The 288,358-nt window shown below is 45.3% G+C and overlaps 1 protein-coding gene and 1 long non-coding RNA gene across 3 annotated transcripts; one reads left to right on the plus strand and one right to left on the minus strand.

Moving 5' to 3' along the window:
* Positions 1 to 16,600: 16,600 nt before the first annotated feature.
* On the minus strand, positions 16,601 to 42,810 carry LOC134485606 (uncharacterized). Of its 2 annotated transcripts, XR_015674332.1 has the most exons (4): positions 42,706 to 42,810; positions 38,825 to 38,937; positions 20,100 to 20,282; positions 16,601 to 16,925 (listed from the first exon to the last, which is right to left on the minus strand). It is a non-coding gene; the product is annotated as an uncharacterized LOC134485606 (long non-coding RNA). The 2 variants fall into 2 exon arrangements; XR_015674331.1 differs by lacking the exons at positions 16,601 to 16,925; positions 20,100 to 20,282 and adding an exon at positions 37,239 to 37,422.
* A 5,176-nt stretch (positions 42,811 to 47,986) lies between these two features.
* On the plus strand, positions 47,987 to 239,488 carry Zfp704 (zinc finger protein 704). Its single transcript, NM_001447250.1, is given in 9 exon segments — positions 47,987 to 48,811; positions 108,886 to 109,121; positions 197,739 to 197,842; positions 201,302 to 201,528; positions 214,895 to 214,995; positions 219,446 to 219,713; positions 220,936 to 221,040; positions 226,862 to 226,959; positions 227,853 to 239,488. Coding segments are annotated over 9 exon segments (1,701 nt in total). The 5' UTR covers positions 47,987 to 48,361; the 3' UTR covers positions 227,965 to 239,488.
* The last annotated feature ends 48,870 nt before the right edge of the window (positions 239,489 to 288,358 follow it).

Below are 288,358 nucleotides of genomic sequence, written 5' to 3' on the forward strand. Positions count from 1 at the left end.
TTGGTCCTCGCTATGGTTGCTTCCCTGTGTTTTAGGAACAGTTATACATATACATATACACATACATATACATATTCTTATTCATATATACATATACATATATCCATCCATCCTCTGCCATTATATGCTGGACGTATGTGATATGCTCTTCTTAATTTTGATTTTACAGGGGATTACAGTTACGAGGTCTCAAGATCTCAGAAGAGACTTTGAACTGTTAAACAGTTTTGAGACTGTGATAGGCTGTGGGGACTTCTGAAGTGGGGCTGAGTGCAGCTTTGCACTGTTTGAGGACTACAAGTCTATGGGGGCCAGAGAGATGTAGAACTCAGCTCTTTCTCCAGCACCGTGTCTGCCTGCGTGCTGCCCTGACTCTGGCCATGATGACGATAGACTAAACCTCTGAACTAAGCCAGCCCCAACTAAATGTTTTCCTTTGAAAGAATTGCTGTGGTCACGATGTCTCTTCACAGCAATAGAACACCACTAAGACAGGAGGGGAGGAAGAGGAGGACAAAGGAAAGAAGAAAGAGGAGTCAGAAGGAAGGCTGAAAGGAATTATAAAACATTGAAATAAAATTTTCAGTTATAAAGTGAAGCATACTCTCCCATCTGCTTCCCCATGCAGTTACCGTCTCTAACATCAGTAGCTTATACAGAGAAGCTCCCCCTTTCAGTCCCCTACACAAAATAGAGCATAACTTGTTTGTCTGGGCTTTTGGTTGGTTTTGTTTGTTTGTTACAGGGTCTCAAGTAGCTCACCCTAGCCTAGAACTCACAATATAGCAGAGAGACCTTGAACACTTGATCCCTCTCAGCTTCGGGTGCAGGGCTTACAGACCTCAACACCATGGCCAGCTCCATTTCAGCGTATTCTTTCCACATTCTGAGATTTGTGCTGCTGCAAGGCACCAGCTGCTTTCTCTGGAGCCTTCCAGAAGTCTTGGCCTCTCTGACACCCTCTGTGGCAGAAGCAGAGAGGAAGCAAAGTGTGTCCTGTGCCCATTTTAATATGGCTGTGTGTTCCAGAGCTGCAGCCTCACCATCCCTGACAACACGAACCCGTGTGGGCAGTGAGAAGAACACTTACATTATTACTGCAGCTCTTGGAAGAAGAAAATAGGAAGGTACCAGGGCCTCCCACTGGGGTGTTCAAAGTCCCTTGTCTCCTTAAGACCAGCTACAAGTGACACTTATTTCTAACATTAATATTCTTAATCCTGTTCTGATGATAGTTTTATTTTTTCAGTGACTGATACCTTTAAAGAAAAGAATTCTACTCCAAAACACAGGGCTGTGCACACACTGTAAGCAAAGCACAGGGACTTCCAAATGTAAATCAGTGAGGCATAATCCCTGCCTTGAGCATGTTTATAGACGAATAGTTCTTGAGAAAGTAAATTGGAAGCATATATACTATTATGTAGACATACATAAGCCCACGAATGAATACATATAAATGTCTTTATACACTCATACACACAGCAGGGGACATCTGTGCTGCAGAGGGAGGAGGGAGTCCTTTCTGAGGACCACCCTGGAGCTGGATGCAGACAGGTGAAGAGGCCAGAGAGAGGAGGGCGAACTTCGCATAGGTAACCACGCTTTAAATGGAGGAGGGGAAGGGATGGGTGCTAGCACAGTTTGACACGGGCCCTTTCTTTGACAAATGTTGAAAGGTGAGATGAACAGAGAGGTTGGGATGGATGCTGGAGGGCTCCTCAGCAGAGGTCAAAAGGGAGAGAGAGGGGAGAGTCACAGCACCATCACCCTGGCAGTTGGAGAGTCATTGGAGATGAGTGCTTCGTGAAACTCTGAGTAGCCAGGGCTCCCTGTGGTAACTCTTGCCTGTCATCCCAGCGGAGGCAAGAAGCTTAGAGGTTCAAGGTCACCTTCAGTAACTTCTAGGCTGGCCCGGGTTACAAGAGACATGCAAACCACTAATTAGTAAATAACTCTGGGGCTAGAGAGATGACTCAGCAGTTGAGAGCACTGACTGCTCTCCCAAGGTCCTGAGTTCAATTCCCAGCAACCACATGGTGCCTCACAACCATCTGTAATGAGATCAGACACCCTCTTCTGGTGTGTCTGAAGACAATTACAGTGTACTCATATACATGGAATAAATTTTAAAAATCTTAAACAAAAAAAACCAAAAACAAACAAACAAAAAACAACTCTGAAGCAATCTGGTGATAGCAAAGGAAGCTAAGTAAGGATTAAAGCCACTTAAGACGTGAGAAGAAATAGAAGGCCTGTCAGAAGAGGCCTGAGGACTGTGTTGGGGGAACTCTCCTGGAAATTCCGAGAGCAAGCCTCCCAAGGCACAGTGCACACATTGTTTAGTGACAGAATTCCTTAATCTTGCTAAGCCTCTGGGGGCATCCTGGTTTTATGATCAAAAGCTTCATCAAGTCCAAGAAACTTTTAAGGAGAAACTGTATAAAATAGGTTAAAGGGTAAGAGCATTTTTAGAGTGTGCATACGTGTGTGTGTGTGTGTGTGTGTGTGTGACACACACATACACACACACACACACACACACACACACACACACACACACACACACACACACACACATATATAGCAAATTACATGTAACAAAAAGCCGAAAAACAGCAACTCTACGACATAACTTTCTTTTAATGGTCAGTTAGCCCGTAACATTGTTTACCTACATTTTTTTCTCCATCTTTTCTTCTTTTACAAAAAACAAATCAATAAGTTGCAGAACATAAAGTTTACTGTTTCAAAGTGTGCCTCCAGTGTTTTTTTCTGTCACCTCAAAAAGAAACCCCATGTCCACTCAATGGTTATACTGTTTCCCTCGCAAAAACCTCCTCACCACCCACCCACTTCCTGTCTTATGGGACCGCCCATCCACTTCCTGTCTGTGTGGGAGGGTTAGTGTTCCCTACTCTGGCGTGGGACAAGGTGTGAGAGTTTTCACATCACTGTCTCGATTGACCATCTCTATCGCCCTACCTTCAAATCGCTAATTTTTCCACCTGGTCAAACCTACTATTGAGTACTTCCAGTGAGCTGTGAATTTCAGTTATTATACATCTCGGCTCCAGAATGTCTATTGGACTTAAAAAAGAAAAACAAATCAACAGACAATCTCTGTCTCATTATCAATACAATGCACTTGGAAAGTCTGATGCTTTCCTACTTTTAATGAAGAAACTGAATATTTTATTGGTTATTTTCCCGTAAAACTGTTGCTTAACCAGTAAAGCAGAGCCAGCAGATACAGCACACTGCACAATTAAGATAACATTGTTCTTCATGAGTCCCTATTCAACTAAAACACTTTCCTCCACACCCAGTGGTTCCAGCAGGATGGTCATTAAATATCTTGACCTAGATTCAGAGATAAAAGTAAGCAAGTTACAATATTATGTAAAGCTCTAACAACCTTATCTGTGAAATATGCCACCTCTTATAAACAGTTTTATCACAGATAATCCCATGAATTCTGAATATAGGAGCCTAGAGCCAAGTCTAAAAATAACGAGGAGTGCAGGCTGCAGAAATGACTCAGAGGTTAACTGCACCTGCAACTTGTAGTGGTTTGGGTGAGCAATGGCCCCCATAGGCTCATGATCCCTAGTTGGTGTCGCTGTTTGAGGAGGTGGTAGAACCTTGCTGGGGGGAAGTATGCTCCTGGGGTAAACTCTGAAGGGCTCATAAGCTTGTCCACTTCCTGTCCTCTCTGCTTGCTGTTCGTGGTTGAAGATACAGTCACTCAGCTACCTTCCCTGTATTGTGGACTCTCCCTCTGGAGTCATAAACTCCCCCTTATGCTGTCTTCGTTATCAGATATTATCACAGCTAAGGAAAGTAATATTTTTACAGAGGACACCAGTTCCTTTCCCAGCTATGTCCACAACTTCCTGGAACTCCAGTTCCAAGGAATCCCACATCTTCTCCTGCTATCCTTGGGCATCTTCTCCAGGTGTGATGGACATGTACATGCATGTGTGTGCGCTCGAGCGAACACACAAAAACACACAAAGATAAATGTAAACAAACGAATAAACTCTTAAATCAGTAGTGTTTCTCTCAGCAGTGTGGAGAAAGTTCCTTTGCCTAATGTTGTTATTTTCTGTCTTCCACCTCCACTAGCCTTAGACAGCTCTGCTGGAAGGGTTCACATCCCCTTGTCTATTTAAGGTGCTACATTCAGTCCGCAGTAAGACGTCCTTATCTCTCACACACTTTTCACGCCTGAGTCACCCACTTCTGAAGGGTGATGCAGGGTCATCTTTATGAGCAAGTCCTTCCAAACAAGCTCTGCTACCAAGCCCTTAGTGTTCAGCATGTGTCCCGTGCATGTCCACTTCTGAAAGAGAGCAGCACTCAGTGGCAGCTTCCCTTTCCCAATGTCCCAAGTCTACCTTGTTCTTCCAGGTTCTGAGCCAACTTCAGACAGACCACAGCCATCATCTCTTAAAGTCTGCCATGCAAAATGGGTCATTCACACTTTTTTATTATTGGTTTTCCAGACATGCTTTCTCTGTGTAGCCCTGACTGTCCTTGAACTCACTTTGTAGACCAGGCTGGCCTCACAAAGACACAGTTGCTTCTTCTTCTGGAAGTAAAGGCATGGGCCACCACCACCTGGCTCATTCCCAGTTTTTAGTATCAGTTCCTGTGGAGATGAACCAGGGCATTTCCCCATATGTGCATGTGGTGGTTCGATATGCTTGGCCCAGGGAATCGCACTATTAGGAGGTGGGTGTGGCCTTGTTGGAGTAGGTTGGGCCTTATTGAAGGAAGTGTGTCACTGTGAATGTGGGCTTTGAGACCCTCCTGGTAGTTGCTTGGAAGACAGTCTCTTCCTGGTTGGCTTTGAGTCAAGATGTAGAACCCTCAGCTCCTTCAGCAGCATGTCTGCCTGGACACTGCCATGCCATGATGATAATGGACTGAACCTCTGAACCTGTAAGCCAGCATCAAGTCAATGTCCCTTATAAGAGTTGCCTTAGTCATGGTGTCTCTTCCCAGCAATGGAAACCCTAACCAAGACAGTGCACTAACAAATGGTCAACATCCTAAAGACCAATCTTCCCTACAATATAATTTACATTGTGCTTGACCAACCCAACCCCTTGTGGGGTTTTCTAGTCAATCATGGAGAGATTGGAAGAAATATCCTAAAAGAGAGATCCATTCCACAAAGATTTGGGAGGTTTAAAAAAAAAAAAAAAACAAACCTATCACCTTACTTCATGAATATGTATGTAATATAGCTCATACATATTCGTGAAATGGCTTTAAAATCCTCAACACAGAACCTGCTGTACTGTGCCCCTCTTTCAGTGCAGCCTACTCCAATCTGTGGAGTGGTTATTTACTTGGCTAAATAAACTGCTTAAACTGTTGATTGATATTTTCTTCAAGAATACATAGACACCTACAATAATCCAGTCATGTTTCTCTCTGAATTCACATTCTCCAGACCCCACAACGTGGGTCCCTGCAGTATTCCCACTTAAATACCCCACCTCAGCAAGCTACACAGTGATGGGCAGACCTTACTAGGCACCAGGCTTGGCGTAGGTTGCATTCCAAGGCTTGCCAGCTCCTCCCACTCTCTGCCATGAGCACAGGAACCTAGAAGGTGACCTAGCTTGGTATTTATTTTCTTGGGTTTGTTTCCTTCCATTTAAAAAACAAAAAACAAAATCAAAAACAAAAAACAAAACAAAACAAAACAAAACAAAACAAAAAAACAAGAAGGGCCTGTGTGTTGAGGCCTGGCTGAACATCACCAGGCAATTTACATTTCTGCCCTAATCAGGTCCTTCCTGAACCCACATACCTTTCAGATTCCCAGGAAGTACACATGTGAACTTTCCACAGGTTTTGCGGACCTCTTGCTTCCCAACCTTTTCTCCCTAACTTTTTGGTTTATGCCAACTGTTAACGGTGACCTTAGGCAGTAGCAAACAAAGCATTTGCCTTTGAATGCTCTTGACTAAGCCCTCCCTCCTCTCCCACAGCTTTTGCGTTGGGCCACTTCCAAATCAAGAGCAGTTAAAGATAAGCCTTTTAAGCTGCCTTTCCACAGTCTCCAAGTGTATTTTTTAAAAAGAAACTAATTATTATTCTTTTTAAATGAGGTCTATTCTGTCCCACTGGTACTTGAAATCCAGGCTGTTCTCTACAATGTGACCTGGAGCTGGGGTGGAGATTAAGATAAAAACCACCAAAGCATTCACAACTGATCCCAGTTTCCAGAGTCTTCCTTGAATAGACACTTTCTAGGTGATGGCAGCGCTCTGGAAGCAGAGGCAGGTGGATCTCTGAGTTCAATGCCAATCTGGTCTACGGAGTGAGTTTTAGGACAGCCAGAGCTACAAAGAGAAACCCTGTTGGGGGTTGGGGTGGGGACAAAAACAAAAGAAAATAACCAAAATGACCTTGTGACTGTGGACCTCTTGTTAACTTTGTTTTAAAGTTTTCTGAGTATGAGTATGTTACTTACAAGTATTTCTGTCACTGAGAGCAGAAGGGGACATCAGATCCCAAGTACTAGCATTAACCCTAGAACGGAAGTTATAGATGTTTGTGAGCCGACAATACTGGGGTTGAACTCAGGCCCTCTAGAAGAGCAGCCATTAAACATTAAGCTTAACCATTAAGCCATGCCTCCAAACACAGACTCCAGAGATCTAAAAAGCCAGTTATGAAAGCTTCGGCCTCTTTGCTTTGCTTTAAGGATCAGAGCACTGGAGTCCACAGGCCACCATCTTCTTAGACTCACTTCTCTCTGTATTCCTTTTGATTATTTATTGATACAGTAACAAGTTTGTAAAAATAATATCCTGCTGAGCTGAATTCACCCATGGCAGGGATGGTGTGACACGGTTACTGCCCCTGGAACAGAGCCAGCAGGGCATGGGCCTCTAGGAGTGTCAATGGTTGCTATGGGTGTAAGGCTTGTTTGTATAATATACACACACACACACACACACACACACACACACACACACACACACACATACACACACACACACACACCTCATGTTCCTCCTTCTGGAAATATTCTCCCTGCCAAGGTTATCGAGGAATGCTTTCCCTGCTAAAGTTAATGACACCATGATAATTAAATGCAGTATGAGCCTAGGAGGCAAGGGTGTGGCTATGTGTCACCAAAATAGTAAATACTGGGACTTTCAGGACAGCCCTTAAGGCTGTGGGAAAGAACTCTGAAAACATGAGTTCAAAAATATATAATTTCTCGGGGTTGGGGATTTAGCTCAGTGGTAGAGCGCTTGCCTAAGAAGCGCAAGGCCCTGGGTTCAGTCCCCAGCTCCAAAAAAAAAAAAAAACCCCCAAAAAATATATATATATGTATATATATATATACATATATATATATATACATATATATATAATTTCTCAACTGTACAAAATATAAGGATGCAATATGAATTGTATGAGGAGCTTCACAGATCTAAGAGAACAGAGGCAGCGGCACTATGAGCCAGATTGTCACAAAGATACTAAGGAAGGAGATAAAGGGATTTGAGAAGTGGTGATCACAGGGCAATACCCTACCCAGCTAAGGTTTTTCCTTTCTGCTTACAAAAGCAGGCAGATCCCTGAGTTCAGGGTCAGTCTGGAACAGAGTAAGGTTATATTCAAGCATGATAAGCATGACCCAGATAGCTTATTGTCTGTGCTTAACAAAGGCAGGCTGATCTCTGAATTTTTTTTGCAATGTTAAAAAAGAAAAACTTTTCCTAAGGAAAAGTTGTAATTATTGATAGGAGCCTGTGAGATGGTTTATCAAGGAAAGGCCCTTGCCATCAGTCTTTTTTTTTTTAATTTATTTAATACTTAATAATAATTCTTTGGTTTCCAGGCAAACATCCCCCTCCCCCCTCCCCTTCCTTATGGGTGTTCCCCTCCCAACCCTCCCCCCATTGCCGCCCTCCCCCCAACAGTCTAGTTCACTGGGGGTTCAGTCTTAGCAGGACCCAGGGCTTCCCCTTCCACTGGTGCTCTTACTAGGATATTCATTGCTACCTATGAGGTCAGAGTCCAGGGTCAGTCCATGAATAGTTTAGGTAGTGGCTTAGTCCCTGGAAGCTCTGGTTCCTTGGCATTGTTGTACATATGGGGTCTCGAGCCCCTTCAAGCTCTTCCAGTTCTTTCTCTGATTCCTTCAACGGGGGTCCTATTCTCAGTTCAGTGGTTTGCTGCTGGCATTCGCCTCTGTATTTGCTGTATTCTGGCTGTGTCTCTCAGGAGCGATCTACATCTGGCTCCTGTCGGTCTGCACTTCTTTGCTTCATCCATCTTGTCTAATTGGGTGGCTGTATATGTATGGGCCACATGTGGGGCAGGATCTGAATGAGTGTTCCTTCAGTCTCTGTTTTAATCTTTGCCTCTCTCTTCCCTGCCAAGGGTATTCTTGTTCCGCTTTTAGAGAAGGAGTGAAGCATTCACATTTTGATCATCCGTCTTGAGTTTCATTTGTTCTAGACATCTAGGGTAATTCAAGCATTTGGGCTAAAAGCCACTTATCAGTGAGTGCATACCATGTATGTCTTTCTGTGATTGGGTTAGCTCACTCAGGATGATATTTTCCAGTTCCAACCATTTGCCTACGAATTTCATAAAGCCGTTGTTTTTGATAGCTGAGTAATATTCCATTATGTAGATGTACCACATTTTCTGTATCCATTCCTCTGTTGAAGGGCATCTGGGTTCTTTCCAGCTTCTGGCTATTACAAATAAGGCTGCGATGAACATAGTGGAGCACGTGTCTTTTTTATATGTTGGGGCATCTTTTGGGTATATGCCCAAGAGAGGTATAGCTGAATCCTCAGGCAGCTCAATGTCCAATTTTCTGAGGAACCTCCAGACTGATTTCCAGAATGGTTGTACCAGTTTGCAATCCCACCAACAATGGAGGAGTGTCCCTCTTTCTCCGCATCCTCGCCAGCATCTGCTGTCACCTGAGTTTTTGATCTTAGCCATTCTCACTGGTGTGAGGTGAAATCTCAGGGTTGTTTTGATTTGCATTTCCCTTATGACGAAAGATGTTGAACATTTCTTTAGGTGTTTCTCAGCCATTCGGCATTCCTCAGCTGTGAATTCTTTGTTTAGCTCTGAACCCCATTTTTTAATAGGGTTATTTGTCTCCCTGCGGTCTAACTTCTTGAATTCTTTGTATATTTTGGATATAAGGCCTCTATCTGTTGTAGGATTGGTAAAGATCTTTTCCCAATCTGTTGGTTGCCGATTTGTCCTAACCACAGTGTCCTTTGCCTTACAGAAGCTTTGCAGTTTTATGAGATCCCATTTGTCGATTCTTGGTCTTAGAGCATAAGCCATTGGTGTTTTGTTCAGGAAATTTTTTCCAGTGCCCATGTGTTCCAGATGCTTCCCTAGTTTTTCTTCTATTAGTTTGAGTGTATCAGGTTTGATGTGGAGGTCCTTGATCCACTTGGACCTAAGCTTTGTACAGGGTGATAAGCATGGATCGATCTGCATTCTTCTACATGTTGACCTCCAGTTGAACCAGCACCATTTGCTGAAAATGCTATCTTTTTTCCATTGGATGGTTTTGGCTCCTTTGTCAAAAATCAAGTGACCATAGGTGTGTGGGTTCATTTCTGGGTCTTCAATTCTATTCCATTGGTCTATCTGTCTGTCTCTGTACCAATACCATGCAGTTTTTATCACTATTGCTCTGTAATACTGCTTGAGTTCAGGGATAGTGATTCCCCCTAAAGTCCTTTTATTGTTGAGGATAGTTTTAGCTATCCTGGGTTTTTTGTTATTCCAGATGAATTTGCAAATTGTTCTGTCTAACTCTTTGAAGAATTGGATTGGTATTTTGATGGGGATTGCATTGAATCTGTAGATCGCTTTTGGTAAAATGGCCATTTTTACTATATTAATCCTGCCAATCCATGAGCATGGGAGATCTTTCTATCTTCTGAGGTCTTCTTCAATTTCTTTCTTCAGTGTCTTGAAGTTCTTATTGTACAGATCTTTTACTTGCTTGGTTAAAGACACTCCGAGGTATTTTATATTATTTGGGTCTATTATGAAGGGTGTCGTTTCCCTAATTTCTTTCTCGGCTTGTTTCTCTTTTGTGTAGAGGAAGGCTACTGATTTATTTGAGTTAATTTTATACCCAGCCACTTTGCTGAAGTTGTTTATCAGCTTTAGTAGTTCTCTGGTGGAACTTTTGGGATCACTTAAATAAACTATCATATCATCTGCAAATAGTGATATTTTGACTTCTTTTCCGATCTGTATCCCCTTGACCTCCTTTTGTTGTCTGATTGCTCTGGCTAGAACTTCAAGAACTATATTGAATAAGTAGGGAGAGAGTGGGCAGCCTTGTCTAGTCCCTGATTTTAGTGGGATTGCTTCAAGCTTCTCTCCATTTAGTTTAATGTTAGCAACTGGTTTGCTGTATATGGCTTTTACTATGTTTAGGTATGGGCCTTGAATTCCTATTCTTTCCAGGACTTTTATCATGAAGGGTGTTGAATTTTGTCAAATGCTTTCTCAGCATCTAATGAAATGATCATGTGGTTCTGTTCTTTCAGTTTGTTTATATAATGGATCACGTTGATGGTTTTCCGTATATTAAACCATCCCTGCATGCCTGGGATGAAGCCTACTTGATCATGGTGGATGATTGTTTTGATGTGCTCTTGGATTCGGTTTGCCAGAATTTTATTGAGTATTTTTGCGTCGATATTCATAAGGGAAATTGGTCTGAAGTTCTCTTTCTTTGTTGGGTCTTTGTGTGGTTTAGGTATAAGAGTAATTGTGGCTTCATAGAAGGAATTCGGGAGTGATCCATCTGTTTCAATTTTGTGGAATAGTTTGGATAATATTGGTATGCGGTCTTCTATGAAGGTTTGATACAATTCTGCACTAAACTCGTCTGGACCTGGGCTCTTTTTAGTTGGGAGACCTTTAATGACTGCTTCTATTTCCTTAGGAGTTATGGGGTTGTTTAACTGGTTTATCTGTTCCTGATTTAACTTCGGTACCTGGTATCTGTCTAGGAAATTGTCCATTTCCTGCAGATTTTCAAGTTTTGTTGAATATAGGCTTTTATAGTAAGATCTGATGAATTTTTGAACTTCCTCTGAATCTGTAGTTATGTCTCCCTTTTCATTTCTGATTTTGTTAATTTGGACACACTCTCTGGGTCCTCTCTTTAGTCTGGCTAAGGGTTTATCTATCTTGTTGATTTTCTCAAAGAACCAACTTTTGGTTCTGTTGATTCTTTCTATGGTCCTTTTTGTTTCTACTTGGTTGATTTCAGCTCTGAGTTTGATTATTTCCTGCCTTCCACTCCTCCTGGGTGTATTTGCTTCTTTTTGCTCTAGAGCTTTTAGGTGTGCTGTCATGCTGCTGACATATGCTCTTTCCTGTTTCTTTCTGCAGGCACACAGCGCTATGAGTTTTCCTCTTAGCACAGCTTTCATTGTGTCCCATAAGTTTGGGTATGTTGTACCTTCATTTTCATTAAATTCTAAAAAGTTTTTAATTTCTTTCTTTATTTCTTCCTTGACTAGGTTATCATTGAGTAGAGCATTGTTCAATTTCCACGTATATGTGGGCATTCTTCCCTTATTGTTATTGAAGACCAGTTTTAGGCCGTGGTGGTCCGATAGCACGCATGGGATTATTTCTATCTTTCTGTACCTGTTGAGGCCCGTTTTTTGACCAAGTATATGGTCAATTTTGGAGAAAGTACCATGAGGAGCTGAGAAGAAGGTATATCCTTTTGCTTTAGGATAGAATGTTCTATAAATATCTGTTAAGTCCATTTGGCTCATGACTTCTCTTAGTCTGTCTACGTCTCTGTTTAATTTCTGTTTCCATGATCTGTCCATTGATGAGAGTGGGGTGTTGAAATCTCCCACTATTATTGTGTGAGGTGCAATGTGTGTTTTGAGCTTTAGTAAGGTTTCTTTTACGTATGTAGGTGCCCTTGTATTTGGGGCATAGATATTTAGGATTGAGAGTTCATCTTGGTGGATTTTTCCTTTGATGAATATGAAGTGTCCTTCCTTATCTTTTTTGATGACTCTTAATTGAAAATTGATTTTATTTGATATTAGAATGGCTACTCCAGCTTGCTTCTTCTGACCATTTGCTTGGAAAGTTGTTTTCCAGCCTTTCACTCTGAGGTAGTGTCTGTCTTTGTCTCTGAGGTGTGTTTCCTGTAGGCAGCAGAATGCAGGGTCCTCGTTGCGTATCCAGTTTGTTAATCTATGTTTTTTTTGGGGGAGTTGAGGCCATTGATGTTGAGAGATATTAAGGAATAGTGATTATTGCTTCCTGTTATATTCATATTTGGATGTGAGGTTATGTTTGTGTGCTTTTCTTCTCTTTGTTTTGTTGCCAAGACGATTAGTTTCTTGCTTCTTCTGGGGTATAGCTTGCCTCCTTATGTTGGGCTTTACCCTTTATTATCCTTTGTAGTGCTGGATTTGTAGAAAGATATTGTGTAAATTTGGTTTTGTCATGGAATATCTTGGTTTCGGCATCTATGTTAATTGAGAGTTTTGCAGGATACAGTAACCTGGGCTGGCATTTGTGTTCTCTTAGGGTCTGTATGACATCAGTCCAGGATCTTCTGGCCTTCATAGTTTCTGGCGAAAAGTCTGGTGTGATTCTGATAGGTCTCCCTTTATATGTTACTTGACCTTTTTCCCTTACTGCTTTTAATATTCTTTCTTTATTTTGTGTGTTTGGTGTTTTGACTATTATGTGACAGGAGGTGTTTCTTTTCTGGTCCAATCTATTTGGAGTTCTGTAGGCTTCTTGTATGCCTATGGGTATCTCTTTTTTTAGGTTAGGGAAGTTTTCTTCTATGATTTTGTTGAAGATATTTACTGGTCCTTTGAGCTGGGAGTCTTCACTCTCTTCTATACCTATTATCCAATGAGAAGTTTGATCTTCTCATTGAGTCCTGGATTTCCTGTATGTTTTGGACCAGTAGCTTTTTCTGCTTTACATTATCTTTGACAGTTGAGTCAATGATTTCTATGGAATCTTCTGCTCCCGAGATTCTCTCTTCCATCTCTTGTATTCTGTTGGTGAAGCTTGTATCTACAGCGCCTTGTCTTTTCTTTTGATTTTCTATGTCCAGGGTTGTTTCCATGTGTTCTTTCTTGATTGCTTCTATTTCCATTTTTAATTCCTTCAACTGTTTGATTATGTTTTCCTGGAATTCTTTCAGGGATTTTTGTGTCTCCTCTCTATGGGTTTCTACTTGTTTATTTATGTTTTCCTGGAATTCTTTCAGGCATTTTTGCGATTCCTCTCTGTAGGCTTCTACTTGTTCTCTAAGGGAGTTCTCCACGTCTTTCTTGAAGTCCTCCAGCATCATGATCAAATATGATTTTGAAACTAGATCTTGCTTTTCTGGTGTGTTTGGATATTCCATGTTTATTTTGGTGGGAGAATTGGGTTCCGATGATGCCATGTAGTCTTGGTTTCTGTTGCTTGGGTTCCTGCGCTTGCCTCTCGCCATCAGATTATCTCTAGTGTTACTTTGTTCTGCTATTTCTGACAGTGGCTAGACTGTCCTATAAGCCTGTGTGTCAGGAGTGCTGTAGACCTGTTTTCCTGTTTTCTTTCAGCCAGTTATGGGGACACAGTGTTCTGCTTTCGGGCGTGTAGTTTTTCCTCTCTACAGGTCTTCAGCTGTTCCTGTGGGCCTGTGTCTTGAGTTCACCAGGCAGGTCACTTGCAGCAGAAAAGTTGGTCTTACCTGTGGTCCCGAGGCTCAAGTTTGCTCGAGGGGTGCTGCCCACGAGCTCTCTGCAGCGGCAGCAACCAGGAAGATATGCGCCGCCCTTTCCGGGAGCTTTCGTGCACTAGGGTTCCAGATGGCGTTTGGTGTTTTCCTCTGGCGTCTGTATGTGTGCAGAGTGCAGTCTCTTCTGGTTTCCCAGGCGTGTCTGCCTCTCTGAAGGTTTAGCTCTCCCTCCCACGGGATTTGGGTGCAGAGAACTGTTTATCCGGTCTGTTTCCTTCAGGTTCCGGCGGTGTCTCAGGCAGGGGTCCTGCCGCTCCTGGGCCCTCCCCTACGGGAACCCAGAGGCCTTATACAGTTTCCTCTTGGGCCAGGGATGTGGGCAGGGGTGGGCAGTGTTGGTGGTCTCCTCTGCTCTGCAGCCTCGGGAGTGCCCACCTGACCAGGCCCTTGCCATCAGTCTTAATCACAAGAGTTCAAGCCCTGATACCACATTACAGATGGAATAAGCCAACTCCTGAAAGTCCTGCTTTGATCATGATGTGCCCTGCTCAACACACAATAGATAGATAGATAGATAGATAGATAGATAGATAGATAGATAGATAGATAATTTAAAATTACAAATTAAAATTTTCATTTCATTTTATTTTGAGACAAGGTTTCTTGTAGCCCAAGTTGGTTTTAACTTGCTATGTGGCCAAAATTAACTCTTGCCTCTTTTTTTTCCCAACATAATATTTTTTGGGGGAATTTCATACAGTGCACCCTGATCATACTCACTCCTCTTTCCTCCCAGGTCCACCCTCCTGCCCTTGTGCCCCCTCCCCAAATACACCAAGTTTAATTTGTTTTGTCCATATACTCAGTGGAGCATGGTCAAACTCCCAGTGACCAATCCCTTAAAGAAAACTGAGTCCTTCTCCTCCCCCAACTCTGCCACCAGAAGCCATCAGCATCTTTGTCACATTTTTAAAGGACTCACTTTAATAGTTTCCTGTCTGGACTGTTTCTCTTTTTTTGGTGGTGGTGGTGGTGGTGGTGGTGGTGGTGTGTGTGTGTGTGTGTGTGTGTGTGTGTGTGTGTGTGACAGAACCTTCACTATCTCTCATTCTCAGTTAAGTTTCCAGTCATTGATACCACTGCAAAAGAAGCTTCCCTACCCATAGCAGCCAGCAGCAGCAGGGACCATGGACATCCACCCAGCCTCTGGTAACAGAATGATCACAGACACCAACATTAACTCTCAACTCTCAATCCTCTGGGTTCTACCTCCCAAATGTGCTAGGATTACAGGCTTATACCACCATGCTGCCACATTAGCAAAATATCTACTCTCTCCAGGTAGGGCATGCACAACAGACCACAGAGTTAATTAGGGGTACCTGCAAGAGCATAGGTGGTTACTTACAGGATAGTGGACAATGTATGAGTGGCTATACCACCTAAGAAGACTCTTTCTACCATCGACTATTAACAATTTATGCATCTTTGGGGGTGGTGCTAGGGGTGGGAGAGCAGGGTCTCATGTATGTTAATGGGCTCAATCTCGTGCATGTTTCCTGCAGGTAATTACAGTTGCTGGCAGTTTAAAAGGGTGAGACTATGCTATGCCCAAAGACATCATTCAATAATCCTCTGTCCCTTCCTCATACTCCAACATTCTCTCCACCCTATCTTTCACAGTGTTTCCTGAACCTTGGAGGGTGTTTAATGAAAATCCCATTTAGGTCTGAGCATTCAACCATCAGTTGGTCTCAGCACCTTCACTAGTTATAGGTCTCTAAAGTCCCATTGCAAAGAAGCTTCCCTCATCAAGGATGGCAGCAGCAACAATCTGTGGGCAGAAAAACATAGATGTTTAGAAATCAATTTGATAGACTCATCATAACCATTTAGCAAACAGCAGCAACAGCTTTTCTACCAAGACTTATCTCTGCCCCAGCCATAGCTGACTGACTTACATGAATTTTCTTCTGAGAGGTAGGTCTTGAATTTCATCAGGAAGTACTGTTGTACCAGCATTCACATTGCCTGGTTTGAATAAAAATGGCTCCCGTAGGCTCATATATTTGAATATTTACTCCCCAGTTGGTGGGAGTGTTTTGGAAGGATTAGGAGGTGTGGCCTTGTTGAAAGAGGTGTGTCACTAGGGATGGGCTTTGAGGTTTCCAAAGCCCACTCCTTCCCAGTTAGTTCTCTTTTCTCTGCCTCTTGCTTGTGGATCAATGTAATCTCTCAGCTACTGCTTCAGCACCGTACCTGCTTGCCTGCTCTGATGCGCCCCACCATAGGCTCACCCTCTGAAACTGTAAGCCCCAGTAAACGCTTTCTTCTATGTGTTGCCTTGGTCAAGTCTCTTCACAGCAACAAAAGAGTAAGATACAGGGTCTGTAGCCAAGTAGGATTATTGGCCACAACTTTCTTTTAGTGGCTTCTTCAGCATCTTCAAGCACTATGAAAGCTAACTGACAGAGAAGGATCTTCTTGCTCAGTTTGATTTCTTCATGTTGAGGGAAATGATGACTTTAGCAATAGAGTCTGACCATCCAGTTCTGCTGGGTAACCAGGAGCAATGGTAGTGGCCTGTATGTTGGGAGCTTCAGGGACCTCCTTGTTGAACAGCTCATAGGGACAGAGCTTATCTCTGCCATCGGAATTTTTCACTTAATAGTCTTCTGTTTTCTGGGATCATCGTTTTTAGTATTGAATGAAGTTTAACTTTTTCAAACATGTGGCTTATTGAGCCTGTTTGTACACCGTCACCAGCAGCTGGGGTGTCTCCTCCCTCATGTTCTGGTATACGACACAAATCTTTTTTTCACCCATGCAAAGTATTTTTGTTAAAAAGCTTAAGCATTGTATTAACATTTACAGGCACAGACTATGGTAGGATTTTCATTCACCGTCTTGGGTGGCATTGGCATTTTGCCAGACCAAAACATTCCCAGGAATCTCACAGCCTTGCCTGCCTCTTGCACCTTTTGTAGAATGTCTGTCCACCCTCCTGTCTCTAGATGGCCTTTCACATCTTTCAGATACTTTTCTACATCTGTAGTATGCGGTGTCTGTGGTGGAATCCTTTCACAACAGTGAAAGGTCTCTGAAGGCCACATCATTCCAAGCCAAGGACCAGTTGATTGCAGTACTCAGCAGCTAAATGATACTACAAAAAAGTGTTAATAAGGTCCAATAAGACAGGGGAAGAAGCCATCCCTTACATCCTTACATTAACTGCCTCCTGCCCCTCTACCCCCAAATCAGTGCTGGGGGACTAGAGAGATGGCTGAGCACTTGTTGTTCTTGTAGAAGATGCAATCCCATTGCCCACACTAGGCAGGTCAGGTTACAGGTACAATCCCTGTAACCCAAGTTTCAGGGGACCTAAAGCCCTCTTCTGGCCTTTGTGGGCATCTGCATGCACATAGTGTGTGTGTGTGTGTGTGTGTGTGTGTGTGTGTGTGTATAAAGGACACATTAAAGGTTAAAGAGATGTGTGCATATAAAATAAAAATAAATCTTAAAGAACAACAGTGTTGGACCCAGTGGCATGGGGGAAAGGCACTGCCATGAAGCCATCATACACCACCCCACTTCCAAAGGCTGCCAGTCCACCATGCTCTGCCTGGTCCAGAGCCAAGGGGGAGCAGGAGCATGTTTCTGCATGCCAAACTTCCTATTGCTATTTGGATTGGACCCACAAGCCTGTCAGGCTCTGGGCTGTGGGGTATTCAGAGGAATGTAGGCACTTATGGGTAGCTACAAGCAGGCCCCTCCCAAGCAACAATTAAAAGATACCACCACCATCACTACCAACACCACCATCACCACCACCACCACCACCAATAACAACAACACCACCACCACCACAATCACCACCACCATCACCACCACCACCATCACCACCACCATCATTATCATCATCACCACCATCACCACAACCACCATCACCACCACCATCATCACCACCATCACTACCACCACCACCAATAACAACACTATCACCACCACCATCACCACCACCATCACCACCACCATCATCACCACCATCACTACCACCACCACCAATAACAACACTATCACCACCACCATCACCACCACCACCATCACCACCACCACCACCACCATCACCACCACCATCACCACCACCATCATCACCACCATCACTACCACTACCACCAATAACAACACTATCACTACCACCATCACTACCACCACCATCAGCTTTTCTCTCTTGGGGAGAAGCTCATGAACTTCTCCTCCCTGCTACCATTTGTAAATGTAACTTTAATATAATTTAATATAAATCTATGTAGTAAATTAATATGGTGCTTGTATTTCTTTATCCTAGCTAGTTCCCAATAACAACACAGAGAGACCAAGACTTATTTTCAAACTTCAATTCCTGGGCAGTCTATCTTATTCCCCTAATCTGACATCTCCCACCCATAATCTCAATAATACTTATATTACAGCTTTCCATTCTCCAGCTGAACTTCATGAATGCTTTACTCCCTGTCTGCAGGACTGATCTTAATCTGCCTTCTTCTCTCTTCCCTCTCCTTCTCCTTCTCCCTCTCCCTCTCTGCCCTTTTCCTAGCTAGTGGAAGTTCTGTCCTATTCTCTTCTCTGCCCAGCCATTGGGTGATCAGCATTTATTGACAAGGCAAAGAATTGTCTACACAAACTTAAGACAAGAGATTCTAGACATAAGTATTACAGTGCTGTGTCTGGGTTGAGACAAGATATGAGGACAAAGAAATCAGCATCTGAATAACACAAGGATAACCTTTACACCAATAACAAAAGCATTATACCCACAACCATTAACTGTTTGCCTATCCTTGGGAGGAGTAAGCCTATGAGCCTCTGCTGTCTCTGTGTCAGAGCACTAATGGACCCAATCTTGTGTGGGTCTGCTGCAGGTAATTATAGCTGCAGAGAGCTTAAGAGGCAATGCCTTGAGAAGAGTTTTCTACAGCACACAGCCAGCAAACATGCTCTTTACAGACCAGAGCCACTGCTGCATTTACAAGCTACATAGGTCTCTGCACAGGCAGCGTCTTTTGCTAAACAAGTCAGCTGGCCCTGCCACTGGCAGCATGAGCATCTCATGTGTCTGGGTTCTCAGGCTGCCAGCCCCACCTGTAGCTCTGGGATGGCAGCAGCACACTTGTAAATATCTATCTGAAGATGACAGGAGGGGCCTTGACCTAGCGTTTAAAGAAATGAGTTCCAAGCAGACTGCAACACGGAAACCTGACAATAAGGTTTCATGAGAGAGAATCTCATGGGCTCCGTGATTGTCTGAAGGGTGTAGACTGGGCAAGTCTGTAAAGAGGAACTGGGTAGTGGGGGGTCTAGGTTTCTAAGTGAGGATGTGGATGAGGGGAGCCTGACACAAGGGCTAGGGAGTTGGATTTGAACATGTGCTATGGCTGGGTCATGGTGGTGATGTCACGACTCTGAATACACAGAAAGCAATAGTAATAATAGTACAACCACAAACTACTGAATTCTGGAGTTCTTGTGGGTGCATTTTGTTATCTGTAGTATGTTGTCATGGAGTATCCACAATTAGGAATGGAGAGGGGCAGGGTACACCAGGTTAAATGAACCATCCTATCCCTGTTGGGTGTAATTAAGCTCACAGGTTAAGCTGAGGGGAACTGAATAGAAGCCATCCAAGGAAAAGAAGCAAGGGTAATATTTACAAAATGTATGGTTAGGGCTGGAGAGATGGCTCAGTGGTTTAGAGTACCGACTGCTCTTCCAGAGGTCCTGAGTTCAAATCCCAGCAACCACATGGTGGCTCACAACCACCTGTAATGAGATCTGATGCCCTCCTCTTCTGTGTCTGAAGACAGCTACAGTGTACTTATATAATAAATAAATCTTTAAAAAAATGTACGGTCACATCAGTACTCTACTTAAACAGCCCCTCCCTGACAATCACCACCCAACCCCCACCCTTTCCTATCTCTTAGATCCTGAGAGTGGTGGAGGGACCCAGCAGCCAGAAAGAGACTTGGCCTTAGATGATCTACACCCGACAGGCCTCTTTGGAACCCTATCATAGGGACATCTCAGCACATAGAACTGTACTTGACCACTCTGGAGCTCAGAAGTCCCCTGTAAATGTGTAGGTGTTTCCTGGCTATCATTCCCAAGACTGTGTAATAACTCTTGGAATATGTTTGCTTTGGTTAACTTCCTTTGGAATTATAGAGATACACAGGACAAGACACTTCTGAGGACTTTAGTGAGTTCCCACTGCAAAGCCAGAGCACAAATTGTCAGTCCCTCTATCACCAGCATCACCAACACATGTGAGTCTCACCTTCGAGATCTTGGAATTGGCCAGGCATAAGCAGGCTTCTCTGAGTTAAGAAACCATGAAAAGGATACTGTGTTGGGACCAAGCCTCCTGCTGACCTTCAGGCTGCTTCACCTTCTTCTTCCTCCATGTCTGTAGATGTATTCCCAGAATGACTGACCGCTAGATGAGACTATGACCCTGTGGCTAGAGAACAGCGACAGAAGTGAACGAATCATCTCCAGGTGCACCCTGGCCCTCCACTCTTTCTTCTTTCCAGCCACAACAAAAGTGATTCCTAGGGCAATACAAGCAAAGTAGCCACAGACTAGAGACATCATTCGCAGGCCAGTGTCCACGGTGGAATATCCCTACACAGGGGCACTTCACTGCATTTGATCTCAATGTTTGCAGCTTCGTCTGCAGGGATCTAGTGCATTTTCTCACTGGTATCACAAAATAGCCGAAGCAAGGTTGAAATAGCACATCTGGCTACAGCTACAGCCTATGGAAAATAGCAGAAGTGTGTTTTGGAGAAATATCATCTTTAAGCACAGGAAGCTAGAGAGCGTTAGCCCAGGAAATCCCTCCTAAGGGAGCATCCCAAAGACCTAAGGATCGCCCAAGTCTACTCTAAGGGCTAAAGCTCATCGCATGAAACTTTGGGGCCATTCTCAGTCCATCCCTTGTCTCCACTGGTACACAGATACTTCAGATGAACCTGGCCCTGTTAAAATGAACTGCCGTGTAACAAACTTGTTGCTGTAAAATTATTTAAAAAAAAAAAAAGCTGTCTTTTATCCCCCACCAGGTCTGGCACCACAGAGCCCCAAGATATCTTGTAGATATCTTCATGTCAGTCAGCAAAGCCTCTCACCCGCTTTCCCGCATCCCATATCACCTACCTGGCTTTGGAATTCAACTATATACTTTTCTCCAAGTGGCGTGTGACTGGATGTAAGCGTGTTCCATGCATCCTACGGTAGGAAAATTAAACTAGTGCCTGTGAGGTGGCTTAGCAGGTGCAGGCACTTGCTACCAAGACACACGGGAAAGCAGAGGACAGGTTGATTCGCATATGCACACTACATAAATAAGTGTTCTTTTTTTCCCCTAAAAAATTAAGTCAACAGCAGTAAAATCTGTCTCTATGTGTTTATAATTAGAGTCTGCAAAGCTGGGTGAATTGTTACGCTACAGAATGCCAGATTTTCCCTCCTGGAATAAAGGAATCAGTGTTTTAACTTCGTCCAGGGGGAAGCTGGCCTTTCAGTGGTGGATGGGAACAACTTCTCTAACAGGGGTGACAAGAGTCGAAAATGTCCCAGATGCCGGCAGCAATGTGCTTTCCACCTGAGCTAATGCTGTCCTGGGCATCTGTTGCACTCAGCGCTCTTTCTGGGTGGCGCCTGGTGAGGATGGGGTGCGCATCTTTGGCTGGATCTTCGCTGTGTGGTGGCTGGGATGTGGTCGATGCTAAAGGCAGCACACACACAGGCACTCACTGAGGCTCCTTTCTGCCTGCCTGGGCGGGCGTGCGCAGGAGCTTAGCCAGTCAAACCTTGTTTTTGCTGTGAACAAAAGCCGCACTTCCAGTTGTGGCGCCAAATTCTAGCTTGCCCTACGGAATATCTGGCAGCTCTGAGCTGGGCTGGGAAGCCAGGCTGGCTGGCTGCTCCCGCTTTTTTACTGGCCGCTCCATGAGGTGCCCCCAAAACCCGGACACGGAGCCGCTGCCAGGAAGAGCTCCAGCAGAAAAGAGAAGGGAGGAAGAATCCACAATACCACCCTTGCCATCAGCCAGCCAGAAGTTGACCTGGCAAGTGCCTCCTGACATTTTGTCACCAGCTTTGATTGCAGGGACTGATCTCTGGGCAGGGCCAGAGATGACCATTAAAGGCCTCAACTCCCTACCAGGTGCTCGGAAGACACATAAAGGTGAAAGAAATGGGCTGGCGGATGCTTTGCTGGCGTCTGTATCAGAGGCACGGATTATTTCCTGCAGGTTCTCAGAGCCAAAATGTCATTAGCGAGGACTTTTTAAACATAGAATTGTCCTTGCCCTGAGTCTCCAGCAAGGACAGCCCTCAAGATGTGCTCTGTAAAGTGAAAGAACAACATGGCGCTTGTGCATATCAGACTACCAGAGGCCGCCCTGGTGCACACAGGCACATCTAGCCGGGAGAGAAAAATTCAGTGACTTTGAGGCTGCTGGTTTTTGAGCAGGAAACAAAAGAGCTCAGAGCTTGCAGGGCAGCTGTTCAACTAAACACTGTCACTGTTCCTGCACACATGGTTGTGTGACACCTCTCCAACCAAAGTGCCCACCATACACACACACTCATTGTGAAGCACTGGTGCGAAAACCCACGCAAGCTGTCTGACAGTTAGTAAGCACACAATAAACTAATGTGGTATGTCAAAACACGGTCGAGAACTTTCTAGAAATAATAGTATGGTGAGGAGAAGCTCAGGTTGGGGAGACAGCTCGTCTACAAAGTATAGTGCTTCTCTTATTTTTTTTTTTTTCTTTTCTTTTTTTTTGGAGCTGGGGACCGAACCCAGGGCCTTGCGCTTCCTAGGTAAGCGCTCTACCACTGAGCTAAATCCCCAGCCTAGTGCTTCTCTTATAAGATGATGACATGAATTTGATTCCCAGAACACATCTTGCAATACCAGGGCTCAGAGAAAGAGACAGGTGTAACCCTGGGAGTCACTGGCCAACTTAACTCACTAGATGAGTCCTTCCAGTAAGAAATCCTGGGGAAGGGAATGTACAGTGCTTAAGAAATGACATGGGAGGTTATCCTCTGACCTACACACACACACACACACACACACACACACACACACACCTGCTTCAAGTTTCCACCTGTGCCCTGAGTTGACCCAGTCCCACAGCTCTCTATATCTAGATCCCATGGGGAGAGACCAGGACTCTCAGACAATCCTGAGAGCACAGGGGAGACTATCAATTCTGCTCACATTCCTGGTCCAAGAGGAACTCGACTTGCGCCTTCTAGACACAGGAACCTAGGAGCAGACTGGGACAGGATCCTTCTGGTTTCTGCCTGCACCCTGAGCTGACCCAGTCCCACAGTTCTCTGAACCTATATCCCCCTGAGAGAAAGCCGGTCTCCAGGAGGGCTGACACTCAGGCTTACAGGGGGGTCAAGCCACTGTCAAAGAAGCAAGACCTGCTAAGACCAGAGATAACCAGATGACAAGAGGCAAGCACAGGAACCTAAGCAAAAGAACCCCAGACTACTTGGCATCATCAGAGCTCAGTTCTCCCACAAAAACAAATACTGGATATCCCAACACACTGGAAAAGCAAGATTTGGATTTAAAATCACATCTCATGATATGATAGAGGACTTTAAGAAGGATATTTCCCTTAAAGAAATACAGGACAACACAGGAAAACAAGTAGAATCCCTTAAAGAGGAAACACAAAAATAACAAAGAATTACAGAAAAAAACAATCAAGCAGGTGAAGGAATTGGACCAAACAACTCAGGCTCTAAAGATGGAAATAAAAACATCAAAGAAATCACAAGGGAGACAACCCTGGAAATAGAAAACTAGGTTTCAGAAGTCACAGATGCAAGCATCACCAACAGAATACAAGAGATAGAAGAGAGAATCTCAGGGGCAGAAGATACCATATAAAACATTGACACAAACATCAAAGAAAATATAAAATGCAAAAAGCTCCTAACCAAAAACATCCAGGAAATCCAAGACACAATGAGAAGATCAAACCTGAGGATAACAGATATAGAAGAAAGAGAAGATTCCCAAATTAAAGGGCCAGTAAATATAATTTCGACAGATGCCCATAAACATACAAGAAGCCTACAGAACCTCAAATAAATTGGACCAGAAAAGAAATTCCTTCCACCACATAATGAACAAAACATCAAATGCACAAAACAAAGAAAGAATACTAAAAGCACTAAGAGACAAAGGTCAAATAACATATAAAGGCAGACCTATAAGAATTACACCAGACTTCTCACCAGAGGCTATGAAAGCCAGAAGATCCTGGGAAGATGTCATACAGACCCTCAGAGAACACAAATGACAGCCTAGGATACTATATCCAGCAAAATTCTCAATTAACATAGATGGAGAAACCAAGATATTCTATGGCAAAACCAAATTTATACAATATCTTTCCACAAATCCATCCCTATAAAGGATAATAAATAGAAAACTCCAACACAAAGAGGTACCTATACCCTAGAAAAAGCAAGAAAGTAATCTTCTTGCAACAAACCCAAAAGAAGAGAGCCACACAAACATAATTAACCTCTAACAACAAAAATAATAGGAAACAACAAGCACTATTCCTTAATATCTCTTAACATCAATGCATTCAATTCCCCAATAAAAAGACATAGAATAACAGACTGGATACATAAAGAGAACCCAGCATTTTACTGCATACAGGAAACACACCTCAGTGACAAAGACAAGACATTATCTCAGAGTAGAAGGCTGGAAAAAATTTTTCCAAGCAAATGGTCCCAAGAAACAAGCTGGAGTAGCCATTCTACTATTGAATAAAATCGACTTTGAACTAAAAGTTATCAAAAAAGAGGAAGGACACTTTATATTCATCAAAGGAAAAATCCACCAAGATGAACTCTCAATACTATATATCTATGCTCCAAATACAAGGGCACCTACATTAATAAAAGAAACCTTACTAAAGCTCAAAGCACACATTGTATCTCGTACAATAGTGGGAGACTTCAATACTGCACTCTCACAAATGGACAGATTATGAAAACAGAAACTTAACAGAGACATAGAGAAACCAAAAGAAGTTATGAACCAAATGGATTTAACAGATATTTATAGAACATTTTACCCTAAAACAAAGAATATATCTTCTCACCACCTCACGATACCTTCTTCAAAATTGACTATATAATCAGTCACCAAACAGGCCTCAATAAATGCAAGAAAATTGAAATAATCTCATGCATTCTATCAGATCACCACGGACTAAGGCTGGTCTTCAACAACAACAAAAACAACAGACAGCCCACATACACAATGCTCTACTCAGTGATAACTTGGTCAAGGAAAAAAAATCAAGAAAGAAATGAAAGACATGTTAAAATTTAATGAAAATGAAGGCACAACATACCAAAACTTATGTGACACAATGAAAGCAGTGCTAAGAAGAAAACTCATACAGTAGCATACACTAGCACCTCAACAGAACACCTAAAAGCTCTAGAACAAAAAGAAGCAAATAAGCCAAAGAGGAGCACATGGCAGGAAATAAACAAGCTCAGGGCTCAAATCAACCACATAGGAACAAAAAGAACTATACAAAGAATCAACAAAACCAGGAGCTGGTTCTTTGAGAAAATCAATAAGGTAGATAAACCCTTAGTCAGACTAACCAAGGGGCACAGAGAGTATATCCAAATTAAACTCAGAAAAGAAAAGAAAGAATCTGAGGAAATTCAAGAAATCATCAGATCCTACTACAAAAGCATATATTCAACAAAACAGGAAAATCTGGATGAAATGGACAATTTTCTAGACAGATATCAGATACCAAAGTTAATCAGGATCAGTTAAACCATACAAACAATCCCAAAACTTCTAAAGAAATAGAAGAAGTTAATATAAGTCTCCCAACCAAAAAAACCCAGGACCAGATGGATTTAGTGAAGAATTCTATCAGCCCTTCATAGAAGACCTCATACCAATACTGTCCAAACTATTACACAAAATAGAAACAAAAGGAGCACTACCCAATTCCTTCTATGAAGCCACAATTACTCTTATACCTAAACCACACAGAGACCCAACAAAGAAAGAGAACTTCAGACTAATTTCCCATATGAATATTGATGCAAAAACACTCAATAAAATTCTGGCAAATGAAATCTAAGAACACATCAATATGATCATCCATCATGATCAAGTAGGATTCATCCCAGAGATGCAATGTATGGAAATCCATCAACGTCATTCACTATATAAACAAACTGAATGAAAAAACCTACATAATCATCTCATTAGATGCTGAGAAAGCATTTGACAAAATTAAATACCCCTTCATGTTAAAAGTCTTGGAAAGAACAGGAATTCAAGGCCCATACCTAAACATAGTAAAAGCCATATACAGCAAACCAGTCGCTAACATTAAACTAAATGGAGAGAAACTTGAAGCAATCCCACTAAAATCAGGGACTAGACAAGGCTGCCCACTCTCTCCCTACTTATTCAATATAGCACTCAAAGTCCTATTGAGAGCAATCAGACAACAAAAGGTGGTCAACAGGATACAAATTGGAAAGGAAGAAGTCAAAACATCACTATTTGCAGATGATATGATAGTATACTTAAGTGACCCCCAAAATTCCACCAGAGAACACCTAAACCTGATAAACAACTTCAGCAAAGTGGATGGATATAAAATTAACTCAAACAAATCACTAGCCTTCCTCTACTCAAAGGATGAACAGGCTGAAAAAGAAATTAGGGAAACAACACCCTTCATAATAGTCACAAATAACATAAAATATCTTGGTGTGACTCTATCCAAGCAGGTGAAAGATCTATATAACAAGAACTTCAAATCTCTAAAGAAAGAAATTAGAGACAATCTCAGCAGATGGAAAGATCTTCCATGCTCATGGATTGGCAGGATAAATATTGTAAAGATGGCCATCTTGCTGAAAGCAATCTACAGATTCAATGCAATTCCCATCAAAATTGAAACTGAATTCTTCATAGAGTTAGAAAGAGCAATTTGCAAATTCATTTGGAATAACAAAAAACCCAGGATAATGAAAACTATCCTCAACAATAAAAGAACTTCTGGGGAAATCAGCATCCCTGACCTCAAGCAGTATTACAGAGCAATAGTGATAAATACTGTATGGTATTGGTATAGAGACAGGCAGATAGACCAGTGGAATAGAATTGAAGACCCAGAAATGAACCCACACACCTTTGGTCACTTGAGCTTTGACAAAGGAGCTAAAACTATCCAGTGGAAAAAAGATAGCATTTTCAACAAATGCTGGTTCAACTGGAGGTCAGCATGTAGAAGAATGCAAATCAATCCATTCTTATTGCCCCGTACAAAGCTCAAGTCCAAGTGGACCAAGGACCTCCACATAAAACCAGATACACTCAAACTAACAGAAGAAAAAGTGGGCACTGGGCACATGGGCACTGGGAAATTTTCCTGAACAGAAGAACAATGGTATATGCTCTAAGATCAAGAATCGACAAATGGGATCTCATAAAACTGCAAAGCTTCTGTAAGTCAAAGGACACTGTCATTCGGACAAATGGCAACCAACGGGTTGGGAAAAGATCTTTACAAATCCTACAACAGATAGAGGCCTTATATCCAAAATATACAAAGAACTCAAGAAGTTAGACTGCAGAGAATTAAATAACCCTATTAAAAATGGGGTACAGAGCTAAACAAAGAATTCTCAACTGAGGAATATCAAATGGCTGAGAAGCTCCTAAAAAATGTTCAACATCCTTAGTCATCAGGGAAATGCAAATCAAAACAACCCTGAGATTTCACCTCACACCAGTGAGAATGGCTAAGATCAAAAACTCAGGTGACAACAGATGCTGGCGAGGATGTGGAGAAAGAGGAACACTCCTCCATTGTTGGTGGGATTGCAAACTGGTACAACCATTCTGGAAATCAGTCTGGAGGATCCTCAGAAAATTGGACATTGAACTACCTGAGGACCCAGCTATACCTCTCTTGGGCATATACATAAAAGATGCCCCAACATATAACAAGGTTATATGTTCATAGCAGCCTTATTTATAATAGCCAGAAGCTGGAAAGAACCCAGATGCCCTTCAACAGAGGAACGGATACAGAAAATGGGGTACATCTACACAATGGAGTATTGCTCAGCTATCAAAAACAATGACTTCATGAAATTCATAGCAAATATATGGAAGTAGAAAATATCCCCAGTGAAGTAACCCAATCACAAAAGAACACACATGGTATGTACTCACTGATAAGTGGATATTATCCCAAAAGCTCAGAATACCCAAGATACAATCCACAGACCACATGAAGCTCAAGAACAAGGATGACCAAAGTGCAGATGCTTCAGTCCTTCTTTTTTTTTTTTTTTTTGGTTTTTTTTTTCGGAGCTGGGGACCGAACCCAGGGCCTTGCGCTTCCTAGGTAAGCGCTCTACCACTGAGCTAAATCCCCAGCCCTTCAGTCCTTCTTAGTAGGGGGAACAGAAATATTCATAGGAGGAGATATGGTGACAAAGTTTGGAGCAGATATTGAAGGAATGGCCATTCAGAGCCTGCCCCACCTGGGGATCCAGCCCGTATACATACAGCCATCAAACCCTAACAATATTGCTGATGCCAAGAGGTGCATGCTGACAGGAGCCTGATATATCTGTCTCCAGAAAGGCTCTGCCAGAGCATGACAAATACAGAGGTGGATGCTCACACCCAACCATTGAACTGAGAATGAGGTCCCCAATAGAGGAATCAGAGAAAGGACTGAAAGAGCTGAAGGGGCTTGCAACCTCATAAGAACTACAATACCAACCAATCAGAGCTCCAGGTACTAAACCACTACTCAAACATTACACATGGACAGAACCTTGGCTCCAGCTACATCTGTAGCAGAGGATGGTCTTGTTGGGCACCAATTGGAGGAGAAGCTCTTGGTTCTGCCAAGGCTGAATCCCCCAATGTAGCGGAAAGTCAGGGTGGGGAGGCTGGAAGGGGTGGGTGTTTGGGTGTGGGAACACCCTCAGAGAAGAAAGGGGCTGGTCATGGGATAGGGGGGTTATGGATGGGAAACTCAGAAAGAGGATAACATTTAATATGTAAATTTAAAAAATCCAATAAAAAGTGTTAGAGAGAGAGAGAGAGAGAGAGAGAGAGAGAGAGAGAGAGAGAGAGAGAGAGAAGCTGCAGGGCAGTTTGCCTTTCACAGGGTGAGCACTGAATCTTGGCACTGATTTTGTTTTTGCACATATCAAATACAGTCTCTGCTGGTTCCCAGTGTTTTCCTAAATCTCTCAGTGCCTTGTTCTCTTCCTATAAAACAAGCGTCATAACAGCCCCTGTCCAAAGGACCATCAAGAGCATCGGCTGTGACAACTCCTGTTGGGAAGAGGCTGGCACGTGGCAGCACTTAATAAATGTCAACAACTGTTATTATTGCGTTCAGCATCTGGTCGATGATCCTTCAAGATTTATGACTTGGTAAAAGAAGATATTTTCCTGACAATGTCGTTTTAGGCCAGGAGGAAAATTACTTTCACACAGCACTTCCCTGTTTTCTGTTCTTTTGAGAGAAAGGTAGGTCCTCTAAACTTGCGATGTCCTTCCACAGCCTTCCAGAACTCTCGCATCCGGCGGCAACAGAACCTGGCCTCTCTGTATCATTTCTCAGATGTATAAGTTCACTGTAGAACCCTAGGCACTTGTAAGAACATAGAGAGATCCTATATATTCTTTAGCTTCCAAAGGGCCATTCTGTATAACTCTGGACAGTATTGTAAACAGAACTTTGGCATTCATACACATTATTTTATTAAGACTTTTTCAGCTTAACCTGCAGAAAAGAGATGGGGTAATAATTCCATGTGGTTCTCCTGCATAGGCTAATCCATGTCATCATCACCACGGTCAAAATACAGGACAGTGATGGTCCATGGCTTTTTGCCTGGCATACTTCTGAACTCATGGGTTTTACTGACTTACAGCACATTTCCTGTAAATCATTTTTCTCTTGGGTTAAAAACTTGCTAAGAACTTGCTTGGTCCATCATAAATTCCAGTGAGCAGTAGAATAGGTCAAACCTCCAAGATATTTGCCTTCTTGACGATGGCAGTAATGTTTTCATTTGGGGGAGAACAACAGAAACCAAGGTGAGGAGAACTGGGCCTAGAATAGTGACTCCATTTTAAATGCACATACAAGCTGGTGCAGCTAGGGCACAAGCATTTGATACCAGCACTGGAGACAGAGAAAAGCAGCCTGGTCAACAGAGTGAGCTCCAGGATGGCCAAGGCTGCACAGAAACCCTGTCTCCAAAACACAAAATAAAACAAAAGTTGGTATAGAAAGAATTCTCTGATGAAATTTAACACATCCACACAGAGGTGCACATGCACGCGCACGCCTTGGAAGCAAGAAACCTTTCACAACTGTCCTCCCTTCACTCAGCTGTGATCCATTGTGCTGCCACTGGAGCCCTGGATCTCATTTCTTCTCCCTCTAAATAGCCCAGGGCAGAAGTTCAGCCTCAGTCACTGCCCAGGCTCGCGGTTGCTGGGGGAGAGCCCTGCTGAATTATCTGCGGTGAACCGCAGCCTTCAGTGAGGATGCCCTGGACATACTTCCCAAGCTGCAGAAAGCACAGTCTGACAGATTATGGGGCTGAGACGCAGGTTCTCTACAAACCTTGGCATTATCAAAGTGTGTGATATTCCAAGCATTTCCCTCATAAACACGGGGCGGGGGGCAGTAACTATGGTGCACCGCAGAATACAGGCTGCCGGAATGTTGAAGGAACCTTTGCCCTGGATGGCTTTGTAATCATTTCTCCTCGTGGTGAGGAACAGAACTAGAGCTCAGACTGCTGGTTTCCTCTGATGCCTCTGGGAAAGAGGTTACGTCAAGGCCCCAAGAAGACAGAGGCGCACAGAATAGAAGGTGCACTTGACGCAATGTTCTTAGATGGTAAAAGCGGGTTTCTGCCCGGGGGTGTCAGGGGCACCATGCAACTCGTTAGAATGGAGATTTTGCAATTCTGTGTCCTGTATCTCAGAATAAAATGTTTATACCATTAACTTGTTTTCACAGACTCCCCAGATGGTTCTGATGCACGGTGTAGTCTAAAAAATACTGGCTCTCCCAACCAAAAGATTCAAAACAAGACTACTGTGCTGGGAAAATTAATCGTCCTTATTGAGGCCATCAAGTCCTCGTTAAACTCAACAACGTTTTAGCACCAATAGATGGACATTATTCTAGGAGCTGAGGGACAAAGGAACCAGGCCACACCTCAGCAGCCAGCACCTAATACAATGCTCTAACTTCGGGATGGGGTTGGGGCATCAGGTAGGGAGTGCAGCTTTACAAATGTGCTGAGGAAAGACCTCTTTCGGGATGCCATATTTGGTCAGATGCTCGGGGGAAATTCAGGTGTCGTAATTAGGATTTAATCTCAAACCGGGGGTTTCTACCCCACCTTTGATCATTCAGTTCCCTGGCAAAAGGCATACAACTTTCATTTTTATGATAAGCTTTAATCAGCATTAGAACTGGGCAGATATCTTCACACTCTGCTATCGCAATCAATTTCCCCACCAATAACCCTGAATTATGCCTTGCTCTGTTCTACCTGGGCTGCTCTTAACTCCACTTGGCCAGCCCCCATGGCCATGTTTTTAAAACTCACCTATCCCATGGCAGCTTCCTCCTCTCTCCTTTCTCTCCCCACCATGGTCTCTCAGACCCAGGAACCCAAGAACTCCGCCTATCTTTCTTCTGTCTAGATATTCGCTGTAGGCATCTTTTTCCAGCAACCAGGGATAACGTGGGAGGCAAGGTTACATAGCATCACGTGGGTATTTGCAGACTCTCTCATCCGTGGGGGCAACCAAGTCTTGGGGGCCACAATTTACCATTACAATAGAAGCAAAAGACCAAACCTCAACACTCAGGAGCTAATAAGACACATGAGATCCAGGGGCAGGCTTTCAGGCTGAGGGCACCAGCAGGTGACAGACTAAGTTGATATAAGTCACAGGTTGGTATGATCCTGGGAGACTGGGGTATGCACATGCAGGAAGAAAGGAGGGCAGCCAGAAGGGGGATGAGGAGCAATCAGGGGCCTCTAGGCTGGGAGGAAGTTTCTATTTTCCATGAGTGTGATAGGAAGCCTGGCTTGCTTTGTCCCAGGTGTGCCATACAGTACGGCTGCGGTGTAGACATTTCCCTGTGAAGGCAGAAGGTTCGGCAAGGAGACCAGTAAGAGGCTTGCCTGGCATCCTGGTGTCCACAGAGAGGGAACAGGAAGTGGGCGCTTAGTTCGATTTAAATGGCTTTTGAACAGGCTGGAGATGCAGCTCAGTTGGGAGAGTGCTTGCCCAGAAAGCATGAAACTCCCAGCTCTATCTCTAACACCACGTAAAGAAGGCATGGTGGTATACATCTGTAATTCTAGCACTTGGGAAGTGGAGGCAGGAGGAGCGGAGAAGTTAAGGTCACTTTGCTACATGGTGAGGTTTCAGGCCAGTCTGTGACACAAGAAATACTGTCTCAAAAGAAATAAAAAGTTGTTTTTTTTTTTTGTTGTTGTTGTTGTTTGTTTTTAAAAAGTAAATCCAGGCTGGAGAGATGCCTCAGAGGTTAAAAGCACTGACTGCTCTTCCAGAGATCCTGAGTTCAATTCCCAGCAGCCACATGGTGGCTCACACCCATCTGTAATGGGATCTGATGCTCTCTTCTGGTGTGTCTGAAGACAGCTACAGTGTACTTATATATAATAAATAAATAAATCTTAAAAAAAATAAAAAGGTAAATCCAGGTGTGGGAGAAAAACAGAAAGGTAGAAGCAGTCATTAAGTGTCTCTCCTCTGCTACTGAGTTGCGCTGTGATGTGTTAAAAGTCACGAAAACTGGGGAACAAACTTGAAGAAACCAATGCTTATCTTGATATTAAGTTGAGGTGCCCATCAACTCTGCAGGGGTGGAGTGGCGTATTCTTGAGTCCACAGCAGACCGAATTGAACTGTATTACCTTACAGAATGTTTAACTGTGTGGTGAACTAATCACTAAAGAAGCTGTAGGGGCTGGGGATTTAGCTCAGTGGTAGAGCGCTTACCTAGGAAGCGCAAGGTCCTGGGTTCGGTCCCCAGATCCGAAAAAAAAAAAAAAAAAAAAAAAGAAGCTGTAGACGAGTGTTTATGAGTGGTCATTTATGGGACCATTTAAGTTTGCTTCTTCTCCCCTGTCACGCTGCCTGAGTCTGTTGCTCATCTTTGCACATGGGTCTCTTCTCTCAGGTCTCTCCCATCATTAGAATTCCTTCTCCAGTCTCTCAAGCTTCAGCACAATGCTCCTGTTTGTAGCCCTTCCTAGATCAGCGTGTGTCGCCTCTGGATGCTTTCTCTCGATCACAGGAAATTCATTTACCCCTGTGAAGTCTACGCCTAAATTCTTCACCATTTTGGTTTTTGCGACGGATTCTATTTTTTAAATTGTGTGTATGTGTGTCAGGAAGTGGGTATGTACTCACAAGAAATGGTGCCTTTAGAAGCTGGAGAGGGCATCAGATCCCCTGGAGCTGGAGTTACAGACTGTTAGTGAATTGTTCGATGTGGATATCTGAACGTAGAGCTTCTGGGGGAGCAGGATGTTGTCTTAACCACTGAGCTGTCTCTCCCAGTCTGCATGCTGCTTTGAAAGGTCACATACACAGTCTTATTTCCAGTAACATCCAGCTCTGGCTTCTGGATTGAGAGAGAGTGTGTCAATGGGCTGGTGTCTCAGGAGCACTGATCTGTGCCTGATATCCTCTCCCAGGACCGATGATTCCTTGTGAAGTGCAGTGATGTCATAGCCCCCGCCACCACTGTGTGACTCTTCTATGACAGCAGCTGAGCTTCAGTCCCACACAACACAATGATCTCCCCAGAGTGCCTTAGTTACTGTGAAGAGACACCATGACCAAGACAATGTATAAAAGAAAGCATTTAATAGAGGGCTTCCTTACGGTTTCAAAGGGTTAGTCCATGGTGATCATGGAAGGAGGAATGGCAGCAGACAGACTTGAGACTGGAGCAGTAGCTGAGAGATCACATCCTGATCTACAGGCTGGAGGTGGGGAGGCTGGGCCTGGCTTGGGCTTTTGAAACTTCAAAGCTCCACCTCCAGTGGCACACCTTCTCCAACAAGGCCACTCCTCCACATCCTTCCTAAACAGTCCACCAACTTGGAACCAAACATTCAAATATATGAACCTATTGGGCCATCCTCAATTCAAGCAATCACACTGAAGGTTTGAGTTCATCTTCAGATTGGAAACACCAGAAAGAACTGGTATTTTAACTAGCTAGTTCCTGGTTTCCACCACTGGGGTAGACTTCCCAAGCTCTTCCTGGCACCCCACACCTTTGCTCTCAAAGCTACTTCCCCCTGCCACATACGGAATTATGTCTCATTTTGTGCTAGATCTCCAGGACTCCATCAGACAAGCATTCCTTGACTCCCTTTGGCTGTCGAACTTCTACTTCTGTGATAAATATCTTGGGAAAAAAGGAAGGAACTGGGAGATGCTCCTGCTGTTACGGTGCACTCTGTCAGGGGTGAGAACTTGTGTTTGGATCTGTGGCACCCTCATGGACTCTAGGCGCTAGAGGGGCCAGAGGAGGCAAGTGGCTCTCACAGCCAATCGCTGAGTACCTGCTTCGGTGAAAGACCTTGTCCTAAAAGCTGAGGAGGAGCATGATCAAGAAGCTATCTTGACATGTACAGCAACCCATACAGACACATCCACAAACCGCATAGATATACATGTTCGCAAAATAAGAGAAACAAACCTTACCTGTCAGTTTTGAAGCTTGCAGTCTATGGCGGGCTGACTGCACTGCAATAGACTGTGGTAAGGCGGAACACCATGGGAGAGGGGTGTGGTGCAGCAGAGTTGCTTACCTCTAGGCAGCCACAGAGGAGGAGAGGGCACTAGAGAGGAAGAGGGTGAGGGAAAGAAAGAAGGAGAAAGAGGAAGAGGAAGGGGGAGCACCGTGGGAAGACTATATACCTTTTAAAGTCATTCTTTTTTTTTTTTTTTTCGGAGCTGGGGACTGAACCCAGGGCCTTGCGCTTGCTAGGCAAGCGCTCTACCACTGAGCTGAGTCCCCAACCCCCTTAAAGTCATTCTTATGCCCATGAATCCATCATTGGATTAATCCATTGATTAGGCAGTACCCTCAGGATCTAACCGATTGCCCCAAAGTCTTACTCATATATAGCACATTGGAGACTGTGACGATAATATGGGTTGTCAGTTTGACTGGATCTGGAGTCACCTCCAGACATGTCTCTGAGGGATGTCAGAAGACCCGCTTTAAATGTGGTAGCACCGTTTCATGAGATGGGGTCTGGACTTAATAACAAGGAGAGCGGATTCCCAGCATTCCACTGTCTGTCTCTGAATGTGTCTCTCGGGTTCTGCCTCTGTCTCTCCTTCCTAACTTGGGACACAGTGCGACCAGCAGCTGCCTTGATTTCCTGGGGCCATGATACCTTCTTTGCCGTGATATACTGAACCATCAAATCACCAAACTGTGATAAGCCCTCCCTTCCCTTAGCTGCCCTTTGTCAGGGTTTTTGGTGATAGCAACAGAAACGAAGTATCTAAAACAGGGAACTGGACCTGCAACGTGAGCCTTTTGGGGAAACATTTTATATCTAAACCACAATATTTGCCAGCTGCCTCCTTTTTTCTCCTTGATCAAGGTCATGTGTGTTGGAGTCTTGTGAAAGTGTTTATCATCCATGTCTTCTGTTGGACTGGGGGAGTCTGCGCATGCTTCAGGCATCATCGGTAGGCATTCTGGGTTAACACTACAGTAAGTTCAGAGCCAACTCTGCAGGGAGGGTGTGTGATGCATACCAGAGTCCGTGGACACTCGATCTTTGCCAAAGGACATACTCTAAGTCTTTGTGCATTTTTAAACATTTTTTTATATGCAGTCTATCTATTGGTCCTAATGTAAAATTTAAAGAGTAAGAGGTATACATAAGTAAGTAGTCTCAACTGAAGTATGGGTCCCACCATTATTAACCCATGGCTCCTGAGCTCTAATCTGTCCTACAGAGTTGTCTGAGAAGTTGTCAGAATTGTGTTTTGTTGGGGGAATGAAAGCATCAGAAGGTGGCTCTTATACAAATGACCTATAAAGGGTCCTGATGCTCTGTCTGAGGTTTCAGTCTCTACCCCTGTGTCAGCTTTCCAACCTACTCTCAGTGTTCATAGCGTCTTGTTTCTTCTTCAACAAACTGCCTCCATTCTTCCTACTGTTCATAGGTCCCTGGACCAATTCTTTGTTCTGGGTCACGAGAATCTGGAAATCTCAGTGAGTGCCCACCAGACTCTGACTCATATCTATAACTCTTGGAGATGAGCTCCCCCTTGGGCTGACCCAGGCTCCCAGCCCTTTTCTTCTCCCTAACCCCTTGAGACTCCACTATCTCAATAGTCTGATAGCCAAAGTCTGATAGCACAAGTATCTTTAGAATATCTTTATTCACTCCCTGGCCCTCTGCACAAGCTGGAAGCTCTTCCCTTGGAGGAGACAAACAACATGTTCTCTCTGGGCTCTGGACCGTGAACTACCACCTCCTCCTCTGTGAGGCCCTTCACTTTCCTTATTACTAATCCCTGTTTCTTCTATCTTTTTTTTTTCAAAGATTTATTCATTTATTATATATAAGTACACTGTAGATGTCTTCAGATACACCAGAAGAGGGCATCAGATCTCTTTACAGATGGTTGTGAGCCACCATGTGGTTGCTGGGAATTGAACTCAGGACCTCTGGAAGAGTAGTTGGGTGCTCTTAACCACTGAGCCATCTCTGCAGCCCTTCTTCTATCTTTTAATAATACCCAGTTTCCCCTTCTTCGAAACTCTATCTTTGTCCTGCTGCTTCGTTCCTTCCTTCAACCACCACACTTTGGGAGAACAAAAATAAGAGCCTAGAATGTGTGTTTACTGCGATCCACGGTCACCTGGTTCCGGTGCCCACCTAGCCTTTCCCGCCATCACTGCCACCTTGCCAACTTCAATGGCAAGCTTCAGCTCTCAACTATAGTTTCCTTTAAACTTTGTTTAGTTCATTTATGTTGCGTGTGCACATGTGTACCTATGCCCACTGGCCATGCATGTGGATGGAGGTCAGAGGAAAACTTGTAGGAGTTGCTTCTCTCCTTACTCCTTGTAGGTCCCAGGGATTGAACTCAGGTTGTCAGACTTGGTGGCAAGTGCCTCTCCCCGCTGAACCACCTAAGGCCCCTACAATCTTAACAATACCATCCCTCATTGCATGTTCATGATTTCTACGTCAGATAATAAACATGTAGCACAAAACCATGTTTAAAGATATAAGGAATTTAATCTCCATGGGGAATAGCAGAACAGAGAAAAGATCAGCTCAGAAGTTTGCAAGGACAGGAAGCTGCTTGTCTCCTCGGAAGGATAAAAGAAGTGGTGGGGCTGCCATAGCCAATGGCTCTCCAACCTGTGGGAATGAGGCCCTGGTCTAGGTGGGGCTGAAGTCTGAAAGGAGACAAAGTGTGGGTGGGTACCCTAAACTCAAAGTCGAGGAAACATTCCCTGCTACTTGCATCCTCCCATCCTCACAGCCATAGGAGGAGGAGACAGGGAAAAGCAACCTCCATGGCTGGATGACCTACAAGCGGTCTCATGCAATGAGTCAGGGACCACACTGGCCTCTGGGACTGAACCCGGGGGTCTCCTGCATGCTAGGTAAGCCCTCTGCCACTCAGCTACCCCCAGATTTCACATTTAAACACTGGAACTACTGCAGGCCTCAACCTGGATACTCAGGATCTGGAGCTAACTCTTGACATCTCCCTCTGAGCCTGCTGCTCCCTCTTTAATGGCTGCTTAACAGTCTGACGAGCTCAAGTCAGACAACTGTCCTTGGTTCACTTTTTCTTGTGTTGATGATCAGGTTTATTGCCAAGGAATGCAGCAAGAGTCGTCTGGACTCTAGGGCAGCTTCAGTTTAAGCTCTCCCCATTCCCACCTAGGGCAAGGCTGCTCTCCCGGATCTTTGGCCACGTCTAACTTGCATACAGCTGTCAGAGGACAGCAGGCCATACCTGCTCAAAATTCTAGAGTCCCTTCAACAAAATTCAAAAGCTTCCTAGGACAAGTGGCTTCTGAATCCCGGTGCCTGCTGAGTGACAAGAAGCAGCAACTGTCACTAGGGAGAAGTTGGAGCTGGCTACTAGAGCTATGGGAATAGCAGGGCTCTTATGCAGAAGCTAGGGTGGGGGTGGGGACAAGCAACTACACCATAGATTTCAGATGGAGAAAATCATTTGTAAGTAACTTTGCACCCCCAGTGAAATGTGGAGACCACTAAGGCTTCTCTTCTACCCTTACACATACGGACCAGCAAAACATCCATCTAAGTTGACTTAAGGACCAATCTATACTGTAGGAAGAACTGTGAGCAATGAGGAATCCTTACACTTGTCACAAGGTCCCCTTTCAGTCTTGCTTTTTCCCTTCTTCATATATACAGGTATAACAAGACCATTTACAGCTTTCGAGAAACCCTGGGAGCATTTGTACCCATATGTGAACATGCTTCATTCTATTTCTCGGCTTTGAGGGCTCTCATAAGAGATTACTAGAATTAATTTATCACCTCAACCCCAGCCCAGCATAGCTTGAGAGTAAAGTATCAGAGGAACTAAGATGGTGTAGAAAAACTACCATTGGGGGCAAGAAGCAAAGACTGAGAGTTTCTGATATCATAACCATTCTCAAAACAGAAAATAGCCAGAACTGGGGCCTGGTGCCGGTGATAAATGGGAATTGTTAAATGTAGGCCAAATATTAAACCAAACCAAAACAAAACCTAAACAAACAATAATCCCCCCCCAAAACAAACAAACAAAACCCTCAAAAACCAAAATCAACCAACCAAACGTAGGCGTGGAAACCATTGATGGATGTTCAGACTGAGTGTTGCAGTAGACTATCCCAGGGGTCATTTCTCTCCTTAAGTAGCCCAGTTGGATTCATCCACAAATGGATCTGGAAAGTAAAAAGACAGTGGGGAAGTCTGTGCTTGCATGGAGGTCCCAGCCCCATTGTAGCTCTCTGGCTTAATGAAAATGAAATAAAATGTAAATTCAGTTGATTAGTCATAGTGGCCACAGTTCAAGTGCTCTGTAACACCATGTGGCTGATGGCTGGACACTGGAATAGTGGGCCTGGTACAGGCTAATTCCATCACTGCAGAAAGAGCTAGCAGGTGAGCCATCTCTCTAATGTCTTTAAATATATCAAAGGAGCTGCTTTGGAAATGACATCATTAATGGAAAAAGAGGCCATGAATTTGAAAGCATTGCTTACTAGAGATATTATGATAATGATTATTGTCGGCGCCAGCACCGACACGGCACCGAGAATCGGGCGAAAGCCTCGGGGTGAAAGAAACACACACACACACACACACACACACACACACACACACACACACACACAGGTTATCGTGTCAAGCCAGGAGAGGAAGAGAGGGAGGGAGGGAGGGAGGGAGGGGGAGAGAGAGAGAGAGAGAGAGAGGAAGGAAGAGTGAGAGTGAGGAAGAAGAGTGAGAGACTCCTGTAGCTTTATTCACCACTTATATACCCAAGTCTCCAGGTAGAAAATAACTGGGAAGCACAGTGGGAAACCCTGGCTCAAGTAACAAAAGACTGACTATGAGACCTGAATTAATGAGGGAGAAATCCGAGAAGACCAGCCTAAATCTCAAGGATAAAGGCTGAGGAAGTAAAAGGCAGAAGTAAATTGACCACCACCCAGGTGTGGTCCAGGTGTGTCGGTTCGACATGCTTCAGCCGGGCTCAGCAGAGGTCATGCAGTGGAGACACTGCATGTGTGTTTACTACTTGGTCTTTTCTTCCTGTGCTGTAAATACATGGGACAGGCCTCTGTCCAACAATCCCATGACTTCTAAACTGTGGCCATGCAGTTACAAAGCGACCAGGCCCAAATCCAATATGGCTCACTACAGATTATTGGGTTCTTTTTTGAGATTTATCTTTATGTGTATGGATATTTTGCCTGCACACGTCTGGGTACCTTGTACATGCTAACACAAAAACATGGATCCCTTTGAACTAGAGTTACAGACAGTTCATGTGGGTTGTGGAAATCAAGTCTGGAAGAACAGTCAATGCTTTTAACCACTCTCCATCTCTCCAGCCCTATGCTTATCGTTATGTAAGTATAAAAATACTTAGAATGGAGGATTATCTGCTAAAATATAGACAGGCAGGCATGTAACCATGTGTGAATAAGAATGCATCTGGAAAGTGTAATCTGAACATGCTTCCTGAGTGCCAGGTGCACAGGGCACACTTGTGGTGATAGTGACCAGAGGTTGGAGCCTGGAGCATGGTGGCCACAAGGCCAGCCAGGACCACATGGGAAGACCCTGCTGTCCTCACGTAACTGCTCTCTAGGGTATCCTGTTACTTTCTTATCACTGCGACAAAATGCCTGACAAACACAGCTCAAGGGGCAAGGGTTTGCTTTGGCTCACAGTCTCTTTACCTGAATTATTTATACTATTCTTTTCATTTTACTTTTGAAAATGTAACTACACCATTTCTCCCTTCCCTTCCCTCCACATATCCACATACCCCTCCCTGATCTCTTTCAAGTTCATGGGCTCTGTCTTCATTGATGATGCCATTATTTGTTACATGGATGTCCTAACTATAACTCCATCAGTCTGTATAATGGTACTTGGATGTATGAATGCAGGGCTGACCACTTGGTACTGGAGAACCAACTGACACGCTGTCCCCTGGGACAGACTATTTCTCCCGCTGTTGGTTGCCTTCCTCCTCTGCGTAACACCTTATTGCTACTTCTTAGTGAGGTGGCTTTCGGGTCAGTTCTGGAGGCTGGAAGGAGACAAGAGTCAGGGGTGTCTTCAGCAACAGTTGTCTGCCTCCCCCCTCTGGCGGTGGGTGTTGGGAGAGGGCCACTGAGGACACTAGCAATAGCCTGCATGTTGTGGGAGTCTCTGTACAACCTTGACCAGTGACTCAAGGAGTCTCGTGCCTAATACTGTTGAAGCTTTTCTTGGGTGCTCTTGGGCTCTTGGACTGAGTGCTGTCAGTCCAGGTTTTGAAGGTGTAGTCCATTGTGGTGGAGAAATCAAGGCAGCAGGAGCACGAGGCAACTGCTCGCTGAAGTCCATCCAGTGAGCAGCGGGAAGGTTGAAGGCTGCTGCCCAGCTCCCACCCTTTATATGCAGTCTGAGAGCCACTCCAGCCCACAGCACAGTGCTGCGTACCATGGTGCTGCCCACCTTTGGGGAGGGGCTTCCCTCCTCACTTAAACCTTTCTTGAAAGTTCTCCCAGACACACCCACAGGTGTTTCCATAGTGATTATAAACCTATCAAGCTGACAAGATTCACCCATCACATCCTTGTATAAGGAAATTAAAATATTAGATCAGCACGATCAGAACATAAACCTTACCTATGGGGAAAAAACTGAAAGGAAACAGGAGTTAAAAGAAAAGGGCTAAGGAAAAGCTCATACACCACTACAGACATGGGGGGATAAGGGTAGGAATTTGTGGAGACAATCAGTAAAGGAAGGGGAAGGAAGGCTGGAAGGTAAACCTAAAGTCTGTGGGAAAACCTTGGCAACTTAAAGACAGGTAGTAAAGCTAAGGAAAGGGCAAAAAAATGTGAGCACTGAGCTGAGCATCCTCGCCTGGGGAGCAAAACCTCTCTACCCACTCGCAGAGATCAGACAGACCTGCAGACGAAGAAAGGAAAATTCTCCAGGGCGCCAAGGAACCGAGTGAAACAAAATGCGTTTGATAGGACACTGACCACAGCAGACTGGAGGGAAAGTACCTTCAAAGACAGGGCCGTGTAGGCTAGCGTGAACACGTGTCACACACACACACACACACACACACACACACACACACACTCTCTCTCTCTCTCTCTCTCTCTCTCTCTCTCTCTCTCACATTCGATATCAGGCCTTGAGTCCAGACAGTCCTGTCAGGAATCCATATTGGATAACACACTGAGCAAATGTGTACACTCCCCACTCATTCCGTTCTGGCAGGGACCACAGGGAGAATCTCTAAGCAGTGTGCTGCTTCCTCTATGCAGGTTGGCAGGGCTGTGTTTCTACCACAAGGCAGGGTGGGAGCACATTCAGCCCAACAGTGTGCCCTGTAGTACAAACTCCGCTGTACAGATCTTTGCAGTAAATGCATTGACTGTGCATGGGTCTTTCCCCTGCAGCGAGCAGCGTTTGTGGATGGGCTGGAGTTACAGTTAGTGAGCCACCGTGCAGGTTAGTTCAACCGGGAGTGGAACCCAGGACCTCTGGAAGAGAAGTCAATGCTCTTAACGGCAGAGAGGTCTTGCAAGGCCCTTCTGCTAAAACATCTGACTGTTTTGCTCTGACTCCCCATCAGGTTTTAAATGGTTTCTCAGAGATTCTGAAAATGTATGTGTACTCTTTCTGACGATATTTTCATGACTTTCTTTGTCATGGTATCTTTAGAAGTCATCTACAAGTTACACATCCTCTGTGAGAAAAAAGCTCTACCTTTATAAAGTTAGGTAGCATGAAAAGAGGAGTGACTAGAAGTGAAAACCGACCTGGCAAAGCAGTTGTGCTGCTGTTGGCTTTGGGAAGAGACGTGACCTTTGTCCTAATTGTATGTTTCACATTAAAGACAGAACCATAATGTTCGCAAGACCTAGCGGCTTCAGCTGCTCTTCTTTTGCCCAGTAATCAGTACTCTCCTTTACCTGGTTTGGTGAAGCTCACCTCCTACTGCATTCCACACATGGCCACAGGTGTGGCCTCTGAGGAAGACGGGACCCCTACGGAGCAGCAGGACTTCTCTGAGTACTCCAGAAGTCTGAAACTCATCACAAACCCCCTCATCACAAGACTAAGGGTGTGGTCCCAGGGGCGGGTGGACCCTGCTCCAGAGGAGCGGACAAAGAGACAATGACATGTGCAATCTGAGAGAGGCAACCACAGTGTCTTAGTTATTTTGTGGATTTGATTCAAGAAAGGGTTATCAGGGAGGAAGGGAGGAAGCTCCTCTATCAGATGGCTTGTAAACAAGTCTGTAGGTCCTTTTCTTGATAAAGACTTGATGTGGGAGGGCCAGGCCTGCTTCGGGTGGTACCGCCCCTTGGGACTGGGCAAGCCATAAGAAGCAAGCCACTGTAGTGAGTCTTCTTCTTGGTCCCTGCCTCCAGATCCTTCAGTTCCTGACCTGACTCCCCTTCATGATGGATGAGAACTTACGGTGAAATAAATGAGTTCCTTTCCAAGTGGCTTGAGGCCCTTGTGTTTCTCACAGCAAAGGGGAACAGACAGAAATGCAGGCCACACACCAGCTCCCCTCCGCTTCAGGCTCTGCCAGGCCCAGCCCACCCCGTGACTGAGTTCCCTGAAGTGGTCTATCTTCTCTCCGGCTTGCCTACGCCATGGGTAGCATTCCAGTCGCTGCACTGGAAAGACGATGAAAACACTGACAGGAAGAGGACAATGGATGCCTCAGGACTGTGGAAATCACTAGTAGGATCTGCCTGTCTTAGACTCTGCAGGAAAGGAAGGAATACAAACGTATGATAAAATATACCAGCAACTCTGTTTCAGTCCACCAGGCATCTCAACATTGAGCAATCGGGTGAAATAAGACCCTAGCAGGCAAACCATCATTTCCTAAAATCTGTGTTCCCAACCAAATGCTAGCCAAATGCGGAGGGCCACGAAATGGAAAGCCATGTTCCTAGACACGGAGGTAAACAGTTGAAGTTGGAAAACACACAGTCTCAAGGAAATTTATGAATGAACATTTGTGGGCACACACTGGGTTTTATGTGTGAGGGCTAATAGTGGGCAACTACCTCATCTGAACATGTGGATACTATCTACTATGGAAGTAGGGAACACATTTCAGCCACCTTAAGTTGTGAGCTCCTCAGAGAAGAAGCCTTAAGAGTGTCACATGCAGAATTCAAGTTAGGCTTTTAGAACCCTGGTCAGGTAATCTTTGTACTGCCATCCAAATGAGGAGGTGACCACAAAGCTGCAAATCACACACACACACACACACACACACACTATACACACTCACACTACACTGTACACACTCACACCACACACAAACTACACATACACCACACACACTCACACCACACACACACAATACACACTCACACCACACACACTCACAAACTACACACACCACACACACACACTATACACACTCACACTACACTGTACACACTCACACACACACACACACTACACACTCACACCACACATACTCACAAACTACGCACACCACACACCACACACACACACACACCACTCACACACACATACACACATACACAGAGCAAACATGGAGGGATGGGAAAAGGGAGAATAACATACCCCCCTTCTTCCCTCCAAATAGCAAGCCTTCAGGAGGTGTTACCTAGAACTACAGGACAGTACAGTGCCCTTACAGGGTTGAACTGTTCACAGGAGAGCTGTTGTGTGAAATGATGAATCAGCCAGGATTTGGGGAAGGCTCTAAGAGATGATTCACACTCTTTCGTCTGTCTTCATATAGGCTGTGACAGTCCTCACCTGAGCTCATTTGTGAGTTTCCCAGAAGTGTGGAAAGATGAACCTAATCTTACTTTCATAACCTTTGTAAAGGCCAAAATGTTACTTTCCATTTAGAACTGGGTTTTAGAAGGAGCTACCATGATCAACAGCTCTAAGTAGTTAAGTGCTGTCAGTGGTGGGTGGGTCTGTTGTGTTTCTGCATAGGCTATGGTTATACTTCATGATTTAGGGACCATGATTTCTATTTTTCTGAATCTTAAAAATACTGAACAAAATGTCAAATTGACTTGTTTTCTTCAATCATTCTTTTTTTAAAAAACACATCATTGAGCATCTTCGGTACCTAAATGTTGTGGTAAATATTAAGAAATTGGTAGCCTTTTATCCCGCACTAGTGCCAGTACCCATGTGCCCTCGGGGGTACTTTTATCTCAGCAGCTGCAGGCTGCCCCCAAGTACTCTCAGACCCAGGCAATTCGAGGGCCATTCCAACGTGGCACCTTGTCATGCTGGGCCCTAGAATTAGTTCTGGCACCCGTGGGGCCCTACGGAGCTAGCCATAATTTATCTCTGGTTAGAACTTGGGGTGCTCTGATCTACTGTAGCCTTCATGGACCACCAAGCTGGGACTCACATCGCTGTCTGTTAAAGCTCCTCCACTCTACTCCCTTCTGCTCTTTCTCTAGCACTTACTGCACCTCTAAACCACCATGTTCGCTTGTTTTTCCTGACCTTTACGTCTCTCTTCAACAAGGGCTCAGCAGCTCACTGTGCACTCCAACCTAAGAGCTGCTCCTGGGGCTGGGAGGAAAAACTCCTCTTGCAAGCAGGAGTATTTGAGTTTGACCCCTGTGACCCTGAGGGGAGAGGTAGATGTGGGTGAGGGAGACAGGTTATTAGGTAAAGGTGTTAGCTGAGCAAGCCTGAACCTCCCAGTCCCATCCCAGGAAGCTATGGAACGCAGTAAAAAGCAGGATGTGGTTTTCTTCTAAATTGATTGCATTTAAGATTCCAAAAATGACTGTATGTATTAACTCATTAGCCTACAAAATAAAGAGTTCTTTGAGAATTTCATGCAAGGTATTTTGATAATATTCACCCCCAACTCTTCCCCTAGACTCCTTCCAGATCTACCCACCTCTTTATTCCCCGATGTTGTGACCTGTTATCTCTCTACTTTAATAACCCATCCACTCCAGTTTTTGCTGTCCATACACTTAGTCCTGGGTGTGGGGCTATCCACTAGAGTGTAGCTGACTTCTCGGGAGTCACATCATTAAAGACTACTGCCTTTCCCTCCCTTAGAAGCTGTTATCTGTCCACAGCTTCTGTAAGAAACCCCTCACCCATATTCCTGTAAGTAACCACTTACAATAAAACCCACTTACCAAGTTCACCAAGCTGGACTTTGGTGTATCTGCACTTTAATCTGTCATGGGTTCCCTATCGGGGATAAGTTGATAAGTGTGTTTTGTTTCCCCAGGAAAAGTCTGTCACATGGCATAGATGATGAACCAAAGTACCGTCCCACCAAAGCTCCCCTGGGGAACCAGTGACTTTATTGGCTTACTTACAAACCTGAGGGAGGAGTCAGCGGAACATGGGTGAGCCCAAAGCAGATGAACGCCAGCATGGATAATGATTTACCCAAAGCTGCATAGATGGGGTCTCCCCTTTCGGCTAACCTTCCACACTCTGTAATCTAGCATCTCTGCTGGGACAGAGCCAATGCAATTAGGGTTGGGAGAGAACAGCCTGAGTCTCAGGTGAGCGGCGTTGTACCCACTCCTCCTAAGGACAGTCAACCGGACAGTCAACCGGCCTGCTGCCATGGGAGTATCACAGCTATTCTGATGACCCCGACAGCTGTTATGTTAGTTATGTCAGTCTACAAGAGCTCTTCTGCACCCCTGCCATAGTCCTTGAGCCACCTGCCCACCCTTGCCAGAGACCTATATACTTAGCTACCTCTCTCCAAATCATCTCCTAAGATCAACCAAGCTACTGTTTTAAATCTGGAGGCCAGCAGCTTCACTCCCTGCCTGTAGTACTCTTTGTAGCACCCACTGAAACAATTCTCTTGCTTCTGGGAGGGACTAGTTACACCGAATGGATCCAAGACACACCCATAAATTACAATGCTCCAATTACAGTGTTTGCTCATTCTTAAAGCCTAAACAGGATGTTTTCAGTTGAAAAGTTTTCTAGAAACCCTGTGATCTGAAAGTGGTCAGAGGAGATAATCCTGGGGTGGAATCTGAAGTGGGGCAGGGGAAAGTGCATAGGTGCACACACCCCACCCCATCCCACCCCACCCCTGCATTTCCATTTTCACTGTTATCAGAGCTTTGGGAAGTTAAAGGAAGGACTGCTCGGAAAGGCATTTCAGAAAGAACAAGGGCCTGAAATGGTGGACTGGTGCCTCAAAGGAAGTGATAATAAGGAGGCTTTAAAACTCACCACTATTTTTGGGTGTGATTACTTAAAACAGACATTTTCTGGATGGTAACCAGTTTCTGGGAGGATAAAGTTCAGTTTAGAATCCTTGAACTCATCCCTATTCAGTGGTTGGAAGGAACCTCAAAGATTTAATGAGCCCCATCACCCATCACGTGTCTAGCAAGCCACTTGATGTTCAATCTCCAACACAATGGCAGATCCTGCGGACACCTTTTTACTCAACAGCTGAAGAATAAGGCCCTCTCAGCCCTAGCCAAAACTGGTAGAATTTAGGGACGTGATTTAAATGCAGAATGTCTGGTTTACTACCGCCTAAGGGAGGCCTCAGAAAGTGGCAGTCATTCATTTCACGGCAAACTGGCCTTCTGCTAGCTCTTACATCATAGAAAACAATGAAATAATAATCTTGACCACTTGGTGAGTTGCTCCTTCTAGACTGGCACAATTCCAGCAGACCAAACTAAGAGCAGAAGGCTTTTGGAATTCGGCCGATATCACCAGGTAAGATCCTCAGGTGGAAACTGGAAGAAAACTGTTGGAAGGCCGAACTTGCACAGAGCAGAGAACATGAGGCAAGGCCTACAACCTTGTGCTTAAAGAGCCTCGTAGAGAGGGTCCTGAAAATGTTTCAGGAAGCTCAGTGACTGAGGACACACGTTGGGAACTGACCCCAAACCTCGGATTGGCATACCTAGTCGGACTCCACTTGAGCACCAGAGTGCTCCGAGTGCCTCAGAACCACTCTGAGCAAATCTTTTAAGCAAACACCTTCTCGCTGGCTAAACCTATGCTCTTCCCACCAGAGGGAGACGTGGGCCCAGGGGCAATGGTGGCCTCAGTGTCCCGACCAACTGCTAGGAAGCTGGCAGATTTTCAGAGAGCGCGGGTCTGGGAAATAAATCCAGTCCGGGTTTTGTCTGAACAGGAGACCGGGAAGGCTGCGAGGACTGGAGAAGAGGGGGAGGCGGTGAAGACACGACACAAACAGCTCGCGCCCAGGACACCGTGGTAGGCCTCGAGCGCGCCGGCGCAGGGCCCGGAGAGGCGCGCGCCGGCCCGGCCGCCGGCCGCATGGAGCGCAGCGCAGCCCGCGACTCCGGGGCGGCGCAGGCGGAGGTAGCGGCAGCGGCCGCGGCGCGCTCGCTCACACCCACCCCCGCCCGCGGCCGGCGCGCCGCCCCGCCGTAGCCGCCGGCGTCCCCGCGGGCCGGGCCAGCAAAGGCGGCGTCCGCGCGTCTGCCAGCCAGCGGCCCCGGCCAGCCCCGGCCAGCCCCGGAGGCGGCCCCGCAGCCTCGCAGCCGCGCGTCCCCGGGCCCAGCCGCAGCCCGCGAGGAGCCCGGCGCCCCGGCCCGCAAGCCCGGCGCAGGCATGCAGGCCAGGCGCCTGGCCAAGCGCCCCAGCCTGGGCAGCCGCCGCGGGGGCGCTGCGCCCGCTCCCGCCCCCGAGGCCGCCGCTCTAGGGCTCCCGCCCCCCGGCCCCAGCCCGGCCGCCGCACCGGGAAGCTGGAGGCCGCCGCTGCCGCCGCCGCGCGGGACCGGTCCCCCGCGCGCTGCCGCCGCCTCGTCGCCGGTCCTGCTGCTGCTGGGCGAGGAGGACGAGGACGAGGAGGGCGCGGGCCGGAGGCGCAGGACGCGCGGGCGGGTAGCTGAGAAGCCCCGAGGGGGCGCGGAGGAGGAGGAGGACGACGAGGAAGAAGACGAAGAGGTGGTGGTCGAGGTGGTGGACGGCGACGAGGATGACGAGGACTCCGAGGAACGCTTCGTGCCCCTCGGACCTGGCCGTGCGCTTCCTAAGGGCCCGGCCCGGGGCGCGGTGAAGGTGCGTGCGAGGTACCAGGGTTCTGTGGGGGGCTCGGCGGGGCGCCGGGCAGGCCGTGCGGAGCGGCGCGGGCCGGGAGGGGTGTGTCAGGCGGCCGTGGGCAGCGCGCGGAACTGCGGCTCAGCGGTGCGGGGCGGCCTGTCGTTGCTCAGAGGTCGGGTGGATTGGTAGTCCCGCGTGCCGGTAGGGAAGGAAGGAACGCTACTCCCGGGCAGGGTGGGAAACTTGGGAGCTGGACGAGGTTAGGAGCCCCGATCGACAAGGCATTGCCATTTTATTCTCCTCTGGGGACGCAGGAGTCTTCCTTCCCTTGTTCAAGATTCTGGAAACTAGCCAGCAACCTGCAACACCTCCCTTCACCTGAGAACAGTTGTTGATCAGGTTCCATCATAGGCGCTTGTGAAGGAGCTTTGAGCCTGTGCAGAAGCAACAACCAAGACCTTGGTTTCCGCGTGCTTTCTGCTGCACCCCATTACCCGCGCTTTTCCTCGCCCTCCTTAAACTGGACATCTTAAGCACCCCCGCAAGATTACAAATGAGGAAAGAGGAAAATGGGAAAGGTGTTTGTGTTGGGGGGAGGGAGAGGGGTGGCCTTTCAAATGAATGTGACTTTCAGCTGAGAATTCTCACCAAGTCCCCATCCGCGCTAGAGCGACCAGTGGTCTTTCCGTTTTTTGTATCTTCAGGAGATAAAGGGTTTATTATTACACAACGGACTGGCTGAGCTTCCAAGCACACTATTGGACAAAGCAAACTGCGTTGAGGTTCATGCACCGTGTATGTTGCTAAGAAGTTTTGAGGGCAGCAAGTGGCAAGCAATGGAGAGTGGTTTCTCTCCAGTGTTTTTTAAGTCAGCATGATAGCCAGAAATTCTCGGAGTGTTCCGAAGAAAATACATATAAACGAGTGAACTTGATAGAGGTTGTTGTTGTTTAATCTCTCCGTCCCGTTCTCTCAAAAGTGTCTGGAAGCTTGCAATTATATTTACAAAGAAAAGTTAAAAGTAGTTAACATAACCCCCGCAATAGATGTGGGTTAACATAGCCCCGCAATAGACGTGGGAATGTGTTTCTTTCCTAGACCACCCTGAAGTACGACTGGCTCCCAGTGTGAGAAGACTCACAGTGTGAGAAGACCAGCGAATGGTCATTTGGGTGACTGTTTTTGACAGCTGCTTGTTGGAATCCGGACTGTGCTCACACTCATTACTGTTGCCGCTGAAAAGCCTGCATTGTGTGGCAACAGGATATAGCCGGATTTGAATTAAGTTCCATAGCGTCAGTGACACCGAATAAGACAGAGTGCTCCTCTGAGCAGTGTTGTTCACACACACTCACAATGTGTCTGGGGTTTGAACGGTGATTAAGCAAGTTGAGATAGAAAAATTAATACGTTATGCCCTGTGATCCAAGCAGGTCCAGTGTTGGAAAGAAATCTGTTCTTCAAACTCAATATCTAGGGTGTGATTGTTAGCGTTAGCAGAAAAGATTTTTCACAACTCCAAATAAATTTAACTTTTTTTCAAATTTCTAACACATTGCTTTGCTCACAACTTTTATAGCACATTGCTTACAGCTTCTTAGAAGTTACATGCTGAATACATTGTGGCATAATTTATCTTCTTCTTTCTTCTCTTCAGAGATATCCTGATCCTGCATCTGAGGAGTTTCTTTTTTAAAGGAATGTAGCAGATAAATTTACATTTCTATATGGTCATGTGTCTGACAGGTACTTATTGAGCACCTACTCTATGGCAGGCGCTACTCTAGCACACCTTGGTAGGGCATGGCTAGAATTCTTGCCCATAATGCACTGTGTCATAGCAGCTGATAAATGTGCAAGCATGACGCCAGGGGCCATGATTTGTGCAGTTGCTACTCAGCTCTCGCTGGCCCTCCTGAGTGGATCCAGTGACCACACCAGAGTTGGTTAAAGCACAGAGATGGAAGATGGCCTTCCTCCTTTGTCTTCCCTCAGCAAGTGACAGAACGGAGCTCTTCTGTCTCAGGATAGGGAGAGCCCTGCATATTGTCATTGAGTTGATACTTATGACCCTTTCTTTAAAAAATATTAAAGTAAGTGTGTGTGTGTGTGTGTGTGTGTGTGTGTGTGTGTGTATACACACGTGTGAGTGGAAGCTGTGGAACACGTAGGGAAGTCGGAGAACTTTGTTTAGAGTCTGCTCTTTACGTCTCCTTTCTGCTTTCCAGACTTTTCAGAGTTCAAACTCTTGCATGGCAAGTGTCCTCACCTTCTGGAACTTCTCAGCTGGCCCTGTTTATGACCCGCAGGGAAATGCCTCCCAAGAATTCTGTTCTTTCTTTCCTGCATAACCGTGTTTGTCTGATCTAGGAGCTGTCACTGGAATTGTCGTGGAGCTAGTGGGAGGGAAGTGTGCTATGGGTGTATTGCCGTGAGAGTATCTGAGTGTGGAGGGCAGCCAGGGGTGGAGATGACAGCCAAGTCCCTCTGAATCTGCCTGCTTCTTCTGCCCACTTCATCTGTCTTACAGATGTAAATCAAGTGTACTTGGTGCGGGACTGAGCTGGGGTGCTTGGATCTGGAAAGGAAGCAAGGGAGTGGGGGATGGGAAAAAGGAAAGACAGGATTGTCTGGCAGGCCTGGGGTAACACCGGGAGGGAGGTGGTGCAATTTTAGAATCTCAAAAGAAAAAGAAAAGGCTTCTAGAGGGGGCACCCTCTTGGTAGGGGACATTTGATCTTCAAGCAGAGACTCTTTGCACAGGATCTTTCCAAGATCCAAGACCCGGGAGTAGCAACTGAAACCCTTTTTTTTTTTTCGGAGCTGGGGACCGAACCCAGGTAGGCAAGCGCTCTACCACTGAGCTAAATCCCCAACCCCCGCAACTGAAACTCTTGAGGTGAGAAGCAGCACGTGGCTGTGGTAGGAAGGAGGTAGCTCCGAGGCGGGCCTGGCCCAGGAAAGGAAATGGCAGCCCTTAAAGATCGAGTCTTTGGGAAGTTCTCGTCAGGAAAGCCTGCCAGGTGGCTGGTATTTTTCTGGAGGCCAGAAGCAGGAGCTGAGAAAGCGGTGGTATTGGAGTAGATCCAGTTCTCAGGGACGGGAGAGATGCTCAGCATAGGCAGCTGGCGAGAGGGGGCTCAGGACCATCTCAGGCTCCACTGTGGAGCCCAACATCCAAGAATGATTGATGGCCTGGGTGAAGGAAGAGAGGGATTCAGAGGAGCTCGGGCACAGAGGATGGCCGAATGTGCCGTTTGCAGAGATTGGGGAAATGGCCGGGCTGAGGGCTCTGTTTGAACACACTAGGAATGAGGCAATGGGAAACTTTTACATGGAGGTTGCTGGCAGGTCAGTGGGCTTAGGGTGTGGATCAGAAAGGGGGAACTTAGAAATGACCAGTGTGCTGATGTCGGAGGTCATGCAGGAGGCTCAGAACAGCAGCCCAGCCAGGCTCTGAGGCACAGCCCCAGTCAGCGAGTTCTGGGAGAGGCTGGTGAAGATAGTTGAAGCAGCATCAACTGTGCATAAAATGTAGAGTGCAGAAACCCAGAGAAGAAACAGCTCCAGCAGCTGAGGAGCAGGCTTGGATGCTCAGTTAGTAGAAAGGCAAATCATTTGTGCTAGACAGCGGGGGTGGGGGGGTGGCTTACTACCACTCTTTTTTTTTTTTTCCCCCCGGAGCTGGGGACCGAACCCAGGGCCTTGTGCTTCCTAGGCAAGTGCTCTACCACTGAGCTAAATCCCCAACCCCTACTACCACTCTTTTTAACGTTCATTCTCAAGTGTTTGGGTGCTTTGGTTGCATGTAATGTATATATGTGCACCGAGTGTGCAGTGCCGTGGAGGCCAGAACAACCTCTGGATAACTGGTGTTACAGGTGGTTGTGAGCCATCCTGTGGCTTCTGGGAATTAAACCCAGGATTTCTGAAAGAGCAGCCAGTGTGCTTAACCACTGAGCCATCTGTCCACCCACCCCATCCCTACTATTATTCTTGATAGAAGTTTGTGTAGTTAGTTAAGTGGACCGAACCGTGAAGTGAATGAAGGTGAGGTGGTTAGGGTTTGCCATTAGAACGCTTTTTGGTAAGTTTGGTAAGGAAGAAGGGACTATTTTGCTTTTTCTAGGTGGGATGAAGTGAGCTTTGGAATAATGGCAGTGATATGAGGCCTTTCCTGAAAGAGGTTACACCTGTTAGTTTTCTGTTACTCTGTAACAAATTCCTAGCCATTTCCCCCTTCAGAGACAGCAAAGTCTTTCTGTGAGTTAAGAGTCTGGTTTTAGCCTGAACTTTGTCAGTTGCTAAGTTCTAAGCCAAGGGTCAGATGGGTGGATTTCTCAAGTGTTTGGGTGCTTTGGCCAAGAAAGGATTCTCTTCTAGGTTCAGAGTGAATGGGAAGAATTCATTTCCCTGAATCTGAAAGGCTGAGGACCCCAGCTCCTTGCTGACTGCATCTCATGAGTGCTCCATCACTCCTGGGGTTCATTTTTCCAGGTCTCCACTTCCTACCGTTTTCCATCCTGTGGGCCTCCTCAGCATGGCCTCTTGCTTTATCAGACAAGCAAGGGGAATCCTGGGGCCAGCTGCTGCACAGGGCTATCTCCCTGGGGCAGAAATGAACTCCACTGTCTTGGTTAGAAACAAGGTTACATGCTCCATCCGGTCTGAAAGGCAGCGATTGTACAAGGGCTGAAGAGCGTGAGGGTACGGGGATTACTGGGCACCCCTGGGTACCCTGGGAAGTATGAAATGGCAGGGAGAAGAGGGGGTCACTGCATAGGGAAAGTCCTGTAGTGTCTGGAACCCAGGTGGAAGAGGGCTGCCCTTTGAACTCTTTTTCCAGTGGAAAAGGTAGAGAGGGTGGAGAAAGGGAGTCCAGCTGAAGTCCATTTTCTGAGCATATGATGCCAGGTGACATGGTGCATGCCTAATGGCCTCTATTCTCCCATGCAGCAGAGGAGCAGGAGTGGATGAGGCCCATTTGCCGGCGAGTTGAAGACCTGCCCGATGGTGTGAAGTGATATATGGAAGGCCAGGCAAGCCAATGTGACCAGGAGACAAAGTGGCTGCCAGACCTATAGAGAGTCCACCTGGGGTTCGAGGTTCTGTGCTTATAGAGCAAGGAGCCTGCCTGGGTGTGAGGTCTCCCCAGCTTCATGCTCTTGCCCCCTGCAGAGGGATAATCATAAGAGGAATCCTGTCTGACACGTGTGGAGTGCACTCGCAAGGTGCAGGCTTGGTTTAACTTTCACATGGTCCCCTTAGCTATCCATGTCATGTACACCGGATGTTGCCAGTCCTTTTAGAGAAGGGACAAACAGCTATGATGCACGGCTGTGCTCCTGCTCAGTGGCAGACCAGGGACTGGAATCCTGGCCCATGTCCCTGCTGAGCTGCCTGTGGGGAAGGAAAAGCAGGATTCAGCAGGGTTGGGTTTCTGTGTAATGGAAAGGAGGAGAGGGACTGGTTCTTGCTGGTGCTGCCTGGGCTCTGGTTGCCCGCAGGGACCTGGAGATCCAGAATAAGGAGGGTGGGGGAGGAGTCGTGATAAAGTTGAGGAGGAAACAGAGGTTAAATCGATAAAGCCATGGCAGTTGGGTTCCAACATGAAGAGTGTTCACTGCATCCATTTGAGACAGGAGTTCTAGATATTTCATCCGAAGGAAGACCTCCTGAGGAATGTAAGACTTTTTTTTTTTTTTCTTTCTTTTTTTTTTTTTATTAACTTGGGTATTTCTTATATACATTTCAAGTGTTATTCCCTTTCCCGGTTTCCGGACAAACATCACCCTCCCCCCTCCCCTTCCTTATGGGTGTTCCCCTCCCAAACCTCCCCCCATTGCCACCCTCCCCGCATAGTCTAGTTCACTGGGGGTTCAGTCTTAGCAGGACCCAGGGCTTCCCCTTCCACTGGTGCTCTTACTAGGATATTCATTGCTACCTATGGGGACAGAGTCCAGGGTCAGTCCATGTATAGTCTTTAGGTAGTGGCTTAGTCCCTGGAAGCTCTGGTTGCTTGACATTGTTGTACTTTTGGGGTCTCGAGCACCTTCAAGCTCTTCCAGTTCTTTCTCTGATTCCTTCAACGGGGGACCTATTCTCAGTTCAGTGGTTTGCTGCTGGCATTCGCCTCTGTATTTGCTGTATTCTGGCTGTGTCTCTCAGGAGCGATCTACATCCGGCTCCTGTCGGTCTGCACTTCTTTGCTTCATCCATCTTGTCTAATTGGGTGGCTGTATATGTATGGGCCACCTGTGGGGCAGGCTCTGAATGGGTGTTCCTTCAGTCTCTGTTTTAATCTTTGCCTCTCCCTTCCCTGCCAAGGGTATTCTTTTTCCTCATTTAAAGAAGGAGTGAAGCATTCACATTTTGATCATCCGTCTTGAGTTTCCTTTGTTCTAGGGATCTAGGGTAATTCAAGCATTTGGGCTAATAGCCACTTATCAATGAGTGCATACCATGTATGTCTTTCTGTGAGTGGGTTAGCTCACTCAGGATGATATTTTCCAGTTCCAACCATTTGCCTACGAATTTCATAAACTCATTGTTTTTGATAGCTGAGTAATATTCCATTGTGTAGATGTACCACATTTTCTGTATCCATTCCTCTGTTGAAGGGCATCTGGGTTCTTTCCAGTTTCTGGCTATTATAAATAAGGCTGCGATGAACATAGTGGAGCACGTGTCTCTTTTATATGTTGAGGCATCTTTTGGGTATATGCCCAAGAGAGGTATGGCTGGATCCTCAGGCAGTTCAATGTCCAATTTTCTGAGGAACCTCCAGACTGATTTCCAGAATGGTTTTACCAGTCTGCAATCCCACCAACAATGGAGGAGTGTTCCTCTTTCTCCACATCCTCGCCAGCATCTGCTGTCACCTGAGTTTTTGATCTTAGCCATTCTCACTGGTGTGAGGTGAAATCTCAGGGTTGTTTTGATTTGCATTTCCCTTATGACGAAAGATGTTGAACATTTCTTTAGGTGTTTCTCAGCCATTCGGCATTCCTCAGCTGTGAATTCTTTGTTTAGCTCTGAACCCCATTTTTTAATAGGGTTATTTGTCTCCCTGCGGTCTAACTTCTTGAATTCTTTGTATATTTTGGATATAAGGCCTCTATCTGTTGTAGGATTGGTAAAGATCTTTTCCCAATCTGTTGGTTGCCGATTTGTCCTAACCACAGTGTCCTTTGCCTTACAGAAGCTTTGCAGTTTTATGAGATCCCATTTGTCGATTCTTGGTCTTAGAGCATAAGCCATTGGTGTTTTGTTCAGGAAATTTTTTCCAGTGCCCATGTGTTCCAGATGCTTCCCTAGTTTTTCTTCTATTAGTTTGAGTGTATCAGGATTGATGTGGAGGTCCTTGATCCACTTGGACCTAAGCTTTGTACAGGGTGATAAGCATGGATCGATCTGCATTCTTCTACATGTTGCCCTCCAGTTGAACCAGCACCATTTGCTGAAAATGCTATCTTTTTTCCATTGGATGGTTTTGGCTCCTTTGTCAAAAATCAAGTGACCATAGGTGTGTGGGTTCATTTCTGGGTCTTCAATTCTATTCCATTGGTCTATCTGTCTGTCTCTGTACCAATACCATGCAGTTTTTATCACTATTGCTCTGTAATACTGCTTGAGTTCAGGGATAGTGATTCCCCCTGAAGTCCTCTTATTGTTGAGGATAGCTTTAGCTATCCTGGGTTTTTTGTTATTCCAGATGAATTTGCAAATTGTTCTGTCTAACTCTTTGAAGAATTGGATTGGTATTTTGATGGGGATTGCATTGAATCTGTAGATTGCTTTTGGTAAAATGGCCATTTTTACTATATTAATCCTGCCAATCCATGAGCATGGGAGATCTTTCCATCTTCTGAGGTCTTCTTCAATTTCTTTCCTCAGTGTCTTGAAGTTCTTATTGTACAGATCTTTTACTTGCTTGGTTAAAGTCACACCGAGGTACTTTATATTATTTGGGTCTATTATGAAGGGTGTCGTTTCCCTAATTTCTTTCTCGGCTTGTTTCTCTTTTGTATAGAGGAAGGCAACTGATTTATTTGAGTTAATTTTATACCCAGCCACTTTGCTGAAGTTGTTTATCAGCTTTAGTAGTTCTCTGGTGGAACTTTTGGGATCACTTAAATATACTATCATGTCGTCTGCAAATAGTGATATTTTGACCTCTTCTTTTCCGATCTGTATCCCCTTGATCTCCTTTTGTTGTCTGATTGCTCTGGCTAGAACTTCAAGAACTATATTGAATAAGTAGGGAGAGAGTGGGCAGCCTTGTCTAGTCCCTGATTTTAGTGGGATTGCTTCAAGTTTCTCTCCATTTAGTTTAATGTTAGCAACTGGTTTGCTGTATATGGCTTTTACTATGTTTAGGTATGGGCCTTGAATACCTATTCTTTCCAGGACTTTTATCATGAAGGGGTGTTGAATTTTGTCAAATGCTTTCTCAGCATCTAATGAAATGATCATGTGGTTCTGTTCTTTCAGTTTGTTTATATGATGGATCACGTTGATGGTTTTCCTTATATTAAACCATCCCTGCATGCCTGGGATGAAGCCTACTTGATCATGGTGGATGATTGTTTTGATGTGCTCTTGAATTCGGTTTGCCAGAATTTTATTGAGTATTTTTGCGTCGATATTCATAAGGGAAATTGGTCTGAAGTTCTCTTTCTTTGTTGGGTCTTTGTGTGGTTTAGGTATAAGAGTAATTGTGGCTTCATAGAAGGAATTCGGTAGGGCTCCATCTGTTTCAATTTTGTGGAATAGTTTGGATAATATTGGTATAAGGTCTTCTATGAAGGTTTGATAGAATTCTGCACTAAACCCGTCTGGACCTGGGCTCTTTTTGGTTGGGAGACCTTTAATGACTGCTTCTATTTCCTTAGGAGTTATGGGGTTGTTTAACTGGTTTATCTGTTCCTGATTTAACTTCGATACCTGGTATCTGTCTAGGAAATTGTCCATTTCCTGAAGATTTTCAAGTTTTGTTGAATATAGGTTTTTATAGTAAGATCTGATGATTTTTTGAATTTCCTCTGAATCTGTAGTTATGTCTCCCTTTTCATTTCTGATTTTGTTAATTTGGACGCACTCTCTGTGTCCTCTCGTTAGTCTGGCTAAGGGTTTATCTATCTTGTTGATTTTCTCAAAGAACCAACTTTTGGTTCTGTTGATTCTTTCTATGGTCCTTTTTGTTTCTACTTGGTTGATTTCAGCTCTGAGTTTGATTATTTCCTGCCTTCTACTCCTCCTGGGTGTATTTGCTTCTTTTTGTTCTAGAGCTTTTAGGTGTGCTGTCAAGCTGCTGACATATGCTCTTTCCTGTTTCTTTCTGCAGGCACTCAGCGCTATGAGTTTTCCTCTTAGCACAGCTTTCATTGTGTCCCATAAGTTTGGGTATGTTGTACCTTCATTTTCATTAAATTCTAAAAAGTTTTTCATTTCTTTCTTTATTTCTTCCTTGACCAGGTTATCATTGAGTAGAGCATTGTTCAATTTCCACGTATATGTGGGCATTCTTCCCTTATTGTTATTGAAGACCAGTTTTAGGCCGTGGTGGTCCGATAGCACGCATGGGATTATTTCTATCTTTCTGTACCTGTTGAGGCCCGTTTTTTGACCAAGTATATGGTCAATTTTGGAGAAAGTACCATGAGGAGCTGAGAAGAAGGTATATCCTTTTGCTTTAGGATAGAATGTTCTATAAATATCCGTTAAGTCCATTTGGCTCATGACTTCTCTTAGTCTGTCTACATCTCTGTTTAATTTCTGTTTCCATGATCTGTCCATTGATGAGAGTGGGGTGTTGAAATCTCCCACTATTATTGTGTGAGGTGCAATGTGTGTTTTGAGCTTTAGTAAGGTTTCTTTTACATATGTAGGTGCCCTTGTATTTGGGGCATAGATATTTAGGATTGAGACTTCATCTTGGTGGATTTTTCCTTTGATGAATATGAAGTGTCCTTCCTTATCTTTTTTGATGACTTTTAGTTGAAAATTGATTTTATTTGATATTAGAATGGCTACTCCAGCTTGCTTCTTCTGACCATTTGCTTGGAAAATTGTTTTCCAGCCTTTCACTCTGAGGTAATGTCTGTCTTTGTCTCTGAGGTGTGTTTCCTGTAGGCAGCAGAATGCAGGGTCCTCGTTGCGTATCCAGTTTGTTAATCTATGTCTTTTTATTGGGGAGTTGAGGCCATTGATATTGAGAGATATTAAGGAATAGTGATTATTGCTTCCCGTTATATTCATATTTGGAAGTGAGGTTATGATTGTGTGCTTTCATTCTCTTTGTTTTGTTGCCAAGATGATTAGTTTCTTGCTTCTAGGGTATAGCTTGCCTCCTTATGTTGGGCTTTACCCTTTATTATGCTTTGTAGTGCTGGATTTGTAGAAAGATATTGTGTAAATTTGGTTTTGTCATGGAATATCTTGGTTTCTCCATCTATGTTAATTGAGAGTTTTGCAGGATACAGTAACCTGGGCTGGCATTTGTGTTCTCTTAGGGTCTGTATGACATCTGTCCAGGATCTTCTGGCCTTCATAGTTTCTGGCGAAAAGTCTGGTGTGATTCTGATAGGTCTGCCTTTATATGTTACTTGACCTTTTTCCCTTACTGCTTTTAATATTCTTTCTTTATTTTGTGCGTTTGGTGTTTTGACAATTATGTGACGGGAGGTGTTTCTTTTCTGGTCCAATCTATTTGGAGTTCTGTAGGCTTCTTGTATGCCTATGGGTATCTTTTTTTAGGTTAGGGAAGTTTTCTTCTATGATTTTGTTGAAGATATTTACTGGTCCTTTGAGCTGGGAGTCTTCACTCTCTTCTATACCTATTATCCTTAGGTTTGATCTTCTCATTGAGTCCTGAATTTCCTGTATGTTTTGGACCAGTAGCTTTTTCCGCTTTACATTATCTTTGACAGTTGAGTCAATGATTTCTATGGAATCTTCTGCTCCCGAGATTCTCTCTTCCATCTCTTGAATTCTGTTGGTGAAGCTTGTATCTACAGCTCCTTGTCTTTTCTTTTGATTTTCTATGTCCAGGGTTGTTTCCATGTGTTCTTTCTTGATTGCTTCTATTTCCATTTTTAATTCCTTCAACTGTTTGATTGTGTTTTCCTGGAATTCTTTCAGGGATTTTTGCGATTCCTCTCTGTAGGCTTCTACTTGTTCTCTAAGGGAGTTCTTTATGTCTTTCTTGAAGTCCTCCAGCATCATGATCAAATATGATTTTGAAACTAGGTCTTGCTTTTCTGGTGTGTTTGGATATTCCGTGTTTGCTTTGGTGGGAGAATTGGGCTCCGATGATGCCATGTAGTCTTGGTTTCTGTTGCTTGGGTTCCTGTGCTTGCCTCTCGCCATCAGATTATCTCTAGTGTTACTTTGTTCTGCTATTTCTGACAGTGGCTAGACTGTCCTATAACCTGTGTGTCAGGAGTGCTGTAGACCTGTTTTCCTGTTTTCTTTCAGCCAGTTATGGGGACACAGTGTTCTGCTTTCGGGCGTGTAGTTTTTCCTCTCTACAGGTCTTCAGCTGTTCCTGTGGGCCTGTGTCTTGAGTTCACCAGGCAGGTTTCTTGCAGGGGAAAAATTGGTCCTACCTGTGGTTCCAAGGCTCAAGTTTGCTCGTGGGGTACTGCCTAAGTCCTCTCCGCTGTGGCAGCAACCGGGAAGATCTGTGCCGCTCTTTCTGGGAGCCTCCGTGCACCAGGGTTCCAGATGACGTTTGGTGTTTTCCTCTGGCGCCTGGATGTGCACAGAGTGCAGTCTCTTCTGGTTTCCCACGCGTGTCCGCCTCTCTGAAGGTTCAGCTCTCCCTCCCACGGGATTTGGGTGCAGAGAATTGTTTATCCGGTCTGTTTCCTTCAGGTTCCGGCAGTGTCTCAGGCGCAGGGGTCCTGCCGCTCCCGGGCCCTCCCCTACGGGAACCCAGAGGCCTTATACAGTTGCCTCTTGGGCCAGGGATGTGGGCAGGGGTGGGCAGTGTTGGTGGTCTCCTCCACTCTGCAGCCTCAGGAGTGCCCACCTGATCAGGCGGTGAGGTCTCTCTCCCACGGGGTTTGGGAGCAGAGAGCTGCTGCGGTCCAGGATCCGCTGGTGTGGGACTTCCGGTAAACACCGGAATGTAAGACTTGAATAAGTGGGGTCTCAGTCTCCAGCTGAGGATACCAACGGAGTCACTATCCTACTTCAAGATAGGTGGTTGCAAATACAGGCATGGCTTTGCACCCATGACCCAGGCTTTTACTCACACCTGTTCCCTGTGCTCTACCCTGACCTGGTGTTTCTGGGGTCTTAGGTGCCATATTCAAACAACTGAAGAAGTGAACACAAATAGTAAAGTAGCAAGAAGTTGTATTTAATTATTTAACAGTGTCGTGGTGTGTGTGTGTGTGTGTGTGTGTGTGTGTGTGTGTGTGTGTACTTGTGTGTACTTGTGTGTACTTGTGTGTGGAAGTCGGAGAACAACTTTGGGGAATTGGTCCTCTCCACTTTCTTGTGGTAGGTTTCTTGTCTGTGCCGTGCTGTGTACTCTGGGCTAGCTGGCCTGTTGGCTTATAGGAGATTCTCTTGTCTTTGCCTTAAAAAGCATGTTACATCCACCTTATTTATTTATTTTTTAAAAGCTTGATCCTGAGTATCAAACTTGGGCCTTTAGGCTTCTGCCCAAATTCTTTGACCCATTGAGCCTTCTCACCATCCCAGTCTGTTTAACTTAAGAGAATGTACAGATGCACTACAAGGAATCCCAGGCCCTTTCAGCTGGAGTGGCCAAGGGGAGCAGTTATTGTCTGTGGCTTCCCTTTATGTGTTCTGGGTTGCTAAGGAGTGTGAGTGATTTTCTGTTTTGATTGACAGGCTTGAGATACTAAGTCTTTCTTTAGTGTATATATCGTTTCCCACGATGCATCTGCTTTTAATCATATGCTTTTAACACATAAGGTAGGAAAAATAGGAGATTTACCCCCTAACGATTAACTTAGGGGATATAGTTTGTCTTGCTGTGTGTGTATTCTGAACTGGTTCAAACTGGACTGCCCAAAATTTCCATAGACATAGTAGGGTACCTCTGAATGGAGCCTTAGTCCAAAAGGGGAATTACCCAAGACTTGCTAAGGAGAGGGAGATCTGTTCCATTTTTCCAATCAGAAGTCTGAGTGTATGTGCGGCTCGGTGCAGGTAGGGTCCCTGTTGCTGAGGACATTGCTAGTAAAGGTGTGTGGATATAGTTCCAGCCGAGGGGTTCCCGGTTCCTAAGCTTTCCCTGCTGTTCCCATCTGAAACCTCCCGATGTGCTTATGGGAACCACATGTCCGTTTTTGGCCACATAGTTGAGAAAGTAGAGACATGGATGCTACTTACGATCTGTGCTGTGGTCCTCTAGTACTATAGTGCCCCTCCCCCAGTTTAGTCCTTAATTGAAACAAGAAGAGAAACTTTGTATTTCAGCGTTTTCAATTTCCTATTCGTAAGATGCCCTTGCATACCTGGAGCCCAGCAGTGCTCCTGAGAGAGTCTGTAAAAATACTCAGTGACACAATGAACAATTTTTCTACTAATGTTTTACTAGAAAACAGTAAAGGGCAGTGTCAGACAGAGAAGGATTTAATAATATCTCAATATTTGGCACCGACAGAGCAGCTGGGAGCTTAGATAACAAGGCCCGGGATGGAGCTTTTTAATGCTGTGTAGAAGTTTAACCAAGCAGAACCCAGCAACCTCGAAAGATTGATAATTCACTGATAAAATAAATTCAAGAAGAACCTGGGCACAAAAGGTTGCTGCAAGTCCACCAAGATTTTCTGTATTGAAAAACTGGGGAGGGAACGCTTTCAAATGAGGTAATGTACATTAGCTGTTCTCAGCGGTGGTAGTGTCGGCTGGCCATGGTATGTGGCTGTCTGCCAGCTCTGCAGGGGTGGTTAACACATCCTGCAGCTTATCTCTTGACCATCAGATGACACAAGGGGCCTTTGGCAGGGATCTAGTGTCCCACCTTACCCTCTCATTTTCTAACAAGTGCATGCTTTACAAATTGTTGGCTCACACAGAAAGTGTGTGCTAAATATACTCCACAAAGTTGTCATTCACAGACTGTAGACTGCTGTAGAGTTGCAAGGGGCATGGAGATTATCTAGTAATCTAACGCCCTGCCTTGTCTGTGGAGGATACAGACCCGTGTAAGAAGAAATACCTGTTCAACTCTGGCTTTTGACACAGTGCCTCATGCTGCCCACCCCTAGCCATCACCCTCCTTCTGGGATTGCTCCTTGTGCCCAGGGATGGTCTTCACACCACTCTGTTGGAGCTGTGGATAAATGTGGATAAATGCCAGTTTTCCAAAGTAGTCTGTCAGCGTCCAACTTTGAAAAGCTCCCTCTCCTGTGGTACTGCATGCAGGCAGGGGATGCCTGGTTTGCCAGTGGTATGAAAGGTGGAGCTCTTTCTCTGTGAGGCCTGCCCAGGCCTATCCTCCTCTCCTTAGGAGAATGGTGACAAACAGAAAGTCACAGTGAGCTGACGGCCGTGACCTTGTACAGTGTGTGCATGGGTGCAGTGTGTGTCCAGTGAGCTTGCTCACAAAAGTAGTTACCAGCCATGAGCTCAGGTCTCCTCTCCTTTGTTAACACTTGACTGTGGTTGCATAGAATGGCCCATACCTCAAGCATTAACAAAAAAGGGGAAGGAGCATAATAACCCAGGTTTTCCTGAACCCCCACTCTTAATGAGGGGCCAGAGTGAACCACAGCCCTTGCACAGGCTGGAACTTTTAAAACTTGGGGACTAAGTTCAGACAGCAGCCCATCTCAGTCAGATGAGCATGCCTCCTGGGTTCTGGAGGTCACGAGGGAGGAGGAATGCCGGCCCTCCCTGCCCTGCTGCTCCTGTAACATTAGTACTTCAGGTCTGTATGAACAGTCTTGAAAGTCAGCAACTCTTCAGCTGCCTGCTACAGTCTCATCTTGAGGTGGATACATGGTTTCTGTCTGGCTTTCTGAATTTCACAGTACTTAACAGCTCTCACAACCAGCCTTGTGGCTCGGCCAGATCTGGTTGTAAATAAGGACCATTGCTGAGCATCTGCTGTTCATACTTGCACTCACTCTCTAGTTAGGAGGTACTTGGTGTACACATGGGAATAGCGAGTGATGCATAGGCTACCTCTGCTTCCAGGGAGCCTGCAGTGCAACACGCCTACCAGGCGATCTGCAGGGAGGTGTGAAGTCCTCTGCTCTCTTTCTTTCTAATAAGATCATGACTAGTTCTTCCAGGCCAACTTGCTGAGTCACAACTTGGCATGCAATTTTGATATATATCTTAAGACAATGGCAACCAAACAGTTTATGTAAAGAAAATTATATGGTTTGGCCAGGAGGTAATTCCTGGACTGAATTTGGCAAGTAACCACAATTGTTGCTCTTTGGTGGTAAGAAGGAACGGAATAGAACTCTGAATCTGGGGTAGATCAATTAGGTTCTCTGCTTCACTGAAGGTACTGTTTTGGAAAACCATGTTATAAATTATGAGAAAGATTTGATCGAAGAAGATGTGTTTATATGTGTGTATTCATGTATATGCACATGCATGTATGTGTTCTGAATGTGGAGGCTAATGGTCAGGTTAGGTGTATTATTTACCATTAAATTAATTAACTTTAAAAGCGAATGTGTTTCTTGAGGGTTTTTCTTTACTGTGTATTTTTGGCGGGGAGTACATGTATGTGTGTATACTACATACAGGGGTCTTAGATCCCCTCCAGGACTGGAGTGACAGACCATTGTGAGCTGCCATCTGGGTGCTGGGAAACAAACCCAGGCTCTGTGCAGGAGCAGAGGCCAGTGCCCCCTGCCGAGGCGGCCAGTGCCCCCTGCGGAGGTGTAGCTCCAACCCCAGGACTTCTGCTTTTGAAACGAAGTATCTTACTGGAAGGAGCTCCCTGAGTCATCTAGACTGTCTGCTAGTGAGCCCTAGAGGTCCACCAGTCTCTGCCCCTCAGCCCTGATGTTACACGTGTGCACTGCTACGCCTGCCTTTCCATGGAGGTCCAGGGGATGTGACACTACCACAGGTCCATGAGTGTGAGGGCTCCGTGTGCTTTACCAGGAGACTCTTGGGGACAGTCCTGTCTCCACTTTAGGAAACTGAGTAACCAATCAATATGAGTGAATGCCAGATGTGACAGCACTTTAAACTTAATCATCCTCCCTCCCTTCCTCCCCGCCTCCCCCTTTTCTTTCTTTCTACAGACTGCTAAATCTTGCAGTTAGGATAACCGCATCAATGGGACCTCCATTGTCCTTTTCTTAGTAAGACACCACAGGAGCAGGCTTGAGTCTAAGCAGAGGACCCTGCAGTACCCTCACCTTGCCTGTTCCTTCTCTGTCAATAGGACACAGTGCAGAACAGGCTCTGGCTTCAAGTCTTGTCCTTCCTACGTGCTGGTGTGTGACCTTTCCCAGTGCCATCACTGCTCTGTGCTTCAGTGTTACGGTTGAACATTTGGAGCAACGTTAGCCCATCATTATGGGATGTGGCTCACGAGACCTCCCCAAAGTGAGTGTGAATGGAAGTGTTACTTCTTCTATGGTGTTGTAATGGAACAATTGGCTTGTTTTTTAGAGTCCCAAGCCCTGCTCCTCTGTGTACTGTGCTCTCAAGGTGTTCAAGCTCCACATCCATCTGAGCTCCTGGTGCAGCAGTGAGCTTGGACTTTGCCTCCAGCCTAGAGGGCTGCCAGTCATCTATCTGTGCACAGGCGAGCTCTGTCTAATCTATAGCTCTTTACCACAGATGCCCAGTAGTCCAGCAGGGAGGGGATTCCTCTACCACTGTGAGTTGTCACTGCCTGCTATAGACACCTAGTGATGTCACTTCCTCTTCTAATTGTCATGGCTGAGAGTCTCTGGACTGTGGGCTTGCCCTTCCTGGGTTTCTGTGTTGGTGTCGTGGACTTGGGAGAGGAGTTATCCTTTGTTCATGGAGAAGACAGGGATAATTAGCCTCAAGTTTACTGGTCCTGTCTCTTTTTTTCTCCTGTGTGGGAGCTGCCCAGCAGGGGAGAACGGACTGTGAGTGAATCATTTCTAGAAAATCTAGTAAAAAACAGATAATAGATTTTTTTCCAGTTACAAAATACTTCAAAAAATACTAGTGAATTGGAAGGGTAATAGCGTACAGATATGAAAACACCAGTGTTACTATAAAGGAGAAGCCGAGTGTGTACAAGTGCCTTTTCAGTTTCTAAGATAAACACACCTCGGGTCATTTGTATGTTTACATTTTCTTTAGCCTGCCTGCTTCTTCTCCATTTCCAGAGAACCTTTCCTTTGGATGGGTTCTGGGAAATACTGATTTATAATTCCCCCTTTCAATCGGAAAGCCATGTAAGTTCCTCAAGGCTTGAGATTAAGAGCTAAAAACCTGGACCAGGAAGAAGGTTCAGCAGGTAAAAATGGATGCTTGTGTTAAGTCTGATGGTCTGAGTTCGACTCCCAGAATCCACGTTAAAAAAAAAAGTCAAGTGTGTTGGTACACATCTGTAGTCCAGTACTCTATGATAAGCTAAGAGGTAGACACAGAAAGATCACTCGGAAGCTATGGGGCAGTTAACCTGGGGTACACACAGTGCACCAACAGATACAGCAAAGACCCTGTAGCAAAGCAAACTGGGAGGGGAGAATGACTTCCAAGGATTGTCCTCTGACCTCCACACATTTGCTATCGTATATGTGCCCCCCCCCCCCCCAGAATTCATACTTTATAATACACTCAACTTAATTTAAAGATTTGTTGTTGTGGGACAGTGTCTCACTATATAAACCTGGCTGTCTTGGAACTCACTATGTAGATGATACTGGCCTGAAACTCACAGAGATCTGTCTGTCTCTGCCGCCTAAGTGCTGAGAGTAAAGACGTTTATCACCACACCCGGCAAGTGTGTTTGTGTATGTGTGTGTATGTGTGTGTCTGAGTGCGTGTGCTGTGCGAATAGAGGTACCTGCAAAGGCCAGATAGGGTTGAAGAGTCACAGGCATTTGTAAGTATCCTGACCTGGGTGTTGGAAACTGAACTCAAGTTCTCTGCCAAGAGCAATGACTGCTTCTCACTAATGAACTCTTTCTCTGGTCCATTTTAAAAAGAGAGCGAAAACTATCATTATTTTGAGGCAAGGTCTCATATATAGCCCTAGCTAGCTAGAAACTCATAGAGATACACCTGCCTGTGCCTTCTGAATGATGAGATTTAATGTATAGACTCCATACCCTGCTAAAACTGTATTATTAAGAGAGTAAATTGTTATCATGCTGGCAGTACATACCTGTAGGCTTACCTACTCAGGAAGGCTAAGGGAGGAGGCTCACTTGAGCCCAGGAGCTGGAGACCAGCCGTGGCTAATATAATAAGATCCCCCCTCACATGTACACATGTACTTTACAAGCACAAAGAAATCATGTGTCCTTAGCGGATCTGACAGACAGCTGATTCGGTAGTGCGTTCCTAAGGGAGTTATTTCACTGGTACGTTTTGACTTTTATAGTTACAGCCCCATCCTCGTGTGCAATGTAGAGAACACTAACTTTCTTGGCCAGATGGGCTCGAAGATGGATCTAGGACTTGAGACAAGGAGGTTTGAAAAGTAATAGTTGAAATAGGACTTAAAATACCAAGAGAGCAAAACCACCACCTAGGAAGGTATAATTATTAATTTGTGTTCATGTCCCCCAAGAAAACGACTGAGATTCCAGGGCAGCATGAATGGCAGGAGTTCTTCCGATCACTGAGCTACCGATTGATATCACTCTGTCAGCATCGATCGGGGAGCTGGGTGGGTACAGCCTGATGGACTCTGTTTCTGTTCTCTGACATTCGATACATTGTAGCTTATAGACCCTCCTCGTGGCTAGCCTCATGTGACCCTCTTGATAAATGTAGAGCTTGATAACATTTTCCTTGCTTTATGGATGTGGAAAACAAGCCTCAGAGAAATGGCAGCTTCTGTGGAAAGAAATACACATGAGGTAATTTCATATCAAATGACACAGATATTTGTCAAACATTTCAGAAAACAGTTGGGACCAACAGATTTAAAAAATAATTGGAATTGGTACCTAAGCAACAATGGAAATTTAAGGAGAGAGGAAACTTTTGGATCGACTTACAGATTAAAACAATGTGAATTGCCGTTTTCATAAGTTGTCAAGCCTCATGTGGCGGGTGCTGCACAAGTCAGCTGTGAGTTGCTCACTGAACACTGAGCTGCATGTTTTCTATTAATTTGGGTCCAGATCCAAAGTTTAATTAAGAACATGTTCTTCAAATGCATGTTTTGGACAGTGTTTTCAATTAGTAGATTCATGTTCTTCCAACTCAAAGTGAATCTAGCAAAATATTAGAAAACTAATAAAAAACTTGAATGACAGTCTTAAAACTTTAAAAAATGTGAATTGTGTCTATTTGAGAGAAAAGTAGTCTTGTTTTTCATATATTGCTTGTAGTAAAAAGTTCTCAGGGACACAGGGATAGCTGGGTTGGTAACATGCTTGCCCTGCAGGCATGATGGCTGAGCCATCGCAGAACCCAGGTGAAGAAGCTGGCGATGTGATGTCCGCTTAGAGTTACGACAGGGCTGGGAATGAGACAGGGGGTCCTCCAGCCTGGCCGCTCAGCCAACTTTGTCTGATTGGTGAGTACCAGGTCCTAGAAAGAGACCTCCTTGTGCCAAAAGTGAGGGGCTGGAGAAGTGGCATGGCTCATTGAATGAGAGCATCTGCAGTTCTACCAGAGGACCCAAGTTCAGTTCATCCATCCACAGTGTTTTTTTTTTTTTTTTCCCCCGGAGCTGGGGACTGAACCCAGGACCTTGCACTTGCTAGGCAAGCGCTCTACCACTGAGCTAAATCCCCAACCCCTCCACAGTGGTTTTTTAACAAGACTTACTTTTATTACTATTTTAAAGCCATGTACAGGTTCCTGAGGAGGCCTGAAGAGGGTACCAGATTCACCTGGAGTTGGAGTTACAGGGGGTCGGGATCTGTCCAGGGTGGGTGCTGGCAACTGAATTTGAGTCCTCTGCAAGCCTTCTCGTGAGCTGTCTCTCCAGCATGGATGTTTTAATTCCGTGTGTACGTGTATGGCTGTGTTACTCACTTTCGTGCTGGGGCCTATGAAGAGAAGTGTGGGTTCCCTGGAGCACCGGGAATGTAAGTTCTGTAAAGCTGCAGACGTACTATTTGTTGTTGTTGTTTTAAGATAGGCTTTCGCCATGTTGCTCATCTGTCCTGGAACTCACAGAGACCCACCTGTCTCTGCCTCCCGTGTACTGGCATTAAAGGCATCGCATCACCCTGTCCCGGCCTAGCAGTAAGCACGTTTACTGCTGAGCCGTTCCTCCAGCCCTCACATTTTTTTAAGATCAGGTCTCTCACTGGGACCTGGGACCTGCTAGTTAGGTTAGGCAGCTGGCCAGTGAGTCCTAGGATCCCCCTGTCTTCCCAGCGTTGGGACTGCGTGATGCCAGCTCCACTCACTGTTTACCTTGGTGTGAGGGATCAAACCCAGGTTCTTAAACCGTCGGACCTGTACCAGAGAGCCATGTCCTCAGCCCCCAGCTCTCATAGGGATAGAGCCCTGGCCTCTGAATCAGAATTGCAGCTCTTGTCAGTTTGCACTGAAGCATGTCACTGCCCAGAAGCCAGCGCCCATCTGCAGTCACACTCCCTGTTGCTTGTAGCCGCTGCCTACTGATTTCTCTTGTTTTCAGTGCCACTAAGACTTCATTCGCTCATTGTGATTTCTTAAGGAGAAAGAAGAAGAAGGCGGAGGAGGAGGAGGAAGAGGAGGAGCAGGAGGAGGGGGAGGAGGAGGGGGAGGAGGCGGAGGAGGAGGAGCAGGAGGAGGGGGAGGAGGAGGAGGTGAGGAGGAGGAGGAGGTGGAGGAGGAGGAGGAGCGGGAGCAGGAGGAGGAGCAGGAGGAGGAGGAGCAGGAGGAGGAGGAGGAGCAGGAGGAGGAGGAGCAGGAGGAGGGGGAGGAGGAGCAGGAGGAGGAGGAGCAGGAGGAGGAGGAGGAGCAGGAGGAGGAGGAGGAGGAGGAGCAGGAGGAGGGTTAGTGTGTGAGAAAGCTTTAGGGACCGTGGTGAAAGAATCCTGGGTAACAAAGTAAACCATTTAGTAAGTGTACCCAAGCATTAGGTTCTCTGTGACTCAAGGGTGGGGGTTGGGGGAGGGGGACTTAGTGTCGATGACCTCACAGATGGGTCCCCATTTTTCTTTCCTCTTGATTCTTCCTTGTAAATTCCAGATAGAGTCTTGGTGTTGAGCAGTAACTGTGACGTTGACTTAACGTCCAAGTTGCATCCTACATTGCTTTTTGATACTCACTGTATAGCTTTAGGCTGGCCTCAAGCCCTCACTGCCCTGCCTTAGTCACCCGAGTGTGGGGATGGCTGGTAGGCACTGTGATTCCCGGCTTGTTGGATAATCTCGTGGCTACGGGGACATGAATTTCTTCTGGGTGGGTCAGGTTGATGCTGGTGTCCCCCTTCAGGTTTCTGTGTGGACGCCCAATTCCTTTGCTCCTCATTCTCCATCCTGAAGGATTTGGGGTAATCCCACAGGTCAGGTCTGTGTAGATCTAACTGTACACATGTTTGCCGTGGAGACAGTAAAGAATTGACTTTCCTCAGAAGGCACTGGATGAGGAACAAGGGTAGAGAATTCTAACTTCCTACAGGGTTTTATAGAAGAACCCTGTGCTGTAGTCACCCCAGAAGTTAAATATATACGGGTGCCTTATTGCTGTTTTGGCTAAGGGTTAGGCAGGAGCTTTGTGAGGGGTGAGAAAAGTCCTTCACTGGTGAAGAGCACCCCAGCTTGCATTTCAGGTGCTTTGCCATACATAGGATTTCCTAACAAAATGTTTTTGTTGGGGCTGGAGAAATGGCTTGGTAGTTGAGAGAGTTTTTGCTGTCCTTGCAGCGTCCATCCAGTGGTTCACAACTCTCTGCAGCTCTGACTTGAGGGGATCTAGTGCCCTTTTCTGCTCCTTGTACACACTGTGGTATAATTACATGCAGGCAAAACATTTCTATACACAAAATAAAAATAAACACGTGGTTTAAAATGCTCTTTATTTTCTTTCAATACAAAAAGAGGTTTGTAAAAACAAAACAAATGCCCTAAAACATGAAAAAGAACACAGCATCACTATGCTACCCTGACACCAACTTGACTGCATGGTGGCCACCAAGTGCATTTCTGATGTTAAAGGCTCAGGTAAGGCAAATCACAAGACTGCGTACAAGAGGCGAGGCTTGGGGAAGACTGAACAGGATCACATACACAGCCAGTGCATTTCGCTATGTTAGTCCCATTTCAGCCTTTGGATGTGGTCAACAAGGCATGTGTACCCTGATCAGACACACTGGCCATAAAACCCCTCTACTAGCCACCCAGAGAGGACCCCTGCATCCCAAGAAAGTGGTCATTTACGCTTTAAGCCACATAAAGCTTAGAATTAGGGTTTGCTTGAAAAAAAAGTCCTAAGCAGCATGGGAGGAAGAATGTATGATTGCATGTATGTGCGCATGCTAGACTTAGTTTGACAGTGTTTGACAGTTGAAGCATTTAGTAAGGAATCCTTACCATCATCTTTTAAAACATTGATTGATTGATTGATTGATTGATTGATTGATGGTTGTGGGGTTTTGAATACCAAAACTTGTAACTGCATGTCAGAGGACAGCCTGCAGGAGCTGTCAGTTTCACCATTTGGGTTTTGGGGATTCAACTTGAGCTGTTACTATTGGTTGCAAGTACTGTTAGCCACTGAGCCACCTCGCTGGCTCCTTGTCACCACTTTAACCTGTTTGTCACTTTCTTTTTTTTTTTTTTCCTCTTTTTTGTGGATAGCTTATGTGTTTACATTTCAAATGTTATCTCTGATCCCTGTTCTCCCTCTCCCATCTCCTCTCCCCCTGCTTCTATGAGGGTGCTCCCTCTCCCACACCCACCCACTCCCACCTCCACACCCTGGCATTCCCCTACACTGGGGAAATGAGCCGTAACAGGACCAAGGGCTTTTCCTCCTATTAATGACAGACAGTGCCATCCTCCGCTACATATGCAGCTGGAGCCATGGGTCCCCCCATGTGTACTCCTTGGTTGTTGGTTTAGTCCCTGAGAGCTCTGGGGGCATGGGTCTGGTTGGCTGATATTCTTGTTCTTCCTATGAGGTTACAGACCCCTTCAGCTCCTTCAGTCCTTTCTCTAACTCCTCCATTGGGGTTCCTGTGCTCAGTCTGCAAGCATCCTCATCTGTATCACTAAGGCTCTGGCAAAACCTCTCAGGAGACATCCATATCAGGCTCCTGTCAGCAAGCACTTCTTGGCATCAGCAATATTGACTGGGTTTGGTGGCAGCATATGGGATGGATCCCCAGGTGGGGCAATCTCTGCATGGCCTTTCCTTCAGTCTCTGCTCTACTCTTTGTCCCTGTATTTCCTCCCATGGGTATTTTGTTCCCCCATCTAAGAAGGGATGATTCATCCATAGTTTGACTTTCCTTCTTTTTGAGGAAAAAGAAGTGAATTATGGTCTGTGAATTTTATCTTGGGTATTTAATCTTTTGGTCTAATATCCACTTCTCAGTGAGTACATACCATGTGTGTTCTTTTGTGACTGGGTTACTCACTCAGGATGATATTTTCCAGTTCCATCCATTTGCCTAAGAATTCCATGAAGTCATTGTTTTTAAGGGCTGGGCAGCATGCCATTGTGTAGATGTACCACATTTTCTGTATCCATTCCTCTTTTGAAGGGCATCTGGGTTCTTTCCAGCTTCTGGCTATTATAAATAAGGCTGCTATGAACATAGTGGAGCATGTGTCTTTGTTATATGTTGGAACATGTTTTGGGTTTATGCCCAGGAGTGGTATAGCTGGGTCTTCAGGTAGTATTATGTCCAATTTTCTCAGGAACCTCCAGATTGATTTTCAGAGTGGTTACACCAGCTTGCAATCCCACCAACAATGGAGGAGTGTTCCTCTTTCTTCATATCCTGGCCAGTATCTGCTGTCACCTGAGTTTTTGATTTTAGCCATTCTGACTGGTGTGAGGTGGAATCTCAGATTTGTTTTGATTTTCATTTCCCTGATGACTAAGGATGTTGAATATTTCTGTAGGTACTTCTCAGCCATTCGATATTCCTCAGCTGAGAATTCTTTGTTTAGCTCTGTACCCCATTTTTTAACAGGATTATTTGGTTCTCTGGAGTCTAAATTCTTGAGTACTTTGTATATATTAGATTATTAGCCCTCTATTGGATGTAGGATTGGTAAAGATCTTTTCCCAATCTGTTGGTTGCCATTTTGTCCTAATGACAGTGTCCTTTGCCTTCCAGAAGCTTTGTAGTTTTATGAAGTCCCAATTGTTGATAGTTGATGTTAGGGCATAAGCCACTGGTGTTCTGCTAAGGAAATTTTCCCCAGTGCCTATGTGTTTGAGATGCTTCCCCACTTTTTCTTCTATTAGTTTGAGTGTATCTGGTTTTATGTAGAGGTCCTTGAGCCACTTGGACTTGAGCTTTGTACAAGTCAATAACAATGGATCAATTTGCATTCTTCTACATGCTGACCACCAGTTGAACCAGCACCATTTGTTGAAAAAAATGCTGTCTTTTTTCCACTGTATGGTTTTAGCTCCTTTACCAAAGATCAATTGACCATAGGTGTGTGGATTCATTTCTGGGTCTTTAATTCTATTCCATTGATCTACCTGCCTGTCTCAGTACCAATACCGTATGGTTTTATTACTAATGCTCTGTAATACAGCTTGAGGTCAGGGATGGTGATTCACCCAGAATTTCTTTTATTGTTGAGAATAGTTTTTGCTATTCTGGGTTTTTTGTTATTCCAAATGAATTAGCAAATTGTTTTTTCTAACTCTATGAAGAACTGAGTTGGAATTTTGATGGGGATTGCATTGAATCTGTAGATTGCTTTCAGCAAGATGGCCATTTTTATAATATTAATCTGCCAAAATCATGAGCATGGGAGATCTTTCCATCTTCTGAGATCTTCTCTAATTTCTTTAGAGACTTGAGGTTCTTGTCATACTTGCTTGGTTAGAGTCAAAATACCAAGGTATTTTATATTATTTATGACTATTGAGAGGGGGGTTGTTCCTCTAATTTCTTTCTCTGCCTGTTTTTCCTTTGAGTACAGGAAGGCTAGTAATTTGTTTGAGTTAATTTTATACCCAGCCACTTTGATGAAATTGTTTATGAGGTTTAGTTCTCTGGTGGAATTTTGGGGTCACTTAGGTATACTATCATATCATCTGCAAATAGTGATATTTTGTCTTCCTTTCCAATTTGTATCCCTTAAGACCTCTTTTTGTTGTCTAAATGCTCTGGCTAGAATTTCAAGTACTTTATTGAATAGGTAGGGAGGGAGTGGGCAGTCTTTCCTAGTCCTTGACTTTAGTGGGATTGCTTCAAGTTTCTCCCCATTTAGTTTGATGTTGGCTACTGGTTTGCTGTATATTGCTTTTACTATGTTTAGGTATGGGCCTTGATTTCCTGATCTTTCCAAGACTTTTAGCATGAAGGGATGTTGACTTTTGTCAAATGCTTTCTCAGCATCTAATGAAATGATCATGTGGTTTTGTTCTTTGAGTTTGTTTATATAGTGGATTACATTGATGAATTTCTGTGTATTGAACCATCTTTATATCCCTGGGATGAAGCCTACTTGGTCATGGTGAAAGATCATTTTGATGTGTTTTTGGATTCTGTTTGCAAGAGTTTTATTATTTTTGCATTGATATTCATAAGGGAAATTGGTCTAAAGTTCTCTTTCTTTGTAGGGTCTTTGTGTGGTTTAGGTATAAGCATAATTATGATTTCAAAGAATGAATTAGGTTGTGTTTCTTCTGTTTCTATTTTGTGGTATAGTTTGAAGAGTCTTGGTATTAGGTCTTCTTTGAAGGTCTGATAGAATTCTGCACTAAACCCATCTGGTCCTGGGCTTTTTTTGGTTGGGAGACTTTTAATAACTGCTTCTATTTTTTGAGGAGTTATGGGGTTGTTTAGATGGTTTATCTGTGCCTGATTTAACTTTGATACCTGGTATCTGTGTATACAGTTGTACATTTCATCCAGATATTCTAATTTTGTTGAATATAGGCTTTTGTAGTAGGATCTGATGATTTTATTTTTGAATTTCCTCTCTTTCTGTTGTTATGTCTCCCTTTTTATTTCTGATTTTGTTAATTTGAGGACTGTCTACATGGCCTCTGGTTTGTCTGGCTAAGTGTTTATCGATCTTGTTGATTTTCTCACAGAAGCAGCTCCTGCTTTTGTTGATTCTTGGTATAGTTCTTTTTGTTTCTACTTGGTTGATTTCAGCCCTGAGTTTGATTATTTCCTGCTGTCTACTCCTCTTGAGTGTGTTTGCTTCTTTTTGTTCTAGAGCTTTTAGGTGTGCTGTCAAGCGGTTAGTGTATGCTCTCTCCAGTTTCTTTTTGGAGACATTCAGAGCTGTGAGTTTTCCTCTTAGCACTGCTTTCATTGTGTTCCATAAATTTGGGTAGGTTGTGCCTTCATTTTCATTAAGTTCTAAAAAGTCTTTAATTTCTTGATTTCTTCCTTGAGCAAGTTATCATTGAGTAAAGTGTTATTCAGCTTCCATGTGTATGTGGGCTTTCTGTTGTTTTTGTTGTTTTTGAAGACCAGCCTTAGTCCAGTGATCTGATAGGATGCATGGGATTATTTCAGTCTTCTTGTATCTGTTGAGGCCTCTTTTGTGACTGATTATATGGTCAGTTTTGGAGAAGGTACCATGAGTTGCTGAGAAGGTGTATTGTTTTAGGATGAAATAAATATGTTAAATCTATTTGGTTCATAACTTCTGTCTCTGTTTAATTTCTGTTTCCATGATCCGCCCATTGGTGAGAGTGCAGTGTTGAAATCTCTTACTATTATTGTGTGAGATACAATGTGTGCTTTGAGCTCTAGTAAGGTTTCTTTTATCAATGTAGGAACCTTTGTGTTTGAAGCATAGATATTCATCTATGAATATCATAGAGAGTTTATCTTGGTGGATTTTTCCTTTGATGAATATAACGTGTCCTTCCTCTTCTTTAATAATTTCTAGTTGAAAGTTGATTTTATTCGATATTAGAATGGCTACCCCAGCTTGTTTCTTGGGACCAGTTGCTTGGAAAAAAATTTTCCAGCTTTCTACTGTGAGATAGTGTCTGTCTTTGTCACTGAGGTGTGTTTCCTGTATGCAGCAGAATGCTGGTCCTCTTTATCCAGTGTGTTAGTCTGTGCCTTTTATTGGAGAATTGAATGCATTCATGTTAACAGATATTAAGGAATCGTGACTGTTCCTTGTTGTTGCTGTTGTTAGAGGTGGAATTATGTGTGTGGCTCTCTTCTTCTTTTTTTTTTTTTTTCTTTTTTCTTTTTTCCGGAGCTGGGGACCGAACCCAGGGCCTTGCGCTTGCTAGGCAAGCGCTCTACCACTGAGCTAAATCCCCAACCCCGTGTGGCTCTCTTCTTTTGGGTTTGTTGCAAGAAGATCACTTTCTTACTTTTTCTAGGGTATAGTTACCCTCCTTGTGCTGGAGTTTTCCATCTATTATCCTTTGTTAGACTGGATTTGTGGAAAGATAGTGTGTAAATTTGGTTTTGTCATGGAATATCTTGGCTTCTCCCTCTGTTAATTGAGAGTTTTGCAGGATATAGTAGCCTGGGCTGGCATTTGTGTTCTCTTAGGGTCTGTATGATGACATCCTCCGAGGATCTTCTAGCCTTCATATTCTCTGTTGAGAAGTCTGCTTTTATATGTTACTTGACCTTTTTTTCCCCTTACTGCTTTTAAGATTCTTTGTTTTGTGCATTTGGTATTTTGACCATTATGTGACGGGATGAATTTCTTTTCTTGTCCAATCTATTTGGAGCTCTGTAGGCTTCTTGTATGTTCATGGGAATCTCTTTCTTTAGGTTAGGGAAGTTTTATTTTATAATTTTGTTCAAGATAGTTATTGGCCTTCCCCCCCCCCTTTTTTTTATTTAATTGGTATTTCTTATTTACATTTCAAATGTTATTCCCTTTCCTGGGTTCCTGTCCATCAGCCCCCTAACCTCTCCCCCTCCCCTTTTATATGGATGTTCCCCTCCCCATCTATCCCCCATTACTGCTCTCCCCAACAATCCCCTACACTGGGGGTCCAACCTTGGCAGGTCCAAGGGCTTCCCCTTCCACTGGTGCCACAACAAGGCTATTCACTGCTACATATGAAGTTGGAATCCAGGGTCAGTCCATGTATAGTCTTTAGGTAATGGTTTAGTCCTTGGAAGCTCTGGTTGGTTGGCATTGTTGTTCATATGGGCTCTCGAGCCCCTTCAAGCTCTTCCAGTCCTTTCTCTGATTTCTTCAATGGGGGTCCCGTTCTCAGTTCAGTGGTTTGCTGCTGACATTCGCCTCTGTATTTGACATGCTCTGGCTATACCTCTCAGTAGACAGCTATATCAGGCTCCTGTCAGCATGCACTTCTTAGCTTCATCCATCTTATCTCGTTTTGGTGGCTGTATATATATGGGCCATGTGGAGTAGGCTCTGAATGGCCGTTCCTTCAGTCTCTGCTCCAAACTTTGCCTCCCTATCCCTTCCCTCCTATGGATATTTTAGTTTCTCTTTTAAAGAAGGAATGAAGCATCCGCATTTTGGCCATCCTTCTTGAGTTTCATGTGGTCTATGCATCTTGGATAATTCGAGCATTTGGGCTAATATCCACTTATCAATGGTGCATACCATGTGTTTATTGGCCTTTTAAGTTGGGAATCTTGACTCTCTTCTATACCTATTATCTTTAGGTTTGTTCTTCTCATTGTTTATTGGATTTCCTGGCTGTTTTGGGTTAGGAGCTTTTTGCATTTTGTATTTTCTTTGTCTATTTTGTCAATGTTTTCTATGTTATCTTCTGCTCCTAAGATTCTTGCTTCTTTCTTTTGTATTCTGTTGGTGCTTACATCTATGACTCCTGATCTCTTTTCTAGGTTTTCTATCTCCAGGACTGTCTTTCTTTGTGATTTCTTTACTTTTTCTGTTTCTGTTTTTAAATCCTGGATGGTTTTGTCTAACTCTTCTACCTGTTTGATTGTGTTTTCCTGTCATTCTTTAAGGGATTTTTGTGTATCCTCTTTAAGACCTTCTACCTGTTTAACTGTGTTCTTCTGTATTTCTTTAAGGGAGTTATTTATGTCCTTCTTAAAGTCCTCTATCATCATCATGAGATGTGATTTTTAAACCAGAATCTTGCCTTTCCTGTGTGTTGGGCTATCCAGGACTTGCCGTGGTGGGAGAACTGGGTTCTGATGCTGCCAAATGGCCTTGGTTTCTGGTGCTTAGGTTCTTGCCCTTGCCTCTTGGTTATCTCTAATGTTAGTTGTCTTGCTGTCTCTGACTGGAGATTGTCCCTCCTGTGAGTCTCTGAGCCTATGATATTAAAACTGAGAGAGCTCCTGGGAGACCAGATCTTTCTGGGAGGCATTTAGGTATGGAGGGCTGCCTTAGCTCTGGGGCAGATGGAGACTGGAAGGATCCTGTCCCAGGCTGCTCCATGGTTCCTGAGCCATGTGAGCTCCTGGAGGGTCCCTCTTTGGACAGTTATTGGAGCAAAAGTGGTGTTCTTAGGAGTGAGAGCCCTCCTGGGAGACCAGCTCTCTCTGGGCAGGTTTTAGGTATGAAGGGCTATAGGACATTCTTAGCTCTGGCCGCAGATAAAGACGTGCCACTTTTTTTCAAACTGATTTTCACTTTTTTAGCCAGCAAAGATGAAGTCAAAGTCATTGTCTGTAGTAAATATGTTCCTGTTTTACAGATGTGGAGTGACTGGTGACTTATTTGTTACATTGCTTATATTGCTAAGAGCATAATACAAGATTCATGTCAGATTAATGTACTGATACATACGCTATGCAAAATACACAACCAGCAGCTTTTTTATGCACCTGCTGCTGATGGTGTAATGTGGGAAACACAGCCTAGGTCACTTGGGCTAGGACAGCATGGGAATGAACCCTCCAGGCAGTGGATCTGCAGCTGTAACTCCAACACCCATCCTGCTGCTGCCTGGAGAATTCTGGGTAGAGACAAAACAGGGGAAGACCTGGGTCTGCTCCTGACAGATTCCTCTCTGCACAGTGTTTGGAGTCTGTCAGTTTGCTTTCAAGATTTGTCTTTTCCTTACCATAGGAAACAAAGTATTTCTAAAACAAAACAAAACGGAAGAAGAAGAAAAAAAAAGCCCATGGTGGTGGCTAGTGCCTGCAAGGGGACCTACTCCCAGGGATTGCCTGAGCACAGAAATTTAGACCAATAACAGTACCTATCACTTAACAAAAACACCAACAGCTTCCTTTTGAAGGCCACTCTCTTTTCCAAGAATCTTAACCCTGTGAGCAGAGATTTACTTTAAGAAAAATCTCGGTGGGGGAGGGGACAGTCAATGCTAAGAGAGTTCATTTAGCCAGGCCTGGTAGTAGTGCTGTCTTGGAAGCAGAGGTAGGTAGACCTCTGGGAGCTTTAGACCAGCCTAGTGTGCACAGTGACTTCCAGAGCTACACAGACAAATCATGTTTCAAAAACACCAAAAATGAAAGCAAGAGAAAGGCTCAATTTGGAGGACAGTGAACTGATTCAGTGGGCAATGGTTCTGGCCAATCACCAGAGGTTTATTCCTGGGTACCACGTGGGAGATGGAGAGAACACCTCCCCTAGGTTGCCCTCTGATCTCAACCTTGGTACACATGAGTGCACACACAAAATGAAAACAGCAAATAATTTTACCGAACAAACATCCTAAATATTTGCTCACTTCACAGAGTTTAAAACTATATGAAATGAGAGCCAAAGAGAGAAATAAACAAATGAAGTTATTGTTGAATATATTAGTTATTGATACACTGGTAACCAAAAATTAAGAAAATAGAGAATATTCAAAAAGCACTATTTATGAAATTAATTGAATGTTCATAAAATTTTTGTCATAGAAAACAGAACTGAATGGCGTGATAATAAATCTATTTATTATATTCATATTTATAAACTGACCTGGCTTTACTTGGATTTGAAATACCCAAGAAGGCCATGCATTACAGGCCGGTTGTCAGCTGAGAGGGGTAATGATTGGGTCATGTGGGTTCTGATCTGATCAGTGGATTAATCTACGCATTTAAAATGTGAGGGTCTGGGTACAATGGGCTAGTTCTTTGAGAAGCATAAAATTAACAGAATATACCGTATGAAGTAGTAAGTAATTAACCATAGCTTAGAGAAACAGAATTTATAGTTGAGATTCTTTTCACATGGCTTGATGGCTTTACCAGTAAAGTCTACCAAATAATTACATATCATGTGGTGGTTTGAATAGGTTTGGCCCCCATGGATTCAAAGTGTTTGAATGCTTGGCCAAAGGGAGTGGCCTTGTTGGAGAAGTGTGTCACTGTGTAGGTGGGCTTTCAGGACTTCAGTGCTCAGGTTCCACTCAATTCAGAAGAGACCCTCCTGACTCCATGCAGGAGACACTCTCACCGTGGTTGCCTTAATATCAAGATGTAGAACTCTAAGCTCCCTGTCTGCCTGCATGGTGCCATGCTTCCTGCCACGATAATGGACTGAACCTCTGAAACTGTAAGCCACCCTCAGTTAAATGTCTTTTTTTTTGTTTTTATGAGTTGCTTTGGTCATGGTGTCTCCTCACAGCAGTGAAACCCTAACTAAGACACACCACATCAGGATGTTTCAGGCAGCACGGACCGCATATCCAGTGGTGGATCTAGACCTAGATTATGGTCCCTCGCTGTCTTCGTTTGTACACACATACCCTAGGATGTTTGTGTAGCTATAAAACCACTGGAAAATGTATTTCTCAAAGCATAACACATAAGAATACAAGAAAGAAATAATAGCAGCCTTACAAAAATCTTTATCAAAAAAAGTAAGATGATTTCCTTCCTAAAAATATGAGTCTTCTGCTAAAATTATACAGTGTTATTACAAGTAAGGAGTATTATAGACTTTCATAGCCACAGATAAAACACTAACAATAGTAGTGAGTGATCTTCTCGCGTAAAACATGATGCTGTTTTATGACTGGCTTCTTTTGTATGCTTTGGGAGTGTAAGGCTGGTTAAGTATTTAAAACTCAGTCAGTGCAGTTTACAGTGTTAGCGGATTGAACGGGAGTATGAGCATCATCTATGACATATAAAATACTTGGCAAACGATAGAAGCTCTCCAGGCTGAATGTGACATTATTAGAGACCTGTAGCTGCCACATGTGACAAAATACCACTCAATCACTGTGGAGAGCAACTTAGCGATGTCTTATCTAACCCATTCAGTTAACATTGTCATGGATGTTTGAGCCATCATGGTTGATAAAAAGCAAGAGAAGAAAAGGCAGAAAGATTGTAGAAGAAGAAAACTGTGTTTGCTTATGGTATATGCATGGAAAGTCCCAAGGGAGTAGCAAAAAAACTGCTAAAATGAGATTTTTAAAAACCTACATTGACAATTGATACAGCTTTTTGAAGAAAAAAAAAAAACCTTTATGAAAACCTACTTCTATAGAAGCTTCTTAAAATATGCACGTATATAAGAAGTTTAAGTGGAGTTATACTATAACAGGATCATACTCCTAAGTACCAGGAATGGGTTCCCTCTTTCTGCATTGTTAACCGCTGGGTTTTAATAGGCCAACCCCTCCCCCCACTCCCACCCCCAACGTTACAGGCAACTGTTACCATGGTTCTTGGCTACCCTCCAGAGTCATCGACAGTAAACATCTTTTGGTGAAGACAGAACATATTTAGTCATAAACATGGAGAAACCAAGCAGGTACTGACCTGGAAGGTTCTTCTCTTCTGCCTGGCTTTCATTGTGTTTGATGTGCTGTGCATGTTACCCTGGAGGAGAAAAGTTACCCTCCTCAGTCTCACCCAACTCTGAACCCTAAAAGCTACAGTGGTGACTGACCTCGCAGTAGTGCTGGTGCAGTAGTGGCATTATGGGAGTGGCCAGCCACTTTATTACTGGAGTTAGGGCCGACAGCACAAGATGGAACTTACACCTGGCACTGCTCTGAGGCCACGAGCGAGGCAGAGCATGGCTGGGTAGAGAGCACAGGCCCTGAGGGACAGTGTAGTATTATCTTCTAAATGTACAAAGTATTAAAATAACCCCTGATGACTTGCTGCTAGGCCTGAACATCAGTACATTTCCACCGTTCCTCAGACAAGCTGCTTCTTGCAGTCGACGGCAGTTAACACAGAGGACTGACACTGGTCAGCATGGAGTGCTCAGCTCTCAAGGAAATGCCAGTTCGCACCCCTCCCCTCAAGGCTTAGGGATCATCATCAAAGGAGGAAGGAGAGAAGTAAGAGCAGCAGTGCTGGATGACGTATGGTGCTCTGGACAGACCAGGGCACATGCACGTACAAGCCCACAGTGAACTCCAGCTAGAACAGGAGCTGGGTCTGAGTCCCACCCCTAGCTGAGGGCTATGGACATTTGACTGCTGCAGGAGAGGAAGGCTCTTTCTTCAATGGTATAAATCTTGCTATGTCAGCCACATCTCAACACTCCGGGCCCTACTCCCCAGAATAATGGGAAAATACAAACTAGACCTGGCCTGGGTTGGGGAGACGAGAGCAAAGGTGAAGTTGGGTGGGTAACGATGGGGGAGGGGTTGAGGGCCAACATGATAAAAGTGTTGTATGATATCCATAAAACTTAATAAAACATTTAGGAAATATACACTTGTGAATTTAATAGAGTCCTTTAAAATGTTTTATATTGCTGGACTCGCTTTACTCACCAGCTGCCTAAGTAATGATACGGTTGCATTTTATTATTTATGAAATCTTGGTCTTAGCTGGCTTGTTCCCAACTAGCTGGTATAACCCAAATTAACCCGATTATACTCATTCATGTTCAGCCACGTGGCCCGTTTACCTCTCCTTAGGGCTGTTTCTTCCTTCTTATGGCTGGTAAATCCCATGCCTGATTCTTTCCCAGAGTTCCTATCTCTACCTAGAAGTCCCGCCCATCCTCTCCTGCTTTGCTACTGGCTGTTCAGCTCTTTATTAAACCAATCAGAAATGAGATGGGCGATGCTTCATAAAGATAACTCTCTGCTAGTACAGAAATCAGCATTTGAATAATACAAAGATAACCTTTACACAGAGCACAAGAGGTTACCCCAACAGCTTTAATAATGCACCTGAAAACTAAATAGGAGTTGGTAAAATTAGTGAAAAGCTCAAACAATTTATGTGTACTCTCTGAGACACTGGGGAGGGTACTTTAAGGAGACCTACATGAATTCACTGACTCACTGTGCTCAGTCAGAGACCCCGTTGCTTATGCTAACAGCTCTCCACAAGTTTCATAGACTCCACAGTGCCAATCAAAACCTCAGCTGTTAGCTTTTGTTTTGTTTTTTGATAGAGTCTCACTATATACCTGACTGACTTAGAACCTGCTCTGTAGACATGGTTGGCTCAAACTAATCAAGATCTGCCTGCTTCTGCTTCCTGAGTGCTAGGATTGAAGGTGTGTACTATGCCTTGCAGAGCAGAATGTTTTAATAGAGATGGATAAGTGAGTTAAAGTATATACAACACTTGAAATAATTTTGAAAAATAAAATTTGAGTTATTTCTACAAAGTCAACAAAGAAAATCAGTGAACCCTATATAAATCTATATATAGTTGCAAATAATACATGTTATAAATATATAATACATTATATAATTATGTGCTCATTATATATTTTATAATATATAATTATATAGGATCAAATATAAAGCTATATAAGTAAATATATAAAGAGATTGGTATTATAATGCTATATGTAACTTCAGCTGACACACTTGGAAAGACTGTGCACACGAAGGGCGGACAAGAGCCTGACCCGCCTATACCTGGATGTATGAAAGACACTCTGAAAGGCAGTGAAGGAAGCCATCTTGACAACCAAGAGTGTATTTCAGAGAAGATCCAGACATGCAGACAATACTAATTATAAAGCAGTTGTTAAATGTTACCAAAATGAAAAACTTCTGCTCAAGAAGTACAATTAAGGAAACATTAAATAATAAATTACATTAAAGTAAATTAATAGATTAAACAAATTTCTCTGTCACTTTTGTTGGGGTATATCAAATAAGGCATTCGTGTACTACTCTCTGCTTAGCCACTTTGAAAAGGCCTGGGGGTTGTTACGCAAACAAGCAGCTGTGCTGTGAGATGTCGGAGCAATGACGGGAGCGTGGGGGTGTGGATGGAGCAGGACAGGGGAGTGTGGGGCAGGATGGAGCAGGACAGGGGAGCGTGGGTGTGGATGGAGCACGGACACGGGAATGTTGACATATTGCAGGATAACCTTTTCTTTCTTCATTATCTGTGCACACGTCTAACACCTGTGACATGGTTCCTGGTGACTCCCAGCCATGCCCATGGTATCATGCTATTGACACTAACTAGTCCACGCCCAGCAGATTTCCTTGCGTGGAGCGGATCCTCACAGTTTAGGAGCAGAGGTAGGAGGAGTAGTGTTTCACCACACACTGATTTTCTCCTGTGTCCTCCTCCATCTCATCTACTACCAAGTCCTGCCTTTCTCCAGTGCTCTCCTTCCTCAGCATTTACTGTCCCCAGCGGTTTCCTCTTCGCCTCCCTCCCCCACAAACCCCTCCTTATTTAAGACTGTTCTACAGCACTGCTAAAATAATCTGGGCTTTATGTAACTCTTCTTATTATAGAAGCTGTATTTGTAGAACATTCCAAGGCCCTGGTAAGAATGAAGGAGCTAATAATAATATGGGACTTCACTCATCTTCCAGTCTTGCACGGTCTATCCTGGGCTTCCAGAGCAGTGCCACAGGGAGATCATAGTAGCTAACCGCTACTCTATGATCCCTCTTATAGCAAAGACAGCAAGCTAACCGTAGTGCTTGAGCAACCAAAACAGACGTCAAAATCCTGCACACATAACCTGCTTAATTCAAACAAGGGTGCTTTGTTTGAAACTATGAAAACCACAGAAAAGTGCACACTACGAGGAGTGAGTATTTCTTGGCTCGTAGCAGTTAATTTTATTAATTTGTATTAGTTTCTGATGCTGTGATAAGGTGATCTGCCAAAGAACATAGGAGGAAAGGGCTTTTGGTTTACAGTTCCACACGGATGCCAACAAGACAGGAAGGCGTGGGGCGGGAGTTGATCATACAGCATCTGTATTCCCAAACATCACCTCCATGTGTGGACCAAAGCAAAGCAGCCCCATGCAGCAGAACTGACTGACAGTAGCTCAGTCGGCGACCTGCTCCTGCCAAGCACTTTCCTTCCCATGGTCCCTGCCTAAGGTGCTGAGGCAAAGATGGATGGATGCAGATATTTGTAGCCCAGGCTTTTGAATTCTCTGGTAATGAGCTCAAACTATTCTGGAGACAGACAGAAGAAAGCTAGTTGTGGAGGGGAGGCCAAGAAGGCTGTAGAACTCTGTTAAAGACTGAACACAGGTTGTAAAATTTAGAATGAGGTGAATGACACTCTGGGCAAGACACCCAGCATAACAGAGAGCATAGAGAGCAGACAGCACAGGACAGGATGGGGCAGGTGGGCAGGAACAGGAGGCCGGATGGAGTGATACAGGTGTGGAGGCAGGTGCTTTTGCCTCTCCTGCCTCAGTGTGTTCAGATGCAGGTGTGGAGGCAGGTGTTTGTGCCTCTCCTGCATCAGTGTGTTCAGATGCAGGTGTGGAGGCAGGTGTTTGTGCCTCTCCTGCATCAGTGTGTTCAGATGCAGGTGTGGAGGCAGGTGTTTGTGCCTCTCCTGCATCAGTGTGTTCAGATGCAGGTGTGGAGGCAGGTGTTTGTGCCTCTCCTGCATCAGTGTGTTCAGATGCAGGTGTGGAGGCAGGTGTTTGTGCCTCTCCTGCATCAGTGTGTTCAGATGTAGGTGTGGAGGCAGGTGCTTGTGCCTCTCCTGCCTCAGTGTATTCAGATGCAGGTGTGGAGGCAGGTGTTTGTGTCACCCTGCACCAGTGTGCTCACATGCAGGTGTGGAGGCAGGTGTTTGTGCCTCTCCTGCATCAGTGTGTTCAGATGCAGGTGTGGAGGCAGGTGTTTGTGCCTCTCCTGCATCAGTGTGTTCAGATGCAGGTGTGGAGGCAGGTGTTTGTGCCTCTCCTGCATCAGTGTGTTCAGATGTAGGTGTGGAGGCAGGTGCTTGTGCCTCTCCTGCCTCAGTGTATTCAGATGCAGGTGTGGAGGCAGGTGTTTGTGTCACCCTGCACCAGTGTGCTCACATGCAGGTGTGGAGGCAGGTGTTTGTGCCTCTCCTGCATCAGTGTGTTCAGATGCAGGTGTGGAGGTGGGCGTTTGTGTCACCCCACATCAGTGTCTTCAGTGGTGGCACACCATGCTTGTTTGTCCATCTTGTAAAGTGCATTTCAGTGCTGAAAGGTGGAGGGGAGGCTACTTGGGAGAGGCGTGTGTCCAAATGTAGCTACTAAAGCAGAATTAAAGGAGATGCATACCTGTAAACAAGGAGTTAGGGAAGAGCAAACCTTAAGTTTCTGGTGAGTTTAGTCCCATACCATGCCTTTGACACAATCACTGCAGTTGTAGTGTAAGTCGTATATAAACTGACGAGGAGTAGGAGTGCATTTTCATCTAGGACAGGAGAAACAGCCGATATAAAGACATGCTCCAGGCAGCAACAGTACATTTGTGTAAACCCTAAAGCAGATATCATTGCCTATGAGTACAGCAAAATACTTACAAAACAGGCATGAAATGTAATAAAACAAATTGAATTTTAGGGCTGGACATAGTACAGTAAAGTCACATTTTATTGGTAGCAACAGAAAACGGAAATGAGACCACTCAAGGTATGAAAATGTAAAAAATGTGTCCAAAAATTAAAAAATGACTAGCCTAAAGCTTTAAATGTTAACCCTCAGACCCTGTAAGTTATTCTCTCCTTACAACCCCCATTCTTGTCAGAGTCTTTCTACACGAACTCACGTGCCAGTGGCTTCGAGGGTAGACATGGCTAGACCATGGGTCTGCAGCTCTTACAGGACTTGGCTGCAAAGTTTGTGTGTTTAAGGCTGAGTGTGTCAGCTTCTCTGCCACCTCTGAGCCACAGATCGTAATGAATGAGTGCAGGTGTAGAGCTGAAGGAAATGCTGTCTGGGGCAGAGAGGCTGTGTTTCTGTGTTGTTTTTCTACACAGTTCATGTGCTGTTTTGTGTTGGGCACAAGAAGGGCAAGGGGAGAGTAGCTTGAGCAAGTCTGTCACTATTCACTGTGTCAGCTTTGTATCACTGTAACCGCAAACACCAGGAGGTTTCAGGTCATTATGTTAGCTGTGGTGAGGCCGCCCTTCATGGGAGAAGGTCAGTGACCCCAAGGAATAAGAGGGAAAGAAAGGAAAGTGATGAGAACGCTGTGCTTTTTGGAGGCAAGCCCCCAGTGACCAGAGGGCCCCCCATTAGGAAGGACTGTACCTCCGCAGGGTTCTGCATTTCTCAGTATGGACAAGCTGAGGACCAAGCCTTAAACACAGGGCAGTGAGGGACAGTTCAGATCCAGTTGCAACAGCATTTATGCCTTCGGGTGGACAGTCAGCAGTCTGTCTGCAGTGGGCTGGTGGAGATCGGATCTGGGAGGAGTCTGTGCAGCCCGTTAAAGTGACTCTTCGGGCTGATTCCACAGAAGTGCAGTGATCACCCTCAGTCTGTTCAGATGTGTCGGCTAAAGCTTGTGCAAGCACCAGTCCATGCCTTGCTCCCACTGGGTTCTCTTTGTTGTTCTGTTAGCTGGTGCTTTTGTTTTCTGGGATCTGGTCTTCCTCCACTGCTGTTCTGGACCTCTTCCTGGTAATCCTCCTGAATGCTAGGGTCACAAGCACGAGTCACAGGTGCCATCTTTGTGACTTCTCACGAAATGCGTGCATGTTCCATCGGATTAGACCTCAGATCCTTCTAACTCTGTATTTTAAAGCAAGACCTCACTAAGTTTCCTCCGTTAGTTTGTATCCCTTCACAGCCTCCTGAACCTTGGGGGTATAGGTCTGCACCACCGTGCCTGGCTACATGTGTAACTTTCCCCCATGTGCAGCTTAGTTACACTGAAGACTTCTAAGGCTCATTTGTTTAATACTGTCATGTGGGCATACGGCAGCCCGAGTAACCACCTCACTAAAGGACAACATCTGCAGTGCTTCCTGTTTGATCTTATGAAGAACTGTCCTGTTCTGTGTGAATTAAAGTTTTCGTTTCTCCCAAACAATACCCATGAGGGATTGTTCGGTCTTATGGTAAGGGTAGGTGATGTGGTGGTTTGAATATGGTTGGCTCAGGGAGTGACACTGTTAGGAGGTGTGACCTTGTTAGAGTAGGCATGGCCTTATTGGAGGAAGTGTGTTACTGTGGGGCGGGCAGCGAGATCCTCCTTTTAACCACGTGGGAGCCAGTCTTCTAGAGAACTCCTAGCACTCTCAGCGCCTCCTGCACCATGCCTGCCTAGACACTGCCATCTCCTGCCTTGATGATTATGGACTGAACCTCTGAACCTGTAAGCCAGCCCCAGTTAAATGTTGTCCTTGTAAGAGAGGCCTAGTAAACAGTGCCGCTTGGTGAGCAGATGTCTTACCATCACTGAACCTGAACTGCCTTCCTACCTTTGACAGAACTCAGTTGGCTGTTGCTGTATGGGTCTGTTCTGGATTATCTTCCATTGACTGACTCAGCACTGGTCTCAGTAGGCTCCTATGTAAGTCTCCTGTAGGGTAGAGTGATTCCACTAGCTTAATTGTTTCAGTTATTTTTGGTCATGTACCTCTCCATATACATTTTAGAATATATATATAACAGAAATCCTTTCATTGCTTTTTTCTCTGAGACAGGGTTTCTCTGTGTAGCCCTAAGTGTCCTGGAACTCTTTCTGTAGACCAGACTGGCCTCAGACTCACAGAGATCCACCTCTTATATTTTTAATACCTGTTCAAGAACGGAATAACCACTCCAGGAAACTGTCCGAGAGAGAGAGATTCAATGCAGATCCCCTCCTGAAGACAGTGGAGGGGCTGGGAATACAGCTTGGCTGACAGAAGGCTGGTTTCTAATACTCCCCACACCAGTCGGACATGGTGGCCACACCTGTCATCCCAGCACTTCAGGCCGAGGCAGGAGAATCACAAGTGGTCATCCTCAACTACTGAAGACAGTTGGAGAGCATGATTAGCCTGTGTAGAAATTCTGTCTCAAAACAAATTAAAAACCAGAGCCATTGGAAACAGCTGGCGTCAGTAGTGTTGGAGCGATCGACCATTCAGATTACCTGGACAGAGATGCAGGTGTCTGCAGGAGGCCCTCGTGGCTCAGCGTGGGTGATGAGCAGCTGTCCCTGGGAAGAATCAAGTTATCGTGCTCAGTGTGCAGCTCAGCATGAGTGAAGCCCTGGCTTTGACACACAACATCCGTGACTACATGATCTGTCATTCAAAACTGTGAGCAATATACATGGCACCCAGCAACATCATAAATAGAAAGTATCTCATGTGCTAACTCTGGTTAGACATTTATGGAGTTAGTTGTGCTACAGCAGGTGTTTGGGCATAGCCACTTTCTTAACAATTTGTAGTGGACAGTGCCATGTGTTTCCCTGACTCCTGGAGGTTAGAGAACACAGAGCACCTGTTTTCATCAGTGTTGATGACGTTCTGAGCCATTCACACCAGAATAAACTGCTCGATAGAGCCATGATTCCGTCTTTCCTCCGCTTTCCTGGTTTCCATGTTTTTCCTTTTGCGGTTTTGACATTGCTAGTAAGTCTGTATCCATGGTTCCGTGGAGTGCTAGGGCCTTACCACTTTACCTACACTGGGGTCTTCCTGCGATCCGCAGCGCTTCCCGAGCTTTGGTGGTATTTGTGTGTGTGTGTGTGTGTGTGTGTGTGTGTGTGTGTGTGTGTGTGTGTGTGTGTGTGGTATCACTACCCTTAGAGAGGGATACTCTGTGCCTGCCTCCTCCTCTTTTTCTCCTCCAAACCAGGCAAATAACAGGGAGAAAGACAAGGAAAGCCGGTCAGAGCAGCAGCCTGCAGCCAGATGCTGAAGCTTCCTGTGCTGCCAAGACTTAGCAGCAAGGCCACTCCCTGCCTGAGAAAACCCAAGTGTGGGCACAGGAAATGGCCTACACAGGGCTGGCATCAGCCGAGCTCCACCCGTCACCCCGTGCTTTCAGGGCCGCAGTAGAGGCACAGGCAGTGCAGGAGTGAGGAGATTGGTGGATTCTGCAGCCTTCACATCCCTCAGGATGCCCATCTCTCTGTGTTATTTCATGATGGTTCTGTAGGAGAGGCTCAAAGTCATGGAAGGGAACAGAACTAATAGAAGCAGAATAGGACATTCTCTATAGTATGTGCTCAGGGCTCTTCATGGTAAACAACCAAACCCTGAAGACTTGTGTGTGTGGTGTGTGTGATGTATATGAGCACTGGCATGGACTCACGGGGCATCCTGCTAAAATCACTTCTTACCTGAACACAAGGTCTCTGAATCTTGAGGAAGGTTGCTGGTCAGTAAGCCCACACAGCCCTCCTGCCCTGTGGCTTCCATCCCCAGGGTTCCAGGTTGTTTTAGTTTTGTTTACTGTTGCTGTGATGTAACACCATGGCCAAAAGTAGCTTTGGGGAGGAAAGGGTTTATTTCACTCACAGTTCCGTATAACAGTTCATTATTAAAAGCGTGAGTGCAGGAACTCAAGCAGGGTAGGAGCCTAGAGGCAGGAGCTGATGCAGAGGCCATGGTCAGTGCTGCTTACTGGCTTGCTCCCCATGGCTTGCTCAGTCTGCTTTCTTATAGAACCCAGGACCACCAGCCACAACGGACTGGGCCCTAATTAATCACTAATTTAAAAAATGTCCTACAGGCTCTCCTTTTTTTTTTCTTTTTTAAGATTTATCTATTTTATGTTTGTACACTGTAGCTGTTTTCACACAGATTAGAAAAGGGCATCGGATCCCATTAAAGATGGTTGTGAGCCACCATGTGGTTGCTGGGAATTGAACTCAGGATCTCTGGAAGAGCATCCAGTGCTCTTAGCCGCTGAGCCATCTCTCCAGCCCCTCCCCCTGCCCCCAGGCTCTTCTACAGCATGGGTTTTTGGAGGCATTTTCTTCATTGAGACTTCCTAGTCCCCGATGACTTCAGCTTCAAGTTGACACAAAGCCATCCCGCACACAGGTGCCAGCCCAGCCCTGTCTGGCTCTTTGGGCACTAGAGGTTTAATTCAGTCTTTATGTTTGTTTATAAAGCACTGTTGCTCTCAGCTGCCCTCTCAGCTCTCTCACACATTCCAGTTTTATTCACTCAGGAACACTTTTTAAACTAAGACACATGCACATTTGGTAAATTGTGTATGTATATGTGCATATACTTGTGTATGTGTATGTATGCTTGTGTGTAGAGGTCGAAGTTAACTTCTGATGTCATTCCTGCCCACCTTGTTGTTGTTTGGAGTCAGGGTATCTCCGTTATAGCTGTGGCTATCCTGGAATTCCTTCTATAGACCAGGCTGACCTTGAACTCAGAAATCTGCCTGCCTCTGGGTCCCGAATGCTAGGACTAGGCATACAGTACTACTGCCCGACTTTTACCTTTTGGTTTTCTTGTTGTTGTTGTTGTTTAAAATATCTAGCTATCTACTTATGTGTATGTTCTTGGGTGTCTTGCTTGTATGTATATTTGTGCACCATATGTCCATGGAGGTCAGAAGTCATTGAATCCTCTGGAAATGGAAGGACAGACAGTTGTGGGTCTCCATGAGAGTGCTGGGAACCCCTGCAAGAGCAAGGAGTGCTCTTAATGGCTGAGGTCTTTCAAGCCAATTTGTTTATTTACTTATTTATGTATTTATTTATTATTTTCAAGGTAACTGGAACTTACCCATTAGGCTAGCCTGGCTGGCTATCCAGCAAATCCAGAAGTCCATCTGTTTCTGACTCCCCAGACCTGGCTTTACAAACTCACACCAGCACCCCTGGCTCCTTACATGAATGCTTGCGATGGAGCTCAAGTCCTCATGCTAGGTGGTGAATACTTTACTAAGTTGAATCTCCAGCTCTCCATAGCAAACTTTAAAAACTTAAAATCTCCAAAGTGGGATATAATAATACCTAATTTTATTTTTAAAGCATGTTGGCTCTTGCCTTTGGGTTTTCAATACTGGTTGGATCCTAACACATCAGTAAATTCATTGCTATCTGAATGCTGGAAAGGACTATGGGTAAATATTTATAACACTGACAAGTTCATATGTTCAAACCTAATCTCCATGGTGATGGTTATCTGGGGGTGGGACTTTTAACCAACACAGAGCGGGTGGAGGGAGAGAAGGGGAGGAGGATGGAGGGAGGGTGAAAGGGTGAACAAAAACATTTTCTCTGACATTGATGCATTCTATCCTGCAGGGAAGCTCCTTAAGCAGGAAGGTAAACAAGTCCAAATAGCTTCAGGAAGTTCCTGAAACTAACCATTTTCACTAGACCCCTTCCTGCCAGAGTAAGCAATCAAAGTTGAGTCCTTCTCATAAAAGCCAAGCTGTGCAGAAGACTCTCAGAAGTCATCTGAGCTGCCTGGAAGAGGTTTAGACCAGAGCTATTTGGAAAGGACAGTTCAATGTGTTGAGCTGCCTGCAGGCTGTGAGGTGTGCTCCAGGTTCCCAGCTTTTGTGAGCTGGGGTGGGCTTTGGTGATGCAACTGTCTGTGAGTAATTTTTGCTCCTGTAAGTAACCCCTCACCCATATTCCTATAAGTAACCCCAATAAAACTCATTGGCTTACCAAGGACTTTGGTGATACCTGTACTCAGGTCTGTCATAGGCTGCCTATCTGGAGTGAGTAAATGTGCTTGTTGTATCCTCAGGAAACGTTTTTTAGTTTATATAAGTACACTGTAGCTGACACCAGAAGAGGGCATTGGATCCCATTACAGATGGTTGTGAGCTACTATATGGTTGCTGGGAATTGAACTCAGGATGTCTGGAAGAGCGGTCAGTGCTCTTTACCGCTGAGCCATCTCTCCAGTCAGGAAAAGTTTTGTTACACATTGTTAAACAATAACAACTATTATACTATGTTGCCAACAATACCTACTAGAAATATTTGTTGAATGAATGATTTTTCAAGGGAAGACGTTTTCCCAAAGGCCTGTCAGAAAATTTTTATTCTTTATTATCTTTGGGAAAAGGAGACTGATGTGTATGTGGATTGGAATAAATATTCAAGGTTTAGAATTTTTACCTTCCTTGAAATCTTCTTTATAATTTCTTTGATGAAGAATCCATAAAAATTGAGAGGTGTTTTAGCTGGGAATTAATGTATTAACATATACTGTGAAATCGTGTTACACAGAGATGCAGAAGGTGTTTACATAGAGTCTACCACTCGTCTGTTGATCTCCTGGAAGAATGTATGTTTCTGGCTGTAAATAACTTATTTGCCTTTTGAAGCCAGACAGTAAAGTATGGCTTATGCATATTTTACTTCTTCTGGTAGATTATCTTTCAGACAGCTGACGCATTTGTAAAAGGCTTGGACTTGTTTTAAACAAGTTTCATGGCCTTTGACATTTATAAACACATTAATCATTTGTTCTGGGAGGGATACGTGAGATGCATTTGGCACGCAGCCAGCTGTTATTGAAGTGCTTGGGCTATCAAGAGTCCCGTGTTTATGCTTTTTAATAGAACGCTGCTGTAGAAAGTCTGTACAGTTTCCCAAAAAATTGCACCTCCAACAACTTCTGAATGTAATGGAGCCGTCCTGGAATCTTAGTGCATTCTATGCTACTGGAAGAGACTACCATGGATGGGTCATGTATAATGAAATGTGTTTCTTACATCTCTGAGACTTGACAAGTACACAGCCTAGGGGCCACGTGTGCTGAGAGCTTACTTTTTATGTGGGTGGCGAGGACAAAACCAACCAGCTCCGGAGAGAGCGGCTTTCCTCACATACAGTCTGGTCACTGCTCAGTGCCATCACAGGGACCATCGAGTTCAACACATATGTTAGAGGAACAATCACGGCCTGATGTTCTGTTCTTAAAATCATGTTGAATCAGATGAATGTCAAACATAGGAGAAATATCAGTAGAAAATCAACTCTGCATTATCTGTGGTAATGCACAGGTGAAAGTATCTTTTTATGGCTCTGAAGTCCAACCGTCTTTGGTTCTTGACCTGAGGTGGAAGCAGGACTTGTGTCTGTGTGAACGGAAACACTGCTTTCTAGCTGGCTTTGTCCTCTCTGGAGGAAACCGACATGAGGGCACACTGACTGATGGAGGTAAGAAACACACAGGGGCAGGGCAGCAGGCTTCCCCTCCTGGTTCTGCCCAAACCTGTGCCCACTATACAGCCTGATTCCTGAGTGTAGCTAGAACTTGGCCGTGGGAGGATAGATAGTGGCTGAAAACCCTGGTGGCCTCTGTTGGGCTTCTTCTTCTTTTTGTTTATTGTGCTGGGTTTTTTCCAGATAGGATCTCACTATGTAGCTTTAGGTTTTATTACCGTTTCTGCTCAGTCAGGGCTCATTCCCAGGCTCTCTGAGGCCTTAGCTACCTTTAGCTACTACTGGTGGTGTGTACTGGTGGTGTGTACCTTGTATGTCCTCCAAGCTGAGCACCTGTTTTGTGTGTGTGATTCTTGTCACCTTTGAGCCTGTGTGAAATTGCCAGTGTACCCTCCCTTCTTGACTAGTTCTCACTGTCACAAAGTAATTCTTGGTAATTTATTGCAAGAGTGTTTGTTTCTGTTCACTGACTGCCAGTCAGTCCTTTAGCTTATTTACCATCCCTTGTTGCGTGTAATTATTAAAGAACAATCCTTGCTATTGCTAGGCTAGGTACCAGCCGGCGGTCTCGGTCTGTTCCCAGCCTGTTAGCTTGAGATGGAGACCGCATGTTTACCTTAGCCAGTGCCTCTGCTGCCTCCAGAGTTCTGAGATAGCTCTCTTAGTCCCTGGTGGGCAGCTGTGGGTATGCTCTCGCCGGCCTGTGCTCCGCTCACTACCTTTCCCCTGGAGCTCAGTACTTGCCCAATTTTCCAGTCCTAAAACCTGGCCAAATTCCACTTATGTTCTTTCCTCTGGACCACCTGAGTCACCACGAAATAGAAAACACCAGAAAATATTAGTTTAGAATCAACAGATAACACAGCTGCTGGGCGCAGAATCTCTCGTCCTAAATTCATTAACGATTCTGTTAGAAATCTTCCGTGGCGGATTCTGGTGGATTCTGCCACCAGACCTATCAGATCCCCGCCTCCATGGTGCTTCCTTTCGCTACCTCCTCCTCCTCGAGTCCAAAAAGAAGTGTCCTCCTGCTGCCTTCCCTCTTCCTCTCCCTCTTCCTCTCTCTCTCAGACTGGAAGGCCCGCCTCCTCCTCCTCGCCCATCAATTGACTTCTTGTCATCTTTATTATCCAATCAATTAGGGGGAAATTCTACTACGTTCCCTGTGGAACCAGACCTTGCAGTACATCGATAATAGAAGAACAAGAACCCTCCCAGATCAAGCTACAGGTCCAGGATTTGATTCCTGCCCTTATATACAGAAAATAGACTATTTTCCCTGAGATATTTATTGTTTAACCAGGCTGCTGGGAAATATAACCCCACCACTGTAATTTCTGGAATCATACTAGACCGTGGGATGTATAGTTCTCACAGGGCTCTTTCCAATACCTTAAATTCATGTCAGGGATTTCATGCCACAACTTAAATCGTGTGTTTAAGAGTTTTAGTACTAATAACCAAGAACAATAGTTTTGAGCAACAATATTTGATTCAGTATCGAAGTCAAAAAGTCTTCTTTCTTGTAGCACTCGGCTTGTTGGCATTGAAGTGGGTGGATTAGCCAGGGGCTCTTACACTGGAGGACTCTGATGACAACAGACGTGAACCATCGTGCAAAGGTGGGAAAGTGGACAGAAGGGCTGCAAATGAAAACAATCCAGATCTTATGCCTGTGGCAGATACAGTACACTGGTCATTCCACACTGCTGTTGTCTTTCCGTAGAGAATTCCCCCATTGCTAGAATTTCACAGTGTACCTTGTAGCCAGAATTATATGGGTGACTTAGGTTCTACTAAGGTGGTGTGCTACACGACCAAGCCTGTGACAAGATGCACAGGTAAGGCAGTGCAGGCATAGTGGTGTGCAGAGGAAATCTGCTTCAGGGCTGTCTGCGTCAAAAGAAATCTGCTTCAGGGCTGTCTGCGTCGAAGCGCTAGCTTTTGGTTCCTGTTGTCACAAGACAGGAGGTTTAGGCTTGTGAGGGTCCAGACTTTGCTTCTGTCTCTGTGCGGTTCTATTGCGCATGCATGATACTCTCTCCGTTTCTAGTGGGAGCCGCCAGTACTCATGGCTAAACAGCTAGGTGACTGTTGTCTGCAAACAGGAATCGGGACTGTTATTGCTGTTCCAGAGCCAAGGAAATGCAGCTTCACGGAAACTAATTGTGTTTAACACTGAGGAAAACAGAGACTACTAAAATGTGTTCACTGTACAACTATTAATAGTATTAAAGTATTATAATTGACTCGTGACTCTAGCAAAAATACACTGATGGTGGTGGTGGTATTGCTTTGGAAGAACGAGGAGTTGAACTATTTTGAGGGGGAAATAGAAGCAGTGGAGAAAAAGGCATCTTGAGGAGATGACTCTGGATAACTTGATCATGATAGAGAGCCATGATCAGAATCAAGTCGAGGGCAATAAACTGTGGGCACATGTTTGCTCGGCAATGAGAAGAGTCCAAAAGGGAGACCCTCAAGAGAACACAAGGTCAGACATATGTGGAACCGAGATCCCGTCACCAACCTGCCTTGTGCCATGAAAGTCCCCTTAGTTGTGGCATTTGGGTAAATGCGCCTCTTAGGAATTCTGGGATTGCTGTTAATGATACACGTGAAGCAAAATTTAATGCAGTGTCTTTGACTTAAAGACCTAGAACTATAGGCAGACAACCACCCTGCCCTCTGAGTTCTTCAGGGCGCTGTGGAAGTAGGCCTGCAGACCTTTGATCTGTTTTTAACAGATATTTCTTTCTAGCCCTGTTGTTGTATTACTGATATCTACTGACATTAAGCCAACGTTTATGAACTAGTGTGCCAGATAAAATCAGATGATGAGCCTGGGATGTAGCCCAGCAAGCTTACGCTCTGTCACCAAGTTTTCAGGATACGCATGGAAGAAAGGGAAAATAAATATTTACCCAACTTTTTTATATATGGTACCAGTCAGGTTATAAGCCATGGAGCCAAGCTGTGTGGAGATGTGTGTGGGTTTATATTTGTTCATTCATACCTCCACGCACACACACATGGACACATTTGCAAATTTATTATGGTTCGGCAACTCAAAGTCCACAGAAGGAGGAGGGCAGAAACTCCCATTGTCCTTTTCTCTTTCCTTTGGCCAAGTTAGGGGATCACACAGGCTCTCCTTCCTGCTAAGCCTCTGCTCTTCCACAGAGCTCTCCCTTTGTCCTGAGGCCTTCGACCGCTCAGTCAGCTCAGAGTAGGCGGCTCAGGCTTTAGGTCTTTCTTTTCATGAAGTCTGTTAAAGAGATATTTCCTGCTTAGTGTCCTGTCTGTGCTGGTCCACACAGTCAGACCTGTATCGTAGAAGATTACCCTCAGGATGAGCAGATACACAGATCTGTTCTAATGTGTATTGTTTGATTTTTTTGACTGCACTAGCTGCATTGATTAGCAGATTTTATTTAGTCATCTGTTCAGCAAGTGCTCAGCGAACTGTGAATTAAGAGCGCAGTCTAAGCTGAAATGTGAATTCATTAGTTTTTAATTTGTTTTAAATTTCATTTGCTGTTTACTGCCCAAAGAGATGATAAATTGTATTTAAAATGAAGTATGTATTAAAAGAGAAGCCCACATTTTCTTTTACTTAGTTTTGTTTCTAATGTGGTCTACAGGTTTTGAAACGGAGTGTGAGGCTCTAAGAATCGTGGATGAATTTGAAAGAGTCTGTTTCTAGTTCTTTGTGGGAGTGGAGATTGAAGCCAGGGCAGGCGAACGCGAGGGAAACATTCTACCACTGAACCAGGTAGCCCACCCTCTTTCGATTGATTGATCTGACTGACTGATTGTTTGGGATGGGGGCTCACTGACAGGTCTGGAATACTCTGTAGACCCAACTGGTCCAAACTGGCTGGGATCAGGCAGCCTCTGCATTTTGAGTGCTGAGGTCAAATATGTGCACTACCGACTTCTAAGTACTCAGGCCTCTTTAAGAACAAAAGAAGCAGACAAACAAAAACCTTATTTGAGAAATGGTCTTTGCAGTTACTTGGGAAGGTCTTGAACATACAATTTTCCTTTCTAAGCCTCTGGAATGGCTAGGATTTACAGGTCTGTGCTACCAGACCTAGCTTACTGCCAAGTAAGTTAAACTCCGTTGTTAGGTCAACTTTCTGGTTAGAAGTTGAAGCCAGCTCACTCTTGCTCTCCCCAACCCTCTCTTTAAGAGACAATCTGAGCAGGTTGGAAATTTTAATTACAGAGAGAGTTGGGTGTTTAAACCTAGACAACAGTCCATAGCCAGGGATTCAGAGAGTATTGGGAGTCCTGCCTATCTGTTCTTCAGTGCTCCAGAGTCTTCCCTCCTCCCTTCTCCCTCCTCCCTGACCACCAACCTCCTCCAAATGGCTTCAGCTGTCAGGCTGACACAAAGCCGGAGTCACCGGGGAGGAAGCCTCAGTTTGAATTATTGCCAGGTCAGCTTGGCCTGTGGCCACCTCTGTGAGGTGTTTTCTTAATTGCTAATTAACACAGGAGGCTGTAGTTTATTGTGGGCAGGGCCTTTCCTAAGCAGGTGGACTGGGCTGTGTAAGAGAGGTAGCTGGGCTAACCCAAGGAAGCCAGCCAGTAAGAAGTGTTTCTCCATTGTGTGTCTCCTTTCAGTTCCTGCCCCGGGCTCCTGCCTTGGCTTCCCTCTATGAAGGATGGCGACCTGATTGTGTCAGCCGAGTAAACCCTTTCCTCCCCTTCCTTGCTTTTGGTCCTGGTGTTCATCTCCACGGCAGAAAGCAAAGTAGGACCCCCTCCTGCTTCCTCTTCCCGACACTGTTTTTCCTGTGGAGCTGTGGCACTCTGGGCTGGCTTCTGCCTTCCATTTATTTGTATCTAATCAAGATTGGAGTCTGGGTCTCTCCTTTCACTTGGTGCTATGCCCCCAGAAAAACTTTACAGTGTTCTTAGCATGATTTGTCCCGGGGTGTGGTGGTGTACTCCTTTAATCCCAGCACTTGGGAGGCAGAGACAGTAGATCTCTGTGAGTTTGAGGCCAGCCTGGTCTACAGAGCTAGTTCAAGGATAACCAGGGCTACACAAACAAACCCTGTCTCACCCTCCACCCCCAAAAAACAAAAACAAAAGCAAAGCAAGCCAAAACAAAAGAGGCAGTATATTTGTAGTGTGTGGCTTAGCCACTGCTCTGAAATGTGTATTTTGGTCAGGAAAACTCATCTCTAAAGGTGCGTCTTGATCTGCGACCCGCTGCAAATGGCCGTTTGGCTTTTGAAACTCTGATGCTCCCTCAGGTCTTATAAATTTCCTCTCTGTATTCATGCCTAAGATTGGACTGGACCCCACAGAGGAGTTCAGACCAGCAGCCAATGAATAGAAAGTGCCTCGGGGAGACTGACTCTCCCAGGGGCTCTGTAAGCTTGTGGTCCATGGATAGGGTGTTCTGCAGGCTCCTGGGAGAAGAGCTTCCTGCAAAATGGTCTGTCTGCCTGCAGAGCTCTGTATGGTGATCTGTGAACAGCTCTTTGTAGACTAACTGCCCCTCAGTAAAACAGTGGCCTCAGTTTCTTCAGAAAGACATCTACAAAAATGGAAACCTTTAAGTAGGGCATAGAGTAGCATCTATCATTCAAATGTCATAGCACACAGATGGCTTTTATTATCATTAATTTTATTATTGATTGCAAATGTTGGAACACATTTGGGAATGAATGGGTCCAATTTACTGTTAGTCACAGACAGGTGGGCAGAAGAGGTGGTCAGACCTGGGACCTAGCTGGTCCTTGTGCACTGGCTGGTGGGATCTTACCTCCAGGGCTTTGAAGTTTTATTATTAACTGTGACTTGCTCTGAAATTCTGCCTTAATAGTCCCCTAAAAGTTTGTCCTAGATTAACCTGCTGGTACTTGCAGAAGGTTGAGAATCCTATAGTTTAACAACCAAAGAAACTATATTTTATAGAGATTTTTATTATAAAAAAGGAGGCTCCAGCCCCAGAGATGAAGTTCTCCATAAAATGAAGCTGAAAACTTACAGAAGCAAAAATAAAATGGCAGCCATGTTACTCTCTTTTGTGACACACAGAGTTCACTCTTCCACATTTGGCCGCTTTGGATGTTGCTTTGAGATGGAAGAATTCTGGGACCTTACACTTGTCAGCTGCATGAACTCAGAATCTACCTGTTCTGGGCTGCTGTGTGACACTGGAGTCACCTGGAACTTTGCTTATCCCGTAGGAAACATGGCCCTATTTCAGACATTCTTCTACTTGTCGGATAGCATCTGCACCTAAAGCCAAATATACCTACATATCCTCTGCACAGAACTACCGTTCTGATAGAGCAGCTCAGACCCTAGGCAGTGACAAAAAGAAAACTCTGTAATCCACGGGACGGAGCAGAATTGGCTATGCAAGTGAGAAGGGATTCCAGCTTTAAACAGGGCGTCAAGGCTGACATCCCCTGGAGAGACTTGAGTAAAGACTGAAGGGCGAGGAAGCAGCCTGTGACTCAGGAGTGACACCTCTTAGACAGTTGGAGCAGCAGCGTGAAGTCCATGAAGTTCTGTGGTTGTATATTCAGGCTGGTGGTGATGGTGGCATAGTCTGTCGGTCAACTTGCCATTACTGTAACAAAGTACCTCAGAGAATCAGGTTTGTTACCAGTTTGACCTTCAGGGGTTGCCTCCAGGGAAGGCCTTTCATGACACCCCCACTGGCTGAGGAGGGAAATAGCTACGTTCTAGACGTGTTCTGAAGGTCCATTGCATAAAGGCCGCCTCCCGAGTGCCTGTGGCTGGTTGACTTAAACAGCAAGTTAAAGCTAGCAGAGCATCTGTTTAATGTGGCAAGATCAGCTTCCTGCATCCCAGAGGCAAACAGGGTTGGCCTGTGATAACATTGATTTCCCCTTTGCCTGGAAAAGAGACACAGAAGAGGTTAGCTGAGCTTGACTTTACTGTTGGACTTTACGGAAGGTTTCCTTTTTTTTCTGATCAAGGCTTTCCTAAAAGGAACTTAAAAAACAAAACAAAAACACCCCCAAGTTGTGTGTTCTTACTTACATAATGTTAATAGAAGGCCTGAAACGTAGCCAAGTCTTCTCCACTAGAAAGCTGTGTGCTAACTTCCCATCCTAAGGATGTTGCTGACTAATCTCTGAGTGAGCCAGCCAAGTCATGCTCTGCTGGATAGTAAACTGTCAGGATGTGAAAGTGAGCGCACGTGACAGTAAACTGGGGACTCGCAACACTAATTACAGAGAGAGTGGAGCGCATGACTCCAGACTAACTCAGGCTTCCAGCCCCACCCCTCAGATCGACCTCTGACCCCATGGATGCTGGACCAAACCAGGCCGGTTGTCAGAGGTCAGTTATGCTGTCTCACGTGAAGCATGCAGCAGAGCCCAGAGGGCCAAGCAGTTAATAGAAGCAAGGGCTAGTGTGGAAGCAGTTTGTTTTAAAAGTAGTTTTACTACAGATATTCATTAGATCTGGGTAGATTTGCCATCTGACTTATTTTTCTGTATACTCAGCATAAAATGTAAAGAATTTAAGAGAATAGAGGTCTGTTAACTGGTTTTAGAGGTAGCTTTTATCCATTCTCTCAAGACTCTGATGAATCTTAGAGTCGTGTATTTTCATTCTTATGTGTATTATCATCATCATCATCGTCATCGTCATCGTCATCGTCGTCGTCGTTGTCGTATAAGTGTTTTGCTTGAAAGTTGAGTGATGAATGTCTAGGTCCTGCAAAGAAAGAAGGAAGTGGAGTTAAGGACCATCCTTAGCTTCCATGCTGGCCTGGGGCGCTAACCCGAGTCTACAGCAGGAGCAGTCAAGTGCTCTTAACTGCTGAGCCATCTTGCTGGCCCGGCAGTAATATTTTTAAAGCAGCAGACTTCATCACTCCTGCTGTTAGTGGAATCCTTTTGTGACACATTTTTAAATCTTCAGGCTGATTGCGGCTGCCACACGGTGTGTGACACCCACCGTGCGAACTGAAATCAGTATCTCCTAGAAATAAATCTAAATGTATAACCTGTAACCAGAGATAGGAAGCGCTCTCTGTGAGAAGTTTGCCAGGAGTCCTCGTGGCTTTCTGGAGAAAGGTGAGGGTCTAAAGGGTTGCTCCGTGACCCACTCAGGGGCCCTTGTTGCCTGGTCCCCAGCTGTGTTTTCCTTGTGGCTTAAACTGCGTGCCGTGTCTCAGAATTTCTGTAATACTTTGTTATCCAGAAAGCCTCAGAAGGCAGCTAGCTTTCCACAGATTATTCCTGGAAATGCAGTTGCTCTCGAGCCAGCGCCTCCCATCTGACTGGGTGGGGTGAGTAACATGATTTCAAGTCAGTGTTGACACACACTTTCTGGCATCTCCGTTCTGTGAATGCGGAGGGAACGTGCCTCAGAATGTGTGGGTCAAGGACGTGGGCAGTGCTGGCAGCTTCTTCCACGGAGATGCAGGCAGGCACCATTTCTCCAGACTCCAGATGACTTCTTTTAAATCAAGAAAGACTGATGTGCCCCAGTGCCAACCCGAGGACGTCGTTTATAGGCATCCGACACTTACACAGATGCTGTGAAGTTTTTGTTAAAAAAGTTGCGATTTCTCCAAATGCATCCTATTATACAGGCGCTGATTGTTTTCTTCAGAACAACAAAAGCTGCTCGCTGGAGTAAAGATTCAGAGTTTTATTTGTCAGTTGGTAATTGGTAATTGGTAGTATTTTCATATAATTGAACATCGAAGCTTTGTTCCCTTGTAAGAAATTACCCAGGGTAATGTGTACGTGATGCGTGATGCGTATGGAGGAATTCTGTGCCTGAGGAAGGAGGGGCCGGAGGAGGCTTCTGTAGGACCAGATAACTATGGGATGCTAATGGGCAGCGGGCCTCACACTGCCTGTGTGCTCATTGTTTGGAGTGATGTTGTTCCTTTAAGAAGTAAACATACATTAATCATGGAAAACTAGGAGAAAAGAGATATTGTATAAATGCTAGAGTCTTAGCAAGTGATTATAAAAATGTCTTCTTTTCATTGTAGACTAATACAAGTTTTCAAATACTAAGTTGCATGTTGATACTGAAAACTATAAACAAGATAGAAAACTTGGCCTATACAAACATCCATTACTAATGAACACATGTGTTAGCATTTAAAGAGTCCTATCAAAATGATTTCCTCTTTTACCTGTCCACACTCCTATGAGCTCATATTACTAAAATCACTTGTAATGTCCTCTTTATGGTCAGTCTATTGTTTCTCTCCATGCATTTATGTGTGCATGTTTGACTGATAATCTATTGATAAATATTTACATAACATTTAAAAAAGGTTGTCAGCATTTCTGTGCAAATGTCTTTGTGTGTTCTTCCGTCTACTTAAACATAGAATTGCTGTATTGATTTATACACAGATTCTACTTCATTATCCCAGGTGAGCCTCCCAAACCTTGTCTGTTCCTATCAGTGGTATTTAAGAATTCTACTAACCTCTCATAAAGTAGAGCTGGGGATGTAGCTCGGTTGGTAGTGCTCAGTCCTCCACCCTCAAGGTCGTGGGTTCGAGTCCTAGCAGCATGTAATCTAGGTGTGGTGGTGCAGACCTGAAATCCTAGCACTTGGGAGGTTAGGGCAGGGAAGTGAAACTTCAAGGTCATCCTTGGCTACAGTACGAGCTGTAGGCCAGCCTGGGCCACATGACAGCCTGTCTCAAAATACCAAACAACAAGAACTAAAACGAACCCCCACCCCAAACCAAAGTGAAGCAATCTGAGGAGCAGAAAGAACTAGTTACTCTCTTATCCTTTTTGTGACTCTCATAAGCAAAAGAGCCAACTCTAGCACTTGAACTTTCCTGTTTTTAAAGTAAAAGAACTTAAGATGTCACTACTTGAATTGTGTGTGTCTCTTTGTATACGCGTGTACTTTGCTATATATGAAATAAATGAGCCCTCTGGGCCCATGCATTGTCAGGTCTGCAGGGCATATGGCTTTGGGCACAGTGTTTTGATCTTTAAAGTTGGAGGACTCCTGTCCATCAAGGGCCGTACCTTGTGTGTGTCTAAATGGGTGGAAAGCAAATGTGTTCCCTTTATTAAGAGTGTGGATGCATTGGGTGCCCACTGTGTGAGGCTATGTTGTGCTCGTTCACTGAAAAACAGTTCAGCAATTCTCTTCAGAAAATTTCCCTACAAAATTTACAAACAAACACATAAACATGCTTGCACAGGCATGCTCATTACTTTTAATAATGAAAAAAAAAGAACCTAAATACACTGACAAAAAGATACCGTATGAAATTTGGTGTTGGAAACACAGACGTGGAACTGACCCATTCCTCATGCAGAGACACACCCACAGCAGCTTGTGCAGCCAGCCCGTCTGCAGAACACGTGTAGCATGACTGCCCACACCTCCATTCTCCATGTAATGTGCATGCACCACACGGTAAGCAATGGAGGTTTCCTGGGTGACACGAGGAGTACTGAGGACGAGTGACAAATGTTCCCTTCTATGCATTTTAATCGAAACCTTAATAAGTGTGTATGTTTGTGGGACGCAACAGCTGAAAGGTCCACTTCAGTGCTAAGGAAACGCTGGAAAGTCAAATGTTTCAGTGTGGCAAGAGGCTGCTGGCGTTCCCTCTGCTTACTGAGCCTAGGCCTTCCTACAGTCACAGTTGAATGCAGAGGGTTATTGCAAGTACAAAGCACTCTATTCACGGGGTGAGAATACAGTGGGAGGAGCAGAATCATCAGGAGGGGGAGGCTCAGGTGGACCACAGATCCTGGCTAGCTCTGAAGGAAGCAGGGTGCTACAGTCCAGGCCTGAGAGCGCATCCCAACCCCAGGCCACCTAACCTCACCACTAACGGGTACCAGGCCCTTCCTGGCAGGCCCTTTGCCAGATCGTCTCGTGCTTCTTTCCCAGCCCATTGGTAACACTTTAGATGCTGCAACCTGAATCAAATACTCCAGGTTGGTTGTCACTCACCTGAAAGGAAGACTCAGGGCTCTGGGAGTTTCAGATTTGGGACTGTGAGACGTCTCCAGTATTTGTATATACACATGAGATACCTCGAGAGGTCGCAAGTGCAGACACAGAGCTCATTCACAGTTTATGACGGTTTGTACACACAGCCCGAGGGCATTCCTCCAAGTCACTCGTTCTTTGTTAGTGCACAACTCTGCCCGTAATACCTTGCCAGCGCTGAGCAACTTTGAGGGCTAGATCATTTTGGGTGGGATTTCTGGGCTGCGGATGCCCAGTCTGTTTATCCTCTGCTCCCCTCTCCTCCTGGTGCCTGTAGCCTCTCTTGTGCAGGAGAAACTGTCCTTAAAAATCCACTTGACACCTTCCTCACAATCTCTGCTCTGTCTGTCTGTTTCCCCACACGCCCTGTCTCTAGGGACCGGAAACTTTGCCGGTGTCTCTCCCTTCACCCTCAGATGCTTGGTTAACACTCAGGTTGCAGGTCAGAGATGTCTTGCCAAGGAAGTCCTTGCCCACCTCCCATGGTTTCTGCTGCAAGCAGTGTGTTAGTCTGTGTAGCGAATCAGATCTCTGCCTGTGTCGTCAGTGGGCGGAGCATATGACACCTTCCTTTGCCTTTCAAATTTTCATATGCTAAAAGGAAAAAAAAATTCTGACAGCGTTAGCTTTTCCTGGATGAGTATTTAAGGCTACTCGGGTGATGGTGAATGCATTTCCTGTAGTTATCCATTCAGAGACAGCAGTGGTGAGGAACCAGGAGGCTTAGGAAATACGTAGGCTCAGCAAGATAAACAGGCACGTGTTTTTGAGGGGCTACGGCTGGTTCCCGCTAATTAGGATCCTTTCTGGAAGCAGCTGTTCTTTCCACCCATTGTGGTCACTACTGGATATCAAGAGATCTGACCCACCCTTCCTTGTCACATGCATGTGGACACACACACACACACACACACACACACACACACACGCGCGCGCGCGCGCACCCACCCACCCTTGGATGCTGCTGCTGGTTTCTCTGCACTCACATTCTTTGTTACTATTGTTTCTAGCTGTCGTGTGTCAGACATTTGCCCATTTAGAGCTGTAACATACAGTAATTTCTCAGATGGTACCATTGAGAGAACCCTCGCTTGTGTTTATGACTCACCCAATTGGCCATAAATACATCAGCTTCAAAGAACGAAACAGCCCAGGCCTTGCAGATCTCCAGGAACACTAGAGCTGAGGAAACATAATGGGGAAATGTGCCTTTGAGCAGGTGAAGTGCGGAAAGTTCCTTTCTGTGTGAATGAACCGGAACAGTGGTCTTCTTGCCCAGATGAGGAAGCTTGGAGATGTGGTTTCAATGAGGACGAGATTTTAGCCCTATTTGACCAACTCAGGACACAACCAGACCACTGCCTGGAGCAGTGTTTAAAAGTATGTGCAACAGATACCTGTATTAAATTTACAACTACATCTTTGCCTCATAATTTCCAGCTCTGGTCTTGGGGTTCTTGGGTGCATCCTCTGCATAAGTCATTGCTGGCTTGATTGTTCTCCCCTGTGGCCTCTGGGAATCAGATTGATGCCATTGTAAGAGTACAGTGGACTTGTGTAAATTCACTGCCGAACAGATGCTGGCCTGGTCTGTGGTAGAGCATTCCCACCAGCCCATGGCAGTCCCTCACCCCTACTTGCAGTCAGCGAGTGTGCCCACTCTGAGCCCCACACAGTTGTTCTCCGGTCATTGCAGGTTTGCCCCGTGGGTACCCCGTGAATGGGATCCATCTTTTTGCTTTTCTTACTTAGTGGAAGGACCAGTCAGTGTTCCCGTGCAGTAGCTGAGAGCGACCGTGGTGTTGTCTTCCAATCAGTGATTCAGCATCTCTTACTCACTTCTGGGGTTATTTTTGATCTTTTGATCATTTCTAGTCATTTTAAAAGGAGGACTCCGTTGTCTCTGAAGTTCATTCCACTGCTGAAATGTCTGTTTACCACCGAGTGTTGAGTTTTTAATTGAGGAGATGTTTTAGAGTCAGAACTTGTGTTGTAGAATCTTGCTACCCTCTGCCTTACTATATATGCTTCACCAGTAGCACATGGTTGTTGCGTCATTTCCTTAGCAGACTTCTTCTACCTGTCCGTATTTGCTCCAGGAGCGTCTCTAAATTGTGAGGCCGCAGCTGCACCTCCTCAGTCTTCAGCTTCAAAGTTTCGCTGGTTAAACAGTCCGGCTGGCCCCAGGGAGGCAGGATCATCAGCCCTTGTTCCAACTCAGGACTGTTGACTGCACGCTCCCTTAATATTTCATTCTTGTGCTGCTTACTGGCGTTTAGGAGACACTCCGATAGTCATCCACACCGAGGCCTCTGCTTCATGACCGTTGCCTGGAGACTAAAGTCTCCTGTTGCAAGTTGGGAACAGACCTCACAGAATCAAAATAGCACCTTCCTGTCACCCTCAGTTTGAAGCACAGAGGGTTACGTAGAGAACTGATTAGTGACATTTCGAATCTTTGTAATTTGTTTACTTTCTCTGGTATAATTTTTTCGCAGAGCGTCTTACCTTTGGAAGTGTGTTCCCTGCTGTAGGAGAGTGTCTTCAGAACTATAAGTCAACACTCAGCTTTCTGGGACCCTTGCTGAACTTCAGTAAATCGTTCCAAACCCTGTGGTGACTGGTTGCAAGTAGACCGAAACTGGCTGGCCTGCTCCCCTGGAGCTGGGCGTGTATCTGCCATGCAGTCTGTCACTGAGAAGGCTGAGGAGAGAGAGGATGGAGCCCCTTGGAGCTCTGGTGTTCCCAGGAGTTCTGGAAAGTACCTTACCTGGAAAAGCCCAGAGACTGCCTGGTCTGTATTTAGCTGAGTTTTCATTTGGTCTGGGAATTAACATATTTTTATTTTCTATGGAAATGTGTTATGCTCATGGCTTTCAATTCCATAATTAGAAATTTTTGACTAAATTCTTTTAAATTTTTATCCAGACTTGATAGATGAGCAAGCAAGGCTCATATTCAGGTTAAAAACCGATAATCACTGACCCCAGAGAGGACACTGTGTCTGTGTCTGTGAAATGTCTTCCTGGCAAGGCTATTTTAAAATGCACTCCATTGAGTGGCGAGATTCCAGGCTCCTGGATAGTCTGACCCTTCCTGCTGTACTCAAGACTTAAGTTAATTTGCTACTGAGTTGACTCGTAAATGGTAATAACCTTATAAAATTTTTCTTTACTTTTTTTCAGTGTCTCCAGAATTGGGGATAGTGGGATTTACTTCACTGGGTTTTGACTTCATATTTATCCTATTCCTCATTCACTAAATATAAGGTCAGCGTTAGTAGTCAAAAATAGTTTGCCTTTGTATATCAGCTATCTTCCATTAAGCCTGCTAACAGCTTCAAAATATAAAAGCATAGAGACCTAGTGCTTTCAAGTCTTGAAAGAAACGTTTCTTGAGTTGGTGCTATTTTTGTTGTTGTTTTGAGACAGGGTCTTTCTATGTAACTGTTGCTGTCCTGGAACATTCCACAAAAACCAGGCTGGCCCGGACCTAGCTTTGCAATACTTCTATTTATTTCTGTGTTTCGCTTCTCCCAGTTAATAAGAATGTGAACAGGGAGGAGTGAGTAGTCTCTCTTCATCACGGCCCTGCAGAAAGAAACACAAGACTCTGTTAAGACTCTGTGTTGTACTTTGCAGGTGGGGAGTTTTAAGCGGGAGATGACCTTCACGTATCAATCAGAGGACTTCAGACGTGACTCCAGTAAGAAGCTGTCGCATCACCTCTTCCCGCTGGCCATGGAGGAAGACGTGAGAACAGCAGACACCAAAAAAGCCAGTCGGATCCTTGACCAAGACAAAGAGACTCGGTCCGTTTGTCTTCTTGAGCAGAAGCGGAAAGTGGTCTCCTCCAATATTGATGTTCCTCCCGCAAGGTAAGAGCATCCTGTCTGATTCACAGGGTCTAGACTTAGCAAGAGCTGTCTGTCAAGCTGTCTCTGAGATTCCTTCTCGGAGCAGAACCTGTTTTGAAGCTGCAATGGTTGAAACTGTTGCAGCAGTAGAAAGACAGGTACTGGGCCTTTGACAGAAGTAAATGTAAAACCATGAGCAGAACGGACCATTCTGTGTAAGGTTGATGGCTCTCGAAGGCAACTATGCTCAGATCCAGGAGAGGGGTTGGAAAATTACAACCATAAGCTGAATTTAGCCTTGGCCTCTTTCTGGGTGGACTATGAGGATTTTTTAAAAGGTGATTGTGACACAGGCCGTTGTTGACCTGTAAAGTCTTCAATGTGTAAAAGTGCTCAGTGATGTCTAGTTGTTGTCTGTCATTTGTATCTTTTAAAGATTTTTCTGGGCAAGGGAGATGGCTGAGTGGAGAGAGTGCTTGTCCTGAAATCATAAGGACCTGGGTTCAAATCCTCAGAGGCCAGGAAAGTTGGCTGCAGTGCTGTGTACATCTGTAATGCTGGCTCTCCCACAGTGCAGTTGAGAATCGCCAGGCATTCATGGGCGGCTAGCCTGATGTGTGTATCAGTGAACATCAGAGAAATAAGGTAGAAAGTGGGGCCTAACACTCAGGTTTTATTCTGTGTACACACCCACTCTGTGACACACATACACACTTGCATGATAGACTTATATTAAAACATAGTGGAGAGAGTTTATCACGTAATTCTCTTAACATTTAAAAAATTCTTCTCTCATACACTATATCCCAACCGCAGCTTCTCGTCCCGGTCCCCCACTCCCTTTCTCTCAAGTCTTATCTAGTACGTCTAGGCCTTGTGTGGGAAGCCCAATGCTGCAGCGTCTAGAGCTCTTGTTCTCGCTCTGTCTCTGGCCTAGAACAGTGCCTTGTGCCCTTCCTGAGGGTCTGCGAGCACAGAGGAGGAGGGAATGGGCGGGCTCCGTCTGCATGACAGCTTCCTTATTTTATGTGTACTCTATTTTAATGCCAGAAATGAGTATCATGAAAGTTTATAAGCACTGATCGAGAAGTCTTGCATTTATCCAAGTGTTTCTGACAGCTTGTGAGGAGACGGTACCTACTGGGCAGGAAGGCACAACCCCTTTACACCTGCTCACTGTTAGTAAATCAGCATTTTCATTGTTTTCTCTGCTAAATAGAGGGACTGTCTTCTCCAGAAAATTACATGTTACTCTATCCGGCTGCCAAATTGTCAGGCTTTCTGAAATTACAGGCCTCTGTTTTCTTTAACCTCTAGTTGCCAATTTTGTATATCTCTTATTTCTGTTCAACTATTTGTTATTATTTGCTCTTGTATGATTTTTGTATTAAATACTTAATTAGATTGTTGGGGATTGGTTTTCACTGTGGCTTCATTGTGAAGTGTTTCAAAGTGCCCTGAAGTGGGTAGATACATCAGTTCCTGTGTGCAGTCTGGCTGATTCACAGGACATGGCAGCGACTCGGAATGAGAAGAGCTGCGCCTCACGTTCTTCCCAGGCTTCTCAGAAGCAGCATGTCTGAGAGTTCAGTGCTCACTTGGAGTCCTCTAGGACCTACTGTACGTACGATTCCCACGGAGCGCTTTTCTTTTTCTTGATGCTGGTCTACAGAATATTTCATTCTTTGCAGCCGTTAGATAGACACAGAGGCACACTGCTCAAGCCGGTATTATTGCGAGCCTTTAAACAGTAGGGAGAAATTAATTGGTTTTGAAACCATCAATATGTGGAAGAAAACTCCCCACTGACAAGGTATAATTTAGATGAATTAATGTGCTATGAGAAGGGCTACCTAAAGTGTCATTGTCTGGGCTCCACACTAACACGCTCATTTTCATTGTCACGGTAAAAATGTAATCATCATAAACATGCTAACACTTGGACAAACAAATTGCTTTTTTAATTAAATAGTCATGAAGGAATCAAGTTATGCAGAATAATCTAATTTCTAACATTTTCTTCTGTTTGTTTACAGTCGTTAGGTTATTGAGTAAATGCCAACTTTTGACTATCTAAGTAGACTGATATTTTTGTTGTAAGGAAACTTTCAATCACATGGTAGGAAGGAACAAGATTTTCCTTTCTGCTTACTAAAAGGAAGTATAATTATAGCTGTCATCAGTAAACTGCTGCTGATGTTTGAGTAACTCTGGAGTGTAGCGAAACGTATTAGAATAAGGAAGTCTAGGTCTGTTATTAAATATGACCTATAATTAATGTGTCTATGTGTGTGTACTCCACACATGTACGTATATCCACACGATTTCCTACAACTCACTCTAGTTTCAGACTCTGTGTTTTGGATACTCCTCAGAGGCAGGCGATTGGTTTAGGCTGTTTCCTGTCAGTGTGCAGAGCTCCTGGGCAAGTTAAAATCTCCCCTAGTATTTCTTATTTAGTCTTTTCCTTACTTTCTAAAGTTTAAAATAACTACAGTTCATACAATAAAAACGGTGTGTGTGTGTGTCAGTTGCGTTTCCATCTCTCCAGGGAATCGTGGAAGCCCCGCCCCTGTTTGATCCCTGTGACCCCCTCTCCCCCCCAATTGGATTTCCTGATTTCATGCCTTGTCCGTCAGCAGGCCTGAAATCCTTGCTACTAGCTACCTCAGCCTTGTTGAATGTGAATGGGAGAGGTGCTTCCTCCAGAAGCTTGTATACAGACAGACAGACAGATGATGCGTAAATAGCTAAGTCCAAGAAACTACTTAGTGTTTGACTTCTCATCAGAACTGGGTCAGTTTATAACTAAAGAAAAGGCTTTAATACTAGGCAGTGATCAGCTTGATACGCCTATTTAAAAGCCTGATTTTCAGTTGTTAGTGTCCCTTTGACGCTACAGAAGCATGGAATGGGGAAGCAAAAACTTCAAACCTGATTGTCTATTTTACAAACTTTTACAAAATGCCAGTTTTCTGGGGGACTATTCAAAAGTTGCTGGTTTCAGGAAGTGTAAGTGTATTGCCTCAGATGTGCTAAGCTTGGCCCTCTGAGAAGCAAGAGCCAAGACAGAGTTAAACATACAAGCACTTTATTGGGGGAAACCCTTGTGTGAAGGTAGGGGAGCAGGGCAGTGCAAGGCTGAACCAGGGAAGGAAGGAGAATGAGAGGGTGGATGAAGTGTGCTAGCAGCCTCACAGCCCATGAAGAGGACCGCGTCATGTCCATGAGGAGGACTGCCTCACACCCATGAGGAGGACTGTCTCATGTCCATGAGGAGGACTGCCTTAGGGCCCTGCTTATGATACTTGGAATCTAGGAAGGATGCTTTTGAGTTCTAGTTCTGGTCCTGAACACATCAGCACTGTTCTTATGGATGCCTCTCCTGTCTGGAACTTTGTTCTGCATGTTCTCAGCTGTGAAGCTGGGCTCTGGCAACCTGGGTTGTTAGTGTAAACCCTTGCAGAGCCTCTTGTAGAGAACCTAGCTTCCTGTGAACAAAAGCAGTAATGGCTGTTGGCTTAAATATCTAAGAGTCATGCTTCTGAGTCATGAGATGAAAGGCATCTCCCCTTTGGGCTACCGGGAGTGGGGAAAGGTGATGTTGGTTTAGGACAGTCCCCTTACCGTGGCACCTTACCAGGGTGGCCCAATTGGCTGTGCAGCTCTGGGAGAACTAATAAGGAGGGTTAGATTCGACCGAAAATTGAAGTCCTTCTCCTTATTCTGCAGTGGATGTAACCTAAGACTGTGAGAGTAGGGGAGAGCCTGCCTAGTAGTGATGATTTGCACCAAGAACAGCATGTAATGGGGCTATGCTGCCTGTGCCGGGGCAGCCTCTGAGGGACTAATGTCTATAAAGCTTCCATCAGTTAGTGGGTTCTCCCTCACGCCTCCTTACGAAGATAAGACCAGGCCTCCTCCAAAAGCAGGGAAGCGAGAACAAGGAGCCAGCTGAGTATGCACTCTTAAATGTTTTTAAGGTATCTCTAAGGGAAAGTACAGGCTTTGTTGATCTTTATGGAGAGTTGAAGAAGACAAAGGGGCTAGAGAGATGGCTCTGTGGTTAAGAGCACCAACTGCTCTTCCAGAGGTCCTGAGTTCAATTCCCAGCAACCACATGGTGGCTCACAACCATCTGTAATGAGATCAGACGCCCTCTTCTCGTGTGTCTGAGGACAGCGACAGTGTACTCATATACATAAATAAATCTTAACAGATGAGCATATTGACAGGACTGTAACAGCCATGTTTCTGGGTTTCGTCTGTACTGTACTATGGTTGCACTTTATACTTTGAACTTGACGTCACTTCCTGCTCCATGGGTGGAACCCATTTTCCTTGTTCCTCAGCAGTTGGTGGATACTTGAGACTGCAGAGTCAGGAACCAGATCATACTGGGTTATTACTGGTGCTACATTTAAACTTGTAAGTGATCAAACAGATTTTATAGTGGACAGAGTTGGGCATTCTTCAGCAAAGGCACTTTAGTTGTGTAGAATAGGTTAGTGGGACGAGAGCGGACGGACACAGGAAGACAGGTCAGACAGCTCTGCTTTAGGGCAGGAAGGTGTCTGGGAATTGGCTCTGGAATGGAAAGAGAGTTGAGATGGAAGAAACAGACGGCCGAGCTCCAGTGTGAGCAGAAGGCAGGCACTGGGGTGTGAGCTGTACACCGTGACTCTGGCTCATTCAGCTAGAGTGGACACAGGTGCACGCACACCCAGCCGCAGGCGAGGAGTGAAGTGGCAGCTGCCGTGGTTAGGCATCATGGTTGACACTTCCTCAGTGAGCGGGACGACACGGGCATGTCAGGCAACACGTAGGAGGAGCACATGTAAAATACATGGAAATTTCTGCCCAGTGGAGACTTGGTTCTTTATCATTGTCACCGGTGTTTATGGGAGAATATTAATAATTTATTGTCTTTGTCAACCGCAGTGCTGTAAAAGGCGTAATGCAGCAGCTCCCTAGCCTGCAATCACAGTGTTACATCACAGTGTCACACCGTTTGATCGCTTAGAGCAGTGGTTCCCAACCTTCCTCACACTGCGACTGTTTAACAGTTCCTCATTTGTGGTGACCTCATCTATAAAATTATTTTGCTGCTGTTATGAATCATGATGTAGTGCTGTGCAGGAAGCCTGATAAGCAACTCCTGTGAAAGGGTCCTTCAACCCCCAAAGGGGTCATGACCTACAAGTTGAAAACCGCTGATCTAGATTGTTAGAGCACGGGCATTTGTTAGTCTGTTCTTTGTCAGACATTGCCTTTTCTGAGGTACTGATGGTTAAATTTGTTGGAATTCACCCAAATAGCAATTACAGTTTGCCTATGCAGAGTAATAACTGATTTCTAATTATAACTCCAATGCCAAAAAACTCTATTTCCAAGCCACTCGTAGTAAGGAAAGGAGAAAAAACCGACCCCAAATACTCCTAGACCTAAGGGCAGGCTTCAGCATGTGACAGATGATTAGCTACCATTGTAAAGAGACAAAAGTATTGTGGTGGTGATTGTTCTGTGGCGTTCTAAAAGCCAGCTATTTAATGCTTGCTGGAGAAAATGAAATAACCTTAGATGCCAGTCAGAAAACTGTTCAGAAACTCATTAGCCCTTGACAAGTAGCTGTGTGTGTGTGTGTGTGTGTGTGTGTGTGTGTGTGTGTGTGTGTGTGTGTGTGGCCTGTGTAAGAGTGTGTGTGCATGTTGTCCTCTCAGTGTGTGTGTCTGTGTGTATGAATGTATGTGTGTTGTCTGTGTCTGTCTCTGTGAGGGAATGTGTGTATGTGTGTGTGTGTGTGCATGTGTGCATGTGTGTGCCTGTATGTGTATACTTTTAAAAAGTGTCTCATCATGTGAACCAGAGTAGCCTCAAACTCCAGAGATCCTCCTGCTTTTTTCTCAGGAAGAAAGGGTTAAAGGCATGGACTGCCACATCCAGCTTCTTGGTAACCTGTGAATTCAACGTTAGAAAGTAACCTAATCCGTAAGCCATGTTCCATGTGCAAGGCAGGCAACCCAGATCTAGTTTGACTACTGTTTCTAGCATTGACATAAGTATTTCCTCCAGCGCGCCTGAGAACATGGTCTCCTGTGACAAACTTGGAAGTAAATGAGATAAAGCCAGCTTCTGTCTAGTATTTCTTATTTGAGATAGGGTCTTGCTTGCTCTGCACCCAGGCTGGCCTTGGACCTTCACTGTTCCTTCCACCACAGCCTCCCCAGTACTCCTGGGAGCCACTATACCTGGCTTTAAAATTGGCGTCTTTTATTTCTGAATCTCAATTAAGACCACCAGTTCCTGAGGGAGATGTGTAATGTTTCGTACATATCAGGAACTTTCAGGTTCCCAACTTGGTAGCTAATGCGTGACCACTGAGAAAGGCTACTTTAACATTTTAAATTGTTGGTAAGCCCATCTTCTTTAAAACACATACATAAGAATATAAACATACCCACTCATGTTGGAGAAACACTAAGACTATGATTTGTGGCTCTCTTATGTCACTGACACGATATCAATAAAGAGAAGACTATCTTTTCTAAGAAACTCCTTCCTCCCGACTCTCTTGTCTTACCATCTCAGAAACCCCAGCCTGCGAGTACCTGCTGCCTCTGTACGCTGCACAGAGGCCAAAATGCTGGGTGAAAGCTGCGCACACCGCACCATTGTGCTGCGATTTGTATCCCTAAGCCAGTGATCAGCTCAAGAATAGCTGGAGACAGTTATGCTTTCCAGCGTCTTCAGTCACCCAGAGTCAGACCCTTCCAGGACAGACTAGAGATCTGAAAGCACACTGGAAAGGAAGTCATTCACGGCTCTCCTCTTACATGGGAACAAAATCCCAGCGACTGGAATGCTGGGGTTTCTGTCTGTTATTTTAGATATCTCTTCCTGCCAGATGCTCATGGACGATTCCTGAGATTTAAGTGGAGACTGGCTGCGCTCTGCTGTGGTGCCTTGGAAACTGGCAAGGCAGAGGAACCTCCCTGCTCACACTTCCCTTTCTTTTACCAATAGTGATGTTACAGATATGGCCTTCATGTTCTTATTCGTAACTTAAAGCCTGTGCTTTGTGACACAAATTGCCTTATGAATTTTTGGGCAAGAAGAAAGTGGGTAGATACTGGTGTTTTAAAAAAGAACTTCACACTGTCCTTATGCTCATTTTAAATACAACTTATTAAACTCACTATTTTCCAATAACTGTATACTATAACCATTTATTCTTGAATACAGATTACTACCAAATTAAAACTCACTACCTGTTGAGAATTGCATTTTTGAATTGAGAACATTAGGCTCTTCTCTCTGGATCAAACTGAGTAGTTACAAAGCAGAATTCTGAGAGGTGACACTCGAGATTTGCAGGCATCATTTCCAAAATGTGTAACTAGCAAACCCTTCTGGGAATGTCTCTGGCGGTCATTGGTGGGTAGCTTTAACCATCTAAGCCTAGTGGACCAGGAACACCGGGGCAAGGTGGGCCCTTGGCCTTTAGTAGATGCCAAATGGGAACACAGCACTTGGGAGCATTAACATTCTGTAGTGCTTTGTCGTGGTCGTCATTGCAGGTCTGGTCCACAGAAACTCGATGGAACATCTGTTATCTCCTTACCCAAGTTCAAAACCTGAATAATGAGGTGATAGTAACAATTGGATTCTTTTACCTCTGTGCCCTACATAGTCTGGACAGCCCAGAGTTTGCGCTGTTTATATTGCTAATGTATATATTATTGAAATTGTTTGGTTTCAGACCCCGACAGGGGACTGCAGTGCATTTTTAAAAAAGATCTATTATATATAAATACACTGTCTCTGTCTTCAGACATACCAGAGGAGGGTACCAGATCCCATTACAGATGGTTGTGAGCCACCTGAGGTTGCTGGGATTTGAACTCAGGACTTCTGGAAGAACAGTCAGTGCTCTTAACCCCCTCGACATGTCTCTAGCTCGCAGTGTATTTTTTACATACCAGTGCAGACCTGACCTCCTGGTTCTTTCTCCCAGCATTCCTCAGTCCCTACCTGGTATTCCCTGCCCCCAACCCTGAACTTTCGAGCCCAGGGGCTGGGCTGCCCTTCCCCCAGAGGCTCCTCCCTATATAACCTAGACATTTTGGTCTCCCTCTTCTTCTCCTTCTCTTCTCTCTCTGTGAGCATGGCCTTTCCCTCTCTTCTCTCCCAGGTCCCCCACTTTTCCCATGACAGCTTTCCTGGCCTCAGTTGTGAACTCTGATAAATCTGCCTTTAATCTAATCTAATCTGGTTTGAACTGGCTCATTTCAGAGGTGGAGACATAACACCCCCCCAACACACACACATACACACTCACATTTTATTCACTTACATTTGAACTGGTGATATAACTCAGTGGTATCATGTTTGCCTTGGGTTCAGAATCTCAAAAGGCAAAACAGGGTACTCAGTAGCACTGGGCAAAAGAAATTTCACTTTCGAGGGAAACATACACTTTCACAATATGTAGTCACTACATAAAAACAGGAAAAAAGGTCAGCTAAAATAAATGTAAGTACTAAATTTAATTAACCGTCTCTCAAGGGTTGGAAAGATAGCTCAGTGGTTAAGAGCACTGACTGCTCTTCCAGAGGTCCTGAGTTCAATTCCCAGCAACCACATGGTGGTTCACAACCATCTGTAATGGGATCTGGTGCCCTCCTCTGGTGTCTGAAGACAGTGACAGTGTACTCATACATATAAAATAAATAAATCACAAAAAATCATATCTTAAGTAGTTTCTCTCAACACGTAATGAAGTTAGTAGAGGTGTTTTATGCTGTCTTTGCATGCTGTGCCTTGAGAAGCCGACAGTACGAATCGGCGATCAGTGTCGTGTATGGCTGGCGGTGACTGGCAGGACGGAACCTGTGGGATAGAATGGGTGAGTTTGGCATCTCAGCCTGACTTACTGCCTATCCCCCAGGCACCAGTTTCTCTCCATTTCTTCTACTCCATCATACATGAGGAAAACGTCTCACCTCCCATTAGGAGTAGAATGCTCTGTGGGTATCTGTGCATGCGGCCTGGTAGGTAGGGGAGGAGGCACCATCACCCGTGTGGGGTTAGGGGTGAGAGCACGTGGGATTAAATAGCTTTAGTTGGAAGTCTTTAGCTGACCCTGGTGTGTCCTCCAACAGGTTGTATTTTGTATATTTGTTACAAAACTTCACATTCCACCTGAGTCAGATGGTTAAGCAAGTGTCACCCCTCTTTTGGTTCTTTAAAAACACAGAAGCAGCCTCCATTCTAGGGCTCGACAGAACTTACTTAGTTACCATGCATCCTGTTGTCTCCACAGTGCTGACCCTTACAGGAGTATTTATACTTCCTGCTAAATATAAGGCACCACACTATGTGTGCATTTATGCTTTTTCTTCATATACAGCAGTAAGAAGAGTTAGTTACTGCATATGACTTTAGAACTGGGAAACGCAGCCAACATTATCAAGTATTTTCTTAGGGTCCCGAGCTCGGGGCTTCATTTGGTTACTGGCTTCAGTTGTTCCTGTTCCTTTAAATGTTAGCGTCCTCCTTTTTCAGGGAGGCTCCCTTTCTCCAGTGTTCTGAATGGGGAGTTGAGGGCTATAAGGCTGGAGAATTAGCATTAACTTGGGATACTTAGAAAATTTGATTATTATCTTCAGGTAGTGATACATTTTAGGCGATAACCATTTGATTGGCATCTTGTAGGGATGAGAAGGTGGGGAGGAAGAGCAGGCGTATATTGACATGAAAACCACGTCAGTTCTTAAATAGAAATCCAGGAGACATAATTATGAAACCTTTATCAGAACAAACCCAAGAGGGGAAGGCCAGAATGAAGGTGGTGAGATGGACACCCTGAGAGGACGCTGCAGCGTGCTTAGAATGGCTCTGGAAACTGCAGCTCAAGCATTTGTTGGAGAAAGTAATCTGGGAGCAATCCAGAAGGAAGTAGGTACGGCTGATGGGCAACAAGGGTTGGAGATGCTAGTGTTTCAGGGTCTCTTAGCAAAAACAGAGTTTGGTGATGGTTTTTCCACCCAGGCTTGGAGACTTTCTGTAAAAATCGAATGGGCAGTAGGTCTGTTTACAGAGAACAGTACGCGGACCACCTTAAGTAGTGGACTTAATGTAAATACTTGTACCCGGAAGTGCTTGCTATTGTAAAGTAAGCATCCTCCTGTCTGGAAGTCCATGTTCGTGTTGCTTGTCTTCATGTGAGTTTTACACGCACCCATCTCTACACAATGAGAAGATACATGCCTCGCTCCCACACGCGCATGCACCCACACACTTGGGGCTTTGTTTTAACTATGTTTGGCAGGCATTCGCCTCTTGAATGGAGATTGTGACATCAGCTTTACCCCACCTCAGATAAAATCCATCTCATAGATTTGGTTGGTTCTGCTGTCCCTTTCTAAGAAAGCACAGCTTGTAAGATCATAGGCTTTTCCTACATCCATTTCGCTGTTGCATTTAAAATACAGAAAGACTGGCTTTGTCTGCAGAATGTGAGAGTCCATCGTTGCAGGCAGAAACTTGTATCTTTGTTATCTGGGGCATACTGCACCAGGCAGGACAAGTAATCTTTAATGGCACTGAGTGCTGTCACATTTAACTGAGTTCTTCTGACGTTACTAATAAAGGAGACTGGATTGTACATCCTGGTAGTTGCACCCTGTTCTTTCTGGCCCCAGGTGGTAAGCACATTAACTCCATGGCTCTCAAGGTGTCAGACCAGTTCCCCGTACATGCGTACAGTTTCACAGGGCAGGTAGTGTTAATGATCTTCCCAGGCTCTTAAGGCCCAGAGTGCTAGACAGCTCCCCACATGGACAGGCCTAGGTGCAGCGGGTAACCACCTGGTGTCTTCACCATAATGAGCAGGATCATCACCCACTGAACACTCTGCTTAGGAACCTGTTCTCCCCTGTGCTTACCTCTCAAGCTTACAAGGTTTTCCTTTTGCTTCACTCCTAACAAACTGCGTTTTCCACACGCCTGCAGATGTTCCAGCCTGAACATTCACGTACAGGAATTCATCCTACTTTGTTTCCATTGCTGTGATAAATACAGTGACCAAAAGCAGCCGGGGGAGGAGGTGGGGAGGAAGGGGTTCATTTGGCTTGCACATAGATCTGTCACTGAGGAGAGCCAGGTAGAAGACCTACAAATGAAAGCAAGCCTGTCTGTGTCCATGTGGCCATGAGGAAAAGCCCAGCACTGTCGCTGTGCACAGGCAGATTGGAAGTTTGCCTTTTGGAATGTGTGATGCTCCCCGCCCCTCTCTCATCTCCCCCTCCGTCCCCTCTCTGTCTCTTTCTCTGTGTGTCTGTGTGTCTGTGTGTCTGTCCTTCTGTCTTTCTCTCTGTGTGTCTGTCTGTCTGTCTGTGTCCTGTTCTACCATATTCCACCTCATCCCTTTGAGGCAGTATCCTACTTTCTCTTCCTTTGCTGGAATAAAATACTCTGACCAAAGCAGCTTAGGGGAGAAAGAGTTTATTTTAGCTTACAGTTCAGGCTGTTGCCCATGTTTTGGGGAAAGCATGACGGCATGAGCAGGAGGCCTGCCATGTTGGCATCCACAGTCCAGAGGCACACACAGAGAGACCAGGAGTAGAGCCAGGCTATGAAATCCCACCACTGCTGCCATTACCACTACCCCATCTTGTAAAGGTTCCATAACATTTCCAAATAATGCCACCAGATGGGGCCAAAGTGTTCAAGACACATGGGTACATCTAAGGGGTTTCCCAGTGAACCCAGATCTAGGCTGGTAGACAGCAATCCCCGGTTATCTCTAGTTCCACACACTATGGGGTTATTAGTGTATATGGCCCCGGCCAGCTTTTTATGTGGGTGTCAGAATTTGAACTCAGGTCCCCACGCCTACATAGCAAATTCTTTTACCCACTGAGCCATTTCTTCAGCCCACTTTGTTTCTTGTACTTCTGTCTGGTGGACACTTGGAACAACTGAACACGTGATCAGAGTATTGTATTCCAGCAACGAGGCAGAATGATGAAAGATTGCATCTCCTGGAAGTGTCAGAGATGCTACGGTACCCATGAAGTCTCTCCAATATGGCCGTTCAAATGTGACTTAAACAAAAGCACCACCACTAGACATGCGAACGTGGGCGGGGGGCTCTTGAGGCCGCAGAAGAACTATGGGCAACTAAGGAAACTGAGGGTGGGGGAAATGGTCTCACCCAGGGAAGAGCACTCCAATTGGTTATCCAGTACCAAATGGTCATCCCTGAAAATATACATACAAGTAATATTATGTGGACTGAGTAGGTTGGGCTCATGTATTTAGAACATGGACAAATATATGTGTGATTAACAATTAGAGAAAAATAAGCCACAAACATTCATAAAAAGCCAAACAGTGAGAAAGTTGGTGTCTAGTCTTGTGTTCAAGCTTTGACTCAGTAGGACGTGGTTTTCTCTGTAAAGTCAAATTGCTCACAGATAATGATTCCTGTGACCTACATCGGGCCAGGCTTGGGTTTTCTGTGATGGCACCAGTGCCTTGGCACCTGCAGCAGGTTTGGGGATGGGCTCCCGAGCTGCTGAAGGCTGCAGTACGGTATCATTGTGAGCAGGCATTTTGTCATTCCAGTGTTTGCTACATGAAGTCCCCGTGTTCCCTGAAGCTGTGGCATCACAAAGCCTGAAGTACCAGAGCAATGCTTAAGTTATAAAGTGGGTCCCACGCTGGAAATGTTCCCATTTGTTGACAGGTTATAGAGTTTTATCTAGTTCTACCTACTTGAATGCCATATGTTTAACTTTTAGGGTTTGATAATATTATTTAGAGGTACATCACACTAGTATTTTGGGACTGTGGGTAGGGATTAGATCTCAGTGTTTAGTCTAGGCTGGTTTGCATGGAACTCAGTAAACAGCCTGGCTTTGAACTCGTGACCGTCTTCCCAAGTGTTAGAGTTGTAGGAATAAACTTCTACCATGAGCTCTGCACCATCATCCTAAAAGTAAGACTTACTTAACTTTGTCACCTCGATAGCTATAGTAGTGACTGGAAATAAGGAATTATCCTGCAGCTACAAAGCTCTGAACGTATCCAGTGTTGTCTGGTCTCCAAGTGACTATGCATAAGGGAGACATGAACGAGTGGAAGATCCAGGTGTCATGGTGTAGCTGCACATGCTCATGGTTATGGTTTGGATGGGGCACAGCCTCCACAGGCTCCCGGGTTTGGATGCTTGGTCTTCAGCTCGTGATAGCGTCTTTAAGAAGTGGACTTTACTGCTGGAAGTAGAGCCCAGCCTGTCACCTGGTACTGCATCCTGCCCCAGCTCTGTGTTTGACCTGTTAGCAAGAAGCCTCACACTTGTGCTGGGACGTCCAGGAGCGGTGCCCACCTCCACATTTCCCCTCTGTAATGGATTGCATCTTCAAACTAGGAGGATAAAATATGCCCATCCTCCATTAAGTTGCTTCTTGTCGAGGTTTTAGTTGTAGCAATGAGAAATGCAAGATGGCCACTTGCGCATTTGTGGAGTTAGCCCGTTCTTGTCCTATGTGACAACATGGCGACAGGTTATGGGCCACATAAAACGTTAGCAGCTTTATATAGCTTCATAACTTTTTGTATGTTGAGGGTCTTGAAATCCTAACATTTAGATATTAGAGGCAAAGGCAGACACTGAATTCCCTTCAGTAAAAAGTTGGGTTAAGCTCTACTTACTATATACTATTGGTAAAAACGAACAAATCCCCCATTTCTGTAACTTATTTTGTGTTTGTCACCTTTAATGAGAGGGCTGATAAAAGTGCTTGCTTGCATGTGTACAAATGAGACACCAGAATTCTTTTCTAGCCATGGCAGTCTTGAGAGAAAGCAGCAATCATTTGAAGTTCTGGATCCATAAAGTAAACTTAGCTTTGAAATGGTTCAGCATTTACAACTGCAGCATAGCACAGTATTGAAATTATTCCTTGAAACTTTTTGATATGAATTACTAGATAGCATCTGACAATTAGGAAGTCCCTGGCATACACTAATTAGCTTTCTCATTGTGACAAAATACTTGTAGTTGGATATCCTTGACGGGAAAAGAACTGTATTAGCTCATGCTCTGAGGTGTTCAGCCCTGCGCACACGCGGACGCAAGGTACTGTGGCAGGATGGTGGAGGAGGAGCTTCTTCACAGTGGCTCGGAAGCAGACAGAAAGGGAAAAGAGGAGCTGGGACAAGGCAGAGTTTCCAAAGCCCCCTCTTTATAGTGACCCACTTACGACAGGCTCCCATCTCCTAATGTTTCCAGAATGTCTCAGAGTAATACCATGAGTGAGTAGGCCATTCAAGATTCCACACCTGGCAGCTCTCTGCTCCCAAACCCTGTGGGAGAGAGACCTCACCGCCTGATTAGGTGGGCACTCCTGAGGCTGCAGAGCGGAGGAGACCACCAACACTGCCCACCCCTGCCCACATCCCTGGCCCAAGAGGCAACTGTATAAGGCCTCTGGGTTCCCGTAGGGGAGGGCCCAGGAGCGGCAGGATCCCTGCGCCTGAGACACCGCCAGAACCTGAAGGAAACAGACCGGATAAACAGTTCTCTGCACCCAAATCCCGTGGGAGGGAGAGCTAAACCTTCAGAGAGGCGGACACACCTGGGAAACCAGAAGAGACTGCACTCTGTGCACATCCAGACGCCAGAGGAAAACACCAAACGCCATCTGGAACCCTGGTGCACGGAGGCTCCCGGAAAGAGCGGCGCAGATCTTCCCGGTTGCTGCCGCCGCGGAGAGGACTTAGGCAGTACCCCACGAGCAAACTTGGCCTTGGAACCACAGGTAGGACCAACTTTTCCCCTGCAAGAAACCTGCCTGGTGAACTCAAGACACAGGCCCACAGGAACAGCTGAAGACCTGTAGAGAGGAAAAACTACACGCCCGAAAGCAGAACACTCTGTCCCCATAACTGGCTGAAAGAAAACAGGAAAACAGGTCTACAGCACTCCTGACACACAGGCTTATAGGACAGTCTAGCCACGGTCAGAAATAGCAGAACAAAGTAACACTAGAGATAATCTGATGGCGAGAGGCAAGCGCAGGAACCCAAGCAACAGAAACCAAGACTACATGGCATCATCGGAGCCCAATTCTCCCACCAAAGCAAACACTGAATATCCAAACACACCAGAAAAGCAAGATCTAGTTTCAAAATCATATTTGATCATGATGCTGGAGGACTTCAAGAAAGACATAAAGAACTCCCTTAGAGAACAAGTAGAAGCCTACAGAGAGGAATCGCAAAAATCCCTGAAAGAATTCCAGGAAAACACAATCAAACAGTTGAAGGAATTAAAAATGGAAATAGAAGCAATCAAGAAAGAACACATGGAAACAACCCTGGACATAGAAAATCAAAAGAAAAGACAAGGAGCTGTAGATACAAGCTTCACCAACAGAATACAAGAGATGGAAGAGAGAATCTCGGGAGCAGAAGATTCCATAGAAATCATTGACTCAACTGTCAAAGATAATGTAAAGCGGAAAAAGCTACTGGTCCAAAACATACAGGAAATCCAGGACTCAATGAGAAGATCAAACCTAAGGATAATAGGTATAGAAGAGAGTGAAGACTCCCAGCTCAAAGGACCAGTAAATATCTTCAACAAAATCATAGAAGAAAACTTCCCTAACCTAAAAAAAGAGATACCCATAGGCATACAAGAAGCCTACAGAACTCCAAATAGATTGGACCAGAAAAGAAACACCTCCCGTCACATAATTGTCAAAACACCAAACGCACAAAATAAAGAAAGAATATTAAAAGCAGTAAGGGAAAAAGGTCAAGTAACATATAAAGGCAGACCTATCAGAATCACACCAGACTTTTCGCCAGAAACTATGAAGGCCAGAAGATCCTGGACAGATGTCATACAGACCCTAAGAGAACATAAATGCCAGCCCAGGTTACTGTATCCTGCAAAACTCTCAATTAACATAGATGGAGAAACCAAGATATTCCATGACAAAACCAAATTTACACAATATCTTTCTACAAATCCAGCACTACAAAGGATAATAAAGGGTAAAGCCCAACATAAGGAGGCAAGCTATACCCTAGAAGAAGCAAGAAACTAATCGTCTTGGCAACAAAACAAGGAGAATGAAAGCACACAAACATAACCTCACTTCCAAATATGAATATAACGGGAAGCAATAATCACTATTCCTTAATATCTCTCAATATCAATGGCCTCAACTCCCCAATAAAAAGACATAGATTAACAAACTGGATACGCAATGAGGACCCTGCATTCTGCTGCCTACAGGAAACACACCTCAGAGACAAAGACAGACACTACCTCAGAGTGAAAGGCTGGAAAACAACTTTCCAAGCAAATGGTCAGAAGAAGCAAGCTGGAGTAGCCATTCTAATATCAAATAAAATCAATTTTCAATTAAAAGTCATCAAAAAAGATAAGGAAGGACACTTCATATTCATCAAAGGAAAAATCCACCAAGATGAACTCTCAATCCTCATCTTCGGTTGGTTTATATACAAGTGTGCAATTTCTAGGCTTGAAAGTAAAATGATGCTATCTGGTGCTGGATAGAGGAGCCTTATTTTTTATTATGGCAGCTTGCTATTTTTGTAATATGGTGATTTGGTTGAACACATTAAAGTACAGTAGTAACTGATCTCCCCCTCTTCCTGGATGAGTGAGGAGATGATTAAATGTTGATGTCAGCATCCATGAGCATATTCAGATGAGCTTCTGCTTCTGTTGAAAAGGATGCTGTGTTTGATTGTGGTCCGAAGCTTTGAAGCACTACTTGGCATCTCCTTCCTTGGAGGTCTCACTGTTTAAACATAACAGATTTGATAGCTTGTTGGTAAGGTGAGGTCCAGCTTGTCTCCACTAGGTCATCTTCATGTGAATCCGGTGGTTATACAGTTTTGTTCTAGGGATATTTCATTTTTTTAATAACGGTTTTAGCTGACATTCATGGAGAGAATGAATCCTTAGAAGTGTGCCACTAGTGAAAGGAAATCCTGTCTAGAGTATGTTTCTTTACAAAGCTGTGTCACACCATCCTTTGGGCCCTCTGCTGGAAAAGTAGAATCAAGTCTCAAATAATGCCTTTTAAATTGTATCCTCTAGTATTATAGATGTAGGACAGTACTGTATCATACCTCTGTGGATGTAAAATAGCTTGTACCTGCTTTATGATACGTAGTAGTGACCGTGCTTTATCAGAGCTGTTTTTAATGATGTTGCTCAGAATGTTTTCTTTCCAGATGATGATTGAGAAGCTAATTTAAAAAAAAATGGTGCCAGGTACCACAAGAGTAACAGAACTGTGCTGTTTTCTCGGGTTTTGTTTTTTTACTTTTTTTTTTTTTTTAATGGAGTGTGCTGGATGTCTCTACAGTTTTGTTCAGATGACTGCAGAACCTGGAAAAGCTGTTGCTGCTGTTGATGCATAACACACTGCTATTATTGGTCTTTTTATATAAATATAAATATATATATACAGATATATAATTTGAATTTTTTGAAACTTTACCTGTGCTGTCAACTTTGGAAAAAAGTATCCCCGTTTACTGTGTTGAGTTGGCACTGTACAGAAATTAACAGCCATATTGGTCTAGAAATGTTGAACTTAAGTTTTTTCCATTTGTACAGGGGTAACACACTGTATTAAATATGTAAGGTCTTATATACGTGGGTTTGATTACAAAAACTAATAAAGTATTCTCTAAATAAAAAAAAAATTGAGAAACAAAAAAAAAAAAAAAAAAAAAAAAAAGATTCCACACCTGGGCCTATAGCCGAGATCGCAACTTGAAATGGTAACGCTAGCTGGTCATCAGTTTTCCAGGGAACATTAGTGATGCAGCTTCCATTTAAAGAGCACACATTTTATAGCGGCCGAAAGGAATCGTAAGTGTCAATACTACACCACACCCTGTTCTGTCCGTAACAGGCATTTGGGGGTGTTTGGGGGCCACTGCTTCCGCTCAAGTCCATAGTTCCCTGGCTGAGAACAACTAGCTAGCTTCCTGTTTGTTCTTAAGTAGTGGGGTAACAGTTGGGTATCATCCCATTATTATATTAACTGCAAACATTTATCTGTATCCTAGAGCTTGCAGACAGCGTCGTTCAGCTCAGATGGACCCGAATGTGAAGTAGACATTTATCTGTAACACTGTGTTTCATCTTTAGGTTAACATGATGTAAAGTTGTGTTTTCAACAACCCAGTCAGTGCTAGATGTGTTTGGGTAGTACTTTGGAGACATAAAACCTTCCTGCAGGCTTCAGTTATTAAAATAGAGCCACCCACCCACTCACCTTACTACATTCTGTGCAGTGTTTTTGAATGACAGTCTAAGTATTTTAATTGGCCTCAAGCTGATTTATAACCCCTTGTTTTATATTTCTCATTTTATTTCTAAAATTTACAAGTTATGGTGCCGTTTTTATTTAATGCAGTTAAAACAGTAAAACAGCACTTAAAACAAAACCAGACTCTGTTCAGAAACCCAAGGGCTGTTCAGTCGTGTGGACAGCACTCTCATGCTGGGGCCTCTTGTCTGTCCTTAGAGGCCCTTCATGTAAGCTCTCTTAGGAGTGCGGTGGAGTATGGTGGGGGAGTCCCACAGCCCACACCGCTGTGTCAGGAAACAAGCTGTCCTCATCTCCTGTCTGGAGCAGACTCATATTGTTCTGTCCTTTGACCCTCATCAAGTGTTGTAACTCGAATATGAAGTGCTTCCTGTTGACTCCTGGGTCGAGTCCATAGATTTGATGCTTTGCGTACAGTGTATGCCTACCCTGGCCTCTTTGCTCCTGTGGAAAAGTGTCCCAGGAGTCTGCTCATATGACCCTAGAAAGAAGATGTGGAAGATAACTCTTGGTTTTCTCTCCAGCAGGTGCTTTGCCTCAAGTTCGGTTGCACGTTTTGTTCATCTTTCTACACCACCCGTGGCTTTCTTCCCTGGCATTTGGGTGTGTCTGAACAAACAGAACAGCCGAGAGCTGCGATTGTCTGCAGAGGCTTGTTACTGTAGGTCTCCTCCTCAGAGGGGCTGTGGAATCAAGTTATACCACTTCCTCCTTGGATAACTCAGACATGTGGGGCAGCAGAGACCACTTTTTAGCTTGCTGATCAGAGGAAGTTTGAGGGTTCTTCTAAAGAGTGTTTTATGTGGGGGACGGGCTGTCTTTGATTCTCGGAGAGGCGCCTGACATGATTGACCATTGATTTAATTGTCCTTTTCACCCTACTGTTGTCTCTAAAGTCAGACTGGAAATGGCCACTCTAAGGCTGTGCTTCCTCACAAAGCCAGTAGAACTGAAGTCTGGATTCTTTTCTTCTCTCTTTTTTCTTTTTTTAAATTGGATATTTTATTTATTTACATTTCAAGTGTTATCCCCTATCCCATTCTCCCTACCCCTGGTTCTGTGAGGGTCTCCCCCACCCACCCACCCACTCCCAGATTCTTCTCTTCTTCTGTTTCTTCCTTAAGCCATTAGAACTGAAATCTGGATTTGTCTCTTCTTTTCCTTTTTGTATGTGTGTGGTATGTATGCACATATTTGCATTTGTATGCACGTGTGTGGGAGACCTAAACTTGACATTCATTGTCTCCTGGTTCGACACTTTATTGGACTGAGTCAGGGTCTCTCAGTTGAAACCAGAGCTCACCAGTGAGCCTAGTTTTAAGCGAGTCAGCTTACTGCATTGACCCTCTGTCTGCTTCCTGAGTGCTGGGGTCGTAGGCGGCTTTGCCTACCTGGCTCTTATGTAGGCCCTGGCAATCCAGACTCTAATCCTCAAGTGCTCATAAATAAATGCTGGGCCACCTCCCCAGTCCAAGGCGTCTGAGTTCCTAAGAAATAGATTAGCTAAGCAAAAGTCAGAACTGCACTAGAATCTTTTTGGATAATGCATTTCTCTCCCCCTACAGTGTATAGTGCATAACTGACTTCATTGCTTGGATATTCTTAGTTGTGTAACTTGGTTACCAAAGTTTCGTCCAATTAGTGTGAATTTTCTCATTATTTGTACTGAGCTTGTATTTTATGATACTGATGTGTTACCTACTGCCCTAGTGGGATACCTGAGCCATTGTAAACTTTAGATGCTGTCTGTGCAGTGGGACATGTGGGACTATAAATGTATTGCCACAGAGTTTTAAAATGATCTGTTTATTTATATCGGGTGTGATCCGATGTGTTTTTGCAGGTAGGGACAAATCACTTGTGTCCTCTTCCGCTTCACTAAGGAAAAGGTAGTGTGCTATGCTATGTTAGGTAACCAGCGGCTCGTTCTGGCAGATCACTTCAAGCATCTATCTCTTCTTTTTTCTTTCTTTCCCCCGGCACACAGGAAGCAAGGAAGAATCTGCACGGATAAAATTCGCTTAATGTGTGCTGGCATTCCGTGCTGCGGGTCATCCCCTCTTTCTGTTTCCTTCATGCATTTGACTTTTCACCAAAATGGAGCACTCTTGCTTTAAACAATAGGTGAATTCGGATAAGCAGATGAACAGTAATGAACCAAGCCCGATCATTTCGTGACAGTTGCCATAATGCCACCATCTCAATTGTTCATTATATTTGCATGTACAGAGCATTCTTATTCCAAGTGATCCGTTACATGGCATATGCCTTGGGATTTTAAAAGCGTAATCAATGTATTGTGAATGTATGTTGTGCTTATTCACACTCTAGGATATAGTTTTAATGTATAAAGATTTATATCCTATGTGCGTATCACTGTATTTAATAAATATCCCAGCAGATTTTTCTATTTCTGTTCCTATTGTTATTACATATAGTACTCTGCCTATATGTAATATAGTGCCATATATGTATGTATATGTGTATATGTGTATATATATGTGTATATGTAATGTGTGTATATGTATGTATATGTATATATGTATATATATACATACATACACACACATATATATATATACATACACACACACACACACACACACACACACACACACATATATATATATATATATATATATATATATATATATATATATGAGAGACAAATCACTACATACCAATTGCATTAAAGCAAACACATCAGTGTCTGATGGGCCAGGACCTGGGTATGACCTCCTCAGGTGCTGTGGTTCCGGATGTCTCTCAAGTTTACGATTGCAGTGCTGACCCGGGTTAAGTTCTTAATCAGAGATCCCAGCTAGGAACAGATCTGCTTCTAAGCTTGTGCTTGCTACAGAGTCACCTGCCTAAAGAGCCAGCCCCTCAATGCCGGGCCTCCATTGTGCTGTTGGCCACAGGTAGCTCTCAGTTCCTTGCCACGTGGACTTTGAATGTGGCATTTTGTTTCAGCAAAGCCAGCAAGAGAAATCTAGTTCTGATGTGTTTATGCCACCAAGGAGAAAGTCTTCGAGGTAGATGAAAGTTGCCTTCTGCTGTACCTAAGCGAAGTCTTGCCATCCTCCTATCCCTTCCTGTCAGCTGGGTGTTTGTTAGCCATGTATCATCAGGGAGGTCCCCACTCAAGGAGGGCACACGAGGCTGTGAATACCAGGAAGCAGGAGCCCCTGAGAGTCCTTTTCAGTGTGCTGTCCCATGGAACATGTTGTAGCTGACACTCATGAACATCCCTCTCTATATCCAAAAGATAATGTCCAATTACTTTCTAGAACTTAATTTTACATTTGCATTATTTAAACTGCAGCAGTTCAGAGAAACTGATGCATGTCCTTGCTTTATTTAAAGTCCTTAATCTAATGGGTGAAGTAGGACCACCCGAGTATCTGACTTTTGCGTTGCTGATCCCATTTTTTTTTCAGTGTCTTTGTTCCCACACGCAGTGTCACCCAGATTTCTGCCTACTGTTTTCTCTCTCTCTCTGTGAGCTTGTGAGCTTGCAGGCTCTTAAGGGTCAGCCCCTCAGGGGTGTCTGTGAGCTGATTGCCAAGATCTGCCTGGTTTGACGTCAGTTCCTAGGTTCACCATAGTCCAGCCATCTGTACATGTCTGGGGAGGTGTCTTAGAATCTCTCCAGTTTATCGTTTCTATGTGTGTACGTGTGTGTGTGTGTGTGTGTGTGTGTGTGTGTGTGTGTGTGTGTGTGTGTGTGTTTCAGAGCATCCTCCAGCCTTGCCTTTAACCCTTTTCCATCACATCATCTACTCTGCCTAGTGTGGCTGCCTCCAAACCATGTCCTTTGAGATAACATCCTATTTTTAACTTTCTGGACTCCTCTCATAGGCTTCTGTGTGTCTACATTCCCTGATTGGTGCTGTCTTAAGCCAGATGTGATGATACAACACCTGTTATCCCGGGACTCAGAAGAATTGTGAATTTGAAGGGCTACGGAAGACCCCATCTCTAGAATAAAATCAGAATTGGGAAATAGCTTAGTCAGCACTGAGCACGAACAATGAAGTGAGTTTGATCCTAAAACCTCAGATAGTAAAAGAAAATCTGAGTACAGTGGTGTGCACTTGCAGTCCGAGTGCTGGGGAGGAGCAAGGGGTAAAATCTCCAGGTCTTCCTGACCGAGAAGCCTGACCTCAGTTTAGGGGGCACATATCTATCCAAACGTTTGACAGCACCTGGAGGGCCGAGTTGAGTTTCAGACAGGCGGATCTGCAGAGTGAGCCCCTCTCTCAAAAAGTTAAATTAGAATAACAGCAACAACATGGCATCCTCATATCCTAGAGCTGGGAAGTGGAGGCAGGAGGATCACTGGGGCTCAGGCTAGCCAGGTTAGCTCATCTGTGAGCTAAGGCTGGGTCAGTGAGTTGACTCACTTCTTTAATCTCTCCCCTTGGGAGGCAGAAGCAGGTGGCTGTCTGAGATTGAGGCTAGCCTTGTCTATTAACGAGTTCCAAGCAGTCTTATTTAGGGGTTCTTTTGCTGTGGTGAAACACCATGACCACAGTAACGTGGGGAGGGGGCGGGAGGTTAATGGAATGCCAGAAGGTTTATCACTAAGGAAGTCGTCAGGAACCCGGAGGGAGGAGCTGATGCTGAGACCAGGGAGGAGTGCTGCTTACTGGCTTGCTCCTTGTGGCTTTCTCAGTCCATTACACCCAGGACAGCAGCCCAGGGGTGTCAACACCACAGCAGGCTGAGCCCTCTCTCATCACTAATTAGGAAAATGCCCTACAGACTTGCCTACAGCCAGACTTTATAGGCGTGTTCTCAGTTGAGGCTCCCTCAGCCTTAGAAGAGGAGAGCATAGCATCAAGTAGTCATAAAACCAGACAGCACAGATCCACCCAGCCTACATGAGAGTGCCTCAAAAACAAAGCCAAGCCAAACCAAACCATAGCAGCAGCAGCAGCAGCAAGAACCAAACATTAAAGTGGACAGTGACAGGAGAAAACCTAATATGGATGTCTGCCCTCCACTGGAAGGTAGTACACGTGTACTCTCTCACTATGGACAAGTACATGCACGTACACATGTGTGCACACACACACACATACACACACACAGAGTTTAAATTCCTAGTGGTTTCATTCTGCATAGTTTGTAAACTCAGGTACAGTTTGAAAATGCAGTCCCATACTCATGTTGTATTTTTACAAAGCTATTCTTTATTATGTGGCATACATGTGTTTGATGGGTGGATACCAGTGTTCATGTGGAGATCAGAGGACAGCTTTATAATTTATTCTCCACTGTATAAGGTTCTCAGGGACTGAACTGGGGTTTGTCAGGCTTGTATGTCTTTACTGGTAAGCCAGCGGTCAGTGACCAGTCCTGCTTTTGTACTGTAGGTTAGTACAGGTGGCCCTCCTACTTCCTATTTATTGTGCAGTCTGTGCTGTTTTCTGAGTAAGGGACCTTTGTGTGGAGGGCAGAGGTCCATATTAGGTCTTCTCCTTTGTTGCTGTCCACCTTACTCATGACCTGACTGGGCCACTGTTAGGATGGAGGGAGTGCAGATGGGTACAGTTATGCTTGTGTGTTTGTGTGCTTTCCCTGTGCACAATCATGTGCTGCCCCGTGCAGAAGTTTAGAGGAAAGGGGGAGGTAAACGGGGAGCCCGGCAACATTTCTGGCTGTGCTCCACATGGCCTGGTTTCCTTGGATGCCATCCCAGAAGCTCTGTGTAGCGAGCACCAGCACACAAGTACAGTGCACAGTGGTGCCAGAAAGCTCTACTCTGCCTGCAGTTGTTGCAGTGGTTCAAATATTGCTATAATTTTAGCAACTAGGTTGTACATTATCCACGTGTCCTCCAGTCAACACTTTCAATATCCAAGCCTCTTCTGTTCCTGGCTGTGTTTTGTTCCTGTATTTCATCACCTGTGGTGGCTTCCTGAAGATACGTTCTTTTCTGTGCTAATAATCAGGAGTCTTACTCATTTCTTGGTAACAAGCCCTGCCCCTAGGGCTGTGTGCATGCTAGACCATATTTACAAAGTGACGCCTGTTACAGGCCAGGACTGTGTCTTAGAGGTTTCTGAGAAGAGAGAGTCCAGTGCGCTAATTCGTTTCACAACCAGGTGGGGCACTGAGTGTGCTAATTCAGGGCTGGGCAGGTAGCAATCCCATAGCCGTGCACACCTGCTGATTGGATACAGCTTATTGGGAATGTGGAAAGTCATCCCATTCTTTTTTCTAACAAAGTTCCGATTTTTAGTTATTTTTCTTTAACTTCAAATTGTCTTGCTGGTTCAAGTTACTCAGATGTTCCAAGGCAACTGTCATATAGTTCCCGAATGTCGTCTTCAGACTACATACTCCCCGGAGGCTGGAGAAATGGAGGAACATGTATGACCGAGTGCAGAACGCTGTCCAATCAATGTTAGTGGGATGCAGGAGGACACAGAATGTTGCTCAGAGAGAGCTGAGTGCAACTGGGCCCTTAGAAATTAGCATTCAATTAGCATGACTCTGACTGACCTCCATGTCTGGTGCCTGTGCCTTCTGCATACTCTGCCGTCTCTGAATGAGTTATTCTGGTTCCAAGTGTCCAGCATCCGTAAGTCAGGGACTGAGAGAGACAGTGTCTCGTGGTGGTTAAGAGCCTCTCCATCAATAAGAGCCTGGGATCTCGGCTAGATCGTTCAGCTCCTCCTTGCCGTGGTCTTCTGTCATAAACAGTGCTGAAAAGATCCCACAAAGACATGCGTAAAGCTCCTGGGATACTGTGAACTTGTATGTCACTATTGACTTCCCTCCATTTCCTGATGGTTAACACAGAGGTTTGTGTCACTAAGTAAGTCACTATATTTATTCACTAGTGCTTACTTAGTATTTATTGAAAACATAACTTTGGAACCCGAGACCACCAGCAGTCACACAGCATCTTCCCCCTCAGATCCTGTATTTAGAAGCTCCAGTACTCACGACACCAGTAAGGATGGCTGTATACATCAACCGACTTTTCTCATTTGTCGGATGTCAGTACTGTTGAGATTTCATCCTTTCCGATTGTATTCCTTTTCATCAAGCAGTGAAATGGTGGTTACTCGATGGCTTTACGGTTGCTGTCATACACGTTAGCGATAGCCAACTGCGGTCACCACGGAGTGCAGACTTTCTGAAGCCCATTGAGGGGAGCAAGTGTCTGGGAAGAGGAGCAAACCGGGAATCCTGCCAGATGACAGTAATATTTACACAGAAGATTTACCCAGTGATAAATCCCACTGGGAACAGCCTTACGGAGAATCATTTCCCCCATGACTCGTGATCTAACAGGTGCTGCTGTGAGGCTGTGGATTTCCCAAACACATAGATGGCTCGCCGTGTGCCCAAAGCCAGGGTCTCTAAAGATGATTTGAATGCATCTTTCAAAATGCGATCCTAGGCTTCGTGGCGGAAAGTCACATAGTAGGTGAGCGTTCAGGTGGTCAGGTCTAGGTATCACGGTAGAGTCAGCGGGCAGAGCTCAGGACGAGCATCAGCCTGGGGTCCTCTCAGGAGCGGACATCCTGTGTCATGCACCAAGAACTGGCTCTTGTGCAGAGACCACACTGCTGTTTGACCCTCGATCATCTCTTCCTGGGCTTTGCTCTTGAGGTACAGGCCTTGTTTTAAATGTCCCCTTGCTTTATGCACAAAACCACAGCTAACATGTGACTTCTGATCTTCACTTCCTACCTTGGCTCCCGTGTATCCTGTCCCATAATGTTAGCCTCCGAGGGGAAGTTCTAAAAAGCCAGCTTAGCTTGTAATGTAGTCCACCCGCATCCAATGCATTAGCAATGAAAACAGTTTTATTAAAATGAGGCTCATCCCAGCTGTGCACAAGGGCGTCTTGGTACCAGCAGCCATGCTGCCTGCAAAACCTGAGTCGATTGTTGTCCTGTCCCCTGGCTTTGATGACCTGTTGCTGAAAGCTGGAGTTTCCTGGACTTAGGGACTGTGTGACGACAGAGACTTCTTTTAGAAGTGGCCAAAGTTGCATCCCAGTGTCTGGGATATGACATTGTCTGTTCGTTTGAGATGAGGCTGCCGATGCTGAAACAGCAACAACAGCAACTTTAGAAATCAGAGCTAACTGTTACCACAGGCACATTTTCAAATGAGCTCGCTCCCTCCCTCCGCTTCTCTGTCTGTCTTTCTTACCTTATTATTATAAAATTATTAGTTTATAAACTAATAGTATAAATATAAATATATAAATATAAACTAGTAATCGTTTTGCTATTTTTTAAGTTTAAACAGACTTTGCCCTTTATCATTTGTGGTCGTCTTACTAAACACAGTGATTACTTCCGTTGGCTTCCGTCGTTTCTTTTAATCCCTCTGGGTAGGTATCCAGACAACTGAACATAGCAGTGTCTACAGAGTTTTGCTCTTCTTTTAAACATCAGCCAGCTCTGTTCTTTGTCATGTAGTAGGGCGGCTGCTCCTGCTGGAGGCCCAGGAGTTTCTACTTCTTGCTTTTATAGAACTTCCCGAGATATTCTTTCTGAGTCTGGCTAAAGACTGTAAGGAAATGTTGCTGCCACTACCTGATTCAGAGGAGGGACAGTTTTGATTTTATTTTATTATTTTTCATTTCAATTTTCTGTCCATCTATCTTATTTTGTTTTTTTTTCTTTAAAAATTTGATTATCTGTTTATCCATTTATTTGCTTGTTTGTTTATTATGTAAGGATGTATTGAGACAAGTCTTACTACGTTACCCAGGAAGCACTGAGACTTGACAGCCCTGACCTGGCCTCTGGAATGCACCACACCGGTTAACCCTGCCTGAACTGTGGCTCTGCAGCACTTCCTGATTCAGCCGATGCTTGTGTAAGGGCAAACTCCTTACTGTGCTGTGCTGTGCTGTGCTGTGCTGTGCTGTGACTGTGGGCTGGGGAAGAGCTGTGGGGGCCATGGAGAAGGCCGAGCTAGAGCTTGGGAAGCATCAGGGCAAAAGGAGCAGCCCTGAGAAGGCTGACAGTGACATCAGGTTCCAGTTTGACCCAAGGCCACTCCAAGGCCAGCAGTAGACCCCATAATGGAATGGCAGGTGATAACCCAGGCCCAAGAAGGGGATACATTACAGCTTTGTGTCCTAAAGACAAACTGTGGCGTACTGGAGAAACAAAGCAGGGCATCAGACCCACAAGGAGTAGTAAGTGACTAGGGACACCTGCTGGGGTCCCTGGCCCCTGCTTGCTCACTCCCTGTCGTAGTCTCTGGTGGCTTTATCTACAGATGACACATTTAATTAATGACTTCCAATTATTTCTTTTCTTAAGCTAGAAAGTGCATGTTGGGAGTCTAAACGTTGGTAATGACTTGGATGACAGTATAGAATATGACGTTGCTATCAGTCAGAAAAAAAGGCACAGAAAATAGAAAAAAGAAAAAATTTCAAGATTCTGGTGAATTATTTCACAAGCTTATAGTAAGTTAAACAGATCACAAAAGAAGCAGAAAGTATTTAACTGTATAAAATTATAACATAGTATTAGCAGATATTAAAATACTGATTTGGAATCTCATTTGCTGGGTATTAATTTTATTATCTTAAGGAATTCATTGGGATCAATCTTCTGAAAACCCCCACATCCCAGAGAAGGAGTGGCCAAAAGTCAAGAGCAGGTAATTCCCAGAAATGCAGATAGAACTGTAGCAAGTCACCAGTGCTGACTGGCTCCCGTGCACGGCTTACGTGTGTCAGTCTTAACGGATTTAACACTTCTAAGGATAAATCATAGTAACCACTGAGTCTAGAGCTCTGCCTTACAGACTGAACTTTAAAGAAAATAACTCCAAGTAGGTGTAGGTGAAAACGTCATACAAAAGACTTTACATTTATGTTATTAGTATAAGAGAGAAACATTGCAATAATGGGCTACTTAGAGAATTATGATGTGATGAACCCTCCAAAGATGATGGTGATGATGGTGGTGGTGGTGATGGTGATGATGATGATTATGGTGGTGGTGGTGGTAGTGGTGATGATGGTGATGGTGGTGGTGGTGATGGTGATGATGAAGACTCTAGCCATCAAAAGTAATAGTCACAGGCATGGAATAGAAAAAGTATTTTGAAATGTAAAGTTTAAAAGGGTGAAAATAAATGCATACAATGATACAAGTGATAGAGTTTTTAGAACCAATGTTGTGAGTTACTCTTTGTCATTTACCCTTCTGGGTTTGGTGGTTTTTGCCTGTCATTCCACTTGAGAAGCTGAGGCAGAATATTGCTGTGCACTTAAGGCCAGTCTGGGCTACTTACACCTAGCAAGACACTGTTTCACATAAACAAACAGACAAATTAGTGAATAAGAGTGAATGCAGTGTCTTTAATACTCTCTCAGCTTACGTCCCCAAGCCCAGGAGGAAAGGTAGTTCAGTGAAGCTTCCTTGTAAGGCAGTGTCTGTGAATTATGCATTCACTCTCTCACTGTAGAGCCAGCCGTTCACTAAGGGTTGGAAGAGCATTTATTTTTGTTGTGAGTGCAGTATTCTTTCCTCGTGTTTCTGCTCTGTCATCATTACCACACTCTGAGCGTAGCACAAGGGCAGTGACAGGAGGCATTTTCAGCGAAGGATTCACTCAGGATATTTGGTGGCTGCTCTGAAATTTTCGCCTCCCTTAATCTGGCCCCTTGGAATTACAGTGGGCACAAGGCTACAAGTCTCAATGCAGTGAAAAGCAGCAGTGATGACGGTACTTTACCATGGCCTTCTAGCTGTCTCCGGGGATTCTCAGTGGTCACCATTACAAATACAGCAGGAACTGGCCCCATAAAATGGACAGCCATTGGCACCCATGATTCTAACCCACCGCAAGTGGAAAGCTAGTGTGTGTCTTCTAAACAGAAAATAAGTCAAAATCGCAAAACTCAAAAAACTCACAATCTTACTTAAATACATTCTCAGCGTTCTTTCCTGTTGATGTAGACTGAATTGTGTTTTTAAAAGCAAGATATTTTGTGCTTCATAATTTTAGCAAGAATGTCAACTGCTTTATTGTTTTCTCCCTCCCTCCCTCCCTCCCTCCCTCCCTCCCTCCCTCCCTCCCTCCCTCCCTCCCTTCGTTATCTCTAAGGTGACAGGAACATTCCATCTGGAGAGACGGTAAGCAGTTTTCTCTATAGTTTTACTAACCTAAAGCTATAACCTCTAGAGATTTCACACTAATGAAAGATGCAGAGAAAACAAGACACTGGTCAGAAACCCTGGGTCACAAGTTTCCTTTTGGACTGGTAGATTCCTGGGTTTTCATTTTGTTATGTAGTCTAAGCTAAAGAAGCTTGCTGACTGAAACTACCAAGCTCCAGGAAAGTCTGTCTTTGCCAGAAGGAGAATTCTAGTGAGGCAAAGTCTTACACAGCATCCACTGTACTGAACACCACAGAAGGTGTGTGGGTCCATCCCGTCTGTGCCAGAGGAAAGTTTGTGGGGAGCCCAGATGTCTGCTCTGTGAAGCCACGAGGAAGCCTTCCAGCATCCAAAAGTAAAGCTTGGTGTTTCCTCCCTGGAGGGAAGTGGGGTTTCCATGGACCTCACAGAAAACTCAAGCAGTCCTTCTTCTTGCCTACTGTTGGCAAGCCTAAGGGGAATTAGACTTCTGCCCTACCTGGCAGCCACAAGGCAATATTCTCCACTTCAAAGACAGCTAGCTCCGGTTCAGTCTTAGTTACTTTTCTATTGCTGTGATAAGGTTTATTGTCATGACCAAGGCAACTTGTGGAAGAAAGAGCTTTTTAGGGGTGCACAGTTTCAGAGGGCTAGAGTCCATACCATCATGGCAGCGGGCTGGCAGGCATGGTGCTGGAGCACTCATGTATTGATCTGTACGCACAGCAGGGAGTGATAACTGGAAATGCCTTGGGCTTTTGACACCTCAAAGCCCCATCCCACCCCTGTGCCAACAAGGCCATACCTCCTAATCCTTCCCAAACAGTTCCACCAACAGGGGACCAGGTATTTAAACACACGAGTCTGGGGTCATTCTCACTCAAACCACCACAGTGCCCATCAAAAGATTAACTGTGTAGGTATACACAGTGAAATGGTCAAAGAAGAATAAATCATATCATTCGTAGGAAAGTGGATTGAGCAAAATAAACCAACCATAAAGGCAAATACATGTTTCCTCTCGTATGTAGACTCTAGATTAAAGGGAAAATAGTAAGAAAATGGTGAGTCGTTAGGAAACAAAAAGTGGAGCAGTGGAGGGAGAGAGGAGACGAGAGATGAGGGAGTTTGTCAAAAGACATGCATATATGAAAACTTATAATGAAACTCATGGTCTTATACAGTTAAGAGGCACTGATGAAAAGTCCAAATAACAAGTTTTCAGTGACATTTAGTCTCACAACTTAATGCAAAAAAAATGGTTTTAAATAAAAATCTTTCACAGCATAAAAAGCCAGAATGATCTCAGACTGAACAATTTTGATCAGGACAAACCAACACTGAAGTGTCAGAGATGTGAGAATTACCCGGTGTATTTTAAAGGTGCTAAAAGGGTTTCAGTTAACAATTAAGAACATGCTTGAAACAAAGGGAAAGCAGGTTCAGCAAGAAAATAATTTCTACTGAGGAACCAGACTCAGAAAAGACAAAGTATTTCTCGTGTGCTCAGAGAACTGTCCATCCATCCTCCGTAGCCAGAGAACATGTGCTTCAGAAATGAGCCGCAAGTCACGACGTCCTCAGATGGATAATATGTCCCACCAGATCTATCTGCAGGTGATGTCTGAAAGCTATCCCAATAAAGAAGAAACCCTGGAATGTCATGAAGGACAGGTTGGCATGGCACGCAAAAAAAAAAAAAAAATAAAGTATGTAAATAAAATAGTTTTCCCTCTCTCTCTCTCTTTTTTTTTTTTTTTTTTTTTTTTTGGTTCTTTTTTTCGGAGCTGGGGACCGAACCCAGGGCCTTGCGCTTCCTAGGCAAGCGCTCTACCACTGAGCTAAATCCCCAACCCCAGTTTTCCCTCTCTTAAATGTACTAAATTATGTTTGGTTGAAAGAGAAAGTATGGTATCTGATATACTAGACTGCATAGAGAAAACATCTTAGATACTTGGAGAGAAGGAAAGAAAGATATGAGAGCCAAGCCTTCCATATTTCATTTGAACTAGGAGTAAACCAGTGGCATTTGATAAGGTAGCGTACAGTTAATGTAATCTAGATCAGCAAAAAAATCTATACAAACTGTGGACAATTAAAAATAGGAGTCTTAGGCAGGAGGTGATGACACACACCTTTAATCCCAGCCCTTGAGAGGCAGAGGCAGGTGGACTTCCAAGTTCCAGCCTGTTCCACAGATCAAGTTTCAGGATAGCCAGGCCTACACAGAGAAACAAAAAACAAAACAAAACAAAACAAAACAAAAAGAAGTAGTAATGATAGTGGTAGTAGAAGTAATAGTAGCACTAATAGCAGCAGCAGCAGCAGCAGTAGTAGTAGTAGTAGTAGTAGTAATAGTAGTAATAGTAAGTAGCATTAAGAGTAGTATTAGTAATAGTAGTAGTAGTAATTACACTATATTCTAGTCCATAAAACAAACCTCAAAATATTTGAAAGACTAAAATCATATACAGCATGTTTTATGGCTGTAATAAAAGTGAATTATAAAAAATAGAAAACCGTTTTGACACTTGGAAACAATGGCTAGCTCTCTTCTCTATAACCTGTGAATCCATGAGGGATTCTTGAGGGGAAGCTTAGAATGTAATACACTAAATGACCATGAAAACAGAACATATGAAAATTTGCAGGGCACAGCTAATGCAGCACTGGCAGGAAGCTTACTGTAGTTAGTGAGAGCATGCGCTAGAGAAGAGGAAAAATGTCCAGTGACTAATCCATTTCCATCTAAGAACCCAGTGCAAAAGGTACTCAGTGAGTGACACAGTAAAGCGCTTGCCCTGAAGGCGTGGGCTCAATCTCTAAAACCCACATTAAAAAATAAAAATCCAGTCATGGTAGTGCATGCCTGTGTCTGTACATGGTAAAGATAATTTCACAACCAGCCGTTGCGTATGTAAGTCAGCATCTACAGGGTCACCAGTCACAGGTTTCAACCTTGTCTCAGTTCTAAGTTCTACTTCATTGTAGGCTGGGGCTCTAGCACACAGGCCGAGTGCATGCCTGGGTGGGAGTGGGGGCTCTAGCACAGGAGCTGAGTGTGTGCTGCTGCAGGGGGCGGGGGTAGAGGCGGGGTGGCTCTAGCATAGGAGTCTAGTATGTGGTTAGCATGAAGAGATTGTATTTCAATCTCTAGTTAGAATCCCTTGAGGTTCTAGTTTCATCACAGACCTCTCATCTTGCTGGGAAAGAAATAGATTGAAAGAAAGGTGGTTTGCATGTTTTAAAGAACTGGATTTTTATAACATGGACTGTATGTTGTTCACGCAGTTGTAGGGCTTATCATAGAGCTTAGCAGATACTAGGTTTCAATAGAGACCATTTAGAAGGTAGGATGAGTGGTAGGACAGTGACGTGCTGATGGATGTTTAACAGTTCACTCCCCCGAAGAAAACTGGAAACCCCCCATTGTCTGCAACCTCCCACTGTAGACATTGTGTAAGTGTGGGCTCAGCCAGTCAGCCCACTCTCCAGTTAGAATGAGGTGTGGTAACAAGTGCCCGAGAGGAGCCGGCGGGAGCTGACCCCCATCGGCTGAGGATGGAACTGATTTAAGTAGCTCAGTGCCTTTATTTTCTGATGCCAGACCTGTGTAGTCCACTTCAAACTATAATGGAAACATGGGCCCAGTCCCTTTCCATTTATATTGTTGGTGGAATGGCATAGAGGACGATAGCTCACTGTTGTCTGACTCAGGGTAGAAGAAGCTGGTTAATTTTTCTTGATCAGTTATTTCATTTCTCAAAGGATGATTGCCTTTGAGAGATACTCTAAAGGTCACCATACCTAAAGGAAGCCTTCCTTTTGTAAGGAATTGGGGGGGAGGGAGTTCCGGGCATTTTGCACCACAGGCTTATCTCTCAGTGGTGAAAGTAGATATGTCACTTTGATCCTGAGAAAGCATTCTCCCCGCACCCTCCCTACAGCTGTTACAAACCCAACCCCAAAGCGGTGTTGTGGCGTGGGCCCCGGGCCACGGTCTCCTCTGCTTTGACAGGGTTTATTTATTCCAAGGATTGCTGTGCAGCTTTGTTACCATGGAGATTTCAGGTGAGCTAACCTGTGCAAGAAAGCCTCAGGGCATCCAGTCCAGTGTCTTCTGGAGCTCTATGGGATTAGGAGTCCCTCGTATCCTCACATTTTGCACTGTGAGTCACGGGGTCCTGGCAACAGTGGTTTGAAGCTCCTGGTTCCAGTATCTTGAGACAGTAATGTTGAAAATGGGTAAAGGCCTGAGCAGAGGGAGGTAGATCTGGGGCGTTGGTGAACCTACTAAGGATTGTTTCCTTTATGGCATTCAATTGTGGCTGCTCAGTGACACTAACAAGTTTACAAAAAGCAGATGGCAAATTACCAACTGAAGTTATCACTGACTGCATCCCAGACATGAAGGGAACTGCTTTCCTTCTCCGTGTTTCCGTAGCTTCTTCAGGGTGCACTGGCACTGTGACGGCGAGGAGTCACACGTGAATAGGAAAATGAAGCAGTTTTGTTGATTTTTTTTTTTATTATTTAATCACTTTAGTGTGTATAGCAAATACAAACCATAGTACAATAGTGTCAACAAATACACAGCCCCTGTAATTGAAATTCACCTAACAGTGGTGACCATGTGTTTTAGTGCGGTTGTTTTGAGAATAGACAGACATTTCTATGTGTGAAACTGAATTAACTAGGTTTAATTATTGTGAATTATTAATCAACCAAGTTTATTACAGGCCTTTGAGAAATGACAGGTTTGTGAGAAATCTTAAAACAAAGGTCAAATTCTCCAAGCCTTTGGGCTGTTCTCGAACCTTAGGGTACTGGTACATGACAGTGGTCACTGGAGTGAATCAAAAAGGCCAGGTTTCAGGGGATCCTAGTGTCAGCCTTCATCCTGGAAGAGAACTTCCCTCTGTGGTACAGCTACCTCTGAGTTTCAGCAGTATAATTTAGTAATTCAATGGTCATTTAAAAATAAATTTTAAACAACTGTAAGGGTCCCATATTGTTAAATGTACTAGTGATGTAGGTCAAGAGTTACTAAGTCTGTTTGATTAGAGGTACCTGACAGTAAATTTCTTTCCTCAAAAGAAAATTTCTTTTTTCACTATGAGGTATGTACGACCCCATAGTGGTGCAGATCAGGGGTGATGAGCAGACTTAATGGAGAAGAACTCTCTTCCTTCTGCCTCTCTGCTCCTTTCTCAGAATCCATAGATTTACTTATTCGGAGGAATGGCTCTTCACACACAGCAGGGGATTTGGCCATGGAGATAATTGTCTTAGAGCTTTAGAACCCCAAGCATGTGCATGGTTCTTTCCTGCCTCTCTTACAGCAGAGTCCTGGAGCAGGTGCCTGCCACCCAACTTGGTGGCCAGCCTCGGTCAGTCCTGTGACCAGTTTCTTTCCTCTAGCAAAGCTGAACCTCAGATCTTATAAAAGGAAGATGCAAAGGATGACATGATGGTATTAGGAGAGCAGCACACTGCTCAAGAGCGACAGATAGTAGTCGAACAGTGAAATAGCAAAGCCCACCAATGAAATGTCATTTAGTATTTCATGGGAATATAGCAATTCCACAAATGATTTGTCACCCGGCAAGCATGTCTACAATTTCACTAGTATATATCAGAATTTACCTGACCTCCAGTGGACACTAAATAAACTGCCATATCCATTTTATACCCTAGAGGTTGAATTCATAATTAGAATTTTTAGTATCAGACATTCAAGAGTTTCACAATGGTCTGTGACACAGAAAACATTATCCTTTAATTATCTCGGTCTGTGTTGCTATAACAAAACACCGGGCGATGGACGCCTTATTAGAACCTTCCCTGAAGGTTTGGAGGCTGAGGAGCCCAAGCTCACATTCATGGCTCAAGCACTTAGGCAGCAAGTGCCTCCAGCACAGGTGTGCACCTGTTACCAAGCAGCTGCTGTCACAGATACCTAACGCTCATCTAGGGCTTCTGTGAGTCAAGAATCCAGGCACAGACTTACCTCGGCCACCCACCCACTCAAGGGCTCCCTCATAAACAACCTGAGTAGAAGGTCCAGCCTGCGATAAGCTTGCTCTGGCAGCCCACCTGGGGCGTGATACTCCTCCAAGCTTGTTTATGTGGTTATTGGCATGGATCAGTTCCCATTGGGTGGTTGATCTGAAGGTCACAGACAACCCTCAGTTTCTTGCTGCTTGACTTTCCCCAGAGTGGCCATGTGCTTTAGGAAGCCAGTGTTGTAACCGGAAGTAGCCACAACCTTAGTTTGCTCACCACAAAACTGATAGCCCATCATTGTACCACATCCTGTGGGTCACAGGCTAGTCCTGAGTTCTTTCGCCAAGGGGCTGATGGGAGATGAGCATCATCAGGGGCAGTCTTTGAGTCTGCCCACCATACCGAAATGTTGAGGTAAGTAGCCCTACTCTGCTGTTTGGGAACACTTTGCTAGAGGAAAGAAAACTGCCCTTGAGTAGGCGCTCACTGGAATCCGTGACGCATCAAAAATCTGTAAGGCTGAACCTCAGTATGTACCTGAGAACTCCAGGTCAGCACACACCAACTTCCTAACTAACATCCGTGGTAGCCAACTTGTGCAGTCAGCCCAGGTGTCCATCATGGAGGGGTCAATGGAACAGATTAGTCTAGCACATACTGCAGTGTTATCAGGTGTCCATCATGGAGGGGTCAATGGAACAGATTAGTCTAGCACATACTGCAGTGTTATCAGGTGTCCATCATGGAGGGGTCAATGGAACAGATTAGTCTAGCACATACTGCAGTGTTATCAGGTCATAAGGACACAATCAGAGCTTTGCATGAATGTGGTCTGGAGTATAGACCCTGTTGAGTAAAGTAAGCAAATTTCATACAGACAAATCCCACATTTCCTCTTATGTGAAAATCTAGGCTTAAAGGAGAAAACAGACCAGTGGAAGAGGAAGTATTGGGGCTGAAGAGTGGGAAGTAGGAAGTGAGAGAGTAATGGAGGTCAGGGGCAGGGAGTATGATCAAAGTAAAGAAAATACATGTAAGAAAATATAACGACAGTTACTTTGTACAGTTACTGTATATCAGTAAAAGCTGAAGAAAGTCAACACAGCTGAATGTCCTAGTTAATTGGGTACCCAAGGTTCCTAAGGAGTTGATTCAAAAGCCTTTGATACCCCAGCATTCTAGGTTGTGATGACTCACTGTTAATGGATGTCAAGTACTGCGTGGATGAGGGCTTGTCTGTCACAGGAAAGTGTATCTGACCATCTTCCAGCCAGAGGAATGCAGAGTCGTACACTTGCTGGGGCCTGGGAAACCGAGTTAGATTCTCCAGACTTGGGTCAACCATTATGGTGAGGCTAGGGCACCATCATGTTTAAAAGGGCATTCTCTTCCATATGACTCACAGAGGAGAACTAGCTGGTAATCGTGCAGGAAGTGGATTGGCTATAACATGTACCTGATTTTAAACAGGCCAAAGACTGTTGTGTTTATGATGTACGATGAGGAGTGGATGACATCTGACAGTGACCCGCCTTAGCTGATTTTTATCTGAAGTCCAATGAGATGGCATTCCCACAGCACTCGGTACACAGCACCTTTCACACGGCAAGAACCGAGCAAAGCCGTAGCTAATTTTTGTGATTGGCAGTTAATGGCCGTCATCCTGCAAGTTCCTAAAATGAGCTATTATGATTTGCTTTTTTTGCCCCTGATATTTGAAACTGGATTTATGGAATGGATGTACAAGGCTATTGTCAGCTTTTGTAAGGGACTGGGTTATCAGCAAAGTGACTGTATCAAACAGATGATGCATAATGACCTGCACTTCTATCTGAAATGCTTAATGAGTATGACACTTGACAAGGGCCCTTTGGCGGAAAGTGGGCTCCCCACTCTCCCGCTCTCAAGTGATGGTAGAATAAAGGCCCAGATTATGCTTAGTGGTCGGGCAAGTTCAGAGGGCTTTTAATGCAGCTCTGTTCAGCTTGCCTGTGCCTGTGATAACTGATAATTTGGTGACTGGCTGAGCAATTGCTCTGCAGTGAGCTGAAGGAAGGGCTCTATTCATGAGGCTGGCAGTACTTCAAAGGGCAGTGAAGGAGTATTTGAAGCAACATGACACCGATGCAGTCAGTCACTGTAGAGCAGTTTTAATAGAGCACTGTAGTAAGCTAAAATCGGTCAGGGAGGATAGCTGCTAAGGGGACTGCAAAGCCTGCTGAGCCTCGGCCTAAGGAAGGCCAGCTGGCCACTCGGGTGTCTCCTTGGAGACCCGAGGGACTTGGAAACACCATCCTGCCTTCCTCTTTGCACACCCTTACTGCTGTGCTGTTGTGTATGTGCCTTGTGACTTGAGCTGCCCTCCTCTCCCTCACTGACTAGATAGATGAATACCATTCAGTCTTTTGATGGAGAGGTAGAACGCTACCAAACTCTAGAATATTTTAACAAATGTTACCTTTATTGCACTTGTCAAGATTAAGTCCATGGTCCATTATGAATATGGCAGGTTCTTCTGAGTGGTTAACTGATTTCCCAATCGGGCATCATGATGCTAGAGACACAGGGAAGTTGTTCTAAGTGAGGTGTTCCTCAGGTTTGCTTTATATGGGGGCAGCGTGGAACTTCTTTATTTTTAGCTCTTTTCCCGTGCATGAGCATGTGTCAGAGGCCGGGTAATTACCTAGCCTGTAAAATGGAAATATCAGTAATGCTTCCTCATGGGATTGGTGCACGGACGCTGTGTCTTTGCAATAGCTGATGATATTCTTGTGCCTAATGAGTGGTAATAGCGCCATTAATTAGAAACTCACATGTTCATCTGCCAAGGTGCGAAGAGACTTGGGTTGCTCTTAGGAGGTGTGAGATGTTTATTTGCCTATGAACCTTTCTTTCTTTCTGGTACCTGAAAGAAAGACTTGAGTTTCTGATACGCCGGGGTGTGTTCTTGAAGAGCCCCCAGGATACCGTAACCATTCAGCTACCTTTCTAAGTAAGGGTACTGTTATGCGTGCATTTCTTTCTTGCCTAAAATATTTTATGTTCTGGGACAGCATTTTGAAAGATGGTTCGAAGACTTGGTTCTTGGGGCTGTACACCGTATCACAGAGGAAGCTGCATTCCACCGTCAAGGTCGGAGCTGAGAGAAGTTAGCTGTGCGTCTCTCAGCAGTCCTGTCTGTCCTTCCTCCTTCCCTAGCTGGACCTGTTCTCTTCCAGGTTTGTCTGAAGTATTCTGTGCGACCTCAGTTTCAGGAGAGGTGCTGAGAGGAACTGTGGAAGTCAGGTAGATGAAAATCTCAGACCTGTAGTGACTCGCTCGAACTTCTGGTGGGCATAATCATGCTTTACTAATTATTACTAATTGGTTTTATTTTTCTAACTAATATTCAGTATCAGCAGATTATACTGTTTGCTGAAGTGACAAGCATCCCCAAATTTCAATGTTTGAACAACAGAGGTGTACTCCTGCCATTCACTTTGTAGCCACTGAGAACTCAGAAAAACGAAGGAAGATAATTGAGCACCAACGTTAGTTAGGGAGCTAACACGCAGGCTTCTTCTCATACCTCACTGACTGATGCGCACTGTCTGGCCATAACTGAGTTTAGCAGACAGTCTCACCTTAGATCTGGGTGCCGGTTTCTGTTGCTCTAACAAAATAACCTGAGTTAATTTATAAAGGAAAAAGGTCTGTTTTGGTTTGTGGTTTTGAAGGCTCAGTGCAGGGTCAGCTGGATCCATGTTTTGGCCTGTGGGTGGAGCAGACAACTCAGATCAACAGCCAGGAAGCAAAAGGGGGAAAGGTAAGAAGGATGGGGCCAGCGTCTCATAATTCCTGTCTAGGGCAGTCAGTGAAGAGGTCTAGCGACCGTGCACAGGGCCTGTGTACACAGCACCTCCCAGCAGTCCACCCTGAGGGCTGAGGGCGTCTGTGTGTAGATCTTCCAAGAAGTTATTCACAGCACAGCGGCCTCGAGGGAGGGGACCTGTGAGCAGTTTAAAGACTGGAGCACCACAGGTATTTTTATCAATTTCTTCTGTATTGATTTATTCACAAAATCCAGTGTTGGAAGAAGTATTGTACAGACTCCCCTGGCCCTCCCAGAGTTCATAGTTCGTGTCCAATGAAGTCACTTCACGTTTATACAGACCATTGAGTACTTCAAGTTTTGTGAAGATTTTTTTTAAAGAAGTAATCACTCGAGTTAATTTTTCGTTACGGTTTTATCATGGAAAGTGTGACAGCAGGGCTGTCGATCCGTTTTTCTTTCCTTTGTTTATTCTTACCTGGTTAAGGTGACTCTGCAGGAGTGTGGAGGAAGTGCCCAAACCACTCACTACCCACCATGCTTGGTCCCACCTTCATGGGCAGCCTTGGCTGTGTTAGGGGACACCTTGGCAGGACAGTAACTCAGACGAAGTGTGGGGTAAGCAACAAACACTGGAAATAAAGTCAGGACAGACTTTAGTGGGGAGTGGTCAGGAGAACTCTGTTTGCTTGTCTCTGATAACACAGTGTGTGGCATTGCAGTGTTTGGAAGCCACAAGGTAGGTCTGCAGCACTTTGCTTTAGGCTGCATGCGTCCCTGCCTCTGTGGGTCCTGCTGGAGAGCAGGGGCCTGCAGCTGGCAGGAAAGCACAGGCTCTGCAGTTCCTCACAGCTTTTCCTGTCCGCTCTGTAGCCGGTCTGGGGCTCAGCTGCTCTCTGGGGTTACTGTCTGGGAAGGTTGACAGCCCCAGCATGAGCGGTATTATTTTTTAAAATTCCAAAACATTGTGGCCTCTGCCTCATTGCTTCCTTCTTTAGCCAATGCCCCCTTAGACATGAAATACATTTTCCTCTTTAGAGTTGGGGAAAGAAAAACATTCAGAGCTATATCCAGTCCCTGCTGCTTTTGAAGAAAGAGTGATGTTTGACTCAGGAAGGCGTCAACAACGAAAGCTACATTTAACTTTTGTTGTTTGGACTTAGCACTGGAACAAGACCAAACCAGTTTCCTCGTGTGTGTGTGTGTGTGTGTGTGTGTGTGTGTGTGTGTGTGTGTGTGTGTGTTGTCTGAGTGGCACTAAGCCCAGAGACATGTTTGCATTGCCAAGGGATGGCTCTAAGTATAGTGTGCGGTGGGGAAGATTGTTTCCTCATGCAGCCGACTGGTGTGTGCTCCGTGCCTGCCGCCCTCCGGGAGGAAGTCTGGCCGAGCTGCAGACTGCACTGAGGAACGTGGAGACATGAGCCCAGGCAGGCTGGCTTTGCACACGTGTCTCCAGCCAAAATCAACCTTGCTGGCTGTTTTGATTCTTTCAGATTTAGGAGTGTAATTAAACTCACAACAATGGCCAGCTTTGAGCGACTGGGAAAGAAGCACTGTATACCCCGTGTTTAAACGCAGACTGTTTATAAAGTATAAAAGCACTCCCGACACGCGTGCCCCGTGTTAGCGCATCTCCCAGCCAGCTCTGAAATCTGAGCCTTCTCACCTGTCCTCACAGACGGCTGTTTGCTCTTTTCCAGTTTAATCTTCTTGCGTTGAACAGCAAGAGGGACCATGGGGCCTGTTTGAGGATGCTGGCTTTAAAAGATTGCTTTCTCCAGAAGCAGAGCCAGGGACCCACAAAGAACCGAGGCTCAAAAACCCCTACTGTTCTCTTGCCTTCAGCAATTAAGTAAAATCGACTTTGAAACCTCGGCTCATAAATCACGTTGCCCCAGAGGGATGGAGTGAGCTGGTTTGATTGTTGTTTCGGTCTAGTTTTTTTTAATTTTTTGGTAGAGGTTTGTTTTATCTCAGTTTGTTTTCTTCATTTTATCTTTTTTCCTTGGCCGGGGATATAAAGCGGCAGCGTTTGCAGATTAATGTTGATTTGGATTTTATGGTAAAAGCTTTCTGTGCCTCAGGAAGTACTGCAGAGTAGCCAGTCCACATTCCATAATGAAATCATCTATGCTGATGTATTACTGAGGAGCAGTTCAGCCCAGCATGGAATTGGTTCTAAAAACCCATGCTTCATAGCGAGAGACCATTAACTCAGTAACAGAGCTGCGCTGCATGCCAGGCAGCTCTAGAAACAGTGACAAAAACATACAGCTCTGACCTCAGAGGGATAGCAGTCTAACCTCTAGTCACATATGAATGACCATGGCCTGAAGACACGGATTTAGGGTCCCTCAAATCACATGTTCTCACATGGAGGCAGTCTAACAAAGCCTTTATAGTAACAGAACAAAGAAAGCCATAAATCAAGACACCTTTCACAGACATTGGCGGAAGATTAGGTGGGCAGGTTAAAGCCAAGTACCTCTGCTGGAGGCCTCAGCTGTTAGACAGAGGCACCATTCGCCTTATATAGGAGGATATTCACTCTTATAAAGGAGAGCATTTACTTGGGTCTAGATCACAGTTCAGAGAGTTAGCCCATTACCATCATGGGGTAAGCATAGCAGCACTCAGGCACACATGGTGCTGGAGAGATATCCGAGAGTTCTATTCTACATCTGGGTCAGCAGGCAGCAGGAAGCAAAAGTGACACTGGGCCTGGCCCTCAAAGCCCACCCCCAGTGACACACTTCCTCTAACAGGCCACACCCACTCCAGCAAGAGCACACCTCCTAACAGGGCCACACCCTGTGAGTCTGTGGGGTCATTTTTTCATTCTGCTAGCTATCTTTGCAGCGTGCTCAGTAGAAGACAAAGCAGCATATTTGAGCATCGATGTCAAGAGTCTTCATGTGAACTACTATTATCTTCAAGGCGTATTTAGAGAACAGTAGAAATATATTAAAGACTTTTTCTCCATCCAAAATGATTGTGTGGTTTATTTTATTTGTCCCTTGGATCTATTGATATACTTGTATTGACAAGTCATCCTGTATTCTTGATCTTTTAACACTCTAAATTCAGTTTGCAAATATTTTTATTGGTGTGTGTGTGTGTGTGTGTGTGTGTGTGTAGATCGCAGGACAGTTTGCTGAAGTGGTTTCTTAGAGAATGAGCATATAAGGGCTCAAACTAACTGTTAGGTTTGACAGCTGTGAGTACCTTAGCCCTCTTGTCAGTCATTCAGTTCCTCAGTCTCCTCATATTCTGTGAGGATTTTCGTATTTGTGTTCATCAAGAAAAGTGGGCTATAATTTCTATACTAGTTTTCACGTTAAGGTAATACTGACTTTGAAAGTAAGTTTGGCAGTATCCCTTTGAAGCCTTCCTGTTTGATAAAGCATCTAAAGAACTATGTCTACTAGTTCTTAATCTCAAGTTTGCAATGTTGACTCACCTGGAGTGAGTGGTCCTCAGTTGAGGAACTGCCCAGGTCAGATGGTCTGTGGCCTCGTCTGCGAGACTGTCTTGACTGATACTGGTGTGAGTGGACTTAGCACTTAGCTCCCTGGGGCTGGCATCGGTCCTGAGCAGTGGACCTGGGTGAAAAGCTAGCTGAGCACATAAGCCTGTGGGACTGCAGGGGAATTGTATTCTTTCACATTTTCTGGTTTAGTCCCTGCCCCAATTTCATTCAGTGATGGACTGTGACCTGGAAGTTTAACCAAATAAACCCTTTACTTCCTCAAGTGGCTTTGGTCATCATGCTATCCCAGCCACAGAAAAGCACAGTAGAGCGTGGTGGGTTCTTTGTCAGCTCTTCCTATGGTCTGGCGACTGGCAGTCAATCTCTCGGACCTAGGGTTTCCTTTCATCAGTTCGAGTTTCTTCCTCAATCCCAATGCTCAGCACAGATCAGTTCATGATCTTTTAAATACCTTTGGCCCAACTTTGGCAGTCCATACACTCTACAAACGCACCAGCATTACTTTTTTAGTATTACTTTTCAAAAACATTTCCTGATGATCTCCTAGACTCTGTTGTTATTTGTTTTAATATTTCATTAGGGCCCCTGGAAACACTCTTGCTTCACAGTTAGTAACCAATAAATAGTTCTCACTGAAAAGTAAACCATCAGTTGTTGGATGGTCCAGTGTCTGAGTAGGCGGGCAGGGCACACTCACATGTGGGAGCCAAATGCTGTTTCTGTGACTCTCCTCAAAGGACTCTTGTTCTACCACTGTGGGTAACAACCAAGAAAGCGAGAGCAGCCTGACCCAGGGACTGTGGCTCCAAAGAGGGCACGGTGCCCCAGCCGCCCACTGTACCTTTGTGGTGTGGTCATTTCCTTCAAGACCAGAGGGAGGTTTTAAAACTCCTGCTTCCCCCTCCTGCCGCCTTCTACTGTACATTAGTAGTAAGATCCAAAGGAAGCAAGCTTTTTTCATAGAGTTATATATTGTAAGGATAAATATTTGCTTGTAGGTTGATGTCATTATGCAGGTGAAGGCAGGTACAGGATAGAATGAGGCCTGTCATCGGACGAGAAGGAAGGATGGGTGGGAGAAAAGTTTTAGGAAGGAGAGGAGACTGGAGGGAGGGAAGAGCAGCAGGAGAAGCAACATGAAGCAGACTAAACGATCCTCGCCATGCATCCTTACACAGACAGATACAGGTTGTTATGAATATTCTTAAGGTATGGATGTGTACAGGATCTGTCCAGATGAGCAAACTATGTCTTTATTTAGGTGGACAGTTTATCTCCTTATATTAGTTGTATGTTAATTGGATGTATTGTTCATTGAGCTTTTAACACATAAATCTGGTTGTTGGGTTATAGTTTGCTGAGTAATGATTTCACTGAATGTTGGGAGTGTGAACAGAGTTTGTAACAGGAAGCCATGCTAGTCTATAGAATGCTTTGGGCTAGCATGGTGTGGGGCCATGCTAGCACGGCCTGCAGAACTTGATGCGAGTCTCAGGCATGATAACAGCCGCCAAGGGGATGGTGTGTGAAAGCGGTAACAGAGCTAGAGTGTGTGAATCTGTGCTGAGTGGGAACTCGTGGGAACCAGGTCGGGTGCCTTTTTTTTAAATTTTACTATAACACTTGCTCATGTGGGGTTCATTGGTTGTTAGTTTGAAGTAGTATGGTTTGAGTGATTTCTCTTGGGCAGGACTGTGATATCCTACCTTCCTGGGTCATGAGTAAGAAATAGCAATGGGCCAGCTCTATTGGCCGTCCCTGTCTTCTGAGGAGACCCTTCTGTTGATGTCATAGCTGCCTGGGAGATGTGCCTAGAAGTGATCTATTAGGCGGGCTTACGCTAAATAGAAATGGATATCCCAGACCCATGGTCTTGAGTGTACTGTCCCCCTACCCCCCAGAGACACCATTGAGTAGAAGTTACAGGGCATGTAGTGCTAAATTCAAGTCAGAAGTTAAGGGCATTGTATTAGCAGAGAACTTACTTTTCAAAGTCGTTTGCACACCTGGATTGTTAAATGCAGCCTGCTGGAGTTTAGCCTCAGAGGTCACCCCTGGTCAGGTGGAGGTCTGCCCCTGGTTCTGTTACTGGTACCATAGAAATGGGTCACTGATACCTACTTATTGCTGCAGTCTATAGGAAAACTGTTTCTCATACAGTATTTACTAGATGCTAAGTGTGTATTTATGAAACACTGACTATGGGTCAGACACAAGGTTTTCCTTTGCATTTAAAAAATAAATACAGTTCCTGTCCTAAACAAATAAACTCACAATCTAGCAGACAAGTGAAGGTCATTGATCACATGATTGTCATACACACACAGACTTCTGGAATAGCATACACGCCGCACCTGTCAGTGTCCCCCTGGATGCTTGAGAATCTCCAGGCTTCTTTCTTGCAGCACATAAAGGCTGTGTAAATAGTTGCCCTAATGAGTTATTCAGGCACTGATGACAAGGAAGAGGTCAGCCCATGCCACGCGCACGTCAGTTGTCTTTCCGGGTGTTCATGTTCATGCTTGGTTAATTCCATTGACGTGGAACCCTTGGGTAGAGGGTTAGCTGGGGTGAGTGAACATCGAAGTCATTAACCCTCTAGATACTACATTGATGGAGCTTTAGTTTCTGTTTGTGAGTTGCTGGAGCCCGACCTCCAACAATGGTTCCAAAAAGGATTAGTTTCATGCCTCTTGACATGGGCTGAATGCTCCCTTCTGTTCCTAATTTTGTCTTCCAGAAGATTCCTGGAAGCTGGAAAAGATGTCTTCAAACTCCCCAGCCTCCTTCCTTCCTCCTCTCTTCTCTCCTTTCCAGAGTTTTATGTCTTTCCCAACTAACACACATTACCCTTGGGACTCAGTCTTTGTCTAGAACTTTCTCCAGCTCTTTCCCCAGCCAAGCAAGCTTGTACTTCCTACAGTCATGCTGCATGCTCCAGCCATCTAAAGGTGTACACTTTACACATTGGTTTCAAATGTCGCCGATGAACTGGTGTGCAAATATTGGACCTCAGGAAAACCTTCCAGAGCACAGCTAGCACTCCGAGGCCAAATTGCCTATAAGCTTAAGCCATTGGTGTCGGGGTTGAATATGCAGTGCCTTGTTGGTCTGTCTGTTCAGGGAATCTGAGAGCCCATCGTTCTCTTTTCACTATATACTTCCTCATTCAGTCAGGCTCCTGGGTGTTCATGAGTACAGGAGAGTTTCCACTCTGCCCTATAAGGGCTGCTTTTATACAGCAGTGACTTTGTCCTAAGGCAGACACATTATGATTTTGGGAAGTGTCATCTCTATAGTATAGCCTGTTTTCTGACAATCCAGGAAATACCACTGACATCTTGCTGTAATTTGGATGTTTCTAAAAGAACAGTGAGATTCTCATAAGGTTTTGCCGTTTATAGGAGTGCTCTGAACACCTGTTTGGAAGCCCCTCAAATTAACAGAAGGCTTTAAACACTCTTCTCCCCACTGCCAAGTTGCTCTGCTCTGGGACAAAGCCCGTTATAGTTGGAGTAGCTCTTATAGTAATTGTCGAGGCCACAGCAGAGGATTTCCATCAGCCTGAGTAGTTCTCTAATGACATCTTCATCTCCGTTCATTTTAATGCCGTATATGGAAAGGGTCATTTTAACCCTTTGCCCTTGGGTCTACTCTGCACTTAGATTGTTTCGGAAGTTTTACGGCATATAAAATAAAATAGCAGGGGCAGTGGCGGCTTAGCAGGCAGAGGTCTTTGCCACCAACAGGCCAGCTTGGCAAACCTGAGCTTGAGCCTCAGAGTCTACATAAGGGCAGAAAGAGAAAGCTTATCCACTGAGTAGTTATCCTCTGACCTCCACATGTCTGCTGTGTATGATGTCCATATTGGGGGGAGGGTGTCCACACTCATACACACACTCACACATACACTCACAAACACATCCACACTCACATAATCACTCATTCTCATACTCACTCACACTCATACATAGCCACACACACTCACACACAGTCACATTTTCACACTCACACTCTCACACACACTCACGCACACACACAAACCTTTAACAGATTCAGACTGAGTCTGTGCCGAGCTACTGTGAGCTAAGCCATTTTACATGCTATTTTGCTAGGATCTCTATTTAAGTCACAAACAGAACTTTTCAATTAAGTTGAAAACAAAATATTATGAAAGCTTGGGTGTGTTCCAGAGTAGCAAGCATCTTGATTCCTTTGGGAGATCTGGTTCATGCTCTGAGGCCAGTGTGGCCTACCACAGAGCTAGGCCATAAACTGGATTTAGCAAGTCCCGAAACTGACTAGCCATCAGAATTGGCCCCAGGTGACTAAAAGCAATTCAGTCAATTACCCGGTTTCTTCAGGCAGAACATTAGAAGGACTGGCATTGAGGAAACAGATGTGGAAAGCCCAAAGTAAGCATATGTGTTAGGGAGACAACATATTGTCAAATAGTGTAAACCAGATCTAGGATTTCACAACAGTTTTCCAACTTCGCTCGCTTGCCCTTAAAGTGAAGCAAACACTGCTTCGTGACACAGGAGCCTCCATGGGCAGCAGGCTCTGCTCTCAGCAGTCGTCTCACGCCCTAGTCCCAGTGGCATGGGTTCTGGTCCTCTGATTTCCTGTGCCAGATGCATCTCTAAGCTCCTCCTTCAGGAAGCCTTCCTTCCTTGCCTGCCTCCCTCCCTCCCTCCCTCCCTCCCTCCCTCCCTCCCTCCTGTGACCAGTCCCTGCTCCCAAGGTCAGTGCTGCGGGCCTTTTGCTCTCAGGCCTGGGCCTGCTTCCTTATGCACCGCTCCCTTGGGCATGAGAGCAGTATGTGCCCAGCCAGTTCTTGTGATCCTTGACTCAGGGACTCACAGAGTGTCAGAAGTGCAGAACTCAATACAGCGACAGACAGAACCAGGCTCAAACAAAACGGGGTTCAGCATCTTACTGAATGCTCTGAATGCTCAAGCGTGAGAATGGGGTGCTTAAACGCAGCATTCCCGGCCTTAGAAGAGCGCTTAGCTCAGCAGAGTTTCAGAAAGGTTAACTCAGGAAGGCGTAACATGAGTTAGTTGCAGGGTCTCGGCGTAAACCAGGGCTCAGCGGGCAGATGGCTCACTTGGTAAAGGGCTTGCCGTGCGACCACAGTGTCCCGAGTTTGGGGAAACTTGTAAGAAAAAAGCAAGGTGTGGCAGCTCGGTGTCTTGGGGAACAAACAGGACGATCCCTCAGGCCTGCTGGCCAGCCGGTCTAACAGAAATGGTAAGTCCTAGGTTCAACGAGAAACTGTCTCAGAACACTGAGGTAGAGGTTGATGGAGGGAAAGAACTGGCCTCTGCCTGTTCTGCACACACAGTTGTGTGCTCGTGTACACACACCGCCTCCCCTACCACGTGTGCACTTTTGAAATCCTGTGTTCTCTCACGCTTTACTTAACTGTGGAAGAGGAGCACCCTTCACTTCCGTCTCCCCACGTGCACAGGTCCTCTAAGCCACAGTCGTGTCCCAGGATCCTGCTGAATCTTCATGACCACCCTGGGAGCTTCTGTGAGTTACAGAGTGCAGGGCCGGTCTGCTCTGAGTGATGAAGCAGCTATGTCCCAGCACTATTGCCCTGTTACGGTCTTCTCCCAGGCCAAAGAACGCTCGCTAGGAAAGTGAGGTACAAGGAAATTACATCTGCTTCCCCTCGACAGAAATGCATTTAATCAGCTAAGCGTACTTGAGAGGATTTCGATGGTTTCTGTCTTTCCGAAGAGCTGGCTCGTTTCAGTGCTGGACACTCTGATTTAGAGTATGCTTGTCAGTGAGGAGCTTCTCTTGAAGCACAGCGTGCTTAGCGTGTTTGCAGTCTCGATTCTTGAAACTTGCTTATGCTCTCATATATTTACCAGGATCCAGATGTGAAAACACAAGTCAAAGAAAGAGATCTGCAAAGTGGATTTTTTTGGTGGACACGCTCTCATTTAGGTTCTGATGTGATATGCATGCTTGCTGACAAAATGGATTGTGAATTTTATGTGTTCTTTTTTTAATAGTCTTAAGATACTATTAAATATATAGTCCTTTATTAAAACATTATTGGAGATAGGTGGCCAGTCTGTTGATCCTGGATGTTATCAGCCTCTAAAATTACTTCGGCAAGGTGCCAAGTCCATGCGTGGTTAAATCTGTGTCTACAGAGTTCTTTCTAGAGCTAGAATCCAGCTGTGTGATTGGCCCACCTCTCTAGCCCAAACTAAGGAATTTCTCTCTGTGCTTGGCAATTCTGAGACTAAAACCACACACACTTAATACCCCACCCCCCACGTATCTTGACTGCCTTTACACAGTAGAAAATAACACAGGAGAAGCAGGAGCTGCCATCAAAACTATATTTTAACTTGGCTTTAAAACTCCTTAGGACCTAGCACTCAAGAGAACAAGGCAGGAGGTCAAGGCCAACCTGGGTTACATACCAAGACCCCTGTCTGAAAGAACCAAAAGTATATAATAAAGTTTAAGATCACATTAAAAAAAAAACCAGAACTCCATAGTCGTTCCAAAAATGTAAAAATGATTTAGTTCCTAACTTGCGAATTTTGGAATATTAAGTTTTTATATCATATATATTGAATCTGGCTATGCATATTACAAATATATATATAGCAAAGTAAGAGTGGAAAAGGAATGTGACAGACATAAGAGAGTGCCCTCTCAACACTGAAATTTATCAGTGTATGCAGCTGTTTATTTTCACTTCTTTGTTTATTTGTTTGCTTGAAACAGGGTTTCTCTGTAAAACAACCCTGGCTATCTTGGCACTTGCTCTGTACGCCAGGATAGCCTCGAACTGAGAGATCACCTGCCTCCGCCTCTGCCCTCTGCCCTCTGCCCTCTGCCCTCTGCCCTCTGCCCTCTGCCCTCTGCCCTCTGCCCTCTGCCCTCTGCCCTCTGCCCTCTGCCCTCTGCCCTCTGCCCTCTGCCCTCTGCCCTCTGCCTCCCAGTAGAGTACTGGGAATAAAAGGTGTGGGCTACCACACCTGGCTTTTTATTTGTTTACTCATTTAATTATTTTCTTTTCCTTTTTTTAAAAGATTTATTTCTTTATTATATATAACCACACTGTAGCTGTCTTCAGACATGCCAGAAAAAGGCATCAGATCTCACTACAGATAATTGTGAGCCACCATGTGGTTGCTCGGTTTTGAACTCTTGACCACTGAGCCATCTCTCTAGCCCTATTTATTTTTTTTAATAATTTAGATTTTTTTTAAATAGAAGTTTGCTCTTGCTAATAGAATAAGCAAGAATTTAGAAGCTACCCAGCTCAGAGGACTGTGAGAAACTGAAGAAGCATCTGTGTGTCCAAATTTAAACAAAGCATCTAATTAGCTACTCGAGTATTCAATATTGGTTAGCTTATGTGTGTCTTCTCATTACCGCTGGCCTTGCCACTGGCCAGTGAGACAATCCATTAGTTAAGCACATTAGTGAGCAAAGACCACCCTTTCTGCAGCTCTGTGAATAAACAAGGGTATTTGTGCCAGTTGACTGCATTCTTGAATTGTGAGGGAAACGCCGTGCATTAAATTGCACCCAGATTAGATCATGACAAATTTGGCAGGGATGAGAAGGTTCCTTGAATGGGTATTTGAAATTTACCCAAAGTCCCCGAGCGCTTTGCTTTCATAAAGGATTACAGGCCACGGCCAGGGAGGCTGTCCTTAGTGCTGTGATTACCGTCTGTGACATGTTTTGCTTTGTGTTCTCATGTGATTGAATGTGCTCAGTAGCACCTTGGGCAGACACATTAGCTCTTTCAGAGCCCCGAGATGAAGTTCAGTGAACTAATTGTCTTCCACTTCAACAGACTACAATAGAAAGTCTAAAAGAAATATTGTGAGGCTCGTGTGTAACTACGTTTTCTAGTATCCATCCTTTAAAAAAGGAAACCAGATTGGTGATGCTGGTTTCCTGTGTGTGGCACAAGGGATTAAATCAAGAGCCTCCTGCGTGCTTGCCAGTGCTCTGCCATCGAGGTACACTCCCAACCCTGGTAATATTAAGTTTAGTAATATCATTTATTTAACTAATTGATGAAAAATATCGGTTCAAAATGATCAGCACTTTAAAATATCAATGACCCATTTTGTATTCCCTTTCAAGCAAATCTCATAAATATCTGAAATCTTACACTTCAGAACATCGCAGTTTATATTCGGATCTAGGAAGAGCCTCTTGGTGACAGTCAGGAAGCCAAGCACTGGCCCTGGGAAGTTTGGTTATGAAGGCCCACACTCCTGACCACCCACTGTGGTGAGATTCAGAGGGCGACTGCATGGAGAAGGCCCTCTGAGTCGCTCACGTGTGAGCGGAGTTGCGAGCAGAGCTGGCGGGCAGATCGAGCCCACGATCACATGGGTAGCAAGTGACACAGTCAGTCCCGGTCTAAATCCAAGTTTGCTGGGCACACCCAGCACTCTCAGTGAGCCATCTCTTTACTCAGAACTAGACATTTTAAAAACTTTCAATTGATTCTTTGTGAATTTCACATTGTGCACCACAACCCCTCTCATCTTCCTATCCCTCCATCTCCTCCCTTCACCCTTGCAACCTCCTCCCCCGAAGAAAACGAATTAAAAATAAGGATGAAATATGAAAACGAGCTCAGCGAGCGCTGCGGCATGTCCTTTGCCCACACAGCTTTACTTGTAAATGTTTATTGCACCGAGTTACTGATCTGCTCGAGGTCTCAGTACCAATACTGGATCCTCACCAGAACTCCCGCTGTTGCCCTGTGTCGTGGGGACCCTGCAGCTTGGGTCTGCTGAGCACACCCCAGCAGATCGTGGATGGGGTAGATGTGGAGTGGATCAAAGCCCTGGGTCTGGGTCTGGGTGGCCGCTGAGTTGGTCAGCCTGCCGGCTCTCCCGCTTTGCCGAGGTGGGGGGCAGGACCGTCTCTCCTGCCTTCACACCCTCTGGGTCCGCTCGTTCACACTATCTAAGTGAGGGATGGGGCAGGTCTGCAAAACCCTTGGCCCTCAACAGGGACACCCCCATGGCCTTTGTCCATAGCATGGGCCATGGACACGGACACAGACACTGCTGCTGCTGCAGGGCCACGGACCCAGACATGACCTTAGGTGGCAGCATGGCTGGAACATCCTCATGGCCTCAGGCGTCATAGGCTGCTCACATCAGGCAGTTGTCACCACGCTCGAGTGTCCAGTTCTGCCTCTCCATAGTGCTCAAACCATTCTCCTTCATTTCTCTTCTGTCTCTCCACCACACACTCATAGTGGTGCCCATCCACGAGCTTCTGGGAGTCTTCTGCCAGCCATCACTGCATAGCAGCAGGCGGGCCCCCCTAGACACAACTCGGATGTGTTCAAAAAACCACTCCCTGGACACAAGTGTGTCGGCGTGCATGCATGTGTGCCCAAGCGTGTGTGTGGCTTGTGAAAAGACTCTGAAGATGGCTGCTAGCCCAGCAGTTTGGGCATGTGGCTAAATGAAGACTACTGCAGAGGCCTCTATGGACTTTGAGTAAAGTTAAGAAAGGAATCAGAGGGGACATGATAGTGTGTAGTCGTCATTTGTTGTTAAGAGTTGAGTTCTTGGGCCTGGAGAAATGGCTCAGTGGTTAAGAGCACTGACTGCTCTTCCAGAGGTCCTGAGTTCAATTCCCAGCAACCACATGGTGGCTCACAACCATCTGTAATGAGATCTAATGCCCTCTTCTGGTGAGTCAGAAGACAGCTACAGTGTATTATAATATATAATAAATAAATATTAAAAAAAAACAAATAAGAGTTGAGTTCTTGTATTGTTGGGTTAGGGAAGCAGAAAGAAAGCCATGGAAACCAGGAGGGAACCAAAAACCCAACGTGAGTAACAGCCGTGTATAGTGCCGTGACAGTGATGTGGAGTGAGGCTCCCTGAAGGGCAATGGAAAGTGATGTGCAATAGGTACGTTAGGACTGGTACCTTGAAGGCCAAGTAAAGAACCATAGCCATCGAAAATTATCAAGCAAACCAAAATGGCTGCTGTTTGTTGAGGGAAGGGTGGGAGGAACACACTGCTTTCGGGTGGTTTTGAAAGAGTAGGTGTTGGAGAAATGGCCAAATCTGAGACATCCGGGTAAAGCTGAGAAATGTGAGTTACAGATAAATAACACCCCTGCCTGTACTTATCTTAGCCCAGGGCCAGCTCTGGGTTGGATGGTCGTGCATATAATAACTAGGACGTAACGGATTTTAAATATTTACACCCCCAAATTGAACATTTTAAAAGTTGGGGTATAAATCCTGTAAAATAACATGATTTGAATAGAGTACATAATGAAGGTGTTGTGACAGATCGCTCATTTTCCTAACCTAGGCACCCAACCGCATTGCCATGGGAAGTAAGACTTTGTCTGTAACACATTTGAAATGTTCCCTTCAAAGCCATGCTGTCAAATCGAGTGATTTGTTTCTTTTCTTGTTAAAAACATTTAATTATTCTTGTTTTATGTGTGTAAGTGGGCTTGTTGCCCATGTATGTGTTTGTGTACCATGTAAATGCAGTGTCTGTTGAGGACACGAGAGGATACCGGATGCCCTGCAGCTGGAGATGGTTGTGAGCCTCTGTGTGGTTGCTGGGAACTGAACTCGGGTCCTCTGGAAGAGCAGCATATGCTCTTAACGGCTGAGCCGTCTCTGCAGCCCGGTTTCCTTCATTTTGTAGTTGAAGATCCCTGAAAGTTTGAATTCTAATTTTGTTCAGTATTGTACTAGATACCTAGATTTTATTACTGATCTTTACATTACTACCTCCAAGGTAACCTTTCCAGATCTGTCTGAAATCTCTCTTCCATTCTTCTGGTCCAGTAACCAGCCTTTCGGTTGGTGTTTGGGTGTAATGGTAATATTAGAAAGTCTAGGAGGTGCTGGAAAATATTCCTGTGGCCTGCACACCTTTCCACAGGATTAATTTGACTGCTCACACAATATAGAATCTACTTTTCCATGGAGCTAGGCCCCAGCTGTTTTCTAAAGTCTGACTATGAGAAGAAGTCCTCTGACATTCTACAAAGGAAGTATTTCTTTCTGCACAGATAGGGTTTTGACATTCTTCTATGACTTGCTAAACTAATGACATGTTGAATAGATTGGCAGATCTTTGCTACTTTGTTTTAAAAATATAGGTTCCTACCTGGGTGTGTTGGCACACACCTGTAATGCAAGCGCTTGGAAGCAGAAGGATCAGGAGTTCCAGGCCATCCTGAGCTACATCGTGAGTTCAAGGCCATCCTAAACCATATGAGACCCTGACTTTATAAATCAAAACCAAACAAGTAAAAAATATTTACTATTCCACTATTATGGGAGAGGTTTAGTAGCAGTGATGAGATCAGACTCTTAACAGATGATCTGTATTCATTTTCTGAGTTGACTAATTCCACATTAGCTAATAAAGCAATAGGACTTCTTGGAAAGGTCACAGTTTAGTCCAAAGGTCCCACTAGGAATATTAAAAGCTGGATGGAATATGCTAAAAGGAGCCGGTGGCTCATACCACATTATGGGGCATGTGAAAAATGAAGAAAAGCTAGGAGCAGAGCCCACTCTATAGGGCCACTTCCCTCTAGGATGTGTGCTGGTCCTGTAATAAACACCTAGGCCAAGACTTTCAGTAGCCCTGGGGACCAAGAGAAACCAGCTTACATCCCAAACATAGCAGAGCAGGGAGAATACAGCAAACAGTCCGCACTGGCTGAGATGATGCTGGGCGGCTCCTGCCACTGAGGTGCTGGTTGGCTCTCACTGGTGAGAGAATGACCTCTCAGTAGCCGGGGTAGCCTGGCGCCCAACTTCAAGTCAGTTCTAACGCAGAGTCCCTGGACTTTTTTAAACCTGTTGGTAATAGCAAGGTTCTCTCCAAGGAAGAGCATGTCACCAGAAAGAATTTCATTTTTTTTGTTTCTTTTTGAGATTAAAACATAATTATGTCATCTCTCCCATCCCTTTCCTGCTTCCCAGCCCTCCTACATAGCCCTCCGTGCTCTCTTTCAAGTCCGTGGCCTCTTTCTGTATTAACATGCATATATGTGTATGGATATATATTCCTAAATATAAACTTCTCGGTCTGTAAGTTACTTGTGTGTATCTTTTCAGGGCTCTCCGTTTGCGTGCTCGTCCCTGGGAAGCCTACTTCTCCACTCTCAGTGTTCCTAGTCTCCTGGAGACTTTGTTGGTGTCGAGGCATTGTGGGCCTAATTATTTCAAAGATTTCCATATGCATGACCTGCTGCCTGCTGATAAAACCGGGATCCCCAGAGGGAATAAAGTGGAAGTAGGTGCTGAGAAGTGTAGATAATAGGAATACGACTTTCCCTCGTACAAAAATTGACTCTCACATCATTTATCAGGCAGACATTTTAAAAATTAGTACTTACTATAAGATGTTTTGGAAGTACCTGAGAAGTTAAAGAAGAGAAATGAAACCTTACTGGGAGAGGCAGAGAGCTGCACTTACGTGTGGTAAATGACCCGCTGGTTACCATCCCACCCACCTGTGTCTCCTCACCTGAGTCAGGAGTTCAGCTGCTTAGTTTGTTTGCTTCTTACTGAGGTCTCTATAGGTTGCCGTCACAGCTCAGCAGAGCACAGTCGCCTAGCGATTGTACTAGGACTAGAGCCAGCACAGGAAAGCCCGTGTGTGTACATGGGTGTCTGTCAGGCACAGGGAAGCCCATGTGTGTACATGGGTGTCTGTCAGGCAAAGGGAAGCCCATGTGTGTACATGGGTGTCTGTCAGGCAAAGGGAAGCCCATGTGTGTACATGGATGTCCGTCTGTCAGGCACAGGGAAGCCCGTGTGTGTACATGGGTGTCTGTCAGGCACAGGGAAGCCCATGTGTGTACATGGGTGTCTGTCAGGCACAGGGAAGCCCATGTGTGTACATGGGTGTCCGTCTGTCAGGCACAGGGAAGCCCGTGTGTGTACATGGGTGTCTGTCAGGCACAGGGAAGCCCGTGTGTGTACATGGATGTCCGTCTGTCAGGCACAGGGAAGCCCGTGTGTGTACATGGGTGTCTGTCAGACTGGTTCCGGCAGTGGCAGCTTTTCAGGGAGCTTTGCCCTGTCACTGCTTGCATCCTGGTGCTATCTCACACAGGCCCAGTGGGGCTAAGCAGTCATGAACTGCAGCTTTCCACACTGGGACAGAATCAACACTTTCTCCTTACGAGTTCACCGTCTTTATTATAATGACACAAAGGCTAACTGACCTCATGAAGGTATCTTCAGTGTCTCGAAAGTCCCTTCTAGTCCTCAAATTATGGTTTTGTTTCTTCAAAGTTTACTCACTTTCTTTGTTTCCCAGTCTGGAGCAAATATTATGTTTGCTGGAATGATTCCTCCATTACTGACCATGCCAAGGCAAGGCTCAGTCTAGCTGCCATTTGAGGATATGCAGCCTTGTGGAGTGGAGAAGGAGGCACTCTCTCTGTTAGAGGAAACAACTGATCTCTTAGAAACTTGGGTGTGTTAGAGGTGATGGTCTCTATTGTATCCCCTCAGGCCACAGTTAACTAAATCCACAGCCATTGGTTCAGCCAAACAGCATGAGGTGAGCTGTGGGGTTGACAAATCATCTTCTCTGGATGCTGCCTCGGCCTTTAACAACAATAAGAAGAGACCATTTTTCAGGAATCGTACTTTTTAATCTAGTCCCTTGCCATGTGACTGGAGCTTGATGCTCCTGTCTTGGTACCACTGTAGCCTATCTTCTGGTACGGTTTGCACCTAGCCTTTGTGTCTTGTCAGTTTGTTTAGGAGGTGTGGGAACTGGGCATGCAGGCTAGTCTTGGGGACATGTTACAATCCCAGCACTTTAACTCAAGGGCAGCCAGACCTTCATGACAGGACTCTGCTGAAAAGTTCCAAGAGCTGGGTGGGCTGGAGAGATGTTTCCTAGGTTGTGAGCCCGCACAACTCTTACAGAGGAACTAAGGTCAGTTCCCAGCACCTATAACTCCAAATCCACAGGATTCAGTATATCTATGGACACCCAAACTCCCCATACACATAAAGACACACAATTTTTAAAATTCTCAAAAATGCTTTTTAACAAGAAGAAATGAGAAAAAATGCTGAGAATCAGAATATAGCTTAGTCATAGGGCACTAGCCTAATGTGTGAATTGGACTTGATCACCCTTACTGAAAATAAATAAAGTGAACATTTTATGGAGAGAGAGCAAGCACCGGAATGATAATGGTTTTATTCTCCTGCATGTTACCGTCACAGTGTGTGGTCTTACCACAGGCCCAAGGTAAGGGAACCAGCCAATCCTAGACCACATATCCAGCCTTTAGCCTGTCCCTACCTGGAAGCTGTTCTATGGTGAGACTAATCTGCATTCTGGTGGGGCATTGTGGCACATGCCTTTAATCCCAGCACTCAGGAGGCAGAGGCTGGGGGATCTCTGAGAGTACAAGGCTTCAAAGTGAGTTCCAGGACAGCCAGGGCCACACAGAGAAACCCTGTCTCAATGAGTGAGTGAATGAAGTCTGTCCCTGGTTCATGAGGGTGCCAGAAGCAATCAAATGCTATTCTCCATGGGTAAGATTTTATTATACCAGACACCTTTAATGAAATCTCACACGTGGAGGACAGAGTCTATCTCCAAATGGTATTCTTCAAAGTTTGGATCGTGCATTCCTGACCATCAACACCAGAGCTGAGAAAATGGAAGGGCTCAGATACTTACAGCACACTGTACACCCCTGGTTTGTGACTAGAGCTGGATCCAACATACTCCAGAGAGAGGCTCGGGGGCCAGGCTCTGCTGGGCAGTCTTCAGGATGAACAGAGTGTTGGCGTCTCCTCTACAGTGAGTCTGCCATATCCTGTGTGAGTTGGGAATGCTAGGTTCAGCTCCCCGTGTACCACACACTAGGCCAGAACTGCTCACTCTCTGATTGCAGTCCCCCAGTCGTGTGACGAGGATTTACTATCTGTCACCCATTTGCCTGGAGCCACCTAACTTCAGAGCTTGTGCTCACTCTCTGCCCTCTTCCTGTCCACACTTTCTTTCCCTTTCTTCACTCTCCCCTTTTCGAAAAGTCCCTGGCTCCAGTGCTGGGTTGGGCAAAGGCCATTTGAAGCCAATAGGGAGGGAACGTTGGAACCTGCAGGCAGTTCGTTTGGGCCCCTTGTCTTTCTTCAAGTATGTCACGGGTGGTTGTTATTTGTGCAGAGGAGGAAGATCTCACTGTAGTGGGGCCGTGGGGCCTGCGGTGTTCATACGTTCTCATTGGCTGACGTCTGTATCCCTTTGCTAGCCTTTTCTGATGTGGAACTCAGAGAGATGCACCTGCCTCTGACTCCCAAGTAGTGGAGTTGAAATTGCACACCACCGTACCCAGCTTGGTTGGTTTTGTCTGAAAGCTAGGCTAAGTGGTAACTGCATGCGACATTTATTGTGTCGAATGGTTGTACCATGCAAAATACCTGGCTCATAGTCATCCCATAGGAACTGTGCTCTCACCCACCCATTCTCACTGGCATGGTGAGAAACACCAGGCACAAAGTGTTCTCACCCTCATGATCTGTGAATTCATCATCAAATGGTCCTCTTTTCTGTATTTTATGTTACTTTTAAGACAGGGTCTTACTCTGTAGCCAGGATGGCCTCAAACTTGAAGCAGTGCTCCTGCCTCAAGACCCTCCAGTGTTGGAATTATTGACACATGCCACTCTGTCTAGCCTCGTTCCTGTTATTTGAGTTGTCAGTAAAGAGTGCCACACCTCCTTCAGAGCCATGTGACCCACAGAAGACTGTGGTCCCTTGATCCACACTTGTGAGCTGTCAGCCAGGGAAACTGGCTTTGTCTTAGTGTCCTGTCCATAAGGTTTGTCCTTGTGTGGAGATGGCAGTGTCACTTCTTAGATAATATGTGTTCAACACTTAGCACAGTTCCCAGCTTAAAGCAAAAGGGCTGAGGAGGCGCTCGGTTGATGTCTGTCCCCGGAACATGAGAAACTGGCTTTGGCTGCCCATACCTGTAACCCCAACACTAGACAGGTGGAGACAGAAGGATCTCAAGATCATCTGCTGCCACATAGAAAGATTGAAGGCAGCCTTGGGTTCACAGCCCCACCTCCACCCCCGTCCCCAAACCAAGGAAGCGTACATAAATAATGATCAGTACTGTTTCTTCATACTACTGATGTGGAAATTTTTTATACTCCTCGGAAGTCTTTGAAGAAACACTGTAGTTGGACTGTGGCATTGAAGAGGGCCTTTCCTTGTTAGCCTGTTAGTGCAGTGGTTGTGTGTTGCTTACTGATAGGCTGGGCGCTGATAGTAAGGCAGGCAGTGTATTATGCATCCCACCACACACCGAAATAAAATGCCATTTCCTTAGGAACAGCTAGAAATACTGATGCTAATTTTTCCTGTGCTCAGGAAAAGCGAGCACGCTGCACTCCGCTGCAGTAGGCTAGAGAGAGCTCTCCAGAAACATGATGTCATCCTAATCTGTGCCCGCCAAGGGATGAGCTCATCCAGGCGGGGCCTCTCAGCTGCAGCTGTGCCAGCTCTGCACTTGTGATGTTCCTCTTACAGGCTTGCTCTCCCTCCCTACCCTACCCACCCCCCGCCTGCCAGTGCCAAACGAGAGACACTGAATGATGAATTATTTAAGACCCCAGGTGAACTCCTGTAAAGGATAACCAGTCTTCAGAAGGCTCGAGAAAAAGAAAAAAAAAAAAATCGAACTTTGTGGTCTTACAAAGAAAAATAGTAAAGCAGTTTGTAGAATGGCTGTTGTATGGGAGGACAATTGTGTTGGTTCCCTTTGCCTCTGCTTGGTCTAGGAGCAATCTGTCCCTCTTCTACTTAAATAATAACTAAATCTGTGACTGAGTTCAGTGCTGGGTCTGAGCCAACTCAGATCTGACCCCCAGACAGATGACAGACAGGCAGACAGACAGACAGATACACACACACAAATACACACAGACACACAGACACTACACAGACACAGACAGACACACACACCACACATACACAGACACACACACAAATACCACATACACACACACACAAACACCACACACACAGACACACACACACACAAACACCACACAGACACAGACACACACAGACACACACAGACACACACACACACACACACACACACACACACACACACACACACACACACACACCGGGCTGTGGCAGAGACAGCCAAGCAGCTTCCCGCACTTTTTCTGTTACACACTGTCATGACCTTGGTTTATCTGGCTGTCATTGTACTTGTTGGTGTAGGTCACCGTGGGAATCAGTGTGCTATATGTGACCATGAAAACTCACCCCTGCAGACCTTAGTTTCTCCATCTATAAAGTAGGGTGAATGTAAGCAGGAAGTGAATGTTGCATGGTCACTGAGCGTGGTGCCTGGCCCACACCCTGTCCTAAAGCAAGGAATGCTCATTAATCCAACACCCATCTTCTCACTGCTGGGGGGGGGGGGGCATCAAAAGGAGAATGTTTACACATAAGAAAGTCTGTGTAGTTTTAGATCTCATGGGAATTGTAAGCATCCCGTGCAGTAGACACAGACTGAACTCCCACACCTCTCATCCCTCTGTAACAGTTATCAGCTTCTGGAAGCTTTTTCGTCTGCTTCCTTTTTTGAGTGCAGTATTTTCAGAGCAGATTCCAGACATTATATCATTGCTCTCATAATACTGGAGTGTGTTCCACCAGAGAAAAGTGTAGCCCCTGCTGTGATGACTCCCCCAGCATTGAATGAGTACCCAGTATTTTCCTTTTTCGTTTTTGTTTTTATTTCTGTATTTTCTTTTCAAGACAGGGTGTTCTCTGTGTATCCCTGGCTGTCCCAGATCTCCCTTGTACACCAGACTGGCCTTGAACTTACAGAAATCCTCCTGCCTCCGCCTCTGCCTCCACCTCCCCAGTGCTGAGATTAAAGGTGTACCCCACCAGCCCTGCTCAGTATTTCTATTCTGATGACCCCACAGCAGGGAAATGCGTCCACACTGTCATCTTTTATGATGAGCCCCCACATTGAAGTGGGTCCCCACTATCATCTGCTAACACACGCGCACGAGCGCGCACACACACACACACACACACACACACACGGCAATGGGGCCAAATTATTATCTACTGCCTTTTCTATCTTCAAACTTTTCCAGTTGCTCAAAAGTATCTTTTAATAACTTTTCCCATAATAAACACAGACAGAAACTATTCCTCAGTGCCTGAACTTTTATAAAAGCGGTTTGTAGACACACACCATTTGAATTTTTGTTTTTTTCAGAGCTGATGTCAAACTGATTAAAATATGCTTTTATTTATGTGCAATTGCTAGTTTGCTCTTATCATTGTATATTTGAATGATTGTTTGAGAGCAAAGATAATGAATAAGTAATAAGAATGCTCGTTTTTAACCAGTAGTTTTATATCTCTACTTTAGATGGCTGGTATTTTAACTCTTTTTTTTTTTTTGTCTGAACATAAGTTTAAAATCTTACTTAAATCAACACACTTTATATGAACAAGATGATAATTCACTGATTTGTTTCTCGCTGTACATTCACTAGCTTATTCTATCTTAAACTTAGTGATTGTAAATCACAATGCTGGAACTTTCTCTAGGGAAGTAATTGCTATGTATTATTGCCAAGAGTTATCTTTGTTTAAGTGTAAACATTTAATTTAATTTTTAGAAAATAGATTACTTTATTCTGCAAGGCTCCAGACGTACCACAACTCCTGTGATGAGAATTAACAGCAAGCCCCCAGAGAGACAAGTTTAGGGCTGTGAAACTGGTGCCACCCCCCTCTATAAGTGGCACTGCCTCTTTAATTGTTGAATGATTCAAAATGATATCATATCATTCTGTGACAAACAGGGTCAATCAAAAGCCAGTCTCTCCGATAGGGCTTTCTGGTCCCTCTCCTGACAGTGTCTCCTGTAACAACAACAGCTCCTCACCCCCACCCTACCCCATGTACCTACCACTTCAGCCACACAGCACCTTGTTCTGTTTTACGGCTGTTCCATACACTTTAAATGGTTTTGTTGAATTTGTAAATAAAATTACAGAGGATATCCAGGCATGGTGTCACACATCTATAATCCTGATGCTTAGGAGATAGAGGGAGGAGGTTCAGGAACTCAGCACACATGTGCACATGTGTACACACATGTACACACACACACACACACACACGGCCAGGTTAAATATGAATTTCCCATAAGCCGTGATCATAATCTGTCCCAGATACTGCATGGACCACTGTGTACCACAGACACCACAGCTCATTGCCAGAGCCTTAAGCATTTGCACACGAGTAAAGATGGGTTCTTCAAGCTGGCAGAAAGGGAGTGATCTACCAGTTGTGCTTACAAGTGAGAATTTCAGTGATAAACACTGGAGGACGACGGGGAACTTTTCAGACCTGGGATGGCATGATGTCCCCGAGCTTCTGAAGGGGCTACATACATGGCGTTGTGGTGCGTGTGTGTCTGGAGGTGTGGGAAGGATAACCTCTCCAACAAAGAGGTTAGGCTTCCGGAGGAAGTACCCATCAGAGATGAGGAAAACTCAGAGTGCAGCAGACGAGGTTATCCTGAAGCAAAATCAGGGAACTTTGGGTTGGCTGTGCTGGGAGTCGAGATGAGGAAGGAGCCGAGAAGCCTCCTTGGCTGCGTGTCTGGCATCTATAAAGCTGTTGAATGAAAGTTTCCACTTTTGAAAGGTCTGGGCAACAGAGAGAGTTGAGACAGACATTATAGAGTATTCAAAGTCAAAGCCACAACAAATAATGAAGCAACCCAGCAGTAGAGAATAAAATTAAAAGTAGAGAGGGCCTTGGATGCTGTCGTCTTACAGATTCTGCCTTGAGGAGGCTGAAGACTCACTATTGAATGTCCGTAACTGGGCGCCAGCTTGGGAGAAGAATCGTGACTCCTCAGTCACGACCTGTTACTCCTGGTTACTCTGCACTGGGATGTTTTCATAAATAGGATTTCTTGTCGGCTTTATTGACGTCATCGATCTACGACTGACTTCCTTTATGCCCCTCATCTGACCACCTCCTTCACATTTCACTAGCATTTAGTAAGGATGAATTGAGCATTCTGGGTAAAATACTTAGAGTTGTAGGAAAGGAAGAGTGAGAAAAATTCCAGAATGAGCACACGCTGGTGGCGGCGAGCTGCTCTAAAGTGGCTCCTTCCCAGAGCCCTCACACGGGCTCTTTGTCTTTACCTGTGTACAGGTAACCCAGGCCCTTCCTGGAGACTTGGGTTGGTTTGGAAAGTCTAAAAGCTGATAAGAACCAGTGTGTGACCTAAATAACATTTCTTGTATTAATAACCAGAGATGAGAGCAGCCTTTTGGAATGCAATCGCAGTAAAGACTCAGTCATCAGACTCTCTAAAACTGGAGCCCCGTTCTTTATTTTCCTTGCGTTTTTTTTTTTTAACTTTTATCTGCAGTTATTTTATGCTGAATTTATTCTCATGCCATGAGTTTTTGTTTCTTTAGTTTCTTCTAGGCTATCTTTTTCTTCTGTGCAACCTCCTCTTCTGGCTTTGGAACAGTCTGTTCCTTCTCAGTGTGGCAGGGGGAGCTCATGGATGGGTTAATCCAGCCATGAGCTCCATGGTTCGTTGGCTCATCTTAGGTGTCCTGTTCACCCGCATGTGTTCAGTGACCAGAGACCCTCAAGTTCAGCATTACTCTCTGCATTTTTAAGCACATGCAGCAAAAATTCAGCACTCTTTTTTGGCCACGTCCCTGTGTCCAGCCCCACTGTTAGGTCTGGGCACATCGACTGCCTCTCCCATTATACCACCCGAATGGCACACATTGCTCCTTTAAAGTGACACCCTTAAGGTACTTGGCGAATTTGTGGATTTGCATGCCCTTCATGGCCTGGGAAGTTTCCCGGGTGTTCTTAAAGTGAACACTAAGGTCTAAGCCTCCTTATTTGCATGATTTTGCGTGGTTTCTTGGTCGACAGAGTACTGGACCCTCTTCAAGGTCACCTCTGGCCACTTGCCAGAAGAGTTTTCTCGAATTCTTTATTGACTTCCTCTGCCCCCAGTCTGAGCCATGGTCTTACTCTGTTCTCCACTATGGCCTAGAACTAGCCTAGGCTAGCCGCAGCTGTGTCAGATTCCCAAGAGCTAGGATTACAGACCTGGACCACTACACCTACATCCCTAATAAGTAAACTCAAAGAACCAGTACTTTTAAATCTGTACTTTGAGTTTAAAGTAGATAAAGTCAGGGCTGAAAGATAATCAGGAAAGCCTTCAATGTATAAGCATGAGTACCTGAGTTTGGTCCCCAGCACCCACATGAGAAGACAGGCCCATTGCAGGCCCAGTTGTAGGCCCAGCACTGGGGAGGTGGAGACAGGCCAATCTCTGATGCTTGCTTACCAGTTAGACTAGCAGTCACAGACCCCCAGGTCCCAGTGAAAAGATCCTCTAAACACAGGGCAGATGGATGGTCTACACTGGCACCCGTGGACACGTATGCCTGTACACACACACACAGACACACACTCACACATACACACACACATGGGAAAGCCAAGCTTTGTTAATAAACAAATCATCTAATTAAACTGGTCAAGCAAATGTACAACAAGCTCTGTACTGGACCACAGAGTTTTAATAATAGAAACTCTGAGCCAGGAACATCTTAATATAGATATCATTACAAAAGCATAGTAAGTCATATTTTAACACATTATAAAAATGGATGCTGAAAAACTTTTAAGCAAATCCAAAATACCTCTAATATTCCTCAAACTGATGATGGGCATGGTGGCACATGCCTTTAATCCCAGCATAGAGAGACAGAGTCAGGCAGATCTCTGAGTTCAAGGCCAGGCCAGACAGACAGACAGACAGACAGACAGACATAGCAAGTTTCAGGTCATCCAGGGCTACATAGAAAGACCCTGTGTCAAAATAACAACAAAACCAAAACCACCACAAAGTAAAGTAACATTATATAAATACCAATTTAAAACCTGTTTATGTGTATAGGTGCTTTGCTTACATGTATGTCTGTGTACCACATGCATGCCTGGTGCTCACAGAGGCCACAGAAAGATGTCAGATCCCATGGAGCTAAAGTTGTGAGCCACCATGTTAGTACTGGGAATCAAACTTGAATACTCTGAAAGAGTAGCCAGTGCTTTAACTGCTTAGCCATTTCCCTAGCCCCATTATCAGTATATTTGAATTAAATCCCCGTGCAACTTCTCATGTAGAACATCTGTCTACACATCCCCTCAGCCTAGCCCCCCAACCTTCCACAGTTTCCTGTTCTCATTCAACACTGCTCAGACAGTTGGACCATGATCATCTTTGTCCTTCTTCCTCTTTATATAAAGCAGTCTGAAGCTGTTCCCACTTAACCACATTATTCCAAAGTATGTACAGTTGCTCCAGGACTCAGTGTCACAGCCGCCCGTCCCTGTGAACACAGCCGGTGCAGACCAGAACTACGTTACGTGTGGAAGCAGAGTGCTGAGCTCAGGCCACTTTCCTTACACTCCTTCGAGTTTGGAAGGGGGCACCAACCGCAGCGTGCTAAATAAAGGGTGATGGCCACAGCAGGTGCCCGGGCCTGAGGCCTTGGTGGTGAGCCAGGCAGGGAAGCGTCTACCTTGCTGCTTCAAGCCCTTGACCGCTGTTTTGTTGGTTGTTTGGCCGCCCATGGGATGGATGGATACCAACCAGCAGGCAACTGCGTTGATTTGCCTTCTGAGAGGACAGGGTGCGTTCCTAGGGTTATGTTTTCAAAAAAAACATTTTCTCCTTTTTATGGAAAATAGATTGTTTCCTCATATGATATGTCCTGATTACAGTTCCTTCTCTCTCGATTCCTCCCTGCTCCTCTCCACCCCCTCCCCCTCATAAGACAGATCAGACTTCTAAGGGATAATAATAAAATATGAGAAAATGAAATATAAAGACCAGACAAATAGAAGGAAAAGAGCCCAGGAGAGGCCACAAGAATCAGAGGCCCACTTCTTTGCACACACAGGAATCCCATAAAAACACTAAACTGGAAGCCTTAATATACACACAGAGGACCTGGTGCAGATGTGTGCAGGGCTGTGATTGCTGCTTCGGTTTCTGAGTTCATACGGTGCCTTGTTTGCCTGGTTCCTCCATCCCCTCTGGCTGGTACTCAGTCCATTCCTTCATGCTTGGGTTCCATGAGGCCTGAGGGGAGGGATCTGGAGAATACGTCCCCTTCAGGGCTGAGTGTTCTAAGGTCTCTTGCTGTCTCCGTGGGCCTGGCTCTGGGTCTCTGCGTTTGTTCCCGTCTGCTGCCAGAGGAAGCGTCTCTGATGGTGGCTGAGCAAGGCACTCATCGGTGGGTATGGATATAAGAATATCACTGGGAGTCATTTTATCACTGTGTGTTTACATCACCATTCGGGATTACTCTAGGTAAATCTAGCATCAGGTTCTGGTCACCCAAGCACTGTTGGGTATGGTTTCCTTCTTGGCGAGGTGATCCTTAAGTCGAGTCAGATGTTTGTTGGTTACTCCCACAAGCTTTCTGCCACCATTGCACTAGGATACCTTACAGGCAGCTTTTTACCATTTCTTTCTAGAAGAGGAAGCAAGGGCTGTGGAAATCTAGAGTTTCCAGGGTTTTCCTCTTCAGTCTGGTTCAGCCATAACTTGGAAGAAAAAGATGCAACTTGAAACATTCTAAGTCAAGCAGTTCTTGTAGAGAGGGCTCAGAAGAAAGCACTACAGCATTTAGTCATGAAGATCACCTCAGATTATCTTAGCATCGCTCATTTATAAACAGTGTTCTCGAATTAGCTGTGACCTTGGCTGTGTCATGTGGAAAACAGGACAAAAGTGAGAGCTGACCTCCATCAGAGAGTGCCACGGAAGCACAGAGCACAGCACAATGGACGTGGTCCGCAGTTGGCATCAAAGGAGAAATCCCCTGCTTTGGAGGCACTGCAGGAGTCGGCAGTGGTGCCCTGGGAAACGTATGGCTCTGACACTGAGTTTAAATTCTGGCTTCACCATCTAATAGCTCTGTGGCTTGGCCAAATTAATATCTTTAAAGCTCTTGGCTTTTCTCCCACCATTCCTGTGAAAACCAGATGTGAGGCGCACAGAGTATCAGGTAAGCTCTGCGTCCCTTCAGTCCAGGGCTTTCCGTTTCACCTGAGGTCAACGATGACCTGAGGTTACGCCGTTGGCTATGTGGAGCCGGACCGCGGATGGAAAGCAGGGTCAGACGCTCCTTTCTCACGGCTTAGTGACCTGCTCGGTGACTGCAGGGGAGACTGTGTTCTCCGGCCACAGTTCCCAAACTGTGTCCTGAGAACCCAGTGACGAACCCTGTTAAACAACCACCAAGTAGCGGAGAGCCTCGCTGGCAACGCAGAAAACGCTCCTTCGGAAGATGGGTTGGAATGGGAACCCCTCTGAGCCGTGTGACAGGCTCTGCGGTTTCCCAGAAGAAAACAAACTCTTTTGTCCTAGCTCCTTTTGGCTAATTGACCTGTGTCACATTTGAAAAGCGTAAGCTGCCATTATCAGCCTAGTAACTAATAGTTATTTGCGCACTACTCCATGGTTATTGTTGCTTTGATTTTGTTGGAAGCTTTTCAGGAAGCTTTGTCAACAGTGTCGATGCCCGTGCAGGAAGTAGATGTGGATAATTGTGCCATCACTGGCTAGTGACTTCCACTGGGGATTTTATACCTCAGAAAATTATTACCTAATTACAACCAGCAAAAATATATAGTGTGTTCATGCTGTGCAAGAAAGGGACTAAGCCACTGCAGGACAAAGATGCAGACGGTGTATCTCTACCCACCAGTAATTTACAATGGGTGGAGCAGATTCGTCATGTGTAAGGGAAGCCCCAGAAGCTACAGCATAAAACTACACAAGCGTCCATTGGTTAACTGAGTGCACAGTGGAGCTAGGTCTCAGAACGCCTCACCTTAGTGGATTAAAACAAGACTTATGCATCGCCCATTGTTTTCTTGCAGGCTAGCTGTAGGCAGCTGATCTACGCTGGACCCAGCAGGTCTATAGGCTAGGTTCAGATTTCTGTCATATGACTGGCATATGCCTGGGATCAGCAAGGAAGTCAGACAAACACTCCTGCTGTGTTCTCCCCGTCTGAACTGAACACAACACAGCAGCCGCCTGATGGCCTGGACTTTGGGTTCAGTGATTAAGATCTATTTGTCCTGTCAAAGACAATGACAGCATGGCACAGATGACCCTCTCTTCCTGAAATTCCAGCTGATGGAAATCATGCACACAGAATATGACACTAGTGATGTCATCAAACCTCAAAGTGTTGGGAGGTGCAATATAGAGATTCAGTCATTCTGATGGGGGATCTGCTAGCTTGTAGAGGACATGGTATTTGAGATAACCTTGAATGACAGGAATAAAACAAGCTGAGGTTCATTTCCATTCGAGCAAACCATACTTCCGTGAGGTAATGGACGATTCCACTAGGGTTTGAGTGACCAAGGGCCACAAACTAGGGATCTTTGGTAGACCGAAGCAAAGGCCAGGAAGGAACATGTTGGCGGTCTATTTGAGAGTTTGTGGAATGCTTCAACACTATCATAGGAAAATGCACATGCACACACTTGAAATCTCTGTGTGTGTGTGTGTGTGTGTGTGTGTGTGTGTGTGTGTGTGTGTGCGTGCGCGCGCACGCGCGCAAAACCCCATTGGTGAATGAGAGGAAACGATTTGTGAACGCCCTTGAGTGCCACCTCAAGGGGGTTCAACTTTATTTTTTCAGGATATGGAGTCATCAAAGACTTCTGGTTTAGAAATGGAGAAATGATGAAAGTTAAATCTTAGCGCTATCTCAGAAGAGATAGCTTGAAGGGTTAAGAGGTAAAAAATTAGGAGACAGTGTCAGCCAGGCAGTCATTAACTATTACAACAGGAAGCCCTCACCAAAGAAGGAGCACAGGAGGCAGGGAAAGCCTGAACCTTACTCCAGCCTTGTGCAGTGTGGACGTCCTTTCACCCTGCTCAGGAGCACTCTCAGAAGTGTGACCCTGGCTGTTCACCGGGCTCTTGGTGCCTAGGAAAAACTGTTCCCAGTAGGCATGAGTGTGCAGAGATGTCTTTATGTGACTTGCACTTGTGTGTGCATCCCTCGTGTGTTACAAAGCTGCCGTGCAGAGCTGTGTGTGTTCTCACCGTGATGGGCCTTAGACCTGCTGGTACTGCAACAACTGCAGGATGGCGGGGAGAGTGTCACTGAGCTCCAGGCAGTTCACACACAGGCTTCCCTGCCGAGAATGTTCTCCACTCGCTAATGTGTCAGGAAGGCTTTAAATACGGGCACTATTTTAAGATTCCAGAGTGTCCTTGCAATCCAGAACGGGAAGTGTGGTGAAGTGTAAGCAGTGCTTTCCTTGGCCTTTCTTAGCTTTCCCTACGGCAGATGCAGCGGATGGTGGAGAGCAAGTAATAGATCCTGCTGCTTAGCACTTAGGGGAAGGTCCACCGTCACACATCCTCCATGTAGAATCTAATATAAAGCCACTCTGGTACATTAGGGCTGATAAATACAGTTGAGTTGCTGCTTCAGACTCTAAGAATATTCTGTATCCTAAGGATACAAAATAGAGAGACCAGTGCCCCAAATCTGGCTGTTTTGCTTGAAATTGCTAGCTTATGAATGAATGAGCTAATGACTTGAATCACTTTAGATGTCTTTGGGGCATGTGTTTGATGTGTGGTCTGTATCTGAACCTGACACCATAGGTTCCTGGGTGCTATGCCCATGGGTTTTAGGAAAGGAGGGGTCTTCTCGAATGTTGGCTGCACTGTGTGCAGCTCAGGGAGGATGTCTTTGAGTGACGAAGGTTCCTTTCCTGGGGTATCCATTTCTTTGCACGGTTCCTGCTGCCTCAAAGCCTCATAATGAGAAAGAGGTGCATTTGAGCACAGGCACTTGAGACAGAGATCTGCTCTCTCTGGTTGGTGTTGGAGAGAATCCCAAAAGGATCTTGATGGGAAAGCACCAGGACCGTGAGTTAAACCCCTTCTGTATTTACAGGTTACATGATGTGGCTTAATGCTTCTCACCACAGTAGCAATAACAAAGCATGAAAGTGGACGTCATGGAGAGCCCCTTCCCAGAAGCCCCAGTCTCCAGTCTGGTCAAAGTCACTTAGAGTTCACTCACGAGCTCCATAGCTCCAATCAGAAACTCTGGGGAGCATTTGAAACATCAGTGCCCCAGCTCTACCCCAAAGACTCATACTTAACGAGTCTAAGGTGGGGTTTTACCCAATAGAGGTCTTGCCATGCAGGTAGCTTTGAAGAGTGAGACTGGGCAGCACCTGTTCCCACACCTTCTGTGGGCCTCACTCCCCTCTGTTACTCCACGTCACCAAAACAGAAATGGCAAAGTACAGTCCTCGGGGGTTGAGAGCACGCACTCTGATTCTAACAGCAAGTTAACCTGTGTGTGCAGTCATTGTTGAGAATGCTGCCACAGGCACCTGTAGCCTTATCCGAGGTCTTCAGAAGGCTCCCATCGGTCTTGAGTAAAAAGAGAATAAGATCCTCACTTTGGGAACTGCGAAAACATCCACCCCAGTACTCTAACTGGGAACAAAGGAGAGAACAGTGTAATACTCAACTTGTGTAGGCTTAAGACATTAATAGTGATCCCAGAGTGTGTGAGTTGATTTGGTAGGTAAAGGTACTTGCTGCTCAGCCTGATGACCTGAGTTTGATTCCCAGAACCCACATGGTCGAAGGAGAAAACAGACTCCTGCACAATCTGTATTGAGCTCCATACACATGGCTGCTGCAGCTGCTGCTGCTGCTGCTTCTCCTCCTCCTCTTCCTCCTCCTCCTCCTCCTCCTCCTCCTCCTCTCTCTCTCTCTCTCTCTCTCTCTCTCTCTCTCTCACACACACACACACACACACACACACACACACACACACACACACACATATACACACACACAACACACAGCCTAAATAGAAAGCCTATAAGGAAATAAAGATTTGGAGAGGGCAGGATTTGCATGGATTTGCCTGTTCATTACACAAGCACTTGTTGGACCCCATGTCAGCCACTGTCGGCCACATCACTCTGGTTCCTTCTTGACTGATGCAGGTTCAAGAGAAGGATTTTCTTCTGACACATTTCAAATAGTCAAACATATATCTCGAGGGAATGAGATGGATATAACTGGCTGCTCTCATAGAGTGTGGTCCCACACTCCAACAGCTAGCATTATTTACATGGGGGAAAGTCACAGCAATGTTAGTAGGCCCTCTTTTTAATCTATGTTTTTATTGATTCTTGAGAATCTCATACATTAGATTATGACCACAATTCACCCATCACTCCTCCCAGATCGAACCCCACCTTCCAGACTCATCCCTGCCACTTGGTGTTCTTTTTTTAAAACTGATTCGTTTAGTTCAATTTGTGTTGCCTTTGAACTCCTGGAAGTAGGCATCAGTAGTGTAACAAATGGTCAGTTTGTCGTGGGTCTTAGTCTGTGTTCTGATGCTGTGAAGAGACATTGTGACCACAGCAACTCTTATAAAAGAAAGCATTTTACTGGGGCTGGCTTAAGAGTTTTAGTCCATTTTCATCATGGTATGATGTAAGCAGACATGGTAGCCAGGAGTTCTACATCAGGATCCAGAGAGAGAGAGACAGACAGACAGAGACAGAGAGAGAGAGACAGAGACACCATGCCTGGCTTGGGTTTCCAAACCTAAAGCCACTCCCATAATGACACCCTTACTCCAACAAAGCCACACCTCCTAATCCTTCCCAGTAGTGCCACTCCCTGATGACTAAGCATTCAAATATATGAGCCTATGAGGAGCATTTTTATTCAAACCACTACTTCATGTCTTTCACTAAAGCCCAGAGCAAGACAAACAGTAGGTGAGGCCCCCGGCCATCACAGAGTACATCCCTCTCAGCAGTATTAAAGGGGTGGCCTCTGAGGGCCCCTGGAGTACAGGCCTCACTGAAGTGAATCTTAACAATATGTAGGGATAGCCCTCATCTAAGGTGATAGTGAAGATATAGATTCTGTCTTATGAGAATGGTACTTTAATGGGACTCCTCGAAGTGATGCCTGACAGTTTGAAATCATCTTGCCCTATGGCTTAACTTCTGTTTTATCTGTCATCTCCACGTCTGCCTCACAATGGCAGGCATGTGATCTAACTCACAGTTCCTACTTCATTAACCTGATACAACGTTGACTTGTAGGAGTAACTGAGAATACAGATGATGGAATCTTGGAACACTGCACTGAACACTTCTGAGCTTTGAACCTTCTGAAATGACCAGCCAAAACAAAAAGGTGATATTCAGCAGTAATAAACGTGAAATCTATTAACTGGTTCCCAATTACCATCTGTACAAGGGCAGAATGGATGGAGACCTGTTTAACAGTGACACCCGTGAAACACCTAAGGGACCTGGGGGTACCAAACTCAGCACAAGTCAGCAGCTCAGAAAGCAAATGTCTAATATTGTTACTAGGAATGGGTCCCCAGTACAGTTCATCTCAACAAGGAACTGTCCCTTAACAGATGGTGCTGAGGTCGTTGGAGATCTCTAAACAAATGAACAAGGTCTCCTGTGTGGAACTGCACACCAAAGTAACTCATATCAAATGCCTAAATCTAAAAGAAAAAAAAAACTATCCAGCTCTTAGAGCAAATCAGGAGTAAATTTAATGACCTTTGATTTCTCTGTGATCTCTTAAGCATGGGCTAGAAGCTTAAGGGACAATGGGGAGACAAGAGAAACTTGACGTTATTAAAGCTTAAAACTCAATGCAGGAAAGGACACTACCAAGAAAATGAATGTAGACCATAGGCAAACACAGAGAGTATTGTAATATTTAATATTTAAAAACACTCAAGACTCAATAGTTGAAAAACAACCCAATTTCAAGAACTGAGCAAAGAACTTGAGTAACTTTTTCTGTTGAAGATGAGCAGTGAGAAATGAGACGAGTGTGAAGATGGTCAGCACCACTAGGCATCAGGGCTGTGCAAGGAGAAGTGTTGCTATAGTAAAGATGGACCCTAACAAATGTTGGGAGAGATGGGGGCGTGGGACCAGACCTCATGCTCACTACTGAGAATTGTTAAGAGGCACAGCCGCTGTGGGAAGTAGATTAACAGTTCTTCAAAAGATCGAACTCAGGATTACTATGTGATCCAGCAATTCTCCTTATATTTGCACACACAAATTTCTACGTATTCATAAAGTATTAAATATAATATCAACAAGTAGAAGTAGCTCAGATGCCCCCCACCAACTCGTAAGTGGGTAAATAAAAAATGCGGCTTGCATATGGTGCAGGTTGTATGTCCAAAATGCAAGGGAAGCACTGAAACTTGCTTCAGCACAAGAACCCCAGAAACACTGTGTTACTGGTCACAGATTATCACATGGTAACGCTTATTGACCAGAATAGGCAAATGTGTGAAGAGTGTGAGTGGATGGTGTCTACAGAGGCTGGAGGATGGGATGGGCAGGCTTTCCGGGATGATGCCAATGTCTTAGAAGAGGTGACAGTTGCAACATCCTGTTAGTATGCTAAAAACCACTGACCTATTCTCTAAAGTCATTCATTTTTGTCTGTATAAATCATACATAGATCTCAATTATTATTAAAAACTCCCCCCCCCCATACACACACACCGTGAACAGTTTCCTTCATAGAGCTTAGTCCTGTAGTGTTAGCCATACTGGGTTCCACTCTGCATACAAGACAAGTAGAGTTTGTTTCACCCATAGAAATCCAGCATGAGTATTAGACATTTAGAATGTTTGGGCAAAACATTCAAGACATGAGGTGGTTAGCCCATTTGAAAAAGAAAAGGGCCTACAGGCATTCTGGCCTGACATATTTGAATGGTGCTTTCTATGGAAAAGGGGTCCAAACTGGGCTCTGCCATCCTGGAATATACGGAAGAGACTGGTGTTGTGTTAATGCAGAGAACTTTCTAAACACTGGACCATCCAAGAAAGGAGGGGCCTCTCAGGGAAGAGTGAAGATAAAGACGCCAGGAGGCTGGAGGGAGAGAGCGGGAGGCTCCAGTGGCTTCTGGAGCCAGGTCAGTCTTGATGACTGTTCTGGCTTCTCTCATTCGGCTCTCACACACCTAGACTGTCAAGACACCTGTCTTCTCTCATGACATTGAGCTTTCCAACAGTAAAATACATCAATATTTTTGTCATTTAAAAAGTGGCTATCACAGGGAAGAGTTGCTGGTGAGGGCCATTACTCTGTTTCCTTTTAATGCGCACACATGTTTATCCCAAATGACTATTGCACACGAAGCCAGCCCCTTTACTTTAGCAGTAGTCACAGAGTTTACATCATGCCTAGGGCCTTGCCCTTTTAATTTGTCCTGCAAAGAAATGGTACTAGTCTACTGTGTCTACTGTGTCTGCTGTTGCTATGTGGCTGGCCACAACCATCTGAACCATCAGGATCGTCATTAGCACCAGCCTCCCAGTTCCTGATTAACTGTGGTCTCTGATGTCTTTCACCAGGAAGGTAGAACGTGAACAGCTAATGAATTTGAATTGAGACCATAAATATACTAGGAAGCACTGCTCGGTGATGTCAGAGAGTGATAGCCTCTGCGGGAGACTGGACACCCGCCTCTCACCTCCACAGTGGTATCTGAACTCACAGGAGTGGGAGGCATTCACACCTTGATCCAACTTGCTAAAGTCATGACACCGGCATCCAGCTTGCACATTCCAGTGTCTAGGAAGTAGTTGCTCTCTGCTAAAGGGCCACTCACGTGCATGTCTGACAGCCACACGCTTACCTAACACTAGTTGAACCTCCTTCCCTAGCAAACTGGCGAAAGCATTGTCTTAGAGTCTTGTTGCTGTTGTAACAAAATGCCACAAGCTAGTGGCTTAGACAGTAGACAGTCACTCTCACAGTTTTGCAGGCTAAAATCCAAGATCAAAGTGTTGCTGGGCTTGGTTCTTGGTGGGGTCCCTCTCTTCTTGGCTTACAGATGGAAACCCTGCAGGACTGAAAGCAGAATCTGGTTTCCCTCTTTTTCTGACAAGAGCATAGATTCTACCATGAGGCTGTGCTCTCATGACCTCATCTCAGACTGCTCAATTTCTAAACACCACCTCCATCTCTTCTTACCTTCGGTGGTAGGGCTAACTCGTGAAACTGGACAAGGTTAATACATTCAGTCTGTCGCAAACAGACCCTGGTGTCAAACTGCCTGGATGGAATTCAAGCTTCCTTACTGTACCTCTCCAGGCTGTTTCCTCCTCTTTAAAAATGAGGCTAATACTACTGTTGGCCTCATGCGTTCTCAACACTGACCAAATTCATGAACAGTGGGTCCCCAAGGCTAGTTCTGCAACTGAGGCATAGAAACTCAAGTTAAATGCTGGCTCAACTTACCCAAAGATGCTTGAGCAGGTTGGTAAAGATGGTTCTGAATGCCCTTTGGAGTGGTCCTCAAAGCTGTCTGGAGTTAGAATGAACATTGTGTGTGATCAGGTGGCATGAGGAGTGAAACTTGGGTCAGCAGGACTTTAGCTGGAGCTGAAGCAAAAACCTCTTGCCAATTCTGACCAACTTGTTTATTTCTTACACATTTCAACACAGTAAAACTTTGGGAAAACAAGTTTCCTTGTGACAGTTATCACCACAAAGCTTTGGCATGGCTGCATCAAAATTCCTTTGTAAAGTGGATCTCTTTAGCAAAGCGTCTGTGACCTTTTCTACAAGAATGTGTTCTTATTGCTAGAGAAGCAATGTTCAGGATAAGGGCCTACAGAGGAAGAGTTTGAAAGATGGTAAGAATAGTTCTGTTGACTGAGAATGCAAAGTACTTGGGACCTCTTTCATAAGTATGGGTTCTATTGACTGAGAGGCGAAACTCAGGGCCAGGCTCCAAACAATGCCCAGGACTGTGGGGGATTCTGGTGAACACTGGCTTCATAGAATAGCAGATCACCAGGCTATTGACAGCATCCAGCCCTGCATTCTGGATGAACAGGTGTCACTTCCTTCCCTTGAGGAAACAGACCTAGTGTTTAACAATTCTGATATTTCTAATACCTTCTGTGAGCTGTGTCATCTACAAGATGACAACTGTCTACAGGTCTAGAGGTCGCCAACCGTCTACTCTTTTCTACCATGAAACATGGGAAACCTAGGTGTTCTAAATAGGCTTTCTATGCTGTGATAAAACACCATGACAAGAACCAACTTGGGGAGAGGGTTTATTTCACCTAACATATTCATCGAGAGAAGCCAAGTCAGAAACTCAGACCAGGGAGGGGCTTAAAGGCAGGAGCTGATGGAGAGGCCATGAAGCCAGCTGCTTACTGGTTTAATCTCCATGGCTTGCTTATCTTGCTTTCTTACAGCACCCAGAACTACCAGCCTAGGGATGGTGTTAACCACAACGGTCCGGGTCTTCCCATATCACTAATTACAAAAGTGCCCCACAGGCTGCCTATAGCCTGATCTTACGGAGGCATTTCCTCAACTGAGGCCCCTCCTTTCAGATGACTACAGCTTGTGTCAACTTGAAATAAAAATTAGCCATCACACTAGGCCTGGTCAGGAAAAAAAAAAAAAAAAACAGAAGCAAACAACAGCAACAACAACAGCAACAACAACAGCAACAACAACAAAGCAAACAAAACTGGTCCTCAGTGTGTGTCACAGAAAAGCTGAGGCACTGTCCCACATGGAATTTTTTGAGCTAAGTTGCTAAAATCCCAATGATAAAACTGCTTGATCAGCAAAAGGAATTGCCCTTTTAAAGGGCATGAAAGTGCCAGCCTACGTCTCTTGGATTCATAGCCACTGCAACTTTATGTTTTCTCTGTGCTTCTGGCTTCAAGGACTTGGCTAAGAAAGGCTGCTAGAGCTAGCCCATCCTGGGCACTGCAGGGTTCCTCTCACTGGTAGGCCTTGCTCAGTATCCCATCTCTGTGCTCAGAGATTGAACTACTCAGTATACGCTCCTTCCCCCAGCCTTCCTCCCTGTCTTAGGGTTTCCACTGCTGTGAAGAGACAATGTGACCAAGACAACTCTTATAAAGAAAAACATTTAATTGGGGCTGGCTGATAGTTTCGGAGCATCATCATCATCATGGTAGGAAGCATGGTTGTGTGCAGGCAGACACAGTGCTGGAGAAGGAGCTGAGAGTTCTACATCATGATCTGAAGGCAGCCAGGAGACTCCCTTCTGAAGGATCTGGGAGGAGGCTCTCTTCTACACTGGGCAGAGCTTGAGTAGTAGGAGACCTCAAAGCCCACCTACATGGTGACACACTTCCTCCAACAAGGCTGCCCCTGCCAAGAGCGCCACTTCCCATGGGCCAAGCATGTTCAAACCACCACACTCCTTGCTGGGAACGGAGCTGCAGGATCTTCCTGCTTTCCTTTGCTCTTACCCCCTCCATCCTTGTTGGCCATTTTTTCTCATTGAGCTGAGTTCATCTTGGTACTTACTTCTTGGAGAAATCAAATTGACATTCACTTTCTTCCTCTGAACCCTTAGAAATGTCATCTGTGTACAAAAGAGAGCAGGCGCCTCCTGTCTGTGTAGATGAACCTGCACAGAGATAGCACAGCAAGTGGAGAGGTGCAAATGGAGTTAGCAATAGGTCACATTCAAAGCTTTTTCCCCTCCCGTGCTTTTATGATCATCTGAAGTAGCTCGTTTTTTTTTCCAATCAAATTTCAAATAAAGCCAGTTCTACAGTTTCTATACCATATCATAAGGTGAGAGGTAATGCTGGAAATAGTAGAAATCCTCTGAAAGGACTCGAAAACAGAAGACAGGCAAGCACCAAGCTTTATACTAATAGAGGCCGGTTTGCATTTCAGATATCTGGAACTTTCTAGTAGCGTAGAATGGAAAGATACATGGAGCGGGCGGGCAAGCTCCCCGTAGTTCAGTCAACGTATTATCACAGCAAGTACTTCTGGGCTCCTTCCGCAGCGGCGTAATGGCCTACATGAGTGAAGATGGTCAGCATAGGTGGAAACAGTCTGGCCCCCTGAGAGCCATACAGCTGAACATGGTGACACCTTTAGCATGAAGTATTAACCCTGCGTCCTAAGCTCACAGCTCCATCTATCGTTCTCAGGAAATGGAGGCAGAAGCTGTGGTGCTTTTCTCTCCCCAGGCTGCATCCAACCCTTGGCTTTAGCCTGAACCCTGTTTAGCATCACTAAGCTGTACTCATCCACCCCGTTATGGGGAACTGGATGTGGAACTGGGCCGTGTGTCCAGCCATAACCTTTCCCTTGTGTTTCTGATGGCGTTAGATCCTTCCCCAGCCATTCGCTCTGGGGAAGCCATACTTGGTAGGCACAGCTCCATGTGCGATGCTTCTGTCTTTGGTGAAGGTGATTGCATAGCGTTCGAGCGGTGCTATTCTGATCAAATATAAAGATCGATAGAATGGCCATTTTCAGCGAAAGAGGCACGTACAGATTTACCGCCCAATTGATTAGCTGTCAAAAATGGCTGTATGGATTAGTGTAAATGGATGTTAGTGACATGATTAAAATAACAATGGAAACCACAGACAACAGAGCCAGTAATGTGTGTCCAGTAAGGTGCGTGCATGAGAATCCTGCACAGCCAAACAGGTGCTTCCCCGGACGGGCCATTCCGGCGCCACTATGAAACACTGATAACCGCAGGGCTTGCTGACACAGTACTTGGCACTTGAGCAGCACAGCCAACCAAATAAGAGTCAGAAATAATGGGGGCCGGAGAGATGGCTCAGTGGTTAAGGCTAACTGCTCTGAGTTCAGATTCCAGCAACCACATGGTGGCTCACAGCCATCTGAATGAGACCTGATGCCCTCTTCTGGTGTGTCTGAAGACAGCTACGGTGTACTTACATATAATAAATAAATAAATCTTTTTTTAAAAAAGAAATAAAATAACTTGTAATTCAAACCTGAGAAAAGAGGGCCACTTTCGGCACTGTTTGGCTAGGCCTCAGTCAGGGTTTTATTGCTATGATAAAATGCCATGACCCAAATGCAGCGTAGGGAAGAAAAGATTCATTTCAGCTAAAACTCCCAGGTCACACCTCGTCACTAGGGAAGTCAGGACTCAAGGTAGGGACCTGGAGGCAGAGGCCGTGGTGCATGCTGCTTACCGGTTGGCTCAGTCACCTTTCTCATAGCTCCTGGGACCACCCGCCCAGGGTTAGGGCTGCCTCAGTGAGCTGGGCCCTCCCACATCAGTCTTCAAGCCAGAAGATGCCTCACAGGCTTGTGCAGGACCAAGCTGGTAAAGGCATTTTTTTTTTCAACTTGAGGTTCCCTTTGTCAAATGATTATATCATATTGACATAAAACTATTCAGCCAAGACTCCTTGGTCTCAAACTGAAGACAAACATTTCAAGTAGGCACAGCTAATCAGCTTGAAGAGTAGAGTCCATTCTGCTGAGGCCACTGTGAAAGTTGGACTCTCTTCTCAATTCCACTGACGGACAGTGCAGACAGAACTAGCCACGGAGTATGTGTTACCTTGGCCCACTTAGAAAAGGAGATTTAAAGGGTTTGTTTTGAGGGAGGGGTTTCAAACCCCTTTTTCGTATGTGTAAAGGTCTATTAAGCCATCTTATTATGGTGTTATTTAACCATAAAGTCTACTGTTCTACCTAAAATAAAGCATGGCTTTAAAGAATAAAAACACCTTAACTACATCGTGAGAATATTATTGAAAAGGATTTTAAATGTTGATACCAGCTGGCCACCTTTAATCCTAGAACTTGGGAGGTAAAGGCAAGGGATATCTGTGAGTTTGAGGCCAGTCTGCTCTACGAGGCTACATAGTGATAGCTGGTCTCAAACAAAGGGGAGGGTTTAATAATGGGTAAACAACCTATAATTTAGTTCATTCGTTATTGATGTCTTCTCTGTTCTCTTAGGAATTTTTTTTTTTTTTGAGACAGAGTTTCTCTGTGCATCCCTGGCTATTCTGAAACCCCCTCTGTGGGACCAGGCTGGCCTCAAACTCAGAGATCCACTGCCTCTGCCTTCTGAGTTCTGGGGTTAAAAGGTGTGGGCTACCACCCAGCTTGACTCCCAACTTTTAAATACTATACTTAAACTAATGTAGACCAAGCCACACGTGTAATAAAAAGAAATTCTTCTCATTATAACATAATTTTAAATTGATACCAAAATTAAAAGTAGAACCTGAAATAAATTGCGTTTTAGTTCACATAAATATTTCAATCACAGAAAATTATGTCTGTGCCTCCGGTTGAGAACCAAGCTGTGGGCAAAGTGGGATGACGGGTGCTATAATTCTAGTACTCAGGAGAAGAAGCAGATCTCTGAGCTCAGAAGGAGCCTGGACTTCAGAGTGTCCAGGCCCTCCAGAGCCGCATAGTGAGATCCTGCCCCCAAAGAGAGAAAAAGTCAGAAGTAAGGATGGAGCTGGTCAGGACGGAGCACTAGTGTAATGTCTGAGGATCACAGTGGGCCACCTCTTGGACAGGCCTGGCCAGCTGGCTGTTTCCTTTAAGAAAGTCCCCAAGTCTGTTTCTTGGTAGAATGTGACAGTGATATCGTTACACACTGGCAATTTAAAGTTGTACGTGTGGAAATCTAGCATCCTTAGTTTACAATAAATATAACCCTTCTTTTAAGGGTTATACTTTTCCTTTCCTTGAAGCCAGATATGTGTCTTGGGAGGGATTGACTCTGGCACCCCCAGCCCAGGACACATGAAGGAGTGTGCCCATTGGACTGCTGCCTGCAGTTCTCTCCCCAGCACAGACGGTCACTCTGAAGGGCAGTTGCTCAGCCACAGGTACATTCCCAGTCCCTTCCTGACACCCATGGATGGCCCCATGCCTTTTGGATGGAGTGGGAGTCCCACTCAGGCTCCCTGGGTGTTTATTGCCGTGGTATGGTCAGAAAACGACTGGTCACTCTTCACATAGACAGGAAGGGAAATGGCTGCTAGTCGTGGCTAAGAGGAGCTCAGTTTGTTGTCTGCAGAGCAGTTACTGTTACAGGTAAGGGAGGGCAGAAATAAGAAGTGCTGTCTTGTTAAGCCTACTCAGGCTTCGTTGTTTGTTTTTGTCTAGGGGACAGTGAGTGACTTTATCCATAGTTGTTAAGTTGGCAAACCAGCAAACGCTGGACTCGTTTTCTTCCAGTTCCCTGCATAAATGATTCTCTCCATAAACTGTGGCTGGCAGCTCTTTACATTGGCTGGACACATGTGGACTTGAGGCCCCCAGGTGATAACATGATGAGCCACACAGTACATCAGGGATGGCCCACCATGACCATGAGGGAGAGATGCAGCTTTGATGACAGTTTTCTCCTTGAGGGTATCTGGGACATTTCTTCATCGAGCAGACTGATCACTTCAGGCTTCCTGGATGACACAGGGCTCTGCCTTCCCATTACAGTAGACCTGCTGTTCCTCAATGAGTGGCAGGCCCTGCTGACAGGGCAGGACTGTGGGTCAGCTGGCTGACAGCCCAGACAGACAGCAGCCTGGTCAGAGGCAGCCCAGCCAAGAGGTTCCTGGAGAGAGTGGCGGCCTTCTGTGGACTTTTGAGGATAGCGGGCACACCCTCAGTGGGATGGAGAGAAGAAACTGGGAAGAAAGGAAAAGGCCGGCTGCTCCTGGAAGCAGAGCCGGGGACAGTAATGTCCTAGTAGAACAGAAATAGAAGCACAGACTCACATGCATACAGGACTCAAACACATACACATCCGGATACTCGACACAGATCACCAACTCACACAGAGATTCATACATGCACACGTGTACACACGACCCAGACACGTGGTTGTTACCAAGTTGCAAGCACTGCAAAACACACGACACCAGCCCACACAGACACAGATGCACATACATGGAGATCCACAAAGTACAGCTGTCAAAATAAACTCAGCAGTTTGTCACGTTCTCTCCGGTCTTCTTTGTCACCATGTGATGTGTAAGCGGCAGTCCCTGTTGTGACCACACGTTCAGAGAGAACACGGTTTCAGACTGCCTGTGACTCCTGGAGGACCATGTTGGGTGTAAGGAAAACGCTTCGGACACGCACAGTGAGAGAGCCTCTGAGGAAAGCTGGAGATGCTTCTCCAAGCTGTGTGCTTCCTGGGACTCCTCACTACATCAAGGGGTCCAGCTAATGACACGGGATTGTTTTCAGCGGATTTGAGACCTCTGATTTAATAATGGTCTTGCTGAGATTCTAGAGTTTACCAACGAATCCATGAGAATTTGTAAATACAAAAAATTATCACAGACATGGGAGAAAAATTAATGTTGCCTAGGTAGGCCAGGTTGGGTTTTGTTTGGCTGTTTGTTAGGACCCCGGGGGTGATCTGTTTAAAAGCTAAAAGCCTTTGCTTCTCACAAGACAGAAGTAAAGAATCCCTCAAGTCCAACAAGATGACGGTGTAAAAGTAGATAACCACAAGAGCCTTTAGATGTTTTGGTCTCTCTGCCTGTCACCCCTCAGCGACTTTCACTAACACCGTCCCCAAAACCTTCATGAAGAACTAACCTAAGCCAGGGGTTGGGGATGTCGAGAGTTAGAGAAATGCAAGTGGGGGTGAACCCCGTCCTGTGCAGGGGCTGAGAGCAAATACTGGAAATGCAGCAAGCTTTCCATACACCATGACGGCCTGACAGAGCAGCAGACAGCAGGAAGCAGTCGTCCTGAACTGAGTATTGAGGGCAGGTGGACAAGAGTAGGGGGAGCTAGTTCCCAGCAGAGGGCGGAGCTGGAGTCAAGGTCTAGGGAAGAGGGCCTAACTACTTAGGGAGGACGGTCAAACCCTGGAAAAGGCATCGTGCACTGCCCTGTGACTGATTCGGGTCGTGGGGACCAAGGTCTGTCATGTGGAACTTTGGACTCCATCCTGAAAGCAAGAGAGACTCCCGGGAAGGCATTTCTCTGTCCCCAGGACTGTTACACCATTGTTTGTTGTACATTGTTTGTCGGTAACTCCTATCTCAGACAAACTGGCGGACTGCACCTACATGAGAGATGTTAACATTTATCTTAGTCACTGTTCTGCTGTTGTGAAGAGACCATGACCACAGCAACTTTTATGAAAAGCGTATAATTAGAGCTGGCGTAAGGTTTCCGAAGTTAGTTCATTATTATTGTGGAAGAAGAGCATGGTGGCATGAAGGTAGACGTGACACTGGAGAAGTAGCTGAGGGTTCTACATCCAGAACCATACTCAGCAGGAAGAGAGCCACTGACCTGTGGGCTTGTGAAACCTCAAAGCTGACCAGACCCACATTCCAGCAGGGCCACACCCACTCCAGCAGGGCCACACCCACTCCAGCAGGGCCACACCTCCTGGTCCTCCTCAAGTATCCCTAGCTCCTGATGAGTAATCACTCAGACATAGGCACCTATGGGGGCCATGCTTATTCAAACCATCATGGCACCCATTACTTTTCTTAGAGGATTCCTATAGAAAAAGAAGCTTTTGTGCCTAATCACATGAATGGTTACCAAATATGATTTCCCAAACTCTTAGTCAAACCTTCCTGGATTCCAAGGCTGGGTGTAGATTCTTCAGCTTCCCTGGAAGAAGGGTTTTCACTTCTGGACCTTGTTTCCAGGTACTCACGAGCCTCGGCAGCAGCTGAACTCTCCCCTCACATGTACAGCTCTGAGTTCGAGCCCAGCGCTGAAAGCAGAAGAGGTGATTGGCCAGTCTAGACAACAGGTTTTAGTAGTTGACAGGAACTAGATCTGTACTAATTTAAGGAAGGTATTATCCAACTTTATTTCTAGTTCTTACTACAACACTCTAATTATAGATAAATATTGTTCATGACACCCTAGAGTGTAAGGGCTTCTTTCCTTGGCCTGGATGATGTATAAAATGGTGATGAAGATTACTCTTCCTTTAACAGTAATTCTAAGTATTGCTAAGTTCCATAAACCTCAAGGTGAGTGTGGAGGAGAAATTATCTTTTAGTTAGGTCTCTGCCTTAGCAAATGTTGGATTGGTGTGGCCTGCAATAATCAATTCAATTTCAAATTAAAAGAAGGTATTTATTCTGACCCCAAGTGCCCCCTTCCAGCTACTCGAGTCTACCAGCAGTCTATGCAGCAATTTTCTCCAACTGTAGCGGATCCTACTTCATGTATCATCTCTTAGTGTTAATTATAAGGCTTTAATCTGCAACACTAATTAATCAGTAATTAGATAGTACAGTACGAAAAGAAATTAACAAAGATAAAAACAAAAACACCACACAAGCACTGTAGCATCTGATAACTTGATCCAGAATCTTCTTGAGAAATCTGGGTTAAGTGATCATTAGCATACACCCCTTTGACTTTGTCGGTGGTGACCTCCGGTAACTAATGGGACGCATGAAGGTAGTCCAGATAAATAAACACGTGCGTTAGCTAGTGGCTGTGGCGTACACCTATGATCCCTGCACTCTGGAGGCAGAGGCAGGAGGATCGCAGCAGTGTTCAAGGCCAGCCCATCTAAACAGTAAGTTTCAAGCCAGCAAGGAAAACAGAGTGAGACTCTGTGTCCAGAGTCTGCAAAAGCTCAACAGGCATAAAGATACTTGCTTACACTAATTCGTCATCATTGTCTTCCTCCTCTTCCTCCTCCCTTCTCTTCTTCTTCCTCTTCCTCCTCCTCATCGGAAATCTGCTTTATGAGGATCACTAATTACTTTGAAACGTACTAGTAGTAAAATATAAATGCATGGTTTAAAGTGATGTGTAAAATAAATGCATAGTTTATAGTGGTGTGCTCTCTACTGCTTCTCACTTTAAAATACACATAAAGTAGCTTTCTGATTTTTGTTTTTTAATATTTTATTAGCACTTAGCAGTTACACAGAATAACAGATTTCACGATAACATTTTCCTACATGTATATAATGTACTTGAATTATGTTTAAGCCCACTGCCTTCTCCATCCCCCTCTCCTTGATAGTTCTTCCTGGTAAGTTCCACTTTAATGTCTACTTTAATGTCTTTTTTTCTTTGTACTTTTCTAGATTTAAATTTTATGTATGTGTTTATTTGGTGAGGTAATCATTGGGGGCACTTAGAGACATGAGCGAGAGGTTATTGGCAGGACCATGAGTATCTTACCAGAGGTTTAGCTCTAGGAAAAAGTCTCTTCTTCCAGCAACCTTTGGTTCTTTGGAGGGTGTGGGTCTTGCCAGCCCCTCCCCTCTCCTATCTTTTATGCACGTCCTCATGGCTGCCCATCCTCACCCTCTCTTTCCACAGTGTTCTCTGAGCCTTGGGGAGAGTGACAGAGACAGCCCACTTGTGACTGAGCATTCAGCAGTCACTTGCAGTCCTTTCCCTGGCTGGTTCTCTATAGCTCCTGCTGTCCACCAAGGGTGCTGACAGGAGCAGTGTCCATAGACGTCATAGACAGTGTCATAGACTGTCAGCACTGTCACTCAGAAGCAGCCGCCGTCACCTCCCCACTGGTGTCTCTGACCTCCTCCCAGTTCTAACAGAAGGTGGTTGATTGCTCCCATAAGCCTTTGCAATCTTGTACAGTACTTGTGGGTACGTGCTGCCCCTCTAGTCAGTAGTATAGATTTCAGTCTGCAAAGGGGTGAGGCTGTTGACAGCTCTCCCCAACAGCCTCCCTAGCACCTTCAAGCTCTGAGGAGCTAGCCAACATGAAAGAAACTTCCATCCTGGACCTCACCAACCTGGTCTATAACTGGTGTGATGTGTGCCTGACCAGGGCACATGGCCTTCCATCAGAGCCATTAAATATTTGAATTGTCAGCTAGACCTCTAAAACAAAATGTTTACCTTACGTTAAAAAATATAAACACCTTTGAAAATCATGCAAAAAGAATTAGTGGAAAGAGACTCTGAAACCGAGATGGATGTGGACGGATGTCCAACAAGTACTTACTGTTGGAAACTGGGGGAGGGCATGTAGCAGCACCTTCCTGTCCTCTAGTGTGGCCTTCTGAGTGCCAGGTGCCTGCTCCTCTCGTCCTGGTTTTAGAACTTTTGTAAATAACAGTGTGTTGGTTGTGTATTTTCTCATTGCTGTCATCAGATGCCTGACAGAAGCACATAAGAATCCATTTATCTCACGATTTTGAGAGACCAGGAACTAGACTCAGTGGTAGGCAGAAAGGTAAGGAGAGAAGAGGGCACGTCTAGATTTCCAGGATGGATAGCTCCTTCCTCAGCCTCCTGCCCAAGACAAAAGCCTGGCAGCTGGTCCCCCGCCAGCAGGCCTGGCCTACGGACTGGCTCAGGTTCAAGGCCTGATCAGGACATGTTATACCACATGAGATTACACCACAGTTGCAGACCAATCAAGCATCATGCCTGTCTTCAAACTGGCCAACCATGGAGTAGGGAGGAAGACCTCCATGGCTCTGAAAGCCTCCTTTCTCCTTTTTCCTACTCTGTTACCATGACTACATAAGGAATCTGAGATCGCACAACCCTCAAGAGGGAGCATGAAGACGGTTTACCTCCTTTCCTGGTGTTGCTTCTCTGTAGGAAACCAGCATCACCATTTGCTGGCTGTTAGGCTCCTGTACACCGTGATGAATAGAAAATTTGTGTGGCGGCAGCTGAGTGTGTATGCAGGGTTTTCTGCCTCTGAGCTTGTGCCATTGTCTTTTAAGTTTCCACAGAAGCAATTTATGGTCCCGCTTCCTGCTTGCTTATAGAAGTATTTTTATTTGCCAGGCATGAAAGAAATGATTTACCTTTTGATGGAACAGTTTAGGGAGTAAGCACATAGGGACTTTGAGAAGAATTTTACAGGAAAATTTCAAAGGTTTCCGTCCTCTGGTACCTTGCATTGGAAGAAGTATAATACACATAATAATTTAGTACCATTGTGGAAATCAGGAAGTCAAACTACTTTTCTGTAACTTCACGATGAAACTAGTTAACAGTCAGTTGCTCATCCTGTTGCTATGACAAAAATACCTGAGGAAACTAGCCAAGAGGAGCATTTATTTTGGCCCCAGTTTGAGAGTACAGCCTTAACTGTAGAGAAGTCATGCAGGGGAGCTTGAGACAGACGTCCCATCGTATCTGAGGCAGGGAAGCAAAGAATGATAGATGGTTCTTCTCAGCTAGCTTTCTCCCTTTGAGTAATTCCAGCCTCCAAGCTGTAGAATGTCTCAGCACACATTTAAGGTCAGTCTCTACCTCAGTTCACCTAACCTAGTAAGTTCCTCTCAGGTGGCCTTAGAGGTTTGTTGCCATACGATTCTAAGTCCCTTCAAGAAGAGGAGCTTAACCATCTCAGTCAGCACCCTTCCCGGCATCCTGTGCAAGTGAAAGCTTTTCCCTCCGCTCAGCTGTGAAGCAGTGATGTGAAGCGTTCAGGCCTCTGGTTCTCAGCCTTTACAGATCTGCAGCACACCTGTGAAGGAAGCCACATTTGTCAGTGTGACAGTCCATCTGCAGATACAGCTTATTAATCCGCTGCTGTGCTTCCTGACACACTGCTCCCTAATTGGAAGATGTTCGTCTCCCGGGAGGGAGTGTCATTTACTTTATGTCAGTGTACCACATAAATGTTTGCCTCTCAGATTTATCTTCTCCGTAGAAATAAGCTTACGCAAGCTGACTCTAGTCACCATGATGGCTATCTTACACCTTCTTGGTTAACTGGCCAGAATTAAATGAGAACAACCTTGTGGTCTCGCTCAGTAATCATAGATGTTCCCACGCTCTCTCGACCTTGAGTAAGATGTGGAAAATAAAATGAGAACCAGGCGTGAGAGCTGAGATTGCTCAGTGGTGAGAGCGCCAGGGTTCAGAACCTTAGAAACCTAGCTGTCAGGTGCTCACCTGTGACTCCAGCCTCCAAAGGTATATATAGGTGGGCAGTCCTGAGCAAGCTGGCTGGCAGCACCCTGCCTCAGTGAAGAAGGTAGACGAGGTATACAGGAAGACTCCCAACGTGAACCTGGGACCTTCATATGCATGAACACAGCCCCTCCACCCACCCACCCACCCACTTACATAAAGTACACACATGCACACCGTGTAAAGTGCAGTGGGGGATTCTCGGGTTTAAACACCTCTGAATGCTTCTCTTGCTTGGTTGCTGCCCTGTCAGTGGAGGCTCTTGGGAGTACTCATGCTGATACTAGAGCCATCCAGATACCACTTCCCCCCACCAGCCCTACAATCACAGCCCCCATCCTACTCCCAACCACCATTCTTTTCATCTGTATCCTGTCAGTGATCTCGCCACCTTCCTTTTCTGTTCTGCCTTTCCTAAACTCCATTCTGCATGGTGCTGGCCCAGCTTTGTCTACATGTATTTGCCCTGTTATGTGCATGGGCCCGCTGAAAGTGTTCAGTGACTCATCTCCACGTAGAATAAAGGAGAAACATTGGCACAGGGCTGTCTGTTCTGGGTGGTTTGTCTGTCTCGTTCAGCATTGCCAGCACCTGCAGCAGCATGTGTCTGGCTCGTCAGCACACCCAACAGGTAGTTATGAATGAAGGTACCCTGCCCTCTTCTTTCTGGTGCATATGGCTTCAGTTGGATCTCTTGGCCTCTTATCCATAAATCAACTCACACAACGTTGGATTTTTCTCTGAGGATTCATTAGAAAGTGTATGTGGTGGCCTGTAATGGCTTGTTTGTCCTCCGTGGATAGAGTGAGCCCAGACAGACAGCATTTCTTACTGTTTTACAGGAAATCTTCAGAGGAACTGGACATGGACAAGGTGACTGCGGCCATGGTATTGACCAGCTTGTCAACCAGCCCTTTGGTCCGAAGCCCTCCTGTGCGACCTAATGGTGAGTCTGGAGTATGGACTGTGGGAATGTGCCCATTAGCACCAAGAGCATGACCTCTCTCTCCTAGGAATTTCATTCCTCCCAATAAACAGTTAGTTTCAATCAGGGAATGTGTAGGAAATAGAGACCCTAGGCCAGCAGCCTCTCCTTCCTCCTCTCCCAGGATTCTGCTGTGCTCACCTAGGCAGCTCAGTTACCAAGCTCTGCCACTTGTTTACTCCGTTTTAGGACATATCTGTGTCGTACTTATGTGCCTTTTTCCCGGTAACTGGAGAATGGTCTAAGGAACTTGTTTTCCCAGCATAATTTCCTTTTGATTGGACCAGTGAAGGTTGAGTAGTTTATAAAAGCATTACCACATACTTCATAACGAAAGAGAGTTCACTGTGTACTTATCAGATACTACCTGGAAGATGTGAATACCTCAACAGAGTATAAATAGTGGCCATACTCCTAGAGAGTACAGTCTCTTGGGGGGAAATGCTGTCAGTCACGGCCTTGTTAATAGCTAGCACATTGACTGAGCACTGACTTGCTGTCTCTGCTGCTTGCTCTATTTCATTATCTTTCTACCAACAAGTGTATGAGATGCTGTTACCACTGCTCTACAGATAAGTAAGCCAGAGCCAAGGCATGTGTGGATTGACTTCTAAATGGCAGAACTGTATTTCTAGTTCCTGTCTTCTCCATTCCAGGACTGCCTTTCTGATCGTGCTTCATTTCATCTGCCTGATAAATCGGGGAAGCAGACAGTGGGGGAGAAGGTGGATGGATGAGACTAGGCACTTTGTCATGACAGGCCCTGCATGCCTGGCTAGAAATCTGTATTCTGAGGCCATGAGAGAGCATCTGAAGGGATCCGCACAGACAGTGGAAACTTGGGTTTGGGGTACCAGGCAGCATACACGCATGTGTGTGTGTGAGTATGTGCATTTAAATATAGACATACACAGATGAACTTATAGATACCGCATAAGCACATGTGTTGAGATGAAGTGGCCATTCTCGCCTAGTGGCCTTTGGGAAGCTCTCGACAAATACCCGGATTTGCCTTTCTCACCCAGGCAGCATGGCTGGAGGTAAAACTGGAACCCCCCCCCCCTGTAAAAAAAATTCTAGGAAAGAGTTCGAATGCTTAAAATTAATCACTTTTATTATACAATTTTTTGAGACCATTTCTATTGTTACTTTGTACTTAAAGGTTAAAATTAAAATAAGCCTTTTGATTTTTCAATTGCAAATTTCTGTTAGCTCAGCAACAAGAGTGTGCCATTGCTCACCTGTGGTTTAAAAATAACACAATGTCCTTACCTGGGCGTGAGGGCACGGCACGTGCTTCTCATCTCAGGGCCAAAGGTAGGTGGGTCTCTGTGAATTGATGAGGCCAGCCTGGTATACAGAGAGAGACCCTGCCTATGGATGGATGGATGGATGGATGGATGGATGGATGGATGGGTGGGTGGGTGGATGAGCTGGCCTACACAGAGACCCTGCCTCAAAAATAAACAAATAAACATATAAATAAAAACTTTTAAAAATAACTACTTAACTACTAAATTTGATGTCTCCCACTGGTTTGCAAAAGGAAACAAATTTTTAAGCAAGGGGTGCAATTTATAATAACAAGGTCACTAGTTTTTGGAAGAATAGCGTCGTTCTCCAGAATTATGGTGTATCAGTGAGTTTGCAGAAGCTGTTATGGTCTTATTCTATGCCTGCCTTGTTCCATTAGGAGGTAGCTTTGCAAATAGGTGAGAACCCAGCTGGGCCCATAGGCATCTTTGACTCATACTCAACATAAGGAGATGCTGTAGCCTAAGAAACAGTCCTTGCTGTATTTGTCTTCCCGGTTAAAGACTGAAGGGAGACTTCACAAGCTGGGAAGCCGACGCACTGGTGTAGCACACTGCGAGAACGGCTAGTTTTCAAAAGCAGTTCAGCTGCCCCGTCACGATGAGGCACCACGTGTGTACAGCACGTGTGTGCAGCACTGTCGTACAGCACTGCCGCCTTGATTTTATTGTACAAGTGTGAGATAGGGTACTCGAGGAAGCCGCTGGTTTTCACACTTCACGATAGTTTGAGGAGGTCACTGCATCCATCCATCTCTGCCATCAGTCTGCAGGAAGGAACTGCTAAGTCACTTTGTGATGCTAGCAGGGGAGTATAAATGACTGTTTAATTGTGGCAGAGGCTCGCCACCATGAAACGGCAGCTTCTGTAGCACTTCAGCTCCAAACTCAGTGACTTCTACTCAACTTTTTGCTTGATGCAGTTGAGGAATTTGCTGGAAATCTATAATTAATTAGATAAGGGTCATGATTTCCCACAAATGCTAGTCTACTAGTCATCTTCGCTGCATGAATAATTACACAGACATTAATAGTATTTTTTTAATGAGGCATTTTGGGATTTTTCTCCTCCCCCCTCATAATTAGTTTTAATATATTCACAATGCACATAAATATGGAAGAGAAACTATCCAGAAAGAAAGTAGAATTTATATAAATGCTAATTAAGTTTGGGCATCTTGAAAGATAAAGTAAATCTGCTCTGACATTAGCAGGAAGAAACCTTTGCATCAGACTTCAGCTGGGCACCAGTCTAGTCTGTAGGCACTGCCAGTAAAGTCTGACGCCACCCGGCTCGGCCACAGAGGAAAGAGGGTGCTCACAGTGGAGGACCTACATGCTCTGACCTTGGCCAGCCAGGGTCACTTACTAGGTAGAGAGGAGGCAGATGAACTTCCTGTGAGGTTCAAATGGAGACAGGTGTCCAAGTGCTTGAAACTGCAGAGGTGTTCCCTACGGCATGGGGTGGCCTGCAGCTCAGGCATGTAAGCAGAACCGGGGATTGATAAGTGGGGGAGGATACTAGTAATCGGGGGCCAGAGGGAAGAGTGAATGACGGATCATGACCTGATATACGGACATGCCACCCCAGAGCCCCCTATCATATACTCTGACTTTGAAAATTAAGTTTAAAGGGATGTCAAAGCAGTCCGAATATAAGGCCCTGTTATTTGTTTTAAGCAGCAGCGGGAACTTGCTTTAGATGCCGATCTAGAAATTAATTACCATCTCTCACAGAATCTTCTTCTGATTTCTTAAGTATATATCCCAAGAACCATAGTCACACGAGGAAAGCCATTTTTAAACAGTAGAATTGAAATAGGGAGGTGCAGGGTGGAGGCTTGGTGGCCAGATCATCTGGGAGGCTACCACGAGCAGTCTCCCTCTCAGAAGCACTGGAGCCAGCAAACCAGAGGCCCCACAGTTGGTGAACAAGAAGTCACGGTTATTTTCTTGTTCTTGTATGATCTCCACCAATTCCAAGGAAGGGGCTGCCCGGCAGAACCAGACAGCCGTGCTGTTGTTCGGCTAGAATGGCCGCTTAGAAATAACTGGGGCAGGCAGGAACGTAACGTGGGGTTCTCACTTGCTATCCCCGTGCTCACAGAGGGTCTCAGCGGGTCCTGGAAGGAAGGCGCACCATCCAGCAGCAGCAGCAGTGGCTACTGGAGCTGGAGCGCTCCGAGTGACCAGTCCAACCCCTCCACACCCTCTCCGCCACTGTCGGCTGACAGCTTCAAGCCCTTCCGTAGCCCTGTTCCACTTGACGATGGCATCGATGAGGCAGAGGCCAGCAACCTGCTCTTCGACGAGCCCATTCCCAGGAAGAGAAAGGTAGGTGGGTTGTGCACCATGTTCTGCACTCACAGTCCAGGTGTAAGTCTCACCCCACGCCTGGCCTTAGCCGCCCCTGACTTTGTCAGTCTCCCTATTTAAGGCCAAAACTGAGTGGAGCTCCATGTCTGTGTCCCATCCTGCCTATGTGCTCATTGTCTGTGTATGCATGTCTGTGAATGCATGTCTGTGTGTGCATTGTCTGTGTATGCATGTCTGTGTATGCATGTCTGTGTATGCATGTCTGTGTATGCATTGTCTGTGCATGTCTGTGCATGCATGTCTATGTATGTGTGTCTGTGTGCATGTCTGTGTATGCATAGTCTATGTATGCATTGTCTGTGTGTGCATGTCTGTGTGTACATTGTCTGTGTGTGCATGTCTGTGTATGCATGTCTATGTATGCATTGTCTGTGCATGTCTGTACATGCATGTCTATGTATGTGTGTCTGTGTGTGCATGTCTGTGTATGCATAGTCTATGCATGCATTGTCTGTGTGTGCATGTCTGGGTGTGCATGTCTATATGCATGTCTGTGTGTACATTGTCTGTGTGTGCATGTCTGTGTGTGCATGTCTGTGTGTGCATTGTCTGTGTGTACATTGTCTGTGTGTGCATGTCTGTGTGTGGATGTCTGGGTATGCATTGTCTTAACACCCTGACCTTTTTCGGAAGCTGAAATGCTGGACTGAGGCTTCCTGTGGGTACATGCTCTTAAAATATAGTATTTTCGCTTTTCTGCTTCTGTTAGCCCAAAAGGGTTTGTTCGTTTTTATACAGCTAGATGGGAAAGATACATAAAAGTTAGCACATAAACACATCTACTCCATGCCAAAAATTATGTTTCCAGAACAAAAATGTAAAGAAGAGCTAGGTGGATTATTCTGGTAGATTAGAGCTCAGCAGACTGACTGGGAAGACACGTGTTCATCCTCACAGCATAGCTCTGTAGAGACCCAGGATACGTTTGTTCCTTGCCTTGCAGTTCACGGAGCCTCCATCCAAACCCAGGCTCTTCGTCTCACCAAGCAGCCCACCTTCATTTGTTATCACCGTTTTCTGGAGTTTGGGTTTTTCTGACATTTATTTATTTATGCTGCGTGTTGTGTGTTGGTTGTGTATATAGAGGTCAGACAACAGCTTGTCAGAGTTGGTCTCTCCTTCACCATGTGGGCTCTGGGAATTGAACTCAGCTTTGGCAGCAAGCGCCTTTACCCATTAAGCCACTCAGTTTATAGAAGCATTTTTATTTCATAGACTGCAGCACTGGCTGCTAATCTAGAGAACATTTTAGCATTGTTTGAAAGTTATGTGAAATTGTGATTTTTATGCTGGTTTTTAAATATTATGTGGTGTCATCATTTCTTAAATATGATTCATAAACAAGGCAGACTGCGGCCTTGGGGGTGCAGTCAACCTTGTCCTTCCCTGAATGCTGTTGGAGATGGAAACAAAGAGGTGGCATTGCCTCTCTGCCTCCCTCAGCATCACTCACCGTGTGCAGCAGTGAGCACTACCTGGCTCTCTCTGGGCATGCTCCAAGGATAGGGCCATCTTTACCAGAAAGGAGGCCTTTGTGCAGCATCCTGTGTTCCCAGAAGGAGGGTCCTGAAGAGTCCATTTTATTCAAGGGAGCTCTGCGAGACACTGGGATTCACTGGGTGAGTCAGGGAGAACTAACACTTGGATAGCTGCAGACAGGGCAGACAGCAGTGTGGAGCTGGACTCTTCGTTAGCCTGTCGTTCCCAGGGTATCTGAGCAAGCAGTCCTGACACAGGAGTGTGGCCAGTGTTGTGACAAATCTCACACAGCAGGGGCTTCCAAAGTGCATTAATGAATTAATTAATCACCTATCAGAAATATGTTTATATGGGGTATAGAACCAAAAGTCGCGTTCTTACCTGGTTAGGCTGCATTGGTCTGACTCAGGTAGGCAGTCTACATACTTCAGCAAAGTCAGCAAGCAGTCACATCACCAGAGGAAAGAATGGGAGTTTCATTCCAGCAGGGAAACATACTTGGTGCAATGCAAGCTTGTGGACTGGAGGTCAGATCATCAGAACCCTTTGAAGATGGACGCAGTAGTTCCCAGTGTTTCTGTGATGGAGACAGAAGAATCTCTGAAACCTCACAGGCTGGATACTCAGGCGCACACAGCAACTAACAAGAGGTCCTGCTGTCTCAAACATGATGAGTGGCAAGGACCAACACCCAGGATGCCCTCTGACCTCCAGATGTACATCATCACAGCCTGCACATGCACGCGCGCGCGCGCGCGCACACACACACACACACACACACACACACACACACACACACACAGAGAGAGAGAGAGAGAGAGAGAGAGAGAGAGAGAGAGAGAGAGAGGGAGGAGCGCAAGCACTTATTGAGGACCACAGGCTCTGCTCACAAATGCTAGGTGTAGACATGAATGGGTCAGTTAGAACTAGGTGTTTTCTTCCTCTAGACTCAGCCTTCCCCACAGCAGTGGGGACTGACAGCCACCATGTTTTGCAGCTTTGGCCTTTTGTATTTAAAATTACTTTGAGTAGTTAAGAAAATAGGTCAGCCTGCCATTCACCCTGTTGTTTACTTAGTGAACTGATATTTATTGAGCACCATTAGGCAAAATGCTGAATACCTGGAAGCAGGGGGCACGAGAGCTGGGCAGGCACAGGTTGATGTGTGGAGGGGCCAGAGTAGTGTCCAAAGCTGTCTTCAATGTCGCAGGATACAAGCTGTGCCCTTACAGTTATTTTTCATTTCAAACCATGCCTCAAACGCCTCTACAGAACTCACCAAAGTACCTGCAATGCCACTTCTGTCTCAGTGCCTTTCTGGGCTGAATGGCTCCCACCAAAGAGGACTGTTCTGTCATCAATACAGTGGTGACTTAAAAATACACAACGGCATTTGCACGTGCACCCAGGGAGTGGGCTCCAAGAAATGTATCTCTTGGACATCAAAGAAACCTCAGAATTTGCCATAAAAGATGGGAACTCCAGCTGTATACACAACAACCAGGCTAACAACGCCATCTTGGAGAACGGAAAAAGGAGTATTCTACAGCATGTTTGTGTTTGGCTGGAAAACGTAATGAGGACGCTCATTAGTAACCTGTGTCCATTAGGTCCAGATGTCTGTAGTCCTGAGGGATGAGAACTGACTACCCAGTGTCAAAGTTATAAACCTAAGAAGTAACTAATTTGTCTGGATAGACAGACAAACAGACAGACAGACAGACAGACAGTCTGTTGTCGACGGAGCTTTGAAGATCATCTTCATTTCCTGCCTGTTCTTTTAGATCCTTGCTGTCCATTTGAAGTCAGCAGTCATTTGCAGTGGTCACATGTCCAGTGGAGGTTGTTTGAGACCCTCCTAGACCAGGTTCCTCCAGGTTGACTCTTAGGCTGTGAGTCTAATAAGAGGTGAGCAGGAGAGAAGATTCACTGAAGGTGGGGCCAGCATCGCCCTCTCTGGGGTTTTCATCTCAGCTGCGTCCTGGCATGTGAGTGGGTCCTGTATGGGGTCCATCCCTGAACGTTTGGAAGCACCCGACCGACCCACATCTATCCTCCGCAGAACGCCGTATCGGCCCTCCAGCTGTCACCTTCTTTTTATAAACCTGGTGATGTGTGCCTCACACCCTGAGGGACAGTTGTGAAGTTGTTAACTGTGAGTCCACGTGCGAGAGCAGGGCGCCATTCGACAGACATCCACTCCACAGACTGTAAACACGGAAGAAGCAAGCGTTCACTGCACGTCATGGTCACCACCTGCTCTTTCTGACCTGCAGACACTCACGTGACCAAGTGTGAAGTGCTTTGATCTTCCTGAGAAGTATTTTCTGACAATCACTATATTTGCATGTTTTGTCAGTCGATCGGATGCTTTTAAACGCAGCCTTTCGTTCAATCGTACCCGCGGTTTTCAGTACAACCTGATTCGCACTCTGCAGAGGCAGCTGATTGATTTGTACGGGTTGCCCAAGGTTGTTTATGTTGTGACAGAAATACAGCGAGCTTAGCATAAATAATAGAGGATGCCTGTGAAGCAAAATGAGTTACAGAAAGCGCGATCCCTCGGCCCGCAGAGGGGAATGGCGTGTGGGCAGCATAGTCAGCCACCACTGCATGGCCCGGTGGGAGCGAAGCACTGACGGACGTTTCAGAGGGAAGCTGAGGCAGGAGAGGGACTCAGACCCTTTTCCTGGGCGGAGCACCCATTCCTCAGCCACAGCAGTGAGAATGTGAGAGGTTATCTGGGCTCTGCAAGTCAGTTGGCCATCTTTGGGAGGGCAGAGCCTAGCCCGCTTTTCCCTCGGGTTTCAAGTAGATTGGGACTTTGAGAAGGTGCAGTTCCTGTCATGACCACAAGGTGATGCAATGACCCAGAGTATGGGCACTCTGGTACCCGAGAAAACCAATTCTGTAGAAGGCAAAAAGGTAAACTACAATTCCACAAGACCCTCTGGAAAACCCAAAGTACTGATAAGTAAGAAAAAGGCCAGATTCCTGCTTCTACCATATCTAGGTGTGGTGTTCTGTGTATTCTGAAGTTGGGATGGCACCTCTGGCGTTTCAGCCTGCTATCTGAAAAATAAAAATGGAGGTACCATCCTGATGCGGCTGCTGTAAGGATTGCATGGGAAGAGGGGAGAGCAGTAGAATGCAGCTGCTAGGGCCGTGCCGTGCCGTGCCGTGCCGTGCCGTGCCGTGCCGTGCCGTGCCGTGCTGTGCTTTTGCCCTTGGATACTGAGTGGGTTGGGGCCTTAGGAACCTTGGGCACGGAGACAAGAAGCCACATTCCTCCATCCTGGTCCTGTGTTGGTAGGTCAGTGCCAAGTAGCCCAGGGTGACTGTGAGCCCCTCGATTTATTTATAGCTTTTCCATCTTTTCAACCGTATGTGTTTTCACTGGGATGACACATCATCAGGAAGAGCAACAAGCAGTTAGCCCAGGACAGAACAAGCACAGACAGGAGCCAGGCTCCCGGGGTGCTGGGTGGCCCAGCCATGTGGTCTCTAGGCTGAGGGTGCTGGGGCTCAGCACCATCTACAGACATCCTGACCATTCCGCATTCCAGAACCATCCAGGCTCACCTGGAGTGAGCAGGACGAAACCTACCTCTAGAATCCGTGGAGTAAGAAAATAAACGACTAGGGATTCCCCTTAGCTCAGGAGCCCTCAGGCTGCAGGCTTACCTCTAACCTGGGCAGGCCACCACCAGTAAATTCCTGTCACTGCAGTGCTGGCCACGGTAGGACCAAGGGGAAGTGGACGGATGCAGTGTCCGTGTACAAGGTGCCAAGTCCTGGCAACAGGAGTGCTCACTGGCTGCCAGTGGAAATGCAAACGGTATGACTGCTTTGAAAGTAGTTTGGCAGTTTCTTACAAAGTTAAATATATGCTAGCCGTACGACCCAGCAACTCTACTGTTGCATATGTATTTACCTAAGAGAAAAGGAAGTGCATGTCCACAAAACGACTCAGACAAATGCTCATCGCAGCTTTGGTCATTATCAACCCGAACTGGAAACAGCGCAAGTGTGCGCCAGCAGGCACAAGAGAAAGGGGAGTGTGGCGGATCTGCATAGCAGAACACCACACTACCAAAAGGAGGAGAGGCACCAACCCACAGAGCAGTGAGCTAATGCAAGATCATGGCGCTGTGGGGAATGAAGCCACGGGACAGTACATCCTGTGTGCACTGCACATGGAGATCTTGGTTGTTCTTTGTTTTTAAGACAGCCTCATCTTAGGACCAAGCTAGCCTTGAACTCACCGTGTAGCCAAGGATGGCCTTGATTGACTTCATCTGCCTCCCAAGTGTCCTATGTGTATATACAGTGCTGGGGGTGGAGCCCAAGGCCCTTGGGACCGGCTAGCAAGCCTGTCCAACGGAGCCACATCCTTTTCATTTACTCAGCATTCCCCCGGCGACAAGCCACGCGTGTGGGAGGCGTTACCTAGTCAGTGCTTGGCATAGTCGCGTTCATTCACTTCACACTTACATTGTACACCTAACAATTTCATTTACTCTGTTCGTTTTACAAATAAAGGGGCAAATGGAGCCCATAAACAAGATCATGTGTATAAAGGTGCTTTCTCAACTAAGAGTATAGCTGGAGGCTCTGTAAGGTAGCTGTTTCTTTAGCTTTTGTCCCTTGATAAGCATCTTGGTGAACCTGCTGACCAGAGACACCAAGACAAGAGGGACGCATGCTGACGGGCACTTGACTGGCCGCCCGCCTGTGCACAGGGGCCTGGTCCACAGTTGAGGAATTCAGATACAAAGTGTTTTCCCCCACCACAGTACACACACACACACACACACACACACACACACACACACACTTGTATATACCTCACAATCACCATATGGAATAATCATACATCAAAAAAAAACAAAACAAAAACACAAAGACCAATATGACACCCCAGGCTGTAACATGGGCCTTTCTATGTCTGCCCCGTGGAGGCTTATATTGATTTACAATGGTTTTGGCCTTGGCTTGCTTTCCAACTAACTCTTAGCTTATATTAATTCAGCTATACGATTCTGTGTCTGCCACATGGCTGGTTACCTCTCCTCAGTTTCATACGTCTGACTTCCTCCAAGTCTGGGTAGGGAATCTCCCATGCCTCCTCTCCCAGAGTCCTCTCTCTATCTGGAAGACCCACCTTACTCTTCTGCCTTTTGCTGTAGGCCACAGGCTTTCCATTTTAGCCAATCAGAAGGTGCCATAGGGAGGACAGGGAGACATCTTCACACAGTGTACAGAACCATCACTCCAACACTAGGCTGCCATGCTCCAGTGGTGCTCCTATGACTTCTAGACTGTTAACTCAGGGTGACCCCTAAGCATGTCATATCATCGTTCAAAGTCAAGCCGTGCCCCTCCACCTGGAACCAGCCCTCCTGCTGGTCTCGAGCATCTGGGCTTCATCGGGAAGATGGAAGGCACTCCGTGTATCCCAAGAATGAAGCCATTTCAAAGAGGACTGTGGCATGGTGTGGTACTCAAGCCTTTAATCCCAGCCCAGGCTGGGGAGGGGGCACACAGGCGGACAGACCTTTGTGAGATCCCGGTCTGCACGGTGACTTTAAGGATAGGCAGAGCTGCACAGTGAGACCCCGTCTTGGGGGTGAAAAACAGGATTGTGAGTCGGGAGTCTCGGTATGGGCCTGTGGTTCCAGGATTCAGTAGACTGAGGCAGGACTGTCTCAAGTTCAAGGCCAGCCTGGGCTACACAGCAAAGTCCTAACTCAGAGAGAGGGGGGGAGGGGAGAGGTAAAAGATTGAGAACTGAGGTCAAAGGGCGTCACCATTTGCCCAGGGCGCTTAGTCTTCAAGCTGCACGGGTAAAGAATCTCCAGAACTTTTCTTCAACCCACAGCACCAAGCTGATACTCGAAGAGCTCGTCAGGAAACATCTACGTACCTCACGTGGACAGTTTTAAAATTCCGAGTTTTCAGTGGTCTGGAGTGCCTGGCTCTCCTGTTGGTGTTGTAATAGTAGCTGAGGCAGGAAGGTGGGGGCTCTCACTAACAGGGCCTCCTCCCCCTCCTCTGTCCTCCTGCTCCATGTGAAGAGGCCTGTGTGTCTGTGAGACTTCAGGTCAGCTGACGGGACTTTGATGCTCCACAGAGGCGCTTTCGGCTGGGGGTGAATTTTCAGCTGTCGCCCATGCCTTTGCGGGCAGCACATCTGTCGGAGCTCTAAGGAGGGGCCAGAGCTGAGCACAGATGGGCCGTTCACACTTGGCCGCCGTGACTTGGCCAGGAGCTTCGCTTGGTTTGGCTTCCTCACACAGTTGGACCATGCAGCAATTTGGGTGTTGTTTATTTAGCTATTTTTTCCTCCTCCTGTGGCTCGCTAGGCTCTGGCAGAGAAGCAAGTAGTCTGTTTGCGGACAGAGGGCTGATTTCAGCTGGATGTACTGAAAAGAATTAAACTACCATTAAGTGGCTGTGGCCTTGAGGGACGTGTCCCCTTGGCTTGCACAGAGCGAAGCTGCTCAAGCCGGTTGAAGCCGAGACCGTGCTATCATGCTCGCTTTTCTCCAAATTTAGGTAAGCTGCATCAGTCGAGCCAGGTCGAGTTTGCTTTGGTTTTGCTGGCAGGATCTCACTATGGAGTCCTGCCCGGCCTGGAACTCCCTGTGTGCACCAGCTTGGCTGTAAACTCAGAGACTCACATACCTCTGCCTTCGGAGTCCTGGGAGTAAGGAGTGTGCCAGGTTGCCCAGACAAGGCATAATTTTTAAAAGTTAAAAATAGGTAGCTATGAATCTCAATGTAGACTGTTTTTACCAAGCACACTCGGGGCCCTAAGTTCAAGCCTCGGCATCAGGGAAAACCAAGAAACATGCCAGCAAGAGAAACTACAAATAGGATATTTTTTTAAAATTTAGGAATTAACGTAAAATATAATTTTCCCCAGTTTTTTGATTGGTTGGGTTTTGTTTGTTTGTTTGTTTGTTTGTTTGTGACAAGATCTCTCTACATAGCCCTAGCTGTCCTGGGTTCACTATGTAGACCAGGCTGACCTCTTGAGTGCTGGGATTAAAGGCCCAGCATTTGCTGTTAGTTTATAAACTTTTAGTATTTAAAAAACTTACAAAAACTAAAAACATCACATTATTTCCACTCTCCCACAAAAAAAATATTATTCATGTTTTTTGATGACCTGTATTTCTTTTTAATTGTTTAAGTTCTGGGAGAGGGCCATGGTATACTCAGTCTAGTCTTACAAGGGGAGTGAGCAGGCATGGTGGGAGAACCCAGGATCTAATGATCCGGCAAGCCCCCCCCCACTATCACCACAGCATGAGGAAGCACACACCAGAGGGACACCCAGGACCTGGGAAAGCCAGAGCTAGAAGAAAATGATAGCCACGCACAGGTGTGGCCAGAAGGGACTATGGGTGTCAGGGTTTTCTCCAGCCTTCCAAATCCTACCATTGCCTCCCATTGGCCACACCTACCAGAAACCCATAAGTAGGAAGCCATTGATTCTCCACTCGGCCTCACGTGGGCACTGAGCAAGGTAGAAGACGGACGAATGGACCACAAAGTCAAACAGGGTAGATCAGGAATTCTCTCAGACTGTGGGCGCTCAGGGAGCTGATGAGATCACCTGCGCAGTCCCATAAATGAGATCACCTGCGCAGTCCCATAAAATAAAGTTAATGTGAAAAAAAGAAAGTACTGGGCGGGCCAGAGAGGTGACTCCGCAGTTACGCTCCTGCAGAGATCTGGGCTCTGCTCTAAGCACCAGAGTCGGAGTGCACGGCTGCAGGAGGTCCAGTGCATTCTTCTGGCTTGATTGGGCACCTGCACAGCCAGAGTGCACACAGACAAGCAAGCCTGCATGGGTAAAGAAGAATACATTATTTTCAAAAAGAAATTAAAGAATGGAAAATAAATTAGAGCTTCATTTCTAGTATGTTCAGTGTATGTGGATGGTATCAGCTACATTTTAGCATACTCGGTATATATGGGATGATGTGAGCTGCTTTTCCCTCGCTGTGATAAAACACCATGACTAAGGCAGCTTACTGCAGAGTTGATCTGGGCCCATGGTTCCAGAGAGTTGGGTCCATGATTGTGAAACAAAGGCAGGGGCAAGAAGCTGCAAGCTCACATTTTCAACCACAGCCTAAAATAGAGAATTAGAATGGCATCAGGCTTTAAAGACTCACCCCCCCCCCTCCCCCAGTGACATACTTCCTCCATTGGGGCCATACCTCCTTTCTTAGGGTTTTACTGCTGTGAACAGACACCATGACCAAGGCAACTCTAGTTGTTTTGTTTGTTTGTTTGATGATGATGGTGGTAGTGATGATGATGATTTATTTTATTTATATTTATCCCAAATGTTGCCCCTTCCCAGAGCCCCCTCCCAGAGTTCTTTCCTCCCAACATCCCTCCCCTTCACCTACAAGAGGATGCCCCTCCACCCCCCGTATTCCTCCTCTCTGAGGCATCAAGTCTCTACAGGATTAAGCGCATTCTCTCCTACTGACAAGGCAACTCTTATAAGGACAACATTTAATTGGGGCAGGCTTACAGGTTCAGAGGTTCAGTCCATTATCATCAAAGTGGGAACATGGCAGCGTCCAGGCAGACATGGTACAGGAGGAGCTGAGAGTTCTACAGCTTGATCAGAAGGCAGTTAGGAGAAGACCAAGTCTTTTGGCACTGGGCAGAGCTTCAAAGCCCACCCCCATGGTGATGCACTTCCTCCAAAAAGGTCATACCTCCTAATAATGCCACTTCCCATGGGCCAGACATATTTAAACTACCACACCGCCTAAGCCTATCCTAACAGCTCTATCAACTGAGGAACCAAGTATTCAAACACCTGAACCTTTGGGGGACATGTTCACTCTTAACTGCCACAGGGATTAATTTAACCAACCCCATTACTGACCTAAAGATTGTTATGACATATCTCTCTTAGCATGTTTGTAACAGTACGAAGCTCTCACCCCCTCTACACACAGCCTTTTCCAAAAAGCTTATGTGTGAAGGCTTGTCTGCAGAAGTCTTCTTTTTTTTATAATCCAGTGAGTCTCATTAACATTGCCCAAGTTTGCATGGGTGTGTGGCCGTCTGCGCTAGTGTGGTTGCACCACCCAGAAGCAAACAGACTTCCCCCTTCTCCAGCAGGCTGCAGCTGTCAGGAGCTTCTCTGCTACAGGTACAAACCATTTATGTTGCAATGTTGGCTGGCCTGATTTTGTGCACATTAGACGGCAACCTCTCACAGCTATAACTTCATGAGTGCAACAGTGTTACCGTGTCCAGTAGACAGTGTTTAGCCTGGTCCTCCCCAGCCTCTGGGTCCCACACATTCCCTATCCCACCTCAGAGCTGGTTCCTGAGTGTCCTGTGGGAGGGGCGTAATATAGATGCCTGACTTTTGCCTGGGCACAGCGACACAGACACTTTGACCCACTCTCGGTTTCTCTGTTAGTTTCCATCAGCTGATAAGGCCCGAGAGCCGCAGTAGGCAAATGCTTTGATATGGTATAATCAAAAGACAGTAATTTGATACTTACATGCTAAGGAATGAGAATAGGAAAATTTGTTTTACATAATTAAGCCATGTATGCTTCTATGAGAGTAGGAAACTTTCTATGTACTGTAAAACACTGCAATTTATAACATATACTAGTCTTCAAATCTGGGTGCAGGTGTTCAAAGGTGTTGGCATTGGGTGACATGACAGCATGTGCAGTTCAGTGTGTGTGTATGTGTGTGGTATGTGTGTGTATGATATATGTGTTTGTGTGTGTGTGGTATGTGTATGATATATGTGTGTGTGTATCTGTGGTATAAGTATGTATGGTATGTGTCTTTGGGGGTGTGTGTGTGTGTATGGTGTATATTGTGTATGTGGTGTGCATGTGTGTGGTATGTGTGTATATGGTATGTATATGTGCGTATGGTATGTGTGGTGTGTGTCTGTGTATGTAGGGGGGTGAGTGGGTGTGGGTGTTTGGTGTGTGGGTGTGTGGCATGTTTGTACATGTTGAGAACAAAGCCTACAGTGAAGTTAGGCAATACACCATGAGTAAGGCCTCTCAGAAACACCTCAGAATTACTGTGCTTTTAGTATTGAATTCATTGTGGTCATCGTGTTTAGAAACTGTTTGCTGGGCTGAGAAGGTAGCTCAGGTAGTTGGTGAAGTGCTTAAGAGGACTTTAGCTCAGTCTCCCAGATGGAACTAAGAGTCTAAACGATGTATAAAAGCTCAACCGCATATGCTCACCCCGGCGCTCAGGTGGATAGGCAGCTCCTGGGGCTTGCCGGCCCACCAGCGTAGCCTTCATGGAAAGTTCTAAGTCCTGAGAGACCTTGCATCAAAAGATGAGGTAGGTGATGTCTGAGAAACAGCACCCAAGGTTGTCTTTTCTCCTCTGTTCACTTGCCTTCCTGTGCACACACCCATGTCTCCCTCACACAGTAATACAGCCACAAAAAGGAAAACTTACTGTTGCTAAGTTGTTCCAAATTGAGTTTTCTTGCATGTTGCATAACAAAGTGTTTCAATGTTACCAGACTTTAATGTTCAGGCAGTAGACATAGCTCAGCAGGTAAGGACACTTGTCCACCTGAGCCTGAAGATGGGTGATTCCCAAGACCCACATGGTAACAAGACATCCGACTCTCGACTTCCACGTGTACACCATGGCCTAGGAACAACCTCTGTCTCCATCGCAGTTCTATTGCTGTGAAGAAGACGCCATGGCTGAGGCACTCTTACGAGAGAAGGCATTTGGCTGGGGGCTTGCTTATAGTTCAGAGGTGTTTTTTGTTATCGCCATGGCAGAGAATGGCAGCATATAAGCAGACATGCTATTGCAGAAGTAGTTGAGAGTCCTAAGTCTAGATCCACACGCAAAGAGAGACTGGGCCTGCTGGTCTGGGCTTTTGAAACCTCAAATCCCAGTCTCAGTGACACACCTCCTCCAGCAAGGCCATACCTCCTAATCCTTCTCAAACAGTGCCACTCCCTGATGACTAAATGTCTAAATCTATGCCCCTCAGGGAGCTGTTCTCATTCAAACTGCTGTACCCCTTATGACCATCCATGCATACATGTAAACATACAAACTGAATGAAACTTCATTCCAGGGCTCTGGTTATGCGGTGCGGTGCAGAGCACTTGCCTGGCATGTCCAAGCCCTGAGTCCCATCCAAGCATTGCAAAACTTTAAAAACCGCAGGCCAGGCATGGTGACAGTAATTGCAGGACAGCTGATACAGTGGGTGATTGTCCCTGATGCTGCTCTGCTGGCCCGGCCCATGGCGTCATTGAGGCCTCACACTCATCTTAAGAGGCTACATTACTGTTCCTATCTTGTGATCAAGAGCAGTGTGGTGGCCTCGTGAAGCACACGGTGAGCACCAAGTGCTAGGAGGCACTTGGAAAATGCTAAACCCTCATGGAAGAGTGTTGTGTGATTGTGTGCTGGGATGACGTCTGGCTTCTGCAGCAGATCCCGGCTTTGCTCCTTGACTCTCTGAAACTCTGTAACATGAAGGCCACAGACAGCATCCATCTTTGGGGATCAAGTACTTAGAATAGCACTTTCCCCCTAGTTAGTCTAACTGCTGTCAGGGGGGCCCAGTGCCCGGGGACACTGTGAATGTGACTTAAATAAGCAGCAGAGCTGGCTCTTATGAAGAAATGGATGTGATCTGGGCTCGCCCAGCTCTTCACCAGCTCAGTTGCCCAGAACATGGCGAGCGCTTACTTTTCCTAGTGAAGGAAATGAACAGTGTGGACAAGAAGGTGACTGGATGGATTTGCTAGCATTGTGATGTTGTCTTTTCTTCTTCCCGTAGAACTCCATGAAGGTGATGTTCAAATGCCTTTGGAAGAACTGTGGCAAGGTACTGAACACGGCAGCAGGCATCCAGAAGCACATCCGGGCCGTCCACCTCGGGTAAGGCAGCCCCTCTTCCCTTTGGAGCTGGCGGAAGCCTCTCAGCACAGCCCCACAGGCAGGCACCTGGCCTCAGACGCTCAGACACTGCTCCACCTGTGCCTCAAGCTCTTCCTGGTCCCTACAGCAGGGCGATCCTGCCGATAGTCAGCCACCGCGTCACCACGTCACCGGGCCGTAGAGCCTCCTGAACTTCTGAGTCACCTTATGCTAGTTCTCACTCTGAGCACTAGATCCATCTAAAATGGACAGTGTCACCCGTGAGGGTCAAAGATAAACTGTGTGCAAGAGACACAAAGCATAAAACACACCACAGGGCTCTGCCCCGCAAGTTGTGACTGCTTGAGCACCTCTTGTCTGTACAATCAAATGTGCATTCATTTTTGCAGTAATTGACATTCTGACTTAGAACCTCAAAAGCTATCACACACCTTTGTCAATGAAGCCTGGTGATAAGGTCTGGCTCTGCCTGCTTCTCAAATGATGTTTTCTTCGTAGGCCATAACAACTTTCCTACGCAGGGAACAGTTGTGATTAGCATCGTGCAGCTGGGCTCACAGCCAGGGGCAGCAGAGGGTTAACTGTTCCTGCTTTAGTCCTGAGTCTATGTCGTCCATGTATCTAGGGCTTAGTAGGGACCCTGTGTGACCGTAGTTATCACCAGTGTGCATAAAGCAGACATTACCACCTGGGTGGGTCTGTGTGCTCCACACAGAAGGGTCCTTTTGACAAAAGGGCTGTGGAGGAATGGGGCAGGCGCCACCTTAGCCAGAAAGAAGCCAGAAAGAGAAAGTGTGTACTCTGAAAACTGGTATGGGCAAGCCACAAATCCTGTGCAGGCTGCCAGAGTCACACGCCCTGAAAGTGTCAGTAACTATCCGAACCTGGAAATTTCAGTGCAGAGTATACGGTCTCATCCACCATGCCACAACTGCCTCTATATCCCTCAGTCATACTGTCTCGGTAGGTGTCTGCTCAGTGCCACGTCCACTGATAATGTGTGCAGTGGTTCAAAGAGCGACAGAAGACACAGCCCTGGAGAATCAGTCGTGAGAAGACAGAGGCCTTCAGAGCTACAGAAGCTCAGGGACGAGGGTTCTCAGCACAAACACTGATCCCCAGGAAATCAAGGCCCCTCTTGAGGTCTACGCCTCATTATTAAAATGATTTAAAAACAGTCTCAAACGGAAGCTTTGACAATTTCATTAGAATTTAAAAGGACCCCAGGACAGGCAAGCTATAATTTTCAGCTATTGTGTGCTAGAGAAAGAGAATGGAGGTAAGACGGATTAAAACACAAACAGAAGTTAAGTCAGCATGGAGGGCAGCCACAGGCTGTAGGCAGCACTTGGTAAGGACTGGGGCCCTAAGGGAGGAGAAAGGGAGGCTGAGGTGTGAGGAAAAGCTTAGTCTCTGCAGCTAAAGAAAGGGGCAGAGAAAAATGAGTGAAAGTCAGGACTCAGAAAAGTAGGCAGTCGCGGAAGCTCACAGTGGCATGTGGGAATTCTGGGAAGGTGGAATAGAGTGCCTTGTTAAGGGGCTGGATGTGATGGGGCGCACTTCTAATTCTAGCACTCGGGAAGTAGAGTCAGATGAAACTCTGTGATTTTGAGGTAAATCCCAGGACAGCCAGAGCTAAAGAAATACAATTAATAAAATTAATCACTCTGTCTACCCATAACAAAGATACACTGTCCAGGTATTTAATTTTAAGCCGTAAGCCTAGATTGGGCAGGTTTGGGGCTATTCTCACTTATTTCCCAGCCATAATTCCCATGTCATGTGCTGTTTTTTCTGGCCAGGTGCTCATAGCACATCTCCTCTCATGGTGGCCTCCTCCACCTCCGTGTCCTCTCTTCTTCTCCATTCTCTCTCCCTGCAAAACCCTCACTGGATCCTCAAGTCCCATTTCTCCCTCTTGCCCTCTCATGGGCTCTGGCCTTTTATTGACCATTTAAATTGGGGAGCAAGGTTTACACAGCATCACTTGAGGTACATGTAGGGGGCAACCAGACCTTGAGAGCCAGTGTTGAGCATTAGAAGACAAGCAGCATCAGACCAACCCACTACACCCTGTATCCCACCAACTCCCCAATATGTTCAAAGGAATAATTATTCCGTTTATCTGTTTAATGTGGCTGAGGTGAACTGTTCTTGCTAGGAGTGATTGTCCCTTCCTGAGAGGGTGATTCCTGATTGAACAGCCCAGCTGTACTCTGAGGTCGATTCTCCACCCAGCTAAAGATTTCATTCTCTTGACCAGAGGAAGTTCTTTGCTCTTAATGGGTTTTGAATGCTGCTGTGTTTTAAAGAAAAGGGAAAAAATTATAAAAATATAGTAAGGCTCAAGGGACAGATGCTCTTTGAGAGAACATAGAGAACCCTATAATGTGAGCCCTGGTGCTCTTCAGGACTGCAGATGACAGCATCTGCCTCCAAGGCCTTTCCTCCGGCACTTTACCACCGCCCTCACCCTTCACACAAGAACCACTGTGAGCCTTTCAAACCAACGTCCATTTCCTAAACATCCCGGGGAACCTCTGTAACCTCCACAATCACTAAAGGCAGTCAGTCCCTGCCCAATCACACCAGCCCTCATTCCAGAAGCTCACCCTGGTGTATTAGCTACTCTTCTGTTACTGTTGTGATGACACACTGTGACCAAAGCACCTGAGAGAAGGAAGAGTTTGTTTCAGCTTACAGTTCCAGATGGCTAGAGTCCACAATGGAGAGGAAAGCACAATGGCAGATGGGGGGAAGCTGGAAGCAAAGAGAGCAAGCAGGAAGTGGTTGAGAGCAAGCAGGAAGTGGTTCAGGCTGTAAATACTCACAGACCACCTCAGTGATAGATTTCCTCCAGCAAGGCTGTACTTCCTAAAAGTTATATAACTCTCCAAACAGCACCACCAGCTGGGGAGCAAGTGTTCAGATACAGGAGCCTGTGAGGGACATTTCTCAGCAAAAGCATCATCCCCACCACCTGCAGGTCCTGCTTTCATTCAAAGCCTCAGTATGCAGGTGGCTACTTACCTGACACTTCTAAACATCCTATGTAAAAATCAATACTCTTCCCAACCATGGGCCTCTCTATGAAGGGCTCTCAAATATTGCTTAATCTTTTTTTCCCCGTGACTTAACAAAACCTCATAAACTAAGTGGCTGTTTATTAGGGATTTCTTGGACTATAGAAGTCTCTAGACTATAAAAATCCCATGGAGCCAGATAGTAGTGCCACACTCAGGAGGCAGAGGCAAATGGATCTCTAAGCTCAAGACTAGCCTGGTCTACAGAGCATTCAGAATAGCCAGGGCTACACAGAGAAACCCTGTCTCAAAAAAACCAAGACAAATAAAAAAAACAAAAACCATAAAAACCAAATTTACCATCAAGGTATAGTCTTTGTTTTTGTTTTTGTTTTTCTGTTGTTGTTGTTGTTGTTGTTGTTGTTGTGTTTTCCTGTTAGGAAGTAGAATGGGTTTTTTTGAATTGTCTATAATAGTCTCTCTAATGATGAATTTTTTTTCTTTATTAACTTGAGTGTTTCTTATTTACATTTCGAGTGTTATTCCCTTTCCCGGTTTACGGGCCAACATCCCCCTTCCCCCTCCCCTTCCTTATGGGTGTTCCCCTCCCAACCCTCCCCCCATTGCCGTCCTCCCCCCAACAGTCTAGTTCACTGGGGGTTCAGTCTTAGCAGGACCCAGGGCTTCCCCTTCCACTGGTGCTCTTATAGGCTATTCATTGTGTAGTGTATTCTCCATAAATTGTTCTCAGATTAGTAAATAAATGATGGGTAGGAAGGTAGATGGGTGGGTGGTAGGTAGACTGCTTTCAGAAGCTTACTCTAGTGCTCTAGTTTTCCTTGCTGTGGTATAGTACTGGATGCCATGGAAGTTGAAGGCAGGCATGGTAGTTTATTTGACTCGTGGTTCTGGATGCTGGGTCATGCGCCATTGTGACCATAGAGCAGACACCTCCCCAGCGTCTGGTGAGGGTTCCCTCACTACATCTGAACCTGATATGGTCGGACAAACCAAAGCCGTGAACTGGTTTTCCTTTCAGAACCACTTGTGCCAATGTAGTAGCCCATCTCCCTACCATCGTACCCAGTCCCCATCTTGTCATCCCGCCCTGCCCCTCTTCCCCAATCCTCTTGACCCTTCCTAATTCTGTTTGCTTTTCAAAGACCCTCTTCCCAAATGCCCTTAACATAAGGATTTGGAAATTAAGTTACTAACAGTGCTGGTTGGAGGGCGCATTTAAATCAGAGCAGAAGCTGATGAAAACCTTCTTCAAATGGGTTAATCTTCAAATGGGGTGGCTGAGTGCCGCAGGGTAATGTAAGGTCGCCAGACCGACAGAGGCTATTCCAGGTGGAGAGAACGGTCTGCACAAGTTGGAGGCGAGAGGACAGATCTCTGAGCATCTGCTCTGCTCTCTCCTGCCCTAGGCGAGTAGGGGAATCTGACTGCAGTGATGGGGAAGAAGACTTCTACTACACAGAGATCAAGCTCAACACGGATGCAGTGGCTGAAGGCCTGAACAGTGTGGCCCCGGTTTCGCCCTCCCAGTCCCTGGCTTCACCTCCCACGTTTCCCATCCCAGACTCCAGCAGAGCAGAAACTCCTTGTGCCAAAACAGACACTAAGCTGGTGACACCACTGAGCCGCTCAGCCCCCACCACCCTCTACCTCGTGCACACTGACCACGCTTACCAGGTGCGTGCTAAGGGCCGTGCTCAAAAGCAGTAGCAGTCAGGCCTGGGACAGCAGGTTAACACGCAGCAGCCAGCAACTCTGTCGCGTTTTCTATTTTTCCTCTTTGCCAGGATCTCAAGCTATAAGTGGTGGCTCGTGACTTTAATCCCAGCGCTGAGAGGCTGAGGCAAAGGTTCATGAATTCGAGGCCAGGGCTGGGCTATGGAGCTACATAGTTATGACCAAGTCTTAGAGAGCCAAACCAACAGCAAAAAGGGTCTGGTGGCCCAGGGCTATACTCTTGGTCACTCTGGAGGCCAGGTACAAAACCACTGTAACTAGCTGAAATATTTGTAATTAAAACAAACAAGTAAAAACAAAAAACACTAAGCCTGGAGAGGAAAAATACAGACTTGAATCTTGTCATCTCAGCTCTGTTAATTTGCTTAATTTTAAGATTCTTAATTTTTTTCTTTCATTTTTATTTCGTGTGTACATACTTGTATATGCACATACACTTGACACATTGCATATGTAAAGGTGGAAACAAAAACCTTCCTCTCTGGTCCTGAGTATTGAACTCAGGTCTTCAGCCTTGTCTGCAGGCTCCTTTCCCTGCCGAGCTATCTCATCAGCCAAGTCTTTAACCATGTTCATAATACATGCTGTGCAGTGACCATCACTGTATCCATTTTCTTAGATATGAGATGTCTAATGAGCAAAATAATGAGAATTATAATGCATATTAAACCCTAAATTGTACTTTTTTCCAAATTTATTGTTTAAGGTATTTCCTAATATGGTATCATATTTTTACATACATCCAAAAACAGGTATATTTGATTAATTTTCAGAAATTGACATCCAAAAATCCATCTCATACCTCAGGTAGATTTCCTTATATGAAAGGCTTCTTTCTGGCTACTCTCTTTGACCCTCTACCTGTTGGCATATGTAACCAGAGTAGCCCTGTCTGTTCCTACAGCCCAGCGTTAGAAATGAGAACTAAGAAGCTGTGGACAGTCACTCTTTCAAACAGCTTTTTCTGCTTCCTGTCTCTCAGGGCACGCCCCAGTGACTAGTCCAATCATTCTGACAGCTTTCTCTGCTTTCTGTCTCTCAGGCCACACCCCGGTGACCAGTCCAATCACTCTCACAACTTCCTCTGCTTCCTGTCCCCCAGGCCACGCCCCAGTGACTAGTCCAATCACTCTCATAGCTTTCTCTGCTTCCTGTCTCTCAGGCCACGCCCCCGGTGACTATTCCGGGATCTGCTAAGTTCACCCCCAATGGCAGCAGCTTCAGCATTTCCTGGCAGTCTCCTCCAGTCACTTTCACAGGCGTTCCGGTAAGTACGCAAAGCATGGCAAGGTGAGCCAAGTCAAATGTACACTTAGAGAACAAGCTTTGAGATAGACACGAAAAAGATGGAGTCGGTGCCGGAAAGCGCTGCCTCAAATGGCCTAGGCCAGCCTTGAACTCTATGTAGTCTATGATGATGTTTGAACTCTGCTGATCTTCCACCGCCCAAATGCTGCTATTACAGGTACTCAACATCCTACTTAGATTCCAAAGGCATAAGCTTCTTCTTTTTAAAGATTTTTAAAAATTTTTATGTGTTTAAGTGTTTTTCTTGTTTGTATTTCTGTGCACCACATGCATACACTGCCCGTGGAAACCAGAAGAGGATATTAGATTCCCTGGAACCGGAGTTACAGATAATTGTGAGCCGCCATGTGGGCTCCGGAAGTCAAGCCCAGGTCTTCCGGAAGAGCATGCTTTTACTGGCTCAGCCATCTCTCCAGCCCCACATATATATTTCCTAAGTGACACTTAGAGATTTACCTGCAAGGCACCTTGTGATTCAGATGGGTGCAGCTGGGAAAAGACGTTTTGACTGACACTTTAGAAACCTAGAAGAAACTATTGGCTGTTGGTGCTATAGTTATGTGTATGGTTAAATTAGTAGCCTGATTCACACCTCTTACAGAAAAGCCGGCGTTTAAAGCCTGAGCAGTCCATGTCTGAGGGATCATTTGAAAGTAAATGAATGATAAAATATGCAGCAGTGATCTAGGTAGTCCATCAAAATTAGCTCAATATATAGAAGTGATCCTGAGAAATCACTATGAATTAACTTGGCTCCTAATAGTTCATTTAAAAACTCATCGGGTCTTACATAGTTTCCACAGAATACCTAGAGACCTCCTGCCCAGCAGCCATGCTCAGAGGGGCGTGACTCACTCTTGAGAAGGTTCAGAATTCGGCTCACAGTAGCAGATGTTACCTTATTTTCTCTTCCCCACCTTGCCCAGCCCTGGCAAGTTCCAGAGGTTCCCAGGGAGTGTAAAAGCCTCCTGAGACACTGGGCAAACTAAGTTATGCTCTACTCATCAGATTTACCAAACTCCATAAAAGCAGTCAGTGAACGGCCCCCAGCTAACAGGGCTTGGTGAGTGGGCCTTTCCAGAAAGTACTCTTGGGTTGTGATCTTTAAGCACTATCATAAATATGGAATAATTTCAAAAGCCACTGAACAGTGGTGGCCCCATCCACTCTCAAGGGGTGACCTTGGACATTCTCTTGTTAGTTTTACTTGTGGCCATCAGACAACTGAACCATTTCCTCTGGGAGACTTTCTCCTTGGTAGACAAAAAACAAAACAAAACAAAAAACCAAAAAAGGCCTAGAGTGATTTGCCATTTGGCATTACCTGTCTGCGATGGTTAGTGTTGTCAATTTGACAAAAATCTAAAAGCACCTGGGAGACAGGCCTGGACATGCTTTGGGGAGATTGTTTCGTGTTAATAGAAATGGAAAGGTGGGGCCACCATGGTCGGCATGAATTCCTTAGACAATCCTAGGAACTAGCATTAGGAACTAGAGAAGAGCCTGCTTTACGGCTCCTGCTCCTGATTGTGGACACGTTGTGTCCAGTGCTTCCGGTCCCACCATTGGCTTCCCTGTCATGGACCAGGATAAACCCTCTCCAGAGTATGTTATCCCAGAGAAAGAGACTAAGATGCCTTCTTTGACAGCCTGGTGTACTTACTTCCCCTATTCCTGTGACCAGTACCCGTCAATAGGAACTGAAGAAGGGAGGGTTTATTAGGGCTACTGGTCCCTCGTGGTGGGGAAGCCATGGCTGTAGGTGTGTCTATGGCCCGGAGCAGAAAGGTGAATGGCGGTTCTCCACTTGGCTTCATCCTTTTCTTTTTTCATCCAGGGCCCAGGCCACAGAATGGTGCCACCCACACTCAGTGTAGGTCTTTCCCTCCCACCCAGAGGTGTGCATTCTAAACTTCACAATGAAGATTAGCCACAATCAGGCCTAAAGTGAAAGCTACAGTTGTGATTCCAGCTACAGGCTGAGTGAAACCGTTTCTCAGCTCCTCGCTTTAGCTCACGAAGACGTTCCTAAGCCATAGGCCATGCTGCTCATCAGCGTGAGAGGGGAGCTTGTGACCACCACGCTCCCTTTGGTATTCAGTTGAATGCAAGGCCGCGTGCTAGGCAGCTGCATCTCTCTTTGCGCTTGTTGCTTTGATCCACAAACTCAGTTAGTTGTTCAGTCAGGCTGGACTTTAACTCACTCCACAGCCCCGGCACACCTTGAATGTGCCGTCCTGCCTCCAGTCGGCCATGTTTAGCTTATGCTCCATCTGTTTGTGAGAGGGGCAGGTTTGAGGCAGGGTTTCTCTGTGTAGCCCTGGCTGTTCTGGAACTCACCGTGCAAACCGGTCTGGCCTCGAATTCAGGGATCTTCTACCTGCCTCTGCCTCCCAAGTGCTGGGATTAAAGGAGCGCACCACCTCCCGACTCTGCTGTGCTCTTTTTAATTAGACCACGATAGAGACATGGTTCTGGTTTTTAACCAGCTGTCTCTTCTCCCCCATTTCTAAAAGTGTCTGTAGGATGCCAGCCAGGATTCCTTATGTTGTTTGTTTTCCAACAATGAAATCTTAGAACTCTTCCATGGACGCTAGCTGTCGCTACCCTCCGTTTCAATACCCACCCACCCACCCCACCCCCCGCTTTTTTTGATTTCCACTTTGGTTTCCAGGGCATCCTAGCAGGGAGAGTGCACAGAAAATAGACGTAGTGTCTAGGTTAACTGGAACGTCTGTCTACCTTCCGTGGCCGTTTCTCATTTTGGGGTGTGTGTGTGTGTGTGTGTGTGTGTGTTGGGATACTTTTGTGGGTGGGTGTTGACAAAGATTGTCTTTCTCAGCTGCTGCCCCTCATTGTTTGAGGCAGGGTCTCTGAACCCAGAGCACACATTAGTTAAATGGCTGGCTATGGGCTCCTGGGGTAGCCTGGCTCCCACCTCTATACCAGAGTTACGGATGTCCTGCGTGGTACTTTGTCCATTCTGCATGGCACTGTGTTTCATACTCAGGTCCTCGGAATTATGCAGCAGGAGCTTCAACAACAACTGATCCTCTCCCAGCCTCCTTCCCATCTCTAATTTATTCTTAGACGGGAGAATTTCTAGTCTCTTTGGTTTGTAATCTGCTTTGGCCAAGACTTAAGATAAACACTTCAGCAGTCAAGCTTGCTGTTCCTATTTTAAGGTTGTGGGTATATTTTTAAAAGCTTTGTTTGACTCTAGGAAGACAGGAATGTAGCTCTAAAATTATTCCTTAGGATCCTGAACTCCTATCAGTGCTTTCAGAGAAAACAAAGTTGAATGCCCCTGTCCTGCCACTCACTTCCTAACTGTGGGCTCACTTGCTAACTGTTCGTCCACGCAGCAGTGGACTGGCTCATCCACTGACTCCATGCCAATCGGTATGCATGCCCTGAACTCTGTGAAATACAGAGCCAGGCAGAGTCTAGGAACACGAAGCTCCTCGCTCTCCAGTAGCTTCAGATAGCAACTCTCACCATTTTAAATTATGAAGAACATTAAGGATGAGTTTCTCTGAAAATTCCAAAGAGAATAGTTTCTATTTAATGAAAATCTCTTCTGTCTTTGTACTCCCAAACAAATGCCCAGAGGTTGTTGTCCTGGGTTCAATGTACCATTTGTCCCTCATCCCTGAGATCTAGTGTTGAAGAGAAGCCTTGGAACACTTCCTACAGAAAGCCCTTCTGAGCTGTCCCCAGGTCTCCTGGCTTTCGATTTGTTCACGTTTGTGCCAGATTTCTCAAGTACTGGCATTAGTGAGCCCCAGCCAGCATCCGGGCCCTTCCCAAAGTCTCCTGTCTGCAGACACCACAGCCTGCTACCCGTGCTTCTCTAGCCCGAGGCTGAGGAGTGGGCAGGAGCCCTCATTGGTTATCTAAGCGGGAGGTGTGGGTGGCAGCTGTGTATTTCCCTGAAGCTGCAAGTCCAGCATTGAGGTGTCGACTGTTTACATCTGGTGAGGGCTCTCAATTTGTAGTCCACCATTAGAGCTGTGTTTTCACCTGGCTTTTTCTAGTGTGTACAGTCAATAGTAAGAAAGGTGGAAGTAAGGGCTCAGGGAGTAGATACACTCGGTGGTCTCTTCTTATTAAGGTGTATGTGCATGTGCACTGTCTGGTCTCTTCTTATAACACTAGTCCTATTGGTGCAGGGCCCTACTCTTACAACCTCATCTAGCTTTAATTCCTTCAAAGGCTTATCCTTTAATACACCTAGCTCAGGATGTAGAATTTCAACATAAAATTTTAGAGGAAGCAGGGAGGCCAGGCATGGTCTAGTTCCAGCACTTGAGAGGTAAAGACAGAAAGATCAAGAGTTCAAGGCCAACCTCCACCACATAGTTTTTAAAAAAAAAAACAAATGAGGACAGCCTGAGCTACATGAGACCTTGTTAAAAAAAAAATGAGGAGGTGGGGTCTAGCTGGAGGAAGTGGGTTACTATGGGTAGGTCTTAAAGTTCTTGTTTGCTTCCAGCCTGACCTGCTTTGCAAACTCAAAAGTTGAGCAGGCTGTGCCCAAGCTGCCACCTTGCCCTCTCCTAGCATGGTAGACATCATTCCCTGAACTGTGAGCCAAGATAAAGATCTCCTGTGATCATTTCTGCCATCTATTCTATCTAAGCACAGGGAAAGTAACTGGCGAAGACGCTTGGGTTTTTTTTTTATTTATTTATTTATTTATTTATTTATTTATTTATTTATGTATTTTATTGTCTAGAAACGGTCTGAAATGGGACTGAAAGATTCTTCCAGTCAAAAATCTTTTCTAGTCCATATGACAGAAGATTACAAAGAAAATTCTCTAAAACACATACAGAAGGGCATGGCAAATCCGAATCCCACCCATGAACTCTGACCCTCGGGGCAGTCATATGACCTTTCTTAAACAATCTCCTCCGTTCCAAAACAGCCCTGTAGAGTGAGGTATGGCTCAGCACAGGGGGTAGCAGGCAGCTAGCGTCGTGGGATGCCCAGTGTCCTGCGGTCCGTGTGGAAAACAAGAAAGTCAAATCTTCCTATGTGAAACATGTCCCAGATACCGCAAGTGTCCCACTCTGCAGAGATTCGCCATGATGGAAAACTACAGGTTAGAGTCCTGAACTCACTGGGAGTCTCGCGCACTCAGTGAGCATGGTGTGGTCACATAGCCCAATGATTATTTATTTATAAATAATAGCATATGGTCCTATCCATAATGATACACATTCTTTATATTTAGTAAAATGTACTTCAAGGTAGACGTTTGAAAGAGTTTGAGATGCAGGGCAAAAGCTTTGTGGAATGTAGAGAGCTGGCTGGTGAGAACAAGCTGGACAAGCTCGAGGTCTGTCCCTGAGCCCACACAGAGGTGGCACGCGACCATGGCTCTTGCCGGAGTAGACCTGGCCGTGCTGGTTTTCAGTGTTTGGAACTTGGAGCTGGAAACGCCATTGTTTGCTCGGAGCTTACTGGGCTTCTCTGTGTGGGTAGGAAGGCAATGACAGAGAAATGTTGCCAGCAGAAGCGTGCCCACTCCCCCAGTGTCTGGGGCCCGAGGCGAGTTAGATAGCAGTCACACATTAATCCGCACAAGTCCTATCTGGTTAGCATAGCTATCTCGTACCAGCTACAAGCCCTCCCAGAGTTCCTAACCTCGCCAGTTTAGTCCTGACTTCATTTTAACTCAGCATTTGAGAACAAAACCCTCCTGCTTTGGGTTTTGTGCTCTCGGAAAGGAGGAATGGATCTGCTCCGTCAACCCGACTGTCCTTGTTTCCCAGGTGTCTCCGACACACCATCATGCAGCCGGCACAGGAGAGCAGAGACAGCACGCTCACACCACCCTGTCCTCCCCGCCCAGAGGGACAGTCACCCTGAGGTATGACTGCTCGATGCTGCCTATTTCACCTCAAAGGGACGTCCTAAGAAACAAAGAAATAGCAAAGAGGAACCAAACTATGACCCACTATAAAATGTCTTCCCAGTCCATGAAGCACGTTTCCTTCCCTTCCCATGGTTTCCAGTGCATAATAGTTAAGGGCACTTGCAGTTTGTGGGATAGACAGCAGTAACCACTGTCCTGCACTGCCTTCTGTAGGACATGATAATAAGTTTCAGTCTCTATCCAGGAGAGTCTCCCAGGAAGCCTCAACCAGAATTCTCAGCACTGGGAAGACACTGAAAATTAGGAAGAACAGTGTTGTTCTCTGCTGTTTGGGCTTTGTGTATTTTTCTGGTTGTTGTTGTTTGTTTTGTGTCAGGCAGGGTATGTGGGGGCAGGGACAGAAAATGCATACGGATGCATGCTGTGGTGCACATGTGGAAGTTTGAAGACAGCTCAGGAGTTTGTCTTGGTGCCATGTCTCGGTCATTCACCACAAGCAAGCTGGTCGAGGAACTTGCAGGGATCTCTGCCAGCCCCTCCCACCCGGCTGTAGATTACAGGCAATGCTGACACACGCTGTCCCATCCAGATCCGATAGGTCCCAAGCACGCACCTCCTGCTTGCCAGGCAGGGGCGCCCAGTCCACCCCCATAGCCCTGTGTTTACCTCCTTACCCTCACCCCACGGCCAAGGAGACATTTCTATGGATGGGATTCAGAAACAGCTTCAGTGAGTGGCCAGAGAAATACCCAGCTCTCCGGGGAGCTCCTACTCCATTCCCAGGGGGATTTTTCTTCTTCTGTTTTCCCCCTTTTCCTTCTGAACTCTCCCCAGAAGGCCCACCCAGGTCCTGTCCCTAAACCTGTCTGCTGCTGTCTGTCTTGCAGAAAGCCCAGAGGAGAAGGCAAAAAGTGCCGCAAGGTTTACGGGATGGAAAACAGGGACATGTGGTGCACCGCCTGCCGCTGGAAGAAGGCCTGCCAGCGGTTCATCGACTGAGCCGGGGGGCAGGCTCACCCCAGCCATTCCTGCCTCTCCCTCTAAAGGGAGCTACTCAAGGCCCAGGGAAGGCCCTCCTGGAATTCCAGGAATATAATTCCTTGGTGGAATTAAAGCAGAAACTCAGCACCGCGCTGCTCTGAGAACCGGGCAAGAGCACCAAGCAGGACTTTTTCCTTCGAAGGAAAAGCCAGCTTCCTTCGCTATTATCAGGTCTTAAAGCTGGTCTTCTGTAGCATCCAAGCCAACCAGGCCCATCTCCCCTAGAGAGAAGGAGATTTTCATAAGCTTTCTGAACTGTGGCACCTTGGAGGGTCTTTGACACTGAGAATGGTACGCCCACAAGCTACGCAGTATGAGGTAGCAGTTGTATAAAGGACAGTACCCACCTTGTGAATAGGCCTCTCCCTGTTTTCTGTCCAGCTCCTTGGAGCAGTCCGCACCATGACGTATTTCAAGAAAGAACTTTTCTATGTCTGTTTTGTTTTCAAGGACCCAAGTGGAACCACTGTAAAGATGTTAGCTTGCAAGCCCTGGGTAGCATACGGCCAGAAGTGTTTGGCCATGGGAATCATGTCAGCCATCACCTGAGGTCAGGACACCAAGAGGCACTACAGAAAGCATCTGGGGATTGTCCTTGGATGCCAAAGGTTGCACCAACTCTGCCTGCCACGGCTCAGATCAGAGCTGTGCCAGTAGCAGTCTGGTAAGCCTTGATGCTTCCTTCAGGGATATCGCATACTGCAGCTTGGATAGTGTGCCCTGCTTGGTCCCGCCAAGATGGTAGCCAGGGCCCTGGGTTAGCATCTTGCTCTCCAACTCCGCCAGGTAGAAAACTCCAGACTGGCCAGCAGGTTTGCTTCCAGCAGAGCACAGCTGACCTGCCCCTGCCTGTGGGAAAGATCACTGGGGCCACAAGCCAACTGCCATTGTGAGTGCACTTTTCTAGATGTCATGCTTTACACGGCTAGGGGATGAGTTAGTGGACTTGGTGACATATATGGATGATGGAAAACTAAATTTTGTTGTATTATAAAAATATTGGAACTATGAATTAAGAATTTGCTCAGAAAGTAACCTACAGGATGCCCAAAAGCAAATGCATCTTAGTATAGAACTCTCCATTCAGTAGGGCCAAGGCTCGGTGCCAGCTGTTGGGATGTCTGTGCCAGTGGACTTGGCTGTTTGAAGGGTAGAGCTGGGAGCGTCCATCAAGCCTAGTCAGGACGCTTACTCCCTGCCTGCCCTGCTTACGAGACATGAGTGTCCTGTACCTGTGCATGGTAAGAGCACCTTCCAGGAGCCGCTGGGTAGGGATGGGGAACATGGTGTCAGCCATATGAATGTTATTGAAGTTGCACAGAGGAAAGCTTAATATATGTCTAAAGATTGTACATAGTGCTTTTTTACAAAGTAGAAGTCCTGTCGGAATCAGAGATGCCTCTTTTTATGTAAGGGGTATGTATAGAGGTTCTACAAGGGAACATCCCCAAACTGGTGCATTCATGTATTTTGGCAATTTTGTTTTTTAAATCCACGTGGCTTTTTATCACACAAGTCAAGGAGAACAGGAAAGAGATCCTGATCTTTTCCTTCGGATACTTAAAAGCAAAACCTTTATCTCGAGAAGAGAGAAAGCTTTATCTGATTTCCCTGTAGGCTGATGATCAATGTCAGCCATGCCAGCTGTTCCAGATGTTTTGACCTGCAACCAGGAAACGGCATTTTGTTTTTCAAGTCCAGAGCTAGAGTGCTTTACCCTGGACATGTCCTCTCTCCCGTGTCCTGCAGCCTCACTGCCCTGAAATGGTGTTCTGGCTGCTCCAAGAGGTCCTGAGCAACTGTAGATCATGTCCGTCAGCTGCTTGGTCAAGTTCACCATGCGCTTAAGTAATAGGTGGGTCCTAGGCCACAGGGTTCTCAGCAAAGCTCCCTCAGATTCTTTTAATTGCAGGTGAAGACTTTAATCAAAACAGTAAAGTGATGTGAAATTAAATCCAGCTTCTCTTGAAGAACTTCGAGGTGAAGTGATGCTTTCTGCATGAGAGCAGGCCTTAGGGCTCTCCCCCAGAAACACAGCCTGAACCTGCTTGTCTGGCAGACCTGAACCTGCTTGACTGCGCTTATTGTCAGCACAGTCACCACAGCAAATGCACCTGGCCTGGATCCCTCGTTTTCTCTAAAGCCTTCACCATGCCAGCTCTTGGGCATCCCCAGCCCTGCCTAGGGCCTTAGTCTCAGGTCAGCCCTAGGCACTGTATCTTTTCTTACCTGGCTTTGAAGGTGCAGGCCAATCCTGAGTGCAGTACTGGACAGTGTGCCCATTCCCTGTGTGCAAGGGTGCAGTTCCAGGGGACCAGAAAGCTCTGACTGAGATGCTGCCGTCACTGGTTGTATGAGTTACATTTTTAAGTAGTTATTTTGATATTTGGGGAACCAAATGAAGTGCCAAATGAAGCCTGACTTTTCATTTCATGCCATCTCCATGAAACTAAGTTCTTTTAGTGTCTTCATTTTGTGGAGCAACAGAGAAAGGAAGGCTGAGAGTTGGCTGCTAGCCTGAGGCTCTGCACCCCCAGGGCTGACAGCCCTGTCTATAAAAGGAGCGGTGATGTAATGAATTTTTGTCCAATGGAAATTTCTAATTCTTCTTCCATGATGCCCTTTCTTATGAGAAAGTTTTCTCGTTTCTCCTGGAAAAAGCATGCCACAGTGATTGGCAGGACACCCCCCAGCCAGCTAGGAAGCAGTGTGTGCAATAGGCGATCGTTTCCAGCCTTAGCCTCCCCAGAATATGGACAGTGAAAGCCGGTGAGACAGCATGGAGAAACCCCCAGGTAGCATATGTGTCAAGGGGGCCGTGCAGGAGACCTACGCACCCTGTCTTCTGCTCATCTTCTTGGACTGCTCAGCCAAGAATCCTCCCATGTCTGCCACAGATGTCCAAACCAAGAGGCTTTGGCAGGAGCCGTCCATGCTCACCTTCTCCCACCCTATGTCTGGGAAATAAGGTTCTCTGGACCGGCAAAAGCCAGCACCAGGAAGAAATCCGTGGGTTTCCAACCAGAGTGGGCCTGTAGTGCCCACTGACAGCCAGTAGCATGTCCAAGAGGTCCCCTTGAGGAAACTCCTTGCCTCCTGTGACCAAGCCGCAATAAAGATCATCTGTAGAGAACAGCACTGGCGTTGGACCCTCCAAATTTTGAAGCCAAATTGTTCCCCGTTGCAATTCAAGATGACGAGCGTTGGAGTCTGCCTTCTCTGGTATCGGAGTACACCACACTGTGGCCAGAAGCCCTGGGCTTAAGGTGAGCCAGCCCTGTAAGAGCGTCTGCTTCCGTCTCTCACTTCAGCCGCACTGCAAGACAGCGGCGGCATCGACTAGAGAAGGTTCTGAGAAAAGAGGTGACACGATACATACGAGAGAATATGTTGAGCATGCTACTGTAGCAGAATACTGTAAACACTACTCATTCCTCAGGGAAACAAGGATGATGTGGGAAGAGATCTGGAGAACCCCGTGACTAGGAAGATTTTTTTTAACCACCTCAAGTCTTTTCTTCTCAGAAAAAGTTTTTCTTTATGTAAACTCTCAGTATCATTTCAAGACAAATCCATGTCAGCTGGACAGGCAGGCGACTTCTGTGAGGTGTGGCCGAGGTACCCCATGCATAACCGTCTCTTTGTAACTGGCCTAAAGCCGACTGATGTGTGAGCCACAGGTGCAGAGCCTGCTGGGCACTCATAGACGTGACAAGGCTTCCTCTGAATGTAAACATAAAAAAAAGGCCTTGCTGTTCCCGTTGTAATCTTCCGTCTTGGGTCGCTGTTTATTAGCATCCTCTAAGTGAGAGAAAGCTGCCCAAGGCCTGTGGTTTGCTTTAGTTGCATGTTCAGGAGCGCACTGCCATGGACTCCTATGGACAAGGTGCTGCCTTTTCTCACATCCGTAGGATTTCCACCACCCACATGAGCTGTAGCATTGACCTGTGTGAATATGTGCAGCTGAGTGGAGCCAGCATGGCCCGTCACCGTGACAGGCGGCAGTGTGGGTCATTTCAAAGGCCATGTCAGGCACATGGGTCAACTGGCAATTTTATTTCTGTAAGAAAGAAACCTACCAGCAGCACACAGGTGCCCCCGGTCCTCCATAGGGATTCCTCCATGTTAAAACCGTTTCTTCCCGCCTTTTCTGCGTTGTAAATAGCCACATGGGAAGTTAGTAAACAAATGAGGTTAGCACTTTTAGGTACCAGTTGTCCTGAGTAACTGTACTCCAACAAAGCAAAGTATGAAATGAACTCGACTGGCTTCTGAAGGCGGACCTGGAAAAGGCCCGTTTCCAATGATACACATGCTTTAAAGAGAGTACCTATCACAGGGCCAGGGGTCAAAACGGGAATTTTCATCTCCTGTCCTGCTTTGTAAATAGCTCCTTCTTTTCCTAAGACAATCTCATGTTTTATAACTTTTGTTGTGTGTGTCTTGAGAATCAGCAATGGTAATGTGTTATGGTAGATGTAACCTTAAATACAATAATAATTACAACTTAAATTTCCAAATGGAAGAAATAGACTGCTTAGGCTTCTGCAAGAGACATGACACTTTTATAATAAGCATTAGTACTTAACTTCTCAAGTTTAACAGAACTGGAAATATTTTACAAGATACCGTGTTTTATAATCACAGAGAACATGAACACTTTGTGGGAAATGACCTTGGTTTTATACATTGTAGCTTATTTTTTAAATGCAGTATTTTAACCCGCAGGAAGTGTAGATACGGCACACAGTTCCTGCTCACAATCCAAGGGCTATGTCACTTTTAAGCAAGTGTTTGATGCGTATCTTTTCAATTAACCCTCTGAGCAAGGGTAGAAATGCAGGACAGATAGAAAGGTCATTCACAAGAGAAACAATGAAGCAGCAACTATTCCCTCATCGTGACCAGTGTGTGTCAAAGCATCTTTGTGGGGGCGGGGGGACGGCACATGAAGACTCAACCTTCCATATTTTAATCCTAAGATGCTAGCACATAGGCTTCTAGGCCATGGGAGAAACACTCCTCGAGTGTAATATGAATTCTCTTAGGAGTTTTCACCTATCAGAACTATATGCCCACATTTAATAAGCAAACATCACTTGGTGGTAGTGTCTAAAACCGTGGTATCTATATGTTTTGTTCTCACCACTGCCAACTGAGAGATTTTCTCATCAGGACCGTTTGACTCTTATTTGATTTCACGAGGAAAAACTCACAGGCACACAAGGTTGTGAGCAGAAAGTGGCAGTATCCCCATGGGACGTAAGAAATGGGAGCCACACAAACAGTTGTGAGCATTGCCAAGGCTATTTTAAGCTGTTCCACATCCTCAAGCCCACTCACTGTTATAGAAAACATCTTCCCAAGAGTTTATTGACTCAAAAAGCTAGCCTAGTTCAGCCAAGTATGCAGACAGCTTCAAAACAGAAGCTGAGGTGTGGCGGCTGTGTGCCTGCTGGATAACTTACCAGTTACTCCAGACATCGTTCTGGCTCTGGTTCCATGGAAGGGTTACAATCTGGTCAGGGGGAATTATAAAGGCATCGTGTGAAGGAACTCCTGGTACAGCCTTGCACCCAGTATCTGAGCGGGCTGGCCTGCAGCCAGCTCTCCATGCCATCCCCTTGGATAGCACCCCTGATGGATGGCATTTGGGTGCCCAGCAAGTTTTTCCTGGCACGTGGTTTTGCACTGTGTGCATCTTACCCGACCTGTGCATGGAACTCTCTTTCCAGAGGCTGTGCATTTAGACGCCTTAGAACAGCTGGAAAAGGACTGTAGATGTTCAGGGCGTGCCAGGACCCACAGTGGAAGTGGTGTTGGACTAGGCAGCTGACATCTACCGAAGAGGAAGGACCCTCACTCAGCCTTTGACAATCAAGACCCAGAGGCATCAGGCCAGGTTGCCCAGATCCAAACTGGAGACTTGGCACCACCTGACAACAAGTGTTGACCACTAGCATGGGTTCTCGGCCAATACTGCAGACCAAAGAAAAGCTGTGTGGGGGCAGAGGCATCCTGTAGCACTGCATTCAGCTGTGGAAATCAGTTCCACACTCCTTAGCTAACAGGCCCAGATTCATCCATGAGCACCATAGACTCATGTGCTGGTGCAATCTGAACAGCAGACATTTCAAAAGAGGAAAGAAGCTATTCCTCCCTAGAGAGTATTCTCATGGAAGACAAAACTACAACTGCCCTCGCTTTAGATTAGCCTTGCCCCTGATCAGAATGCACTGAGTTGTCACCCAGTTCTTGCCAGAGCTGCCTCCTGGCATACCCAGGCCACACCCCAAAGGACTGAAGAGCTGTAATCCTGACTCTTACTGTGTCTGCTACCGTGACCACTGTGATGAAGGGCTGGCAAAGGAAAAACAGAGAAAAAGGGAAGGAAGGAAAAGAAAATAGTCACGTGCCTTTTGTGGAGGCAGCCAGGTGCCCTGAAGTTTTACAATGGCACATGGTACCTCCCATGCCAATGCTCTCTGCCCTCTCTTCATACTTCCTAGGCCATCCCTCTCCTTGTTCATATATACATAATATAATTTATATATATATATATATATAAAACTTCGCCTCTGATCTGGCAAGGCCCTTGCTTTGGAACTAATAGGCACTTAGTGTTTTCAGGAGCCCATTCACCTTAAAGGAATTTTTTTCCACATAGAAAATCATAGTGTCTTTCTCGGAGTGCGAAATAAAACTGAGAATGACTATGATGCATGTGGAGGGTGTGCAAATTAGACTTTTCACTGTTCTGAGAAAGTACATTATTTTAAACTGTCTTCTCTTGAAGTCCTGCTGTTACAGGGGCAGTTCTATATGGTAAAGCAAGTCTCATTCAGACATTACTTCCTTTGATCTCCATATGGAGCTAGTATAGAAAACAAATCCTAAGGCCACTCCCCCATGCAGGCCGAGACACTGGAGCAAACCTGTGAGTCAGCGCCATCATTGCCTGCAGAGAGGCTTGGCCCGGCTGTCCTCCACTGTGACTCAAGATTCCCAGGGCCCCACCACGTTCTCAGGCCAGAAGTTAGGAGCACTCATTTGTGTCACCAAGTGCAAATTCAGTCATCCAGTGAAATGGTCAAGTAGAAGAGTTCATTAGCTAAAGCAATACTCTAAATAAAAATGTTGAATCCTTAAGAAAAGAAAATAGTTTGCTGCTGGCCTCTAGCCTTTCAGACTGTGTAAGTTTAAATTGATACTAGATGATGCTTTCAAACCAGCTCAAAGTTAACGTTTGTAGAACCAAATCAAAAAGACCTTTAATTAAGCATGTTAGAAGTGCCTAGGTCAGTTGAATTGTGTAAATTTGAATGCAGTTTAAATGATGCTGGCAAATTTAAAGAGATGGCTTCCATTATGGATGGTTTCCTTTATAGGCTGCCCGATACATGAATGAACTCCATCCCAGGGTGCCAGGGTGCCAGGGTGCCAGGGTGAGCATCCCAAGTTCAGAGTAAAGCACTCACCAGGAATCTTGTCATAGGACTGACTAGAAGGAAGCCCCAGAAAACTAGATTGGCCAGTTACCTAGTTCATGAGCAGGTTTCTGTTTTCTTATCATTGACAATGCTACTGTGTTTTAAGTAACTCAGTGCTGGGAGGCAGAGTTGGTTTGCTCCTTTCTACTCTGACCAAAAGGCAGCCGGGTGTGTGGTTTGCCGCCTGTGCTTGACTGACAGTATACAGGGAGGGCCTAGTGTTAATGGACACAAGCAAAGCAAATAACTAGATGTCAGGTTAGAATCAAATAGTAGTTTGTTCTTCTTTAAAAAATGTTCTTTTTCAGCGGACATTATTGAATTGTGAGCCTCCAGAGAGAATTCCCCCTTTTATGCTCTAAGGCAGTAGATTGATTAACTATTTCACTTTTTTTATTACAATCAAGTCTCCCCAAGTTTTTCATTCAGAAAATTAGCCAAAGTAGAACATGGTGGCCCCTAGAAAAGGCAAGAGAACTGTGACTGCAGAAGGAAGCCTTCGGGGAAACACAGATGCCTCCTCTTTTCTTCTGCTCTGTCTCCAACCATGACTGAAAACGAAAACTCTAAAGGAGACAGACCTTTAAGTGAGTCTGAAAGAAGAGTCCCTATCTAACTGCAATTTCCGCCATCTTGGCAGATTGCTGCATAGACACTTTCTTTCCCTTCTTGGTCCTCATCTCCTAATCCAGAAGTCAAATGTGTTCATTTCCAGATCCAGAGACGAGCCTAAGTTATTGTTACTTAGTTACTTACTTAATACTTGCTCTAAAGTCACCACCCGAAGGAGTGGATGCTTAACCTGGGGATGTTCATTTTGCTCAGTGAGTGGCTACCCTCCCTGTGAGAAGTGGCCGCTCCCTGTCTGAACAGACAGTCTCTGGGCTGTGAGGCGAGGATCTGCATTGGCTCCACCACCCTACCACCGAGAAACAGCATCTATTCCCTTCCATGTGCCTTAGGGCACTCAGTGTGGTCACCTACCCAAAGCTAGAGTCAGTGAGACAATATGCTGTGTTAGGGTGGCAGCAACCCAGGAGGGCTTCAGACTAAATTCTTCCAGGCACTACCCCCACCCCACCCCACCCGCTCAAGGGTTAGAGTGGGTGAGATTGGCCTCCACCGTGATGATGGAGTGTAATTGTTCTGTTGTAGATCTCTGGAAAGCAAAAACTACTGCCATCTGCTCACCTTGTTAATCATTCCTTCCCCCAGGACAGCCCCAGCTCTCATTTCAGGTACAGACAACAAGACAGGAAAGAGAAGGCTCACTGCAGGAATCGGGGCAGTTCTTAGGTCTGAGCTACCCCTCAGAGATCCATCCCTGAATGGGGGAAGGACGCCCAATGTGGCAGACTGCAATCAGAGGGATAACTTTTTTAGGCCCTCTCTCTATATCCTTATTAGAAGTAGGTGGCTGTGACGTGGCGTGATCAACCCCTGTATGACAGCATGGCTTCAACTTCTGGTGTCTCAACAGGGGAAACTGATCACGGGGAGAAAGCTTCAGATGAAATCTAGATGCTTCAGAAAGCACATGGTGCTCCCAAAACATACTATCTCCATGACTTCCAAACAAATACCCCGGGTGTAAAAACAGTCAGGGTGGTGTAAACATTGCCCTTGCTCCATGTTTTCCTACAGTACACCTAAAATTCCTATTTTTGTAACGATAAGACTGTGGTCGGTCGAGTAAACACTCTTATGAATTAACTAGTATACCCTAGTATAGTTTCCAAATATATCATATCATATAGTCCTATATACGTGGAAGCACTCAGGGGAAGAAAGTACATGCTAGGTCCCAAAGGGTTCAAGACTATCATCAAAAACAAATGCCAGGTGACCTGTGGCCATTGCTCGAAAACGAGGGGGCTGGGAGGGGACTATTGGCTGATGATTCTCAGCTGCCCTTAGCAGTGGGAATCAGCATATTCTGCCCTTAAAGGTAAGCCATCCTTTGAAATTTTCAACACCAAATCTTAAAGTATGAAAAAGAAAGTTACCAGATATTTAAAGTGAGGTTATAGTGTGTGTGATAAAAACAACAAAAGCCGAACTGAGGCCAGGAAGCATCCTCTGGGCGACACTGGCGTTAGGGTGGGTGCAGGCAGGGGTGGGCGATGACTGAAGGTTTGGCAGCAGCACTCTCCAGTACACAGAGGTCTTTTGAGGTACAATCTTTCCATCGTTTCAGGGGTAAGTACTTCCTTACAAAGTCTTTAATAATAAATGAATGTATAAAATGATAAACTATGCATTTTCAAAGAGAAACATGTATTTTGTATCAAATCCAAGTACTTTTTTTCATAGAGATTTATCACAACTACAGATTATTCAAAATAAATGAGAATGCCAATCCTCATAAGGGTGTGGGGTGCCTTTGTTTTCACGCTGATGATTTCAAGACAGCGCATCCAGACTCGGATCTGAAAAAGCTAGCCAGTGCAGTGGGTGAGGAGGACGCGCCTTCTCCCAGAGGGGACCACTAGCACACTGCCCACTTCTGAGAGATGGATTAGCAAGTAAAAGGGGCCAGGAGTGTGGCTTAGGGGTAGAGCTCTTGCCTGACTTTCGAGGAGGCCTGGGTTCAGTCTCCAGCACTGCAAACAGTAACAATAAGCAGGCAGACAAAACTGTAGAAAGTTACCATTGCATTGGCTAAAGATGACCCAGCTTAGACTGTTGTGGCTAATTCTCAGTCCAGCCGTGGATGAGGAAGAGTTTAGGTTATAGTTTTCAAAGAACAAAATATAAATTATTTGTCTGACAAGGCAAATAATTGATTTTTTTTGTTCAAAATTACATGGAGGTGATCACTTATATTTGAAAAATCTGTACAGAATATACCCAATTCTCTCCAGCCTTGTGCTGATGGGCCTTTCCACTGGTAATGGTTCTTTCCTCCTTTGGTCAGTACTCACCCCATTACTCCAGCATCTCCCCACCACGTGACAATGAGGAAATGAACCCCACTTCTCTGCTGTTCTGGTTCTCTTTGTGTCTGCTGAGGAGGTCTCTAGGCTGTTTATAACATGGGAAAACACATTTCTAACCCTGGTACTTAAGGTCATACGAGATACGTCTGCAACCTAAATAGGAGATAGAGGGGAGGGCGATGTGTCTTTTTACATGGTTTTTAGCCAAATCCAGATGTTCTGATACTCCGTTTCTGAATCCTTTTCTGACTGTAAATACTGCCTGCAGAGGTTCAGGCTGACAACCTTTTCTGAGACTGTTTTCAGCCGAGCTCCTTGCCAGCTTTTGGCACATTGTACATAGATACGTCAAGTGTTTCAATGATGTCGGTTTTTTTCTAAATGCTGTTCTCTAACACATTTTTTTTTTTTTGGAAAAAAAAAAGTGTCTTTGTTGTTCTGGACTTTGTGTGTTAGTTTTACAAAACATTTCCTAAGATTTAACACCAGGAAAAAATATTTTAACATAAACTGGTGCTAATTGGAAAAGAAGAAAATTTTCAGCTTCAAGATTTACAAAAGAAAATGTTCACACCAGTTAACTGCACTTTCCCAAGGGGATGGCTGCTGTCCGCTTACAATGGGCATCAAGAGGACCAGCAAAAGTTTACAGTATTGATGGCCCATTGATGTGTCCTACAGCAAGGAGTCCTTGTCCCCCCAGAGAGGAGGATTTGCTGGGTAGTCCTCAAAGCATGTAGTAGAAGGAAGGGTGTAGAGTCAACCCTTTAGAAATAGTCTTCTGGTCTTTGGACTTTCATGTTTTGTAATGCTTAGCCGTAACAATGAATATGGTGTTGCCAATCTAGTCTGACTTCATTGTCATCCTGTACTGACTCTGTGTATGGTTCTACCCTTGGCTTGCACTGGCACGAACCAAGCCAGAACACAAGTCTTTCAGAAAGACCATTCTGATTTCTATGATGTTCACACACATGAATTTAGATGCACTTGTAACTGGTTAATTACCATGAAATAAGTCTAACTTCCACTTAATAAAAGGATTTTTGTGTATCTGCTTCTATTTGGTAGCCATTCATTTATGTAAAACGTTTATATCAAGGGTTGTTGATGTGTTGGTTACTTGTTTAGTACTGTGGAAGAATGTCTAAAACAACTTAAGGGAGAATGGGCTTATTTTGGCTCATAGTTTATGGAACTGTAATCCATCACAGTGAGGCATTGAAGCAAAAGTCTCATGTCCATGACAATCAGCTATGCACATCTTGGTAGAATAAAACTTAGTCTCCACCCAGTCGCCCATAGCTTCCCAAACCAGGGTCACCAGCTAAGGACTCCATGTTTAGACACGTAAGCCTGAGAGGCACATCCAAACTCAACAGAGGGTTTGGAGCTTAACGTAGGCCTGTGAAAGCTATTTAGAAGTAAAGCTGTATTCCTCAACTGCTTACCATCAAGGCCATCCCCATGCTCATACAGATGCACATCCCTATGCTCAGCCTGCTGCCCCACTGAACCACTGCCTAGACTGATAACTGCTCGCCTGTGTTTATGACCCTGTGCAAAGAAAACAGTATCTAGTGTCCATTCTGGTTCTAAACCAACTGGTTTTCCTGTAGAGGCCGGTTTTCCACTAGAACTCACTATGTCCACCTCCAAAAGCCACTACATACATGCAGCAATGGGCCTCAGATGTCAATTTGCCCAGAGGTGGGAGTTTTGCCTCTGGCTAGATAAACTGCCGGGCTCTTCAAGACTTAAACTTTTAAGGATTGGGATGATCCTGAAGTTGTTATCCTGGCATAGACAGCTTCCCATTCTAGTCCAGTCAGCCACAGTGAGTGAGGCATGTGACTCCTCAACTCCTTGGGGACGAAGAACAGTTCTTTCCCAACTGTTGGTGGACAGTAGACTTAGTGCCCATGCTTTAGCCCACAGATATGGGTAAAATGAGGATTTCCTGAAATGTCACATGTCCAGGCATGGATGAAGGTCAAAATGCTCTGCCCTCTGATACTCAAGATGATTCCAAATACCAAATCTCATTTCACCTTCATCTGAGTCCTTCTAAAACAAGAACACACTGTCTGGTTACACAGCATGCGCACATTAGGGTGTGGCTGTTATGTCACTAGAATGACTACCCCACTGAGGTTCATGTCTACCCTATGGAGGGGAGGACTTGTGGTGGGCCCTGCAGTTGGAGACCTATCTTACCCCCAGCCTAGTCAACTTCCACTCATAGAACCTCCATGGTTGCCTTGTCTTCAGAACAAGGAACCTTGGGTATGATAACCTCTCCTGAGATGCCAGGTGTGGGAGAAGGGACTGAGGTTACCTCCTTCTTCCCGTGTACCAGGCAACAGGGCTGGGTGCTTTCAAACCTCAGTTCTGTGAAGCCAATGGTGGGGCCTCTCGTCTGGAGTTTTGCTGCTGCGATTTCAGTTAGTTGAGGCCAGTGAGCATTGCTGTGGTTGTCTAATGGTCCTTAAAATAATCATGAGGTCAGTGGTAGCCTAACACTATATCAATGCCCGTGGCATTCACCTACATCGCATGTGAGCAGTGTAGCATCCCACATCACAGAGAGGAAATTGGTACCATGCGATGTTTTGAGAGGTGCTGGACAGATAGCTTGGTTGTTAAGCGCGCTCGCCGCTCTTCTAGATGGTCTGAATGTGGTTCCCAGCACCCACGTAGCACTGCTGGCAACTGCCTCATAACTCCAGAGGCTCTGACATCTTCTGAACTTCTGCACTCACATGCATACATTCACATATAGATTTATACACATACACCTGATTAAAAATAAAATACTTTTAAAAGACTATCAAAGAAACCACATTGACATATTACCGTACATTATGATAATTGTTCTATCATAAATCTGAAAGCACTTTATATATTAGACTATCATAGGTATGAAGGAGGCACCATATATACAGTAGACAGGGTTTGCTCCTATCCAACAACAGGGCAACTGTGTCACCTGTCCCCAGAGTCATACTCATAAAAGTTAACCAAATGGTTCAAATCCACAGAGCCCAGGGGGGTATTTGGGGTTCTATCTATGAGTTCACCCAGTAGTCATTCTGTGCTTGCAGGGCCTATTTCTATAAGAAATTCTGTGCTTTTAGAGCCTATTTCTGTATATGAGTAATAGTTGTATACAGACCTACTCACCGGTTGCAGGCTGCTGTTGAAGCACCAGGCTACTCCGCCCTGCAATCTTGCTTCGCACCTTCGCCATGCTCTCCCACTTCTGTTGAGCCGTTCTGTCTCCCATTACACAGAGACACACACACCCAAGCCCACTGCAAGGAAAGCTCGGGGTGCTACATTCAGACCCAGCAACCAGAGGCTTCTGTGTTCTAGCTACAGAATATCTGCCCAGCCCACGGCCACTTTGATGCCATCTCTCCTTTAACGATGTCTCCCTCGGGCCTCGTGCTCCTGAAGAGTGGCTCCTGGACCTTTGTCTTAGCGCCTGTGTTGTAGCCACAGAGGATAGACAAGAACATCAGTGTTGGTGAACAGTGTTCAAACTACCTATGCGGGGCCTCCGGGGACCTCCCGGGGATCCAGGATGCTCTCCTGGGCAGGTGACAGCTGCAGGAGGGTGGGACGCCTTAATGTAGTGCAAGCCGGAAAAACTAGGGAGAGTCTGGTCCTCAAGTAATAATCTGCAAAGTGGTGTGAAATCATATAATCTTCTAGCCCTTTATATCTAGGGGTTCTGCACAAGAATTCAACCAACCACAGGTTGGAAGTGTCTGAGGTGGCAGAGTAGTTTTGGTACTGAGCATGCTCAGAAGTTTTCCTTGTTACTTCTCTTTAAACAGAATAATGACTATGTTAGATACTATACATAATCTTGAGATGGTCTGCAGTATTTTAGAAGATGTGTGCACCTCACATGCAAATACTACATCACGCTATGGAAGGGACGTAAGTATAAGGACCTGGGTGCCCAAGGGGGTCCCTAGAACCAGTGCCCCCCAATGATTCCGAGGAGCAGTTGTATTTGGTGAACAGGTTCCCAGCTGACATTTGCTGTCTCGATGGGCACTGCAGTGAGCACATGGGACAACAGATTCTGCTAATGCAAAGTTTAAAGCTGCTGAGCTCACAAAAGTTCCCACCCAGGAATTCTCTCGGGGGTGCAGGCTCGCTGTGGCCATCGGACTGCTGCATTACAAAGTGAGCTACACGTTTTTAGATGAATTAACAAGTTGTTTATACAGATACACCCTCTGCTCTCAGTCTACCATTCCCTGGCCCACGCCAAAAGCACAGAAGTGGGCACTTTGAAAACTGACCCAGACATCTGTTGGCTCATAGGACTTTAAATGCTCTCTAGAATATGGGCGTTTTCAGAATCGCCAACTCCTGGTGGCTATCAATTACGTAACAATTGCCCAACACACGAGACAAAATATAGAGTCGCATGCACCGTTTTTCTGTAGAAATGCTTTCTATGTAGCAAGGAATAAGTGGGGAAAATGAATGCTTCTAAATGAAATAAATTGTGCATAGGTCTGTGCTGTGAAAAGCACACAGAGTAAATGGAATTGAGGTCATGAAGAAATTTGTGTCATTAGCACAGGAGAGAGGTTAGGCTGGCATTAGGATATAACACACTTTCAAGAGTGAAGTCTGGGCTATAATTTTTAAGAGATAGGAGGGAGGGAGGGAGGAGAGAGAGAGAGAGAGAGAGAGAGAGAGAGAGAGAGAGAGAGAGAGAGAGAGAGAGAGAGCGCGAGAGAGAGCGAGACATATAGAGTAGACACAGGCTCCCCTCTTTGACTCCATCACCCTGCTGCTGGCGCTTTAAACCCTGTAACTGCTTCTTCCGGAGGACATGGCATCACTTTAATTTAATTCCAGGTAAGTATTGCTGGGCCAGCAGAACAGCAGCCCCTGACAAACCAACGGTAACAACGGGGCACACAAAGAAGGTAGAACTGGTACCAGTGAATGCTCTCTGTGGGGTGGGGGTGGGACATCTGTTGCTCTGAACAACACAGAGCTTTCATACCCCAGGCATCAAGATGCTAGCCTAGTGACTACGTCCTGAGTCTCCCGAGTCTGTTCTCCCCAAGGATGCTCCACCCTGGGACCTGAAAACAACCAGCTCTTCTCACCACTGAGTAAAAGTTGCACACTAGCCACAAATCCTAGATCAAATCCTTCACGAAGCCCACAGTCAGCAGGTCTGGCCTCGCCTCTTTTAATGCCACAGCTTGGGGTGTGCAGTCCATTTATTTCATTGGCTGACTCCACTGTCATGCCAAGGTCATCACAAGAAAACATGCCAAAGGGAATAGGGAGACAAAGTTTAGAACAGAGGCAGAAGGAACACCCATTCAGAGCCTGCCCCACATGTGGCCCATACATATACAGCCACCAAACTAGATAAGATGGATGAAGCAAAGAAGTGCAGGCTGACAGGAACCGGGTATAGATCTCTCCTGAGAGACACAGCCAGAATACAGCAGATACATAGGCGAATGCCAGCATCAAACCACTGAACTGAGAACGGGATCTCCGTTGAAGGATTCAGAGAAAGGACTGAAAGAGCTTAAAGGGGCTCGAGACCCCATATATACAACAATGCCAAGCAACCAGAGCTTCCAGGGACTAAGCCACTACCTAAAGACTATACATGGACTGACCCTGGACTCTGACCTCATAGGTAGCAATGAATAGCCTAGTAAGAGCACCAGTGGAAGGGGAAGCCCTTGGTCCTGCCAAGACTGAACCCCCAGTGAACTAGATTGTTGGGGGGAGGGCAGCAATGGGGGGAGGATGGGGAGGGGAACACCCATAAGGAAGGGGAGGGGAGGGATTAGGGGGATGTTGGCCCAGAAACCGGGAAAGGGAATAACACTCGAAATGTATATAAGAAATACTCAAGTTAATAAAAAAAAAAAAAAAAGAAAGAAAAAAGAAAACATGCCAAGTCAGATATTGTAGTATAGCTCATTGCTGGCCTTGTAGCAGTGGCTAGAGGTGTGGGAGCCAACTGCACACATGTAGCTGGTGCTAAGGAATAATCCCACTCAGAGAAGATTAACACACAACCAGGAAGTTGGCCAGAAGGATGAAGATCTTTGGAGGAACCGAAGTCAGGCAGTATCATCTGGAACCAGGCTAAGACACCTCGGGAAACAAACGGGCTTTCAGAGCTGTCTTCCGTCAACCTTCTGGACCTTCAGATCAGAACACCATAATGCCAAGAGACACACTGAAGATCTCCTATACTCCAAATGTCCTCCTTTATTTCACCTGGGGCCGCAGTCCGATTTCCCCCAGTAATCAGGGTTAGTGTCCCTGCACTGTGGCTCCTTTCTTAGCCTGTTGGTTCTGGGGCATCTGAAGCTCAAGGTGACCAGGGTGACGTCTTAGCTCCCAGTCCAATGGAATGTTTGTTGTGTCTCTTGCCAGAAACACTTCCTGCTCTGAGTCGAGGCTTCTAAGCCAGCCACAAAGCCATAGAACAGGAAGCCAAAGTTTTTGTTAATGGGAGCCAGGCATGGTAGCACATCCTTAATCCCACACTCAGGAGGCAGAAGCAGGCAGATCGCTTGAGTTTGAGGCCAGCCTGATCTACATAGTGAGTTCCAGGACAACCTGGGCTGCACAGACAGATTCTGTCTTCAAAAACTTCTATCAATAACAACAGTAATAATAGCATCCAAGGCGTCACTAGAAGTGACAGTGAGTGGTACCATTATCATTTCCATCGCTTGATTCCTACACCTGTAAATCCCGGCTACCAGAGAAACCATATTTAACACTGATTCAGAGCACATCCAGCCTTCTGCAGGGCTCTGCCCTACCCTGCAGGCTGTTGCCACCCAGTTGGCATAGAAACTGCATTATACAAAGGTCACTGCACTGTTCTGTCAAGCCAGCTGCTTCGGGCTGGTGGGAGCACAGGAGGACCAATGAATTCCATGAGCACGGACTCACCGCTGTACTTATTCAGCTGTGCAATGAGTTCCTTTGTCGGAAGCAATGCCGTGCGGACTACCTTAGCCTGAGTAAGATATTGAATGAGTGCAGCGATGGCAGTCCTGGTGGAAGCACTGTGTCAGGGAAGGCAAAGCTATACCCAAATAAGTGTTCCAATAAGGACAGAGCATTGACCTTTCCACAGTGGAGATAGTCCAAAGTATTCCATTTACCGTGAGGTCACTGGCTGGCGACTCCAGGGAGGATGACCTCCGTGTAGGTCTCTGCTGCCGGCAGGTGCGGCACAGCAACAACCACAGCCAGGCCAGCCTTGGTGTGGCAAGTCATTCATTTCCTTTCCTCAAACACACAAATGCTTTGCAAAGAGGTCGGTGGCGGTTGCTGCCTCCTGCTTACTTGGTCCAGTCAGCATGATCAGTATAGTTGGCCTGTGCTATATCTCGTGGAAGAAGCAGGCGAGATCAAGGCCCCTGAGGACTAAGTTATGATGCAGTGGTGGGGAAGTAGTAGATATCTTCGGTGGGCCAGCAGAGCGGTGTGTCTACATCACACCCACCCTCCAGGCCCAGCCTGACCAGCACACACTGCGCTGGCCCAGCTCCGTGAGTCCACGCTTGGAAAGCTAAGCCTGCTGCTCTCCTCCTAGTCCTCAGACGGAGCCTGGGCTCCACACCTAGTGCTCTGGCTCAGTCGGAAGACCTTTGCCTGTGGTTTCCCAACTCCATGACACAAACAGGCTAAAATAATTCATATCCACCAAGCCAGCCCCGCAGAGAAAACTAGAATGGATACTTCAGACAGGGGAGAGGAATAAGCAATGCCAAGAGACTCTGGAAAGAAAATGAGTAGAACTCCAGTTATTAAACCACAGAACACAAACAATAAGAAGACTGCCATCAACACACACTTCGCAATAATCACGTTAAATGTTAAAGGCCTCAATCGTCCAATCGAAAGTCAAAGGCTAAATAAAGTTTATCTAATTGATATAAGACATTAAGTTTATCTGACTGTTATCTACAAGAAACTCAGCTTTAAAGATTGGTAACTTCTTTTTTATTTATTTATTTTTTGGTTCTTTTTTTTTCCGGAGCTGGGGACTGAACCCAGGGCCTTGTGCTTCCTAGGCAAGCGCTCTACCACTGAGCTAAATCCCCAACCCGTGATTGGTAACTTCTTAAGTCTGCAGTTCCTAACCTGTGGGTCATGATTCCTTTGGGGTTTGAATGATGTTTTCACAGGAGTTGCCTAAGACCATTAGAAAGCACAGATATTTCCATTACAATTCATAACAGTAGCAAAATCATAGTTATAAAGTAGCAACAAAAATAATTTCATGGTTGGAGGTATTGAGGGGTCACAGCATTAGGAAGGTTGAGAACCACTGTCTTAAGTAAAAACATGGAAAAAAGTATTCTAAGCAAATAGGAACAGGAAGCAAGCAGGGACTGCAATCCTAACTGTGTCAAAACGGACTTCAAACTAAAACTAATCTGAAGAGATACATAAGACACTTCATTCTAATCAACTAATTAACTAAGAAGACATTATAGTCCTAGGCGCACGTGTGTGTGTGTGTGTGCGCGCGCGCGCGCGCGCGTGTGTGTGTGTGTGTGTGTGTGTGTGTGTGTGTATCCAATTTTATAAAAAGTACACTACTGGAACTACAGATACAGATTTACACCCATCCAATAATAGTAGATGATTTCAATACCCCACTTTCTCTAATAGGTCATCTGGACAAAAAATAGATAAACATTAGAATTAAATAACATCATACATTAAGTGGATCTAGCAGATAGGAACAGAATGTTCACCCAAACACCAAAAAAAATATAGATTCTACCAATGGCCTAAGGAAATGTCCCTAACACAAAACAAATTATCACAAATTCATAAAATTACAATAATTTCATGTGATCACACAGATCCTCCCCTCCAAACTGACTTCCTCCCATTCATCACTGTCCCAGCCCCCAACTCTGTCAGGCATTCCCTGGGAACCCATAGTACAGTCTAGGGAATCAGGGAGGCTAACTTCTCCCTTTACTTCTCCCTCCTCCTCTCTAACCCCAATCCCCAGCTTTGGACCTGTCTAGGCCTCTCATTCTCTGCTCCCATTCCCAGGAGACTAAGCAGATCTTGATAGAACACCCTGCTTTCCTTCCTCCTGTGGAATCCTTCAGTCACCCAACCTCCTAGCCTATCCCCATTCCTGCTTGTCAGCTCCCAGTAGCTAGACACATATTTTACTCAAAACCCCTTCCACCACACCTACCAGAACCCTAAAATTCCCTACCAGGCAACATATAGACACCATTCCCTCCCAAGAACCAGGCAACAGAAACCAAGGAACCAAACATCCACTTACCCCACAAAGACAAGGCCAGACATCAGCACCTGGAATTAGAGTTTCCCAAACCAGATGACCAGACACCAGTTAGAAATACAATCAATATTCAGCCAGGACCTTATATCTCCACTAGAGCCTAATAACCCTACCAGAGAGTTGCAACCTAGCTGAAACGCAAAACCAAGGCCTAAAAGTAGCCTTCGTGAATGTGAGAGGAGTCCTTAAAGAAAAATTAATAAATCCCTCAAAGAAACCTATGAAAGCACAAACAGTGGAAGAAAATGAATGAAAGTTCAAGTCGTGAAAGTAGAAATAGATTCATCAATGAAAACCTAAACGGATGGAAATCTAGAAATGAAAACTTGAGGAACTTAAACAGGAACCTCAGAGGCGAGTCTTACCAACAGATTGTAAGTGACAGAAGAGAGAATCTCAGACATCGAAGACATGATAAAAGATTTTGACCAAAGATGGATACTCTGGTCAAAGAAAATATTAAATCTAAAAAAAGAAAATCTGGCACAAAATATCCAGGAAATCTGGGCCACTATAAAAAGACACAATCTAAGAATGCTAGGCACCCAAGAAGGAAGAGAAACCCGGGTCAAAGACACAGAAAATATTTTTAAATAAAAAATGTCCTGACCTAAAGAAGATGCCTATCAAGGTACAAGAACTATACAGAACACCAAATAAACTGGATCAGAAAAGGAAATTCCCTTAGAAGATAATCAAAATGCTAAACATAAAGAACATTTAAAGATACAACATTACAAGCCGAAAGGGAAAAAGAGCAAGTAACATATAAAGGCAGACTTTTGGGGAAACATTGGGCTTTTCAACAAGGCTTCAAAAGCCAGAAGGGCCTGGACCAACTGTCTACAAACTAAAGGAGTCCAGATGTCGACCCAGGCTACTCAGCCAGCAAAACTTTCAGTGACGATAAATAGGAGAGTAAGATTCCATGATAAAGGACGCATGTAAGCAGTATTGATGTACAAATCTAGCCCTACTGAAGTTGCTAGAAGGAAAACTCCAATCCAAAGAGGTTAACTGCATCCAAGAAAATGAAAGGAATAAATAATCCCATTCTAGCAAATCAAAAGGGTAGAAACACACACACACACACACACACACACACACACACACTCACACACACACACCACACACACACACACACACACCACCACCACCACCACCACACACACACACACACACCACACACACACACTCACACACACACACCACACACACACACACACACACACACCACCACCACCACCACACACACACACACCACCACACACACACACTCACACACACACACACACACCCCACCACCACACACTCACACACACACACCACCACCCACACACACACACTCACACACACACCACCACCCACACACACACACTCACATACACACACCACACACACACACACACACACACACACACACCACCACTACCACCACCACCACCACCACAACAACAAAGTAGCAGGAATCAATAAACACCATTATTACCTCTCAAAATCAATGTTCTCAATTCCCCAATAAAAAGACACAGACTAACAGAATGAATACAAAACAGGAGCCTTCCTTCTACATCATCCAAGAAACACACCTTCACATCAGGAAGAGACATCACCTCAGGGTAAAAGAGTGGAGAAAGATATTCCAAGCAAATAGACCTAAGGAGCAAGCTTGGGTAGCCATTTTAATATCTGACAAAATAGACTCCAAATCAAAAGTGATCAGAAGAGAGAGGGAGGGACACTATATACTCATCAATGAAAAAAAAAAAAAGACACCAAGAGGGTATAGCCATTTTTAACATTTATGCACCAAACACAAGGACACCGAAGAAGAAAAATAAACAGTATTACAGCTCAAGTCGCATACTGACCCTCACACACTGATAGTGGGAGACATTAATACCCCATTCTTCCCAATAGACAAGTCATCTAGACAAAAACTAATCAGAAATACTGGAGCTAGCATTATAAACCAAGTGGACCTAACAGGTATTTACAGAACTTTTCATCCGAACACACACACACACACACACACACACACACACACACACACACACACACACAATCTGCTTCTCAGCACCTCGTGAAACCTCCAAAATTGACCACATACTTAGAAACGAAGTCTCAGCTGATATAAGAACACTGAAATCGCTCCCTGCGTCCTATCAGACCAGCAGGACAAAAGCAGAATATCAGTGAGAACAGAAAGCAGGCAAACTCAAGGAACCCGAACAGCTCACTACTGAATGAAAAATGGGTCAAGGCAGAAATTAGGAGAAATGAAAGCTTTTCCAGAACTGAAGGAAGAGGAATATGGAGCACACACAAACCTATGTGCACAGCAAAAGTGGTTCTAAGAGGCAACTTCATACACTAAATGCCTACATAAGACAGACAGACAGACAATATAAGATAATTATAGATACTGTAGATAAAATAAGATAGATAATATAATACAATAACAAAAGGCTGAGGGGGGGTTGGGGATTTAGCTCAGTGGTAGAGCGCTTGCCTAGGAAGCGCAAGGCCCTGGGTTCGGTTCCCAGCTCCGAAAAAAAGAACCAAAAAAAAAAAAAAAAAAAAAAAAAAAAAAAGGCTGAGGGGGCGGTCCACAGTCACAGTTTGGAATGAGTAAGGATGACATATCAAGACGCTGAGGAAATGCAGAGAACCATTACATCATACTTTTAAAACCCACACTCCACCAAAGTGGAAAATCTAAAAGAAATGGATAATTTCCTCACTTACCAAAATTAAACCAAGATCAGATAAGCACTTTAAACAGACCTTTATCCCTAGTGAAATAGAAGCAGTCATTAAATTTCTCAACAACAATAACAAAAAACTCGGGACAAGATGGAGTTAGTACAGAATTATACCAGACTCTCATAGAGAGAGTACCAATTCTTCTCAAATTAGTCCAGTTACCCTGATACCCAAGCCACATAAAGACCCAAAAAGAGAGTTACAGATCGATTTCTTTATGAACACAGATGCAAAATTTCTAAACAAATTACTTGGAAACCAAATCCAAAAACACATCAAAAATATCTTCCACCATGATCAAGTAGGCTTCATCTTTGAGATTCAGGGATGGTTCAACATAAAAAAAAAATCAGTAACTGTAACCCACTGTTTAAACAAACTGAAAGACAAAAACCATAATCATCTCATTGGGTGCAGGAAAGGATTTAACAAAAGCCTTTGTTGTCTAATGAGAGGCAGAAAGGGAGTGGATCTGGGTGGGAAGGGAGGGGAGAGGAGAGGATCTGGGAGGAGCAGAGGAAGGGGAAACCATGATCAGGTTATATTACATGAGGAAAAATATATTTTCACTAAAAGAAAACAAATAATAAAAAGAGTGATTCTTTTATTGAAGAAGAAGCAGAACTCTAGGTATCCTATTGACCATACATAATTCGACAAAACAGATTTGACAGCAAACAAATCTCTCATCAACATACATGTCCATGGAAATTGAACAACTCATTGATGAATGGCCCCTTTAGGTCAGGAATGAGGCAGACTTGCCTGTCTCTGTCAAAGAGGCCAAAGCATCCCTATTTGCAGATGATGTCTTAGCCAGGGTTTCTACTCCTGCACAAAACATCATGACCAAGAAGCAACTTGGGGAGAAAAAGGTTTATTCAGCTTACACTTCCACATTGCTGCTCATCACCAAAAGAAGTCAGGACAGGAACTCACACAGGGCAGGAACTTGGAGGCAGGAGCTGCTACTTGGAGAAGAGTTGCTGCTACTGGCTTAATTCCTCTGGCTTGCTCGGCCTGCTTTCTTATAGAACCCAGGCCCACCAGCCCAGAGATGGAACCACCCCCTAGTCTCTCCATCCAAACTCCCCTGTCCCCCAGATCCACAGCCCCCTCTACCTCCCCTCAGAAAAGAGCAGGCCTCCCAGGAACATTAAGCAAGACAGCATGGCAAGCTACAATAAGACCACCACAAAGCATCACAAACCACCACAAACATACTGTGTACCCACTAACAGCTAATGCTGTAAAGTAAAAGACAGTCGTGCTACAGTCCAGAGACCCTGAGAAGCTAAGTAACAAGGAGAACTTTTTTTTTGTTGTTGTTGTTGTTCTTTTTTTCGGAGCTGGGGACCGAACCCAGGGCCTTGCGCTTCCTAGGCAAGCGCTCTACCACTGAGCTAAATCCCCAACCCCAACAAGGAGAACTTAATGGTGGTACACAAGGGTCTCCCTGGGAAGGGAGCTAGAACTGATTGTGCAGGTAGGCTGTGGGTCGGTAGTGTTAGGAAGAGGAGGGATCGGGTGGGGAGAAGGAGAGAATACTGGGAGAAATGACTAAAATCAGGGGGCATTTCAGAGGCAACGTGGAAAACTAGTGCAATGGAAACTCGACAGAATCCTAGCACAACCCTAGCCAAGTCTCCTAGTAATGGGGACAGGAACCCTGAACCAACCATCCTCTATAACCAGGCAAGGCCTCAAGTGGAAGGATTGGGATATCAACCCAGACACAAAACCTTCAACCCACAGTTTGTCCTGCCCACAGAGTGTGCTGGAACTGGAGCCTAGCAGAATCGCCATCAAAGTGACCAGAGAGACTTGATCTGGCAACCACTGGGAGCAGATGCAGAGTCCCACAGACAAACATTAGGTGGAGGTCGAGGAGACTTGCAGAGGAGGGGGAGGACAGACTCGAGGAACCAAAGGGGTCAGGGACACCAGGAGTACATGACCCACAGAATCAAGTGACTGGGACTCATGGGGACTCACAGAGATCAGGGATCCTGGAGGGGTCTGACCTAGGTCCTCTGCATACATGTTATAGCTGTGTAACTTGGTGTTCATGAATGCTAATGGTGGGAGCAGGCTCTGTCCCTGACCCTTTTCTTCTCCTCCTGTGCTGCCTTGTCCAGATGCAGGCTTGCAAACAAATGAAACAAAATAGAAGACCCAAACATGAGCAAGCATAACCACAGCCACCTGATAGTTGATGACAATGCCAGAAAACTCCCTGGAGAAAAGACGGCTTCTTCAGTGAATGTTGTTGGGAGAGCTGGGTGTCTACATGTAGAAGAATGAGACTAGACTTGTATCTATCCCTCGGCACAAACTCAACTCCAAGTGAATCAAAGACCTCAGTGTGAAATCTGAAGCACTGGGAGGCATAAGCAGTACCCTGCAAGATGTAGGTGTAGCTATATAGGTGTAGGTACATAGGTGTAGGTGTAGGTACACAGGTGTAAGTGTAGGTGTAGGTACACAGGTGTAGGTGTAGGTACATAGGTGTAGGTATATAGGTGTAGGTATATAGGTGTAGGTACATAGGTGTAGATGTAGATGTAGGTACATAGGTGTAGGTGTAGGTGTAGGTACATAGGTGTAGGTATAGGTACACAGGTATAGGTGTAGGTGTAGGTATATAAGTGTAGGTGTAGGTACACAGATGTAGGTGTAGGTACATAGGTGTAGGTATAGGTACATAGGTGTAGGTATAGGTACACAGGTATAGGTGTAGGTGTAGGTACATAAGTGTAGGTGTAGGTACACAGGTATAGGTGTAGGTGTAGGTACATAAGTGTAGGTGTAGGTACACAGGTATAGGTGTAGGTACATAGGTGTAGGTGTAGGTACATAAGTGTAGGTGTAGGTACATAGGTGTAGGTGTAGGTGTAGGTACATAGGTATAGGTGTAGGTGTAGGTATAGGTACACAGGTGTAGGTGTAGGTGTAGGTACACAGGTGTAGGTGTAGGTGTAGGTACATAGGTGTAGGTGTAGGTAATAGGTGTAGGTGTAGGTACACAGGTGTAGGTGTAGGTGTAGGTACACAGGTGTAGGTGTAGGTACATAAGTGTAGGTGTAGGTGTAGGTACACAGGTGTAGGTGTAGGTGTAGGTACATAAGTGTAGGTGTAGGTACACAGGTATAGGTGTAGGTACATAGGTGTAGGTGTAGGTACATAAGTGTAGGTGTAGGTACATAGGTGTAGGTGTAGTGTAGGTACACAGGTGTAGGTGTAGGTACATAGGTGTAGGTGTAGGTGTAGGTACATAGGTATAGGTGTAGGTGTAGGTATAGGTACACAGGTGTAGGTGTAGGTGTAGGTACACAGGTGTAGGTGTAGGTGTAGGTACATAGGTGTAGGTGTAGGTAATAGGTGTAGGTGTAGGTACACAGGTGTAGGTGTAGGTACATAGGTGTAGGTGTAGGTGTAGCTACATAGGTGTAGACAAGAATAAGCCTCCATTTTCCCAGTAATAAAGGTCAATAGTTGACAAGTGGGATCTTATGAAACTAAAATATCTTCTGTAATCTGTGTAAACAATCGGTCAAGTGAAGAAGAAATGTACTGAGTTGAAGCGAGTATTTCCCAGCTGTACATCAGAGGAAGGTTTAATATCCAGAAAATAAAAAGAACTCAAGAGCAAATAGTCAAGAAAACAAGCAACCTAATGGAAAAAAGCAAAAGATCTGTGAGTTTGATCAGACAGATGTCAAGAGAAGAAACAAAAATAACTAGGAATTATCTAAAAAACTGTTCATCTCCAAAGCAGTTAGGAAAATGCAAATTAAAACAACATTGAGCTCACCTCACTCCAGTCAGAATTGGCTAAGGTCAAGAATTCAGCTGACAACATGTTGTTGGCAAAACTGTGGGAAAGGGGGACCTCTACACACACACACACACACACACACACACACACACACACACACACACACACCACACTCCAAAGAGGCCACACCTCCTAACCGGATTACTTCCCATGGGCCAAGCATAGTCAAACCAACACATGTATACATTCAACAAAAGGACTGAAGAAAAAGAAGCTATGGATTTGGGGGAGGGGATGGGAGAGGTAGAAGGACAAGAGGGAGGGATGAAATTATGTATTTTAATTATTTTTTTTAATTCCTAAAAAGAACCGAATCATCACACATTTTACAAAATTATCCATCATTCTCCAGGATTCGTCTGTTTTCTACAGAAGACAAACAGGAAGTTGCACTGGAACCCCCACCCCACTCCCACATCTTTCAAGTCCTAAATGGTGGCACTAATTTCTGTAATCCCTCTAGGCGCGCGTTATTGGATTTTTGTTCACTGCTTTCCCTGGCAGAGGCAACTCCAGTGGCTTCTATTTGTCCTTCCCAATCATGATCGTCTACTCTATAGGTCAGGGAGAGTCTCCCAACTTAGATACACACCTATTACAACTGTGAATTCTTGGGCTACAGAAATCAGACAAGGTGTACTGAAGGACCTGTTGGCAGCGATTTTAGTTAAAACTCCATCAATCACCTGACTGCCATAGTTTCTACTTTGCCCAGAAGGCCACACGTGCTGTATATTCTCTCCTGGGGTCAGTGTCAATTCGGAGATAGCGTCTACGAGGCCACAGACATCTTATTACCTCTTTTTTCCAGTGTACAGTTACCCTGGTAAAAAGATGACAAGCTGTATCTTAGTTTTCTATTGCTGTCAAATGACTCTAACCAAGGCGGCTCATAAAAGAACGCATTTCATTAGGGACTTGCTTACAGTTTCAGAGGGCAGCCCATGGTCGTCATGGCAAGGAGCAAGGCGGCAGGCAGGCGGGCATGGAAACAGCAGCTGAGTGCTTACATCTTAACCACAAGTCAGAGACGCATTGGCATGGCCTTGGCATGGACTTTTGAAATTTCAAAGCTCACCCCAAGTGACACACCTCCTCCAACAGAGCCACACCTACTAATCCTTCCAAAACAGTTCCGTCAACTGGGACCAAACATCAAATACATGAGCCTCTGGGGCTCCACCCAACCACCAGAGGTTCACTCGTGGTACAGTGGTTAACAATAAAGCGGCTGTGCACGCTCTTCCTGAAGGAGACCTGGTCTCTCCTTCATTTGGGGGACACTGGGTTTGCAAACTGGTTCAAACCTGGAAGTTGTTTGAAAGGCTGTGATCCTGTATTTATGATTCCAGGTAGGCTCTATAAAATGTTTCTGCCTACAAAGATCATGTAAGAATTTAGTGAACTTCTGCAAACATAGAAAGTGCCAAAGGGCCACACTGGTCAGAGCATTGTGACCATTGCTTTTTCTATTCTGTCCACTAAAATAAATACTCTCTCCTTGTCTGTCTCTTGCTACTCTGAGATCCCAATTAGACGAGCTGCGTTTAACGTAACCAACTGAGAAGCTATGACGCTACTGTGAGGTCTGGTACACGGAAGACAGTGGCTGGGCTTTTCAAGCATGCTGGTTGTTAGAAAACCCAGGCCTTTCAGGTAATGAGGCTCTGAACAGATAGGACTGAGATCACAGTAGAAACACAGCCAGCCACACTAGCGCCCAAGTCCGAGGCAGCTTTGTCACAGTCCCCCCCACCCCCATGCAGCATCTCTATGACCCTTGTCACAAGTGCCCTGCTCTCTTACGTGTGGCCTGGAGCACAGGTCACATAATAACTAAGCCTGTGTCCTTGTAAGGCAGAACATCCTGCTCCTTTATGAACTTTTAGGAGTAGAGCCCACTCTGTCTGGCAAGACTGAAGCCTTTTGCTTCAGATCCCCACTGCTGTATATGCTGTGGCGCTCACTCTCTTACCTGGAGACTGTGAAGCTTATCTCCCTCTCAGAGCCTCCCTGACCTCTCCCCTCCCCCAAACCTAACATTGGTATCCTCCCAGAGATCCATTTCTCCTGATATTAGGGAAGTCTGTACTCTTACACAGCGCAAGGGTAAGCAAAGCCATCTGGCGTCCCATCTCTGAGCTTTTGGGCGTCTTCATCACCAACATTAAGCACAGGGATATTAGGCAGCTCCAGCTTCATAGCGGCCCGTCATCCGACCTGTATGTGCTTTGATTAACCAATCAGATAAGCATTAAATGCAGACTCACTGCCCCTGGATCCTTATCTATGTACTCAGCCTATTTGGTTATATGTGTCTTCCAGCAGTAACCCACTCCTAAGACTCATCCAACATGAATTCACGTCTGTGAATGAGAAAATCAAGATTTTAGGATAGCACAGGTCTCATGAATCACACCGTGAACTTCACTTCTAACTGCTGAGACTTGAGTCTGGTTATACAGTCCCTAGGCAAATTTCAGTGGTAAAGGCGTGTTCTGGGGTGTTATCGTTTTTAATCTCTTAGGTTTTTTGTTTTTTTTTGGTTTTTTTTTTTTTTGGTTCTTTTTTTCGGAGCTGGGGACCGAACCCAGGGCCTTGCGCTTCCTAGGTAAGCGCTCTACCACTGAGATAAATCCCCAGCCCCTTAATCTCTTAGGAAAGGCCATTGCTGGTTCCATAGACTATAGAGAATCAGTTCCTCCTGGCAGGGAAAGAGAGGGCAATACTCCAGGAGTCAGTTTGGGGATACATCTGGCACCCCCTAAGGTGAGCAAAATTTTTCTCAGGTGAAGTAAACCCATCCGAATCTTTAGCTTGGGGTCATGGGCTCCATCAAGGTCCTCCCAAGCATCTCCATCCTTTGCAGAAACATGCTCGTCCCAATCCAAGTCTTCACTTTAAACTCCAGACATCCTTAAAGGCAGAGACGTACACTTATATTGTATGCCATATACGTACGTAAACAATGAGTTTGGTGTCAGCAACTCAACCTATGGCTGCAGGAGCCTCTCTGTCTGCGGGCACACTCAAAAACCATGATGGTGCTGTGGGCATCTAGATCTCAGACTGAGTCTCTGAACTCACGAATTTTCCTTGTTTGCAGATCGAGAGATGCTAAGAAGCAACCACCCCGATTGTTATGTGCACTTGTTTTCCAGAAACAGTCAAAGGTCTAAGCGCTTTGCCTCTCACAGTGGTGTTCTATTCTTCAGTGGGCTAATATGTGCACAGTGCTCACTATGTTGTATGTTACCAGGGCCACCAAGATCCTTATGAGTCAGCACCAGTACTGTTTTTTTAAAGAGCTTAATGAAAGTACCCTAAGCATTGGAGCAGAAGCCATTAACTGAGTTGCAGAGAGCTAAGTGCATATTTATTCCTTACAAAATTGTTTTCTTATTTTCCAATTCTGCACTAGAGAATTAAAAGTAAAACAAAAACAAAATCACTAATAATTACAATATACAAACTTAGTCACTGATATATTATTCTTAACGATTGCTAAGTATATTTATTCACAGAGCTGTGATCACACTGTATATATAATTCAGCCTATAGCTTTCAGTCACTTAACATGATAGCATATGCATTTCCCCATATCATTAAATATTTCCTAATGCCTACATGTGAATAGCTGTGTACAGCACACTGTGTAGTGGTTTCTTTATTATATTTGGGAAGTGTATGTGATTTCCAAATTTACACTCTTTCTTTTTTGAGATAGTCCTCACATTGTAGCCCTGGCTGGCCTAGAACTTGCTGTGTAGAGCAGGCAGACCACAAACTCACTGAGATCCTTCTGCCTCTGCTTCCCAAGTGCTGGGATTAAAGACACACTCCAACACAGGTGGCCCAAATACTCTTAAATTGCTATTATAGATTGCTAATTTGCTATTCAAAAGATGCGACTCATTTACTCCCGGTGTGTAGCAGGGAGTGAGTTCGTACAAATGGCTACATTTCTTTCCTCAAATGGGCCCTAAACTGGTAACTATTAAAAAGCAAGCCATTCTTGTTTTCAGTTTTACTTTTTTGATACAAAGTAGTGGTGACTTTTCTCTGTGAGTGGTCCACATTTGCTGCTCACTGTCCGCATCCTTTGCCCGTCTCCGGAGACCTTCATCTTGCCTGCCTGTTAGCATGGGCTCCTTATGACGCTGGGGTTTTCTTTCTATCCGGCTTACCATGGCTGTTCTCCCAATTTTCACTTCAAACGCTAGACATTTGCCTGCAAATTTCAAACCCTTTATATGATCGAATGTGCCAATATTCTCCCTTAAACCTCACATCTGGGAGTGTAAATAGAATTCTCAGGGCCTCACAGAGCCATTCTGGAGCCAAGATGGCCCCTCTCTGGTGTGCATTCTGAAAACCTGGACCTACTCTCCTTTGCTTGTGTGGGGTTCCCACTTCCAAGTCTAATAATCCCCGTGGTAAGACCTCAGGGGCAGTTGGCTTGGGGCTTTGCTTTCTCTAGAATTCTTCCTCCTTTCAGTCTCCCAACTAGACTGTGCCTTAAAGAATCACGAACTGTGTAAGATGTGACACCTTTGATGCCACCCTCTGCTTCATGTTTACAGGGTTCTGCCCGCTAAAGACTCTGAAATAGACCAGTGCTCCTGGCAAGCAGAAAATTGTGGGTCTACAGTGGCACCTACCAGGCTCCCCCAATGCCTGAGGCTGCAGCTGCTCTCCAGGGGCAGGAAAGAGCAAAGCGCTTCCCTGGGGACGGAGTGATGGGGAGACAGGGTATCAGAACTGGTTTAGAAAGAACTTCACCAATAAATGTGGGCTTGTCTCCTATTTGCATGCTGTGCATGTACTTCCTGCTGTTTAATGTCTCCTTGCTATATTTATAGTCACAATAAAGCCGGAGAGGATCCAGGATAAGCAGTAAACAATTACTTCTGAACCTTTTCCGTGCACTCTTCATGCAGAGACGGCTGAGCCCTCAAGAGCACAAGTCTGCTTTGTGCCTGTCAGCAAATTCCCTTCGTGTTTAGATTAAGACCCCAAATCCTGCTGAGACTGGCTTCGGTAGGTCCGGTCCACATGCTATGCCTGATGATGAGACTCCCCTTTCTCTAGCTGCTGGCCTCCAGTCCTCATGCACAACCTGTCTCCTGTCAACACTTCTGCCCTGATTCCAGCGAGCACCTCCCGCTTCTCTTAGTCCTTTTCCTCTGCTCCCTTCCACCTAAACTTCTCTCCTTGTCAGCTCATGCTTCCTGTCTCTTAGAGAAACCTTGCTGTGCTCCTCTCATGCCACCATTACTTCCCCACAAGGATGGGCTGTGCCCTTGAACTGTGAACCAAGATATAACCTTCTCCCCTTAAGTTGCTCTTGTCAGGTTGTCTTTTCCTATAACAACAGGAAAAGGAATTGATACACATGCTGTCTTACTACAGACCCAAAAGGAACAAATTCCAACAAGTGTTCAGAGCAAAGACCAGAAGGACAAATACATCAAAATGTGCTTGGAAGTTGTTAAATGCATTCATTCAGACTGTGAAACGAGAGTCAACCACTCTAGTCACATGGGCTCTGGCGCAGGGCAGGGGTAGGGCTAGGAAAGGAGAGAAACATCTCCAGAAGCTTCTTATCAGGTAGGAGCAGCAAAAGTTTCTTTCCTCTTGTTTGTTTTTAGGTTTTTGTTCTTGAGAAAACCCCAGGAATAAATGTCTGAGAGGACAGATTTCAGTCACAGGATTTCTACAGTTCAACCAGAACACAGAACTCATCATTATTTGGGCAAAAAAACATCTTCTTAAGGGCAAGCATTTATCAGCATCCACGTGCATACATCTAAGTTTTTAGCATACTTCACAACACAAAGCTGTGTGCAACAAGAGCCTTGGATCTTAGCATGCAATTCTTTCTTTCTAATCATACCTGAAGGGGGTTCTTGTTTTTATGACTGTATTTTATGTAGATGGATGTTTTGCCTGCATGTATGTCTGTATACCCAGTCTGGAGCCTAGGGAGACCAGAAGAAGACATCAGAACCCCTGGAACTGGAGTTGCAGATGGTTGTGAGTGGCCATGTGGGCGCTAGGAACAGAACCTAGGTGCTCCATAAGAGCTGCAAGCGCTCTTAAGTGTGGAACCATCTTCCCAGCCATGTAGGTAATTTATATTTTGAGTGAAGGAGCCACACATCTGGCCCACATGTCTCTGCTCGCTTGTGTGGAGGTCGTCTGGCAGAGTGTTCTACATGGAGCAGACAGACTGTTCCTCAGTCCGAGTCAAATGCTTTCTATTTTAAAGTTGATGTTATGCCCAAGGCTGAGCTGTAGCTCTTTTTAAATTTTCTTCCCTTTGCTTTTTATAGCCAAATAAACAAGGACTGGCTCAGAACTTCTTGTACTTCGTTATCTGCCACATGGTGTTGAGGTCATAAAACTGCTTCCATAGGCCACATTAGAAAATTAGTATCATGATTTTAGAGGAGCTCGAGCAGACTTTGGATCCTGTGTCTTCGAGGAGTGAGAGAACACTCTTCAAGGAAGATGGGCTTTTGGTTTTTAGGAAACAACAGAGAACGTTTACAGTTCTCTGTGGAAAGAATGGAGACCTTTGGGTACTGTCTGAAAAGCTAGGTTTTCTGCATGGTAAACTAGTGGAATTTGGACTGTGTGTGTGCCCATGTGAGTTTATGGTGTGTATGTGGTCTGTGTGTGTGCATGTGTGTCTCTGTGTGCGTGTATGCTGTGTGTGTGCATGTGTGTGTGTGTGTGTGGAGAGAGAGAGAGAGAGAGAGAGAGACTAGGGAGGAAGCAGGGAGATTTGAAGAGGTTATAATGCCATCCTGTAGAACTTTCCACCGAGCTGAAGCACTCTCCACCTGTTCCGGCCAGTACAGTGGCCACTGGCCTGGGTACTGAGTACTTGAAATGTGGCTGAAATGACTGAGAAATTGAAATTTCAACTTGAATCATTTTTATCACACATAGCTAGTGGCTACTCTACTGGGCAGTATGGAACAATAGGTCTTTCCCGGCAACCCTGTATCTCCACCACAGCCCCGAGCACAGCGACAGGGAGAGCCCCCAGAGCAGAGCACTGAGAGGCGGTGAAGGGCAGTGACAGGAGCTGGAGCGCCAGCCCACTTGGTAAAGTGCTCGCCCTGCAAGCATGAGGGTCGGAATTTCACCACTAGAGCTCATGTGAGCAAAATCCAAGCGTGGCAGCACACACTTGTAATCACAGGGTGGAGACAGGAGGATTCCTGTACTCACTGCTCAGCCAGCTCACCCCAGCCAACAGTTCCAGGCCAGTGAGACCTTATCTCAAAAAATAACAAAACCCGAAATGGCTGTGCACATCTCCCAGCTCCGCCCCATGGCTTGAGGGAATGGTCCAGAACATATCCTAATGCTATGGTTTGCAAAGTAAACGTTTAGACAAAGGGAGAAAAAGATTTATTTTAAAAATGGCCAGGCATGAGTACACACACCTTTAATCCCAGACTTGGGAGGCAGAAGTAGATAGATCTCTATGAGCTCCAATCTAGAGTGATCTACGTAGTGAGCTCCAGGTCAGACAAAGCTACCTAGCCAGGCTTGTCTTAGTACAGGGGAGTGGGAGGGTGGGTAATACCTGAGGTCTTCCACACATACATCTGAAAATATACATGAACGTGTGTGTGTGTGTGTGTGTGTGTGTGTGTGTGTGTGTGTGTGTGAGCACACGCACATACATACAAATCAAGTTTTTTAAAAGTTGCGGTCTACTGTTTCCCTTCTAACTTCCAGTAAAAGTCTCACTGCTTGACCTTCAGCTCAGCCTGCTGACACTGTCACTCTGCCAGCTGCCCTGAAATAATTAAAAGTCCCTGCCTTGCTCCCAAGAATGTCCCCTGGGACAAAATAGCACATGGCCTGCCTGCTTAAGCACCCTGCCTTGTATTGAAGGTGGGACAGAGACACAAAGAAAAGCTCATTCTCCTGCCCCATGCCATGCCCTTAGCTGAGGGGATAGAAGAGCCAAGCCTGTGGCCCACACAGGTGACTGCTGAAACACATAAGCAATGGGCGGCACCCTGGGAGCCAGCCAGAGGACAGAGTCGGTTGCAGAGGACCAGTGACAATCCCAAGACCAGAAATAAGCTTCTCTGGAATCTTGGCACAACTCCAAGCAAGGCTGGGCAGCCTAAGAAGCCTTCTGCTTTCCCGTGCTCCATAAAATGCAGTGTTTTCAAAACCCTGCAGAACATTCTCTTTCAAGACACAAAGTTCAAAATAAAATTTCTAAGATTTTTCCAAAAGAATTGAGTAAAATTCACTGAAGTTAAAAAAAAAAGTCCCATTAACAGAGTTTTAACTGGAATTGGTAGATATTAATTTCTAAACTTTGATCTAGTACTCTGTTTATTAATGTGCATCTTTAAAGTCCTGTGCAGGGAGGAACATTTTGTAACTTCTATATATTCCATGTCTAAGTGAGACTCATATTTTTTTTACAACATCTGACCTAAGTCCACAGTATACATGAGAGATTTGAAGAATTCATCTTATGTCCAGACAGATACAAGACACAGTTGAGTAACTTTTTATGGCCCAGGCATATAAAAACCCACAGGACACCTCACATTCCACCCAGAAGTCACCAGAACGATGGCAGGAAGGAGCAGAAAGTGCAGAGAATGCATGCTGGAGTCAGACACCAAGATTTGAATCCTCTTGGTACAAACCTGGCATTTGCATCTGTAAAATGGGGACAATTTTGATAATTTGATAAGACTATCCAAATAAAATGTTTATGACAGTTCCCAGAAAATAATGTGACCTATGATGACATTGATGGAGATGACCTATGATGACATTGATGGAGATGACCTATGATGACATTGATGGAGATGACCTATGATGACAGTGATGGAGATGACCTATGATGGTATTGGCACGATGATAACGGAAGTGATGGTGATGATAATTACAGAGGAGGCAGGAGATGAGCTGATTGGAGCATTGGGGCATGAGCTTGTGGAGGAACAAATGTACACTTTATATACAGTGGCCCCTGACAGAAGGTTTATACTTCTGCCACTCTAAGAGTAACTGCATTCCCTGTTCCCCTTCTGTACAAAATGACAAAGTCCTAAAGGGTTTCTGTCAGGTCATATGTAGATGGCCTGAGGGAAGGGATGGGAGGATGTGTGTCTGTCCAGCTAACACACACAGTGCTTGGGATAAGGTCATTGAGTATTTACTGATATCGGCTTCCCAATAGTTCTGACTAAACATAACACACCATCAGTCACTGGCTCTCCTGGATGCTAAGGGCGCACGTTGGCTTATGGTGAGGTTATCACACCACACCAGAATATCGTCTTTAACAAGTACAAAGAAATCCCTGAGGTTTTGTTGGTTTACTTGGTCTCTTGCCCATGATAGATAAATTCATCTTACAGCGTCTACTCTTAACAGGCTTAAGCTTAGCTAGAAAGATCTTTCACAATCCAAGAAGCCTGGCCCAGTGACGGCTCCCCTGGACAATGTAGAGAAAATGGAAGAAAGAGTCCCAGGGACCAAGGACTCATTTTCAGAGCCAAGTCAAGGGTCAAGAGTGAGGATTGAAGCATCAGGAGACTCAGAAAACCCCCGGGCTCCTCGTGCCACTAGGATCTCACCTCGGAAGCTCAAGGCATATCACATCAGTTATCTTCCTCCATGGTCCCCTCAGTTCCTATGAAGCTGGTCAGTCATTCTCCCCATAAGCCCTGTTGCCTGGCAACACAGCTCACATCTATTTCTATCAGGCTTCCAGGAAAGCAGGCTAGTATAATAACCCAAGGTCCTCTCATTTGTTTTCTTTAAGAAAGAAACATATTTTGTTCTCCTTTTCCTGGCATATCCCTGGTGCGCCTTACAGCCAGTACCCATGAGATCTACGTAGCCAACTCCTTTCTCACTGCCCAACCCCTGTGCGTTGCCTGCCTTGTTATCCCGGTCATTTTCACAAGCTTTCGCACAGTTTCTATCCCCAACTCCAGAGCATGACAATTGGGTAATTGTCAGAGTCTAAACACAGTTTACCTCCAATCTCCTGTAAACACATCTGCTTCGCAGGCCCAGATAATCGCTCATCGTTGTTTGTTCAGGCCGGGAGCATCCTTCTAATGATAATATCTAACCAACCACAGGCCTAGAACTCGAAAAGCAAAACAAAACAGAAAAAACCCTTGACTCCCACTTCTGAGAAATTGCGTATTAACCCCTAGAATTAACTAGTGGGTCCCGCTATTTTATGCCATGGCACTGTTAAGGCTCCTGCTCAAGGTCCTGACACCCCTCCACAGGGCCTACTCACCACGAGCTGCCTGCCGCGGAGAAGCAACTGTGCTCTAGTCCAGCTGTTTCTGGAGAAGCAATTGTGCTCTAGTCCAGCTGTTTCTCCAGAGCCAGAGACATCCATTTTGACAATGAGACAGTACATCCCCAATTGCCAGCTTAAACACCAATGATTGTGCTGGGCTGAGTTTCAAGACACTAGCACCGGTGAGGAAAACAAAGGGGAAGGCTCAGAGGCGGGAAAGCAGAGGATGCTGGGGAATTCAGCCGACACATGGCTACCTGGAGGAAGCGGCTATTGCAGGTTTTCTGTGATCTAGTTCTAGTGTAAGGAACTGCCTTCCTGCAGCAGGAAACAGTAATAGCCCACAGTGGAAACTATCCAGAGACTCAAAGAGAGTTTGATTGGTTGAATCACCGTCCAGGCTCCAGAACTTTCTAAGTGATAAAATGCATGCATCTTTGCGGAACCAAAAGGATTTCTCAAATCAAGGCTATAAAAGCTTAGCCAAAGGGTTTAATGTAAAAAAAATACAGCAATTTTTGCATAGGACTTTTATGTGCAATTTCAACTATATTGATCCACAGTTGAGAGCTTGTTTGCAGATTATTGTTTGGTTTTCTGCTGACGATATAAAACACTGAATAGATGGGGAGAGTATTTCAGTCTACAGTCTATAGTCAATCACAAGGGAGGCCAAGAATCAAGGCAGATGCCTGGAGGCAGGAACGGAAGCAAAAACCACAAAGGAATGCTTATTACTGGCTTGCCTTCCTGGACTTACTCAGCTAAATTTCTTAATTCAGCCAGGCCCTCCTGCCTAGGGATGGTACCACCCACAGTGGGCTGAGCCCTCCTGTATCAATAGAAATGATAAAAATGCTTCGCAGACATGACCACAGGCTATGCTGATGGAGAGAGTTTCTCAGCTGAGGCTCCCTTTTCCCAGGTTAGTCAACAATAACTAAGCAGCACGGAGGTCGAGCACAGCTAATCCTTCTCCTGTGATGGAAGAGCAGACCTGGGCTGTCAAGCACACAGCTTCAGAAAAGGTGAACATGGATCAATGAGGGAAAGGTTGGACCCCTGCCTACCAACCATATCAACCCTGTGATCAGTGAGGCGACAGGTGCCACAGCCAGATAACTCATGGCCAAACGCTACCCATGTTTTTATGAAGGGAAGCCACTAGAGGCATGTGGTATGAAAGTGCTGGACCTGTACGAACCTCTCTGCACTCCGAGGAGACCTCTGTCTCCTGGCTTCCCTGACATGCCAATCATTTATAATGAGATCTGACCGGTCCAAAGGTTCAGAATGACAGTGACAGGAGCACGGGCGTTAGTTAGATATCCACTGCTGTGACAAATGACTTTGAAAAGCTACTACTTAGTGCTTTCACCCTTTCAGAGGGTTCAACCTGGGTCTCATGCCCTCCTGGCCCTGTGGTAAGGTGGAATGGCGACTCGATGAGGAGAGTCACTCCTATCCGGAGTAGTCGGAAGGCAGATTCTCTGACTGCAGCCTGTAGGATGACACTGCCCCCACTCACATATTGTCCCACAGGCCAGGCCCACATCCAGAAGTGGGCTTTACTGGGACATCTTTTAGTCCAACCAAGATTAACCATCAGGCCAGGCACTTGTGGTGCATACCTTTAATCCCAGGCAGAGGCAGGTGGAGCTCTTTGAGTTCAAGGCCAGCCTGTCTACAACAATGAACTGTACGATACGTGGAGAGACTCTGTCTCAAAACAGAACAGAACAGAACAAAACAGAGCAAACAAAACTAAACATCACAGGGGAAACCTACAGACCAAAACAGTGAGATCATTTGAAGCTCAGAAAACATTAGCTGAAATCCAGTATCTTCTTTCCAGTTTTCTGCAGCAAGATAGATAGATAGATAGATAGATAGATAGATAGATAGATAGATAGATAGACAGACAGACATCTAAATAAACATTCTACAACACAATAACATCCCCCTTTCCTTCTTTGTTTTGTCAGAGCAGCCTGACACCCTCAGAATGGTCATTAAATACATGATAACAGTACTCTCCTTGACACCAGGCAGCAACTGGGAAAGGACACCTCAGTTAGGGTCCAGGGAGTGAAGTTATGTTTCTCTGAGAAAATGGAAAAAGCTAAACAATGAGACAGAAAGATTCCCAGGATGTGATATTGCACATGCATGTACACACACATACACACACACACCACAAAGACACACACACACACACACATACACACACACACCACAAAGACACACAGGCACACCAAAGTATACACAGATGTCCATTTATATGAATATCTACTGAGGATAGACATGTGTCTGTAAGTCAGGCTTCTGCCTGATTTCTGAATAGCATACAAGAAGTCTTGGCTCTGTCTACACCTGGAGGCAGATCCAAGCGTGTTCATCACATGCCAGCTTGTATGGTTTGTTTACCACACACACGTGCAGCTTTTTTTCTAATTGTAAATACAAGAAAGAAAAGTTAAGCTCCTCCCCACCCCCTACCTGGAAGTAGTTACTTGACACTAACGTTTACTTATTGAGGATCTGGGCCCAGGGCCCTGCCACCTCCAATCAGGACTGCCCCATGGGTGTGGCAGTGATATTCTTGGCCCCTGGAGAACTGAAACCCCTCTCTGCCTCACTCAAACCCACAATTGGTTCTGGCTCTGGTCTTTTTCTAGCATATGGAATGCAGCCAAATTGGGATGTTTCCCAGGAAGGCCAAACAGCGCTCTGGAGATTGAATTAGAGCAACTGAGCTCTTTTTTGGTGAGCCAATGTGCTCTACCTAGGCTTTAAAGTGCTATGTGATAGTTCCTTCGCTGGCTTCTTGTATCTTAAACATTATAAAAACAAACGTGTTTTTATCTCAAGATGCACCGCTGAAAACTATTCATGCCCTGCAGGAACAAGGTGTGCCCAGGTTCTCTCTGGAAAACTGTGGATAGAAGGAAACTCTCCACTAACCGCATTGTTGATACAATAAATGAAGCATATATAATTTCTGAGTGATGTATTCGCAAACCTTTGTCAAATACTGCCCTCTGGTGGACCACTCAGTTACATTTTCTGCTATTTCTTTTTCTTTTTTTCTTTTTTCTTTTTTTTTTTTTTAGACAGAGTTCAGTTATCTCAGGCTGGTCTCTCTCTGCAGAGCTAAGGACAACCTTGAACTCCTGACCCCCTGTTCTTCACCTCCAGAATGCTGACATTACAGGTTTGCACCCCCATGTTTCTATGACTCTGGGGATTGGACCCAGGGCTTCATAGATGCTAGGCAAGCACTCTACTGGATGAGGTATATCCCCAGGCCCCACATATATAATGAGTTGGGGACTGGACAGATGACTCAGAGGTTAAGGACAAGTTCTGCTCTTCCAGAGGGCTTGGTGCCCACTTTGTGCAGCTCACAATCCAGCAAGCTAGGGAATTCTACACCTTTTTTTTTTTTTTTAAAGCACCCACTAGCATCTGCATATGAAGCTCGTGTATACACATAAAACAAAACTAAAGCGTGAGGGTTGTCATACCAGCCAGGTGACGCTGGGGCCGCCTTTTATCCCAGCACTCTGGAGGCAGAGGCAGGAGAGCTCTGAGTTTGAGTCCAGCCTGGTCTACTGAGCAAATGTCAAGGCAGCCAGGGCCACACAGAGAAACCCTGTGTTGGGGGGTTGGTGGCGGGGGAGGGGTAGTTGTCATACTAAGACTATAAGATTAAGTCTTGTGTTTAGGAAGTAAATAAACCTACATATAAGTTTTCAAACCACAGATTACCACCCAGAAGGCACCCAGTACCTTCTGGTTACTTTTTACATAAAATTGTGACATTGTACTTGTCCTTTAATGTTCTAAATAACGATCTCGCCGGAGCTTATGCACGAAGCATTTTCAAGGCAAACGAGTTGATTTCATAAACACTCCAATAATTTTGTTTCCAGATTTCATAAAAGTTACTCCAGCAAATGTCGGGACAGGCACATTCAATTTAAAATCATTTCCCTGGCCATGAAATAGATTTACAGGTAAAGGAGCCCGCCCCTAAGCCTGGTGACCTGAGGCTGAGAGAGAAGCAGTTGTCCTCTGACCTTCACATGTGCATACACTCCCCCCACCACACACAAAATAAATGATTTTTAAAAAGCTAAATGCTCTGAATTGTAGTTACATTAATGCCAAGTTTTTAAAAGAAGCATCTTAGCAGGAAAGAAGCCTGAGGCCAAGATTCCAGAGCTTGGCTCTAGACCAGTGGTTCTTAACCTGTGGGTTGAGCTCTCTTTGAGATCACGTGTCAGACATCCCATATATCATATATTATGAAGATTAGAGTCACGAAGTAGCAACCATAATGTTATGGTTGGGGTCTCCACACCATGAGAACCGGACTGAAGGATCTCAGCACTAGGGAGGTTGAGATGCTCTAGGCATGCCGGCAGTCACTTTGAAACTTGCTTGTGCCTCTCTGCCTCTCTCCCTAGAAGTCATTTGCCACTTGGTTTAATGTAACTGTCGAGCCAAGTGCATGCTGCCAAGTTTTCTAAGCTTTAAAAGTATCCTTTCTGGGACTGGAGAGATGGCTCAATGGTTAAGAGCATTGACTGCTCTTCCAGAGGTCCTGAGTTCAGTTCCTAGCTACCACATGGTGGCTCACAACCATCTGTAATGGGATCCGATGCCCTCTTCTGGTGTGTCTGAATACAATTACATTGTACTCATAACAAAAAAAGGATAAATAATTTTTTTAAAAAGTATTCTTTCCAGCCAGGTCATAGTTTGGATTTACAGGACACTTGTTTTTTCTCCCTAAGAAGGGCACGTTCTACCCAGCGCTTCATGGGGTGCTTCTGAACCCTGTTTCCCTTATGGCCTGTGAATGGGGACATTGAATACACAGGGAAGCCAGCATCTTTTTTTTTTTTTTTTTTTTTTTGGTTCTTTTTTCCGGAGCTGGGGGCCGAACCCAGGGCCTTGTACTTCCTAGGCAAGCGCTCTACCACTGAGCTAAATCCCTAACCCCGCCAGCATCTTTTATAGGCTGGGGCACCTCTGTCTCCAATTCCACTTCCCATTCAGGGCCTCGTCCCCATACACAGCACTGACATTGTACTCTTTCAAAACAGAGAGGCAAAAACCGACATCCTCAGCAGGCCCTACTCTAACTGCTGAGGATGCAGTGCCCCCAGGGGACTGTGTCTGGGCACTGACCGAAGTGGCTTCTATCCCTGGGAGGTGAGGGCATGGAGCCTTCCTCCCAGAGCAGGCCACACCCTCCCCGAGCTTGCTTTCCTGGTCCCTTGGGACAGGGTACAGTCATGGTGACTAAGTGGCAGCCATGATGACACAGCTAAGCTCAGCCGACTTCCCAAGGTGACTTTGACAAGCTCGTGCTCAGCGCTGTCTCGTGCTCCAAGCACTGGTCTGCACCTCCTGCCTTCCACAGCTAAAATAACCAAAGCATAAGTGTGTGCCCAGTAAGACTTTTGTTGGTTTTGTCTGAATCGGGGTCTAGCAGTCTAGGCTAGCCTGGAACTAACTGTAGGAGGAACTCCATCTCGGTCTCGGGAGTGCTGGGATCACAGCCTGAGCCACCAACCAGGCTCCCATTAACTCACCTTGTGTAAGAGGAAAGATTTTAACACCCAGGAGGTAGGCAGGAACAGCTCAGAGAGAATTAAAAGCTTGAGAAAGATGCCTCCACACAGCCCTGCCCAGGCTACCAGGCACCCTGTAGATGTCACGGCTCTGTGTCAGCTAAGTGCCTGTCATTACTGCTTCTCTCACTTACCTGGCAATCAGTCCCTTGGTCTTCACTGAGGGCCCTGGGCTGACCTCCTGGCTGCCTGGGAAGCCCCCTCTCAGCCACACTCCCTTAAGCACGGCCAGCACTATTCCTCCCTTTGCACTTTGTGAGGGGAGAGATACTTTCTTTGAACGGGTCTTTTTAAAAATGACCACCTGAGATAGAACAGGACCTTCGAAAAATGTAACTGAGAAAGGTTTAAGTTTCACTTTAACCAGCAGGAGAAAGGGGAGCAGGAAAGAGGAAAAAAGGGAAGAGGGGACGGACGAAAGCTGTCTATTATCAAGCAGCACAAAAGGAAACCAGAACCTCCCACACGATCTGTGGACTTACTGCATACAGTGGAGCACCTGCTACTCTGGGAGTGTGTGTGCATGAGGGGACCTCTGTCCACAAACCACCAAGGGATTCAAGTGGTGACAGAGGCCAAATCCCCAAGTCTGGCCTCCCTCAGAATACAGGGCCATGTGAGTACTTGACACTAATCCACACCTAACAAGGCTTCTGACTACTGTTGACACTCAGAATGACAATAAGCCAAAGCCAGAGATACAACATTTGAGGCTGAGACAGTTTGAAAGTTCAAGGCCATGCCTGGCCACATATCAGGGACCTGCCTCAAAAACAGAACAGCCAGCAGGCCACGGCAGCACATGCCTTTAATCCAGCACTCGGTAGAGAGTCAGAGAGAGGGAAAGATGTGGGCCAGGAACACGAGGGAACAGAGAGAAAGAGAAAGGTAGCTACTGGGGTAGCAAGCAGTGCTTCTTATACACTGCCACTGCCACACCTGGCTCTCCTCTGGTGGCAGGCAATGGCACAGACGATGACGTAGCCCTTGCTTGGTCCCTGGGAGGAGTCTGGCAGAATTGCTTGTAGACCAACAGTGACGTCTACTTCAATTTCTTTCTTCTAAAACTTGAAGGTTTTCTCATGCAGATCTTCCACTTGCTTAGTTAGAGTTACCCCACATTATTTTTATATATTTGGGACTATTGTGCAAGGTCTTGATCCCGGATTTGTTTTTCAGTCTGTCGTTTGTATATTGGAGGACTACTGATTCTTGTGAGTTAATCTTGCATCCTGCCCCTTCACCTGAAGGTGTTTATCAGCGGTAGGAGTTCTCTAGTAGAATTTTTATCATCACTTATACGTACTATCATATCGTCAGCAAATAATAGTATTTCACCTTCTTCCACCCAATTTGAATCCCTTTGATCTCCTCCAGTTGTCTCATTGCTCTAGCTCAGACTTCAACTAACATACTGAATAGATATGGAGAGAGTGTCTTGTTTCCGATTTTAGTGGAATTGGTTTGAGTTTCTCTCCATTCAATTTGATACTGGCTATAGGTTCGCTGTGTATTACTGTCTTAGTTAGGGTTTTGCTGTTGTGAACAGACACCATGATCAAGGCGAGTCTTTTAAGGACAGCATTTAATTCAGTTGGCTTATAGGTTCAGAGTTTCAGAGGTTCAGTCTGTCATCATCAAGATGGGAGCAAGGCAGCGCCATCTAGGCAGGCAGGATGCAGGAAGAGCTGAGAGTTCTATATCTTTTTCTGAAGGCTGCTAGTGACAGACTGACGTCCAGGCAGCTAGGATGAGGGTTTAAGCTCACACCCACAGTGACACACCTACTCCAACAAGGCCACACCTCCTAAATGTGCCACTCCCTGGGCCAAGCATATACAAGCCATCACAATTATCTTTATTGTGTTTAGGTGTATACCTTGTATCGCTAATCTCTGCAAGACCCTTTGTTGCTGTTGTTCATTTGTTTGAGACAAAGTTTCTTTGTGTCTGCATGAAGGTACACTGGATTTTGTCAAAGTCCTTTCCTGGATCTAATGAGATGATCACGTAGGGTTTTTTATTTCAGTGTGTTTATATGATGGATTACATTTATTAATTTTAGCATGTTGAATCATTCCTGTAACACTGGGATGAAGCCTACTTGATCAGGGCAGATGATCTTTTTGATGTGTTCTTGAATTCAGTTTGCAAGTATTTGAGTATTTTTGCATCAATGTTCCTAAGGAAATTGGTCTAGAGTTCTTTCTGTATTGGGTCTTTATGTGGTTTGGGTTTCAGGGTAACTGTGGCCTCATAATATGAATTGGGCAATATTCCATCTTTCTATTTTTTGGGATAATTTGTGGAGTATTGGCAGTAACTCTTCTTTAAGAGTCTGGTAGAATTCTGCACTAAAACCATGTATAGACTTGGGCTTTTTTGATTGAGAGACTTTCAACGACTGCTTCTATTTCGCTACAAATAGAAGTGGTTCTCACTCTTTCTAATGCCGTGGCCCTTTAATACAGTTCATGTTGTGGTGATCCCAACTACATTATTTTCATGTCACTACTTCATACCTGTAATTTTGCTACTGTTATGAATTGTAATTATTCATGAATTGTAAATATCAGTGTTTTGTGATGGTCTTAGATGACCCTTTTGAAAGGGGTCATGACCACAGGTTGAGAACCACTGCCCTAGGGGTTACCAGTCTATTCAAATTGTTTACATGATCTTAACTTAACTTTCGTAATTGTTGCCTATTAAGAAATTATCCATTTCTTTTAGGTTTCTCAATTTTTTGGAGTACAGGTTTTTAAGAGTGTGTTCTTATAATTCTTTGGATTTCCTTGATGTCTGTTGTAATGTCCCCCTTTTATTTCTGGTTTTGTTAATTGGATCTTCTCTCTCTCTCTCTCTCTCTCTCTCTCTCTCTCTCTCTCTCTCTCTCTCTCTCCTTTATTTGGTTTGGATAAGGGCTTGTCTATCTTACTGATTTTCTCAAATAACCAACTTTCTGTTTTGTTGATTCTTTGTATTCTTATTGTTTCTATTTTATTGATTTCAGTCCTCAGCTAGATTATTTTTCAACATTTAATCTTATTGCTTGTGATTACTTCTTTTTGTTCTAGAGCTTTCAGGTGTGCTATTAAGTTGCTAGTATGAGATCGCTCCAGTTTCCTTATGAAGTCACTGAGTGCAATGAACTTCCTCTTTGAACCACTTTCAGTGTGTCCCTTAAGCTTGAATTTGATTTTATTCATCTTCATTGAATTCTAGGAAATCTTCCATTTCTTTCTTAACTTCTGTCTTGACCCTTTTGTTGTTGTTCTGTTTCTATGAGTTTTAGCTTTCTGTTGTTTCTGTTGTTGATTTCCAGCTTTAACCTATGGTGTTCTGATAGGATGCAAGGGGTTGTTTCAATTTTCTGGTGTCTGTTGAGACTTGCTTTGTGTCAAAGTATGGGGTAAATTTTGGAGAAAGTTCCATGAGGTGCTGTGAAGGCGTGTGTGTGTGTGTGTGTGCGCTTCCCTTTGGTTGATTTTGCTGGTGCAAGATTATGTATTTTCTGTGTTGGAGTTTTTCTTCTAGCACCTTCTATGGGGTTGGATTTTTAGATAGATATCATTCAAAGTTGGCTTTATCATGGATTATCTTATTTTCTCTATCTACAGTGATTAAAAGTTTTGGTGGTTACAGTAGTCTAGGTGGGCATCTGTGGTCTCTTAGAGGCTGCAGCTCATCTGTCCAGAATCTTCTGGCTTTTAGAGTCTCAATGAGAAATCAGGTGTAATTATAACAGGTCTACTTTATATGTTAGTTTTGTCTCTTGCAGCTTTTAATATTCTTTCTTTGTTCTGTATGTTTAGTGTTTTGATTGTTATGGGCTTTCTTAGGGTTTCTATTGCTGCGAAGAACATCTCTTATAGAGGAAAACATTTAACGGGGATTGGCTTACAGTTTAGAGGTTTGGTCCATTGTCATGGAGGAAAGCAGGGCAGTGCACAGTCGGACATGGTGCTGGATAGGTAGCTGAGAGTTCTCATCCAGATTGGTAAGCAGCAAGAAGATAGAGCAACACCGGGCCTACACTGAGCTTCTGAAACCTCGAAACCCATCCCCTGTGCAGCAAGGCCATACTTCCCAACAGTGCCACTCCCTGTGGGCCTATGAGGGCCATTTTCATCAAACCACCACATGTTTCAAGGGGATTTTCTTTCCTGGTCCAATCTACTTGGTGTTCTTGCATCTTGTACCTTTATAGGCATCTCCTTCTTTAGGTTAGGAAATTTTTCTTTTATTTTCTCATTGAAAATATTTTCTGGGCCTTTGAGCTGGGAATCTTCTCCTTCCTCTACTCCTATTATTCTTAGGTTTGGTCTTTTCCTAATGTCCCAGATTTCCTGGATGTTTTGTGTCAGAAATATTTTATATTTCACATTTTTCTTGACATATCCATTCCTTCTGTTGTATCTTTAACTCCTGAGATTCTTTCTTTCATCGCTTGTATTCTGTTGATGGAGGTTGCCTCTTCTTCATTTCCTAAACCTTTCATTTCCAGAATTCTTTTATTTTGAGTTTTCTTTATCAATTCCGTTTCCGTTTTTAGGGCTTGAGCAGTTTAATTCATTTCCTTGCACCGTTTGTGTTTCCCTGCATTTTGTTAAGAGACGTATTCATTTCCTCTTTAAGGAGTTCTATCATCTCTATACAGTTGGTTTTAAGCTCTTTGTGTGTGTGTGTGTGTGTGTGTGTGTGTGTGTGTGTGTGTGTGTGTCTGTGTGTGTCTGTGTGTGTGTGTGTTTGTGTGTGGTGTGTGTGTGTCTGTGTGTGTGTGTCTGTGTGTGTGTGTGTCTGTGTGTGTGTGTCTGTGTGTGTGTGTGTCTGTGTCTGTGTGTGTGTGTTTGTCTGTGTGTGTGTGTGTGTCTGTGTGTGTGTTTGTGTGTGTGTGTCTGTGTGTGTGTTTGTGTGTGTGTGTGTCTGTGTGTGTGCGTGTGTGTGTGTCTGTGTGTGTGTCTGTGTGTGTGTGTGTCTGTGTGTGTGTCTGTGTGTGTGTGTGTCTGTGTGTGTGTGTGTGTCTGTGTGTGTGTGTGTCTGTGTGTGTGTGTGTCTGTGTGTGTGTGTGTTTCAGCGCTCTTGGAATATTCACGGCGTGCTGCGGTAGGATAGCTGGGCTCTTGTGGAGACACATCGCCTTGGCTGTTACTGATGGTGTTTTTATGCTAGTGTCTTGGCATCTGAGTTTGGGATGATTATAGGTCTGGGTACTGATTTCTAGATTTGTCTTTGTTGGGTGGGTGTTTTGTTGTTTGGTTTCTGTTTCCTCTCTGGATTTTCAGAGACTGTGATGGCTGCGGTGCACGTTTTCCTGGTCTTCTCAGCTAGTGTGTTCACAGGGAGTTGCCTGCTGGTGTTGGAGGCTTCCATTCTGGGGGAAGGAAGACTGGAGGAGAAAGTCTTTGTGCTCCACTGGGGATGAGGTCAGAGAGGAAAGGGAGACAGAGCAGGTTCCCAGACACAGAGCTATGATAAGACTGGTGGCCTGGATCTCAGGAGCAGTAGGAGAGGTGTGGGTTTGCCTTGCTGTCTTGGGAGAAGCAGTCCTTGGGTTGGCAGTGGTTTCCTGCTGGGGCTGGGGCCTGGGCTAAGGCAATGAGTGTGTGTGTGGGAGGGGAGAGGTTAGAAAGGAAGATCTGTGGGATCCACAGGAGATGGAGCAGCAGCAGCATAATGAACTAAATGAGAGAGAGAAAGAGAAAGAGAAAGAGAGAGAGAGAGAGAGAGAGAGAGAGAGAGAGAGAGAGAGACCTGATGGTGTGTGTTTTATTCTAGAGCACAGTTTAAGCCAGACAATGAAACCCACACACTCATGTATTGATTTATGTGAGCAGGGCACTCTGCAGCAGTTTGCCCTGGTGAACATTCAAACAGACCCTGAACTGTTCCAGGCGTTTAGATGTTCTCAGTAATGTGCTGACACCAAGATTGGGGTGCTAACTCCTAAAGGACGTCCCTAGCTGTGCTTGCAGCTGACAGTGAACACTTCTTGTAATGTTCTCACATATTCTCCTCTAAGAAACGGGGAGCCACTGGACAGGAGTTTATGAAACAAGCTCTGCTGGCCGCCTTCCTGAAAGCCACTGTGCTGTGGTCCCTATGAGCCCCGCCCTCCTCGGATGGCCTGCAGGAATCCACTTTAGGCTCCTCAAGCACCTGTCTTCTACAGGTACTGCTTAGAAGGAGTGAGGCCCATCTTTGCAGTCACTACACTGTTTTGGTTTATTTCCAAGGTCTCTTTGTGCACTTGGAAATCACGTAGAATTGGCTAGACTGATGGGTCAGCAAGCCCTAAGGACTTTCTTTTCTCTGCCTCTGTAACACTGGGATTGCAGGTGCACACCGTCAACCTGCTTTTGACATGGGTGCTGGGGGCTCAAACTCAAGCTTGCCTCAAGTACTTTACCAACTGAGTTATTATGTCCATGCACCCCTTCTCCTGCTTCATTCCCCTAACAATAAAATGTTTGTCAAAGTGTGGACGTCTCACCTGAGACTTGCAAGAAATGCATATGCTTGGGGCTCGCCCACACATGCTGAAATCCTGGAGATGGGGCCCAGCAATGCAAGGGAACGAGCCTTCTGGGTGGTCCCAAGAGGCAGTGAAGCTTGAGACCCATTGATCTCTAGCAAATACTCTTTCAGCACTCAGCAGCAGCCCTGCTGGGTCCAAAACCATAGTGGGTGGATCCGATCCCATGAGTGAGTGCTCCCTGGAGAAGGAGGAGGCTGCTGTGTGGAGTCTTTCAGACCCTATTTCTATCCAGGGCTCAGATGGAAACAGAGACAGCACACTGATTTCATTAACCAATGCCAGAGAGCTGGATGGGAGAGGAGAGATGTTGAATGATGACGTCAGGACCCACAGACACAAAGTAATGGTTCAAATTCTTCAAGATAAAGTGAATGGGACATAATAATGAAGATCAGATTTAGCTTTGTAGGACAGAACACCCAAAATAGCACTGGCTCCTTAAGACAGAGGTCTATCTCCCAGTTATATAAAGGAAGAATGATCAAGTAAGAGACTGGGTGATGGTGGCCCTGTTCTCTGGAGCTCAGCACTGTATCATTCCTAACACCAAAGATAGACACACCTATGTTCAGATGCTCACTGGAGGAGGAATGGAGAAGAGCACCCACGTTTGTTGCCTAAGGATACCAGATGCTACCCTCATGTTTCCACTTACATCCTCTTGGCCATAAGATACATCTGCAATGGAGACTGGGAATTGTAGTCTTTTTGGAGACAGTCTATTGCTATACAGTGGCCTCACACTGACATTTCAGCCTCTCAAGTGTTGAGATTACAGGAATGTACCACACGCACGCACGCACATTGGTTAAGGTTTTATTGCTCTGAAGAGACACCATGACCAAGGCAACTCTGATAAAGGACAACATTTAACTGGGGCTGGCTTACAGTTTCAAGAGGTTCAGTCCATTATTATCATGGCGGGAAGCATGGCAGCATCCAGGCAGACATGGCGCTGGAGAAGGAGCTAAGAGTTCTAGATCTTGATCTGCAGGTAGCAGAAAGGGGTTTCCATCCACACTGGGTGTAGCATGAGCATATATGACGTCAAAACCTGCCTCCATAGTGATAGACTTCCTCCAACAAGACCACACTTACTCCAACAAAGCCAAACCTCCTAATAGCACCACTCCCTGTGGGCCAAGCATTCAAACACATGAGTCAATGGGGGCCATACTTATTCAAACCACATTTTATCTACATATGGATATGCATGTGTGTACATATATACATGTATATATATAGTGTGTGTATATAATATATATTTATGTATCACATATGGATGAAGGAGAGAAGAGATATTGAAATGGAATGAGAAGTCTGACAAACAAAGTCATAATAAAGTCCTCCATCTATGACCTAAAGTGAAAATGGCTCTCCAGGACTTGGGTTTAGAGAAGGTGAGCCATGCGAGAAGCCCTCAGCTGTCTTTCCATAAAGGTGGAAAGGCTGAGCTTTGATGAAGCAAGAAGAGAGGTGTGGAATCTAGAACTGACTTTACTGGAAGTAGTGTTAGTCTCTGGAAGATTTCAAATAATGTGATCAAGGGTTTGCCCTTCTGGGGTCTGGGGAGATGGTTCAGCAGATCGGAGCATGGGCTGTTTTAGCTGATCCCGATGTCGGGCAGCTCACAACTGTCTGTAACTCCAGTTCCTAGGGATCGGACATTCTTCTGCCCTGCAAGGGCAGCTACACTCATGTGCACCCACACTGCTCCCTACAGATACAGAGAATTAAAAATAAAAATAATATTTTTGAAAGCATTTCCCGGTGCTGAGGGTGTAGCTCATGGTAGAGGACCTGACTTTTCTGCATGAAACCCTAGGTTTCATTCCCGGCACTGAAAAGCTGACACGGTAATGCATGTCTGTAGTCCCACAGTTGGCAGCGAGAGGACGAAGAATCGAAAGTTCAAGTTTATTTTCCACTACTTAGCAAGTTCAAAGCCAGCCTACGATACAAAAGACCCTGCTTTAAAAGGACAGGGAGCAGGGTACAGCTGGAGAGATGGCAAGGGCATTTGTTTTTCTTGCAGAGAACCTGGGTTCAGTTCCTAGCACCCACATAGAGGCTCGAAACCACTCATTAACCCCGGTCCTAGAGGATCTAGCCCCCTTTTCTGAGCCCTGTGGGCACCAGGCACAGTAAGGTACACATGCATACATGCCAGCAGAATGCTCACAAAATAAAATAAATGCATCCAAAATAATTTTAAGAACTTGAGATATCTCTGTTTCATGTCTGCCTTGTTGAATTCACTTCCACATGAACATGGTGAAAACAGTGTCTGCAGGCAGGCGAGGTCCCTGTTCCCCATACCTGTGGCTAGTCAAGGAGCGGCTCCATTTCTGTCTCCCTCACACTCCTCTCTGCTGGCTTCTCAAGCTGGTTTCTTCTACAGAATGATTCTCATCTCCAACTACATATTGTAACAATTGCGGCAGCTTTTTAAAACTTCTGAAGCCTGGGGCTTCCTCTTCAGATCTGGTTTTGCTGTTCTATGGTGGATCCATGCATTTTAGAAGCCGAATAGGTGGTTCTCTGGCATGGTCAGAGTAGGGAACCCCTGCTCCCATACGACGTGGGCATAGAAACTCCATGTGGCTGGATTCTTCTTCCCACAGGTCATCTGTGGGTGTCATGTCACCGGCTTTACTATGGGACTTTCACTGTTCTGCCAGTGACTGCCTGGTATCCTCCCCCTGCTCCCTTCTTCATGGGGTCTTCTGGGGGGCCAGAAAGCTGAGAAGGCAAGAGGGACTGCCAGATCCCCCTAGTTCCCCAACCGTCAGTGTTGATTTCTTTTACCGAAAGACTTTCTAAAAAGAAACACTAGGATAATTTCAAAGTTAAAGTTTTGAAACTTTATAATCAGTTCATAAACAATCACAAAAAATCAAGAACCAAGCCATGCATGTTGTCAGTAATTGAAAACATTAGGGCCACACTGTAGCAGTCTGAGGCAGCCACACCAAGTGGGGAGAGCCCAGAGTTCACCCGCCCCTGCCCCAGAACCTTAGTCAAGCTGCTATAAGAGCCCAGTAACACCTCCCCCACAGCCACTGACGAATCATCCCAGCCAATCACAGATCAAAAGACTGAGCTTTAAGCCCCTCCACCTGATCCAAAGCCAGCGAGTTAGGTAACGGCAAAGGCAGAACCAATCTCACTGGATATCAGTGCTCTAGAAAGTGATCAGAGACAAACATAACCAACCATCCAGACTTCAGATGCCCAGGTCCCGTCACAAACACACAGGCAATATGAAAAAGCAAGGCAGTATGTCCCCCAAACCGTCTCTTCTACAGTAATGGTTCCCAACAAGAATGACGTAGATTTTGCTGTTGGACTAGATGCGGCTGGAGAGACGGCTTAGAAGTTCAGAGCGCCAGCTTCTTTCCCAGAGGGCCCAGGTTTGGTTCCTAGCACAAAGGTGGTAGCTCAGGACCCTCTGTGAGTCCAGTCCCAGTAGCTCTAATTCTCTCATCTGACCTCTGTGGCATCGCGGGTATAAATGTAGACAAAAGAAGACAAATCCTTCACACGAGGCTGAAAAATTGCCCCTGCTCCGAAATTATAAACAATCTATGGTGGGCTGGGATCACACAAGAGATCTAGACAACATTTTATGTTAAACGTTTCAGACCTGTGCCGAATATAAAGAAACCTGGCTTATCTTTAGAACATTTTCCAAATTTCTTATGCTTTGGTTTCAGCCTACCACATCTTTGCTTTAAAAACAAACAAACAGCCAGGTGTGGTGGCAAAGCCCTTTAATACTAGCCTTCTGGAGGCAGAGTCTGGTGGAGTTCTGTGAGTTCCGCTTCATCTACACAGAGTACACAGAGGGACTGTGTCTCAAAAAAAAGGCAAGCGAACTGGAAGTGTGTGTGTGTATTTGTATATGTGTATGTGTGTATATATGTATGTATGTATATATATATACACACATATATATACATATATATATAATGTGTTATATATATTATATATTATATATACAAATACAAAGTATATAATATATAAATTATATTATATAAATATATGTGTGTATATATGTGTATATGTATATACATATCAAATATATGTATATCAAGTTTGATGTATATCAAGTTCAAGGCCAGCCTAGACTTCATAAGACCCTGTCCCAAAAACAAAACACAGGCCAGCAGGATGGCTCAGTGGGGCACTTGCCACCAAGACAGGCAACTCAAGTTAATCCCGGAATCCACACAATAGGAGAAAAATGAGTTCTCCCAGTTACCCTTTGACCTCCACACATGTGCCACATAGCAGGCATGCACCCACACACACACAAAATTAATTCATTTTAAAATGGTCTGGTAGAAATTTGAAACAAAACAAGACAAGCAAATAAACCACGTGGGACTGGGAAGTGCAGCTCAGTGCAGAGCATTGTGCACCATGCACAGGCCCTGGGCTCCCATCATCGTCACCACCACCACCATCATCATCATCATCACCATCATCATCATCATCATCATCAATAACAACAACAACAACAATAATAATAATAATAATGATAATAATAATAATAATAATAATAAACAAAGGTGAAACTATCTCCAATTTATGTCAATCCAGTTTGTTCCATTCCATGGCCAAGGGGTAACCTTCAAATTCTGATTGTAAATATGTCTTTGTCAAGATAGTCTTGGCTATGTTTTGGTTTAACTCCAAAAGGTAAACTCTAAAATAACAGTGGCTTAAGTCAAAGCTTTATTTCTCATACAGGCTGGTGCAGTTTGGCTGTAGGACTGCCAGCAGCTTAAACTCCTGACCTTGAAGAAGTCAGGGAAAAGATGCAGAAAGCACCCCAACCCCCTACCCCCCCACCTCTCACCCCCCACCCCTCCACAGTCATGCACACACATGCACATGCACCCACACATGAGTACATAGACACACATGCATTCATACACGTACAGACATATGCAAAAGAAAAAGAAAGAAAAGGAAGAAATTGAATCTCTTCCAGGAAGGCAGAACATATTTAGAGAAGAGGGCTAAGGCTCGGCAGAGCCCACAGATGCAAGGGAACGATGGGAAGGTGCTCTCATAGGACAGACATAGCCTTGGGTTTGATCCGTACCACCCCACAGAACCAAATGTGCATGTCCGTGATCCCAGCACTCGGATGATAAGATACAGAAAGATTAAAGGTGTGGCGTCATCCTTAGCTACAAATGGCAGGTGTGAGGGCAGCCAGAGGTAAGAGTCTGTCTCTCTCCCCAGCACCCCTCCTCTCTCTCTCTCTCTCTCTCTCTCTCTCTCATACACACACACACACACACACACACACACACACACACACACACACACACACACTCACTCACTCACTCACAAATAAAAACCATAGATCATAGCCAGCAGTGGCGCCCACCTGTAATCCCATCTGCTTAGTAGGCTGAGATAGGTAGCTTGCAAGTTCAAAGTCTTGTTGGACAACTGTGTGAGCCCTTATCTAAAGAACAAAAAGGCAAGAGGAGATGAGAGAGAGCTCAGTGGCAGTCCACTTGCCTAGCATGCGGGAGGCCCTGAGTTCAATCCCCAGTCCTGATATTCAAAAATGAAATAGAATCCGAGAACAAGCAATTTTTTGTTACCAAATCAGTGGATTTTGTTGTTTGTTTTTAAAAACGTGTCCAGCCTACTCTGTTCCTACTTTTTCTGGGAACAAATCCCTCACATCTCTGTGTAAGAAGGCAACAGTACAGAGCTGCCCTCAAAGGGGCTTTTCCTGCTTACAGATAAGCATGTGACTCCATTCAGGCCAGGCAAAGGCCATTTAGGAGACCCCTGATACGTCTAACAGGGTGGACCAGTTCTTCTTTGACTTTGAGCCAAGCTCCTGTAGCTTCAGCTCAACCCATGATCAGTCACCAAATCCCCAACACCCATCCACAAACCATGGAAAAGCCAGAGAGAATGAAAGGAAAAGCCAGGCCTGTGTCTCAGGGGCCAGCCCCGAGTGGAGCTGCCCCTGAGTTTGCCTTCTGTGCTGCCACACCTCCCAGCCTGGCCAAGCCTACATTTAGCCCAGCTAGACTGCATGGAGTTTTGGTCATAGTAGAAAGTCCTCCACACCCCAGCTCATGTAAACAGAAGCACAGAGGACAGCGTTCCTCTACATTACTGTCATTACCCACGTTTCACAAACTTTTGTCGGCAGTCCACCATGGTAGTTGGCCCATAAATCAGTCTTTTCCTGTTCCTCTCTTTAGGCCATGGAGAACCCCCAGTGTCTTCTGGAGCACCCGGTGAGAGCTTGCCTCAAAATCAGTCAGTGAGAGTGGCGACCACCCAGGTGGGTGGCTCATATACACAACCTCACACTTGGGAAACCGAGGCAGAAAGACTGCCATGAGTGTCAAGCAGCCTGGGCCCATGGAATAGCTCAGCAGGTGAAGGGGCTAGCATCTGATAACCTGAGTTCCAGCCCTGGAGCCCACACATATCTCACAGCTGGAATGCCAGCATTCCTATGGTGAGGTAGGGGACAGAGGCAAGAGTGTCATCCGGAAGCTCTCGGCCGGCTAGAGCTGGTACAAACAACAGCAGAAGCAAGACAGACTCTGCTTCAAGCAAGGGAAAAGGATGAGAAACAACTCCCAAACTTTGTCTTCTGACCCTTCTGTACATGTACTGAGGCATGTGCAGCTAACACACACACACACACACACACACACACACACACACACACACACACACACACACACACACGAAATTGCTATCTCTAATTTTCAGTACTAGGAATTGCATCCAGGGCCTCATGTAACTACACAAGCACTCTGTCATTGAAACAGCCCAGGAGTTATTAACTTTTAAATCAGTATATTTGAATCAGGGATCTTACATTCCCTGGTATGGCTGGGCCTCATCTAAGCAGTTTAAGGCCTTAAACCTGAAGACCAAGAGGCTTCCCAGAAGGAAGGAATTATGCATTTAGACTAAACGATAACAGCCCCTCTTCTGCACTTTCCAGCCCCCTGCTCCTCCCTGCTTATTTGGAACCTATGAGGCCCAGGGTCATAGCAGTCAATTCCCTAAGACTGCACACAGACATTGTCTGAGAAATCAACCCTGCAGAATCCCAAATATCTTCAAGGTCCTTCCTACACAAAATGGGCTCCAGAGTAACCAACAGAAACCGTTTCCTATGTTTAAAAGCTCTGTGCTTAGCTGGGTTGCGTTCTGCATACCTGCAATCACACCCGTCCTTACCAGGCTGAGGCAGGCTGTTCTAGTCTCAGAAGAACCCTGACTAATCCAATACAGAAGTGGAAATGCGCAGAGAGAGAGAGAGAGAGAGAGAGAGAGAGAGAGAGAGAGAGAGAGAGAGAGAGATTCAAAGGGATAAGTATTTCAAATTTCTATTTCAAAGGAGTCAAGTTCTGAAGTAAAAGAACTTGACCGACGCTCTATTAAATGAGGGAAAAGACAAAGTGTGCTGGGGTTAAACCTTTACTGGACTCCCATCCCCGTTTAATTAATAACACAGTGTGGGGTCAGAGTGGGATGCTTCCGAAAGGCTTGCTCCATAGTTCTTCTATAATTAAACTTGCTCCTGTTTTTTTTTTTTTTTTTTTTTATTAACTTGAGTATTTCTTATATACATTTCGAGTGTTATTCCCTTTCCCGGTATCCGGGCAAACATCCCCGTCCCCCCTCCCCTTCCTTATGGGTGTTCTCCTCCCAACCCTCCCCCCATTGCCGCCCTCCCCCCAACAATCTAGTTCACTGGGGGTTCAGTCTTAGCAGGACCCAGGGCTTCCCCTTCCACTGGTGCTCTTACTAGGATATTCATTGCTACCTATGAGGTCAGAGTCCAGGGTCAGTCCATGTATAGTCTTTAGGTAGTGGCTTAGTCCCTGGAAGCTCTGGTTGCTTGGCATTGTTGTACATATAGGGTCTCGAGCCCCTTCAAGCTCTTCCAGTTCTTTCTCTGATTCCTTCAACGGGGGTTCTATTCTCAGTTCAGTGGTTTGCTGCTGGTATTCGCCTCTGTATTTGCTGTATTCTGGCTGTGTCTCTCAGGAGCGATCTACATCCGGCTCCTGTCGGTCTGCACTTCTTTGCTTCATCCATCTTGTCTAATTGGGTGGCTGTATATGTATGGGCCACATGTGGGGCAGGCTCTGAATGGGTGTTCCTTCAGTCTCTGTTTTAATCTTTGCCTCTCTCTTCCCTGCCAAGGGTATTCTTGTTCCCCTTTTAAAGAAGGAGTAAAGCATTCACGTTTTGATCATCCGTCTTGAGTTTCATTTGTTCTAGGCATCTAGGGTAATTCAAGCATTTGGGCTAATAGCCACTTATCAATGAGTGCATACCATGTATGTCTTTCTGTGATTGGGTTAGCTCACTCAGGATGATGTTTTCCAGTTCCAACCATTTGCCTACGAATTTCATAAACTCGTTGTTTTTGATAGCTGAGTAATATTCCATTGTGTAGATGTACCACATTTTCTGTATCCATTCCTCTGTTGAAGGGCATCTGGGTTCTTTCCAGCTTCTGGCTATTATAAATAAGGCTGCAATGAACATAGTGGAGCACGTGTCTTTTTTATATGTTGGGGCATCTTTTGGGTATATGCCCAAGAGAGGTATAGCTGGATCCTCAGGCAGTTCAATGTCCAATTTTCTGAGGATCCTCCAGATTGATTTCCAGAATGGTTGTACCAGTTTGCAATCCCACCAACAATGGAGGAGTGTTCCTCTTTCTCCACATCCTCGCCAGCATCTGCTGTCCCCTGAGTTTTTGATCTTAGCCATTCTCACTGGTGTGAGGTGAAATCTCAGGGTTGTTTTGATTTGCATTTCCCTTATGACTAAAGATGTTGAACATTTCTTTAGGTGTTTCTCAGCCATTCGGCATTCCTCAGCTGTGAATTCTTTGTTTAGCTCTGAGCCCCATTTTTTAATAGGGTTATTTGTTTCCCTGCGGTCTAACTTCTTGAGTTCTTTGTATATTTTGGATATAAGGCCTCTATCTGTTGTAGGATTGGTAAAGATCTTTTCCCAATCTGTTGGTTGCCGTTTTGTCCTAACCACAGTGTCCTTTGCCTTACAGAAGCTTTGCAGTTTTATGAGATCCCATTTGTCGATTCTTGATCTTAGAGCATAAGCCATTGGTGTTTTGTTCAGGAAATTTTTTCCAGTGCCCATGTGTTCCAGATGCTTCCCTAGTTTTTCTTCTATTAGTTTGAGTGTGTCTGGTTTGATGTGGAGGTCCTTGATCCACTTGGACTTAAGCTTTGTACAGGGTGATAAGCATGGATCGATCTGCATTCTTCTACATGTTAACCTCCAGTTGAACCAGCACCATTTGCTGGAAATGCTATCTTTTTTCCATTGGATGGTTTTGGCTCCTTTGTCAAAAATCAAGTGACCATAGGTGTGTGGGTTCATTTCTGGGTCTTCAATTCTATTCCATTGGTCTATCTGTCTGTCTCTGTACCAATACCATGCAGTTTTTATCACTATTGCTCTGTAATACTGCTTGAGTTCAGGGATAGTGATTCCCCCTGAAGTCCTTTTATTGTTGAGGATAGCTTTAGCTATCCTGGGTTTTTTGTTATTCCAGATGAATTTGCAAATTGTTCTGTCTAACTCTTTGAAGAATTGGATTGGTATTTTAATGGGGATTGCATTGAATCTGTAGATTGCTTTTGGTAAAATGGCCATTTTTACTATATTAATCCTGCCAATCCATGAGCATGGGAGATCTTTCCATCTTCTGAGGTCTTCTTCAATTTCTTTCCTCAGTGTCTTGAAGTTCTTATTGTACAGATCTTTTACTTGCTTTGTTAAAGTCACACCGAGGTACTTTATATTATTTGGGTCTATTATGAAGGGTGTCGTTTCCCTAATTTCTTTCTCGGCTTGTTTCTCTTTTGTATAGAGGAAGGCAACTGATTTATTTGAGTTAATTTTATACCCAGCCACTTTGCTGAAGTTGTTTATCAGCTTTAGTAGTTCTCTGGTGGAACTTTTGGGATCACTTAAATATACTATCATATCATCTGCAAATAGTGATATTTTGACTTCTTCTTTTCCGATCTGTATCCCCTTGACCTCCTTTTGTTGTCTGATTGCTCTGGCTAGAACTTCAAGAACTATATTGAATAAGTAGGGAGAGAGTGGGCAGCCTTGTCTAGTCCCTGATTTTAGTGGGATTGCTTCAAGTTTCTCTCCATTTAGTTTAATGTTAGCAACTGGTTTGCTGTATATGGCTTTTACTATGTTCAGGTATGGGCCTTGAATTCCTATTCTTTCCAGGACTTTTATCATGAAGGGGTGTTGAATTTTGTCAAATGCTTTCTCAGCGTATAATGAAATGATCATGTGGTTTTGTTCTTTCAGTTTGTTTATATAATGGATCACGTTGATGGTTTTCCGTATATTAAACCATCCCTGCATGCCTGGGATGAAGCCTACTTGGTCATGGTGGATGATTGTTTTGATGTGCTCTTGGATTCGGTTTGCCAGAATTTTGTTGAGTATTTTTGCGTCGATATTCATAAGGGAAATTGGTCTGAAGTTCTCTTTCTTTGTTGTGTCTTTGTGTGGTTTAGGTATAAGAGTAATTGTGGCTTCGTAGAAGGTATTCAGTAGTGATCCATCTGTTTCAATTTTGTGGAATAGTTTGGATAATATTGGTATGAGGTCTTCTATGAAGGTTTGATAGAATTCTGCACTAAACCCGTCTGGACCTGGGCTCTTTTTGGTTGGGAGACCTTTAATGACTGCTTCTATTTCCTTAGGAGTTATGGGGTTGTTTAACTGGTTTATCTGTTCCTGATTTAACTTTGGTACCTGGTATCTGTCTAGGAAACTGTCCATTTCCTGAAGATTTTCAAGTTTTGTTGAATATAGGTTTTTATAGTAAGATCTGATGATTTTTTGAATTTCCTCTGAATCTGTTGTTATGTCTCCCTTTTCATTTCTGATTTTGTTAATTTGGACGCACTCTCTGTGTCCTCTCGTTAGTCTGGCTAAGGGTTTATCTATCTTGTTGATTTTCTCAAAGAACCAACTTTTGGTTCTGTTGATTCTTTCTATGGTCCTTTTTGTTTCTACTTGGTTGATTTCAGCTCTGAGTTTGATTATTTCCTGCCTTCTACTCCTCCTGGGTGTATTTGCTTCTTTTTGTTCTAGAGCTTTTAGGTGTGCTGTCAAGCTGCTGACATATGCTCTTTCCTGTTTCTTTCTGCAGACACTCAGCGCTATGAGTTTTCCTCTTAGCACAGCTTTCATTGTGTCCCATAAGTTTGGGTATGTTGTACCTTCATTTTCATTAAATTCTAAAAAGTTTTTAATTTCTTTCTTTATTTCTTCCTTGACCAGGTTATCATTGAGTAGAGCATTGTTCAATTTCCAAGTATATGTGGGCATTCTTCCTTGATTGTTATTGAAGACCAGTTTTAG

This window comes from Rattus norvegicus, chromosome 2 (genome assembly GCF_021556685.1).
Source record: "Rattus norvegicus strain SHRSP/BbbUtx chromosome 2, alternate assembly SHRSP_T2T, whole genome shotgun sequence".
Taxonomy (NCBI): Eukaryota; Metazoa; Chordata; class Mammalia; order Rodentia; family Muridae; genus Rattus; species Rattus norvegicus.